General features: G+C 37.7%; 1 protein-coding gene and 2 long non-coding RNA genes across 16 annotated transcripts in view; all 3 read left to right on the forward strand.

The window, feature by feature from the left end:
- The first annotated feature begins 19,486 nt into the window (after window positions 1-19,486).
- Window positions 19,487-46,464, forward strand: LOC128083863 (uncharacterized). The gene is made up of 2 exons (XR_008208233.1): window positions 19,487-19,576; window positions 45,950-46,464. It is a non-coding gene; the product is annotated as an uncharacterized LOC128083863 (long non-coding RNA).
- Window positions 46,465-68,664: 22,200 nt separating this feature from the next.
- On the forward strand, window positions 68,665-223,154 carry EYA4 (EYA transcriptional coactivator and phosphatase 4). 14 transcript variants are annotated; one of them, XM_052681856.1, is made up of 20 exons: window positions 68,666-68,810; window positions 89,962-90,063; window positions 147,369-147,418; window positions 167,264-167,388; window positions 168,505-168,573; window positions 175,022-175,114; window positions 181,669-181,735; window positions 183,652-183,794; window positions 183,938-184,081; window positions 185,027-185,106; window positions 185,434-185,617; window positions 193,822-193,958; window positions 195,016-195,099; window positions 203,534-203,623; window positions 210,285-210,343; window positions 210,449-210,609; window positions 212,649-212,763; window positions 214,572-214,693; window positions 217,182-217,282; window positions 219,070-223,154. In XM_052681856.1, exons 2-20 carry the CDS (start codon window positions 90,031-90,033, stop codon window positions 219,148-219,150), a joined length of 1,938 nt encoding a protein of 645 aa, XP_052537816.1. In that variant the 5' UTR covers window positions 68,666-68,810; window positions 89,962-90,030; the 3' UTR covers window positions 219,151-223,154. The 14 variants fall into 14 exon arrangements, with proteins under 14 accessions (XP_052537895.1, XP_052537816.1, XP_052537840.1 ...); XM_052681880.1 differs by having other exon boundaries at window positions 185,434-185,599; XM_052681848.1 differs by lacking the exon at window positions 217,182-217,282 and adding an exon at window positions 217,322-217,422 and having other exon boundaries at window positions 68,667-68,810.
- Window positions 223,155-286,461: 63,307 nt separating this feature from the next.
- LOC128082075 (uncharacterized) overlaps window positions 286,462-288,358 on the forward strand; it is a 2,086-nt gene continuing 189 nt past the window's right edge. Inside the window, exons 1-3 of the long non-coding RNA XR_008207540.1 lie at window positions 286,462-286,722; window positions 287,196-287,264; window positions 287,426-288,358. The exon at window positions 287,426-288,358 is cut by the window's right edge and continues 189 nt beyond it. This is a non-coding gene — a long non-coding RNA (uncharacterized LOC128082075). The remainder of the gene's footprint in view (window positions 286,723-287,195; window positions 287,265-287,425) is intronic.

Raw genomic sequence — 288,358 nt, forward strand, 5'->3', positions numbered from 1 at the left:
CAGTAGAGTACTATCTTCATTGTGAAAGGACACCCACATAGCCACTGTGAGACAGTACCCAACTAGTTTGGATGACCTGAGACTCATGGGCTGGAGATGACAGTGGGTAGCTTCTCAGGAGCTGCTGTACATGTGCCAGCCCAAGGAAGGGCTGCCTGGGAGGCCCAAGGAGCATCACTGTGAGCAGCCGCATCAAGTCTGGCCTCTCAGATCTGCTGCCATCACAGGGCACCTCGCGTTGCTGTCTGGGGAAGAGCATGAGAGAAACAGCAGATCCAAGTCTCTGTTTCCACTCTCTGGTGTGACTAATGCTGGTTTCCACTTGCAAAATAAACTGGTTCTTTCTTCAAATGAGCCTGTGTTCCCTGCCTGCATATAGAGCAAGTGTGCACACTGGATTAAGAGCTCAGCATGGCTTTTGCAGTGTGGGAGATGCTGCTTTATGCAGGAACCCATGAAATGGCATTCTTTCTTGAAGTGGATTTTGCAGGTCTCTTCTAGCCAAATCAAACATTAATAACATTCAGTCCACATTTCCATATGTAGATGCTTTTATCAAACCACATTCTCTTTCATTGTTATGTTTCAGTGCTGCTTTGGTCTCTCACACATATACATATTGAGCAAAGTAAATAGCAGCTTAGCTTTATGAAATGTTACTTAACATTTATGAGTGTTTTTAAAAGTTTCTGATTTTGTTACTCTTGCCAGTACCAGTAAATGTTTTTGAAGTCCTTCACATGTTCCTTTGTTTATAGTAGAAACACCAGATTTTCTTGAGAAGCACATCTCCCTATTAAAAAGAGAGGCTGAACTTTTATTAAATAAAAGCCTTCAGAAGAGTCAGTTGCTCCATAACAGTTGTGTGCAAGAAAAAAGTTTGTGTCCATTTTCATTAATGACCTCATGAGTTGCGCTAGTTAAAACTGAAAGCAAAGAAATAAGGACTGATGCTTAACTGGCAAGAAGCCAGTACAACAAAATTAATAACATATGTTGAAGAACCCATTTGTAACAATTTTTTCCATTAAAAAAAAAAAAAAAAAAGTGGCAGCTTAAAACCACTGACAGGGCTGTCTTTTCTTTTTCCCTTTCTTTCTCTTCTTCCCTTCCTCCTCCTCCTTCACTATAAGGGACGCTTTGGCTTGTGTCCAACTGTGTGGTACTAAACTTGTCTCAGAATACAGATTAATGCTTTATGCAATTTTAAGTGATCCTCTTGCAGCTGCTGCTCAGGGGAATATTGTAGTGAGCTTGTTTGCTCTGAGGAGTCAGTGGCAAAACCACAGATGCAGCAGCCTCCTCTTGGCAAATAACAGATGTAGCATTTTGCTACATTCAGCTCGTCCTCAGCACTTACCTTACTTCTGAACAATTTGTGAGGCACTGCCCCAACATGCTGCCATCCAAACACAAATTCAGCTGTAAAACACTTGGTGTGTGAGTTTTTGGCTTGACTGTTACTCAGAATCTACTGGCCACGTGCAAATGAACCTTATTTACTGATGCCTGTGGTTTGTGTGGGGAAATGAGGACAAAGGAAACTTGCCTGTCATTGGCCTTTGGGATTTGTCACCTCCATTCAGTTTAATTCCTTCCTCAGTCATTATCTTGGCTTGCTGTTGCTGTTCCTTTTTTTTTTTTTTTTTCCTCTTCTAAAGATTGTACCATATGTCCTTTAAGACAAAGCACTCTCTCTTTCTAAATTCCCGACCAGCTTTTCTCCCCATGTGAAACTCCAGGCACTTGGAGATTTCTTGGCACTGTGCTTCTCATGCTAAAAGAGAAGAAATTAATTAAGAAATTAATTTGGTCATTAGAGCCAATGGAAGAATACCATGTTTACAGAAATTGCTCTTTAGGATAAAGGAAACAACTTGGATTTTCAGAGAGGCTGGTGAGTAAGGATACCCTGGTAGTTTTTAGCTGGGCACAGGGAATGTAGGGCGTGGGGAGAGAGGAAAGGCACTGCCTGGAGGTGTCTGGATTGTGTATATGGAAGTGAATGAGCGAATTTGAGAAGTAGGAAGGGAATGAATGAAGCTGTGGGTGTCCAACAGGTTGCAGGTATTGAAAGACAGTGACGAAGCGAAGGAAGCGAAGAAGCACCGTGCAGCAAGTGGAGACAACAAACAGGCAAAATAAAGAAAAGGAGAGTTAAAATTGACAGATGGTATGAATGCAAAGGAAGCTTTATAGACTTAGTGCTAACATTAAAGTGAGAAAACAAGTTAAATCCTTTGTAATACAATAATAATTCTTTATGTAAGCTCACCAAGTTCAGGAGATTGTACAGGGTGGTACTGTGCTGGATTTGGCACAAAAATCAAAATACAGTTAAATGCAGCTATCATGCGGTGCCCTGACTTGGAAGGAAATTGTAAGGATTGTGGATAGGAAAATCTTCAGTCATCAGTTCATTGTATGACTTCAGTAGAAAAGGAAAACAGGTGGAGCAGAGTGGGGGGAGAAGACTGAGTGTATGAATGAGGAGAGAAATCCAAATTAGTTCCAGTGTTCTGAGACTGTATGAGGTGCTAGCTCCATTTCCTCCACAAAACTGAACACTTTGGGTCTCCTCACAGAAAGTATGCCATTGCTCTGGAGATAGGACAATGCTTGAGAAGCATTTGAGAGACTAAATATGTTTTCTGTGGCAGAAGGAAAAACAAGATAACAGTGTGCAATGTTTTAAAAACTGATGGCTTGATAACAGTGTACAGCATTTTAAAAACTGGTGACTTGAACAGGATTCGTTGACACCTAAAAAAAATTTCTGCTAGAAGGGAAGAAGAATAGCAGATATTTAAAACTGGACTTAGCATGAAAAATAATGGAAACTTAAAAACATTTGGAAGGTGAGAATGCGTCTAGATCACAGCAATGATCACAGCTGTGATCACAGCTAATCACAGCAATGACTAATCCAGTCATGTTGTACTACTTAATGTTTGCACTGCACTCTTGCCAAGGTGCCAGCCAGTTACAGGAAGGATCCTGAGCTGAGCCCTATCTGAGGATAGGGCGTTCTGGCGTTCTTATCTGTGTCTCCTGTAGTCTATACAATCCATTTGAATTGAAGGTTAAGAAGAAAAATATTCAAAAAATGACAATACAGAAAACAAAAACCAACTAACAAAAGTTTGGCATCAGTGGTGGAGGCTGAGTTAGGAATATTATGAGAAGATGATCTTTAGTATTTTAAGTTACTTCTGGGTTTTTAGGTATCATGTATTTTCTAGGTCATGTGATAAAATACCCATAAGAAAAAGGTCAGCTTCTCTTCACTATAACTTTCTATGCATATAGAATGCATTCTATGCATTATAGAAAGTTTAAGCCTCATACTATTATCTTTGAATATCCTTCTTACTGTTATTTCATAGTATTACTACTGAATATTTATTTTTCTGTGTTAATCAAATGTCTGACTTCAGGAGATGAATAACCTGTCTGACTTTTTCAGATGGATAAGTCCATTATTTGGTTCCAGTTTAACCTCCTGAGCATAAAGAAAGCACAGTTTCAAGCAAATCCAATGCTTTATAATTTAAAAAATATCCTTATTTTTCAGCCAAAGCCATTCATTGAAATAAATCCTGATTTGCAAATAAACGCAACTCCCCAAAAGTTTATTTTTCTGACAGTTACTTATATAAATTCTATTTCTAACAGATTTGACTTGGAGTTTTTTAAGATAAGCATGATTGAAATTCTGATCTCATAAAAGTCAATAGCCAAATCCCCACAAACTGGAACACAGTCAAGCATTTTGTGCATCCAATGAATTACACCTGAGAGCTCTGCTCAGTCATTATCTGTTCTCATCTTCTTTAGCTGGTCATAGAAAGTGCAAGTGCTTAACTTCCAGTGTTAAACTAATCCAAAATTAAAAGGGACCCTGCAAAACAGCCTTTTCATTTTCAAAGCAGTTAATTGGATGAAAATGAAACTGAGAACTCTCATTATTCTGCATTTTACTTTGGCAGTTTTTAGCCTTTTTTCTCCTTTACTTGAAAAATATATAATGTTAACTTATATTCACGGATTTGCAAATCTCTCTTTAATATAACCATTTAAAACAGTTTTTCTTAGACTTCTGCACATTACATAAAACTGTTTTTATAACAGTAATTTATTAGGTTAAGCTGAAGAGCTTTTACTACTTTTTATATAAAAAGACTGGCCTGATTTTGGATCTCCTTAATGTGGCCCTTTAGATGTAGTATTTCTGGAGCTTGGTAATGTGCAAAATATGCCAAAGAAGAACCATTACTTTCAGAAAAGGGCACTGTGTTCTCTCAAATATTTTTGCACAGTCCATAGCACGAATAGTAAAAATGCCATGTGATTGTTCATGGAAATAGTCTGAAACCCCAAAAGACACTTTCTGTGTCCTTCTGTTCTGAGACGGATCCATAGGTCACAGTAAAAAGACTGGATCAAATAGGGAAGTGATCTGCTAAGAAAAAAGTCCAAATTATGTCACAATAAAAAGCACAAGATTAAAAAACATAATTAGCTGTTAGAGATCTAGTAGCTGAATAAAAGCCCATGTAAATGTATTTTGCCACCCACCCATAGGAGTCCCCTATGTAATGGGGATTCCTTTCCATTTTACCTGGAGGATCTTCTGTGAGAGATAGCAGTTTGACTCAGATAATTTAGCCTGGGTCTATAATGACTTCATATATTCAGAGTGAGGAGACACTTCTTTAAAACCTTATTTTATTATTACTTATAATTTAAAGAAACCAACATCACAGTGTGAATAAGATTCATTATATCAATCTGTCCAAGACAATAAAAGTTTTACTTTGTGTCTCCAGAATACTGTTCAGCATATAAGATATCATTTCCTTTTTTCATTTCCTTCCTTTCAGGATGAGAGAAGGCTGAGGGAGCTGTCACTCATTCAGTATTGCTGTGATCAAGCCCAGCATGACTATCACAGGAATGACATGTTAACCTGGGGCTGAATGAAAATCCTAATGTGATTAGAACTGACCATGTTCCCTTTAACACTGATGCTGGCATAAGACTTTTGTCCTTCAGGAATTTCTATAATTTCCAGTTTCCAATTTTTTTTTTGTTTGTTTGTTTGTTTCAGTTTTTTTCTGGGGCTGTGCTTTAAAGTTTGATCTTTGAGGTGATATTAGTTATCAGGAAGCACTTAATTCTAATGTTTACTGAGCAGAACTTTACTTTAGTCATCTCTTTGTCTCGGATTCTTTGGAGGCTTGTTTGTCCTGGATATCAAAAAACTTCCTACATCACTTCTTGCAGTGGAAAACTATTGCAGAAATACAACTGTGTATAGAAATGGAAAATGCAAGTGTGTAGCCATATATTCAGCTTTTGATATTGTGTGTTGAATGATTTAATGAGATGCTTGTGGGTTACTTTAACTGGGGGTGAATTCTGGCTTGCACTTCTTTGTGGTCTATATTGTAAATATGGAACCAAGCTCTAGAGAAGTAAGAGTCAGCACTGTAGAGTATGTATGATCTAACATTAGGCTTAAGTCATTTTAACTTTTGCTGAACTCTGCTAACTACCCACTTTAGGGCCAACCTGCTATAAATAATACAACTTGTGAGATGTAAATCAAAGTTGCAAATACTCACTTTAACCATTCAGCCTAACAGGGAATCAACGCTGCATACTATAGCTGAGATGAATATCTAAATTAATTGGAATGTCCCTACAGTTTAGCCTTACAGATCAAGTTGCCTGGCAGCAATAGTAAAGAAAAGTGAAAGATTGAGACAAAATATAAGTATGTTCATGCTTGTTGGCTTCTGAAATTGCTGAAAACATGAAAAGTGATAATGAACTTTATAAGCGCTTCCTGCTGTATTTCACAGTCTATATTTTATTTTATTTTTTTCTGTAGCATGTCTTTTCAGTACCAAACACTTTATTGCCTTCCATTGGTGATTTATTTGTTTTTAATGTGAAATTCAGAACTTGACTAATACACCTCACATTATTTTTTTTTTAAAAAGAGAGATATCCTCTAAAGAAACATAGCCAGAGAACAGTCCTGCTGAGAAGGACATGAGAGTTCTGGTGTAAGAAAAGCTCAACACAAGCCAGCAGTGTGCACCTGCAGCTCACAGTGTCCTGCACTGCATCAAAAGAGGGGTGGCCAGCAGGGTAGGGAGGTGATTGTTCCCCTCTACTCTGCCCACATGAGGCCCCATGTGGAGTACTGTGTCCAAGCCTGGAGCCCCCAGCACAAGAAAGATGTGGAACTGCTGAAGCGGGTTCAGAGGAAGACCTCATTAGATGCTCAGATGGCTGGAGCATTTCTCCTATGAAGGAAGGTTGGGAGGGAGTTGAGCTTATTTAACTTGGAGAAGACTCCAGGGAGACCTCACTGTGGCTTTCCATTACTCAAGGGGAGCTTATAAACAAGAGGGAGACAGACTTTTTACATGGTCTGATAGTGATGGGACAAGGAACAAGGGTTTTAAATTATAAGGGGGGAGATTTAGATTAGATGTCAGAAGGAAATTTTTAACTCAGGATGGCGAGGCACTGGTACAGATTGGTCAGACAAGCTGTGGATATTACATCCATGGAGGCCAGTCTGGATGGGGCCCTGGACCATTCTTATATAACTTCTTAATCTGTAATTTGTAGTGACTAGATTAAGGTGCTTTTATATCTCACTTCTGCTACTGATATAGTTTTTGTAGTTTTTTTTCTGAACATTTTGAAAATAGCCAACATCCTGCTTACATGTGATCATCAGAAGTGGGCAGAGATATCCCAGTAGTGATCTTACTAGTTGTTCATAAACAGTAGTAGTAGAATACTTTTGATTTTATTTTTTTAATTTTTTATTTTTAATAATTACTTTTGCCTGGTAGCCTCCAACATATACGTCCAGTACAGCATTTGCTAGTTCATCCTCTGTGTTGCACTAGGAGCTCTTGTTTGGTGTCTGCCACTAAATCCTTTTCTGTGTTTGTGCCTAAAGATTATCAACCATACATAAAATTAATCTATATTTTCATTCTCAATGAAAGGTCCTTATTAACCATCTGCTGTGGCTTTAGACCAACTTACTAAACAGCCCAGGTTTCCACGTGGTACTCTAATATCTTTATAATGATAATATAATATCATAATAATCAATTGATAATGATTATCAATTTTGGTGCTGTTTGCAATGATTTTGTATCATCTTTTACATTTTTTAGAATAATCAAATCCTGTAGAGCAACAAACCCTTCTGGATTATACTAGAAATGTGTGCATTTAGTAATTATGTCCTATTTATATTTACTTTTTAAAGATACATTGCCTTCTGATGGAATAAGGTACATATGCTATGCTGTTTGGCATAGAAATTGACTAGTAGTCTACCATGTAAAATAATGAGCCAACATAACGCACGATGAAAAGTATAATAGATAAAAAAATAAAGTCCAATTATCTAATAGTGTTGGTGGCAAATTTTTCACCCTGGTGAACTGCTTTGAAAGTAATTATTTCCTATGGCTTTCACTGCATGGCTTTCCATGAGGAAATGACTTGTGTGATTGTAGTTGGGTTTTCCAGGCTTAGCTAGCATCATGGATAAGGGCTCTTAAAAATGTGTGACTACTTGAGAAGCAATTGATTTTACTGGAGTTTGCTAACTGAAGAGACATTATATCAATGAGAGATTGATTTTGGCTTAAGAAATAACTGTTTCACAAGTGCTTGGACTTTAATTATCTTACTTATATGTGATTATTTCTCAGCTAGCTGCTTTTCCTCTTTTTTTGCTTTTGTTCTAAATTAGGATTATCAGACTGTTAAATGAAAGTGAAATCTACATCATATATGACAAATAAGGCTAAAGCTAAACTGAACTGAGCCTATTTATGCAATCTTTCTTACTTGCTGAATCTCATCAACTTCAATATATGGAGAGTACAAGCTCATTACTGGGTGAGATATTAGAGTGCCTCCTGAGTTCAACCCTAAAACGTGAGAGAAGTAGGTTTTACAGTCCCCAGAGTCATTTACCTCATTACACAATTTGTTTTTATCTCTTTGTGCCTGACTTATCAATTTATAAAACAGGAATAATTATCTTACCTTCTCTTATTAATGTTTTGAGCTCTGCCATGGAAAAAAAATGTGCTATAGGAAGCAGAGTTACTGTGCAGACCGTATGCAGCTTCAGTCTTTTCAGAAGATGGGTTTACTATGGGTAATGAATGATACATAGGTGGAGGCTGGGAAAAACCTGAGAGGTGACTCCTTCACTCCTTCTCTATCAGCCCAAGAGATCAAAGTGAGCAACTTCTGGATGTTGCTGTGCATGTATCTCAGCCACGCAGAGGAAAACCAGTCTAGGAGATGGACAGACAAAAAAAAAATAATTAAACCAGAGAAACAGCCATTTATTTTAAAGGGTGATAGGGCTTGGCTTGGCTTTTGTTAAAAAACAAAAAACAAAAAAAACCAACAATCTCTAAGCAATTTCAAATAGCAATTATTATTCACTCTGGGAGAAGGCAGGGGTGGTGTGAAATAGATGAACAGTGCTGAAAGACCTCAGGGTGGAAAACAATAAAGATTGAAATCCTCAACTCTTTCACAAACTGTAACTTTCCAAGTAATTGCTTCATCATAACTATATAAACCAAAACTCCCTCCCTGCTTCCTGCTGTTCCTACAGCCTCCAGGGCTTTGGTGTGCTTCAGGTTTTCTTTCTTTCTTCTTCTCCATTTTTTTTTTTTTTTAAGAAACATATATCATAATGTGTTTTCTTTCTTTTTTAATAAAAATATCAAAGGAATACTTATCAATGACTGAGGAGGGAGAGCTGTGGTGCAATCTATTTTTTAACTGGAACATGTACCATGCTGTGACACACTCATCCAGGAGCAAGAGAAGATTGATGGCTAGACATGTGGAGAGAACTGCCACTGATTGAAATCAGACAACTGCAAGCTGTGAGAGAGATCCAGGGGAAACCATTTAACCACAGTAGTCCAGCCTGAGCGCACTTGGACAGGGTCTTTCCTCTGTCTGAAGTCTGCACTGCAGGACACAAAGAAACAAGGCAGTACAGAGACAAAATGTGAATCTATGACAACTTTGAAGATATATGCATATGTCTCTATCTATCTCACCTCTGTAAATTATTTCCTTCACTAGCAGATAATAGATCAGAAATTTCATTCCTCAAGTACCAGTCATTTTCTTACACCCTTCAGATTCTTTAGCAAAGACCAGAAGAAAGAAAAAAACCCAAACCTTTCAAGTAGGAGAAAAAAAATTGGAACAGTACTATAAACCTGATTTTCAGAAGTGCTGAGCACCTGGAGTGTCAATTACAGTTACTGGGAGCTGGAGCTGCTCACCACCTCTCAAGACATCAGACTTCCTGCAGCACAAAATTACCAAGTATTTCCTCCATTTCATTTTGGAAGCATATCACTTATTTGCAGGGAGACGTGAATAAAGTAGTATGAAAGGGTGGGTTTCCTCACACCCATCACCCAGGCTGCCCAGTCAGCGTTGGTCGTGATTACACAGCCATGCACTTGCACTGAGACATTTTTATTTCATTACGAGTGTCAGTTTACAGCCATTAGCCAAGCAGATTGGCTCGAACCAGAATGCCTCTTTTTTGTGTATGTGCATGTGTCTTATCACCAGATCTCACTTCCATTATTCTTTTTCTTAAAAAAAAAAAAAAAAGAGGGAAAAAAGAAAAAAGAAAAAGACAAGAAAAGAAAGACTTCAAGTGCACTATGTTTTGTGGCTTGTCTCTGTCCTCTAGCCAGAACAGTCTGAAATAGGTTTTATTGGAAATCATTACTTAAATTCCAGCACTGAGGAGAATATTGATCTCTTGTGCATAATGGTTACCAGACTGCAGAAAGTAGCAAAGAGGGCTCCAAGCAGGCCGACATAATGTCAGTGACAATTCATTTTTTTAACCAGCCAGGATACTGGTTTAATATCCTGAAAAAGGCACTTAACGCCAGACCTTTCATAGCATCTGTCAGGCCGGCGGCAGGCCATTCCTCGGGCTGGCAGGCATGGCCAAGGCTTGCTTGGCTGCACGCTGCTGGCGAGGCCTGGCATTCCTGCGGCACCCGTCTGCCCGCACCCTGCACCCCACACGCGCTTACCAGCTGTCCCAGCTTTCCAGGGCGCTTCTAGGTTTTCTAAATATGTGCCACATAAAAATAAAATCGAGGAGTGTGATGCGCTGTGGAGCCCTGTGTGTGCAGCGCATAATTCATTCGCAGTGTCTATGGGCCATTATTCCCACATTCCTCCCGCTGAGCTATCAATTTCATCTCCGGCCAAGCTGGAATCTGAATCTGGGGAGCTCAGCGACACGATGGTGGTGTGGGCACACTATTTGCCTTTTCTTTTTTCCCATTCTTTCTTGACTGTCTTCTTATTTTCCCCGCTCTGTAAGAAAGATTCTGTTTTGTGTTCACAGGCATGAATGGGTTTAAAAAGAGCCCCATCAGTAACTCTATACTCCCCAACTTGGTTGACTCCAGGAGAATGAAAATTTGCAACTGTCTTCTAAATGCTGCACAACATAGAAAAAAAAAAAAAAGAAAAAAAAAGAAACCAAAAACAACGATCTTCCTCTCCTTCTTGAAGTAAAACTGCCAGTTGTTTAAAGCATCTCTCACCCACCAATTTAAAGCATCTCTCACCCACCAATTCTCAAGAGAAAACATGGGAAATCAGTGTTTGGCTAATGAGATTCCTGCTCATCGAATAAAACAGGTGATGACTTCTATAGGTTTTCTTGTGTTTGTCATTTCAGTGAGTAGAGAAAGAAAACTTTCCACAAGTATCAGTGGCATTTAATTAATATAAGCAACTTGGGCACCTGCCCAAACTGCAATAATCAGTGGAAAATGGTTTGTACCATTTAATGCAAGCCAGCATCCTTGTGCTGTGAGAGCACTCAGAACCAGCTATGGAATAAATTTGTCTCAAATATCCTACTTCTTCTTTTCCTTCTGATCCATTTTGCAGCTACCTTGGAAAAAATAAGAAAGGTTAATCCATTGCCATGCAACAACAAAACAGTGGCAAAGGACTTCTTCTGTGAGAGAACCTGTGACAAATAAAAGAGCTTGTAATGTCTAAGGAGAGAGATGGCAAAGCAATGTCATCATCTACATCTGCATCCAGAGCTACTATCTGTTTCTTATATTTAGCAAATCTTTTTTCCATAAAAAAATGTTCTCAGCTAAAATGTTTTTGTACCTTAAAAAAGATAAATCTTGGTAACTTAAAATAAGTTTTAAATGAACAATTATGTTTAACCTGTGGTAGGAAAATCAATAGAAATGGATCTTAACATTCAAAACCCATCTGGACATGATCCTGGGCAACTATCTCTAGGTTGCTCAGCTTGATCAGTCAAGCTGGACCAGATGACCTCCAGAGGTCCCTTTCAACCTCAGCCACTCTGGGACTCTGGGACTGATTCAGATGAAAGAAATGCCACATCTTAAATAATCGATATTAATGAGGTTGCACAGAACTGCACGTGACTAGTACAGAAGCACTAAGAACTCAGTCAAATGGAAATAATTTGAGAATACGAAAAGGTATTCCTAATATTAACTACCTAAAGTTAGTTATTTATCCAGGTCTGGGCTCTTCTATAATCATGATGGTGTGGCCCATAGCTCCTGGGTAGACCAGGCCATGAGGCAAAGCTCTGTCTGAATTCACACTCAGAAGATTTGTCTCGAAGAGAATAACCTCTCCCATTTTAAAAGGATCTCAGGAGAAAACTAAATCCCAAGCAGAACAGACTATCAGAGGGACACAGATACAGGAGATTTAGTCCATTCAATGTCTAGAATGGGGAGTGAAACATCCCCACCTGTAGCATGATGAGAGACAAAGACTAGGCAACTAGTTCAGGATAGAAATTTCCCTTGTAGATAAAGTAGGTAAAGTTAGGTGTGATTAATTTGAGTTCTTATGACTTGCTTAAGAATGTCAATCCTGTAGCAAGTCCAGGGTAGAAATAGAAGTTGGAGTATGTTTTCCAAAGTCCAGGCTGTTAAGATTCTCTGTTATGAATATCAGTGCATTCTTACTTCTCATTTTACAAAGCAGAAATTATGCAATTTAGCTCACTCTTTCCTTGGTGTTCGGCCTTGGATTTTCTTTCTAAAATTGAGACACATATGGAACATGTAAATGACACAATAATCTTGTGAGAATTCATATACAGTTTCTAGGAACAGACATGTTACAGAGTCATTATACTATTAGCATCTATCTGTAGTCCTCTAAAAATCATTACAACTTTTAAAGAATTCTAATTAGGCATGTCTGAAGTGCCAAATCCGGGTGGATTTTCACCCACTTCTAATAATATGGTTGCTCTGAGCCCTCGTTGAAATAGATCATATCTCTGGAATCTAGCTGTAATAGAGATTGGGTTATGACTTATCCCATAACCTCCCAAGATACAGTTAAGTTGTTCTGATCCAGCCTGTTTTAAAGCTCTGTGGGACTTGCAGCTGTGTGCCTGTTAGCATATCCTTCTGTTGCTTTCATTCACTGAAGAAACATCGTTTAAAGCAGAAAGGAGAATGATAAGACAGGAAATTTTTCACTCCTTTTCTTGTATATTTACTGCATCTTTTCATTTATAACTTTCTATTTTCTACTAATACTGTACTCTCCAGCATACAGTCATAGAACAATACTATATCATCAGCACCTGCTTTTCACGTGGTGAGAATACTAAAGGAAAAAAAATTCTAACCATAATTATGAATACCCACATTCATTCTTTTCTTAGCAACAGATTTATAAAGTAATGTAAGCAAAGTGCCATTTTATAAAAAGTCTCCATCATCAGTTTATACAGTCCCTGAATCTACATTACCTTAACAAATCCCTGCTACAATTAAATCCTTCTGATGACAGCTATCTAAAGTAATCTATACATATCCATTTAACATGGCTAGATTGAAGTTTCAAATCAAGCCAGTTTCAAATCAATTCAATGAAACAAGTTCAGTGATTATTTTTAATCACATCTCAGTACTCAATATAAAGAAGAAAAGATGTGGTAGAAATGCATACTATAGTAGCTGCTCTAACTTTAAGCCTTCAAATTTATACCTCTACCTCCGTAGTTTCAAGGTTGGACTGTATGTTTACAGAAGCCCTAAAAGATTTACCAGAAAGAATACAAGGGTCATGTTTCACAGGCAGGTGCTATAAAGACTCATTGCATTGTATAGGTTAATGTGTACCTCCTATGTAATAAAAAGATTTGGACTCTGCTGAGAAAGCAGTAGATAAAAATCCAGGTTACAGTGAAGTCGGTGAGCTCCCTGAGGCTGGGATTTCACGCACTGTGTTCCTGATCCTCCCAGTTCAGTAGATTTCAAACAAAGAGAGTAAGATAGTCTTATAGCTGAATTCATTGCTCCATGTTTATTTAAGCTTGGTCATTATAATTAAAATCACTACTCTTGGGCTTAAAGTTGAATTCTAAATATACTGTTAGTCACAATCTGTGACAGTAAGCTTACTCTCAAACTCTAAAATCTGTAAGTACAAATGAAGTCAATCAAGAATCAATTTGAAAGATTATGATTATTACTGTTAAGGCAAAATAATCTGAAATCGACAAAGATTTTAGCATGCAACCAGGAACACATTTTTATAGAAGTCCTCTAAGATATATAAAATGTGGACTTTTTTCCCAGAAGATCTTTGTCTGATGTGATTCTACAGTTGCCTTGCCACAAGAGGAACTGAAACAACTTTGGTGTCTCAGTTCACCAGGGATTTAAACCTGTTTAAGTGTAGAAGTTGTGACAACAGTGGTTGGAGAGTCTGCAATCACAGAGCTTTTGGGTAGCGTAGGAGCAGACCTGGTGAGGCAAATTTGTTTCGAGTCACGGTGAGTTCTGAGCTCCCTTTTTAGCTCTACTGCTTTTCCACTGAGTCACTTAAAGAATGTCCAGCCCTCCCTGCATACCTCAGTTTCTCTATCCGTTAAAAACAAAAAAGATTACTTTATGAAGCACGATGTCAACTTCAATATGAGAACTGGTCTTTTTATTTTACGATCATATTCATCATACCAAAGAAGTGGAACCACAATTCTTATAGAAGCTACTGGAAATTTCATACACTCCGGTATATCTAGCCAATGGCTTTGCTCGTACAATTACCCATGCAATGGAAGTAATAAAGCTGCTTAGTCCCAAACCCCAACAGATCCCATATGGCAGTACTAGACTACATATGTACAGCATAGGGAAGGAGTAGCTAAATAGAGCTACATCATAAAGCATTTTAAAGGCTTGGACAATATTTGAATGTTGAATGTTTGCTGTACTGTTCATTTTGGCAAACCTAGAACACACATGCAGCTCTCACTTGCTTCTGATGTTATTAAAACTAGGAGGAGAGATGAACAGAGAAGGAGTGCCAAATATGCCATCCTCTGCTACTCTTCTTGTAAGATTCCAAACATCTGGAAGCTTACGAGCAGGAGATGGACTGATTTTTTACATGATGTGATAATGATAGGACAAGGGGGAATGGCTTTAAACTAAAAGAGGGGAGATTTAGGTTATATGTTAGGAATAATTTTTTTTTACTCAGAGTGTGGTGAAGCACAGGAACAGGCTGCCCAGAGAGATGGTGGGTGCCTCATCTCTGGAGGAATTCAAGGTCAGGTTGGATGGGACCCTGGGCAGCCTGGTCTGCTGGGTGGCAGCCCTATCTATGAGGGTGGAAATAGATGATCTTTAAGGGTCACTTCCAACCCATGCCATTCTATGACTCTACAATTCAGTGACGTGATGAAGTATTCTAGACTGGATAGGTTCCAAATAGTTTTGGTCAGGCCATACAACCACAAATATGTGCATGTTTTTTTCTTTAAATTATCCATCAAGTTGATATATAAGCTCACTGGAGGTGAATCTTAAAAATGAAAACTTCACTGATGAAATTGCTTGAGAGAAGGAAAAATTATAAAAAATTATAAGACTGCCTGAAAAGTGGCAAAGGCTGGTTGGCTGTTCATGTGCACCTTTCATGGTGCTTTAATATGTTACTATAAGTGGAGTGTTTTCAAAACAACTGTTTGTGGGTCATGAATAGACTGATCAATCTGAAGACATATGAGTAAAACTCCAAATGAGGTTGGCAGGACAATAGGTGGGATAGGGAAATGGGTATGTTTCAACACTTACAGAAATACTGAACTTCTGGGAGGAAAAAATAAAATCATGGAATTCATACCCATCTGTCTGCTCTTAAAATGCCTTGTAATGCACACAGTTTAACCAGGGATACATACTGAATCATACAATATCTGATTTTGGAAAAATTTAGTTATGATTAAAGGAAATAGCAATGGTAATAGTCATCACAAAATAATCATATAATTATGTCCTTGTTTCTATATTTTGCAAGAGATAAGTGTGGAGCTAACCTTTGGTGCACAGATGCTCTTATTTAGATTTCTGTGGTCAGCAAGGAAAATGGGCTTGCCTTGCTGAGGGAACAGTCTGTTTCACTGAAAAGCTTAAATATATTCCATGCATCCCTCTGCAAGCCAAGACTGGAAATAATTTCAAGGCTACATGGTAAACTGGTATCCATGCTGTAAGCATTATATTAGGGTAAATTGCATGATCTACAGGACCTCACAGTATGTGGGCCACAGTTTTACTTTCAGTTCTGTGACCAAAGGTTTGGTAACTCCAAAAAACACCAGAAATGATAATGATTGGAAAAGGAAAAACAGTTCCATAAGCAAAGGCTATGCAAAGGCCAGCAAATGAGTATTTCCTGAAGACAAGCTTCAAGGAGTGAGAAAAAGATACCTAATAGGCACAAAGAAGCACAGATATGACCTTTTTTTTTTTTTTTTTTCCAACTGAAATTTGTAATGACAATTATGGCTGTAACATAATCACATTCTATTTCTCAAATACTATTAACCATTTCACAGAAAAAGGTCAAATTAGCTTACAAAGTTTGATTTTCAGTGTCTCTAAATATCCAGCTATATTATTGTTTTTTTTTTTTATTACCATGTGACAACCACTTGTTGAACCTGCTTAAATGTTTGCACAAACCTTATGAACAGAGCATCTCAAATTCCCTTTGCTGGATATAGAAGTGACCTAGTAAATTTTAGAGGATCCTTTGGAAAGAATCAGACTGCTGGATTTTGCTAATGAAAAGTGTCAGGATGCAATAACATATTGGATTTGCTGTGATTTAAAATGTTAACTAATTAATTGTGCCAGCATGGCAGGTCAGCATAGGATTTTTGCAACATTTCTAAGTGTTTTGCAAACACTTCATTGGTGTGTTTTTGCAAACATTGCAAACAGTCATTGGTGAAGGTTATATTGATTGTCATTTGCACCTATCCACCTCCTGGATTCCACTTTATACTCCATATCCATTCAGGATCATCAGCTCTCATTGCCATGACAGGAGAGGTGATCTGACAGAAACAGAAGCACAAAAAAAACTTTTTATATTGGAATCGAGTGTACCTTCAGTAAGTTTGCAGGTGACACCAAGCTGAGTGGTACTGTTGACACAATGGAAAGAAGGGATATCATCCAGAGGGACCTAAGACAGGCTTGAATAGTGCACCCACAACAGGTCCAGGTGCAAGATGCTGTGTATCGGTCAGGAAAATCCCAGATATGTATACAGACTGGGAGAACAGCTAACTGACCTACCAATACCTAAAGGGAGCTTATAAAGCAGGAAGGAGACTTTTTGCATCATCTGATAATGATAGGACAAGAAGGAACAGTTTTAAACTAAAAGAGGGACAATTTAGATTAGATGTTGGGAGGAAATTCTTTACTCAGAATGTGGTGAGGCACAGGAAAACACTGCCAAAGAGGCTGTCACTGCCCCTTCCCTGAAGACATTAATGGACAGATTGAATGGGGCTCTGGGCAGCCTGATCCAGTGATCCAGTGAGTGGCAGAGGTTTGAAATTAGATGATCGTAAAGGTCCTTTTCAATCTAAGCCATTCAATGATTTTATATTATTTTGAGACAGATTGTAACTGATAAAAAGTTACTCTTTTGTTTGACTTCTTTCATAGTCCTAGATCCAAACAAATAAAAAAAGAAAACCTATTTCTTATCCAAAGCTGGGGTAGGCTTTTGCATATGTCATAATTGTCAACATAATGAAGTTAAAAGAATGTCACAGAAAGATATATTGTGGATCCACTTACAGCATGCCTTTTTTACATTATACTATGAAGAAAAGTGTACCATGGCCTAATATTAACTTGTAGCATCCAAATGTTGCTTGTATGATAGCACTTGGACTTCATGAAAAAATATATACAGACTGCAGAAGTCAACAACCCCATTATGTTCATTGTGCACCAGCTGTATCACTGAGCTTTGATATTCAAGATAAAGATGAAGCTGCCTTGACAGAAAACATTTAGGTGTTATACGCAGAACAATTATAAATGGCATGCAAAAAATAAGTATAAATATGGAAACTTTTCTGTATAAGAAAACACTAAGTTTATGACTGCACAAATGGAATCACAGCAAAGATTTACAACGCAGTAAATATGGAAAAGAAGTAAACTAGAAACACCTAGATAGCTCTTCTCAAGGTGATGCAGTATAAAAAAAACCCTGTGAAACTCAAATGTAGTAACGAAGAAAAAGACTAGTTCTTCCAGCACCAAAAGAGAGAGTTTTATTATTCTCTTCAGTGGAAGTAGTACTGATGCTCTATTTCCTAGTTTCTCTGAGGGATACCTTGTAAAACACTACTGTGCTTATGGTAAATGAGCACATGGTAAAACAGTCTTTGCCTTCAAAATTTCTTTGCCTGAAAATAATCAAGGTGAAGTAACAAAAAATCACCTACTTTTGGGTCTTTTACTTTACAGCCTTCATTTCCTGGAGAAAATTTATTTTATAAAGATTAGATTTTCCACAACATGACAAATGAAGCATTGACTTAAAACAGTGAAAATAGCATTTTCTCCCCCAAAACTACAACAAAAATATTCTCCTACAAATGTTAAATGAAAATGTGTCATCTTTGAAATGAATATGTGAATGAAACAAAACTTAATCAAAATCTTTTTGAATAGAACAAGAATGAAACAAGCTTCAAAAACATATTACATACTTGTGTGAGAATAATAGAGGTAATTCATAGAATTACATAAAATTTTTACATAGAGTAAGCTCTTTACTCTTTGAGATTCAGGGAATAATTCAGGATTAATCTTCTACCAACTGTTCAAAGGAAATGCTTCCAGTGCCCAGCTTGTGTTACAGTTAGCGCTATAAGATGTATATGTTTTTCTCAGAAGTGTTAACGTTTCACTTCTTGAACATTTTGAGTCATAAATCCAAGGTGGTGCCACCTTAGTAATGGCTAGAGTCTCAGATATGATGGAATTATTTATGAAATGTTCAGGATGATGTAGCCCAAAGCAGCTAGTTACATCACAACATCACAACTTTGCATCAGTTAATGCTCAAGACTTTTGGAGACTAAATTGTTCTATGGCTGAATAAAAAGAAAATCCTGATGATACTCGCAGTATTTCATATAATACTAATTCTAGTTTGGAAGTCAACCTGCCTGGGAACTTTCTATGAAATTAAATTTATTTTTTTATCATGGGTGCAGAACACAGATGCAATAACTAAAAAAAGTAGCCCTGTATGAAATCTCTGCTTTACTTCTCTCTATATTTTTCAAAGTAGATACGTATAGGTTGCTCTGAAAGTAATGCCTCCTATTTGTCTGTATGGAAATTACAACAGATACAGAGAGCACAATAACCTGATTTGATAAAGCAAATGCTCAGCTACAAAACACTATTTTTCAACAGTCACCATTGTTGTAATAGCTATGCATTTTCACCAGTGATGAACGGGAGTCTGTATGTTGCACTCATAACAATCTGCACCAGTGGAGGTGACCCACTATCACCACTACCCAACTGCCTCGCTGTGCTCGCATGTACTTTTTGTTTTCTATAAACATTTGGCAAGCATCAGTAAATGTCAACAGGCACCATTTCTTCTGTATAGAGAAATTCAACAAAACTCCTTTATTTCACACACACTTCCACATCAAATGCCATTTCATCAGAGTGGCCATCTGCTGCCATTTGTTACACAGCTACAAAATGCACAAGAAGCACTGAACTATTACCTATTCCTATAACATGTCCTTCTATATATATGATCTGTATCTACCCCGGTTTCATCTGAGACTGCTAATATCACTTTAGGTTGTTACTGAATGATGGAACCACACCCAGAGCCACAGCCATTATGGCTTGGCAACTGGGTGCGGGGCAGAGCAAGGGCAGGTGGCTCGGATTAAGCAAGAGGTTATTCCATCCCTCGTGACATTATCCAGAAGGCTATAAAGCTGTGGGGAAGAGGGGTAAGTTTGATTGCTGCTCCTTGGTTGGGTGTCAGTGGGAAGGTGTGTTGGTAGTCATCGGTTGGCAAGCACCTGCTGTACTATTGGCAGGGGATTGGTCAGTGCATGGTGAGTAGTTGTGCTGTGGTTGTATTTGTATAATTGTAATTGCATTTTTCTGTTTTCTTTTTCTCTCTTGATAGGTGTTTTCTATCAAATTTCTTGCTTTGTCCTACTTGAGGGAGTGAGTGAATGGCTTATGGTGTTTAACTGCTGGGTTAAACTATAAGAGCTTCCTAAAATGTTGCCTCATAAAGCCTTTCTTACAGTTGAGTCTCTCAAGGAAAGGGTACTGGGCAATTTGATCAACAACACCTTTTTTTATCAGCTTTAGAGGATCATCAGATTTCCAAACTACCAAAAATGTGAGGAGAAGCATCAAGGATTACAGCTTTGAAGCATCCTCCTTTATATCTTCATCCCTTCCATGTACAACATACATTTTCCACCATGTAGGCTCTTAGGAGGGCAACATCGTACAGAGAATGTCCTCCAAAATCTCAGCTGAGTACAGCTAGTGAGTATTCCCTATTCTTACTAGTAAGACATACATAGTGCATAGTAAATATTACTTATTTCCTTGCTTTTCTTTTACATCAGAAGAGTTTAGTTTACCTTGTATATAGTCTTTAAGACAGAAAGCACACATCAGTTTCCATCACAGCCTTTTTTTAAAAAAATATGTATTTTAAAACTGTGTATTGTTTTTAAATCGAATTCTCTGTACTTAAAAGCACCACGCTTGGAAGAGAATTTTTTTTAGGCGTCTGAACTGATGTGCAAGGAAAGAAACAGCTCTGTTTTTCAAATGGGCTCTAAGTTGGAGAAAATTCCATTGCTGGCCTTTGAACACAGCAGTGAAAAATATGAAGTACTCTGTCTTAGCTTAGTCTGCTGAATTTGGGTGTCTTTTTTGCACAATGGTGCAATAGAGAAAATAATAGAATATCTCTGTCTATGAAGACAATTTTTCATCCTATACGTCATCGTAAATTTGGTGCTGCAAGCTAATCTCTTACAATCACGTACAAATAATTTAAAACAATAATTTGAGTTTTTTCATGTGTTTTGGTTCTCCCACTACTACTCCCTCTCTTTTTCTTCACAATAAATAAAGCAGATATGCCAACACTGAGGTTTTCTTGCTGAATGCTTTGTTGAGTTCAGCCCAGGTGTCTGCCTGACAAGGAGCAGAGTGTTTCTTGTACTTTGTTGCCTTTGTGTATTAGGAAAGGATTTGCTTTTGCCATTTTCTAAACTGCATAACAAATCCTTCTAAAATATCACAGCAAATAAAAAAGAAACTTTCCTGTACACACAAGTTCAAAAGCAGGCATAACAAACTACATTAAATGATTATAAAGGTAAGAGCCACTTCATAGAAGAGTTTTATCTGAGATGGTTTCTAAACCAACCAATGCCTACTTGTCACTGGCCGAGTGCACAAACTGCTGCTTGAGAATATTGCTGGCATATGAGAGTGAAAAAGAGAACCACTGTCAAGAATAGTAGAGGAAAAACTGGTGACTATGGAAATCTGCTTAAGATTGATGGGGAAAACTGGCTAGCTTAGATTCATGTAATTAGAGAGAAGGAAAAGAGGAAAGAATGTTTCTGTCCAGATGGAGAAAGAAGGACTGGAAAGCTGATAATAGAGAACAGTATCAATGAGTACTTCATAGCTGAGAGGAGGCCTGTGTACTTATGCTTGGAATAAGGTTTGGCAGGTGGCCTTGGATAAAGCTAGAAGCTTGCAAGCAGAATGCTAAGGGAAGATCTTGGCAATCAATGGTGAGTCTTGGTGTGCCAATGATCTTAACTGGGGAGAGTTAGACAATAAAGAGATGGAGATAGTGACAGAGGAATTCAGCAGCTCTGACAGTGGAAAATGTTATCTGTCTGTTATAAGGAAAAAAAGATGGTCTCAGAGCAGGAACTCAGTGAAATTTTAGGAAGATGGGAAAAATGTGTACTCCAGTTAGTAAAGTCCTCCAGAGTACTTTATGTCTAAACACATACCATCTGATTTTTTTCAGAACCATGGTGTGTTTTGCTTTGAAAAGTGCATGCATAACTAAGTGGCACAAATTAAACGTGAAAACTGAAACTTGTAAAGAAGCGTTTTCCCCTTAACTGAAAGGTTTGAAATAAATAGGGATACAGGGCCTCACCCTCAGCGATGCTGATGTTCCATGACTAACAAAAAGGCATAGCCATAACTGTCCTTTTCAAAAGTATGGTGTCTTCCAGGATTAGATTAGAGTGCCCTTCTGTTGCAAAACAGTGGGGTTTTTTTTTTCGTTTTTTTTTTTTTCTCCTCTAAACTTCAGAACATGACAGGAATTTATTACCTACTGAACTCAGGGATGCCTACTTCAGTCTGTAGGGCAGTATGACCTGAGCTGACATTGTAATGATTAGTGAGGTTCATATTATTAAACTCCTTAAGTGCACAATAAGAATCGACAGGGAGTAAGGAGTGTTAGGACTATGCACATCTGTCTATGTGATCAGAACTACCAATCTACTTTTATGAGATTCTTTTAAATCAAAGAATGATCTTTGTCAGGCCCTGGGGGGCTTTTACCAGCAGTGTGAAGAGTACTTATTAACCATAAAACCACATTTAAACTGATAATATTCAATACTCCTCCAGGGGAATGAAAATCACCATGCTTGCTTGGGAAAAGATAACTCTAATACATGACCAACAGACACACCAGAGACTGTGGCCCTAGACTTTCAAGGCATGAATGCTACTCCTGTTATGCTAGACACTGCATTAGAATAAATTTGAGTCCTGAAGATTCATTTAATCTCTAACATTATGCCCACAGAACTTCACTAGAGGCATAGCTAATCTCAAAGTCACTTCTGTATTTCTGTGCAGACTCCATACAAATAATTACACTTCTAACATGAGCTGGTGACCTTACATCAACTTCCTAGCAAAAAAGGGGAGAAAGTTTGGTTCCCTTGAGCAAGTATCTGTTTTTTGTTTTTTTTTTAATCCTTACTTTCAGAGGTATCAGCAGTGAAACAAAGGACTTAGACATTTTTGGCAGAAGAATTTGGACTTAATTTCATCAGTTTGGGACACCACTTTCTTTCTATGTGATCAGAATATACATTTCTTTTTTTTTAGAAAGGCATGATCCTCCTGAGCAGAGTAGGGTATTGGGGGGAAAATATGGTGGATAAGAAATGTTGCATTTGTAGCAAAATGCAAACATGATTAAAAAAAAGCCGGAAAATAAATAAGGAATAGAGAATCAGAATGGTTTTGGAAATTGTTCCAAATTCATATATTTTTATATTGTGCAGATGTCAGTATGTGTTGACGCTGCCATCAGAATTGGACTCAGCATTTCACAAAATGCCTTGACTGGAAAGGCTGCAAAGATACTTGTGACTCTCTCATTGAACATTCCCCTCCAAGAATGAGATGAACACTCAGGGAGTGGAGAGGCACTGACACAGGCTCCACAAACAGATGCCCCATTCCTGGAGGTATTAGGGCCAGGTAGGATGAGGCCCTGGGCAGCCTGATTTGGTGGGTGGCAGCCCTGCCCACAGCTGGGGTTTGGAACTAGATGATTGTTAAAGTCCCTTCCAACCCTGGGTTTGGTTTAGAGGGAAAGAAAGTAGTGTAAAGTGTTTAAAAAAAAAAAAAAAAAAAAAAAAAGTCATTTCTTGTCCCCACCTCTTACTCTCATGTTCTTGCTCTGTAGGAAGTCTCATTTTAGTCCTACTCAATACAAGTAGTTACTGGAAGGGATAAGAGACTAGATTCCACAAAGAGCATGTGATTTATCTGTATAAATAGGAACTAGAGTGAAGCCTCAGCAACAACCCTTCAGTAATCTGCATGCAAAATGGGATCATGAACTCTGAATCAAAAGCCTCATGATATCATTTTACAGCATCCGGGGAAATTTTGTTGTAGATAGATCTGTATAAAATGATCCCATTTTATTCAAAGCAAGCTTCTCTGGTGGATTGGCAGTGCTATAGTAGATTTCTCTGGGAATTTGAGCAACTCCAACATTTTCAGTTTTGTTTCTTTGCCGAGATCACATGTAGGTGAGCAGGAGAAAATGTGAGCTCCCAGCAGAGGAAGAGCAATGAAATAATAGTGAAATTTCTCCTGTTCTTTATGACTAACACTGGTGAAAAATAAATGCATGGGTGTCTGTCTGTAAGTCCTTATAGATGAGTCAAGAATGTAATCTGTACCACAATAACTAGCAGCTTTTCTTTGGAACCACAATACACATTCCAGTCAGAGTTGGATGTGGTCTATAAAGGTTATACTTTTCATAGTTTATCTGCATAGGTTAAAGGACTATTGAAAATCTCTAGTAGTCTACAGTATATTTCAAAATATTAGAGAAAGTTAACTAGATATATGTGGAAATGTGTGTGCAGTCTGATTACCTCAAAAGCTTTAGTGACTTGCGACTCCAAAAATTCCTATCATAACATCTAAGGTCAGATATTGAAAGGAAGGTGAGGCCTTGATTGCTTTAAAAAAAAAAACCAAAAAAACAAAAAACAAACAACAACAAAAAAAACAGACCTAAGAAGCCTTAAAATATCTCATTTAGTTTTCTTTATGCAACCAGGAGGTACCCAATTCAACCTCTGAAATACTGGCTACATTTATAGCCATTTTCACCATCAGATCTCCAAAATGTGGACAATGCCTGCTTTTGTGTGGTGATGACATACATAAAGCACGCTGGAGGGTTAAGGCACACTTTTTGTTTGCATAATTGCCAAACAAAGCCAATGGCAATGAAGTAGTATGACTTAAGGCTATGAAATACCAACAGGGGAAGAATAAGAACTGGAGCTGCAAATGAAATAATTTGAAAGCAATCATAATAATTAAAAATAGATTGGTGATGAAGATTCCTCAGGGCAGATTGCTGATTGTAAAATAAAATAAATCCCTAGCTGTGAATGGAGTTCAGTTTGACAATGATTGAGGCTGTGTCATTTTCCCTTTATAATCTTAAAGATATTGTTCCTTTCCTGGCTCCATCACAGAAATTACAATCAGGATAAGTATTAACTGGTTCCTTCCTTTATTCGCAAGTTCTGCAATGAATCTAAAGTATGAAAGCAGCATCAATGCTGATTTTTTTAAATGATAATTATCTTTTTTTTGAGTGATGGGCCTGGAAACAAATGTATGAATCAGAATGTAGTGGAAATGCTAACTCATGGCCTGAAACAGTGCTTGAGCACCTGGTGGGAAGGCAGGGACATCCAAGGAGCCAGGACCCACCCCTTCCCAGACCTCATTTAAGGGCTGGCTGTGGAGGTGAGGGCATCTCTTGCTGGAGATTCCCGCATATCTGTGGGTTTAAAAAAGTAAGCATCTCTTTTCTCTCATTTCAGTATCTGTGGCTGCTGCATTTGGGTTAGTTCTCATTTGCTGTAGCTAAAGACTTTGTCACCCTGCTATTATCATCCCATTACAGCATTACAAGGAGACACAACCATTGCTGTATCTTCCTCCACTGATACAGGAAACATGAGAAGCTGCTCGGGTTTTGAGGCTTTGTTTGGAAGAGTTTATGGCAAACCCAAACCCCTCCTTGCATGCAGCTGTTGGCAGAAGATCCACACTGCAGGTGTTGGGCTGAGCTTCACCATGCTGGGGCACCCAGGCAGAAGATGCTGCCACGTGGGTGTGGGTAGCTGTGTGGGACAGCATGGCCCTGGGAATGGCTGAGTAGCACCTTGCACTGTAGAATGCTTAAGCTTTGGAGAGAGAGAGGCATCTGATATCCCCCATCTGCTATGAAATACACCTCAGAAATAATGGAGAAGTTAAAGGCACACATACTGCTGTGTTTTTTTGCATTTCATTTCAAAGCAATGTGATAGAATTCAGCTGAATCCCCATCACCTCTGGATGCTCCTAAAATCCTTTTCACAAACCTGTCTTCTCCCCCCATAGTTACTCCTATCTCTCTTATGTCTTTGTGACATAATAAATCATCTTTCTCAGCTCAGCGCTTTCAGATGGTCAAAAGGCACTTTCTCTGTGAATACCTAGCTTTTGGGTTGAAAAATAATGATTAATAACTTAATTCCTAAAGCACTCCCCCTGCTGATAGACTTAGAACTGTATTTCATATTGAAGTATACAATCAAGTGTAGAAAAAATGTAGAAAGCATCACTGAATAGACTGTGATAATCTGTAGTGGGGTAAAATACAAGAAACAAAAAGAGTGAATTCCAAGAAGAAAGAGCATGGATTATGGTAAAATGTAAACACAGATTAATCGTTTTAAGGAACACGAGAGAGTTCTTTTATCAAATTCTTAATAAGGAGAAAAGGGGACTTTTGACTTTAGTTCAGAGCACCTTCTCTGGTTTAGGTCTGCTGCAGGGCATGCTAGTTGCTGGAAAGTGGCGTTCTCAAGAATACCAGTGCTTGACTGAGGACAATGCATGCAAAAGGCTCAATATGTTTTGGTTGTGCTATCTTAAAGCATATGAATCTCAGAGGAACTCAGAATGTTCTAAGGGCTGAGAACAGTCACAGTTCCTAACCTTCTCTACTCAAATCAAGCTGCTGTTCTTGGGCAGGCTGTGTAAAACAATCCTGTACCATACTAATGGCCAGAAATTGAAGCACGCTCAGATGTTGACAGCTCTGAAAAGCAGGGATGGAAGTAGACAGCATGGGAGAGGTGCAGAAGGGGGCCTTACTGACAATCATGATGAATGCTTGTGGCTTTTCTTTCACACTTACAAGTGTAACAAACACCAGACTAAGCATTCACAGGTAGGAATTTGGGCAGTCTTTATTTAATGTTAAACTCCACGTGTTAAACTATTATGTGGCTTTATTATTACAATGTGTTCCTACCTCTCCCTCTGCTGGCCCCCATGCCCTCAAAGCTTCCAGAGCAGGCAGACATTGAAACCATGGGTGCCCATTTCTACTGAAATCCTTCCCTCAAGTCTTTAGAAACAATCATGTATTTTCGAGGACTGTAAAAGTAGTTTTTGTGCTGCTGAGAAATCTGTCCAACTTCTATTTTCATAGGAAATATTTTTTTCATCATATCCAAAACTCCTTCCTGTTGGTAGCCTTTGCAGAAAAACAGAATAATAATAATTTTCAGGTTTGATATTAGGAAGAATTTTTTTCTAAAAGTGGTCAGGTGCTGGAACAGCCTGCCTGGAGAGGTGTTTGAGTCACTATCCCTGGAGGTGTTTGTTTAGGTGCATTAAGGGACACGGATTAGTGAGGAAATACTGGTGATAGGTGGATGGTTGGACTGGATGATCTTGGAGGTCTTTTCTAATGCTGGTGACTCTATGAAAAGAGTCATGACTGCAACCTAAGCTAAAAAGAAAGTCAGCTTTTCCTGGGCATTACACAGGTAATCTAGCCCACATATAGCTAGCTCTATGCATGAGTGAGCAATCCCACTGACTGCAGTATGTCTACTTACATGTGCAAATCAAGGCGGAATTGTTCTGTACGCAAGGTCTGAGCTTTGCTTCAGTTCTGAAACAGAATAAGATTCACATGGTTGTGATTCACATTGAATTTGAGCTTTGAATTTGAACGTGCCAGCTTGTCATCAGGCTTGCTGGCTTTTCTTTATTTCATTTTTGGCTTTTCCTTTGTCTATGCAAGCTTCTTATATTTCAGACATATATACATTTTGTGAGCTCTGCCTGCTGAGCCAGGATCTTTCATCAAGGAAAGGAAAGCATATTGCTTGGTTCTTAGAGAAAGACGAAAATATTTCTTGCTTTTTGGAATCCGTCCAAACTGTCTGTGACACCTTTAAATACCAAACAAGTAGTGCAATTGGTCATAAATTAAACTGTAAATGGATTTTAAAATACACATAGTCTGATTAGCATATGCTTGAGTATAGCAGTCAATAACATATCCTTATTTGATTCTACAGCTCTGGTCTCTAAGGAACTTGTTCCTCAGTCTTCTGTGTTTTTAAAAGTAATGGATTCATTATGTTTTACAGAGTAATTTACTTTTTAACTGCAATATCCCTCTGAGTTCTATCCTCAAAGCTTCTAGAATCCATGGTTTGGTGCCTTTTAATTTTTGCTCTTGTGTCTTCAGAGACAATAACCCCACTATGACAAAAAAATAAAAAAAAATGAAAAAATCCCCAACCCCAAACAAGTAATAATTTCATGTTTTCTTACAAGAAAACCAGAACAGCTCAGGTATTTTGAGTGGTGAATGAGTAACCAGAAAGTCAATTAGACTTTCCAGTTTTACATTACTTTTATATATTATCATCTACCTATGGGCCAAATGTTTTGCTCCCAACACCCGGTGCAAGTAGATAGAATTTTCTAGCATTGTTCTATAAAATAAATGGGAAGGAATTCTTCAATGTATGTGCTAGCATCAAGGAACAGGATGTTGGAGTTTATCAGTCCAACACCGTGCCACGCTACCATGATTATGTGGTTTGAGAACAAGAGTGGGACCACATCTGGACAGTAGGGATTAGAAGCAAAGAAATGCAGCCAGCTGTGCTTGCTGTGAAGACATGAACAGTAAAGGAAGCTGTATTTCTTCTACTCTCCTCACACGTATGACAGCCTTATGGAACTAAGTTTCAATTAAGGGATGTGAACATAATGTGTGGCCTTGCTATATTCCAGAACTCCTCTCTCTGTTAGGAGAACAGGCCCCAGTTTCCTCCAGGTGGGCCAACCCCTCTATGTAACTCATGCAGCATTATCCCTGGGGACAATTTCAATGAATAAAAGTGATATAATAGGATTCAAAAACACATTATTCTTTTTAAAATCACTAAAACTTGTGTGTGGAAAACTGAAAATTCCATCACAAAGCTGCAAACTATTTATCTGCAGATCTGTTTCTATTAAATCTGTCCATTTCTCACAATTACAGTAGAAATAAAGAAAACGTAATGACTTATTATATTTTAATTTATTTGAAATGTTCGGAACATTTTTCATTAGCATACTATGTGGAGAACTAATTTCTGCCTTAAGATGCACTAGCACACTGATCATGTGGAATCTGAATAGTCAAGAGCAGAACCTAATCTTTGTGTGTAATTATCAAGAAAAATAATACAGTAGATATATATTTAAACAATAGCATTTTGCTAATCTAATAACAACTATGTGAAATGTCATATGTGGTCAGCATACTCAGAAAAGTATATTTATATGCTTAAAGGGTAGAACTAGACAAAGCACTTCATGTAGCACTTTATAGCATACCAATATATCTTATTATACATGTACTAGGGAATCAAAGAGGTCTCTTGTCTTCATGCTATGCTGTCTTTTGATTAAGTACTTCTGTAAAGTGATAGTGATATTAGAACTTATCTTACTATAGTATGTTTTATCTCCTGGCTCTTTATCTCAGCAGTTTCCATATGGCTACTTGATTGTTTTAAAACCTGAGATTACTTCCAAAACTCATGAGCACAAAAGAGTTATTCTTACAAAAAAACTGTTTTTCCAAAGAAAAAAAAAAAAAAGCAACAATGCAAAACAAAACAACAACAAAAAAACAGCAAACCAGAACGAAAAGGAAAAGGTTCCATAAATAGATTTTAACAGTAAATTGGTAGACTTCCATAATGCATATCTGTACTGACTAGGTCTATCTCTGTATACTGGATACTGTAATATACCAGATCTAATTTGACCCCTTCATATTACTTTATCAAAATCAACACAGTAGGATAATTAATAATGGATTTTGGCAAATTATATCAAATAAAGTGCTAGAATAAATCCAGTCTGCAGTTAAATAATTCAAACTCTCTTTACCTATTTTGCCTTAAAAAGTTTTTTTTGCTTACTTTTTCCACTCTCTTCCCTTCCTATGGATTCTCAGAGTGGTTTGGGTTGGAAAGAACCTTAAAGACCATCTAGTTCCAGCTCCCCTGTCATGGGCAGAGTTGCCACCCACTAGTTCAGTTCCATCTTGTCCATTTTTTCTGCCTTTCTTCTGATACTTTTAAGTGCCTTTCCTGCTAAGCAGTCCTAGGAAGAATGACTTTTTTGTCTATATCTGTGTGATAACATACAGATTGTGTAAATGAAAGCAGTAAAATGTAAAGCAGTAATGAAAGCATTAAACGATATTTAAGCTCTGTGCAGACAGAAGTAAGATCAATTATGGCTGAGCTATTTGACCATGTCCAATTTAAAAACAATGTAAACAGGAGCAGAATTTGAACAGCGTCCACAAAACTGCAAACATCTTACAGCTTTTAACCACTGTTGTGCAGCCACCATATTCTCTCTGCACCAACTGCAAAGTCTGCCATTGGTTTCCTTTATTTTGCATTGTGTAACTTCACAGAAACAAGACTTTTATTTTTTTCCCCAACAACAAATACATATGCATTCTTTATTCAAGAGTATACTTATGATGTGTATAGTAACAATTTCCCGTATCAGTTTGTAACAGTACAAATCTTTCTCTGTGTGAAATGCTTGGGAATTTTTAATTCAGATTTGGGGCCTCAGCCACCAGTCAAGCAACTTTCATGTTTACTGGAGCTCCAAATCAACAGATAGAAGTACACATTTGCACATCTGTTTAAATCACCAAAACAATTGTTTTATGTTTTGTTTGTTTTCAAAATAAACCTTGAGATGCTGTTAGGGCTGTGCTTGAATGGTGTCCAAACTCATAAGAGTTAAAAGCATATCTGGTGGTAAAATGAGGAAAGCTTTATAGAAATGAAAAATTGGGACATCAATTTGGTCAGGCTTGCACTTCAGAAAGCTGAAATCTATGACATACAGCCCCGCATATGGGCTTAAATTGTTGCTATCCAGTTACAAAATTCACAGTTTTGGCATCTCTGTCTTACATTGTTCCTTATAAGTTTATAATGTATAGGTTACAGCCTGTCCTGGTGGACTCCGGAAGCCCTCCGCTGTAAGGAGGCCGTTCATCATTGTATCTCTGAGCAGCCTGGGGTCTGTAACTTCAATACTTAGATTTGCCCTTTGAGCAAAACAGAGAGCGTGCTGTTAAGTATTTAGCTGTTATCCAAATGAAACTCATATATTACAGTTTTAAAGTAAAAATAAAACAGAACAACACAGTTTTAATTGCCATTTCTACAATAAAATCGTGGCTTATTTATAAGTTGGGATTTTATTACCTTCTGCAATTTATACCCACTTTATCTGAAAGTTCACGGTGGGCAACAAGTAACTGCTCACAATTTTTTGGGTCATTTTCCCCTGAAAACACAATGACATTTTAAAATATGGAAAAGCAATTTATAACAGAAATGAAAAAAGCTTACATGGAAGATTACATAAAATACATCTGTCTTTTTAAACCACAGAGATATATAAACAATTCATTAAAAACCGAAAAAGCCAAAGGAAAGGACAAAAGATCTTTTAATGTTAAGACATTTTGAACAGATATTTTTCTGCTTTTAAAAAGACAGGATGTTACTTCATTCCTAGGAAGAGACTCTCAAATGAACAGGGGAAAATACCAGAAATTTCAGTGAGCACTGTCCCTTAGAGGCCTTATGTTAAAGCTCAAAAAAATAAAATTAAAAAAAAATAAAAAGAATTGCAAGTGGAGGTGTCATTTTAAATAGAATCCAGGTTCTTATTTCTCCACTGCAAAGTTGTTTTTTTTTAATGTCAAATGAAATTTTAAGATCACCTATGAATTTGCAACTGAACCTTTTACTGCCTAGTCTGATTCCAATCCTTAAAAAATCTGTTTCTGTAATATGGCCAGCAATCTACCTTCTAAAAAGTAGCCAGACATACTGGCAAAAAAATATATGTGGTTAATCAACTCAAACTATGTAGTAGTTTGGGAACAATCAATCAACTTCCAGAGCCTTTACAGTATGAAGTTGCTGTGAGGATATCCATGAACACTAGTAATACATAAGGCTAGTGAGGCTAGCGTACGAAGATGTTTTTGAGATAATCATATCTGTTTTGTTTTATTTATTATTTTCAGGATGCTTCTAGCCAAATATAGGCTTCATTGTTAGACAAAAATAAAGCAAATAAATTCCTGATGATAATAATACCAGTATGGAGGGATAGTAGGTGTCACTTTGTACCAGCTTAAAATAAGGACTGTCAAAAATGGGGTTTGTATTCAAGCAGTGGTAGTACCATGATATTTGTTAATCTACACAAGAGCTTAGGCACTTAAAGAAAGACTCGAGTGAAAGTATAAATCACTATGTGTGCAGTATGGGTACTCTAAGAACTGCCTTGGAGCTAGTCCTGGAGGCATCTTAAAAAGATGGCTATTCACTTGAAAACATTGTTTCTGCATATATTAAAAAAAAAAACAAAAAAAAAAAAAACACAAAACCCACAATCAAACAAACAAACAAAAAAACCTGAGCTGCCCATTTCCATCTTGACATTTAGGCATGCCTGGCATCCTAGAGACCTCCACTCGGCAACTTAAGAGGCCTGTTAAAATAACCTATGTAAAGTCACTCCTAAAGAACAGTGGTAAGAAATAGTCACCCATAAAATGTAGTAAAATTTTTGTAGACTTCTTTGGAATAGCTGTAGGAGAACTACCAACCATTTTCTTGTTACCTTTAAAACATGATTCTGTGGTTTGAGCGTTGACCAAAAATATCACGACCAAGGGTAAATTCCCTGCTTTATCTGGGAGGATTTTAACCCTTATTTCCCACTTTCTAACTTAACTCTTTATCCATCAGGTTGCAGCATTCCACTCCTAGAGAGGTTTATGTGTGACTATTACTCTAAACTCTTCATGAATAAATTAGCAGTGTGAACACAGGCACACATTCCTGCAGCTTCCATGTGGAAACAGAGTCTAATGCACTGCACCTTCTACTGAAAACTGTGGGATTACCTTTAATCTCCTTAATAAATGCTTTCAAAAATTTGTGATTAAAGTGGACCTAGTAACCCTGTCATAAAAAATGGAGCTCCACATTTTTATACTTTAACATAGTCCTCAGTGAAAGGAGAAAGAAAAATGTGATTTTTACAGTTTTGCTGCCCCAGATGAAACTTTCCACTTTTCAAATCTAGAATTCTGGTTGCAGCTATTTGCTCCATCAGAGCTACGTACCTCAGAGATGGTCTTATCTTGCAATGGCTTCATCTAGATATTTTGATACTTTGCTTTGGTTTCCACTGGAAGGAATGGATACTAGATAATGCTCTCCACGCAGAAATGAAGATAGACAAAGTATTTATGTAAATAAATAAATAAAATCTGTAAATATATTGTGCTGTATATAGAGCTTTAGTTTACAAATAGTGCTAGTTAACCTAATTGTTAATAAGATATTTTAAAACAGTTTAGGATTTTTCTGAAGATATTATGATCAAGATGGAAGATTGGGTTAGGTTAAGTATAGTGTATTTTGAAAACACAGTGTTCAGGAAATAGAACCCAATTTTTGTTTTTCATTTACTTTGTTCTGCCATGGCTCCAATGATGTTAGAGATGAATTTGATAAACATAAATACAGCAAGTGGTCTGCCTTATAATGTAGTTAGAAGGCTTTTTCTGCAACTAACTACATACAGTTTGAGAAACTGTTCTTGTTTTTAGTTAGGTAAAGAGAATTTTATGACCTTGAATGTTTTTCTTTTCTCTTAAAAGTTAACAGCAATACTCCTGCATGCAGAACCTTTGTGATTTCAAATCATTAACAGAATCTGTGTCTAGACTAAGCATTTCATTTTAAAGCAAAATATTTATTCAAACAACTTTTCTTCAATTTACATAACAAGGCTTAAATTTTAGGATTTTGTTGCTACAGATGATGATGTCATTGACACCTAAAAAATGGACAGAAAAATACCCTTTTAGAAGTGTCAGTGACATCATAACTAATTCAGGGAGCACACTGCGCCCAGAACTTCTAGGCCCACCAAGGGAAAGAACCAGTGTTAATAGACACTTCTGTAAAACACACTTCTCTCTAAGATAAAAATTACCCAAGACCTTTCTGTTGACTAGAGACTTAAAAAGAGAAGAGGAAAAACTAAAGACGACTTTTCTGTTCACACAGAAGACATCTAAAAGTACGTGTAAAATACACGTTTTGGTATTTTTAAGTGGTTTGCTTCTAACAATAGAACTGCACACTCATCACTGGTCATAGAATTTGTGTGGTTTGGGGTCAGTGTTATGCTAAGGTTCAAAGCATTTGTTCTGGAAGAATGGCAACATCAAAAGGGAACTGGTAGGCTGATGGTGGTGACTTCAGGCTTCTGAAAGTTATATGATCACTTTGGATCTGGTGCTTCTGAAAGTCCCACGAGACATTAAAACATCTGACCCACTAACCAGCTCCTAGTCTTTCCCAGATTCTTCTCAGCAGAGGTACCTTCACAAACCATGATAGAGCCCAGAGAAAAGTAAACTCTTCCCACACAAATCTTTTGCAACTCTCATGGGGCTGTGATTCACCTCTTTGTATACTGACAGGCTGTTTTATGTCTATTATCAGTTTTGTATGGCATTTCCTTGCAGGAGAAAACTCATGGGCTGCTGGTGCACACAACAGTTAGTTGGGGTAGTGTGCCAAGATACAAAACAGTGATAAAGCAAAGCAAAGGTACTGGGTTTTATTACTTATCCATTAATGTTTCAGCAGCTCTCATTTTTCTTACTGTTTTGCTTTTTTACAGTGCTTACTGATTTACAATCTAAATTCCTTATGTATTAAGACTCTGTGTGGATTCAAACATTGTTCATATCCCTTGCAGCTCTCTAGGATAAGGTTGTCTCTTCCCATGTGAGATGCAGTATAATAGTGAAAAAACAATTATTTTCGAAATGCAGCGTACATTTTACAGACAAATATTCCATGCATATGGATACAGATCCAAAAATTTTAGCATGTATTATGTGTAGGTATATCATATATATTATGTTCGTTAATTTATATATATTCTCTGTTCTGTGTGTATGTTCATGCATACATTCACACATCAGCACAGCACACATAGCTGTTGTGCATATAAATTAGCATTTTCATCTTTCAGTTTTAATTCATAGAGCTGTATTCCTATTTGGTATGAGTGACGATCTTTAATAAGGGCCCCAAAGAACTGTTGTAGACTATAGGGCTTGATCTCTCTCCCAGTTGATTGCTAACTCTTCTGCCTCATCTTCTTCTCTTTAAGGCTCCTGGGTGCTCATTGTAATACAATACAACACTGGAAAAATCCTACGGTAGTAGGTAGAAGGTCCAGAAGAAGTAAAGAAAAATAAATTTTGGGTATTTAAAAAAAAAAAGAGATCCAAGATCTTTTCAGCACCTTAATACTACTGTCCTATGTCAACCCTCGAACGTAAGGAACTTGAAATGAGCCAATGTCATCTTGTTTTGCGCAAGACTCATACTTTACTTCACAATAAATTCAGATGAAAAAGTTAGTGATGACAGAAGTAGCAAAACCAACTCATCAACAAAGTCTCTTGCTTGCATTACTCAGGTATGTAGCTGCCATTATGCTAATGCTTTTAAAAAATACATTTTGCATGAATTGAGTCTTTGAAGGTCTCCTAATGGATACCCCAGTGCTTCATAGCGAGTAAATAGTGAGCAGATACAGAGAGGGAGAGGAAAAGTTTGGAGAGGGAGAGGAAAAGCTCTGATGAAACAAGGATGGTGAAGGAATGACAATAACATCAGTTGTGAAAGTACTAGTTATGTTCATGATACAAGGTCTTATCCATCTGCCAATTCATTTAATGGCAGAAAATGGGGGCAGACCCTCTATGTCCAGTTCTCTGGTCTGGATATTTCTGAAACCTTTAAAACCACTTCCGCAATTTCTTACAAACATGGATTACCAAACTGGCAACAAACTATAAAAGTAAATGCGTTTACAATATGCCCTCTAGATAGCTTTACTGCCACGGAAATAGTTTTGCTATGACCATGGGCTGTAGGAGCATAAGTCTGGGGAAACTACACATTTTGTAATGATAAAATCCAATAGGTTTTAGCAGTACATTTTGCTTCTAACCTACAGACATCTCACCTGCAAAGTGTGCTTATTACTTTCCTTCCATGGCTATGGGATCTGCAATTTATAAATGCTGCGGGTGTGAAGGCATTGTGAAGCAGTTTTTTTTTGGTTAGAGAAAGAACACTGTTATTCATGGGTGAAATATTCCATTTATTCTGTGGAAGAGGAGTAATGCAAGTGGGGGTGGAGAGTGTGAAGCTGACGAAAGAAAGACATAAATAGAAGCAGACATCTACTGAGCACCTCAGCTATTCTATTGTGTTACTGCTATAAGTGTTTAAATCTCCCAGTAGTGCCTGGGTACTGGGATTTTTCCTTTAACCATGTAGACTTGCTGTATCTTCTATGACTAAACTATTTTGAAAAATTTACCTAATATTACTTAATTTTTGGGGTGTAACAGCAATGGTACCAACCATACTAAACCAGAGGCTGCTCTTACAAAGAGACCCAAGTTCCACTGATGTGGCTCCATCTCTCTGTCACCTAGAATTTTGCAGTCTATCTCAGAAACAATCATGTTTCAGAGGTGAGACACTGGGATTTCTCATAGTGATAGGCAGGACTTAATCTTAGTTTTAATGCATCATAGCTTCTTCTTTTTTTTTTTTTTTTTAGGCTGTAGAAGAACATTACTGTTACTGTAGAATACTACTATTTACTTTGTCTTCATTCTTGTGGCTGTTTTCCATTAAATAGACTCATTTTGATTTTGAAAGACTGACAGTGATCAAGTTAAATGTAACATTATCTTGTTGCACTTCACACCAGATTTTCGTGATAGTTAAAGACTGATTAAATGATGTATCTAATTAATGATTTTCACATTGAGGTAAGTTGGATGTAACTTATTTATTAAGTAGCATTAATGCCACTGTAATATTTTATAGGTAAAACCACTATGAGCAGATAGCACAGAAGGTAACTTATCTAAGAGCAACTATGAGTTCGTCCTATGTTTTTCTAACAATATCTGCACTATCATCTTTTGCCTTGTTTCCTTCATTACAGATGATGCTTTCTTCCATACATTTTTATATATTCTACAGGCTGTATTATGATTAAGCTGTTAGTGACTTTTATTCACATGGGATTGCATCTCTAGTAAATTTTTATACGAGCAACAGAGAATAGGATGTGTAAATATATTATTATTCTACATCTATGTAGAGGTTGGAGAGGACTTTTGTGGACGTGCCTAAGGCATCAGCACTCAGCTGTTTGGATAGAAGACAAATTTTTGCTGAAATCTTAGTCAGACCAGCAATATAAAAAATATATTACATGTAGCAAATGTTGTAGACTGGGTATCATCAGGAACACTGAAAAGGATTTATTATTTTATTTAAATATACTCAATGTCTCATTTTTTATATTCTTTTCTAATCTGGCTATAGATACGTGTGAGTTTTGATTTTTCAGCTCTAAGTGTGCTGCATTTTAAGTGACTCTGGGGAAAAAACAAATTCTAAGACATTTTTTTCTTTAATGATAAATTCACTAAAGCTATGTGTTAGAACTGCAACTGCTAACAGCAAGTGACAAACACAAAAGGATCACTTGCTTCCATCTCTTCTACAATACTGACAACTGCTGAAGAAATAGTTACACTGCTTTCTTATCAAGAACGATTAATGTAAAAATATTTTATCCATGTGAAACTCTACAGGAAACGTGAGAAACATTTGAATTTACCTAGAACTGAAACTAAACACGGCCTTGAGTTGGCCAGGGCACCAGCATATTTTCTGTTATATCACACAAAATTTTGCAAATTTCAGAGCGCCAACACCCCATTTGCCAGACAAGAATGTGATTAAATACCGAATCAGTGTACCTCCAGTCCAGTTACCAGCACAGCCCACGACAGCATTTTCAAGACACTTAGCATCAGTGAAAGCAAACAGTGATCAATTTGCAAGACTTCAGCAAATAATACACAGTAGTAGTAAAGCTGCAAGCAAATATAACAACGCCAACGATGGTACATCCAACAAAGTTTTTCAATGCACTTCAACGTATATCATAAACTATGAGCTTGAATTAAACACAAGCGGAACAGAATTTTGAACCCGTTTCTTTCAGACACACATTACTTCAGGCATTTGAAGAAAGTGTCGAACAGCTTCCCCACCCACTTTCTCAAAGTGAAGGAGAAATTGCTCTCAAATGTTGGTTATAAACGTGTAATCTGAACTCCAGCCACTCGGCAGGGCCACAGAAGAATTTACGATGTGCTAAATATTTCCTTTGTTCTTCCCAGTGGTAGCCTGCTGTAGCAATTAGAAAGCAACTGGCTACACATGTAAACTGTGGCTGTTTTCTAAAGAATTGCTGATAACTGTTAAAAGCTTTCCTAAGCACGGCTTGGTCTGCTAATGCTGCAATACTTTCTTTTTAAATGTATGTCTGCATTAATTCTCCTTTTCTTATCTTCTAATCACAGCCTTGTCCTCTTGCGCCTTTTTTGTGGGGATAGAAAACAGACACAACTGTATACTATTGCTTAGATATTAGTAACTTTAAAATGCAGCTTCTTGAATCAGTCTCTCTACTGAGCAACGGTGTAGCTTCCATAGGAATGATGTGTTCATCTAAATGATCCCGCGTTTATGTTTCTACACGAAAATAATACAAAATAAAATCCATTATTCCAGCTCTTCCCGCTTTCAACAAAGAATGCAGGGTTCTAAGCCTCTCTCTGCAGTGCTCTGAGCACCCAAGGCATCAGATATAATGGTGATGAATTTGAAGTAAACCCCCTGTGAAGGAAATTACAAAGAAATGCGTTTCAGGAAGACTGAAGGCTTTACAGATAAGAAAGATGGTCTTAAATGTTCCCCCACCAATACCCCTTGCCTTAGCCACAGTGCCAGAGAGGGCAACTAGCAGGGTAAAGTATGCCACGTTGAAGGTGGAGCCCATTAGCAAAAGGAGATATCAGTAAGCAAATGCACTAAGCAGCAAGAACACAGTTCTCATGGGAAGGAAAGTCCAGAGTGCATAATGTGTTAGGTATGCTGCGAGCAGCTTTAGAAATCCTTCTGTAGTCCATTACCTCCAGCGTAGGGCTTTGTGTGGCTGGGAACAAAAGCAGCTCAGCAATCCTCCTGCCTGACCTGCCTCTGCAAAAAGAGTTTGGAAGCAGGGAAGAATCCAGAGGAGAAGCTTTCTCTGCATGCCAGCTCCAGGATCCATGGGAACTGGGCTAGGAATTCCTGCGGAGTCTGAGCCAATACATCCAATGCATCAAGGTCAGCTGCTTGGCACTGAAGTGCTACTGCTTCCCTCATTGTTTGGAGGGTATGTTGTTGGTTCTCTCTGAGGCCTGAGCCTCTGAGGCACTGGGGAACAAGAGTTCCCCAATAAAAAATAACATCCAGTGTGCCCCAGCGTGTAGGCAAAACATTGCCACTGGCAGGAGGTTTTCTTCAAGGTAAACCACTGGATGTTCAAGTTGAAAGAAAGCTTTCAGGCAAAGATTTTGAGGAGGGCACCCTGTCCTCTGCTAGGGCCTGCAATCTGTTGTACTGCCTGGCAAGGTGTGGAGTTAAGCCATTTGTAATCTGAACAAGAAGTAGCCAAGTGAGTTGTACTGTTCAGGGTTTTGGCAATGGGATACAGAGCTTTCTGCTCTGAGCGTGCTGAGTGAGTCCCAGGCCATAGTGATGTTAACAAGTGGAAGTTGTTGCCCTTCATTTTCTTCTAAGTGGTCTCTATGAAATGTGTTTAGTTTGGTGCCTGGGTAATCCTTCCTTTGAAGGATCTGCAGACAAAATGAGGAAGAGGAAGTGTGAACAGACTCTTCTTTCCCTATTTTTGAGCCTCAACAGGCAGACTACGAATACAGCAAATAAGATGGAAAGAAATGGGAACAGGAAATAAATGTCAGTGGGAATTAGCAGTTAGAATCACAAAAACTATAATCAAGACAAAGATCCAACAGCATCTACTTTAATGTACCCAGTGATCATACAATGGCCTGAAAGGCCAGCAGTATCCTGGGCTGAGTGAAAAGAGGGATGGCCAGCAGAGTGAGGGAGATGATTGTCCCCCTCTACTCTGCCCTCACGAGGCATTATATGGAATACTGTATCCAGATCTAGAGCCTCCCCCACAAGAAGGGTGTGGAGAAGTTAGAGCAGATCCAGAGAGCCACAAAAATGTTCCAAGTGCGGGAGTACCTCTCTTATGAAGAAAGGTTGAGGGAGCTGGGTATATTTAGCTTGGAGAAAAGACCTCATTGCAGCTTTTCAATACTTCCAGCAGGCATATAAGCAGGGGGGAGACTGACTTTTTACGTCTGGTAGTGATAAAGGGGAATGGTTTTTAACTATAAGATGGGAGGTTTAGATTTAATGTCAAGGGGAAATTTTTCACTCAGAGGGCTGTGAGGTGCTGGTACAGGCTGCCCAGATAAGCTCTGGATACCCCACCCTTGGAGATGTTCAAAGTCAGGTTGGATAAGGTCCAAGGCAGCCTGTTGAGGCAGTCCTGCTCATGACAGTGTGTTGAACCTAGATGATTTTTAAGGTTTCATGCAATGTAACCTATTCTATGATTCTGTGATTCATATATTACTTTTTTCTTGGATTTCTTGCTTCTTTTTCTTCTTTGTATTGCAGCAGCACTGACATAACCTACATCTTTTTTTCTTGTTTTGACTTACTGAGGGGAAAACTTTCCTGCAGGCTGTATGAGGAAATCATTTGTCTCACAGACTGTAAGTTTCCATTGGACTGTAGTTGTAAATCTAAATACTAAATCAATTAAATTTTAGCATTATATCTTACAGCGTCAGTAGAAATGAAACTGGGTTTGGTACCACAGCCCATTTACAAACAGTTTTTGTAGCAAAGAGCTTCCAGTCCAAACGAATAGACTGTCAAACTACTGGCACAAAGGAAAGCAGAAGCAAAGTGAACAAAGATAACTCACCTAAATTCTAGCAAGAGCTCAGACTATCACGATAACTTCCAAGGATTCACATTTATAACCAAAAGTCTGACTTTGTCTCTAATAGGATCCTATACTTGGGCCTCTTTAGCAGAAGTGCAGTGAGAGGTTTGAAAGGCACTGAGAAAGAAAGAAAATAATAAAATATTATGACTGTTTCATATCATTTGGTACTGGACTGGTAAAAGAGCTGTCTAAGTGTTAGCCTTTACATAAGCACCTTCTCATCCAGGTATTTCAAACAACCACTGTTTAGCAAAGCCTCCCCTTTCTCTGATGATATTGATAACTGTTGTTCTCAGTTTACAGGCTGAAGCACAAAAAATCAAAGGACTTGCTTAGCATTTCCTGACATATCCAAGCTGAGGCAAGATTCCAGCAAAGATGCACAATCCTAACTATTGGACAGGAGACATTTGCCTTGCATTCTGCTGAGCTATTTTGCTATTAGTCAGGGCTAGGGCTATTGCACACAAGACTGATAGTTGCTGTAGGCTCAGAGGAGCAGGAAGAGGGAACAGGCAGAAGAATAAGCTATTGTCTCAGATAAAGACAGAGAGCAGAGAAGTGGCACAGGCAGCACAAGCTAATATGAGGGCGGTGATTTAACAGGTTGTGCAACAAAAGAAAAATCCTCTCTATTAGCATTTTAAGGTAGCTCTGATAAAACACAGCTGTATTGTACATTTTTAAGCTGCTAGTTACTGCGTTTAGAACTTTAGCAAAGAGCATTGCAACAATGAATTCAGTGCTGGTACAGTGCTGTTTAATTTCACCCACTTGTACACCAGCTAGAGTGTCAGTAACTTCTGCCATCAGTCTCTGATTATTTTTATACTTTGTTTGACAGACACTTCTGGAAATGTCTTCTTGTTTTACGTCGTCAGCAGAGCTCCCAGGCTAAGTTCCTTACGTATCTTTAAATGCTGCTAAGCTGATTGGCATTTACTTGTACCCCCATCACTGTAAGAATCATGGGGTCTGACTTGGCATGGAACACTTTTTCCTTTTTTTTTTTTTTCCTTTTTGTTTTTGTTTTGTTTTTGGACAGAACAGCTGCCCTCCGAACTTAAGCCCATCTGGTCCTATTTGAAAAATGGAGGGAGAAAAATCAAAATCAGTTCTCACTAATTAGAGGAAAATTGTACGTAAACAATTGAAAGGTCTTTTCAGACTTACAGTCTGACATTTCCACAAAGAACTTAATTGCTTGCATGGGCCTAAAGGGTTATGTTCTTTTTTAAGTTGCATATGCTCTCTGCCAAATACTAGCTTGAACATGCTGTGAGTGATTTTTGGATCACCAGCAGCTCTTGCTATTTTAGGCTCTGTTACAGCTTGAAGTTGTAATTAATTTTGAGGATCCTGACAATCATAATTATGACAGTCTTGGTTTCTGATAAGGCTCACTTAACTTTTTTATAGGGAAAACTTTGATTTTAGTATTAGAAAAATAATGTCATGCTGCAGATTATCACACTGCAATAAATTCCCAATTTATACAATAAACATCTGCACTACAGGTGGACAGGAAGCACATTTCTTGTCCCATGAAATTTGTGAAGTTTTCATAAATGCAACCACCATGAAATCAAATACTTCAGAGTTCTATTGATAAAAACAGGTAAAGGAAAAGGCAGTCAAAAGCAACTCATGATAGCAGCCTACACTTTGGATGCTTGCAATGCATATGAGAGTCAATTTCTGTTCTTTTTCTCTTTATCTGAAAGTGAATAGCTCCAAAGAATATATCACAACTTTAGAAGACTCTTCTGCTGAAACTGTCGAAGTCTGTGTAATAAATAAATAGTAAGTGGAGTATAATCTTTAGTCTGGATCTTTCTCTGTCCAAGTCAGCGTCAGATTAAGCTACTCTTTGCTATTCTGATTTTTCTATCGTTTTCTCTTCCCACTTCCTGTAGTTTCTCTCTAGTTTTGGTTAAGTAATCAAGTTTTGAACTAGCTGCTATTGCACTGAATATTTTTCTGTGGGATAAAAAAAAAAGATTTCTGAAAATTTTCCCACTTCTTGCCTACAAATTAATAAGTATTGAATCATTCTGTCGTAGCAAACAAAAAAAATGTTGCACACACAACTTTCAGCATAGTTTATCTTCAGCCTTCACATCATTGGTTATTTACAATAGCAACGATGACAGAAGTATTTTCCCTTGGGCATTTAAAAACACTGAACAAAAAGTTCAGTGGAGTAGGAAGCAAAACAAGTATATGGTGGTGAAAAAAAATTGCTGCACCTTTGGATGTACTTCTTATGATCCTATGCACGCACATCATGCTGTGATCACTGTTTTCTGAGATTTATCCTCTCTCTTTAGTACCCTCCCATTAGCAAAAGAAATACAGTTACAGAAAGGAGGATGTCTCTTGTGAAATAATATTGTACATTATTTGTAATACAGTGCTAAAGACAACTTGTGTCTTGCATGTTTTGGCTGATTTAGGATAGAGTATGGTTTCAGTATAGGTAAGAAAGCTGCTGAAGGATTTTCCTAGGGCATGTATTTCTAACTCAAGAAGCAGTTTGGTTAGGTGAGAGAAGACATACAATTCTGTGCTGTCCTGTGGCCTCAGAAAGCATGACATCTGTGTGCACAGACAGCTCTGCTGGCCTGATGTCTAAAAATGAGAGATACGTGTCTTCCCATGTGCTCCAGGGGCATCAAGAAGAAGCCTTTTCTGGGCTTCCTCACCATGGCAGTGGCAATTTTACCTGCAATCATAGCATCCTTTTGCTTTTCTTTGATGAAGAATTACCAAAACTAAACTTAGGATATTAAGTTTACATCACTTTTTGAAATAAATTGAGAGTTCTTTCAGGGAACCTAAGCCCTAAAATCATGCAAGATTGAGGGGATATCTCTGTTTTAATCAATAACATGAGTTTCTAACTCCTCTTTCTTCTCCAAGAACAATCTGGCAGTATAAACTAAGTAGGAATTAAATTCCAGGAAAAAAAAAAAAACGCGTAAAATAACAACTCAAAAACAGAGTGGCACTGAAAAGATTCCTACTTTGTTGTTGTTGTTGTTGTTGTTGTTGTTGTTTTAAATAATGTGTGTTAATTAACAATTTCTAAAGGAATTTTGTAATTTTTGTGGTTTAAATCCATCTTTTTCAGTGACCAGGACTGTTGATCTTGCCTAGATATTTACTAAATCAGGAACAATATTTGTAAACAAATTTGCTTTTTTTTTTTTTTTTTTTGACTTGTTTGTATAAGAACTTGGAACTTATTCCCTCTATCCTGTTAAAAAAACTCAGATTTAAACATTTCCAGCATTCAAATCTAATCAAATCTAACGATGGATGTTACAAATTCACAGCTCCACAGCGCCACTTCAGAGTTACAACCACATCCATAAAGGCAACCTGCACCCTTGAGGACCAAAACCTACCATAGAGATTATCAACCCTCTTCTCAGTTTTTCCTTAATCCTACTTAAGTGTTATATTTTAAATCTTGCAAACAGCAAAAACTCTGCTGCTGAGTATGCCCAGAATCTTATGTACAGCAATTTAGTAATTTACTCATTCCTGAAGCTCAATGGGATTTGCAAATTAGTGGTTGCCTCATTGAATTTTCAAATGAGCTCTGATCTGGTAGCCAATTTTTGAACACCCTTAAATATTCAATTATGGCCACCAATGAGTTTTGTTCTGGTTAAAATATTTATACAGCTTCAATTCTGTCCTTTATCTGTCCATCTCAGATGTCAAGGCTTTTGGCTGTCCTGGAATAGCTAATTCCCTTCAGCTGAAACAACTCTGGTCTTTTATACTAAGCTGTCACTAGCAGTAAGACTGGAATCCAGGCCTTTTTTCCTTATCTCAGGTGACCTGCCATCACCTCAAACTGTACTCATGCTTTCCCTTTCTAAGACTAGTAAATTAAAATGTCAGTTAATTTCTCTCTCATAATAGCCTCTGGTCTGGTTGTTTTAATTTTTTCTTTATAGTGCAAGGAAAGTACTGAACCCAGAATACAGATTGTTCAATTATTGAGTGATTAATGACAGAGAAGGAATGAGATCTGTGATACCCACCAGTTCTAAACTGTACTTATTTAAAGACCTGTTCAGTTATTCCAGTTTTTCTTACCTGCAAATTTTACAGCATGTACTTGGCTAAGGAGCAAGGCAGTAAAGATATATAGAAGTGTTCTGGATCAAGTGCTGGATACTTCACTTATTCTTCTTGACCTCTCACCAGCACTCTGTGTCCACTCAGTTTAGATGTGGTATCTGTGACTCTCACTTCACTTTCTTGTATTTTATTTTCAGCCCAAACCTACATCCCTTAAGAAAATCTAATACATATTTTTAAAACACTGAGAAATTCTTAATGCACTAACTATCATACCTGATCTAGTGGTTGGCAACCCTGCCCACAGGAAGGGGCTTGGAGCTCAGTGATCTTTAAGGTCTCTTCCAACCTAGGCAATCCTATGATTCTATTTTGTTGAGTCTGTAAATTCTGTCATATTTAGTCTCTGAAAGTGACCGTGCAAGGTCTTTGGGGACATCTCACCAGTACAGTGATAGAGGTAAAAAGCTCCTGCCCAAAACCTGGCTCCAAGGATTCATTGGTCCTCCCAACGTATTCCCAAAATCCTGATATCCAGAATCATTCCATCCTCAAGGCTTCCCTCTAGCTGGGCGAGCGTCCCCCCTCTCTGAGCTGGTTGCTGCAGATTCCAGTGGGCACTGAGGCAGGAGGGCTCTGGAGTGAGGTGTGTGGCTGATGAGCACAACTGTGGAAAGAATTACAAGGCCAAAGTTTCTTTTTGGCTTTGGCCTTCAGATACTTGAGCTTAGGCAGAGCACTGCCCATTGTTGCCAAAGACCCCTTTGCAGGCTTAGCCTTTAGAGTATAATTTCCCTCCAGATGTGAATGTATAACAGGCAACTCAGGAGGTAACAGCTTAATTGTTCTTTAGCTAGTAACTCTCCGTCCCGGCCATTAAAACATTTTATGTACTGTTCAGAGTTTGTACATTGTAGCAGCAATTATAGCAAAATAGATAAAATAAAACAGACTGATAAACTGAATTGTTTGTTTTCCCTTAGTTTTCTTTCCAGACCTGCTATAATTGTTTGTAATAACAGAAAGAGTATAAATAATGCTAATGAATAGAGTTGTTGTTAAGTCATGGAGTGGATTCTGCCCATACCTCACTACTGAATTTCTCTGTGACTTGGGGCAGAGCTCACAGTGATCCTGTTTATGTTTTGTAAAGGGAGAAGAATGCTCCATTTTCTATCTATCCTGTGTATGTCTTATCTTCTGAGATGTATTGGAATTTGTTCCAGTGACTGATATCCCTTACATTTGAATGGAAGTGTTTTTTTTTTTTTTTTTGAATAGTTTTGCATTTAATAATTTGTTCTTCCTACTTTTTTTTTTTTTTTTTGTACTAGGTACAAGAACCTTCTAGTACTTCATACCTCTCAAAGTGCCAGGCACTGAATGTTGCCATTATGAAGAAAAAAAAAAAAAAAAAAAAGATTTTTTTTGTGTACTTGAAGCAGTTTCCAACTATTTCAGAAGAGTTGAGTATTGAAGTCCAATTCCCTTGCAGAAAATGTCTTGCCTGAAGTCAAGGACCGCAAAGCAGTTCTACGATTTAAAAAGCAAGCAATCAAGAAGGCCAAAAAGCCACAATTAAATAACTATTCACATGTTGAATTTTATGAACAACAAAAAAAAGGAGTAGAAAAAAGCACCTGTGAAATCAGTAGTGAACTAATGAACTAATGAACTCCATTCTTCTCTTATTCCTAAAAATATGGATGATGTCACCCTAAATAATTAAAATTGGACAAGTACCTTTTAGTATTTGGGAAGAAAATTAAAAGCTTGTTCTTAACATAAAGTGGACACTAGAATATATCCAGTTTGTTCTGTGAAGAGGGATAAATTACATGTTTATTTATAGCTTGTGAACTGGGATTACAAAATGTGGGCTCCCAACACTTGCTATTGGAGTATTGTGCAACACCCATGCATGGAACACGCTGTAGCTATGCAGTCTCAGAATGAGTTTGTAGCTTCTCAAAGAGTCTGTTGAACAGTGAAGAAGGTATCTAAGCAAACCTGAAATAATAGAGCATCTTAAACTTCTCTCGTCTTATGATATATGAAGTTAAATGTCTACTACAGCATTTATTTTATCTGACTATTCAATGAGATTTTTTAACTCTTACTTTTTTCTTTCATCTCCTTTAGTTTTTTGACAATACACACGTTTCTTTTGTTGGGCCATATAAAATATTCTACTTCCACGTGCTTTCTGAATAACTGGTACGTCATGTAGATCATGGCAGAATCTCTCTGGCTCCAAGACCCACGATTCCACTTCTCTTGGCCTGCTTTGTGCTCTCCTTCCTCCTTGCACTTGGGAAATAGGATCAGAGAGAAGATAAAAGGATATACAGTAATAGGTGCATACTGCCTAGGGGAGACCCTATACTTAAGGGGTCTTCATAAAGGCAAAATCTTAAACAAAATCATGACCATCACTACCAAGTGACCTGATGTGAAAAGGAGTCTCTGAATAAGCCCTGAGCAGAGTTTATTTTTTGCATTGACTGATGCTGCTTTTTTTTGAGCTGAGGAAGTGGCAATTTGTGTGGTCTTAGAAACAAAGTCAGAGCATAGCCTGCAAATGGAAAGATGAGGTTTTCCTGGGACAAAAAGTGTGAGCTGTGACTGTGTCTTTGTTGGTACACTGTTTTGATAACCTATGGTGTATCCAATTGAATGACTCATTCAATAGTCTTTACAGTAAGACCCCATCTGTAGCCACATATAATAGTAAGAACTACCAAAACATGTTTAAACATCTACGTAGCAGCAACAAAAGAAGTAATAAAAAACATAGTTACTTAATATCACAGAAAGGACATCATCTTAGAAAAAGAACTTGGACTATGAACTTTAAATGAGCTTATGCTTTTTTCTAACCTGGGAATGAAAAATATATGTATAGTAATGAATGATCTTTGCATTCACCCGTGAAATCTGACACTACCATAGATGTTTTTTTAACTCCTTTAGTCAACTCAGACAATCCTTCTAGAGGGAAAAATGTGAAAGTCATAAAAAAGTGCATACCAGAATATTGCATGTAGGTATTTAGAGCTCAGTGAACTACAAGCTTTCTCACTGGATTCATTTACTCTCCACAGTAACTCCTCCTAAAAGATGGGCCAGTACAATTAAATATTTGGTCAGTATTTTCCAGTAAGACTTTACCACTTTAATAAGCTCCAGGGCACATTTAGCTCATATTCAAATGAAGAGACAACTTTCTATTGACTTTGAAGGAAGATTGATAGAGCCTTTTAACAGCAGTCTGCTGGCCCTATGTGCACTTACATAAATGTACACCTCTTCTAGCATTATTTTTACTTTTCTATAGTATTAAAATGAGGTAAATGTTATTCAATTTAACACCTGATTTCTCAAATCTCAAGTTTCGGTTGCTGTAGAGTGAAATTTCATTTGATAAGTTTCTTCATGGTGAATTTATAGCATTTTAGTTTTTACTGAAATAGTACTGAAAAAATTATAAACTTTATTTCACACTTGATTCCATTTCTTATTTATATTTGATTATACAGATGTTTTGCTATTGAAAAGTCTCAGCACCAGTAAGAACATTAGATTATCTTTTGAGAAATGAAGACTATTCAGCTAGACTGCTGAGCAATTAAATGTTATTTGGAAACATTCAAATGTATTATTTCTTAATAATATCAACATATTTTAAAATCTACTTATATGTAATAATGAATCCAGCTTTATTTCCTTTTAATTTATAAATTGTAGTAAGCGGTACAAGATATGCAGAAAGAGATGATTGTACCTCATACAGTCATTGTGATATTTAGTGCCATTATTTATAATCTGCCACTTATAACAGTCACTTGTTGCCATTAATGGACTTTGTCTATCTAACCAATTTAGTCAATGCTAAAGAAGGTTTATAATTATAAACCAGATCAAACTATTTTCAGCAATATATCAATGCCCAACATGGAGCTGATTATCTCAGTGAAACCTCCTCTAAGAGCATATTAGCAATGAACTATTCAGACAGGCATTAAATGTCCCGTGGAAGGCAGAAAAACTACCCTCTCAGGTCCTACATGCTTCATAGTGGTTTTGCTAATTTCTGACAGGAAAGTTGCCTAATGTACTGAGCTAGGGATCAATAGCTACATCTACACCAGGCAGAGCAGAATACTATTGACCAGTGCCAACCATTGCCAGCAGGCTACTCAGTATGGGTTTGACTTACGGCAGCTCAGGCTGGATGGGAATGTCTTGGGAGAACATCAGTTAGAACACGATGGTATCCCTAGGACAGCTGCTTTCCCAGAAGTTTTATGGAAAAAAAAAAAAAAAAAGAAAAAAAAAAAGTACTTTTTAAAATGATTTAGTTGAACTGAAAAATTCATTAGATGCAGATTAACCAGGGGAAGGTGTATCAGAAGGGTTTTATCCTCTACTGCTAGTAGCACCATCTTCCTCTGCTTCATTATATGCTTCCTATAATGAATGCTATACTGTCTTCCAGTCAGATTTGACTGTTGCAGCTCCTGTTCAACATTATTTTGCTAAACATTTATGCTCCTATTAATGTTGAAGGTTCCTAACAGGTTAAGCTTTTGGTAGTAAAAGAAAAGTGTTCATAACTGATTAAAGTATTTAATTTTTCAGGAACAAAGAAAAGAAAGAACCTACAGATATTTCTTTTAAAATAAGAGATGGGCAAAACTAGTGAGGGGTCCCAGCCAGGTCCTTAATAAAACGAATGATGTCTGTTTTCCCCAGAGAGCTCATGACGCCACTTTGGAGTCTGCAGTCAGCAAGAAGCAGCTCATATTGCACACCGCATGATACTGGAATACGACTAATAAACATCAGGAAGTCCCCAACGGCTGCAAATTTGGCAGCACTGTCCAAATTGGCGTGTCATGTTGTTCATGTACTGTCTGAGCATACTTGGGCCCAGTTTCAAGCTGATAGTAGATCCCTGGGTTCTGACTTATGGCATCTTGCTGTTTAAAAGAACCTGGCTAATGAAATAACTGGTCTCTTGCATGTGAAGCCTGGAGTACACTGAGCTGAGCAACGAGAAAGCGAAACTTCTACAGCACCTTTCTGGCTTAAATAATGCTGTAAACTTTCCTTGCTAACATTCATACGCACATCTATATTAAAAAGCTAAAAAATATATTCAAACCACGTCTGGGAGTTAGTATAAAAGGTTGGTATTGCTATGTCACATTTTTGCTGCTAAGTCACAGCCTTCTTAAAAGGATTTTCTAATGGAAATGTTGGTAGGCCGTTAGCTAAATTATAGCAGAGAATGGTGCTGCTACAGTAAGAATGATTACAAGTCAGTTTAGCAAATTACAAAATACTTGTAAACAGATGAGGCTTTAAGCCTATTCATTAGACTCATTTTCTGACTAGTTAAAACAGACTTCTTATTTCTTGTGCATAAACATCCCCAGGCAGTGAAATCTGTCACGGATAAGGCTGGTGTGACAAAGTTTATTTAGTTCTAGAATACAGTAGTCAGAAAAATGCAAGCAACCACATATGGTGACATAGCTCCCTTAAGTCTGTAAAGTCAGAGGGAAATTTTCTGGTTAAAAATTCTAATATGTTATAATAATGTATGTTATCCTACTAAAAATTAGATATCTGTGGGACCAGTCCAGAACAATGGGGCTGCTAAGAATATAATTACAAAAAAGTGAAACCATTGTCAGAAATAGTCTCCGGCTGGAGGGTTGTATGGTGGGAAAATATTTTAACAGGATTTCTTATTAGTGTCTTTGTTCTCAAGACGTAGCACGGTGGAATATGGTGGAATGCTCAGCATATGCATTTCTCTATTAGATGATAAACAGCTTGTGGCGATCTTATTCTAAAAATATCTTTTAAGGTTTTCACACAGAGAATGGCGACACACTGGAACAGGTTGCCAAAGGAGGTTGTGGATGCCCCATGGAGGGATTGAAGGCCAGGCTGGATGTGGCTCTGGGCAGCCTGGTCTGGTAGTTGGTGACCCTGCCTGTGGCAGGGGGCTGAAACTAGATGACCATCGTGGTCCCTTTCAACCCAGGCCATTCTATGATTCTATGAAGCTTTTTGCTCTATACTGTATTTCACAGAGTAGTACACTGCACACTTGACACACCTATGCTACAGGAGCAACGATGTTTCAGCACTGGATAAGCAGATCTGGAGAAGACAGAGTTTATAATAAGCCAACAAAATGCATGGTAGCTCATGGCACTGAAAGCCAAGCCTACGCTTGCCAACAGTTCACAGCCAAAGGTTCATAGCATGCACACCCTAACAGTTTGTAACTACTCATATGGGAATGTATCTGCAGTAGGACTCTATGAGCAGACAAAATATAGGCAAAACCTGGCAAAAGCAGGAGGTGAAAAAAGTTAGCTGGCATATTTTTATTAGTTCCATTCTTCTGTCACTTGCCCATTGGTTGTACTGTATAAACTCAGTGACATATTCTAGTAACAGGTTTATTTATACAGCATTGTAATTAAACCTAGTTTTATATAGAGCAATAGAGGATTTCTGTGCAACATGACAAGTATATGCTATGATTTAGTAGTTTGGGTGTTAATGAATGCTTACGTATTTGCATATTACAGTACTTTAATGGTCCAAATGAGTAAGAAACCTACAATTTTATAGTCAAAGCATTTTATACTCTTGTATTTTTTCCAGCCCTGTGTTAAATTATTTTTTCTTGAACGTGAATAGCAAACAATTGCCACAGTAGAGACCTTAGGTTAAGCTTTTGCCCACTTCTACTACTTGTTATTCTTAAAAACCCAGTCATCATTGTGGGCTTTTTTAAGAGCACTTCCTTTTCAGGTGAAACAGCTCTTCCTCCTTGCTTTTCATGTTAGCAACACATCACTCAGATAAGATTGTGAAACTTCTCAGTTTAGCATTATACAAACTCTATATGCACACTGCAGTTCTGGACTTCTCTGGGGTTCACAAAATGTATATCAAGCTTTCCATGAGTATAACCTGTAGAACAAGGTCCTACAAAAGCAAACCTAGACTGCAGAAATGATTCATAGAGATGCCTTGCTACAGCTTTAGTCTTAGTTATGTTTGGTTTTCATATCACTATGTATATACAACATGAAAGGACATACAACTATCTGTATTAGCTAAAATGCATCTCTGATCTGCAGTATGCATACAGTGGTGCATCAATGGCTTGGCACTTTTGCAAGTGTAAATTACAATGTCTGGGCCAAGTTGTCATATAGTTTGGTTTTGTGTACTCAGAATTCCTGCTGAATGAAATTCTGATCCAACAGAAGTCAATGGGAACCTTCCCTCTGATTTTTGTAAGGCCCGGATCTTCATATCCTCCTTTCCTAAACATGTACAGTGGTGAGTTTTGCAATTCTTTTTTCAGGTCTATGTTACAGTACTTCCTATTCTCAGACAATTGCCAATAAATAGTTCTGGCTTTTATTTAGTTTAAAAGCATTAAGTATTGAGGAAAAAGAAAATCACTACTTGAGGTATTGTTTTCTTCCATAAAATCAGGTTTCATCAGCTTTAGAGAAACATAAATAAGCATTCCCTGGAATCTACCTAAGATTTCCCTTTTGTGCTGGGCCATCCTATTCTCCATTTGCAAGTACATAATCAAGAAATTGCTAAGCCTGTTTCTAGCATCTGTCTTCATGGTTTCAGTGTTGTTTTCTAAGGTAGAATCTTTCTTCCTTCACAACTCACAGCATTTTCATACTTGCTTGTAAGAAAGAAAGAGCAATCCAACAGTGATGAATCTTCACAACACTGAGAATAGATATTTGAAGTCTATTTTACAGTGATATGATGGGATGACATTGCTCTTAGTATAGATGTAGAATAATAGAATCATAGAATGGCTTAGGTTGGAAGGAACCTAAAAGATTGTCTAGTTCCAGCCCCCTTGCAGTGACAGGTTTGCCACCCACTGGATCAGGCTGCTCGGGAATTCATCAAGCCTGATGCCTGCAGGATGGAACATCCTCTCCTCTGAGCAGCCCGTTCCAATGCATCACCACCATCTTTGTGAAGAATTTCTTCTTAACCTCTAACCTAAACCTCTCCTGTTATAGTTTATAACCATTCCCCTTGTTCTATCACTATCTACCTGTGCAAAAAAGTCAGTCTCCCTCCTGCTTGTAGAATAAGGACAAAATAAAAAGACAAAATAAAAAGTGTCAAGATAGAAATACAAAGAAAACAAAAACCTTTAGTAGTAAATCATCTTTGTTATATTACATAAAAACAAATTCAAAACTTCTGTACAGGCTGAAAAGCATCATGGAACTTCAATATCCATAACCCTGGGAATGATTAATTCACCACATGAAAAATTAGATTAAACCAACTATTATATCTGTTGAATGCTTTCAAGGGTTTTTTTCACATTAAAAAATTATGAGTTGCTTCATTTAAAAGGCTTTAAAAGGATTTTTAATGAGACTGTTTAAGGGAAATTTAATGGTAGAAAGCCAAACTTCAATATGAAAATTTGAAGATGTATCTTTAGCAGTATTTGGAGAAATACATAATGAATTTGATGAATCCCTTACTGGAGCATATGCAATAGGAAGAAGATGGTTGAGTTACATGTATATCAACATTTCTTCCATAATTTGTATTTTTGAATGTCTGTCTGCTTGCCCTAACACACATCCAATATTGTACTTAAAGCTGGAGAAAAGTGTACCTGGACTGGATCTAACAAGAGTAAGATTCAGTTCTCTTGATTTTTCTGAATACTTTTTTAACCTATTGATCAAGGTCATTCCTTTGTTAGGCTGTTAAGAAATAACACTACACCATCAGGAATATTTCTTTGAATGGATTGGCAGTCATTGCAGTGGTGATATAAAGAACCAAAGCTAATCTGCTCATTCACACCTCTTTTCAGACTCACTGGACCAAATGTGTTGGTCTCTTTGAATCTATGTCTAAACTGGAGGAATTAGGGTTGCTTTTGAACTCACTTGTTCAACTTATTTCTGGCTGTACTGAAACCTTAGAGCAGATCAATATCTATGCCTAGGCATGCATAGGTGCCTCAGTTTCTCCTGGAAGAAAACTCTGATTCAAACCTAGTGACTATGTTTCCAGTGACTTATTCCTGCTGCCAGGACAAAAACAGATTAGAATTCTCGATATCCTTGTTATTGCATGAGTAAATTTGCAGTCTACTGAATACTTGGCTACTACACCATCTTGATTCCAGAGGTTTTCAAAATGGACAAGATTTGCTTCTTTAGCCCATTTTTACAACAAAGTATTAAGATTTCTGAGGGCTGTACATTCCCTGCTTGTAGTTTATGTTTTGTCCTACTCATTTCTGATAACAGATCAAAGTAATCTTCAGAGTAGTGGATGCTTAAATTGAGGGTTCTGAGTCTTCTGTATTTGGAATTCATAAGATAGAGACAAAAATGCTTCTCCAGATTTGGGGGACTTCTATTCTCCTTGCAGAAAAAAGAAAAGATGTAGAAAGAAGGAGGATGAAATAAGCGATAAAAATAAGACATGCGTGATATACCCAGCTTTGGAAATGTCCTGGTTTCAACTGAGAAAGTATTAATAGTACACAGATGTTTTGGTTGTTACTGGGTGTAGAGAGTGCAACCAGGGCTGGGTTGGGCTGCTGAGCAAGGAAGAGTCACCACCATGATACCACAGGGCATGGCAGAGCCAGGACAGCTGACCTGAATTAGGCAAGAGGTTATTTCACACCATGGGATGTGATGCAGAAAGCTATAAAGCTGTGGGGAGTTGGCTAGAGGTTGGCTACTGCTTGGGGACTGGCTGAGTAGCAGTTGGTTGTTGGTGAGGCATTGCACTTCTTGTGTGGTGTCAGCTGGTAAGCAGCTGTATTGTGAACAGGTGGTAATTTTTTGTGTGTATGTATGCATATATATTTAGTTAGTATTGTATTTTTGTTTCTATTTTCCTTTTCTGTTCTAGTAAATAGTTTTTATAATGACCCATGAGGTTTTTTTCCTCCAGTTCTCTCCTTCACCCCACTTGGGGAGAAATGAGAGAACATCTGTGTGATGCCGAGATGCCTTCTGAGTTAAACCACAACAGCAAATTTGGACTGGCACAGCTTAGCATTTGAAGGACCAAGTTGTAGATTGTGATGGTCTTCTAAATTTTGTTTTAAATTTAAATGTTTTATGTAAATGAACTAAAAATAGTCTTTCTCAGTGCAGTTAAGATTTCAAGAAATACAATAGTTTGGGTTATAACACTCACTTTTAGTCAGCATCAAAATCAGTTTCACAAAAAAAAACAAAGCAATTTGGTGCTGGCAATGACGAGGATGCAAGAGCAGTGTGACTTGAGACCCCATTTTCAGTAGAAGGAGTTATTTAGACAAGCTTTTTATTGTTGTGGGAGGGTTATTTTGTTGCAGCTCCAGAACCATGAGTTTAAATTATACTGAAGACAGTCTTCCAGTTTCTCAAGGTAAATAGGTACCTGCTCATTTGGACTGAAGAACAACTGAAGTACAACTGTCACTAGCTCCTTAAGTCTCTTGTGTGCTACCGATCACACGAGCTACTTTGACAATTTAAGCTCCATGGGCAAGCTTATGGTGCTTTGAAAAACTAGCAAACAAAACCTAGCTTAAAAATTAACACAGAACAGTCATGTTTTTATTTCCGCTTTCTCCTTCCATCCTCTGCTCTCATTCTTCAATACTTTTATGTTCTTTTCTCCATCCTTCAAACAGTATACAAGATGAATGGAGGCAAGTGCCTGAAGTTTCATGAGGCATCTCCTATGGATGACTTCTAATTTTGAGAGCTGTGCCATTAGTGTCTTCTCTACCTCAAAGGATGTGTGTGAGAAGAATAATGAAGAGGCCTTTTATGATCTGTCACTTGAACTAGGAAAACAAAGAGGCATATAAGTTTGCAAACAGCAGCAAAGTTTTCCTTATTCATCTCCAGTGTAATCATGGGATGATCAAAGAGTCTAACCTTCCTTTATCTAAGAGGGTGATTACTTCAGTTATATGCTTTCAGCAGAAATGGAGATCTGTCACACATAGGAGCTATCTACCTCTTCTAGAAATTAAGCACACTACATGTGGCTCAAGCCATAAAGTGCTGGCTGGTTTATCTGTTCAGATTACTATTTTATTTGATTTTTTTTTTACCCTTGTGACTTATTTAATATATTTATTCTCGATTTGAGAATAAAAAGTCCTACTTATTGTTAGCAAGGGACACAACATATTGCAAAAAATGTTGTCAGACAGGAGCACGTTTTCTTCCAGCTACTGGAATGGATGAGGTATTTCACCTAGAGAAGTACTTCAATTAGCCTCTGTTTGTTTTCCTATACACTTAAATATACAGATCTATGGCAAGGTTTTCCTATCCTCTAGATGAGCAAAGAATGCTGAATATAGCAGTCCACCCTTGATGATATGCATTTTATTCCCCAAATCCAGCCAAGTTTGTAAGTCTTTATTTCTTTCCCAAAGTAGTGTTAACTTGAGTTGTATAAGTTTTTGTGGTAAATATGAAGCTTTAGTAGAGAAAGACAGCACTTGTGTATCATGTTTAGCACCAATTTGTCTTCCTCAACTGGAACATCTCATTTTGCCTGTGGAGACTTAAATGAAACCTCTGCTTTTTCCTTCTTTAAACATCTTTCCCCAAGACTCATGCAATGTGTTACATCATTCTGATGGGAGACAAGAGGATTCTTTTCAGAGCTTGTCAGTGCTGCTCTTTAATTAGTCAGAAAAACTATTGCAGAGTGACAGCAATATTCCCCAAGCCCAGCTACAGCAGCAGGTAAGATGAGACCCAAAGGTAGAAATCAACTTCTGATTTTCAGTATAATATTGCTAGATGCTAATCACCGCAAAACATGGAAACAGTTGTGCTGTTCCTGTAATTTTTTTCTTTCTTTTTAAAAAATTTAAATTAGTCTTCTAATGCTGCAAACTTAGTTTACTCTTACAGTAGTTTTACTGCAACTATAATCACCATACAGAGTGAAACAACCACTGTACCTGAAGATGTTATGAACTTTCATTTATTTTACATATTTATGATTCTCTTCTTCCTTTTTTTTTTTTTTTTTTTTGTTTGTTTCACCTTTTCCGTGTGTTTTCCATATAGATAGCACTGATAATTTGCGAAAGTGCTAGGGCAGATAATTGCTTATGACTCCTGTGGAGCTGGTAGAAGTCTCACTGATAACATTCAACACCTGCTTCTTCTGTAGATAAAATGTATTTACAGTCTTATGACAAGAGGTGCCTGGATGACCAAATCTCTGTACCCTCAAAAGAGTCCACTGAGCTCAGACTTTGTGTGGTTTCTTGAAAAACACAATTCCTGCATTATTTCCACAGGTTTTTGTTTTGTTTTGTAAAATAGTGTTGGAGATATTTGTCTTTTATGATTTATGATTTTATGTTGGTTTGGATGGGTGTACGCTCTGCTGGGTGAAACACTGGCTGGATGGCTAGGCCCAAAAAGTTGTGGTCAATGGAAGTTAATGCAATTGGAGGTTTGTCCCCCATGGCTTTGTACTGGGGCCTCTTCTATTTAACGTCTTTATTAACGATCCTAATGAGGGGATTGAGTGCATCCTCAGTAAGTTTGCAGATGACACCAAGCTGGGAGGGAATCTGTGTGAAAGGAGAAGGGCACTACAGAGGGACCTGGATAGACTGGATCGATGGGCCAAGGTTAATTGTTTGAGTTTCAATAGCGCTAAGTGTCGGGTCCTGCATTTTGGTCACAACCCCAGGCAACCTACAGGCTTGGGGAAAAATGGCTGGAAAACTGCCTGATGGAAAGTTGTACTGATGGACATTTGGCTGAATATGAGCCAGCAGTGTGCCCAGGTGGCCAAGAAGGCCAATGGCATCCTGGCTTGTATCAGGAATGGTGTGGTGAGCAGGACTAGGGAAGTCATCCTGCCCCTGTACTCGGCATTGGTGAGGCCTCACCTTGAGTACTGTGTTCAGTTTTGGGCACATCAGTACAGAAAGGACATTGAAGTGCTGGAGCAGGTCCAAAGAAGGGCAATAAGACTTGTGAAGGGCTTGGAAAATCAGCCCTATGAGGAGAAGCTGAAGGAACTGGGGCTGTTCAGTCTGGGGAAAAGGAGGCTGAGGGGAGACCTTATTGCTCTCTTCCAATATCTGAAAGGTGCTTACAGTGAGAGTGGGGTTGGTCTTTTCTCACTGGTGACAGGTGACAGGATGAGGGGAAATGGCCTTAAGTTACATCAGGGTAAGTTTAGGTTGGATATCAGGAAACACTTCTTTACAGAAAGGGTGGTTAAGCACTGGAATAGGCTCCCCAGGGAGGTGATTGAGTCACCATCCCTGGATGTGTTTAAAAACCATTTGGTTATGATGCTCAAGGACATGATCTAGTGGAGGTTGTTCATTAGGGTAGTATGGTTAGGTTGTGGTTGGACTTGATGATCTTTAATCTGAGCAATGCTATGATTCTATGTAAGAAGTAAACTTTAACTGACTGATGTATGAATAAATGCCAGGGAAATATCAGAAAATTTTTAAGTATTAGCAAAATGCACCTTTACTATTATGACTGTATCAATGGAGTTATTTTATAACATGAATTGAATATTGTAGAATTATAACTATAAAATCTAGATAAAAGCAACAGAAGATGAACTGGCGGTTCTTGAGGCTAAATTAAGCCATGGAGAATGGTGCCTTAATATTAAATAAAATTATATTAAATTGAAATTATTAATAAATTACCTACTAATCTGCCTCGAAAATCTTAATTTAGTTGTAGATATGTATTTTTTTAATTAGAGAATTATAATACGGACAGTAAATATTTCAGACACTTGTGTACAAACTACAGATGTGGTATTTGTCATATAAATATATGTATGGGCTCACTTTAAACAGGGCATGATCACAAGTGGGAAAAATATGGACCAATGTCAACACCTTGTTGTCTCAACATTATAAATGTCACCAAACTCGGCTGTTACAAGAGTGCAATTCATTCTTCCATTGACGTTTCTTAGAGCTGATAATACAGGCTGCAGCTATTGTGGAACCTCAGAATTCAGATCAAGAAATCTTTCCAACTGCAGATCATATTTAAGCTTCTTGAGAGGCCTGCTCTTCCACAATTAAAATCGTTAAGGATTTGCATTGCTGTGCACTTTCCAAAGTTAAAACTAGATACATTATTTTTTTTTTCTTACTCAAACTTCCATTAGAATACTGATGACATTAGGAAAAAAGGAAACCCATCTGCATGCGTTTTGAAAAGTTCTTTTGCAGTTCTTCTGATGAAGCCAGCTTTCTCCAGAGGGAACCAGTGGCACCTGTCTTTTCTTACTGCTACTTTCTTATATGCTATGTCAGTATTTCTTTGCTTTTCCAGATTTCTGTACTTGAGAATAATCCTTGAAACAAACCTTATCACGGACTGAAACCTTTTTAATTTTATGACAATGTTACCTTACCAGTGCCTGGCCCTGCTAGAAATCCTGTTTGTTACTATTCATTTTCAACTGTGATACTGAAGAGGATAGGTTTCTCAATAGTGAGAATAGTAACCACTTTCAGTCTGCTGATCCCTTGGTTTTGTCATTCTTTAAACTCTCTACTACATGCAGACAATCTGGCACAAGAACATTCTTTCTTTGTAACTTGCTGTATGACATCTATGTTATTACCATTCATCTTCAGAAATGAAAGTATGAATGTGGGGAAAATACTTCTGTCACATCACCTGCAAGGTACACAGAACCTGGTAGAGCAAAGAAAGGGCTTCAGCACTGCCCATTTTAGTGGGCAAGTCACCTCTAACTTTAATTAGCCACATATTAATATAAGTAACAAAGCATCTCCTTTTTCTGCTCTATGGTAATATGAAGCCATGACACCCTGTACTTGGGCATCTTAACCATGGTATGTGTTGCCTAAGATACAGAACCATTTCTTTATTAATTCTTTTTTTTTTCCCAGTAAGTAATATAAAACTAGATCCGTAGTATGGTGAGGTTATTATTATTTTTTTTTTTTTGCCAATTTGCAAAATTGAAAACTAAGGAAAATTGTCAAACATTAGAAAATGAAAAATGTTGAACTATTTTTTTTTTTCCGAACACTGAGTAAATTGTCTGTACCTTATGCATTATTCACAAGCTGAGAGCAGTAAAACTGTTATTATGCATTGCACAATTACATAGGTACTGTGCATCTCTAATACCCAATCTGAAGCTCATTTATCAACAACCACCCTTGTATAAACAATCCACGGAGTAACCTGACTTGTTTTCACTTGTTATTGATGATCTTTCAAAACTCAGAAATTGCCTCCTCTTCCATTTCCTACCACTGAATTCTTAGGTAATCACCTCATCAATAGTTCTCAACAAAAATAATTGTTTCCAGAACAAAACTCTCCCCGGATTTTAGGCCACGTAAATTGGTCCCTCTCTGAGCTTCGAAAGTGTGAATAGTAAAAATAATATATATATATAAAAAAAAGTTCAGTATATGGATATGCTTTTATTAAGTCAAAAGTGAAGAAAAGTTTTCCCAGAACAGGATATGGGGCAGGGAAAATGAAACACAGACTGTCACCTTTTAGGATATGGGTTTTTTTTTAAATTTTTTTTATTTTTTATTTCTGACATGAAATTTAACCATCAGTTTCATTTTCACAGCAGTACAAGCCCTTCCAATGCTAATAAGATACATTCACAGCCAATACCAAGTGTAGTCAACTAATACAAAAGGTGAAGGGGAAGACAGTATTACATATTTTTCAACAAAAGGTTATATCATAAGACAAAGAGTAGGAATTGCTTTTTCCCCTCTGGTCCACATCCTGCAGGCCACTTTCCTATTTCCTCCCTTCTTCAATATCATAGCAAGGATGTTCTGAAATCTGTAATAACCACTTGTGAGAGCTGTAATAACCACTTGTGAGTCTCAGAAACAACGTAGGAGCTGTGATGTAACCTATGCCATTTGGTCTTATGAAAATATATATATATATATATTTTTTTTTTTGTAGGAAAAGAAATTCATAATGGGAAATCAATGAGAAGTCATTATTTTCCTTGATTCCCCTCTGGCTATTATGATAACCCATGTTCAGACCTGCTTTGGAGACCATTGTTCAAAATGTCCTCTACCTGTCCTGAAACCGCTGTTGCCCAGCTGTAACCTAATGAATAGATGAAGAAAAAGATGCACATGTACTGTTGTATCAATACTCAATGCTTTCACACACAGGGATATGTCTGACTTGGGTTCTTCTCCACAGAAAGTAGAACTGAGAACAAGTTCAAGCTCTACTTGGGAAAACTGGATGGCTGCTGCTCAGGAGATCTCATAGCCTGTGACTTATGAACAGTGTTCAGTTAGTTGAAACAAGGCCACACAACTTTAAATAGTTTCACACTAGTATCTTCTTACCTTGCTTATAATTCTCAGCTTGTGGTTTGAGAGAGTGCCTCAAGCTATTAGTTGCTTTTTCTACAGTACGTCCAAGTTCCATCATGCATATAGTTCTGTACGTGGTGATAATGACCACTCTGAAGCTTCAGAGATGCATCGAGATATGTTCTGGTTAATGCTAAAGCAAAAGTCCTTCCTTCCTGTGGAAACTTTGACTTCAGTAGGTGAATGTGCTACAGGGAATTGTATCAGTAACTTGTTTACATGGGGCTAACTTGCAAGATTTCTGGGGCAGGGACTGTGTCTGCCTGTGTGTTTGCAGAGTTCAAAAAGACTAAAACATATGCTTCCTAAGTAAACGTTTATCAATAACCGAATGTAAACATGGTAACTACACAACATGTTTATCACTTCACAGCTAGGAAGAAACAAACTTACCTTTTGCTGGGTGCCTTAATATTTCACTGCATAAGGGGTGATTTAATGCTGTTAAATCACTGCTCTCAGGATTAGTTCAGAGACATATAAAACCCACACCTTTACAACTACTGTTTAAATGTCTTTAAGGTAATCTAGACAGCTTATTTATACTTGATATCAACGAGATTCAGGATGAAATCCTCAGGGAAACTAACACCTGAAAAGTTTGACCAGGAACATCCAAACACTAGATAACTTCATAGTAGTTTTTGAAAAAGAATTGTAATGGTCTCTAAGTGCTGTGCGCTGCTTTCTGCCTATTACCATACTTTGAGTGCTGAAAATAAACTAGCAGCTTAAATCAATATTGTATTTTTGGAGCTCTAACGTATAAGTTCAGAAAAGTCTGAAGACTTTGAATAGAACACTTTAATAGTGGAAAGGAACTTGTGCTTTGAAATAAAACAGGTTTTTCTGAAAACACAATTTAACTTTTTTTTTTTTTTTTTTTTTTTTGAATCTCTGCTTTTAATTTTATACTTTTTCTATGTTTCCTTCCTCTATTGCTCACCACCTGCAAATAAATGAGTGAAATTGCCTTCGCTTCATTTAATCTTATACTACTAGGAGAATTGAATTCAATCATGTTTCTGGAAGAAACAAAGTTATTTTTAGTGTAACAGTAATGTATAATGTCATTTTTAGCGTCATTTGGCAATGATGTTTTTACTTCTACATAAGATGTGAAAAAGCTCACGGCCAATTACGCTTTACTGAACGATATGTTATTACATTATAATGCAATACAGCAACAACATGATGTTACAGCGCAGTAAAAAATTCTTGCCATGAATTTGTGTTTGAGTTTATTGCAAAACGAGCTCAATCCTGCTGACAATGAAACCGATGAATGTTTTGCCATTGGTTTCACTGTAAACCCCAGCGTGCTTGATAACTGACTAATAAATACCAGTGCTCATTTTTACAGATAATTTGTAAGTAGTGACTATTCTGAGAGATTCTATCATGTCTTTGGTTTATACTACCTGTATACGTGAGCAAAGCTATTTTCAGATGCTGCAGTGGATGGTGATAATGCTGCAGTGTATGGCTGTAAGCCATAGGAAGGGATAGGCAGGGAGGGAGGGGCAGTGGAGTGGCTCTCTATGTAAGAGAGTGTTGCACTGTTATTGAGCTTGGGGCTGGCAATGATAAGGTTGCGTCTTTATGGGTTAGGATCAGGGGGAGGGCCAACATGATGGACATCCTGGTGGGGGGTCTGTTATACACCCCCTAACCAAGATGAGAAGATGGATGAGGCATTCTGTGTGCAGCTGTCAGAAGCTGAGTGATTGGCAGCCCTTGTTCTCATGGGATATTTCAACTTCCCTGATATATACCGGAAATATAATACAGTACAGAATTAGCAACTAGAAGATTTCTAGAGTGTGTGAAAGACAACTTCCTGATGCACTGTATAAGAGAATCTACCAGGGGAGGTGCTTCACTAGACCTGCTGTAACAAACAGAGTTCTGGTGAGAGATGTGGAGGTCAGTTGTTGTCTTGGACAGAGCAACCATGAAATAGTAGAGTTCTCTATTCTTGCTGAAGTCCGGAAGGCAGGCAGCAAAACTACTGTCTTTAACTTCTGGAGGGTGAACTTTGAACTGTTCTTAGAGGTGCTGGAGCAGGCAGTTCCCCTGTCCCATAAAATGAACCAGCAGGGAAGAATACTAGCTTGGATAAACTTTTTATGAGATTCTAGCTGAAAAAGAGAGTCTACTTTCTGTGGAAGAAGGGACTGGCAACTCAGGGAGAGTACAAAGATGTTGTTAGGATATGTGGGGAGAAAATTAGAGGGGCAAAAGCCATGTTTGAACTCAACCTGGCTACTGTGGTAAAATAGAACAGAAAAATGGACCTGGAAATACTGATTGATGCTCACCTGAATGTGAGCAAGCAGCATGCCCAGGTAGACAATTGTATCCTGGCTTGTACCAGAAGTAATATGGCCAGCTTGAGCAGGGAGGTGATCATCCCCCTTTTCTCAGCTCTGGTGAGGCCATACCTTGAGTACTGTGTTCAGTTTTTGGTCTCTCACTACAAGAAAGACATCGAGGTCTTAGAGTGTGTCCCAAGAGGGACAACAAAGCTGGTGAGGGGTCCTGAGCACAAATCTTATGAGCAGAGGCTGAGGGAACTGGAATTGTTTAGTCTGGAGAAGAGGAAGTTCAGAGAAGACCTTATTGCTCTCTACAAAGATCTGAAAGAAGATTGGCCTTTTCTTCCACATAACTAGTGGTAAGACTAAAGGGAATGTCCTCAAATTGTACCTCGGGAAGTTCAGGATGGGTACTGGGAAAAACGTCTTCTCCAAATGAGTGGTCAGGTGCTGGAATCAGCTGCCCAGGGACGTGGTTGATTCACCATCCCTTAAAGTGTTCAATAAGCATTTAGATGTGCTTTAGTGGGGAAATAGTGATGGTAGGAGAATGGTTGGACTAGATGATCTTGGAATTCTTTTCCAACTCTAATGATTCTGTGATTCTGATTTAAGAAGCTGGATTTCATATCTCACTGATTGATCAGTCCTGAAGGGAAAAGGGGTCTAGGAAGCCTGTTTCCAGAATTTGAGGATGCCTTCAATAGATTTACAGAAATAGAGCAGTGGCCGTATCAAAATTACTCTGTTGTAAATGTATATAAACAAGCAAAAAGAATTCCTAAAAGATGGATGAAAATTCCTACAAGTAAACAGAGAGGAAGGAAACTACATTAAATATGAAAGTGATTAAAAAGCAAATATAAGGGAATTACACTGAGCAGCAGAACTAGTATTTAATGAAGCAGATTTAAATGTTCACATTTTCATAAACATGCAAGGATAGCTCTTTGTTTTATCTGCAACAAAATGAAACAAGGCTTGGCTGCCAGAAGGATCAGGGATGGATTCAGAGCATGCTTATACCTTCTGCGTGCAGACACTCTATAGGGGCCAGGTTCCCTTGGGCTCAGAAGCTCAGCCTCTGCGGCAGCAGCCTGATAGTACAGTCCTGAATGGATTTGAGAGTGACTCTCAGAATGCATCTGTGCTTGGAAATGGTCTGGGAAATAGTTGCCCCTCTTTTCTGAGGCTATCTGCCATGGCATTGTTGCTCTAAGGTGAAAACTCTCATTATAAACTAAATTAAATGGCTTCTCTAGACACAGCACCAGATCCTTGGCTGATCCAACATCCTAAACTGTAAACTGCACCAGAGTGTTTTTTAGGGGAACACTAACTGGTGAGTGCGAAGCAATGCCAAGAACCAAGCTAGCAAAATTGTGTACTAGCTCTGATTAGTGCAGCTGTAGTTTTGGTGTACCACAGGGAAATGGAAGGTGATGAAAAGAGATAGCTCAGCCTCTTTTTTTTTTTTTTTTTTTTTTTTTCTGGGTAAACTGCATACATTTCATCTGTGAAACTTCCATGAAACGTGAAGGAATGGTGTCTTGATGCAGGGAGAGAATGAGACCCTCCCAGAAAGAAAAGAAAGATCCTGGTATAATTGCAGTATGGAAACTGAAATTGTTATGCACACTTTATTCTACGCACACAGCCACATGAAAAATTTCGCACCTATCCAGCTTAATTTCAAGTAAACGTTAAAGACAGAGCATGCAGAAACTTCAGTGGGACCTGTGTCTGTGCACGGGATGCAGAGCAGAGCCCTCTCCTGGTAAGCACTGGAGATAACTGAGGCCACCCCTGGCACTGTGTTTGGCACTATCCACAGCACATATCTATGTGATGAAGTATTGAACGTAGGCACTCAAAATAAAATATTAGAAAAGCTCTGCTATTTGGAGCCATGGAACCTTATGATTGAGGTCAGGTTTGTTTGGATTAAAAAAAAAATACGGAAATCTAAATAACACTTAAACGATGGCGTACTTGAAAACTGAAACCGAAAAATAGGTTATATAACATACTTAAAGGCACAGTTGGCACTTTGGCTGACAATGAGTAGCCAGTTGTAACCTGCTTTTGAACCCACAGCTGAACCCTGGATGTTGAATTACTGAAAAGGGTGGGTCACTTTCTTTATAAACTTGAAATCCGATAACCATGGCAAAATAACCTTTATTCATTCTTTCTTTTTATGATTATAAAGCCATGAAACACCAAATAATAACCTTAAGTATACAGATCAACAAACTTAGTCTAATTAACGCACTTGTGGATCTCATACTTGATCCTGAAAATAAGCAGCCGCATTTCATTCAAAGCCCTGCTTTTGTAAAACAAAATTCAGAACAGGTAGATCAGCAAGATGGGACACATGGTAGGCACTTCAGTAAATCATAGTAATGATCCTCTATCAAAATAGTAACAGTCGCTCAGTTTTCTTAGAATATCTAAGTATAATCCTGTGCTCAAATAATAAAGACAACCAATCAAACAAAATTCCCCTTTTATTACTGAGATGCAAACCAGAAAAGTACACTGGGTTCACTTCAAATTGTTTACAAAGATTCTAAAATGCCTTCTGTTTGCAGTAATATACACAGACATAGTAATCTGGAACCATACTACTTATGACTTATTAGATTTCACCAGGTAAGGACGGTAGGCCCTTTAGAATTTGCATGGAAGACCTCTAAGGGAATTCTAAGATACTATGCAAATGGGTATTTGTGCAACATTCTTCTGCTGACTCAGTACTGAACCAGCACAAAGTATATATGATCACAGTGCTGTCTTTATGTAAGAGGTATAACCAAGGATACCAAACACTTGTGGTCATTAAACCCTATGGCACTTTTTGCAAGTGTAGGAGTGCCTGGCCAAATACCAATCTAGATAATTACATCCTGCCTACTTACATTCTCTACATGTTGCTTTAAATGGATAAGGTATTATTCTTCTATTCTTGTGTAAAAGTGGATCCTACAGCCCTTCCTTGGGCACCGTTAGGACTATTTCTAGCATGACCTTCTCCGTGCAGGGCTCTATATGGTCACACAGTCAGTTATAAGAGCCAGTGGATCACACTAGATTTTGGACTTACAGCCCACTGAGATCACTTCCACTAAGCACTGAAACTTACTTCAGCCCAACAATGCCAACATAACCAAAATCATCATCTAATTACTACCTGGCAGTATTTTACTATAAAATTGTAAAATTAGAGTTCTGTTACGAGTCCTGTGCAGGACTTTCTTCAGTGCACCTGCCAAAGGACCGTTAGTTTTGAGCATGATCCTGCCCCTCTCTCTGAAATCAACAGCAAAACAACAAAGTGGTTCAAAGACAGCAAGGCCAGGCTCCTGCCTGGGAGATGTGCACTAGGTTTGTACCATGGACCAACAGTACCGTTCTCCCATCCCTCCCCAGTCTGAAACCTGTTACACTGAATGAAAATCATACATAATCTTTTTAAGTCAGCTGTCCTTATATTTTAAGAGTGGATGCAACACATGGTTAAAAGTTTGCTTTAAAGTGATATGTCTATTAAAACAAGCCAGGTTACTGGGTGTCTGTTCTCTGGAACTGGAATTTGCTTCATTGAAGTAAGGTGGAAGGAATCCAGACTTCAGAAAACCTTCATGGCCATGTTCAAGAGCCTCATCTCAGGATTGTGCTGCGTACAAAAGTCCTCTTGAAAGGAGCAGGCTGTTAGCACATGCTCCTGCAGAAGGAGTCTATTAGCAAGATGGGTGCTGGCAGGAGCCACAGCCGGTGGCTCTGTCGATTGCAATTACTTTCTGCAAATCTGACTTGCCAGTTGCTCTCTAAGCTTTCAATTTCAAACCTCACTTCATTTTTCTGGCTTGTCCTACACTATGTCAATTTGAAGGTTGGCTTTTGGGGGCTTTTTGAGTTTAAATGTTTTTCTAGCTGTATTTGTGTAGGTCAAAGAGTTTTCCACGTCTGTTCTCTTTCTAAGTGGCGACTCTCCCAAGACAGCAAATACAGGGTTTTTATAGACTTGTTTTCATGAGGATTTAGTCATCTTAAGTCTGAAATTATTTAGTAGAAAGATGGCCCTGCTAGTACAATTCACTGAATGTAAATTATGAAATTCAAAGGCAGACAGCTTCAGTTATGCAGGATGCAAAATTGAGCAAATGGAAGATAGGAAGGAAAGAATCTTCAGGGATCTGTGATTTTTCCCTCTTTTCACGTGATTTACTGACCTCAAAAGCTTGTGACATTCAGCACTTCCAAAGATCAAGACACTTCTCTGAACACAGCTGGTGTTCTCTCCAGCTGTAGGGCCTAACTTTTCACTCTGCTTCTGAATTTTTGACTTAAGCCCTTGGAAGAACTGAATTATGTGACAGACAGAGGGTGATGCAACTGATTGAAGAAGAGCCAGCCTATCTACCCAGTGAAATCCAGAAGAGGTGATACATGGTTAATGGTAAGAGTGTGAAAAGTGACTTGGTAATTAGGGTTCTTCCTCCCCTTACCCACAGGAGGTAGCAAAGAGAGACAAGCACAAAAGCGCTTAGTTTTAGACAGGACTTTCTCTCCATCCTCACTGATGAGCTTGGGAGGAAGGAAACAAATGCAACTGCTAAAAGGGTACAAAATCAGGTCCTCGTCTGTATAGAGCTTGATCGGTCCCATAAACAACTGACCTTCCCCTAAAGTCAGAACTGCTTTACAGTGGGGGTTCATTCTAGAACAAACAAATGGGACCGTATGGGACCTGTAGTGCCCACAAGGGTCAGTGCTGAGGGCTGAACCTTCCCGTGCCTTCCGACCCTTTCCTCCTATGCTCTCACCGCCGCTCCAGCAGCTGCCCATGCACAGTAAAGGTGCAGGTCTGGCCGGGGGCAGCGGGGCGAGCAGAGAGCTGGAGAGGCTGTAGGGCAGTGCTGGGGCAGCGCAGACGTGCAGAGCAGCCCTGGGGCCGCGCTGCCTTCCCACTGCTCGCCCCGCACTTCCCCGCTCCGGGCAGCGACCTTTTCGGGAGGGAGGGGGTTACCTTTCCTTAGCCCCGTTCCTCGCCAGGGAAACTTTCTGTGTGAGAGGCGACTAGTGCGCTCGCTGAAGTGCGAAGGGTGTTTGGCTTCCCCCGTACCAGCCTCCTTCTCCTCCTCCTCCTCCGTCTGCCCCCCCGCCTCGAGTCTCCCCTCCCTGGCTGCTCTGAGTAGCACTTTATTTGTGTGTGGGGAGAAAGGGGGTTTGGGGGGGGGGGGAACTTGTAGAGGGGATGTCCCGATTTTGCCAGAGGAACGGTGCAAAAAGGGAAACTCGGCTCGGAGAAGGGACGAGAATAAATAAATAAGGAGCGGCCATAAAATCAAGGTAGCGGCGTATCCCGGCGGCGAGGTGAGTGTCTCTCTTCCCTCCCGCGCCTCTCGCAGAGGTAGAGGAAAACGGTTCCCCGCCGCCTGTGCGTGTGGCCGTGCGGATGTGTAGGGCTATTTAGCGTTGTTTTCTTGTTAGTCCGATGACAAAAAAATATATTGCTATGAACCAAGCTTGATGGGAAGGACCGGCAGAGCCTTCCGCACGGGGCAGAGTCGAGTGTTCACCACGGCACCACGCGAGTTTAGTTAAAAAAAAAAATCGCTCCCGGGGCTTTTTGCAGAGCTGTGTGCCTCTGCCCAGCTGACAGCCCGTCCCGCTCTGCCCTCGCCCCTCTTCGACCGACTGCTTCGGCCGGGCCAAGATGGGGCCGGGCGCCGGCTGCCCCGCATTGTTCCCGGCGTGCGCCTCCTGCCCGCCCCCGTCGCGGCGGAAAGCGGGGGCGAGGGGGCACCCGGCAGCGCTAGGGAGGGCTGCCGGCCCCGGGGCCGAGGGGCTCTGCCGGGCGGGACGCAGCCCTCGGCAGAACCGTCCGCCGCCGCCGGGAAAGTCGAGTCCCGAGGCGAGCGCAGCCCGGTGGGGCGAGCCGCAGCTCTCCGGCCCGTGGCCCTGGTGTCGGAGGGGAGCCGGGCAGCGGCTGTCTCTTGGTTTCTCTCCTTGCCGTTTCCTCCCCCGAGGGATCCCTCCCTCCCCCATCTCCCAGTTTGTTTTTCTTGCGGCTTCCAGGCAGACAAAACGGAGTTTTCGGGCTCCCCGTCCCCCTGTGTTCTTCGGCCCGGCGCGGGGTTCCGTCACGGGGTTCTGTTAACGGGGCCCCATGTTTTGGTCTGAAAGCAGTTCCACGTGGGGAAAAGTCCGAGTGCGTGCGTGCACTTGATCCGCGCCAAGGTAACAGGATTCTCCGCGCTCAAACCCAGCGGGCTGCGGACCATCAGTTCTCCACCCGGTTGTCACCGCGGGCGGAGGATCCGCGGCGGGGAGCAGCCCGCACTCACCCCGGGTTGTGCCCGTGGCGATTTGCCCCGAAAAGCTAGAAGGTCCCTCGGCAACGCCGCTGCCAATCAGCCTTTGGCATCTAAAGTTTCATCTGCGTTCGCGAAACGGCTGTTGAGAGCCAGGGAGGTGCGCGGCTGCTGCCCTCCCGTTATCCCGGGGCCGGGCTGAGCGCAGCGCCTGGAGGTACGGCGGTGTCAGGGCGGTGTGACATGCCCGGCGGCTGCACCCACACGAGAGGCGCAGTACCGACCCGGGAGCGCCTCGGCTGATCTAAACTGCGGCGTGAAATCGTGCTAGAACAGTAAGGAACCCGGATTTTTGTGCCCTGAGGGTTTGTTTAAGTGTGTGGGACAGCAGAAAGGAATTGCGAAGACCAGAAAGTGCGTCCGGGATAAACTGATCAGCTGTGTAGGGGCGCGTACAAAGTAAGCATCTTCTCTTGTACGTGGTGTAAATATCACGTTGGGTCTGACCTCAGTATTTATTTGTTATTTGAAGAGAGCGCTTTGCGTTAAAGCTGTGGTTATATCATTGTTTTATTTACTTAACGCTCAAAAAGGGTTTGCCTAAAATTGCCTCTGCTTTGACTCTTTTCTGCTGGTGTTTCTCAGAACGCTGCCGAATAAGAAATGTTTGCATACTTCCAAAATGTATCGTACTGTGAATAAGTGGAGACACAGGCTGACATTTCTCTCTCTTCTCCCTTTCTGTTTTGACGTCTGGCATTATTTGGTCTCCATCTGAACCGGATTGCTCTGTTTTCTTTTGAAAATTCTGCTATTTATGTTACAAAATGGTCTTCAGACTAACTTAATAAAACTAAGAGAGGAATGTGTTGACCAACCTTTCATGTGCTCTTGTTCAGGTACTGCATATGCAGTTATAAGTAGTTACATGCATGTGGTCGCGATCCTAAAAAATGTAGTGGAAGGTTACTCCTTTCAGGATTTGTGTGTGTTAATGGCTTTGCAACCCTGTGCAATAGAAATCTATTCTGCCTCATGGATAATGCCAATGCATTAGATGAATTCTAAACAAGGAATTTCATAGGTAAGAAACTGGTGGGTTCGCAGTTAATTGCAGTTCCCAGTTAAAATGTTTCAAAAGGGACAACTAGAAATACGGCTATAGATAGTATCCTGTTGCATATTTTTAGCCTCTGATGCAAGCTTTGAGAGCTACTGTTTAAACTTTGTGACTTTCATATGTTGTGTTCTACTTCTTAGTCCTAGAATCAACCAATGTTAAGCATTGGAATTTGGTATGGGAAAAGTACCTGGCTCTTTGGTGAGCTGCTGTTGGTGCATGATGTTCAGTACAAGTGTTAAAATGCAAGCTGCTTCTTCCTCTATGAAATATGAAGGCTAATTCGGAAAGAAGAAAGAAATTCCTGGAGTTTCCGTCAAACTCTGTGGGATGTAACTATTAACTTTTTATGTGTTATCTTTTTCTTTCTTGAAAGTAAGCGTTTTATGAACTCGAGGTAGAACAGGTCTCCATTTTTACAAGGAGAGTTTATTCAGCATACTTCTATATTGCAGCTGCTGATCATATTTCATAGAGCTGTTAAAGCACTTAAAACCTAAAATTAGGTACTGTCTGGTAGTAAATATTTCAGATCACTCCTTGATGAAATAAATAAAGTGGGCTTTAAAAAAAAAAAAGACATTTTGAAATCTATCATTGAACAAAAGTAATCTGGCTTCACTTTTATATGGAATCATGTAACTATAATCCAAATCACTGCTCTCAACAGTGTGCTTCTTTTTTTTTTTTTTTTTTTTTTTTTTTCCTCATTACTACACTCTTATGGTAAATTTATACCAACTTTATTTGATATCATAGCACGGTACTTTGTTCAAGTGATGTTTATTGCAGAGATGCTTATATTAACAGGTATTGGATTAACTTCAAGCATAGCCGTGCTTCCTGTGAGTATCTGTATGATGCCAGGAACTGAAATGTAAGTTCCAGTGTTTCCTGGTGCGAGTGTTGCTTTCAGTTGCAGAAGCTGTACACTTACTTCTTTCCCCAGATTTGAGATGAATTAATTTACAGATTACTAATTTTTTTTCTCATCTGTTTTGCTCCCCCCCCCCCCCCTTATTAGTAGTTTTTTATTTGTCTTTCAGTTGAATATAGGAATTGATTTACTTATTCACTGCCATTCATTTTTAGTGTTGTCAGGATTGGCAAGAGGGATGCAAGCGGAGAGGCTTCAGGCAAACAAACATCTGTCAGTTTATCACATCTTTTTTATAAAGCTTTATAAGAGTTCAGCACTAAATCAGGTCTGGTAGCTGAAGCTTTGACTGTCTGAAGTATTGCTTTGTATTTGAGAACCCAATGTGAACATTACCATCTAACATACATAGATACACATTATAAATCTCTTTGCCATTTTTCATGACAAAAGCAGTTTTTGTGTTGTGCAAGTGGAAGAAAAGTTTCGATAGTTCTACCTCAGTTATAAGGCTTACAAATACACTTTTAACATGTGACATTAAATTAATATGTGATGTTTTCCATTTTTAGCTTTAAATATTCTGTAAATCTGCATCCAACTTAACCTTTTCTGTCATTGAAAAGCGCTAATTGATCTTGCTGGCCCTGACATAATGGTATAGTTTGATATTTGAAACCTTTCAGCTTTGGCATGGCCCTTTAATCACCCCTGAGATTTCAGGGCATAGTTCTGCTGAAGGCATAAACTGCTCCTCTTTTTAAAAGTAAATAAAAATGGTTATTAAAAATAAATTCTCTTTCTTTTAAAGTCAGTAGATATTTTAACTGTCAAAGCTCCGCACCTTACAATATACATCAAAAGCTTTCCATTTTACTTGTACATATTAAATGATGTTTTAGATGTTACTGTACAGAAATCAGATTTTTTAAAATCAAATAATTTTTTGACTGAGTCCACCTGCATGGACCATTCCGTGTTGCACTGTTACCAAATCCATCGTGAAGTCTGAAGCGCTTAAAGGAACTTGGATGCACTTTGCAGTGCAACAGCTCAGATACAGAGGGTGCTTATCTGTCAAGTCAAGAATAAAATCTATTTGAAAAGGCAATAAAACTTACAGTCGTAGTCCACATTGTAGGCTCAGTACTGCCAGAAAGATTCCTTTTGTGATGCCTGCATTACAGGACCCTGGTGAAAAAATATTTTAAAGCGGTTTCGTCTTGTCTCAGAGCCTGAGAAATGTGGCAGATAGGTGGCCCACCTTTTGTTTTAATGCTGTACAGCAAAATTACTTTGATTGATTGTCCTCTATCAGAATGCATCACTGGGCAGTCTCACTCACAGGGCTGCCTGTATGCTGGGCATCAGATTTTCAAACAAAATGTCAAATGCTAATGACTCTTTGAGGAATACTAGCGTTTAAGCATTTTATTCTCAATTTGTTTAGAATTTCTTCATGATAAGGGAAGATTGTCACGAGAAGTGATTACCGTCAGAACTTTCTGTGACCCATATGTCACTAAGATTATATACACTTTTCTTAAGCTGCTGGGCTCAGATACCAGACACTATGTTTTCAATTCATTACCACGAATTTGAAAAGCTGGATTTTTTGAGGTTTTGTGGACCTAGATTCTTGCAAGTGTCTGTGTCCCTCTCCTAGAGTAAAACAAATCACGGGCGATTTTCCCTTAGCAGCTATCCACAGAAGTACAGGACAATGAGTAACATGTGTAGCATTGTTTAATTGTATGTAATTGAAGTGCTCTGAAGACCAGAGTCAGTCTGGGCTGTGAGTACTGTGTCTCTGCTCTGGGGTTGCCTCCCATTGTGCCTGAACTGTACAGTTTGACTGATCTGGAGCAGCAAACTGCAAAAAGACCTCCTGAGGCAACCTGCAAGACGTTCACTTACAGGAGACTAAGTCTCCTATAGGTGATAAATTTTTACTTATTTAAGTTAATACGTACTAGGTTTTTGGGCAACATTAAAATTTACTACTATTGTGACATAGCCTAATATAAGTTGACATTTTCAGCAGTGTAAAGAATTACTGCTGGTTTTTTTTTTTTTTTTTTTTTTAATCTGATACATATAGCAAGTAAGTATTCTGCTCTTGACACATATAATGAAACCACAAAAACCTTAACACATTAACATACCACAGCGACTCTGATTTAGCCCACAAAAGTAAAAGAAATACAGAGCTGAGTTTGCAACTTTTCAAATAATTCTCCTCTATGACTGTATGTATATAGCTATTGAAATCAATGCTGGTGCATGAGGTAATTGGAAACTTAGCTTGATGTTTTGTGCCAGATCTTTTGCTGTTGCAAATTGGAGTAGGAATGTTGAAATTATTGGAGCGGTCTCACGTTATGCCAGATGAGTATCTAGTCTGCTATTCTTAGAGCAGCCTGTTATTTTTTCAGGTATTGTAGTATCCTTTGTGTGCACGAGATCAAAAGTGTGGAGGGGTAATCCTTCAATACAAAACAGAGCAGGGTTAAATAAAAATGTCAAAATCGTGCATTCATGTTTTCTTCCTTTTTAAGACATTTTCACGCTCCTGTGCTAGAATATATATTTTTATTATAAATTTTTTATAGCATTTTAAAAATGACCTCAATGATAGCTTTTACATTAATTGTATTCCTGAAAGTGATTCTGTTGGAAATGTTGTCAGCCGACTGCATGCTTTCAATTCCTTTTAGGCAACTTTGTTGCTTGTGGAAGTGAACAGCCAGGTTGTGTTTACTCAGGGACATTTCATGAATGCTAAGTCTATTCAACGAGAGGTGTGAAGTCAGTTTAACATATTAAATCCCACCTGGACGGTCCTTTTTTTATTTACTGCAGTATATTCCCAAAGAACTACAGAAAATGAATGTCAACATACTCCCATGTGAGAATGGCTAAATAAGACTTGATATGCTTCAGCCTATGCATACTGACATCACGCTGTATGTGAGGTCTTTCTTCCAAGTCTCCCGAGTGTCCCAGTGCAGACATGGTTTCACAAAAACAGGCATGGCTCAGACAGATTATGCATGTTTCCCCTGCCAAGTTCTAGCAATGCAGCTCAGACACAGCCTAATGTTCCTGTTCTGGTCTTCTTAATGCAGAGAGTTAGGGAGCTGGAAAGTAACAGGGCCGAACAGTACAAAGGTTTTACAAACAGAGTAATGATATTCTGGGAAAGAGTCTCCAAAATAAAATTTTCAGGTTACCCTGAGGCAAGATTTGGAACTGTGGTAGGTTTCCAAATAGGAAAGATCAAAATGCTTTTCCATTGAGCCTCCCATTGTTATGTGCTTTATGTCCTTTTCTCTCTTTCTCTCTTTCTTTCTCTCTTTCTTTCTCTCTTTCTTTCTCTCTTTCTTTCTCTCTCTCTTTCTCTCTCTCTTTCTCTCTTTCTCTCTTTCTCCCTCCTTTCCTCCCTTCCTCCCTTCCTCCCTTCCTTCCCCTAACCTAGTGTGATAGAAGGAGCTGCTGTAACCCTCATGTTAATTTGGTTCAGTTGATTTCCATGCTGTGAAGCAATTTTTGTGTTCAAAGAACCATCTGAAAGCTGATCTCAACATGCAGAAGTTTTGCAATGAGAGGAATAGCATCTTTCAGCTTAACAGCCAACTGTGTATTTCCTAGACATTTCTGGTAGCCATTTAGATATGACTTGAATTGTTTTCCAATTCTCTGATTAAACTATAGCCTATTATCTCCAAGATCTAGCTGAGTAGTCATCAGATTTTTGGCTTAACAGATATGAGACAGAAGTTTAATCCTGTATAGCTGTTAAGAAACTACCCTGCTTCTTTGAGTCTTAGATCTACATTCAGGAAGTCCATGGTTTGAACTGTAGCTCAAGTGATGCTGTCAAATTAGGAATTAGCCTCCAGTAGACAGATTGTTGGGTCTGCAGGAAGAGGAGTATCTTTGCCCTGTTCTCACAGTGTCAGTTCTTTAGGGGTCTTGGTGGGGACAAGAAACAACTGACTGGTTCATGCTCCGTGCCTGAATTTTATTTGTCTCTCCGTTTTCTATGGCAGAACATGAAAGAGTGTGGAGTTGTCATTTCTCACTTGGTGGCAATGCTTCTTAAGCAGTCCTTACCTCTCCTCTGCTGGCCACTTGTTTGAGCTGGATCTGCTCTTCGCTGTGGTTCACAAACAGCTGTGCTGGCATGATGCAAAGGTCGGAATGAGTGGCAGCAGCCGTGCTGCTGAAACTGGCACTGGTGCTGCAGAAATACTTGTGGAACCACAGCCTTGGTTACCTAATCTGCCACCTCTATTAACTGAAGTGCAGGGTCAAATCTGTGGAATAGGTGGAATTTTTTTGAATGAAAACTTCACCTACAGAAATGATCTCTTAATACTTAAAAGTTGTTGTGAGTGTGTTTTTTAACTAAAGCTAAAGTTGTTACAAATAATTTGCAGATATACAAGCGATGAGGAAAGTTATGGTACCTTTGGAGAGGACAGCTGTGATGTTCTCAGAGGAAGGCTGGAGATTGGATGTGAAAACAAAGTTCATAAACTTTCCAGATCTGGACACCACTGTCAAAAAGCTGTGCTCGTGAGGAAGAGACAGAGTATAACTACACTAGCAGGAGAATGTCATCTCCATAGTCTACAGCGCTCATGACTGGCTGCATTCTTTTATTGCTATTCCTGTGGAAAGATGTTGGATAATTTCTGAAAAGTAATCATTTAGTGATCACTTAGCTGTTGCTCTAGACAAGTGCTAATTTATGGCAATGATTTTTTGTTAGTCTCCACTGTCACAAAGTATTAACTTACATGCTCTCACATTCCAAATGCCTTTTGTATGTTACTCACATATAACGCAGAAACGTGCATGGTGTACCACATCATGGACTTATGAAAACTTGATCATGCCAAAATACCAATATTATTTTTGATGTGAGTACAAGTTTGATTTCTAGAGGTAACACTAGTGATGCAACAATACAGTTCTGTGAGATTCTGGACTTGACATGGCTTTTTGCTTAATAACCTGAAGGATACAAAACTGACTTGACATAAATGAAATGGCTTTAACAGCAAATTAAATCATAGATTCAAAAATACTTACTTGCTAATGAATATTTAAAGAGTGCAGTATTACTCAGAGTCTTCCAGGGGTTAGTCATCAAATCAAAACTACTTACTGTTTTAGCAGTGATATAAAGACCAGTGAGATCTACGAGGAGTAGACTGCTACTTTTATTGCATCGTTTGCTGACCTAGGTAAAGAGAGAACTTCTTAAAAACGTTGTCACTAGACTGTAATAGCTGCAGTATTGTTACTACAAAGGCTGGGGAAAAAGTAAGCAACAAAGAGAACAGATTGTTGATATACAGTCATCTGGCTCCTTCGGTAAACTGAGAACAAGTAGACAGTTTGTGCTTCAGTACAAGCCAGTGGTCTATTTAAAAAAACAGCCACGGCCTCAACAGATGATCAGGTTAGTGACCTAGACAAAAAAGGAATAGCAATTGTTTAAACAAAGGACTACACAGAGTAAGAGGAATGGTGTCACCTGCATAGATAGTAGGAATGCAGGTACTGCTGGAGAGATGCATACTCTTCTGACTTTAGAAAGGGAGCTAGAATGGCTGAGGAAGTTCCAGACCTAACACCGCAGGAGTAATTAAACTATTGAAAAGTGTGTCTTCTAGAGAATGACCATGGTTTGATCACAGCTAATAAATATCCAAGTAGGGAAAAGGCAAAGAAACCATTGCAAAGTGGTTGGTATGATTAAAATATGAGAATACCTATTTATCACAATTACATTGTTTTGTATATCTAGTGCAGGTTCTCAGCGAAAGAAAATTCCCTGTGGGATATCGAGCTGTTCAAATTACTCGATGACACTTATATTCCATATGAGGGCTGGTGATAGCCCTTAAATCAAAGTGAGAGTGAATAGTTCTTAGAAGAGTCGGTAGCATCAAAAACATAGACTACATAGCTTTAATATTGGTCTTAGCATTTTCTTTATGTGGTACAAGCGGAGTATAAGAGTTTATTTTTCCTTCATTCATCTGAATGCTTCACTTTAACTTGATGGGATTAGGGTTGCTGTTGAGTTTGGATGAGCAATAATTATCCTCACCTGGGGCAGAAAACCACCTGAGATACGTTTGGGAGTAGTCAGGTGGATGGGCAAGATGCTCACTCCTTTCTTCAGCCAGGTGTTTTGGGGAAGCTTAGCTATTGTTCAGTCTTCAATAACTAGCATCATGTACTTATTGAAGCATGTAACTGCTTCATATGGAATTGGAGCCACTTCAAAAACAAGGTGAATGTAAAGATAGTTGTAGTATGCTGTCACAGCTTTCATTTTCACATGTAATGGGATTCAGTGGGCTGTATGGGAACTACTGAGTCACGGCCTGAATCTCTGACTGATCACCTGAGGCGAGCCATGAGTCAGCCAGAGGAGCACAGGTGAAGGCAATTCACCTGTGCTGCTGGAAGGGGTGGAGCCTGGCTGCACCCCTCCTAGATCTATTAAAGAGCTGGCTACCAGTGGGGAAGGATCTCATCTGGAAATCCTTCCTTCTGGTGTTTTGTGGGTGAGCCCAGCATAAGGGTAAGCCTTCCATTTATTCTCTTTTGTTATCATAGTCTATTTTGCCTAACTCTCTTGTTTATTTGTGATTGTAACATCTTAATATCCATTGATTATACAGTGGGTAAATTTTGGAGGATGTACTTCTATTTAGGTTGTCCCAAATTCTGAAATGATAAATTTGTTTTCTGTTTTAGAAATAGTTTTGTTACCTTGTGCTGTTCTTGTGTTGTAAAGAGATTTTTTAATGTCTGAGGTAAATTTAGGGAGAGGAAATCCTTCACAACTAGTATTTTCAAGTTAATTGTGTCTCTTTAAATGTTCTGAGGGGTCAGACATAGCTTTTTCTTCTTTCTGTTTTCAGTGGCTTGTTTATAAAGAAATAAAATGTTTTATTTGGTTTGTTTTCAGCAACTTTATTAAAAAATAAGAGGCAAAATGTCTCAGAAATTAACCAAAATATGTCTTATGTTAAAAGGTAGAATTCTTCCCTTAAAAAATTCCTGGCTATTCAAAATGCTGAAATGGAAATTTCAGTGATAAGGAAAAAAATACAACTTTTTTGTTATATTTTTAAGAGTGACTTTTTTTCCCCTCCCCCCCTCCCCCAGGATTGTTTTTCTTTTTGGTTTAGTTAGTGTGGATTTGATTACTGATAAGTTAGAAAACACTACATGCAACTTTTTTGCAAATCCATTTGTTTACAAACTGAATCCAAAACCAGTCTTCACATTTGTTTTATTTATTTCTGGCTGGAGTAGCCTGTGATTGATTAATCTGGAATTACTCAAAAGAGGTCTGGGTAGCTGTGTGCTTTATCTAACTGTGAGTGAAGAGGTTTTTCTCAGCTGGGAAGCACCCAAGCATCAGGGGGTTCATCGCTCTGTTTTCTATCTTGCTAATTTCATAGTATACTGTGCAGTGTTAGGATAAGAGATGAATGGCTGAATTTATAATTCTGCACTCTGAAATTTTGAACACTAGCCCTTGATACTTGTTTCACAGGTGTGGAATGGGAGTGGAAGGGCAAAGGAGTTATTCTAAGCCATATTTGGATACCTGCAAAATTGGTGAATCACAGAATAATAGAATTGTTTGGATTGGATGGGACCTTTAAGATCATCTAGTTCCACTCCCTCTGCTATGGGCAGGGGCACCTTGCTCTAGACAGGTTGTTCAAAGTCCTGTCCAGCCTGGCCTTGAATGCTTCCAGGGAATAGGCATCCACAGTCTTGCTGGTGAACCTGTTCCAGTGTCTCACCACCCTTGCAGTAAAAAATTTCTTCCTAATACCTAGTCTAAATCTACCCTCTTTCAGTTTAAAACCATTTCCCCTTGTCCTGTCATTGCACGCCCTTATAAAAACTCCCTTCCCAACTTTCCTTTAGGCCCTCTTCAGGTAATGGAAGGCTGCTATAAGGTCCACCTAGAACCTTCTCTTCTCCAAGCTGAAGAGCCTCAACTCTTTTAGCCTCTCCTTGTAGCCCGTGGCCCTTCTCTGGACCTGCTCCAAGGTTGTTCTCCTTGTGTTGGGGGCTCCAGAACTGGGTACAGTACTCTAGGTTGGTTCTCATAGGGGCAGAATCACCTCCCTCAACCTGCTGGTCATGGTTCTCTTGATGCAGTCTAAGATATGGTTGGCCTTTTGGGCTTCAAGTACACATTGCTGAGTCATGTTGAATCTTTTGTCAGTTGACACCCCCAAATCCTTCTCCTCAGAGCTGCTCTCAAGCTGTTCTCCATCCAACCTGTATTTGAGCTTGGGATTATCTTGACCTGGATGCAGGACCTTGCATTGGCCTTGTTGAACTTCATGAGGTTGGCATGGGCCTACCTCTAAAACCTGTCCAGATCACTCTGGATAGCATCCCTTCTCTCTAGCCTATCAACTACACTGCTCAGCTTGGTGTTGTCTGTGAACTTGCTGAGGGTGCACTATGTCCCACTGTCCATGTTGCCTACGAAGATGTTAAATAATACTGGTCCCAGCACCAATCCCTGAGGAATGCCACTTATGACTGTTCTCCTCTTGGACACTGAGCTGTTGACTGCAATTCTCTGATCTTTGCAAGAGAATGAAATACTGCACTAAAGTATTGTTTTATCAGAAGTAAATGAGACCTAGTGCTCACAGTTCTTTACCATTTGCCAGGAAGTCTTTTTTTTTTTTTTTTTTTCTTTTTTCTGCTTGTTTGTTGAATGATAATGATGGGACAGAGGACCAATCTATCATCACAGACCTGTGCAGTGTCTTACCTATTTACTAGTTTAACTGATGGAGAGACTTCTTTATCTGTATTGCTATGTTTTCAACTTGAGGCCTGATTTTAACTGTTTGAAATGGTTTTGTGGAGCTGTGATTTGCTTGCTAGTTAGAAATATCAGAGTAGGGAAATCAGCTTAATTTTTCTTGAATAAAATGTCCACAATAACAGCGCAAGCAATGCTATTCTTCAGGAAACTCAGTCTGAGGAAGCAAACAGCACTGAATGGACATTGTGAACTGAATACAAGTGTTCACCAAAAACTATGCAGAATTCACAGGACTGTGTGTAATAAACACATGCTGACTGGCATGAAAAGCGATCATTTGACTCAAATTTTGAGAGGTTTTCAGTGTATACAGCTTGATGGCATGAATCATGTCTGTTTCAATTACTGCATTTGATATCTGGCATGAATCCATATGCTCAGAAAGTGAGATGGAAATAGCATATTATGTTCCAGTTAGAGCTGTGTAATTTTTAAAGAGAGGAAGGAGGTAAACAGAAAATAATTGAGGATAGAGTCATAAACACCTAATTGGTGTCAAAGCATCCTAACCAGCTCTTAACATTTGTGAAAACTCAGTGTGGATAATAATTTTGCATCAAGATGTGAAAACGTCTGAGTTTTGTTACCAGGACAAAACACCTTTTATTTTACTGGGTTCCTGGATTTCCTGTGAACCTAAGCCTTGGGGATATCGGCCTCTTCATTTATGAAACCAAGGATTTTATTTTTACTTCTTAGCTTTGTTTTCATGCTAATAATATCTGACATTGAACCCTAAAAATTATCCACTCTGGATGTAGCGTTAACATTAGAATACATATAGTACGCCAAATTTGGATATGTGCATGGTCTTCTGCATATGCATGCCAGGGATCGCGGAAGAATGAGGGCAGTGAGCAGGTCCTGAGCTGTTCCTGCTTGGCTCTCTCCATCTAGCTGATTTGTTGGCATCCCTGCATTTGAGTCTGAGGTGAGTTCTCCTTATCACAGGGAAAGTGGTCAGGCTCATTGTGTCTCCTGCCGTGTAGAGCCCTCCCAAGTCCCCTCTGTGCAGCCCTACCCCGAGCCAAATGATGTTGTGTGAATTGCTGTGTGAATTCCTGGAGTAATTTTGATAACTAAAAATGAAGAATAATGACACATCTTCCCCATATAAACAATCCACCTGCAAAAACAAATTGCTGCAGGCCAGAAGCCCAGACAAATATCTTTGCCTTCACCAAGGGCCATTGGCCATACCCAAAGCTAAAATAAGCTGTGGCTTGGGTATGGTATGCAGAGCTATCAAGCCTCTGTGGGCGAGGGCCTCTGTGAGAGGGGAAGGAGCTCAGGGCACTGGAGATCACTCGTAGATGGAGATGTATGACTTGAGCATGCTATAGGAGGTTGTGGAAAATTCTGAAACTTTTCCAAGGGTAAAATACTCATCCTCAGCAAAGAAAAATATGTCTGAAATCACTTATCTTATGCTATTGAGATGAAAGCCTTAGGGAAAAATAGTGTTAGAAGAAGAGGTGTAGAAAGTTGGAGTTTTCTTATATCTCTTAATTACCCAAATTGTGAGGAAAGGCTTGTATCTGTGACACTATGCAAGCTTTCCAGGAGGCTCATTTCACCCACCTCAGTTTCAGGATGTGGAGACCACTTACCTCAGCTAACCCTAGATAAGCTTGCAAGATCTTCAGGCTGCTTCTATCTCCTGCAGGTACCCCTTTGATCAAAAGGAAAGCAGGAAGTAAAATATGAGAGCTAAAATGTATATGTGTATGTATATAAGTGTGTGTTGTGTATGTATGTATGTGTGTATATATATATATATATATATATATACACACACACATACACTCTGAATACTCTATATATTTCTATTCACCTACTCAGGAAAGCAGTAGATGTCTAGATCCTACTGCCAGAATTGCTTTGCTTACCTTTTCAGTTGCTTATTACAATTATATTTAAAATCTGTTAGTCATTTGCTCTCCCTTGAAGTTAGATATAAATGATAATTTTACTTCTTTTTTTTTCCATTGAAGGGTAGTTTTAATTAGGGTTGACGTTCCTTTCAAGATGATACAGCATTTGCATAAGAGAAAAAACAGGAGCCTAAAAAAACTTATAAAACAAACCCACAGTCAACCATGGGAAATATATCAACTAAAATCTTTTCAGAAATTATGTTAAGAGATAAAATTTCATTTTCTCTTACAACATAAGAAAGATGATATTTTTTTCTACTGAAACAAGAACAGACAATGTGTCTAGAAAGTCTAAATGTTATAACTTCATTTATTTTAAATTAGAATGTTTTTTCTTATTTGCTCGTTTGCTTGCAACAAGTTTTGAAGAAAGCTAACTTATAAAGCACATCATTATTATTTCATTGTTATTGCTATTTTGCAGCATGGGTCTTTCCTCTTTTCCAAAATGTGATACTAATAGAGGCTGAGAAAGCAGTATGTTTTTACTGTACAAAATGTTTTTTGACTATAGCTTTATGCTAATTCAAAACCTGATTACATTATTAATTTCCTTTCTTTTTAGCCTATTTGGGTTCTATTTTATCTTTTTCATAGCAGACTACAGGTGATATGCATGCAGACAGCTAGGAGTAAGAATACTTTCTATGTAAGAATTGCTTGAGTGTTAGGCAGTGCTTGTTATTGTTCGTACTCTCTTTCCTTTCCCTTGCAATAAATAAACTTATTCGTGGGAATAAACAAGTGTGAAGTTATCTAATTTAGATCACAGTACACATGTACTACTACAATCTCTTGCACTAATTTTGGAGGGATTCATTTCTTTGTTGACTTCCGTGTGTAACCTTTTGTAGTGCCTTATATTTAGAAATGTACCTCTTCAGGTGCTCTGTAGGAAAGACATGGAGCCCAGAGTATTGCCAATGCTGGAGGAGCTCAACCCTGTGAGGCTGTGTTTGTTTACTCAAGCGGTGACACCTTACTGTGCATGTACTGCATGTCTTCAGTTCTGGTAATAAGCACTGAGTACTTTGGCTATCACAAATTTATGAAGTTGAGAATGAGGAAACGAGAAAATATTCTGTCTGTGACCACTTGTCAGTTAACATTTTGTGCTCTTCATCAGTGTGTGGCTGTCACAGAAATGGTTCTTCCTTGTGGCTATGAGGTAATTATGTTAACTACAGTGGTGTCCTTTCTGCTAATCATCTATTATTGACACAGTTTATAATGTAAGAATAATCTAGTAAACTTGACTAGGATAGTGCATGTCCTATATTATACAACCAGAACATCTCTGTGATACAATCAGAATAGAAGGTGTTCTGCAGTTGAAGAAAAATGAAAATAATCTGTCTATATTCCCAATGTGGAATTATTATTTGAAAAAATATTGTTGTGGTAGAAACTAAGGACCCTTTTCTTTGCTTATTTCATCTAGCAAGAGCAATTTCAAGTGAGGCAAAAACTTCTCTAGGTTTGTGGATTAAGGTGAGAGGGAAGAAACATTCTGATGGTGAAGCTCCTTTTCTAGACAAAGGACTCTTGTTGGACAGCCAATTCTCCTTTTGGCTGAGTGGAGGATCCAAAGTAAGCTCAGAGATGCTCTTGGGAAATGCCATGTCATTTAAGGATGGATCATAATAATAATAATTAATTTTTATAATAATTAATTTTTATAATAATTAATTATTAATTATATTAATTATTATAATTATAATAAATAATTATAATAATAAAAATTATTATTATTATTATTATTGCTCCCAAGATTTGCATGCTGTTTTGAGCTTGGGAAAGTTGCAAAACTTGTTTTTTTTCCACATCTCGTATGAAATGAAATTGCCTCAGTCAATTGCTTATTTGTTATAATTTCATTTTCTTGTTGAATAAAAGCATGAAGAAATCCTTGCTAGGGAAGAGATTGTGTACTTGCTGTCTTGCGTTTTCAGTTATTTATAAATCTGTATGCAGGAGATCCTTGAGGAGTTCTTGATTTTATTTTTTTTATTTTTAACTTGTGGGTGTATCTCTGGGAAGAAACACATGTTTCTCCTCATGATCGAGTCCTGGAAGTTGCAGTTTAAATTTGATGAAGTGTTTTATTCCCCCAGATAAAAATAAATAAATAAAAAATTATATTTAAATGCATTTGTTGATGAGGAAAGTCAGGAATCCCCCTAATTAAGACATTTCTTAGAAAGGTAAAATTTTTATCTGAGAGCATAAAACACTTCATCAGTTTTAAAGCCACATCTGCAAGGACTGGATCAAGAGCAGAAACAGACATTTTTCTTCATTCTGGCTTGTCTGTGAATTTAAGACTTTTAACAAAAGTTTTAAAAATAGTTAAAAACAGTTAGAAACACTTGCAGTATAAAAGGGATAAGAGTGCCCTCCCTTCCTCTGTTTTTAATCTGGTTCTCTTGATGGGATAAACTACAAGGTCAGATTGGTAACTGGATTATTGCCTCATAAAACAGCACGAGGTTACTATTATCCTTTAATTTTATATCTTTATTAGAGAGCAATGTTGGTCCTATTTAAATCACTGACTTCTCTAATGGTTTTTCTCCTCTTTTACAAATTTATTAAACTAAACCCTAAAGGATTTGGTCTAAGTGCAATTGGGATAACTGCCATTATAAAAATCATTGTGTTAGAAGTTGGTTATAATCAGCAGCTTTAGCTGGGCTCAAAATTTAGTAGGATTTAGCTGTTGATATCCTGGTCCATTAGGTAGGATGCTGATAAAACCATACATCCAAATTTTACTTAAAAAGAAATATCTTAATTTCCAGCAGTACAGTATTTAAATTTTGAGGCAGTGTGAAAATGAACAACAGAGCCCTAAAATCTATTATAATGTTAATGCTTGTGAAAAGTTATATTTAGTACATAGCATTTAGTGCATAGTATATTTATGCAAAAAAAAAAAAGATTAAAATAAGCTTGTCTTGCAATTCAGTCAAGTTGTTTTAAAAATTCTTCAAGGTCCATCTTTTATGAAGACAACTAATACAAGTGACATATTTAATGTTGTATTTCACAGGATACATCCATGTGAATACTGGGGCACAGTGTATGCATCATGAGTGAGACATAGGTGATTCTTAATAGGAGAACTCCTGTTGGACCTAAATGATTAGGATTCATCTAAACAGTTGGTGATAATCCTGATGTTTTAAAGAAAAAGGTGACGTTGATTTCAGTGTACTTTGGTTAGTACAGAAAGACATCAGTGTTCTGTTTGTTGTAATATGGTTCTGTAGTTGACTTTCATAGAGAAGGTGAGATACTTATCACTTTCTGTGACCAACAGTCAGATTTGGAGCATTTACAGCTTGAATGTGAGCCAAGTATTGACTACAGTCTGTAGACTGTAAATGCTGATTTTGTTCTGAATGTTTTATTTTTATGTTGAGTGCTTCACCATTTTTTCTTAGGCAATCTTACTAATGCACACATTTCAAACTCCTAATTAAATTAAAACAGATTTTATGTTTAAGTTCTATGTCAAATATTTCAGGATCACTTGTGAAAATTCACCTTTGTGTTTGGAATTGCCTTTTTCGGCAGGGGCAGATGAGTAATGGCCTGCTGCAGGAAATCCCATGTAGAACTGCTTTTTTTCAAAATATCCATTGTTCTCAGTAGCCTCCTGTCTTAAATTTGCCTATATTGAGTGTTTTAAAGAAAGCTTTTAATTCCACTTTTGTCTCATCTAGACAAAGATCACAAAAATTTTTTACACATGCATGGCTGTTGGCTCTGTGTTGATCAGAAACTATGGAAGATGGTTGCTGTTGTGCTGAAGGTATCCTGGGCAAAGACATCCATGTCTTGAATGCCTTTGAAATTGAGAGGAGATTTCCTCCACCTTGAAAGACAAAATTTTTACAGCTTTCTCTTAAGGTTGAACATGTACCACAGGATTGCTTACAGTTGTTCTTTTCCTTATGCAAGTAAACAGCAAAATTAATTAAATGCCAGTTAAGCTCTTTCTGAAACTTTGAGGGAAAGAAAAGAAGAAAGTCCAATCCAGCAGCAGGAAACAAGGGGAGACTGGAAAAAAAAAGTAAGGCAAGAGGAGTTGTTCCTAGGTGAATACAGGGAGGTGTATGGGGATAAGAGTCTGGTCTGCAGCTCCAATTCATGCAAACAGCTATAAACAGCTCAGATAAGTAATAATTGCATTTATCCAGGTTGAAGACAGTGTAAGGTTCAAGTGCCTAGTGGTCAAAATTTTAAACCAAAATGATTCCATAATGTTTATGTTTATAGGGAATACTCCTAGGTAATAGTATTTTGGGGTACCTTGCTGATAAGCAAATCCAAGTAATGCTTGATTGTTTGGACTACTTAATTTATGCATTTGCATACAATAATATATTTTGCTCTCTTTTGAATGTCGTAGGCTTGATTTATAATTTTATAATTACTGATGTATACAATATCTGTGCCACTTGCTTTATTTTAAATCGTGCAAATTACTTGTTATTCTAAAGTGGATTTTTTTTTTTCTGAGAATGGAGACTGAAATATATTTATGTGACTTTGACTTCTTTAAAACCTACCTGAACGTATCCTATGTATTAGAGCATAGGAAGATAAAGGGGCCCAAGAGATTAGGTTGTCATTCAAGAACCTTTTCTTCTGAGCTCAAGATCAATACATTCCTAACAGCAACAAATTAGGCAAAGGTGACAGACGGCCTGCACAGATGAGAAAGGAGCTCATGGAAAAACTTATATGGAAGAAGAAAGTTTATGGAAAGTGAAATAGGGGTCTAGCCAATTGAGAGGAACATAGGAACATTGTCAGGGCATGCAGGGATCCAGGGATGCAACAAGGAAGGCTAAGGCCCATGTAGAATTTAATCTGGTAAAGAAAGTCAAGAACAACAATAAAGACTTCTTTAAGTGTGTCAGTAGCAAAAGAAACACTAGGGAAAATGTCGACCTGGTGCTGAATAAGGTGGGAGCCCTGGTAGTGGCAAACAGACACTGAGAAAGCAAAGTTACTGAAAGCCTTCTTTGCTTCAATCTTTACAACTAAGAATGCCCCTCAGAAATCTCAAAACCTGGAGTGAAGAGAGTTGGTCTGGGGAAGGGAAGATTTCCTTTTGGTCAAGGAGGATCTGGTCAGAAATCATCCAGGCAAACCTGATGCACTCAGATCCATGGGCCTTGATGGGATGCAGCCACGAGTTCTGAGGAAGCTGGCAGAAATGATTGCCAAGCCATTCTCTATCATTTATGAAAGGTCATGGAGAACAGGAGAGATGCCTGAATACTGGAGGAAAGCCAATGACACTCCAGTTTTCAAAAAAAGAGCAAGAAGGAGAGTCCTGGCAACTACAGGACAGTCAGCCTCACCTTCACCCTGGGAAGGCGATGGAACAGCTTATTCTGGATGCTATCTCCAGGCAAGAAGCAAAGGAGGTTACTGAGAGCAGCCAGCATGGATGCACCAAAGGAAAAGTCATGCTTGACCAACCTGGTAGCCTTGTATGATGTCATGACTGGCTGGGTAGAGGAGGATAGAGCAGTGGATGTTGTGTGCCTTGAATTCAGCAAGGTTTTTGACGCTGTCTCCCATAGCATGCTTGTAGGTAAGATTAGAAAGTGTGGGATAGACAAGCAAACATGAGATTGATTGAGAATGGGCTGACTGACAGAGCTAAGAAGATTGTGTTAAGTGGTGCAGAGCCTAGTGAGAGGCCTGTATGTAACTTCTGATGTTCCCTGGGGATTGGCACTGGGTCTAGTCTTGTTCAACATCTTCATAAGTGACCTGGATGAAGGGATATAATGCAGTCTCAGCATATTTGCTGATGATACAAAACTGGAGCTGTGGCTGACACACTAGGAGGCTGTGCTGCCATTCAGTAACACTAGAATGGGCTGCAGAGTTGGGCGGAAAGGAACCTGATGAGGTTCAACAAGGGCATGTGCAAAGTCTTTCAACTGGGGTGGAAAGACTGCATTCATCAGTACAGGTTGAAGCTGAACAGCTGGAAAAGAGCTCTGTGAAGAAGGACCTGAGCATCCTGGTGGATAGCAGTTTGACCGCAAGTCAGCAGTGCATCCTTGTTGCCAAGACGTCCAATAGTATTCTGGGGCACATTAAAAACAGTGTGGCCTGGGAGGTCAAGGGAGGTGATCCTCTGCCTCTATTCTGCCCCAATGAGGCCACATCTGGAGTACTGTGTCCAGTTCTGGGTTCCCCAGTTCGAGAAAGTCAGGGAACCACTGGAGAGAGTCCAGTGGAGGGCGCCAAATATGATTAGAATTCTCTGGATGATCTCTCTTATGAAGAAAGTGTGAGAGACTTGGGACTGTTTAGACTCGAGAAGACTGAGGGAGGATCTTATCAATGCTTCAAAAAGGCGGGAGTCAAGTGGATGGGGCCAGGGTCTTTTCAGTGGTGGCCAGTGGCGGATGGGGCAATGGGCACAGACTGGAACATAGGAAGTTCCACACAAACATGAGGAAAAGCTTCTTTCCTGTGAGGGTGACAAAATATTGAAACGGGCTGACCTGTCCAGGAGGCTGTGGAGTCTCCTCTGGAGATATTCAAAACACACCTGAATGTCTACCTGTGTGAGCTACTGTGGGGAATCTGCTTTAGGATGGGGTTGGATTTGATGATCTCCTGAGGTCTCTTCTAACACGTACAATTCTGTGTTTTTGTGTCTTTATAGTTAAGGTTACTGTAATCATTATTGCACAGAACTCTCAGTTTTCATAATTAATATTTCAATATTTGATAACAATGATTTACTGTTTGAGAGAAGACATAGACATCGTGGATAATTAGGATATCTATCATTTAGCACATTGCAGGGAGTTGCTTGTTGTAAGCCACTTAGTGTATTTTATTTAATCCTAAAGGAATTTAATGGACCTGTGAATAGGGACTTCATGCTGATAATTGTGTAATAACCTTTTTCTTCCAGACACTTAAAGACTAAGAAATAGTCATTAAAGGTGTATTAATCAGTTTTGCTCTGTGTTCCATAATTGTCTGCCTAATATGTCTTCCCAAGGGTTATCTTCATCTTTTTTTTTTGGCCTACTTAAACAGCTGGCAGTATTAAACAGCTTTGTTATTGGTTTGTTTTTATAGCTGTTTTTTCTTGACGGAGTGGAAAAATTATTACTTACGCATTGTTTCTGTTTTAGATAGCTTTCCAAAAGAGTACTGGAGGTGTTGAAATTGATATATAAATTAGACTTCAAGGAAGTCATTGGGAACTTTGATGCAGATTTTAGTGGTATCATAGTCTCAATTGTTTATTTGTTTATTGCAGATTTATTTAGAAGCGAGGGCTACAGACTAATATGTTAACATTTTATCTCCTTTTTAATTTAGATCACTGAGCTATAAATTGAACGGAAGATAATTTCTGCTTGTAGTGAAAAGGAAAGGTGAACAACCTCCATGGAAGACTCTCAGGATCTAAGTGAACAGTCAGTAAGTATAAAAGCTGCTAAAGTTAATGGAAAACAAACAAACTCTGTTCAAAGTGTGTACGAAAGTTTTACTTCAGATTGGAAAATTACAGTGAGATCTAGGAAAAACTTCTAAGCCTCTATATTCAAACTTTTTTTGAGCTCATACATGAAATATGTGGTTTTAATCTTATTTTTTACCACTGAAAGATAAAAGAACATAGTAATATAGAATTTTGAAGAACTAGACTTTCTGAAGAGGTGATGGATATAATTGAAGTACACTTGAAGAATAAAACGTTAGTCTTGCACAGTGATATTTTTTAAACAGCTGTATCACAATATATATAACCACTGTAGCCTGCTAGTTTTGTTAAAGCAATTGTTATCAGAAACATGAACAAGAACTGTCAGGTGATATGCTGTTACAGATGATATACCCAACTCTCTCGTGTTTCAAGAGGATTGTCAGTATTGACAGTATCTCCCTGTCCTGGGTCAGAGGGAGGTATCCTTTGATGAAATAGCTGGTAAATATATGGATAGACGTTTCTTCTATTTCTTTTCTAATTTTTCCTCTCTTTTAAGGATGTGGTTTCCAGACTTCCTTAGCCACCAGGCTGCAGTTCTGAGGAGGCAGTGTGTTCTGATTGAATTTAAACTTGGCTAGGTCATCCCAAATACTGGCTTTGTTTTTAACATCTTAATTTCTAGTAGCCACAATGCTGGCAGATTTGTGAACGCCATGTTCCCCACAAGTCTCAGTTTGGGCTCAGTATACTAAAGTTCAATAAAGGGATTTCATATTTCTGTTTTTACATACTGAAATAGGTTATCCATGTAATAAACTAGTTTTAATATCTTTTTATAGCAGAGACTTTTATATGTAACAGAAGTGCAAGGAACTGAGAAGAGCACGTGTGTTTTTAAGATGTTAGTAATTTTCTTTAATAAGGAGTACTTTGCTCCTGACTGGATAGCTCCTATCTGAGACTTTATCTTGGACTGGACTTTTATTGCAGATTTTAAATGGGACAGAACTGGAAAGTCTTAACAGTGTCTCAAGTCACTGTGGTGGCACTACTCAGGACAGCTGCATGTATTTATGTATTTAAACAGTTCCCAACCAAAACTTTAGGGCATGTAAAAGCTACAGGGCTTCATAATTTAATAAAGTTTTATAAAGGTCATAAAAGATTAAGCAGAAGTTCTCTCATGGTCTGCAAAACAATTACTCTCGGCAATATACATAGTAGAGTTATTAATAGCAAGTAGATGAGCCAGTTTAGCTTAGTGCAAAAATGTGCTTTCATCGTAGTTGAAATGTTTTTGCATCAGTGGATGTCTGATAAATGCATATTTTAATATCCATTTTATTATCTTATCTGATCTCTAGTTTTCCATAGTTACTATATAGCTTTAAACTAATGTGAGAACAGTTCTGCAGATTAAAAATGGAGGTGATGTATACTCCATGTTGCATTATAGATATAAGAGTACTGTTGGTGTCACAGAAAGTCCTCATTCAGGGCAGTAGATTATTCTTTTCCATCTTTGCTGAAGAGCAGCAGAACTTCAGAACAATAGGTGGGAGGAGTCCCCCTTCATCACCTTTTTCCTGCTCGGTGTGCAACCATACTGAGGCCTACCCCAGATGTTGCTATCTTGAGAAAAGCAGTTGCCATGTGAAGCCTGTCTGCATAGAGCAGATACTGAGCCCCACTTGATAGGTCTCTTTGCTGTAATATTAGAGTAGAACTCTTCTTACCGCCAAATTTTGAAAAATAAAATATTGTTCCTGGCTTAGTTCTCTTAAAAACCACAGGCAAGGACTTGAGCTGGAGATCCCAGGTAGAAGGAGATGTTCTCTGTCTGAGTCTTTATTAGGTTAATCTCCAGGAAGATATCAGATGTATATCTTACACCCTTTCATCTTGTATTAACCTGGTGTTTTGTAGTGCTTGGTATGTTTTGTATTGGTTAGATCTAGGCAGTTCTTGGTCATCGTGAATTATTTCTGGTTCTTGATGTGTTCAGGGCACATAGGTATTTAATTTCGGCTTCAGAATTTCTTTCTGGGAGCTGAGTACATAAGATTTAGATCATGGAAATTGTAGGCGCCTAAGAATCCAGCCCCTGCTGCAAGCACATTAGATTGTGTGAATAAGCATGAATGCAAGACCTGTGTTCAAACTTGTGCTGGCATCTTGCCCTGAATATTCTAGTCTGTGGTTACTTGAAAGACTGCCTGTCTCTGCAACTGAGATAGTTTAGAAGGTGCTTGCTGTTGGATAATGTTTGATGGACAGGCAAGTTTTCTGAATAGAGAGATTCCTTTGTTGAATTAATTTCCCTCAGCAGTCTGTTAAGAGCTTTTCGTCACTGAGAAAGGAGTGCAGATGTGTTTACTTGGAATAGCTAAATAATAATGTAAATGTTCAAGTTCTAATTTAAAGAAAAGAAATTATGCTAATTTGTGCAAGTAGATGGTTCCTCGAAAGTATGATATGCTGTAATGCACCTTTTATTCTTATAGTCCTTTCCATAATTCTGAGATTGCTGTTGTTGTTTGCTCTGTCTTCCATTCCTTTACAATAAACAAATACAAAACAATTTTTTTTACAGTTCCTATACTAAAACTGTATCAGTGAAACTCATGACTGTAGTTAGGAGCAACTCCACAGCATCTTTGTTAGCATATGGGAAACAAATTCCTCGACTTTTGTCTCGGGGTAGAAATGGCATGACCACATACTGCTTCTTTCAGCAGTCTAAGTGCACCCCTCTAAGCCTCGACTGGAGTTGCATCTGATGGAAATGAGCAGCTGCTGTGTTTTCTGAGCCACATGCTTGATTAGATGTAATGTATACATAGTTTATTTTGTTATATCACTAATTTATTTATTTTTCCCTATTTTTATTTGTAGGAAACTTCCTTCCCCTGCTGCGTTTCTTTCTTTATGCACTGACTGATAGAAGTCAGCCTCCTTCAATGTGTAGGGCTTCACTTGTGATGAATTCCTTGTGCTTGCTTTCCTTTGCCTCCCAGTCTCATGTAGCAGAGGGAGTGAATCTGGTCTTAGAATGAATATTATTCAGTGATAAAAACAGAGTCAGGACTAGAGCAGAGTAGGGATTATTGTACTTCATTTTTCTTGTCTTTACTCACAGCCTCATAGACCAATAGCCATATTTTGAGCACCAGGAACTTGGTGCATACCACAACCTCACATTGAAGAGGGGGGTGATCCATCAGGCGCAGGTCAGTTCTAGCTGGGCTCCTGCAACCAACCAACAGAGAATGAGCTGGGGTGGGGCTCATCCTTCATTGGTGCTGCACCTTTGAAGATATCTTAACATAAGTTGCTCACAATTCTCTTTTTATTTCCAAATTCAGATGCACAACATGATTGTACAACCGTGCATAGGAGGGAAATGTGCAGTTGATTGATAGAAAGGTTCAGTTTATGAGTATTTTGAACGATAATGAAGAAAATAGTAAGACTTATTTTCCAGTTTGAAGAAAATAATCATTTTTATTATGACGCAATGTTAGTCATCAGGATGCAACTTAGCAAATAAAAGAATACTTAAAGCTACATAAATTGGTTTTATGGAGACAGAAGTGTCTATGGAAAGTATTTTAGTAACTGTAATTACTATAGATTTTATATGCAACATATTAAAAACACAGAAGATATAATGAAGCATATCAGATTTTACGTTGTCTTCCAAATTAATATACTGAGTTTTACTAAATGCTAACTAGAGGTGCATTTAAAAACTCTTCTGTTTAGTTTCGAAATAGAAGAGGAGGAAATGTACAGATCTTATTTACCAGGACCCAGGAAAGAAAAAGGTTTTTAAGTAGAGAGATGATTGATAAAATAGTAAATAAAGTTTAGCACTTAAATAATCCCTTGTTGTGTCTTGGTGTAGCAAACAAGATTTTGGAACTACAGAAGTTTTAAGCTATTTATTTTATTTTTCTTATAGTCATTATTAGCTGTTCAGTCTGTATTAGCAGAAGAAAAATAATTTGGCTGCTAACTGGCTAGTTTAGGGTTTCAAAGGGCCTTATTAGAAACTGATGTAATTTAATCCCCTGGTCCTTTTATATAACAGCGTGCATATTTATATTACTTCATTTTAACCTAGAATTAAACAATAGATTGCAGTTGTGTAGGACAGGACACTAGTAGATGTGAAGCTAAAACTCAATGAATTTTTTTCTCCTTTCTCATGAAATTTGGGTGATCATCAGTACTGTGCACTGGGTAAGTTATTTGGTTTTCATCAGATTATAAAGACCATCATAGCTGTCACTTTTATATGCAGCTGGAACCTTTTCAGACAGTGAGTGTCAATTCTGTGGTTTTTTTTTTTTTTTTTTTTAGTTGTTTGCCTTAATTTCTGAAGGCGTCAGATGCAATCCCCTTGCAGATCAGTTTTCAGGTGTAGTTGGTTCTTTGTTGCTGAATCCCCACAGCCACAGCTTTCAGCTGTTGCAGTTCACTGGAGTGGGCACCCTTCTTTTGCAATGAAGGTTGGAGCCCTGGGCTTTAGCTGAAGCTAAATTTAGTGATATGAAAGATATTGTAAACTTTTCTGCATTCTTTTAAGTGTCAGGCATGTTTTATGAGGCAGCTCTGTATTACCTCAGAGCATGCTTTATGTCTTACCTATAATATCAATGTTTGTAGGACTTGGTATATTACAAGTAATTCATCTTATCAAATTACATAATTGTAGAAATATTGGTTGAAAGGAACCTCTGGAAATTGTCTCGTCTAGCTTCCAATAACAAATTGCTGAAAATATTTCATTGTATTTCAATCTAGCCATGAACTGTACTAAATATCAGTCTGTGAGTGCCTTTTGATGAAAGTGGATTTAGCAAGCAAAAATAATTGCCTTAAGTGATTATTTCAATTTCAATTGAAAACAATCATTGTCAAAAAATGCTGTAACTAGAAGTCAGCTAAAGCAAGTCAAAATGACTTTCCAAGCTACGTGTAGCAGAAATGCTAAGTCATGGTCTGAACCAATGGTTGAGCACCTGGTGGGAAGGCAGGGCCAACCTGGGGGAGCTCAGGTGTATGCAGTGCACCTGAGTGACCAGAAGGGGTGGAGCTGGTGTCCACCCTATCCCAGACCTCATTTAAGGGTTGGCAGTGGATGAGAGGGCATCTCTTGCTGGAGATTCCTGCATACCTGTGGCCTTCAAAGGTAAGCAGCTCTTTTCCTTAATATCTGCATCGGTTGCATTTGGTATGTTCTCATTTGTTGTAGCCAAAGACTTCGCCATTCCACTGTTATTGCTGTACTTTCCATAGCATATACAGTATGTTTTGAAACGTTTTTGAGTTGGTTAGATATTTTGTCCCCTTTCCAGCAATATGAAAGCTAGAACGGAGAGATGTCTTGCCAAAATTATCACCCATTTTGCATTAAGAAAATTAATGTTATAGTGTAATAGCAAGATTTCTTAACTGTTTTGTAAGAGGAGAGTATAGAAAATTGAGGGAGCCAAATCTTTCATATTCCAACACATTTGGTGTAAGAACACTACTGTATTCTCTGCTGTCAGGCCTTTACATACGGCATAATGATCTCTGTGATACTCAAATACTGGGTTGTTTTTTTTTTTTTTTTTTTTGTTGGTTTTTAAAATTCAATTATTTTACCTTCCACTGTTTCAGCATGCTGTGATTTCAATACCACGATCTACCAGTGATAAACTCTGAAGGTATATCTTCCCCCCAAAATTTGAGATTGTGTATTTATTTTATTTTTCCTGTTTACTGTTTGCAGAGAAATCAAACAAAGATCATTTTGACACTTAAAATAAAAAGTACTGAACTTGATTTTTTTTTTTTTTTAAGGATAGTCTCCTACTAGTGAATATATTTTAAAATGAATGATGAAAACTGTGGTCTACTACCCAGAACCATAATGTAGTTAGAACAAGCAACGCACAATGCTAATTCTTCTTGTTTCCCATTTCTTCTACTTAAGTTTTGCTAAAAGACCTTTTAGGTAGAAAGAAGGAGGAAGTTTTTCACACAGAGTGTGGTGACACAATGGAACAGGTTGCCCAAGGAGGTTATGGATGCCCCATCCCTGGAGGCATTCAAGGTCAGGCTGGATGTGGCTCTGGGCAGCCTGGTCTGCTGGTTGGCAACCCTACACATAGCAGGGAGTTGAAACTAGATGATCATTGTGGTCCTTTTCAACCCAGGCCGTTCTATGATTCTATGAATAAACTGAGCTGACTCATGTTCCGTATGAGTTTCACGTAACTAGAGAAATACAGTTTGACATCAAAGACACAGATGTTCACCACTGGCACACATAATTCAGAAAAATGTAAGTTTTTATTGAAAATATTATTTGAAGGCACTTTTTTTTTTTAAAGCTAAATAGCCAATGTCTTAAAAAAAATATCCGAGGTATGCAATCAAATGACATTTGTTTCTTGTAACCTTGCAAGATGGGATGAGAAGTAGGACTGACAGAGAAACAGAAGTGTTCATGTCATTGAAACTGTCATGGCTCCTCTAGTTCAGTTCTCTATCTGTCTTCTGGAAGATATTACTATGTCAGTATCAGAGGTGTTAATGGAGAGGCTGTTTTTAATAACAAGGGGAAGGAATAAAATATATTCTGTTATCACATACCATCCTTTGAATGCTGACAGAGACACATAGTTGCTATATATTTTGCTATGGCTCATATTCGTAGCTCTGGTGAGGCCCTAGGTTGGAATTTTAGGGGTGAAACTACTTGAGAAAATGGCTACTTCTGTCAGCTACACCAACTTTTCTCAAGGTGGATACACCCAGAACTCTAGGGTGCCTAGAGTATTGAATTTTGTATTAATGCTGATATCAGAACTCTTCTCATGTAAGGACAACAGAGACAACTTCTACAATATCATAATAGATTATACCACTAGAAAAAAACTAGTACTGAACTTCCTTTCAGAGCCTGAAAAGTGGGTGAAATCTGACTTTCTTTAGTGCTTCAGCAAGAGCTCTCTCACTCTGGAATATGTTTGTACATATGCATGTGTATGTAGGATTTGGAACCACTCCATATTTATATATCAGCTACTACCAATTCATGTAAATGTGCTTCCCCTTAACTCATCTGCATCTGAAAGACACATCTCCAGCTTTGCAGCTAGATATTGGATGTAAGAGATTATACTTGTTCAAATATTTAAAATGCCAAATTTACAAACACTGCACTTTCAATTGATTTGAATATTGTATTTTAATGTCAGAATTAGTCATGAAACTTCCAGCAATGTCCACACCAGTCCTATACGGTATCTCAAATGAAAAATATAATTTCCTTAGTGCAGGGCTTGTGCACTGATTTTTGACACTGTCCATGTAATTGTAACCATGTTTAGAAACACTATTTACTTAAATAAAAACAGGTCAGTGTTTTGTTTCTCCACAGAAATTGACTATATGACAGTGAATTGGCCTCTTAGTTTTTGTGTGGCATTTATTTCGTGAGGCTTAAATCCTACTGAATTTCATGTCTGTTAAAGGACTCTGCCTACATTTCTGCACAGATAGAATGGATTACCCTGAACGTGCATTTTAGTCTTTTTTGTTGGGGAAAAAAAAAAAGCAGCAGGGCACTGAAGAATGTATGGGACTTTAAGGATATGGTTAAACTCATAGAAATGGATGAGATTTCTCATGTGCTTTAAGAGAGGCATGTGCTTAAGTACATTCTGGGAAAAAGTTGAAAATATAGTATAAAATCAAAGGAGTAATTTCAGAAATATTTTATTAGCAAATACTTTTGAATTTTTTTTTTTTTTGTGGCTATGGCTAATATTTATTCAGCATCATATAGCAATTGTGGTTTCCTTCTTCTTTTTGTAGAAAGTTTTCTTTATGTTCAACCTCAGCATCTGAGTGGTTGACTTGCAAGTCAACTCTTATTAAAAATAGAAGCATGACAAGGAGGAATGTGAACTTTTTAAATAATGAAACTTCACCAGATGAAGAATCTGATTTTATAAATGTGTTATAAAATATGAGCACATCCAATTAATCACAGACAGTCTTGTCCTCTTGCTATTTCTCCAGCAAGTTAAAGGAGAAGTTAAGAGTTGAGATGTTATGGTTACAGTGAATGAAAGTAAATTTGCCAAGTTGAGTCTTAGTCTTAGCTTAAGCTCAGGCTCCCGCCATTACCACATTCACATTGCCAATTTATGCTAATTAATCTTAAGTGATATATTTGGGTACTTCTTTCCTGTGCATCTCTGTACAGTTGTAGTGGTCCTTGTGTGTTAGTGCTTTGAAGGACATTATACTCTTCAGTCTGCTATCTAATACTTTGAGTCATTGGTTGATCATCTCTAAACTCTTCAATTTTTTCTCGTAAGTACTAGAGTTCAATGGCATTTACTCGTGACTGTAAAAAAAATACAGACTGAAAATGAGATTTACCTGAAGAGTTGACATTGGCCAAAATGTTCCAGGCTGAAATAATACCTAATATTAATTTCAGTAAGGTAGAATTAATTACTGAAAAAGTCTCCTATGTAATTTAAATTGTACTTCAGAATATGTCTATGATAGCAAATATAAAAGAGTAATTGGACACTTTTGCTGCTTTTCTGATGCTGTCTGACATCAACTGTAGAATTCTGTGGAAAGTCATGGTGCTGAGGTATGTGAGTTAAGACTGTGAGTAATTGTCTACCAAGATATTCTGAGAAATGTAATCAGATCTGAAAAGCATCTTACTTGTCTGCAGATGATAGGTTTGGAAGGCCTATAGACCTGCTTTATTTTTTTTTTTTCTCAGTACTTGTGGATGGGTGAAAGAAGACTTGGAATTAATTTTTCTCTAACATTTTCACTGTCTTACACATTTTCTAGCCAAGAAGCTGCAGTTAAACTGTTGATATTTCTTTATCTACAAAAGTTGAATGACTTAAGCCCGATAGAAATAATGGTTTTAGTCATGGAGCTGTAAAATTTAATAGCTATAGAAAGCCTATCAGTAAGATGTTAGTTAGATCTCCTGAGCTAAAGCTTACATGAGCACTTAAAGTCAGGAGAAAGAGAGGCATGTTTAGTTTGTGCTAATTGCTACTTACATCTTCTGTGGTACATGAGAAATTGCATACTTTGTTGTTAATGTGCTGAAATACATAATGATAAAAAGCAGACTGTGATCATTAGAGAACATAAAATTATTATTTCCTTTATGGATGAAGGAGTTTCTAATTTTTAAGAACTTACTGCGCATCAGAAAGCCTTCATAAAATTTTATATCTGAAGGTAGCTCCACTTTCAATGGCTTTTGCAATATGGCTATGTTAGTGATGTGGGTATCAACTGACAGTGGACCTGCAGACCATACTGGAAAACTTACTCCATTTACCTGTAACAGTTTGGAGTTAACTAATAATATAGCACTGCCCTCAGCAGAATTAAGTTCTTTGCTGTCTGGATTTATCTAACATGCATAAAAAAGAAAGAATGCCAGCTAGGTGTAAAAGGGCTGGAACAGGGCTCTTCTAAAATCAGCATTTACAAAAAAGCCACCTGGCATGTCTTAAGAGCCAGAGCTGACCTACTAGTTGTCTTCCTCCAGTTTCCAGCAGTCTCAGGGGATCCTTCAGGCATGAATATGGGATGCAATATCTGACTGGGGACAATGCACTATTCTGAAACCTCCGAAATTTTCAGTTAAGTGTTTTGCACTTGTTGCTAGCATTGTTTCAGAGAAAGTTAGGAGAAAATATTGACCTTCACAATCCAGTTCAATCAAGAGTATGTTCTTAAAATCATTATCCATAATGAGTACACCATAAAATTCAGAAAAAGGTGAGGGGGGGGGGGGGGGGGGAGGGAGGGAGAAGGAACTGCACAGCTGATGAACCCCATTGGAAACTTCTCCTTTATGATTGTATGGAAATAGCAATTTCAATTTCATGAGTATTAAACTTAATTGTCTTTAGCAGTAGTGTTCTTCCCATTGACTTTTTTTTTTTTATTTATTTTCCAGTTAGGCCATTCCCTGGGGAGTGAGAGGAAGAAAAGATAGTAATGTTTATTTGTCTCTGTGGGTAGTATTTAAGGCCACTGTTCAAATGAAGAGGCTCAGTTTGTGAGTTTTGGCTGTGCATGGATTTGGCCTTCCTCTCCATGTCTATGCAGTGCTTATTGTCTTGTACCTTGGCTTAGAAAGCCTTAGCTGGACATGTTACTGCTTAAGCACTGCAATTTTAAAATTCTTTCTAGGGATGGCTGTACTGTAACTTTGAGCTAAAATGAAAAACCTCAACAAGGTTCTTTATTTTACTGAAATAGTACAACAGCTTTGAATCAGTGGTTTTTTTTTTTTTTTTTTTTTTTAATCTTCTTTGTAAGCAAGGCTGTGGTTGCGAGGGTACACATTAATTCCCCTGAAGAGGAAGATTTGAGTATATAGACCAGAAATAATGTTCAAATGACACTATGATTGGTGGTTCTATGTGCCAATTTGTGGAGTTTTTTGTTCACATTATGTGAAGTATGGAAAGTGTATCTGCCCTTACTTTTGTGTTATAAACATACTATATACTGTTCTGTTAAGATGTAATTTTATTTCTTCATGAATTAAATTCAGGTATAGACCATGGCTGAATTACATCGTTGCATGTTATTTTTACCTGTAGTACTCATACTATCTATAATAGTTAGCTCAATTCTTCTAAAAAACTTGCATTTTCATTAAGAAACTTTTCAGTGGAAAGTATAAATAGGATGGTGTAGATTGCAGATGATTTTCTTACTAAATTGTAGTGTTGGAAGTGAATAAAAGACAGAAAAGCACATTAATGGGGGGAAAATATGTAACCAAATCTGGAAACGACAACTCTGAGGGTGCTCTGATGAAGTATACAGAGCAATGTAGAAATGTGAAATGCAGTGTTGACAGCCTGTTGTGGTGAATACCACAGACAAAAATTCAGACTCGGCTCTTTTGCTGTTGCATTTGCTAAGTAAACATTTATTTTTCGTATTTTGTACTCTTTAGCATTGCTGTTATAGCAAAACATCAAAGTGCTGTGACTGATCACATCTTGAAAACTGGACATTGACTAAAGGAGGCTAATGTAAAGTTCTTAGAGAAGCAGAGTGATGTTATTGTGGAATAGAAGGGCAGTGGTTTACCTACCAGGAATGTAAGAGTGTGGAGTAACTTTTCCCTGGTTGACAGCAAGCCCTAAGCACTGCCGTATGCTAACTTCCAAGTATTGGGAGTCACAATTTAGAGCTTGGCTACAGTGAGCTTGCCCTTTGCCATATTTCTGATGTTCTGAGCTACCCAGCTCTGTTCTCAATATTAATCCATCCTTTACTACTCTTTGCTGGCAAAAAACAAACAGTGGAAATAGTTCCTGCTGTTCTACTGCTGCTTTCTGGCAGCCTTTGTCCTTCTTTTTCAATGCAAGTGTGAATTATTTTGCATAGGATCCTTTTCTGTCTAAAAGCCATCCCCCAACCTGTGGAAAAATAATCAGTGCTATGCATTCCTTTAAAGATCTATTTTCTTGCCTATTTCACTTTTGTGCTGATGCAAGTACACAGCATGGTTTCTCTATTTATAGAGAAAACATAAACAAAAAACTGTCTCTCAGACAATCAGATCATTATAAAAATCTAGAAGCTGATTAGGGGCACAGACATGCTAGATTGTGCAGCAAATATCTCCAGCTGCTTTATTTATAGTGTTGATCTATCCTTCCTTGTAATTTTTAAGAATGTTTCTTTCAGGAGACTGTAAGTAGTTTCTCTTGAAATTTAGTTTTGGAAAATTTACATTTAGCAGATGCCACAGATTTGTGTGTAAATCTGTCTGCAAGAGTAAGGTTTTCCTGATGGTGATGAAGCTCTGTGCAGGAATTTTTTTTTTGTTATGACTGCTTATCATGAGGCTTATGCACTTGGCTGCATAAAGAGGTTACTGTTTCATAAAGACCAAATCTTCTGTCTCTTTTTTCTTTTTTTTAACCACTTATTGGTATTCCATAAACTCAGTGCAGGTAGGAAAAAGGACTAAGCCATCTTGTCTGTAAATGTCACCCAGTAAGTTCACATGTGTGACTTTTCTACTTTCCTGAAATAAAATGTCTCCTTTTAAATTAACATAACACAATGACTCAATTACCTAAGGTTAAACTCAGCTATGTTTGTGAGGTTGATGTCCATAAGCTCCACTGGAACTTGGCTTCATTCCCAGGACTTCCCATTTGACATCATGTAGTACACACTGTGAGGTTATAATGCACTGTAAGTTGTAAACTTAATGATGTCAGATTAAAGTGAGTAAATGGAGAAAAGATTCATCTTAGACATAAAAAGAAACTGTAGCTACCTTCTAAATGGAAAGATAATGACAGAATAAATCATTCTTTCATTTCTGGAGCTGACAAGATTATTCTATATTAATAAAAAGGGAACACTAAAGGTATAAAGTACAATAGAAGTATTGCACAGTGTGTAATATTTTGCAGTGAAAAGATATGTATTTAGGTTGATGTTGTGCAGGTTTTCAACCACCCATCATCTTTCTTAATCTTGTACTTTCATAATTGCCTGATCACAGCTGTTATGCATTATTTTAGTGACAGCATGTACTGGAACACAAGAGATACTGCTGTATTATTCTGCCTATTACTCACACAAGGGTCCTGAAGAAGACGTGCCTTTTCAGTGCAGAGAAATGTAAATTGCCGTGGTACATTGGCACTATGGCATATATTCTAGCCAACAGTTTTTTCTATTTCTATCTCCTTGAGGAGAGTACAATACAATCACATAAGTGGAAGAAAAAATTAATTGCTTTAACAAAGCATTTAGGCTAGTGGCAATGTAGTGTTTAAATGGTATTTAGTTTTGTTGTAGACTTCTTTCATTCATGTTTTGGTTTAAATATATTTAAGTAAACCTTTTGGGAGATGACAGATTTTTTTTTTTTTTTTTCCAGAATCTTGCTTTTGATGAATAGCAGTCTAAGGTTCATTAGTAGTCTTATTGTACGCCTACACATCCTGGATCCTGTCTCCAGTCAGTACATTTTGAAAAACATCCAACATCTGTGCCACTATGAAGAGATTTATAGTATAATTCCAGTAGATCACGACATCCATTTTCTGCCCTAGTAAAGAATCAAGTCATTGAATTTTGACAGCATTTAGATGCTCTAAAAACTAAGATTTTCTCTGAATGTACACTCCTCTCTTTTTATAATTATTCAGTAGATTACTCATTTTCACATATTCTATGTCCAAAACAAATGTTTTTAGTAAGCAGAAAATGTGTATTATGTGGGAAGTCTAACTCTGTTATTATGTCAGCAGAGATCGTCTACTTGTGACCACAGTGACTGTTATGCATAGAATTGACTGTATCTTATGAAAAATTTTACCATGCCTAGCAGGGCATAGTACATCTTAAATCATTAAAATTAAAAAAAAATTAAAAAAATAAATAAAAAAAAAAAATTGCTATTTCTTATGTATTCAATTTGAAACTGTTGTGTGGTTTTAGAATAAAATATATATATAATATATAAAATATACCATGAGTTTCTGTTGCCAGTTACAGTGCGCCTTTATTTGTATGACACTAGACTCTTGAATAGTTGTAGTTATCTTAGAACAATATTATTATATATACTGAATAGCAGACTAAGTGCCTAAGACCAACTCTTTTTGCCTTAAGTTACTGCTTCCCAGGGAATTTAGTAATTTGTAAACTCTCCTTAAAAAAAAGAAATCATATATTAACTTTAGAACCTCCACAGTTTTACAGTGGATCCTGCCCTTTCTTGGAGTGGCCTGCTCTGTTTACAAGTAATGTTTTTTTTTTTGTTTTTTTTTTTTACTTGTATGCTGGGAAGAGCTGGTTTGACCATTGAAAACTTGCCCAGATCACGTGAGGAAAAAGCATCTTCGAACTTGCTACTAGTGTAAATATCTTAATATATCAGATTTCAACAGAAATGATTTTAAGGCTCTTTTTAAAGGAATTGCTTCAAACTCATTTATAGAAAAAAAACCCACTATTTAAATGTATTTATATTTTAAATATTAATTTTTGGTAAGCTGAACATCTGCTGATTCAGTAGAAAATTCAATGAATAAAAAAAAAATAGTAGTCAAAGAAAAAAATACGTGGTAATACAAACAAGTTTTACATATTCTAAACTGTATCATGCAGTGGGATTAATTGATGGGTGCACTTTGTGTTCTGGTGTTTTGTAGCTCATACTGGAAACGTCTGTCATTTGAACAAAATTGGGCTAAGAACAGTTGGCCAGTTTTTGATCTTCATTTTGATTGTAGTGATGTGTGCATGTGCCCAGCACATATCTATGTATTCCAGGCATACTGACTTTGAAGAGAAATTGCTGGAATTAGTTAAAAAGAGTTGTGGATGAAAATGGAAATCCCACCCAGCTTATTCTGTCAAGTATTTGTAACTAATATAGCAATGAGAGATACTGCTTTTGAAGACTAGAGGAAGAGAACAACCCATGATTCAGCATATGATAAATACATTAGTTGGTATGGTAATCTGGAGCCCTCTGCTACTTCTGTCCTACTTCTTTGTCACGTAGCTGCCTCTTGATAGGGAACCTCTGTCACTTCCTGAGATGCATCTGCTACTGTGATTGCACATCCATGCCATATACACTTCTCAATTACACAAAGTTGGGTTGACCAGCACGTTCTTATTTTAAGAATATCTTGTATTTCAAGACAACTCTTCAAGACTGAGTGAGCTGTGGTTTAATAAATGCAAACAGAAAACAGCATCTCGTTAGCTTAACTATGTTGACTTTCAGGTCTGTCTAACAAGTGCATTTACTAACTCTGTAATTGAAAATTAATATCTCCGTATTTTATCCAATTAGCTGATTTAAGAATATAGTGTTGAGGGAGATTCTGATCTGTTATATCCAAAATTTAGTGTATGTACTTACTAGTACTGCAACATCAAGAATAACTGCCGAAGAACTAAGCTGTGGCTTTGTATTTTGTATTTGTATATTAAAAACTATGGTTTCTTTGCACTTAAGGAGATTCCAAATCTAGTCTTTAAGTCTTTGATCCAAGTTCTTATGTTCAGCAGGATATTTTTAAACTCTGTGGTTCCAACGTAATGGTCTGGATGGTTTTGCTATAATACGCTTTCATTCAGCTTAATATTATTTTTAAGTGATAGAAAATCAGCATGAACTAGATGAAAAAAAAGTAACCTTTTTTAGGAAAATAGTTATTTGAAACTAAATAAGTGGTCTGGTATTTCCATACATATGCATAATTACCATTCTTAGACTTGGTTTTCTCCACTGCAAACCGCAGGGTTTTCCTGATGGTTGCTAATCACATGCAGAAATGACAGCTTGTCAAAACTGCATTTTTTTTCAGACCTTGCCAGTGGCTCTTAATATGTCTGGCCCACATGTGCCCTCAGTTAGCTTCCTGCTTTGCTAAAAGCAGCAGCTGAGTAATCTTACTTGCTGGTGGCCACTTTTTTTTTTTTTTTTTTTTTTTTTCATCTAAGGATTTCTCATACAGAGAGTTGCATTGAATGGAAGCAAAAACACAGATAGAAAGTTTTTGCTCTGCAGTGCTGCTAGTGAAAGAAAAGTAAGGATATTTTTTGAAGTTTCCTTTTCTGTGAGATTTACACGTACAGAGCTTCTTCTTTCCTTGCTCTCTGTTTTTTTTCAACCGGCTAGGCATGTGTTGGTAGCTTCAAACCACTGTAAAAAGCAACTCTTTGGCCACCAGCAATTTATCCCCATTATATCAATATGCACAAAGCTACCAATTTACTGCAAAATAAAATAATGCAAAGGAAAAAAAAAAAAGTACAGCATTTTTTTTCAGTGAGCCTTACGAGATACTTAATGGGTCTTGGGATATATGGGTCTTTGTTTGATCATGTTTATCTTTAAGCAGTGCATCCATCATCATATTTTAAAAATACAAAAGCACATAAATGAAAGCTTATGTTATGGAGCTAAATTCTCAGTTACTCATGCACTTCGTGTCTGTTATACCCATTTCCTATGGTACCATGGATCTGATTCAGAAAAGTACATAAGCATGTGCTTAATTAACTGCTTTCCTGAATAGGTATGCTTTTCTGAATTGAGGCCCATAAGAGTAACTGGCATGTGGGCTGTAATGTCCCACTTGGGACATTCTGGAGGTGGATATTAGAAGACAAACTATTTTTTTCTGCCGTTTCTGCTTTCTGGAAGTCTTCTGCTCGAGGTGATTTTAGTTTTTGATAAGGTGTATTTACCTGTAAGCTGAATCAGGCTTTATATTTATGATATTCATAAATTAAATACCTTTGTTTTGAAGTAATGCAAGTTGTAATTGGTAGAAAGCATATCTGCATTTGATATTACAAAGCTAGATGTCATTGTAACTGTTAAAGAATTAAAGACAGCCTTCTCAGTCTGGAAATTACTCTTTGGTCTTGATATTTAGTGAGGTTTCGTTTTTATTTTTACAACAAAATTAATTTAGTTGTTTCTAAGACCATGTGATCAACTGCCTGAAATGTGTCCTTTGGCAAAGACCCAGATTCCTGCTTTTTTTTTTTTTTTGGAAGTGTAACAGCTGCAGTAAATTTGATTTCACCCTTGATAATTTCTATAATGTATAGTAATAATGTATTACTGATTTAGTGTTGTTGCCTTTCTACTAAGGTTAAAAAAAAAGTCACAAATCACAACTTCACAAATTTTATTCTATTTGCCAGACATAAATAGTTGTATATGCATAAAATTCTAATGCCTTCCAATGTTTGTTTGATGTATAGTTTTGGAAGGTTATTCAAATAACAAACTCTGTAATTTGCATGGTATTTATCACTTATGAGGATTCTGGTAGGTTTTGTTGTTTCCTTTGTGATATCTCTTGAGAATTTAATAGAAAATGTGCACAGGAATTAAGAAACTGTCATTACATTTATGAAGCATAGAATATCCTTTATACTTGGCAGTGTAATCAAATCTTACAAAACACACATATCAAAAGGGATATTTGGATGAGTTATCTTTTACATTAAAGTCATTAAGCTTCAGTTAAAGTCCTATAACTACTTTAAAAAAGAAAATACTCTGTGGTCTTTTGTGGTACTTAAAACAAAACAAAAAAAATCCTTGCAAAAGATATTTTCTTAGGAGAGAAAATTAGTCTAGGAGCAGAAGAGAAGTTTAAAAGGAGAGTGACCAAAAAACTAACTCTTGATTGAATGTTACCACCTCTGTGCTCAGTATCATTAAAGAACATTTTTTGGCAGGTAAAATGGATTATATGATGGAGAATATTTTCCCTCCTCTTAGTCAGCAGCTATTAATATATGGATTTGGATACTACATTTAAAAGCTTGTTCAAAGGTTGACATAATCACTGATCCGCTTGCCTTGCCTTTACCCAAAGAACCACTGTGCTGTCTGCTCACCGACACATTCTCTGAATGTTTATATTTATCTGCTGTGGATTGCCACCATTTCTTAGGTTATTTGCCTGGTACCAAACGGCATTGGATTCCTACCTTTTCACAACATTATTATCTATGAAGGTGATTATGAAACACCATGATTGAACCGAATCAGGAATGATAATGATTTCCTGTTGGGTAGAAATTTATAACAGGATTAGGAAGTCTGCTGCTACTAATTCACCCATTTTTACTTCCCTCTTCTGCAAGTAAGAAAATAAGGCAAAAGGCCTTGTTCTGAAACAAAACTTTAAAGGTGTCTTTCCTCAGCTGCCCATTCAACCCTGACAGTTCTGTGAAACCAGAACTAACTTTCCTTTGCTTCATTAGCTGCAAAGGAAGATCCTTCTTTTCTTCGTTGTTCAGAGCACATTTTAAATAATTCAATAAGCATGAGTGATTAAGACATTAAGAATTAAAGTAGCTTTAGAATTAGACAGTGGTAATGGAGAAGAATTGTCTAAGTTTTCCTCTCAGTTTAAAAAAAAAAAAAAGGGAAAAAACTTTATCATTTACTTCCTATAAAAATGACTTTTTTTTTTTTTTTTTTTCTCCAAAGAATCTGACTGGAAAGTACATTTTTTTAGGAAAAAAAAAAACTTCCCAAAGTAACACAAAACTTTTCAAATAAAATTTTTCGTATGTTCTATAAGTTCACCTTCAGATAATATGTATTTTTATAAATGCATTTTCTTTTATGTATCATGGATTTTAATAAGAGACTTTGAAACAAATATTCATCTTTATCTTTGAAGTCTTTGGATTATCATTGTTCATAATTAAGGAAGCCTTTAGATCTTTTGTGCAACTTTGCTAAATAATTAAAAGCCTGCTGATGAAAATGTGTTTTTATTGTTCAATAGATGGAAGAAGAAAGGTTATTTTAAGCGAAAATATTTACACCCATATGGTTGTGTTATTGTTTTAATTATATCCAATGAGTTCTGAGCTATGTTCTGCCTGTAAGTTAAAAACAAAGAAACAAAAAAACCTAGTAGATATCTAGGAACTTCTTTGCCTGCTGATAAATTGCATTAAATTGTATTGGTACAAATCTATGAGAATATGATTTCACTTATTTGATTTGTTGATAAACTTCAAAGTCATTCAAAGCTAGATCACTAGGTAGTCTGTTTTGTGTGGGGTTTCCATAACTGTATACAGTTTGGAACACAGTTTCAGGAGACCAGTTATAGCTAATTATAATGGGAGACTTGAACTAGATGATCTTTGAGGTCCCTTCCAACTCAAGGCATTCTGTGATTCTCAAGCTCCAACCACCCTGCAGTAGGCAGGACCACCAAATAAATAGACAAAGGTTTGAGAGCACAGTGCAAAATTACAGATGCAAATGCTTTTTGTTCTTCTCCTTCCACCTCTGTCCTTTCTAGTTCATGAGTGGAAAACCATACTATATCTTTGGGTGGATCAGTGTTGGCTGATGGCACTGGTGAGCATTGCTTGCATGCCCCAGTGTGGACAAGGGCAGGGAACGAGTAATGAACAAAGGTATTCTGATAAAGTAATGGGAAGTAGCAAGCATCAGTCAATGCTGAAGACTTCTGATTGGTCCAAGGAACCACTCAGGCGTGGTATTTCAGGAATAGCATTTAACCACTTACATGTGGCATCTCTTTTTTTTTTCTTTATTTCTGTCACTAACACAAATTGTTTTCTATGCAGGAGAGAGAGCTATAATTGTAGGGTTACTGCGGACTCTCTAGTTCTTGTGTCTTTGTGTGTATTCTATGTATTGTCAGCTGTAGTGGTTTCTTTGTAGACATGAGGGTTTTCCATCAGAAAAATACAAGTATGGATAGAATCAAGAGTGAAGTAGGTATGTATGGGGAAAAAGTAAATTCAGCCTGTGTCAACTTTAGAGCATAATTTCTGATACACGATTACATCAATGATGTGCATCTATTTTGATCTAGAATAATATTAGTATTGACTAACTTAGTAATTGTGGCTTACTTTAGATATTAAGAGGAAGTTTTTCACACAGAGGGTGGTGATGCACTGGAACAGGTTGCCAAAGGAGGTTGTGGATGCCCCATCCCTGGAGGCATTCAAGGCCAGACTGGATGTGGCTCTGGGCAGCCTGGTCTGGTGGTTGCAGACCCTGTCTGCAGCAGAGGGGGTTGAAACTAGATGATCATTGAGGTCCTTTTCAACCCAGGCCATTTTATAACACTAGAGATGGTAGGCAAAAAACAGCACTGCTAAAAGCAGATTCAAATAAATAGGATTAATGCATTTTCCCCTATCTGTAGGACAGTTAAATTCCATTCCACATATTCCATTGTGTTTAAGATAGCTTCACAAGTTTATGATTTATAAAATCCCATGATAGTGCCTTGGTGTGTCTTCTCAGCTTAGTGTAGAGCTTGGTGTTAAGAAACCATCTGACTATATGTGCACTGCTATTTTTTCCCTGCTATACCTGAGCTAAGCCAATTCTGTAGTTTCCAGGGTTCATACGAACTTTGTGAGAAGTTCTCTGAGAAGGCAAAGAAAGAACTGCAGAGTAAATTATGTTGAAAGCAATAACAAGTTATAGCAATTCACTTATCTGTACATTTTATATTTTCCTATCATCTTTATTGTCAATCACTCCATAGTGTATTTTCTATGTTTGGTGTTGAGCAACAATATCATTTTTATTTTATTTTTATCCTTTTTTCTCCCTCTTGAAATTATATTTTGTAGGGAAACGTTTTCTTATGAAAGAACTGGGCATGCCTGCAACCATGCCATAGTACAAAGTGGGAGTACACAAATGGTGTTATTGCTAGGTAATAGGCTGGAAGCATGATGCTGAGCCCTGCATGTTAACTGAAAAGCATCAGCTTTAACCACCAGTCAGAAAGTGAGGGGAAACCCCAGCAAGTAATGTTATGTTCTTTCTTGTAAAATTACTTATAAAGTCATCAATAAAATACTGAAACCAGAACAGTTAAGACGTTCTCTACTCAACACTGCAAATTTTTAAGAGGAATACATCTGTAGAGTTCCAGAAAATAAAGTAATACCTGAGCTTTTGTCAATAATTGTAGGTAGTTTTTCAGCAGAGAAATACCAAAAGATGATTGCTTATAAATATCATAGCTATTCTGAGGATAGATTTTAATTGGAGAGGTGTGTTTTCTGGAATTTTTCCTAACAGCAGTAAGGTAACATGTTAGTTTTCAGGCTGCTATTTGAGGCCTGTTGTTTTATTGGAAATCACAACTCAAGTTAGAAAAGCAATGAAAGAACATAGCTTCTACAGGATATTCAGACTTTGAATTACAGCATGCCATCATGCGTTTTACCCAAATAGCCCACATCTCTTTTTAAAGGATATAAAATAGTTTGCTCTCTGACTGTAAATCTTCAGATAATCCGCGCAGATGTGGAAGCAGAGCAAAGCAGCTATTAAAAAAGGTCTTTTTGTTGCTCCCTTCCCACCTTCTCTCCGCTCTGGTGGAAAGAAGGGGTCAGATGTTTGGAAGGAAATTCAGTTTCTTCCTGTGTATAATCAGCACTGATAATTTTATGATTCCATAGCTTATATGCAAGGAAATAGAGTACTTTCCTTATAGTGTACGTGGCCCATATCTAAATGATAGTTGTGAACTCACTGCAGAATATGAACTGCTAAAGGACTTAAATAATACAAATTAAGCCGTTGCTTCAGAATAATAAAAATATCATTTTAGGTAGAGAAGTTGTTACAACTTACACTGGAATTTTAGAACTGATAAAAATGGACAGGGTTTTTTGTATTTCACATTTCAAATATGGGGCTTTTTTTGTTTGTTTTTGTTGGGAGACTGTTGATGTTTACATATACTAGTCTCACTCGATACCTTTCGTATTTTTTCATATTGTCCTCAGCCCTAAGTTTCTGAGAGTAAACTTTACTATAACCTTACATATAGACCTAAAGCACTTGGTGGGTGATGAAGGAGGTAAATGTCTGTACGTGTGTCTGTCTTTGGTTTAGTTTTTTTTTGCATTCCCCTGAGATGTGGGAATTGAACATTCTCTGTTAAATTTCTTGCTGTATGTCAGGCAGACTGAGGACTTACATATGGATATATCTGTTGCAGGCTATCCTTTTACTGTGAGCAGAACTCGCTTCCAGTCATAAAACAAAGAAGTATTGCTAACTGGCTTGGTGGCTCCTAGTTGAGAATCCAAGACAAAGAAAGAGAGCCGGCTCACTGATCTAGCTGATAAACATCAGATTAACAACCAAGCCTGTTTCATATGTTCAGCATTTCTCATCGGGCAGAACATTACAAACTTCTTTGGTAGTACCTTCTTAAAATTCCATGTAGAATATCTGTAGCCCAGGAAGTGAATTAGGGTTTAAGCTTAAGTTTAAGGTCCCTTCCAACTCGGGATATTCTGTGATTCTACAATCTGTACAGAACTTTTCCATGCTGAAGGGGAATTTGCATCTTTGTGAGCAATATTTGGTGTGAACAGAATAGAGATTTTTGCTATGTATTCTTCCTTCAACTTGATGTATTCAGATGTTGTTTGTTATCATGAATTTCAACATATGTTGTGTTTTTTGTTACATTTAAACTGTGTTTAGTGAAAGCAGTAATATGTTGCAGTTTGGAGGTGGACAAATGTAGCTGCATAAAAATAACATAATTAGCCTACAAATGCACACATTGACATGGTGTACCTTTACAATTCAGCTAAATACTTTTTTTCATTTTCCTTACGCTGACTTTTTAAAAAAATTTGGTGTGGTTTTGTAGAACACAACCTGTCATTAAGATATAGTGTACTGGAGAAATACTAGAGAAAATGCTTTATCATTGTTTTGAGCCTTTGTGTCAAAGTACTTCATATCACTACTTGGCTTCCTCTCTGCTCTTTGTTTTGTTTGATCTCTGTCTTAAGAAACACCCAAATTACGTCACTCTTTCTGGCCTTGTTTGAACAGTACTCATGCTCGTTCACTTAAGGTTGATAATCCACTGTCTACTTAATTTCTCACTTTCATTCTTAGAAGCTTTTGCTGGTAATCCAGTTTTTGTTTTGTTTATTTGTGGTGGATTTTTTGTAGTTAACAAGCAAGAGAAAAATTGTATAGCATTATGGAAAGGGGAAGAGGAAATACAGTACAGTCAGAATAATCTTCTCCTGACACTAGGGACATTTTTTCTTTTCATCTGTCACTGGTTCTTTTAAATCTTTAGACACTGACTTTGGAAATCCAAAGGAATTTTCTGTAAACCTATGTGAAATATTTTTTTTTTTGTGGCTATCTCAGCTGCATTGTGATACTGAGCAGCTTCTTAAAATACTGATGTGTAGAGGAATCACAAGTACAGCATTTAGTGATCTTTTTAACCAAACCTGAAGCTGACCTCATCCTTTCTCCTGCCATGTGCCTATGCATAACAGGTACCTGTCTCACCTTATATTTTAGTCTGTGTGCCTTGCTTGTGAAAAAATGGTAGAAATCAGTTAAGAAATACAGTTTCTCAAGTTAGGACTAAACCCTTGTAAATCTGTGTCATCATCAGTGACTTTTAAAAGATGGCACAAGTGGTGACATATGGGAACCAATTTATCATTTAATTAAATTATGCTGTAATGAAATCTGCCTTAATGAGATTAATTTTAATTATTAATCAGGAGCTGACATAGGCACAAGGTACCATAAATAATAAATGGAAGCTGTGTCTGCTCCCTTTCTGAGAAAGGACCTACTTTAAAGTAGCAGTGCTTTTCATGAAGCTGTGGTAGTTAGAGGCTTTTTTTCTTTCTTTCCTTTTCTTTTTTTAACACTACCACAATTGCTATTGTGTGGTGATGAGTTTGGTGTCTGTTTCAAACTCAGAATACTTATACTTGGAGTAACTGTTGATATTTTAATATTTAATTAATTAATTACATAACCAGTCATTTTCATTATTCCAGAAGTTAGCTTTTCTTTGCATGCATGATAATAGTAGAGTTAATTTTTAATGTAAATTTTAGAGATAAGTACTGTAGGTTTTAATTTAAGACAGTGCCTGATATGTGCAACTCTTCTGCTCATCTATAGTATCACATCAATGTTTTTATGCATGCATGTGTTCACACAGGATCTTCCTCGTTCTGCTGCAATGTCCATTTTCTGCATTAGTGTTTGTATTATCAGTGCTTTTTATAAGGGCTTCTGTGTCTTGGCCATAATATACATTTATCTGGGAAGTATGGCTGGTGCAGGAGAAATGACCCTTTTGACCACCAGCCACAAATACTGTGAGCCTTTTCATGATCATCTTACACATGGACTGAATCCTTCTGCCTTTATCTCCATCAGGCAAGGAGAATACCTCTGTGCTCTCTCTTGCCAAATGCAAAGTAGCTTCACAAGGCTGAGGCTGATTACTCATTACTCATGGAGTGATTATTTCTTTGGCCTCCTGGGCCATGCATTCTACTTGCCAGCTGTATTTGTTTTGCAGGAGCAGTCATTTGTTTTAGTTCCAGCATTCCATGAATATTTTCTTTCCCTTCATTGCTGAAAAATCATTTTAGTTTGGAAAGAACAAGATGAAAATTAGAACAAGAGCTGTAGATGCTGAAAAGTATTGGAAACAAACTTCCACATACAGAAGCTTTTCAAAAAGTGTGATTTTTGTAGGCTACCATTAGGCTGCTCACCTGACTGCACAGCCCACGCTTGGCTTCATCAGGTGTGAGAACTTTCTATAAGTTGAAGGAATCCATTCTTCTGCAGCCATTATGGGTTGGATTCAAGGTTCTTTTCAGAAGAACATCTCTTTCCAGCTTGGTCTAGATGTTATGGTGTAGCAGCATAATAGCAATTAGGTGCTGAAGGGAAACCACTGGGAGAAATAAAAGGTATGAAAAACCAAAAGACTTTCAAAGTAAGATTTTATCTCAGGTGAAATTGATAGGAATTTGCCATCTGTTTTGACAGTGCCCAAATTTAAGCTCTGCTGTGTCAAATTTGGGTCTCTCATCAAGAATGCTGTGGTTCTGTCAGCCATCATAGTCTTCAGTGGTGTACAGCACCTCTCTTACAAGCACTTCACAGTTTTATTGATAGTGCTGACTGGAGGTGCTATAGAATTCATATGTCACTTTTCTGTAAGGTTTTCTTCCAGCAAACCTGCACAGGTAAATGCTAACTGTAGGTTTCCTAGAAAGTAAAAAGATTTTTTTTATTCAAGATCTCCATGCTTCTAGTTATTTTATAGGAAGCGATTCTGTTTCTTCTTCTCTCCTAAGCACATATAAACATACAGTTACAGTATATGGACCTTATAATGGTATACTGCTTGTAACAAACTGTTGAAACAGTAGAGAGATCTAGAAATCATAGATTAAAATGACTTACTATTGTTTTAAAACAGTTGAAAATTACTTGTAAAGGGAATTGTATGTGCCTCATAACTATTCCTAGGTATATTCCTAGATTCTTAGTGCTTGTTACTGTTTGTGTAATACAGTGGTGCCTGGATTGTTTGTTCTGTGGACCCTGTGGTACAGGATAACAGCATGTTATGGATGTTACAGATAATATGAATCACTGTTTTTTTTTGTTGTTGTTGTTTTGTTTTTGGTAAAAGTTCAATTACAGGAAGAAACATATTTGGCTTACTTTAAAAGTGAAATACAAAGATGATGAAGAAAAATCACCAAAGCTTAAAGCATACCAGATTCTTTACTTATTTATTTCCTGCATTTTTACTAAATCAGAAGATTGAAATTTGTTGTATCATGATTTTACCAGTTTCTCAGTGTATACAGTATATAATATTTATTTTGGTATATACGATTCAAAATGAACTAATGATCGAATAAAGCTCTTACCCTACCAATTCCCCTTTTATGCAATATTAAGCAATGTAGTAAAAAAATTTAATACTTGTTTTAGAATTATCTGAGGAGATAGAGACGTGTCTCATTACCCTCTTCATGAATTTCCAAAAGTCAGGAGCATTCTTCTAAGGGCATTCAAGAGGTTTATGAGAAGAGAGCTCATTAGAATTGGAAACAAGGAATGAAAGAGTCAAAAAGGAATTGAACAGCATCATGGGGGGAGGGGAGGTGGAAGCTACATTTTAAAAAAAACAAACCTTAAATTTAAAGTTTAGAGATTTGACTATTAGCTGGCAAATTTTCTTGGTTAGCATTCATTGATTAGTTCATAGAATTATAGAATGGCCTGGGTTGAAAAGGACCATAAAGGACCATGCCACAAGCAGGGTCGCCAACCACTAGACCAGGCTGCCCAGAGTCACAAAAGAGTTCAACAACTCAGCTGGAGAATTACCCCAAGAGAGTACTTGGGGTAAGTATCACTGTGTTACTTCCTTATTATTCCTCTCTGATTACTTTTAGTATTTGCTAAAAGTGGAATATTGATCTCGCTGCACTTTTGGTTATCAAGCATCGATCTCGTATGTTCTTAAAGACTTGCAAATGGCCCAGCACCATTTGTTGCAGTAATTCATAATTAACATTAATACCAGAACAGAAGATATTGGTGCTTTCCTTTTTGCCTTTCACAGAAATGAATATCCTAATATGTGTACAAGCTTGGAAGCTTTCTGTTGCCTGCGATTTGGTTAGAAAATGAAGACTTCTTTTGACAGTAGAAAAAATTAGATTTGATCATGTCTGGGGAGATCCTTGAGTATAGTGCCATACTGTGATCTCCCAAGCACATCACAGAATATGCTAGCAAAGCATGTCCTGCTTACTTATTTACATTTCTTCCCTGCTACTAAGCAATGAAATTCACCTTAGTGGTTTCCAGTCCTTCTGTAACTGAGTCCCCCTGATAAGTTTCACAGGATCTGGCTCCATGCTCTACCTTCACTCCAGCATCTCCCCTCAGCTTTGCTTCTGACTTCGGCTATATCAAGGTAACCCCTGTTGACCTGATTAGCCTGACTGGAGTGGACAGATTTTATCCAACGTCACTTGTGTCCCTGCTTCAATTCTGGGGATGTTGTGTGACCTATGCTTCTAGGACAGAGAGTATTCATTTGGGATCTGCATGTACCTCCAAACAGAATGCCTCATGCCTTACCACTTAGGTACATGGCAGTAACTTCCATGGTGCTGGCCAGTCTGCCAAATTATCACTGTGTTCTATTAAAATGCTGGACAATCTGTGCAGAGCAAAATGTTCCTCTACTAGCAGCTGGATTTATTGACCTGTGTTAGGCGGGTTCATACATACTGCATCTGTGCATTGCAGTCAAACTCAAAGTTGGTGGTGTTCATCAGGAGCTGAACCCCCTCAGTGAAAATGCACTGATGCATAGAAGAGTCTTCCAAGTAACTGCTATGGGCTTTGGAATGAGCTGAGTATTATAACACAGGCTGGAAATACTAAAAAAGAGACACTATTTCACACATACACACACAGATGTGTTCAAAGGATTCATTATTCAATAGCCTATGTAGAATATTTTGTTCAACAGCTGCAAGTAAAAATATTACTACCCGGTCAGAAAAGAGAAAACGTGCTTCTGGCATGGGGCTGTGGCAGATGTTAGTAAATCTGTTTTTGAGGGGGTGTGTGTATTTGCTGTTGTCTGCTGATCCAACTCATTTTTAGCTTTGAATGAGAGTTTTTGCAAGGTTTCACTGATCTTTGAATTTATTTTACAGCTTTTCATGATCAGTCCAGCTTCTCCTAGATGCTTTCAGCAGATGACAGATTGAAGGGTAATACTGGCTAGTCCTTATATGCTTAACACGCCACCTCGTTCCTTCAGCAGATGCATATTGAGATCTGGACAAATGTTTAATGTCATTGCTTAGTTGCAAAAGTAAGCCATGTCCAGTTAGACATGATCTACTTATGAGAGCACAGCTTTCTAGAACATTCTGAATAGGACAGCCATAATACTATGCAGATCACTAATAGCATTGGCTCAAAGTCGAAACAACACCCAGGCCATTAACTTAGCCTGTCCTTAACTGCTTTAAAATGTCTGTATGTATGTATGTGCATCTGGACTTGCCTCTTTGTGTTGTTTTCAGTGCTCCAAAGTCCTAGTTGTTTCCTACTGAGTTTAAAATGTCCCATTCGAAACCATGTTTTCATTAAGCTTATCACTCGTGCATACTGATCTGTTTTTGATCTGATTGGGTCTGTGTCTGTCCTATAATTGGTTTATCCACATTTCCTTATGTATAAATGGATAAGGAGATCTAAGACAAGATAACTAACTTGCCAAGAAATTGGAATTTGTAAGTTCAGCCAATCTAGATTTCCACTCACTTTCTGATGTGAATGTAAATTGGTTTTGGTCATTTAATTTACATACCAAAGAGCCAGAAGAGGTATAAGTTACTATAGGAGCGGGTAACTAATTTATTAATGTATGCTCCTTTTAGTTTTATTTCTTGTTTAACTTCTCTCCTGACCATTCAGTTTATCAGCAACACCATTACAAGGTAAAATTTTTTCCATAATTCACATTCAACAATAATGCATATGATGATGTAATTTAAAAGCTGCGAATGAATGTGGATACAAATTTCCCTGATTACAATTCTAAATTCACTCACTTCAGTCATAGGACCTACCAAATCCAAAAATCAAACTAAAAGAGAAATTTGTCCTTGACTATTCAGGGAATGCTGATTTTGGTCTATGAAATCTGTGGTAGATCTACTCTTGATGATGGTAATGAAACATCAGGCCTGCAGAATAACAGTCTTGCTCTTGTTCAAGATTTCTTAGAATTAATTCAAGTCTTTCTTCTTCTTAGAGTTGCCTGGTTAAGTCTAAGTGATTTTATTCACTAGTTATAATGCTGATTCAAACCAGACATCAAATATAAAGTATTTATCTTGGTTTTTATTTGTGTTTGAAAATGTTTTCTTTAGAAACCCTCATTGTTACTGACAGTATAATCATTACGTGTGTACTTGTCTTGAATGACTTCTGAGAAACAAGGATTTCAAGAAATAAGTGACATTTCAAGTTGTTCTGGGGCAAAGGCAGCTCCCGAATCTCAGCTACATTTTTTAAAAAGAAATATTTCTTATTCATTCTTTTGTAGAAATTTAAATTTGAACTCATTATTTGGATCACTTCACAGTAAGACTCCAAATCAAAATTCCACCCAAATGCAGAAAAACAGCGTTGAATTTGTCACTGAAATAAAACTACTTTAAGTAGTTTGAAAGCATAAGAAAAAATACTTCAATGCAAGTCTTTATTTTTATTATACAAGAGAATTATGAATCACAATTACAAAGTGAACAAGACAAGTAATCACAATGGGACAGATTTTCAGTACTGGCTTGGCATGTTAAGGTGTGGAAAGGTATACAGAAGGAATTGACATGTAACAAATGGAACTAAATGCTGGTCTCTGACAAAATGAGTTTTAATTGAGAATTAAGTTTCTTCCTACTTGGACACCTTTGATTCTACTTGTATATGAAAAAAAAAAAATTCAAGAATTCTCATCACTGGTAGAACCCTGCTTTTCTTACTTTGTTATTTACGGTTCTGAGAAGTGAAAATGTACCATTTTTTCATTACTTAATTGAATTTTTATAATTCTAACATAAAAAAACTTTATTTCTCTTTATGAGAAAACTGAAATAGGACCTAGGAAAACTCATTTCTTTGCAAACAAATTCAAAATATTCAAGAGGAAAAAAAACTATTTTCTCCATTGTATATTGTAAAACAATGGCTTATAGGGTATGTTATCGTTCTATAGTTCAGCTTTTTCATCTTGAGTTATACTTGAAAGCTTTTCTTTCTATTTATCTGAGACTTAAATATAACTTCTCATTTATACATTCAATAATGACTAAATTGTTGCACTCACCTACTACACTAAATAACACTATTTAAAGCAATCCTATTCACTCAGTTAGGGGAATGACTATTTACATGGATTTATAATGATAGGATAATGGGAATTATTTTACACTAAGATGGGAGATTTAGGTTAGATATTAGGAGGAAGTTTTTCACTCAGAGGGTATTAATGCACTGGAACCTCAGAGAGGTTGTGGATGCCCCATCCCTGGAGGCATTCAAGGCCAGGCTGGATGTGGCTCAAGGCAGTTGAAACTGCATGATCTTTGAGGTCCTTTTCAACCCAGGCCATTCTGTGATGATTCTATGATGATTCTGTGGTTTGTTGTCAATATAGAATGACAAAATAATTGGTATCATTTTAAAAATATTTAAACTCTGTAAGTTTTGAAAGAATCCAAATAATTAGTAAAAAAATATATCACTTAAGATATTCCTCTGTAAGTTTTCCATATGATGAACAAAATCAGTTTGAGGTATTTCAGTACATTTAGCAGTTTATGTTAGTCTTTAAAGGAAGTGGCCTGTCAGTAGCTAGACAATCTTGCAGAAAGCCATATTAATCACATCTTTGGACAGTGTGCATGAGTGATGTTAGGCCTCCTTTCTTCTTCAGAGGAATTTTCAGTATTGCTCTGGTGCACTTTCAGACCAATTCCTTAAAGGTGGAGCTGAAATGAATCATGAGGCACCTCATGGATCAGCTCTTCATAACTTGGAAATTTCCAATGTAATTTCCATGTAAATCTTCAACATCCAGGAAAATCTGTCCTGCAATCTTTATCAGTGCTGGTAAGTTGATGAGGTACATGATAAAGATTCAGAAAAACAAGGCATTCAGTTTGTTTTGTGCAGTTGACAGCTACATACTCTTGTCACACAATGTCAGATGAAAGGCATAGTTAACATTTTTCAAATCCTAAGGTTTAAATGTTCATTTACATGTTCTTTGAAACAGACCATCATCTCTTGCTTATAAATGATTTTCTGCACTTTGTTGAGATAACAGCTTTTAGAAGCTTCTTATGGTGCTGGAATTCCTTTATGATTTTCTTATTTTATTCTTAAATTCGATGCATCTTCAGATTCTAATTATATTCTTTTAACAGTAAGCAACTCTGAAACAACATTTCCCTCTGAGCTTGCAAAACTTAACCTGGTAATCTGTGGTCATAACTCCATTTTTATCTATATGGTAGATCTTATTGTAGAAACCAGAAGTTTAGATTTTGTTTAACTAAAAATGTGTCAACTTCAAGGCTCCAGGGTAGGGCTGCTTAAATCTTTGATTAGTCTACAGATCTGTTCATCTGTTTAGGTACAATAAAAGGAGAGTTCACTGCACTGCTTCAAGCATCAAAATTTACATGGATTTTTAAGGAACCATAACCAGGTTCATGCCACCTAACTCCCTGTTGAGGCACCCAAGCTAGAAGTCAGCTGGTGAAGAAATCTGGCCTCTGTAGAAACAAACTGGGATTTGGTTGCCAATTTTCCCTGTGGAAGAGTATTTGTGCTGAGTGACTTCCTGAAATGGACTGTTTGTTTCTGTGAAAAAGTAAGAGAGGAGTCAAGTTGTGTTGTAGTTCCCTAAAATGGAACTTCACACAAAATCTATATTAAGATTATCCTGTGCCCAGTGTTGAGACTCTGTCAGTCTTCTGGTGCTGCCTCTCAGAGGGAGGGAAATCTTCCCTGTGTATTCAATTCTGTTTGTTCAACCTGCTGTGTGTTTGGAAGAATTGAAGAAATTAGATATGGGAAATAGAAATTAATAAAGACATTTAGAAACCCAACCCTTCTTTATGGACTGAGGAAAATTGAGTTGACAGATGAGTCCAAAAATGCCTATGCAGTAATGAGTAGGAAAGAGACTGTAAGTCAAGTGCTACAATTTAGGGAGTACTGAGAGAAACTGAAATGTATTTCAAACTAATAAAATGAATATTTTTCTAGCAGCACATAATAAATATTTGGAATTCACTGCCACTAGAGAGAACAGAGGCTAAAGCATGCATTTTGTATGACTCAGATTATTACAAAAAAAAAAAAAAAAAAGACCATCCACAACGTTTAGATATTTGTTCTTTGGCTAGATAAAGATGTATATTTCACACAGAAAAAAATCTACAGAGGTGAGACTGAACTCCTTGTACTGGCAGGTTATTCCATAACTTCAATGAACAATGGAGAGTACTCCTGTATTTATGTTTATAAGAATCAGTAATGCCCACTTCCAGAAATACGTCATTGTATACTGTATAACCCAAAGATCTCATTTAGTAATCTAATTCATAACAGAGTCTGAAGGCAGAGATAACATGGTTGATATCTTCCAAACTGAGCTACCAGTCAGTTCTGGAGTGCAGCACTCACTGGGAAAAATGATTCCCTCTTCTGCTGCCAATTTGTCTTTGCACTGCTCTCAAGAAGATAATGTGAGAAGGGCATTACTTTTAACTCCTTTTCTTTCTATCCCACCCTTCTGAGTAGGCATTCATTTAATTTTTTTTTTTTTTTTTTTTTTTTTAACTACATGCTTGAAGCTTTCTTTTATTCCTCAGTGCTTTTAATGTCATGCTTGGATGCTCACAGCATGGACAGAAAGCAAAACTACTGTTATGTCTAGTAACAGGGTACTATCTGATTGCTCTCTGTCTCTTTTGGACCAAATTGGAAAACTCTGCACACATGACTTTGGCAGCCAATCATGTCATGCACTCTGAGTACGTGACAGAAGTTTTCTTGTAGTCTAGTATGAGTGTTTTACTTTTGTTTGCTGTTTTACTAACCTAGTTACTAGCCTGCATATTTCCCCTCTCTGCTGTACAGCACAAAATATTTCAAAGATTTCTTAGTATTTTAATATTAGTCCCTTGAATTTTAGCTAAAATTGATATTCAAAGTGGATTCATTTTGACTGAATGTATGTATGAGTTGTTTCAAACCTGTACATCAATATTTTTGTGCACTATTATATATTTTAATAATATCTCAAGGTATTTGTAGCTCTCTAGAAATATAGGTACTGAGTAAACCTCATTTCTAATTGCATTACAATATGACATTTTTCATTTTTAGAACAGTGAAGGATTACAACTATAGAAAACAGAATAGACCTGAAATATCATGCAGAAATGAAACAGCCATGTTCCAGTGCAAGTTGAGCAGTAATTTATATACATGCCCAATTGTACAGTGGATAATCTTATTAAAGCTAACAAAATAATTAACATGTGAAGAAGTTTAAGCATGTACATGGGCCTTTTTACAGTTTTTTGTCTCGCTGGCATAGAAATCCACAGTGTAGAAGAAATACTTTGCTTAAATACGGGCTTCAAAACACTTTATTGCGTTCTAAAAATGGCCAAACTAAGCTGTGTCTGTCTGAGAGAGATGAAAAGGCTTTATCTGTACTTTGCCAATGACCAGAATCACTACGCCACCTTCAAAGCTAAGATGAATTGCTTTGGCATACTGCAAGGAAATACCATTATTTTTGCCTGTATTCCATTAAGGCTTAGTGCTTGGTTTCCAGTTTGGACAGAAGTTTTGTTCACCTGCACAGGTAACTAGGATTGCCTCAAATTCTTTCATTTTATGTGTATTTCATTTCTCTGCAGAAGAATCAGTCAAACTTTTTCATTTTATTCTCAATTTTGTCAATGTATTATTTGATTACTGGAAATAATTAAAAGCCCTGCTGGAGAAGCAGTGTGCTAAGTTCCTTGTTTAGTCAGCAATATACGTTATTAAAGGTGTGTTTTGGGGAAGTAGTAAGTTGATACCTTCAAATCAAAACAGTATAAAATTAAAGTTATTGCTGTTTCTTACTTTTTTGTTAACCACTTTTAAGCACTTTATAACTAATATCTCTCAATGGTGACAGAAAGATGATTTCACCTAAAGCTTCTGAGTTGAAATGCTATGAATTGTGATATTTTATTCTTCACTTACGTACACAAATCCAAGTAGTGTGCAGAAGCAACTTACTGCATTTCTGTACTCAAGAAAAGGAGGTTGTGATTTTAAACCAAGTAATTCTTCCTAATACTTGTGCTGATGCTGAAAAATTGGTTATGATGATGGAGGATGTATGCTCTCCAGCACTAGTCGCTTGTAAGTTGATCCACCTTTGAAGTTGCAGTAAAACCTCTGAAACACTATATTTCTGAGTAGAGTGGTGTTGAAATCTGTATCCTGGTCCAAATTTTGCTCTGACAACAGTGAAATATCATTAACTGTAGTGGAATTGCAGGTCTGATGTGAAGAAAACTGGATTTGGTGACTTAAAACTTTATATGTAAAAATAACTGATGAAATAATATAAAGACAGGCCAAGTTTTGGTAGAATATCATGAATAGTTTTAGATTTACACTGCAGTAGCGTGTTGTTGTAGGTGGATGTAAACAGAACTGTGTTTTTAATTTTTAATCTGTATGTTTGAAAAATATTACAGGATTCTTGCTTATGAAGCAGTAAAGAATTTTAAGCCATTCTGTAAAGTTAACAATTTTGTCATTTAGCTGGTGAATGGTTTAACACAAGAATCTTTGATAAAGCTGTCTGTGGAATCCAAAAGACTCTTGGTTATTGTAGTGCATCCCACGCCAAACTGATGAGCTCTTCTAGAGAACAAAATATGCCCCTACATCTTTTCTGAGTGGCAGAGGACTTTCTTAGATTTGAGTACAATAGCTTATAGCAAAGGGTGTATTTAAAAAAATTACAAAGAGGGAAGTCTGTTTTGGTTAAGCAGTAGGCTGTCACTGAAGGAAAAAGGAATAAAAGCGTGTAGAGTAGCACAGCAGAAAAAGGGGCAAGCTGCTGAAAGCTGGATAATTTGGGAATATAGAGATGTCACTTCCTCCCTTTGCCAGGCTGTGAAATTCTTTGAAATTCCCACTGGTAAAGCTGCCAACACAAACAAAGGAAAAAAATGGAAACTTCCATGCAACTTCTCCTTTGATGCAAAGAGCAACATAGACATCCAGAGGAACGAATTTATCAGCACCATAGTTGATACAAACCTTTTGGAGGCATTATGGGAAAAGCACAAAGGTCTCACCTAAAAAGAGAAAGCGTGTAACACATTAATTTATTATGTTAAAATATTGTTAGAGCTGTGTTTCTAAAGAATGCTTTTAGCAGAAATTGCACGCTTAAAATGTGGAATGTTATCCTGTCCATAATGAACGTGCAGTTAGCATGGCTCAATTGTATTTTCAGAGTACAGGTTCTTTAACACATTGGTGACTCAAGCATAAATGTAACTGTAGAGAGGAAGATATAAAATCTTTGTATCAAAATTAGTAATCATTAACTTTGCTTTTACCCAAACTTTTAAGGGACATTTGTGTGAGAGTATCTCCAAAAGGCCAGGTTAAATGACCCAGCTAGGCTCAGTGTCTGTCAAAAATGTCTGTAACTATAATATCTTATAAAATTCATGCAGTTTTACTACATTAAGACATAAAGTTTTACTTAAGGCTCCTTTTCAAAGCTGTCACACAATTAAATTGTGTGAATTGGAATAGAATTGGTGATTCTATGATTCTGGTGATTCCATGATTCTGTGATTCTAAAATCATTTCTATCTAATGTAGCTGTCTTCTCCAAACATATGAAAGACAAACTTCATTTGGTCCTGAATGTACCTTTTCTTTAGTTTTGTTTAGTGGAATTAGTGCACAAGCTTTTTTTTTTTTTTTTTTTTCTTTTTTTTTTTTTCTGTTGTAATTCCTTATTTGTACTAGTTCATTTTTAATGCACATATAAATTTATCAAGTGGCAATGAAAGTTTATTTGAAAAAAAGACAACTGAATTTTGTGCCACAGCCCCATATGAATTTTAATAATGGGGATGACCTCAGCTAAAGCGCTGATTTTTCCTAATCTACTAACGTAATAGCTGAAAGTGATTGCTTGCTATTCCAGGGTGTGTCAGCCATTCCTTAATCGCTGTGTCTCCCACGTCAGAAGCAAAACACCATCTTTTCTCTCATGAAAAAAGCACTTCCCCTACTACGTTAGGCCTTGCTCCAGGCACAAATAAACAGCAGGAGTCCTAGCTCTTTGCCCAGAAAGGTCAGGCTCTTTTGCTGCTGCTCCTCCTTTTGCCTGCCCCAGCACGAGAGCACTGCCTCTAAATGGTTTCTATATAGCAGCTTAGGAATCTCTGCTGTAGTTCTCAAGTTTGACTTTGCTCTAGTTTTCTGGTGGTGGGGAAGCCTATGACAATAATGGAGGTGCCAGTCAGCTTTCAAACCAGTAAGTTAAAGGATACAGCCCATGCTTTATTTAAAAAAATATACCTCACTACCTCATTTCTGAACATGTGTGATGATATAGTGCATGTTTCTGCATACGCAAAGGGGGAGAGAGAGAAGAGACTTGGTCGTCTCGCAGAAACAGGACAAAAGCTGGAGAAAAGTGCTTGGTACGAGAAATGCAAGCTGCCTGAGAAAATGAAAGAGAGAAATGGATAAGGTTTTGTTTGCTCAAACTGGATATTACCTAGACTGAAGCCTTACAAACAGTTGTAAAATGCTAACACACTTTATAAGTGTTTCTGTACCCATAAGGATGAAAATGATAGGAAGTGTCGTCTGCTGTTTGGAAGCTCAAGTCAAAAGTACTCAACATTTCAGCTTCTCACTTCCTTCCTTGCTTTCAAGATCTGCTTCAAAAATCTAGCTTCCCAGCTTTCATGTAACTGTAGTTCTATCCTGCGCTTATTTATTTTATGACCAAATAAACAGTTTATTTAAATGTTGAAGATTATTCAACAGCTGATTTTGTAGACCCATAAGGAGAAAATAGATTTTAAAATTTTAATGTTGTGGTTCTATTTGTACCCATCATTGAGCACTGATCCTGGCTGGAGATCTAGAAAACATGGTCAAAAAAGCATTGTTTGAAATTATTTTTACCTCTAATGCCTCACATAAGGTGTTATGTGACAGCTTTGCTTTAGAAAGTATATCAAAACTCTTATCACATATTTTGTCCCTTGAATTCGATGTACATTTCGATATATTCAGGATTTTACTTCTTTTGTTTTAGATTAAAGTATCATATTCTTTTAAAATATCCACTGGGAATGAAACGTAAGTGCATTTTGGAGAAAATTTCATTGAACCTAATGGAAGAAACTGGGATGAAAATGCTGAAGCAAAAAATACTGTTTCCAGTTTTGACAATTTTCCTATGTCGATGGTATTAATGTTTAAGATTTAATACCAAAGATTTAATTTTTCAAGACAAAGGCAAGGTGAATGCTTGCATTTTACTGAGTTACATGCAGAAACAAACTGGAAAATATAATTGTGGAAAAAATATCAGGCAAATTAAGGCCTCTATTTTTTTTTTTTAAAGTGTGATTTAAAATGTTTGCAGTTTGTTTACAATACAGAATTCATACATTAATATTTTTTTTTCCATTACTGCTGCTTGAAAATCTGAGGTATTGAAATATCTTTATTCGCTCTGAGTTCAGCAGTTTAGATGGCTTCCAGTTGTTTTCCAATTATTTATTTATTTATTAATTTCACCAGAGTAGCTATGTTTTGGTAACAGTGTTAACCACAAAGAAATCACGCAACATGACATCCAGCTGGAATCTGCCCTTTTGTTGTCTTTCTTCTCTGTACCTGAGAAACTACGTTCTGCCAGAATGAGGGGAACAAAAAGAGGGAAGATGGTTGGGATGAAAACTGAACTTTTCTCCGTGCACTTCAAGATTGTAAGTGCCCAGACAGAACATAACAGAGTTTCAGTTTTGAGCAGAGTCTAATGAATGCAATGTCACCTATTGAGAGAATTAGTTGAATAATGATGTTTTGATTTATCTCCCTTTCTTTTACAAACAAGCCCTCAAATGTGTAGGAGATGACTGTGAAGTGTAATTCATAGAACAGTTTCTTTACCCTAATGAGTTATGGGGTTTTGTGGAATTTCCTCAGGTACATCCTGGAGAAAATAAAAAAACAAATAGAAAAATATGAGATGATGAAGAGTTCTGATAGGAGTTTATAAATTTAAATTTAATTTAAATTTCTTGAACATGCGCAGCAGTTCTGATCTGAGAATTTATTTTTTCTAACAGTTTGTAGCTTAAAAGAGGAGCTAACAAAGGAGCTAAAAGCAGTTGAGCTAGTTTTTTGACACAATTGGGCTGGGCTGGGCTGAGCTGAGGCACCATTACAGCAGCCTGGTGAAAGGTTCATACCTTTAGGGCCTGTCATGACCTGTGAGACCCAGTCCCACAGCCGGGGAAATGTGAAGAGGCCCTGAGGTGGGGAGAAGTCACTGCCTTGCACAATTCTAGGGATCAAAGCTCCTTCGAACCCTCTTCAAATGCAAGATTGCAATCCAATAAAATATTTATTTGGCATTGAATTTGATCTCTAACTAGGAAACTGACCGATCCAAATCTTATGTGCAACTCTTTTTCAAGAAGTACCCTCTCCTTCTTGTACTTATTTGTCATTAGTCGTATCTGTGTATTACTTGTAAACCACATGATTCAAAATGTGAAATGGTTGTGATTGTTCTGGGAATGCATTAGACGGGCTTGTTCTACTGCAACAAAACATGCTGCTGCTGTTTTTTCATCTAATCTGTCTTGAAGTACTTCACATACTGTTTGATGAAATCCAAATGGTTAAAAAAAGCAAAGCAACTACAAAACTGTGTTCAAGGGAAGGTTATGTGCCCATTGATAACTAAATAAGAGATTACTACTTTCATAAATAAAACATTTTCCTTTTCTCCAGTTTCTTCACCTGGAAGAAAAGGAGAAAAAGTAGAGAAAATGCTCTTACCTCACCTGCCATATTTACTATGTGCAAAGCTAAGGAAGTAACAGCAACTGTAACCTTTGTTGTCCTGAACAGTTTGTGACATTAATTAAAAGGTAAAGTAGTACTTGTGAGCTTTTCTTTTGTGCTGGTATTCTGCCTATTGCAAACACTGAACAGCACTGTATAAAGTAAACTGCAGAATAAGAAAAATCATTCCAAAGAGAATTCCAAATTATATCTGAAACAGTGTTCGTTACCTTGACCCTAAGCCAAATGCTTTCATTTGCAGAACTAGTTCAGAAATTTCAAATATTTCACATTTCACACTTTCATATTTTCTCAAATGAATACAATTTTTATTCACTAATATCTGCTATATTCTTGCTTGCTTTTCAGTTGTATGTATGTCTTTAGAGCAGTGATATACTGCTCTAAAGGAAGCAGGAAGGACACAAAGAAACTTCCCATTTCATTGTCGGTAGAAAGCAGCTCTGTTTTGCTGATTTCAATTTGCAGATTGATCAATTCTTTAGTTGTTTCCTTGTCTGTCTGAGAAAGAAGTTCTTCTATAGATGTAATTATATTATCTGACCATTATTTGACAGTATGATGGTCATTTTTTTGGTCCTTGCAGTCTGTAAGCAGACTAGTGTTGATCTTTGACAGCAGTTGGAGAAGATCATGAGGATGAAAGTGAGACAGTGAGGAGACAATGGCTTTGAAGGCTCCCATGTACAGAGCTGTCCGAAGAGGTAAGGGCATGCCCCTGAACTGCCTGGGGGAGCCCAAAGCAAGGCCACTCTTCCTCTGCCTGATGCCTGGTAGAAAAAAAGAAACAAATTGTGTTCCTCATCTACTCCTGAGACAGCTCTCTGCACTTCATAGAGCAGCGCCCAGGATTTTCATCAGTAGGGGTCCTTGTTTGTATCTGTTGTTAGAGTTAGGGGAGTATGGTTAAGTTTCAGTTGGGCTTGATCTTTAAGGTCTTTTCCAACCTTAGCAATTCTATGATTCTATGATTTTGGTTTTTCCTTGGCAGCCTTTTCCATGCTAGATTTTCCCTTTGTTTCCCTTCTTTGATGGTGAAATAAGCTCACCATCTAGCATTAGCAAACTTTCACGTCTGATGTATTAGTTGTTTCATCAATTAAAAATGAGGTTATGCCCAATGCTAATGTCAAAAACAACATCTGAAAGCTGATTATGCCCTCCGCAGTACTTTATATATGCTCCAGTAGGTTTTCATTGTCAGAGAGGTGAGCCTTTATTTTGCCACATAATGCAGTGAAATGAGGATTATTTGGACTTTTAGTGCATGAGATAATAGCAGCTGACAGGCACCTGTTTAAGGGCGTACATTGTATTTCTAAGCACAAGTATTTTAGAGAAGATAAGCAAAATTTCCAAGTAAAAGCTTTTGCACTTAAGTTTCCTAAATAGGCTTAGGTTCAAAAAAAGGCACTGGAGAATCTGAATGGAAGTGGCCCTTACAGTCCATGCAGTTGATTCTAATAATAAAGCGTGGGACCTGTCAAATGATGGCACAAATATCCTAATCTGAACTGACGTGGCTTTCTAGCCCAGTTCATCAATCATGTTTTATTAGCTTTAACAGAGCCAAGCTATCTGTCATTTGGATGTTGTAGTGGTGACAAAAACTGGTGCCGAAAATGTGCTGCAGGTGTAACTTTCACTCAAAGAGAATTTCTGAGCAGCAATCAGGTCCAGTTTGCATGGGGAGAGAGTGCCATCTTCAGTTTCACATCTCCATGTGAAGCACAGCTGAATTTAACAAGTGTTGCCCAATGTCTAACAAGTGAAGAAAAAAACATCGGTAGAAATTTGGAAATGGTTCTCAATTCTTATTTTTATTGACATTGGATTGATGACGGAAAATGATAAACACTGTGCTCTTGTTCCCATTTTAAGATATAGTTTATTTAGATACAGCTGTTGTGATGAGCAATTTCTAGTGCAATAAATGCGAGGTTGAGCTTTGCCTTTTTGGTTTAAAGCATTGTATGAAGAGATAACAGTTACCAGCTGGATCGCTGAACACTACTAGCCAGTAGCATTTTGTGTGCACAAAACTGAGAGCCAGCAGTCTGTACTTTTGTAAGAGCAATCAATTCCCTGTATTCTTTTGGCATAGAATTGACTTGGTGTTTGCACTGGGGTCCTGGCACTTGACCCTTGTTTTCTTTGGCTCTGTGTCATTTTGCAGCAGAGCTCGAGGACACTCCTCATCTCTTGTTTCCAGCGTGTTAACATATTCAAATAAATATTATCTGGAACAGGCATAAGCATTATCCTTTGAGGGAGTATTTGTAAAATTTTCAAGTCCAGATCAAACAATGGCATCCATCTTCCTTCCTCCTGAATTTTTTTTTTATTTGCAAGATGAATGTTTCTGGCAAAATTCTTTCTTTGATCTTTAGAAAGACTTTATTTTGTGTGTATTCACAGACAAGGCTAACACCCATAAATATCTGTGTTACTTGCAGAATGTATGCCCAGGTAGGGTATTTTAACACTTAATAGGACCTGGTACAATAAGGAGCAGATGTGTCACAGCAACAGCAGGCAAGCAGGGACGGGAAGGTGGTTTCATTAAAAGAGCCTTGGGATAAATGCAGCACATTAGATACCCACTGAAAGACAGGAGCTGTTGATGGGGTGACCTCTGAATGCAAGTCATCTTACTATAAACAGAAGGGTGTGGAAAGCCATTGGACAGAGCCAAGCGTGTTTACTATCCAGATCTCCTCTTAGTTAACTTAAGTAACCTGACTGCGCTAGGCTCAGTCTGACAGTTCAGGGAAGAACAAAGTGTCTTCAGTATTTCCAGTTTAAAAAGTTGTAGCCTGCTGATGGATAAAGCGTAGAAAAAATGTCTGGATACCTCAGATGCTGAGCAGTGGAAGTTAATTAGTGCCAAACATCACAGACGGTCTTTTTTTCTTTTGTCCTGGAAGGTTACTTCACACATTTGGGGAACTCGACTCTATTCTTCAGAGATAAATGAGGTAAGGTTACGATGGATTTCAGTTTGTGATACTGATGCAGTGGTCACTTAGTGATGTGATGGGAAATGCAAGTGGGTGTAAGTTGTGTGGTCAGACTGTATTCTGAAAAGCAGATTTTGTTTTCATTCCTGTAGCAGCAGTTTCAAACTTGTTTTGGGAACATCATAAGTGTTAATTTATTTGCTCTGGAGAACAGAAGTTTAGGCTGGGCATTTGTCTGAATCCCTCAAGTACTTTGTTCTTTTGGGAGCAGCTTGTTACTAGCGTGGGAGTTGACCTGTTAAGTGCTGTAAGAAAGAAAAGGCGTTATTCTGTAGTGTGCTGTGAGTGTTGCATTTTGTCAAATCTTTAAGCAGTTTATTGGTTGTGCTATTTGATTACACTATTTTAAGGGACACTTAAAGGCTGGTATGTTGAGACAGGTGTCTAGGTATAAGCGGAGTTGAAATTTAATTATCCTTAAACTACAAAAACTGTAGGGGGAAATAAAATGGTTTAATTTTCTATTCCATTTGAGTCAATTAAATCAGTTTCTAAATTGCTGAGACACTTGTTTGGAACCAATAATGCTGTAGTGTAGTTACACAAAAGCATCCTTCCTGCTTCTCAAAGCTGGCTGTACAAAGCTTTCCCATATTGTTATATGTCATGCATGTGACTTCGTATTTGAGTCTTACTGCACTGTGAATGTTTCAAACTTTTAATGGGTTTTGTAATTACATACTCATTTTCCTAGAAAATAAACTCTGATTAAAAACTTCCTTGCCCAGGGAGTGTTGGAGCACGCATTGCTGTTGCGTTCACATACTTTCCTCTGCTGCTGTGCTGCTGCCCAGCTGCGCTGGGGGCTGTGACATGAGCTGGCACCTCCTGCCTGGCTGCCTGGGCCCGTTCCATTTGGGGAGACCTGGAAGGGGCTGCACTCAGTGGCACTTCATGGTGCTGGGAGAGCCAGCAGCACACTGGAGAGCAAAGAAAGGGCAGTCCAGCCTGGTCCGTCTGTAAAAACAAAGCAGAAAACCAAACCAAACAAACGAAAAAAAAAACAAACCAAAAAACATTACTGCTATAGGGAGCTGTAATGTTTAGGGGACATGTTCTGAAGAAAGGTATGATAAATTATTACAGCCAATAAGTTCTTCGGTTTTGTTTCTGGGGTCTGGAGAGCAGCGAGCAGCAGTATCCAATTACGTGTTTCTTTTCTTGGACTGCTCACTGTTTTCTGAAATGAGCTCCAGCTAAGCAGCTTTTAACTGTCTCACCACCTTTCTTGCCTTTTTTATTTCTTCATCTTCTAAGGGAAAGGTAAATCCTAAAGTAGTTACACAAAGTGAGTAACACCTTAAGTTCCTGAATTAAAAACACATTTCACACCTATGCATGTTTTTCCAAAACAGTTTTGGATTTATTGAACTGCTTAGTGTAACTTGTTCAATGCCAGAGTGAATCAAGTGGCATCAATCTGGTACGAATGCGTGATAATCTCAAGAAAAAGAGCTCATATTTGACTTTGGGGAAATAGCTGTGTTTTTGTATGTTCCTGCAAGCCTTCATACATCTGAGTCTGCATACAGGGAAGCTCATTTGTCTGCTGCAGAAACTAGAAGTCCAGGTTAATTTGCAGATTTAAACAGATGAGGATTTAATAAAATATCTGAGTATACTGTAAAGTAGAGGAAACACATGAAAAACACAACGCATACTGTCTGTCTCTGATTTGCATTATTGCCTGGCATTATAATCTTCATTTTCTGCCACTTCTATTGCAAGTAGCTATACTAAAATTTTATTAAAGTTGCAAATACATGGAGAGAATGTAAAAAACAACAACAACACTTAGTTTTAATTTTTGAATTTTATAATTTTTTTGGTAAATGTTAAAGGTATTCAAAATTTAACATATCATTTCCATGTTTTTAAGTTAAAGAGAGCATGGCTATATTACACTCATGTATAAAAGGTATGTAAACTGTTGTAAATATAATGTTCTACTTAATTGTTACTTCTTCTTGTATTTTAATTTATGAGCTGTATTTTCAATTACACTTAACATTGCAAAAATCCAAAAATACACATTTCCAAAAATGCACATTGTCTTAGTCTAACAGGAAATATACCATATTTCAATATTTAATTTAATGCAATATTTAATAATTGCCCTGACTTAATGCACAGTTTAACAATATTCAATTGCATGTAAATATCTGAAGAAAACGTGAAGACTTTTAAAAAGCATTTTTTAAAATAAATTCCATTTTATCTCCAAAAAAGGTTCAATTGAAATATGTATTGAATAACCTGAGTTGATGGCAAACATTGTGTTGGCTTTTTTTTTTTTTTTTTTTTTTTTTTTTTTTTGCATTGGATTGAGTAGCAGGCAGTATTTTAGAATATCCGAATTTGCATTTTATTTTAGCTAGAGTTACTGAATATTTGTTTGCTAAATATGAAACAAATGTTTACTGGGTGTTTTCGTAATTAATCTGTAATTGTTCTTCAGAACTAATTTCAAGAATATTTAAAAGTCATTAACAGAACTTTACAATTGTACACCTTTACAATTATATAACTCTGGTTGATCATATGGCATAACTGAAAATGAAAAGATTGGTAGGGAAAAGAATTTGAAGCATTTGCACATGAACAGGGATTCTGTGTGCATTATATACAGTTATTTACACACGTGCACAACTCTTGTATGCTTGCACGTTCTTTCTACCAGGGTTTACTTTCTGGACAGAAGGAATTATCTCACAGTTAGATTTTTGGGGCACTTGAAGTATTTGTGCTGCTGGTCCAGGTGAGCTCTGCATTCAATTAGAGCCAGAACTGAGCTCCAAGCATAGGCACTCCTCTGAGTGCTCAGAATGTTCGCTCCACTGGAGCACAGTTTAAGTTGATTGATACTCGGATTTTAAAGCAAATAAGGACTAATTTTTGCCTGTGGCAAAAGATCTTTGAAGTTTCATGCCTGCGTTGAGGCCGGATTAGCGGAGCGGCAGGACTGTGACTGGGACTGTGACCCTGTTGTGCTTGGCAGGTTGTGATGAATGGGGGAATCTTTCTTAACCTTGTGGCCAAAACATTCCAGTACTGCAGGTTGGGAGGCAGAAGAGAACGGAGGGGGGGCCAAAAGATGCAGAAGGCTTGGCACGTTTGGGCAGGAGACAAAGGACACTTGCTCGATTGTTTGAAAGAGGGGCCAATGTGCATACTCTTTCCATCGAATATGCCTGGAAAGGCTGTGGGAGAGAGTGTGGCAGATGACCCGCAATATACTTTCTGACAGTTGACCTTGCTGTATGAAATTAATCCTTCACTATTAAGCTGTCTCCTGCTTTTGCTTTGAATGCTTTCAGAGTTTAGGGAATCTCGCTTGTTCCATTCTGCTAAACAAAAGAGCTTTTTAGTTGCGATGTGTATATAGCTATCCAAAATAAATTGGAGGATCACCTTATTTCAAGTAACTGCCTGTTGGTCAAAGGATTTACTGGAGGACTGCAAATATAAATAAAGTGGTATGAATTAAAAAAAATATTAAAAGAAAATAATTAATTGCTTCTGGAAAGTTGGTTTTACTATTTTGCTCGTAGAACATTCTGAAAAGTAAAATATGCATGTTAGAATAGGAGTCTTAATGAAAAATCTAAAATGTTTTGGGTATAGTTTTCTATAGTAGTATAAATCAGCTAAACTTTCAAACTTGAAAAAAGAGGTGAAAGTGACTTATATATGAGCTGAAATGTGATCTATCAAGGCATCTTGTGGTTCTTTTTGTGGCATTTTAATAGCTATATTATCTCTGGTGTTGTTCCCATTGACTAATAATGAAAAATATACTATTAGATATTAGCTTAAGATTTATTTATAATTCTTATACTGGAAACAGTACTACTCTGGTCATTGTTAAGAACTATAGCATAAAACAAAAGGAAAAAAGAGTAGTTAGTATTTTTAATGTGCTTTCTATTTGTGGCTGTTATTATTTCTAGTATACAACCAAATGTTGCGTTCCTTTATGTAGATAAAATTAATCATCTTTCTATGATTATTTTCCCTGTCTACCATTTTATCACTGCGATAATTATAGGCTTTTTAATGAGCATTGTGTTGCAAGTGTACCTGGAGTTTACCTGTTCATTAATTAATGTCATATATGTATATGTTTGCATGTGTACAGTCTCACTAGCTTATATTTTGTTTCTGTGCTACTTACTAACTTACAGTTACTAGTTGTACAGTGTGTATTTTCCTGTATACTTACTGAAAGTTATTTTATCTGTAGTTTGCCTCATGTGAACTGTTATTCTTTTTTTCTCCATGCTTGTTTCTCAGCAGCACTTTCTTCGCTTTTATTAAAGTGTTCTAGAGGCACTGGAAACTAAACTAGCCAGAAGCTAACTACATTTTGTTGCATGCCAATACACATTCACATGAATGTCTTCATATCATGTCTACTTGTTTGTGAGATTTTATACTGCAATGCTGCATGTCCCTTTATCTTTCTTCTAACAAATTATTTAGCTACGAGTAACCCAATATGTGGGCCATAAAGAACTTTAATCTTATTTTGATCATCAAGTAGTTTGAGCTGGAGAGAATTTTTTTGCATCCATATTCTAATGGAAGTAGGTTGCCAGGCTTTTTGGTTATCTAATGTAGTTTATTAATGTTAGAACAGCTGCTAGAAATTATTGCTACAATCTTCAGTGAAGTAACACTAGTAATGAGAGAGAACTAAAATGTATGGTACTGAAGGATGGTTATTTACTGTACAGAAGACTTAGTAATTTTCAAAGTGGAAAGTAATGCCTAAACATTTATTACCTTCATTCTGTACTTCCACTTTTTTTCAGTTTTGAACCTACAATTTTTTTGTGATTTTAAATGTTGTCATTTATATGTCTTTTAAGTATGTCTTTTTAATTGGAATAACTTCAGTATATTGTTCAAAAAATACTGTGATTGTACAATTAGCAGATGACTTAATCTTGGACTAGTTTCATAGAATAAATTATCTATTTATATTATAATTAATAGATACTACCAGTTGAAAAGCCAGATAATTATTGCTGTACATCTTTAGTCTACCACCAGGACAAAGATTGCCATGGGATATCAGGGCAGTTTTTTGGCTTTTAAATTTTATTTTAATACTGTTTTATCTTGATCTCCATCTAATTCCCATCTTCCAGAATGCCTACAGGACTCTGCCAGCTGATAATGGGTAGGCAGATGCTGAACTAAGATTGTGTTCATGTTACCTGCTCACATTACCATGATTGTCCTTCCTCCAACCTGTCTACTTGCTCCATCCACCTGTTGCTGTTTGGCATTAATTGAGCACCCCCTCCTTAATCCCCCCCTCAGCCTACAAAGGAGTATTCACATGCTTACCTTCTTTATTCTGAAATGTGAGCCTAACCACCATGTTCCGATTTAGACTGCTGGTTAAATCTTTGTAGCTTTACCTCAAGCTTGATGACTCATTAGCTCAGGGAATTCCTTTTGCTACTAGAAGTTAATGTGACACAGCCTCAGTTAGCATCACTGTTAGCCTCACTGCTGTTGAAATGAGAGAAACTACTGCAAGCTCCTATGAATCTAGGCAGGGCTGGATCGTTTCCTGCAGAAGGCATAGTTAGTCAATGCCTTTTGCATTTCCATATCTTAGTACGTGTATATAAATGAAATTTTTTCTGCTATTCTGGTTGTGAAGGAAAGCAGTTACTTAAATGTCCTGCTTTCTAAAAGAATTAGCAATATTCAGAATTTTAGCAATTTTCCTTTTTTTTCTGTGAAACGTGTTGTAATTCAACTGAAGCTGGAGAAGCCGGGAGTCTGGCCTCCTATTTCTTGATTGTTTTACAGCTGGTGATTCTGTGGATGGATCATACCCGAGCCTGAGTGGGAATCAAGGAATGACCTCTATGAAACTGAGAAACTTGATTGTTACTTAAGATTGTAACCAAAGCATATTTCTGGGAGCCAATTACCTTTAACCTTAGTACATAACAGTAAGTATTTTAAAAATACAGAAGACAAACGAAAGAGCAGAGGGTTAGAAGAACTTCTCTACTAAGAGAAGGTTATTTTACATATGTGTTTTATCATCTGTGAAATTTGATGGCTGTGATCATGTTTATTGCACTTATGAAAAGCACTTGGATATTGGTGTCCTCCTAGGTAAAAGCCAAAATAGTGAAGAATAGAAAGGAGGAGGCAATGAACAAGGCCATTTGTTTAAATTTTTTCTAAATGAGATATGGAAAAGCTGTGGCAAGTGTTCTTTAAGAGAGGTTATTTTCTGGAGAGGAAAAAAACTTGGGAGAAGTCAGCGTGTAAACTCTTGACTGGCCTGAGTGATTGCTAGATCCCAGTGAAGCATCAGCATCCTCAGAAAGTGAAGCTGCTGTGGTAGAGAAACTTTTTTTGTGGTAGAGAAATCAGCATTAGCATTGTATGGTGTACTGTTGCTGGTACAAGATGATTTCCATATGAAAACAGTATATTTCATTATGCTTTATGGCACAGTACGATATACCTCTAACAAAATAGCTTGAAGTATTTGCATGATGTATTTGCAGCATGGCCAAGTTAACACAGCCATAGGAACGTTAACTTTTGAACTTCCTTTCATTGCTTTAAATTTCAGCTTCAAAGTTTACTTTTTTTTTCCTCTTTGCATTTGTTGGCCCTGGTTAGTTTAGAAAAGCAGGAGGAATGAAAATAACTTTGGATTTTCTGAGGGGGTGCTGAATTTTATGCATATAACAGGAGATGACTTGTTATTCCTTTGAATATTAAATGATAACTCCAAAGCATTTTTGATACACCAATTTTGCTTATGACATGTCTGTGGCACTGGGAAATCAGATTAAACCTAGACAGCATTGCATACTGTGTCTCTTTTCCTGTATCTCACTGTGGTGTTTTTTTTTCTGCTGAAAGAGATCAATGATAACTGGAAATGCTGAAATTTTAGACACTTAAAACTAATTCAAAATGATAACAAGTCTGGAGGAGATCATAGGATCATAAATGGAGTAAAAACAGGAAGCATTTTTCAGTATCTTCTAGCTAATTTCTAGTTTGTGGATACTGGGGAAGCATCAAATATGCATTTGCAGATTCACCTGCACTGATATATTCTGCTGCTTTGGCAAGAAAACAAAAGGCCATAGACTTATCTTCATGTGTTGTTTTGTTTTGTTTTTTTCCATTATCATTTAAAACAAACCAAAAACAATGAGAAAGAAGGAGAGGGAGTGAGAAAAGGAGAAAAAGGGGGAGATGGGTGTCTTCCAGTGTTTGTGCTTAAGTATTATTTTCTCCTGCATCAGACTCGGACAATAAGTGAGCTGCTCCCCTTTCCAGGCTGGTGGAGCTTCCTTGCCTGTGCAACTGCTGATTGGGGTTTCCTCATTTTCCTTCTTTCTTTCTGGGAAAGGAGCCAGTCTGATAGCCCATCCTCCCAGCAGGGCAGGGGAAAGTGTCTGTGAGCTCTGAGCTATTAGGTAACTGATGCTGAAACAAAAAGTGTGATTGTGGTATGGCATTTGCCCTGCCCGCCCCAACTGTTAAGGGAAGGCATATTTCCTTCTTTCATCTAATGCAAACAAACAAAAAGGAAAAAAAAAAGTGATTTTTTTTTTTTTCCCCTGGAGTGCATATGCATTTCAGAACGTAGAAGATTGTATTTTACAGGGTCCAATGACTTAAATTATGACTTGACCATCAGACCCTTTGATATTTTTGAAAGTGCTCTTGTGCCAAAGGCAATTTAAAATGTGTTTTAAAAATGTTTTCAGGTATTAAAAAAAAAAAAAAAAAAAAAAAAAAAAAAAAAAAAAAAAAACTTGAAAGAAACTTAGAACTCTGAACTAAGTGAACCCATTAATCAGGTTGCAAAAACAAACATGTAGGAAATCCTTCCACGAGTAAGAATGTGCCAGGGAAGGAAATTTTTGACCCCAAAGATAGCCTATGAATGCGAAAATTGAGATTGCCTCAGATTTTATCAGTTTATGCCATGAATACATCTTAATGCAACCTCTTTCTGTAAAACTTTGCAAATACAAAAGCAGTTTTATATTAGGTAAATCCTTCTGATTTAATTAATACAAAGGCTTATGTCAGCCCTAAGACTGTGTGTTGTTTGTCAAAGAAACAATCATTATGGTCATGAGTAATATAAATAAGTTACTTGCCTGGATTTATTAAACCCTTTGTTACTTCACTTCCTACATACGGTACACACCAGCAAAAGACACCAGTGTGTCAATACTTATCATCCTGACCTGATGCAATGAAATCTATGGGAAATATAGCACTTTGCATCCTCTTGGCCTGTCTGTAGGCTTGTTTCTGTCGAAGTTTCATCCACACTATTGTCTACAGGTGTCTATACAGCAGATCTGAAATATTGTGGCAGCAATAGTGTCATCTCAAATAGTGGAAGCATTTAACAGATTAATATATGTTTTGCTAACCATAGTTTCTTCTTCAAATGAGTAGTCAATGACTGGTTCAGTGAAGCTGAGGCTCTGAAGTGTGAAAATACAGCAGGAGCCACTTCTTTTCAATATTGTAGTCCGTGCAGCAGGTAGAAAAGGATTTCACAAAAAACTTGTGAGTCAAACAAGATAGGTGGGGACAGTGCATACTGCTTGACAGTACTGTTCAACATTTTCTCTACTGCATGTTCAAAAAGAGCAGGAATTAAAACATCAGGATTTTCTGTCCATTCTCCAGAGATCTTATCTGAATTTGATCACTCTTTTTGGAGGAGTGGAGGAAGATTGCAGAGGTACATGTAGAATAAACTGTGTACATAAAACATGATATTTAATCTCTTATGTAGTCTACATAATGCAAATGTCTCGCTAATCATTTAGATCCTCTAGAGATTTCAGTGGAGACTAGCAACTATTACTCATAAATCATCTGTATTTGATGTGGAAGACTGCACTAGGTCAGGTGAAATCTGTTTCTTCCTGTTAGATGTAAAGAAAGCTTGAGATGACTAGCCTAGATGTAGTTATCCAAACTGCAGGTAAATTATGTCAGATATATCCTCTGTGGAATTTTCCTTGTGGCTTGAATGTTCACTAGCTGGTTACCAGTGCAACGCTCTGAGGAGAGAGGAATACAGGAGGGTAACTGTCATACATTTCGTCATTAATGCATCAATCTTTGGAAAGGAATATGTATGGAAAATAGAAGGAAGCAATAATGCTACAGAAATGGTTTCCCATGTTCCCATTCCTGCCTTGCCCTGCTGCTCAGTGTCATACATGAATACTCCCACACAGTACCTAGTGTGCTCTTATTTCTTCCTTGCCTTAAGGCAGGGAAAGATATCTGTTGTCTTTAAATAAGAAATCTCATTTCATATATTACATAAAGTACAAAGAGCAACTTCAGTAGTCTCCTTCCATACTTATATCCTCTGAATGATTTCTATTTTACTGTCATTTTTCATAAACAGGCAAACAAAGTTCATCATGTTGCAAACTGGATGTATTTGAAATACAATTGATTTTAGTTGTCAGCATAATAATTTCATTACTAAGAAAATGGAGGAGTTTACTGAATAGTTAAAATCCTATAATAGTTAATTCATTCTAGTGAATTTAATTTATTTTTGAATTTAAATTGATGCTTATAAAAAAGTTTGAGATTAGAACTGTTACATTTTTAGATCTATTGAGACACAATAAATCTGCTTCACAATGTGATACCAAGTAAAATGTAACTATGTACAGATCTGCACTGTGAAAAGTTGTAAGAAAAGTCTATTTTCTATTGCTTGAAGTTCTGTCACTCAACACTAGCATCAGTGTTTCTGTTTTTAGCTAAGTCAGAAACAAAGATAAAACCTGAGAGTAAGTAACTAAAGTACTGCATTTATTTACATTTTCATATAACTTGCTTATATATATTTGGATAATAAAATTTTGTTGTTATTAGGCTTAGGTAACTGAAATCCTTATGAGACCTGTGGAAGTGAAACAGAACAGAGATTTACTGTGAAGAAATTAGTTGAGAATTTGGGACTATTTAGAATTTTTCTCAGATCTTTCTCTGGGGGACTTTAGCATTTATTTTTTTTCTTTGCAGAATCTTCACTGAGATTTACTTCACATATGTACACAGCCTTTGTATTATTTAATTTAGCCACCATAAAGTGCTTAATTCTCAATAACATTTGTAGATTTTATTAAAATGAATTTGAAAACATACATAATGCCTAGAGTTTGTTACTAAATCTTAGTATGTATATTTGTGCCATCCTTTGTCCTATTTATGCAGTTCAAGAGATTAATTTTTCTGTAGTTGTAGTAGTAATGAAGGGTGTAGTGTCATGGTAGTAAGAAAAATCCTTAATGTACTAGACCATATATGGACAGTCTCCGTACTAAGGTTTTTGTCATCAAGATGGTTGTAATGGTATATGTAAAGATTGTTGAAGTCAGCATCTAAAAAATATCTGAACTGTGAGCTACTGTTCTTTACAGTCATATAGATATCCTGAGTTAAATACTCTTTTATTTCCATCAAAATATTCCCCCACATTGTCCATCCTCCCCTGCTCTCCACAGACTTGTACCTCTCCCTGGCTTGTGAGCTTTCACATGGGGATAACCTACTGTAGGGAAGCATCCTGACAGTACACCAAGTGCACTTGGTTTGTCCATTCTCCAGGCTAGATGTGGCATGTAGACATGCTTTGAGATGTCTTTGTGTCTGCAAAGATTACTTTTCCCCCTTCACTCTTGCCTTCTGGATGTTACATCTTCAGTGGCTCCTGCATGCAGAGCTACTTCATTCTGACCCAAAACACTGCAGGCACTATTCACTACATGCTCACCAATTTGGGAGGACAGGGTGATCATGGCCATATTTGATGCAGTAGGTGAGGGAGCTCAGCAGATTCAGTGGCAGAATAATTTACTTCTGATATTGCAAGATTTTTTTCAACTGCGCTCACTGTAAATGCTAGAAAGAATTTCTCACCTGTGTTGCATTATGAGTTTAATGCTATGAGTGTGTGCATGTGAGATCACCTCACAGAGATGGACCAGTTTGTGTTTTAACATCTAGTGTAATAAGGACCAATAAAATCATGTTAAAAGGATGTTAATGTTGCAAAGGAAAACATCAGAAGTGAGGAAATACCAGGACTAATATGGTCTGTGGAAATCCAGTCTCTTATCCATTACGGTGCAGCTCTTATTACATGACATACATGACTTTCCAGTTTCCTCAGAGTGTGTAATTAGATTTTTCTTATGTTTCCTCAGTCTGTTTTTGTTGAATGTGAAACATCTAAACTCCACAGTGAATATAAAATCATTCTTTGTCATACAGATATTGCATAGATATACTAGATTTCCTAGGTCTTCGATGTTTAATAAATGCATCTCTTTTTCATGCTGCCCTCACAGCATGAAGTGTAAGACACTTAAAACGGTGTTTGTGTTTTAAATTTGAAAAATGAAGACAGAGATTAAGGCAGAAATTGTATAAAATGTTGACTAATATCTTCTTCAATATGAGAAAATCAGATCTTAATTTTTCTGCATAAACATAACATTTGTGCACCATTTTGTAAGTTCAAAGTACAATTCCCCAGCTTGGATCATTAAGTAGATCTGCAGAGCAGATGGCATGCCAGAAACAGCCTGTTATTCTGTGCAGACTGGTCACTAATAAAGCCTTTACTAGTGACTTTCATAAATTTGTGATGAATGCTCGAGCTTGTCATTCTGATTTTTACTCCCAGATCTTAGACAAGAGGAGAGCAAACTGTGCTGCCCTGTCCCATCCATGCAAGCTCCAGTACTCATCCAGTACCTGTAAAACCCCTACGCTAGCTTCTGCTCTCCTCTGATTTTACTCACTGGAGATCCCCCTCTTTTTTTGCTCCGTTTTCTGTCTCTCCTCCCTGTTTGGATTTTTCCTTTATTCTTTATCCTATTTGAGGTCACAGGATGTTTATTCTATTCTATGATGTTGCTTGGTTATTGCCATAAGAAGACATTGGACTCACCACTTAAAGAAGGACAGGCACTTTCCTGATGCCACAGGTGCTTACAGAAATCAGGAGAAGTGATTTTTAATTCTTACTTGGCTTCTCTGTCTTTGTCATGGAAAGGTATTCAGTGTGGTTTTGATCTTCAGAAATTCAGAAGCTGGAATACAACAGGGCTTCAGTAAGGGTGTGAAAACATGGCTTTTAGAAGCATATGAAGCTAAACAGATTTGGACACCATTTCACAGAGATGATGACTGCTGGGCATCACTACACCTTATATTTGTGCACTTTCACTTTTGGGGTTCAGCTGCTAAAGCCTCTGAGCAGCATAGTTATGTGACTTAAAATACGAACAAAACATCTTGTTTTCTTTAAAAAATTGGATTTAAGATGAAATATTTCAAACATTTTGAAGTAGGCAACTAGGGTAGGAGATTTCAACACCTTTTGGTAAAATTCAAAAACAGCTGAAATTGATACTTCACCACCATAGTGAATAGTTCTCAACATGCATATAACTGAAATGGTAAGAAAACCTGTATAAACAGAGAAAAGAAAAAAAAAGAAAAAAGGAAAACTGAGTAGGATTAAAGAAAAAAGTTCTTACATTTAACACATGAGAATGTAAATAAATGTGGTGTTAGTGAAGGTTAATTATTTTGAAAACAGTCACCAAAGCAGATTAAGAGGGAAAATAGTGCAGCTGAAGACAAAGATAATGATATTTAGCCTTTGATCATAAGTTTTCACTGTGATTTTCTGTTCACCTTCAAGGGTGGCATAATTTTATGAATAACAAAATGTGTTTTGCTACTTGAATAGCCCTAAAGAGAAGTTGGGTGTTCAGTCCACCCAGCCACTTGAAAGAAAATCACGTGCCTGTTCCTCCTTAAGGAAATAACATTTTTATTTATTAAATCTTTTCTCTGAAAGAGGGATCCTTAATGAAGTCTGCATTCAGTCTCAAAGGAAAAGACACGTATATAGGCATACTTATACTGCACACTTCCTCAGAAAATGATCACAAACTGCATCATCTGTACACCAAGTTGAAAACCTGAGATATTCTTATTTTATTAAGTGCTTTGTTTTCATTGCAGCATTATTTAATATGAAGTAGTTGTATTTTTTTTTCCCTGGAGTTTGTTTCACCTCGCAGGAGGTGAGTCTTTTTGATACAGCTGACCCATTGCTTTTCTGTTACTCACTTTTAAGATATAAGAATTTCTTTATTTTTAATTTTCTTGTTTTCATCACGCAAGTAGGCCATAATCTTTCTCAATTACTTTATTTAACATTGATCAAAACAAGATGCAGTACTAGTGCTACCAGGGGTAGGACAAGTCATCTGTGAGTCTGTCCTATGAAAAGTTTAATTGTCAGTGATTTATCAGCAAGGAGATAGCACAAGTATCTTGAAAGTAAGTATATGTTAACGAGACAAGGGAAAAGCTTTATTGTGTTTCCTATTGCGTATGTTAATTAGAGCATTTATATATTAATTTTATATGCAAAATTGAAAGATTGCTTTTCTAGCCAAGTCCCTCTGTAACTTCCTGTTGATACAATCTGATTTTGCAAGTATACAGGTGCCTCTCAAAGAAGGGCTGCTTCCATTTCAATTTCTTTGAATGATTTTGATTTTAGGTTTTGAACAATTGCTTGTAATTTTGACGGTCAGTATGTTAATTCTGATGGATATTATTCTTATTGGCACCTCAACACAAATTTGAGGCATTTATTTGGTTGTCAGTCCTGGGTTTATATCTCAGGTTTTATTCTATATTTCAAATCTAATGTTACTATAATAATAATGCAGTGAACAGAAAACTGTAGCATTGATGTTAGTGTCTGACTGTTCATGAAGGCTTACGTGGGCTTTCATTGTCCCTCATGGTGAGCCTCTGCACCAACATGCATCCATGATAAACTGCAATTGCAGAGTCCATAGAGTAGCATGTTATGAACTGTGAAGAAAAAATCCAGCAGGCTCAAAACTAGTGGTGATGAAAGTGACAGCTGGAAAGGGTGGAGAAAGTTTTGTAGCAAAATTCAAGCAAACAAAATATTTAGAAGATCCTTTGCATTTTCTTCTTTGTCATTGTTTTGGATGACAACTACTATGGTAATAAAGACAGTTTCAAATTCTTTTTATGTGGAAAATTTCATTATTGCTACTGAAAATTGATTTCTGTGAATGATCAAACTTGCAGCTATATTATTTGCTCAATATCTAGAACTCAAATGAAGAAAAAAAATGACCATCTGTAAAACCATGAATTAAAGTTCTTTAATTGTTTTTGTTTGTTTGTTTGTTTTTTAATGGCATTCAGTATTTAGAGAAAACACTTGTCACTAGGCTAATACTTTTAATACTTTTTCTGTCTGAGTTGATGACTATTTTGCCAGTGGCTTCAATACAAGCAACTCATAGTGATAACTTTTTTTTTTTTTTTTTTTTTAAATGCTTTTAAAGTAGCAGGAAGTTATAGGATGCCTTTTTGATGCAAATTAATCTCAAAAACTGTCAGTGAGCATGTGCTGGTTGTAATGGAAATATTCTTTGCATTGTGTCAGTAGTATGAAAATAGTTTGAATGATTATGAATATTTCTAGGTGGCTTTAAAATGTAATTTTGAAACCTCCCACACAGCTCTGGATTCTACATTAGCACACAAGTGAGCAAAATATTTGTTTCTCTGCTGAAAGTACAAAAAATTTAGATTACCAGAAGGCACAGTAAAATTTTTGCAGGAAATCCCAAAGATCCCAAAGAGATAGCTAGATTGCCAGAGAGCAGTTTTCTATTTTTATTGGAAAGTGTATTTTTTTCACCCTTAAATGGCCAATGGCAATGTATTGCAAAATTAGTATGGAAGTCAAACTGCTATTAATTATATATTATATTAATTACAGTAATAAGTTTTTATAATAATAAGTATAATTATATTAATCAAGCTATCTATACTATATTAATTATATACTGCAAAATTATGTACAAATGCTGTATGTGATATTCATTGATGCATTACAAAAATACATCAGTTGCTCCAAAAGTAATATTTCCTATTTATTTCCATGGAAACTACAACATGAACAAAGAGCACAATAACACTATTTTATAGAGCAAATTCTTAGCTACAGAACACTGTACTTCAACGCAGTCACCACCATTAGCTCTGCATTTCTGCCAGCAATGAACAAGAGCCTACATGCTGTGCTTGTAAAAATATGCATCAGACAAGATGCCCCACCGCCACCAATGCTGAATCACACCACCTACCACTTCACTGTGCTGACACCCACTGTTTGGTCTCTACAAACGTTCAGTAAGTGTAGATGAACATCCATGGGTGCCATTTTTCCATATGGAGGATTTCGATGACAAGGCTTTTCTTGCTGTGCACTTCCATGTCAGACACTGTTTTGTCAGATGTCTCTCTGCTGCCATCTGTCACACGGCAACAAAACGTAACGGAATATTGATGGAAAGCTTCAGCCTCTGCAGTCATACTAGCAACATTTGTTTCTAACATCTTAGGCTGGCATCATAAAAGAGTTGGCATTACTTTTGGAGCAGCCCTCGTACTTTTAACAACCAGCAGATTCAAAAAATGAAAATTAATGTATGAGTTATTTAGCTAGCACTGCACTTTGCCCCAGAATCTGGTGTTTATTATTGTGAGATTGAGCAGGAAACAGAAGCTGTATCAATTGGGGAAACATTTCTTTACTCTGCTGAGAACAGTATGGCTTTCTGGTTTCCAAGTGGGGAACCTGGTTCTTTGGTTTCTTTGTTCCCAGTTGGGCTACTCCCAAGCTATTTTAGCTGAACATTTTACATACTAATGGAACCTAGGGAAGTGCAGTTGGCAGCTGTTCATGGGATAATAATGAAACACACTGTTTAGTACAGCATACTGCTGCTGTAAAAAGCGGGAAGTATTTTATAGAGATCACGGTGAGCAGAGCTGCATCCACTTTAAGCAATGTAAGTGTCTGAATAGTGAGTAAGGAAGTTCTGTTTCAAGTGAGAGTAACTATGAAAATCCTTTGCTTTTGCAGGTAAAGAAAACGTGTACAGAATCAGATGTGTCAGAGCCTCCAAACGCCAGGTACAGTAACAAAAGGCAAATACCGACTACCTGCAGCATAGTGATGTGATGTGATAACGAGCTGAAATGCAGACAGAAAGCACTCAGTGAGAAGGACCTGCTTTGAAAAGGAAAATTGACTAGGTTAATTTTAACTGCTATTCAGTCTGGAAGGTTTTCATCCCTCAGTTAGAGATATGGGCTAGCATCATGGTTTACTGATTTAGATGGTGCCGTAATGCTGAATTAACATGCTCAATTTTAGTGAAAATCCTATGGAATACCATAGGGAAATCTATTTAATCAAATTTCACTTTTTTTCTTTTATCCCTTTCCTTGGGAAAACTTGAGTATTGACTTTTAAGTGTTTATTTTTTTGTGTGTGTAGACAGTTCTGATTTTATTTGGAAAAAATTTACTTTTGTTGAATCTTTTTTCACTTCTGAAAAACATGCCATTGGGTTTGTAAGTAGGGAAGAGACCATTCCCTACTTTAAAAAAAATTCTTTAAAAAAAAAACTTACCAAACACTGTTTTTGCTATATTCATGTACATGGAGAAAAGGGAAGACATTTGAATTCTGTATTTTGCATGTGTGAATATGTTTATGCATGTTTCTTAGCAGGTGAAATACTAATTGTTTTAGATGGGCATCTTCCTGTTGATTAGTAAACTGTAGAGCCACAGTGGATGATTTTTTTCAAACTTAGTGGTTTTCTGTGTTTTTTGTCTGTCTTCATTTTGCTTCTATTTCAAAGAACTTTTGAATTTTCACAAAAATTTAAAGGCTTTAATTTAAAGAGATAACCATAAAAGAACATTGAAGTCACACAATTGTGATTAAAACTTAGAAAAGCTAAGTAATTTGAGATTTGCCCTCAGATCCCGTCCTTTGCCATATCTTCATGTCCTCTTGGAGCTGGGGCCACCTGGGATAATGAAGGCAATCTATCTGTGGCTTGAGCTCTGTGGCTCACCATGAGAATCTTTTTCTGCCCTTTGTGAACACATTCTTGACTTTCATTTAGTTTGCTAAGAGCTGAAAGTATGTAACTGAATACAAAATTCAATGTCTAAACACATTTTCAAGGGAAGTCAGTAGCAGTTTTGCTTTGGGATTCAGTGGAGGCATATTTTATACTTTGTTTCTCATTTAATAATTTCTAAGTGAGAAATTTATCTGCTGTCCTACTGCTTTGGTTTAAATTTTATTATAAAAGTTGAGGTCTTTCTTCTTTCATAGAATCATTCTTTCATAGAATAATCATGGAGGTTGGAGAAGACCACTAAGATCATCTAATCCAACCATCAGCCCACCACCATCATGTCCACTAACCATTTCCCTCAGCGCCCCATCTGCATGTTTCTTAAAGGGTAGAGGTACTTTGATGGCACAGAGAATCTCCACTTGTGCACATGTGTAATTTCAAGTGTGTTGCTTGTCCAAAGCAGACTGTTATAACTCAGGTGTTTAAAAATTACAAAGTAGTCCATGGCTGTTGTTTCATCTGACCATGATATTGCAACACACCTGAGGACATAAGATATGATCTACTGTCATTATCTCTGCACAGTAAGAAATTTCTTATGAACTGTAATTAAATTATTTATACGAGGTATGAGGAACAAAAACCTTTTGTCTCCCAGGTACAAGAGGGGAACCCAAATTACAAATAGTCAATACTGAGGAGAAATCTGGTGGAGTTTTTTCTTTTTTTTCATTGAGGAAAAAAAAGCTTTTCATTTGAAGTTCCACAAACTCAGTTTCTGGATACAGCAGATAAAGTTGAAATTAATGTTCCTGCCCTATATATTTGTGGAATGCTGTATGTACAGCCTGCAACAGGCTATTTCTGTCCCATCTTTATCCAAAATGCAACCTGGGTCTTGCAGGGAATCTCTGCCAGCCTCTGGCAGCAGCAGCACTAGGAGTACCACACAGCACATGACACTTGAAAGCCTGGAGCAAGGTAATTCTTCTCTAAACAAGTCTTAAGTGAAAACATTGCACATAAAATGAAACATCAGCATAAAAATGAATGGTGGAGACACAGCCTTACAGAATAGCTCCTGGCTCAGGACCTAAGGCCAATATCATTCATTTATTTAGCTAGCTTTATAGTGTGTTGGTTTTGGATTTGAAACTATTACAATAAATGCAGATGGAAAGTGTTTTTACAGTAGGGAAGTAATTAAATTGGGTGTGGGAACTTTGTCAGGAGAATTCTTGGAGTGACATGTGTGTATCAGCAGATTCTTTGTCTTGCTTGGCCTCAATTCATCTTTTAGAAAGAAACATTCAAACTGCAGATGTGACTAGTAATTTTTTTTTTTTTCTGAAGGGAATTTATTAACCTATGCAACATATCAAAAAATGCTTTCCAGAAGTATCCACTTAGATGCACAGTAACCATCAACTGTCACCAGCAGTTATTTATACAATATGGTTGTTATCTCAACAGGTAAACTGCTTACACACACAGGGAACTGTGGTTAAGAATTGAGTCTTGTTGGGTTGGCAAGTTGTAGTTGCAAACAAAAACATACATGGATCTCTGTCACAAATTGCAACTCGTAAATGACATAGTCTTACAAATTCTGTTAAAGACTCCTGGGAGTTGTTTTGCAAAACCCCTATGAGCTGGTTGTGAAAACTTACTTTTATCTCAGATTGTTTAGATATTAAACGTATTATGATGCCAGTGTGACTGTTACAGTATTATGGCATTCTTTCCACATAATTTTGAAATAAAAGTCAAATCCATCCTGCACTTCTGGATAACTGGCCAAGCGTGCAAAATGTCTATAGTCTTCTGGAGCCAGAAAATTTGCAATGAATGAGACTTGCCTACTCTCATACTACAGATCTGATGAGACAAAAGTAGTGTGCATGGGTGACAACTCTATCATTCTGCTCATGTGTGAAACGCACTACCAAGATTAGGAAGAACATTCCTTGTGTTTGGAGCCTATAAACATATACTGCTATTAATTTTCTTATGTAGTGGGTATGCTTTAAAATGGGACTGATCCCAAGTATGCCGAACAGCTCATACATTTAACTTGGCATATTTGTATATTGTATTTGTAAATTGTATAAGAATCACTGAAATCCAGTGCAATGCATTAAATTTAACTTGTTTACAGTTATTATAGTTCCATTTTTTGCGCACATAATCAGAGAAGCACATTTAATTCTAATAATGGAGATTTTTGTCTATGCTTACAGCCTCATACCCCAGGACGCTGCTGTGGAAATGAGTTAAACACTAGAATAGATGTGATTCGAAATCTGATAAATCTGATTTATACTGGTTCCCAGCCTCCAGTTCACAGTCAGCTACAGTATGTTGGTTTTGGCTGCATTATCTAGGATGTCATCTTTCTTGTGACAACAGATTGCTTGATGAACAGGTCATTGCTACCAAAGTAATAGACCACAGTCTTCCTTTTCACGATGTCTGTCAGAGATCACCTGTCACCAGGCTACTGTAAGACCAAATTGGCATCACAAATCAAGATCTGGCAAATACATAGATTACTGAGTTATAAAATGAATTAGGGAGAGGGGAGGAAATCCCTGCAAAGGGAAAGTTTAGCAGTCGTCTTCTGCTTCTTGATAATGTTAATGTATTAGCAAGTAAATAGATGGTATTGAATAACAGCGACGTCTACAACAGTCTTCATATTGCATTCATAAGACAAAAGTTTGGTTCTGCTGTGTCTTGGTGTGAATGGGTGTGAATACAATGCTTATGATACTTGCTGTACAAGAGCCATGCTACGACTGGGTGCATTACCCAAATGGGTTTCTATGGGTATCACAAAATTTAACAAAAGTGAGAAGGAAAACAGTGTGTATCTACAGACAGTGCATAATCTAGACAACTAGATTAACAAAATTGTTTAACTCAACAATTTAGGCTTTCTAAAACACACTTGAATTTTCACTTATACTAATTTGCCCAATAGGACCTTCATAGCCTTAGTTCAAGATTGATGGCTGTTTAATTCAGGCAGGTATTGACATCAATAGCCAGCCAGCAGTTATCCATATTTACCAGATCTAATATTGTAAATCCGCAATTCAAATCTAAGAGAAACAACTTATCTGACAGGTTTAATGATGAAGCTGTCGTGCTTCTCCCAGGATTGTTTGAACATGCTCAGCCCTTTGCATATGAGTTTGTAGGAGAGTGATACAGGCAGTACTTTCCCATTCATGTGCCGTTCATCAGATGAAAAACAAATGTTTGTTATTAAATGGTGAAGAGAAGCTTTGCAATTGAGCTGCTAAGCAAGAAATGCCAGCAATAGCTATGGAAATTGTCATTCACGTTTCAGTAGTTGCAGCAGAAAAAAATAAATTGGTTGTGCAGTAAAAATGGGCAAGCTCAGTCTCCCAAGTTTTCAGATGGGTTGTTTAGCCAAATGCACTCCCTCATTTTATTCTCACTCATGTCTTAAAAGTCTTCATTTGAAGGTACAGATTTGTTATTTATGAGCCACATTCCCATAAACTTATTTATACTAGAGAGAGGATAATGCTACGAGGAAAGGCTGAGAGAGCTAGGGCTGTTCAGCCTGGAGAAGAGAAGGCTCTGGAGAGACTTGAGAGTGGCCTTTCAGTATCTAACGGGGGCTGTAAGAAAGAAGGGGGTGGGCTATAAGAAGGAAGGATCTGTTGTGATAGAACAAGAGAGAATAGTTTCAAACTAAAGGAGGAGAAATTTAGACTAGACACAAGATGGTTTTTATAAGGATGGTGAGACACTGCAACGGTTTGCCCAGAGAGGTTCTGGAAGCCGTGTCCCAGGAGACATTCAAGATCAGGCTTGACGGGGCTCTGAGCAACATGATGGAGCTGTAGGTGTCCCTGTTCATTGCAGAGGAGTTGGACTAGATGGCCTTTAAGGATCTCTTCCAACTCAAACGATTCTATGATTTAAACAGTCATGTTTCAGAGCCAGGAGTTGCACAGTGCTCCTGTACGTCACGATGAATAGTCTGTAGATAATGGTGATGTGAGATTCATTTTGAGGAAATGAGATATTGAGATGACTGTTTAATTTAGACTCCTAAGGTGACATTCATCTCATGGTGAATTAAGGTAGATGCTTTTGAAATACTATTTATCTGACCTTTTTCTTTTGATTGGCAGTGTATTCTTTTTCTGAGTATCCATGCTGACTCCACCAGCAATTACATGCTGTACTGCTGATTTACTGATTTAGCTCAAGAAGACCAGCTAGGAACATCAGATAAGCAAAGATGATAGCAAAGATGATGAGTGCATTTATTTTGATTTTTCAGATTCTGCTTTTCTTTTTTTTTTTTTTTCTTTCTTTTCTTTCTGTGGAGCTATTCAGTTCCAGAAAGGAATACATACAAAAAAATATTATAATTCAGGCAGAAAAAAAAGTGCTTTTTGACAAGCTGCTAGAATTTTGTGGGTTTGGGGCAAATTATAAAGATGAACAGATACTGTAATGCAAATATTCTATGGAAAGACAGAACAAAGTTGAAATTGAAAGACTGCCATAAGTAATGTTAGGAATTGGAAAAAGAAATTCAGTCAACAGGAGGGACAGCAGATGAATTGCATTCATGAGAGGGAATCCAGTATAGTTACAAACATCTTACCTAAGAGAAATGTTTGGCAGGATGAAGCCCAGACTTCTCAGTTAAGACAGTGTTTGGCAAAAACTGTTTCACAATTTTCTAGTTTTAAAATAACTGCCCCGTGTAATAAGATTTCTCACAAAGTCTGTATTCTGGAACACATAGGCTTAGCTTGCAGTTGAAATAATGTCTTACACAGATCTGTTACTTATTAAATGTTTGGTGCATGTGTTTAGTCTGTGTGCCACTTCAGCAGTTTGAGTCAATCAAAGTAATACAGTTATCGAGATGACTGTGCAGATATATGTAATTGAATGACAAACAACATCCCTGACAATCACACAACAGATGCAACTAGAAGTATCTTGTCCTGCGTGTGCTGTATTTTCAGGAGCGTAGTTTCAGGCAGCACAAGACTTTCCTATTTTTGGAGCAGTCTCTGTGGTGTCTCTCTGCCTGCCATACCCTGATCTTCTTATGCATTAGCTTTAGAAATTTGGTCTTCTGATTACTCAGAGGCTATTGAAGCTGGTCACTGTCTGCCCATTGGTTTTTGTTGGCTCTGGATCAAGCCCCCAAAGAGTTCTAAAAATATATATGATATGTTTACAGAAATTGCAATAATCTATTTAGAGTGCAAACACATGGTAACTGATGACATCACAGAGAAGTATTGGAATGGTTTATATTAACAGATCCCTGTGGCTCTAACAATAAAATTAATGTATTTTTTTATATATTTTTTGAGTCTGTTACAAATTCCTGTTTATTTTTTTTCTCTTAAAATCAGGCATAACATATTTTCTATTATACTACAAATAATGTTCTCTCTGTGATGCCAAGCCAGGTCACGGCAGTGTTAACACAAATCAATTGTTGCTCAGATTTTGAAATAAGTGAAAGCAAGAAGAGAAAAATATGTTTTGAACATTTATTGGAATCTTACTTAAAAAAAAACAAAAACAAAAACAAATAACAGGATGAGATTTTAACAGAGGCATCAGTAGAACCAAATTGGAGATTTTTATGTTTGTCTCAAGACTTTTTGTGAAATATCACATGCTACAAAGGTAAGAGTTTACTAATACAGATTAGTATACTAGAATGGAAGAATCAATCATAATAGGTTTGAGCTTTTATTAAAAATTAAAAAAAAAAAAAACACAAATGTGGAAATAAGATAAAGAATTCTAAGAAATAGCCATGTTATTTTAACAAGTCTAAGTTTATTGATTGGTATGTAGGACCTTGTCTTATTGAGAAGATGGGGTAGAAAACACAAAATGCTGAAGGTACTAATTTAAATTAGAAGTGTTTCTTCTATTTACTGTTCCCTTAGAAAGGTGCTGTCTTTCCTGCTCTCTAGGGTGTATTTTGTAAATTGGAAAAATCCTATTGAATACTGGCTTGAATCACCTATATTTGAATTGTTTAATAACTGCTTTCTTTTTTCCGCTTGTTTTTACTAAGCAAATACACAAATATGTGCATTAAAAGTAGTTTTGTGGATAATTTTGACGAGGACTAGAAACACCCCATGTAATTGTATAATTAATATTTCTGACATAATTTCAACTCCAAAGCACCTTGTGATTTCTGAGTCTGCTCAAAAGTACAAGTTATTTAGATAGCTCCAGTTGTGAAACCCCGTCACACATGCTGTCATATTGGTAGGTGCTTTCTGCCATCCCGCACAGTGGGACAGTGAGGTCCTTTCAACATAAATGCATATAGGTGCACTTTCTGGGGGCTGGGAAAGGCTTGCTGAAATGAAGATCTGAAGCTGTGTCAATGACTTTGTATTAATGACAATTAAATACCAAGAAAACCCCCAACAACTGAACACAAAAAGGGGATGAGTGAAGAACTGAAAACAGTGCAACAAAAATTTCGAAATTTTTATATGTTTCCTACTTATAAAAATTTTGAAATTTTTGTTGCATTATTTTCAATGTAAGAAACACACTAAAAATAACTTTCTCATAATGATAACTCTCAAGTAAGAATGGCAACATTTATAAACAAAAAGGTATAAGGGCAATTTAACATAAATTTTATGAGCAGAGCATTGAAATACTCACTAAAACATCTTAGTCATCCCTGCAGAATGTGTTAGCAACACAGGTACACCAGTGTGAGGTGCAGTTCTCTTACTGCTATCTCATGTCCATTTTATATGCAGGTGCTGTTTCACAACATAATTTAGGAAACCACAGCAGCTATTTACAACCTTCTGTAGATGGAGCTGCAGGTGCTTGAAGGAGTAGGACCAATAGTGATGTTGGTGGTGTGGCATACACCTGGTAGTTTGTTAGTTATCTGTTTTGACCTGATTGGATACCAGTGCAGATGGTGAGCTAGCATACTCCCTAGCTGCAAACAACACAACTCACTTCATGATGTGAATGGTGATGGCCCAAAGTACAACCTGAGCTGTAACCAGCTGCAAAGACTGGTAGCATTTAAGCTTGCTTTTATGTCTGTACTTTGTGTTGCATTGTAGCTCAGACAGTATGCACTAGCTTGCTGACAGGCTTTTGTGGATTGCCAGCCACAGTCTGACCAGTAGTTGCTGGCAGGCTGAAATTAATTTCTGTGCAAAGCAAGTCTGTTGTTGCTCTGTAGAGTGTGGTGCTTTGCACCCAGAGGTGACTTTGTGTGAGCAGCCTTTAAATGATGAGCATTTAATACCAAAGCAAGCATTTGTTATTCTTCCCTTTCCCTCTCTGTTGTCCTCCTGCCTCTATCTATTATGAGCAGTTTTTACTGAATTTGTTGATCTGCTAAGTCATGATACTTTTCCTACACAGTCTGCTTGAATTACAGAGAGTTGAAAAGAAGTGCATGCATTTCTGAGCTAAATAATGTATTAATCACAGCTAAATACTTTTCAGCCTAAAGCATGTCTTTGGATAGGGGAAATGCTTCACACTATTTTCAATGAAAAATAGGATAGATTACACCTTCAAGGGATTTTACTTAAGTCAGTAGTTTCACAGAACTCAATTGTAAAATGGAACTGATCTTTGAGTTGCAAAATTACAACATTATTTCTTCAAGTGCAGCACGTAATCACTATGAGAACGAGCTTCCTTCCTTCCATCCCTCCCTCTTTCCCTTTTTCCCTCCCTCCATCCCTTGTCTATTTTTTGCTCTTTCATATCATATTACAGCAATACACAGGAGAACTAATTCAGGCATTGTTCCACCTTCTTTGACCTCTTTTACTATCAGTGAGCCTGAATCATAAAAGTATTCAGTTCAACCTGCTTTACACTTCAAATCCAGTTGAAGAGATTCATACAGAAATGTAGGTATTAAAAAGTTGGCCAGCTAGATACAAATTCATACTCAGAGATTGGTACATGTTGCTATGTAAACAAATCACTTTTTCTCAATTGTTTTTAAGTGTAATTTTTTGGCTTAATATTTCACAACCTCTTCAGACACATTTTAAATACCATCAGTCACCTTGTGTATTCTGTAAGTACTTAACTAACTCTATGCAGTTAGCATGCTGTGCTAGCATTTAATGTACCCAAATCACCTCTCTGCCATCCTACTGATCTTAGTCAGTCCTTAGAAAGAAATGGTAGGGCACCGGCAGAATGAACAAAAGAAAATCTATATAAAAAGTCCACATGGAAATGTGTGAGTTTGCTTTTTGTTTTCTAGCATCTGCATGTTGCACAAATGGCTCATACATGTGTTCAATTTTATTTTATTTTTTCTTTTACTATTTCAGGCTTGGTCTTGTCTATTTATTGTAAGATAACTGAAGTACAGGACTTAGGCTATCTTTGCGCACAGTTTAAGCTGACCACCATTCATCACTGTCCCCCTTTGGGAACAGAAGTCAGAGCATCGGGATGACAAGGAGGGAAGAGTCTCCTCTATAAGCAGCATCTGGCTCTTTGGCAGATTTGTCAAGCACTTCTGCTAATGGGTTGGATTTGCCCAGGGGTCTTTTATGTGGTTACACTGCAGATGGTCTGTCCGTTCTGTCTTCCCCTGTTGAATGCTTTTATTTAAACACACACACACACACACACACATAAAAACCACCTTACATCTGATTCTTAGAATTTACACGCTCCATTGAAACTGATAAGGTTCTTTATGAGTCTCAAATGGTGCCTGTGTATGCTCCTTTCTGTTAGAAATCTCAAAGCTTTCCATATATCCAAATGTGTGTCTTGACTTTTGTTGGCAATTCTGGACTTAGTTCTCCAGTTTGACTGCCAAGTGATATAATTTACTGTGATCTGAGTCTGTATTTTTGTCAGATTTCTATGGGAATTGCTTTAGGTCATTTTTAGAGCAGAGGTAACTTTGCCTCCCCTTGAAGCATGAAATATACTTGTCTTTCACTAGCCTTCCACTTTTGAAAAAAAAAACAAAAAAACAACTAAGTTCAAATCTGGAATTGGTTATATGTGAAAATGAATATGATGGCCTCAATCTAATTCACAGGGGATTCTTCTCTGCCATTTAAGAGAGGCCCACGACTGCAGCAGCAAGTCTGTAGGAAGGTATGTTCCTACATGTTGGCAGTTCTATAGAAAAAAGCATACACACTCTCCAGGTAAATGAAGTAATTCAGTGGATTGACTTTTTAGCAGAATTGTTTTTTGTGTGGCTCCAGCACAGAAGATGGCAGAAAGAGAAAGCATCTTCTTTCCTAAATTTCATGTTAGTTATATTTCAATTTACAGCAGAATCTCTGGTCCCTGAATGTTTATGGTTTTTAGAGTTTTGGTTGTTGTTTTTTTTTTTTTTTTTTTTTTTTTTTTGCTTTGCAGTGTAGAAGTAATTGGCAGGTGGCTGGCCATGAGATGACTTTTCATTCCCATGTTATTTCAGGCTTTTATCTTATTTTCCTTCCAATTATATATGTTAAATTAAGCAGGGCTCTATGCTCAAGTAATGCAGTGCTTTTGACAACTGTCTCAAAATAGTTGTAGGGATGCATACTCATCTCCATTAGGGTTTCATTATACCACTACATTTCAGAACAGTAACATTTCAAAATTTACGAAAAGCAGAAGCATTGGATTATGAACAGCAATTGTGTTAATATTAACATCTTCTGCTTGCATGCTCTATAACATTAATCAGGCTCGCGACCACTGGACAATCTATGCTATGTGTGATAATGTTAGAGTCTTAGTTCCAGGAAGTCTGCAGAGTAGATGCACATGAGCTTAAAAAACAACACTATGATAAAGTTTGTTACATCCTACCTCTTTTTTCTTTCAGGACTTTGACAGAAGTGTGTAGATGCTAATTTTTAAAGGTAGAATTTGTATGTCACAAGTCCTGCTGATGTCAAGCTATTTTTTGTTTAGCAAACAGAGGTATAAAGGAGGGGCAAATCTTTTACTTTTTTTCTTCAGACATGTGGGTTTTTGGTTCTGCAAGGTGTGTGTGGGGAGGGAAAGGAGAATATGGAGTGTCTGGAGCCACTGCTTTGTCCTTGCCCGTGTCCCATGCTTGCATGGACCGGCGGGTATCCCCCACTACAGCTTGCTTATCAGTGTCCAGTCTGAGCTGAGCTGAGGGTTCCCATTTCATAGCTGTACCTGCCTCTTCTTACCCTTCTCTCCAAGGGATAATATGGGAGGAATTCTGCCCTAGAATCCCCAATTAAACACATTTATTGATTCTCAGAATAATCTCCTATTTCACCCCAAATTAAAAACTGCATGCTCTCTAGGACTCAAGTTCTAAGGTGACTTACAACAGTGAAGTGAAATTAATCAAACAGTGAAGTGAAATTAAATGCAATCATTAAATATTATTTGTAAAGATCAGCCAGCATGAGTGCATTTATCAGGACATCATCTTCTGGACAAAATGAAAAGGATTGTGTGCAATGCATCCAATGTACCTTGCAATCTGGAACAGTTATGCATATCTACACTTTATTACTTAATCACAATAATTAAACAGTGAGACAGATAAAACATCAGGCCATGAGAAAGTTGCATTTATTTATTTTATATTCTAAACCTGTTGTTGTGATCGCAATTAGAGAAGAGAAAAAATTGTTTTTGATACAAAACGTTTTGGAGCCAAACATACTGTGCTTCACTTGAGGTAAACTACAGAAATTTCACAGTGGGAGCCAAGATTTAGATCAGTTTTAATTTTTGAAGGGACATCTTAGAAGTCAGATGTGTTAGTATTTCTAATATTCAGAAGGTTTGCATTGAAATGTAAAGTTTGAATTGAACATTTTGACAATGTTTTTGACACCTCTTAGTCAACGATTATCCTTTCTGGAGATGGATGGAGATCTTCCAGGCTCTCTATACTGGTGGCTAAAGAAATTACATTGAAATTAGGTATGATCACTCCAGTACTGCACACCTGAAAGCATTTCTTTCCCTTGGGCATACCCTGACAAAGAACTAAGTGTTTCAATCACTAGTTTGAAGCATAACAGATATTTCAACAGGGAGTCAGAAACACAACCCACCCTCTGCTCTTTTGTTATGAAAATGTGAGTTAATGTTTATATCATGCTGTTCAGGCTTCACTGAAGCCAATTGCAAAATTTGCAGCAATTTCAACAGGACCAGCCTCTCATGTCTAATTTCCCAGTTTTAGATTAATTTAAGTATTTTTGTACGTGAGTAAATCTGGCATTATTTTTGTGTTGCAATTAATGTTTTAGATACAGACCAAGCACTAATATCTGGACCCAGGCAGTCCTCTCACTGTTTCAGTTAAAGCCATACTGTCACTCAGTGAGGGATGTTTTCCCAGAGATGCTTAGAAATCGTGTGCAGCAAGCTTTGTGACTTTGAAGGCTGTTTCTTTTAAAGGACAGACTGGCAACTGGCTAGTAGCTGGCAGATCTGATTGTCAGTTATATACATTCACATTCCTCTGTAAATAAAGAAATAGTCTTTGTTGCTGAAATTATACTTAGAAATACTGAAGACTCAGTGAGATCCTTCCATCATCAGTGTTGTTGCTTGTTCCTCAGGATCCAGTCACTGGCTGGATGGAGATGTAGGAAAGGCCAAAGTCACCCCAACCAGTTGTGCTACCGAAGTTGTGATGAGGGAAGCGTGGCCGCAGTCTTGCTGGTTATCTGTTAGCCATCTCCTCAGAAGTGTTTGTTATTTGTTTATGGCACAGATCATCATGTTGTTAGAACCTAAGGTTTCATAAGCACTGATCACATCTGGAAGCGATCAGAAGTGGGAAAGGGAGCTGCTGGGTGAACTACTCTTTGAAAAAGTGGCCCTGTGATCCAAAGACCGGTATATAGATCTTAAGTATCTGTAAGCTGGTAGTCTGTATTTCATGTAAGCTGGATACTTGACAGCTCCCTATGGAACTGCAGTGTCATTATCGCTTTTGATTTATTTAAATATTCACATAACAACTTCAAAATCTACTTTTGTCACCTTTTTTTAAGCAGTAGGTTAAACATGAGTTTAACCTCCTGCATACCTTTTTGTATTTTCTGTTCACATTGAGACTAGAATTGCATAACCCAGCATGTGGGCTGTATGGCCAAGCCAGTGGCAGGATGTTAAACATGTCCTGCATGAGCCGGGGCTGTGGCATAGGAACATTGGTAAAATGAAATTGTTAAAGTTGTGTAAGGTGTAGGCTTGGTATATGCCAGCTGGTCAAGACTGGCCAGGCTGTTTGGAGATCAAGAAAGTGTGGCTCCCTGCCCTTCTCAAAGCTTTTCCACTTCATGTGCTTAAGCTGGAGAACAGCCTCTGGTCCACACTGCCTATTAATTGGCATATTTTCTGCCTGTCACCTAGAGTGTTTTTTTTCCAACTAGTTGCCTTTTTCTATGAGAAAACAGGAAATCTTTGTTCAGATGCCACGTTGCTTCTTGCCAGATACATTCTGCAGTGCCTGAAATATAGACCCCGAACTAAAAATGCATGATACCAAACCTGTGGCAGTTGCGTTCATATAGTCCAGAAAAGAAATCTTGAAAGCTGGGATCCAGCTGGACAGAAAGTTATCGCTCTTTGTACCTTTTTTTTTCTTTTTTTTTTTTTTCCATGGGCATTCATTTATTGCATCAGAAAATAAAACTTTCCTATATGAAACTGTCATCTGCCTTCATCAAATCAAACCAATCCCTGCCTCTGCAGGCTGGTGGGGTAGAATGGAGTGAGACGACACAGAGAAAAGGTTTTTTGTTATCTGCCAAAACAGTGACAGTCTGCCTGTTTGTGTTAGTGTGAACTTGTGTTTTCTAAATGAAGAAAATTCTGGCATTTATTCTGAAGTAAGTAAATTAGTGAATTTTTTTTGCTGCCAAAGTTCACTTGATTTTTATTTGAGTATTTTGGCATTGGACAAATGGACAGCATGCTCGGAGGAAGAATTTCCTAGAAATTATTCTGTGATATATTCACAAATGTGGAAATCAAAATTAATTTAAAATTTTTTTGTTCATTGCATCACAGAAACGACACTGATCTTCAGCAAAAGTCAGAAGGGAGTGAGAAAATACTTTGATGTGGATTTGTGGCCAACTTAATTGCACCAGAATAGAAAGTTTTGTATGGTTTGCTGGAAACCATTAAAAGACATCTCTGTTGATCAGGCACCAGGGAGACTATGCTGTTTCTGACTCTCAAGCAATTAATAGTTTTCAGTAATTATGCAGAACAAAAATCTGAGTCTTTTAAATTTATTAGTATGCTTAGGCACCACCAGAGAAATCCTAGTGTTTTCAATTTCAGTTTATTGCTCAGACAGAAGAAGAAAATGACAGTTTTTCTTTTCCTCCAAAAGTGAACTTGAATTTGGAAGCAGTAGTTGTTCATAGGGTTTTGCTTTATTTTCTCACTAGACCCATTCAGAACATACCTGTATGTCCTTTTTATAGAACAGTATCTGCATATTACTATAGCAAAAGCCATATTTTAGACTAACAAAAGCTATGACCTTTGGCATTAGAAATGAAGACAAAAAATACCTGACACCTGGCCGTCAGGAAGCACAGAGTCCCAAGGGGCTGAGAGCCAAAAAAATGGAGGGCGAGAGCAGAAATGTAACTGGGGAATTGGGCAGGGGGAGCTGGGGAAGATGTGGCAGTGCTGCTCAAAGAAACATTCTTTTTCTCTTGCTGTAAATGATGTCCTGCGACACACTACAATACTTGCCTTTGTCACTGAACCTGTTTGCTTCCAGTCTGAGTCCTCTGCACCAAGTACAGCCTGAGTACTGACACTGGCTGCCTGGCAGACATCTCCTGTAAAGTAATACTGTCTGCATAAGGCTTTTTTTCTCCTTGAATTAGAGCTTAAATAGCCAGGAGAAAGACAATAGGCCTAAAAGAAAACTGAGATACAATCACAGCTAGTGCCACTTTATTCCCCAAAGGATCACTGCAGCAGTCCCATGCCCTGCAAGATAAGCAATATTGTTGGGATCTGAAAAGCTGTAATACAAAATTCTGCAATTCTGATATTTTTTTCAAATTATAGTCTACTTGTATAACAAGGATCGTCTTCACAGTGCTGTTACTGCAATGCCTAAGTAGTTTCCTTGAGAGCTTGAACTCATGCACTGGGAAGCTATATGATGATATTCAAGTTTGTAACGAATCATGCATATTTATAAGAACATAGTGCAGTCCTTACTTTGCAGTTAAACTTCTATGAAGCTGAGGCCATGGCATTTTTATTATTAATTAATGACGTGCTATTTATTAATATGTAGAAATGCTAACGTTGTTCTCCATTTCATTTACGTTACCTTCCTGTACTACCCTTTGTCTGACATTGGTTAAAGATTGACAGAGGAGAAGTATTTTTTGGAATATCAATGTGGTGTTAGTTCTACTTCTTCCTCTTACTTTTTTAAAATGGAAATTGATACCCTAATTGCCAAACAAATGCAAATAGTTGCAAAAAGTTTAGCATTTGCTTTCTCAACTGTTAAAATAGAAGAGACAAAATAAAAGTCCAAGGAACATTTGCTAGTTATATCAGCATACCGTGACAGCTTTTACTGCTTCTCAGCACTATATCAGATCATTTTATAGGTTAAGAAACAAGGCCTCGAGAAGGGTGGAAAGGAACTCTTTCTAGTGTCTGGCAGTGTTATTTGTTTTTCACAGAACTTGTATGCTTTTGTGAGACTGCCTAGAATAGTAGAAGATGTGATATTTTGGCCATCTCTTGAGCTGGAGAAGGTACAAAGCAGGCATTGATGAATCTGTGAAGACAAGAGAGGCAGTTGTCTCAATGGAGCAAGTTTATCTCATCAGTTTCACTGCTTCTTCCTTTTGAATTTGCTGAATGTTCATTCAGGGTGTAATGCACTTTATTTCCACTTCTAAATATATATTCTTCTATAGATCTCTGATAAACTGTTTCATACTTTCAAAGCTGTTAGTAGAAAACACTTTGAAATATAGAACAAAAATAAATTATGTAGCAAGTATTTTACACTTTAAAATGGCATCTCTTTAAAGAAGGAAGTTCTCTAGCTGTGATCTACTTGTAGAATTCATCAATAAAATATTGAGTTTTGAGTTGTAAAAGGAGTCGGAAAAAAAACAAAAACAAAAAACAAACAAAAAAACCCCACCAGAACCCTAGAAACAAGGCTTGAACTTGTCATAAAAATACATAGAAACTATTCAGAAATATAGTTAAACTGGGCAAGCATAATTAGCCATGGGAAAACTACCTATGCTAGGTTAGCTTATGATATTTGGCTGTACCATTCAGTGGTTTAGGATCTACTGCAGATTTTGTTCAGCTGCCATTGTAGGGACAGATGGGAAAATTTATTTGGAAACAAAATGTGCTCTAACCTAGAGGCTAGGATTCATGTACAACCATCTTAATGCAAACCCACTTCCACTGTTTGGGTATGTCCATGTTCAGGCTGGAGTTGAAATGTGTTGAGATCCGGAAGGCTGTTCTGTGCAAATGGGATGTTTTAGTGACTTTTCCAGTAAGCCTCAGAAACGATCCACTAAGCTTGTGCAAATACCAGTTTTCAAAGACTTAAAGCATAGCCAAAGCAGAGTAAAAGACAAATTCATCTTGCCAGATTTCAGTTTTTTGCTCAGAAGCTTGCTGTCATATTAGCAGCATTCCAACAATCAGGAATTTAAAATATGTAGCAAAGCAATGCATTTCCTTCCAAAACTTATCTTTCTATACAATTTAACATTTTACTTAATTTCTTGGAGATGTAGTCTTAGACAAAGATTGGGTAGCCAAAACTCAAGCTTTAGTTAAATGCCTAGCAGAGAAAAGGGGGGAAAAAAAGAAAAAAAAAAAGCTTTACAATGTATTTTTTAAAGCAGACTTAACAGTAGACTTTACTTTGCCTAAATTTAAACACACTGTCCCTCCTAGAAAATAAGTCTTTAATAAATAAATGCATACATTTAGAAGTATTAATTGGTCCTTCTGAGATCACCCTTTTTAACTTTTACTGCAAGAAAACATACTGAACCCAAACCTGCTTCTCATTAAGTCAGTGAAAGCAGCACTCTGATAAACATTTAGTTCGACAAAATGAATTCAAGATGTTGGAATTATTTCATCCATTTTATTAAACATTTTTCCTGAATCCTTTATTCACTGAAGCTGTAAGATTTGAGTAGGTCTGTTACATCTTTCTGAGAAATTTTTAGGCTGAAGGTAAACTAAACGCATCCAGAAAGGTGATTTGAATGACATCTGTTACACAGAAGGGAACATGTACTTGAATAAATATATCACATAGGAATATGTTGAAGTAATCCCTTTACTTGTTCACACAAGCTAGAGCACCCAGGATAAGCATAAATGTATACAGGTGGTTTTGTGAAGCTTTTCATCATTTTGGATATCCTTTTCTTAGACTTTCTTAACTGTGAGATGTCTTTTACTCATCCAGGGAAAATTTTTATGTGTAAATTTGCTACTTTAAAAATAGCATTAATAATGAGCTTGCCATTCATATGCCTTTTTCTAGATGCTGAATGAAGAGAACAAGTATAAGATAGTATAAGACTTTTCTGCTCAAAAGATTTCATATTGGTGTGGAACAAAAACTATTCCTCTTACGTAATCAGTTTATGTTCTTGGCAAGCAAATGAAAATCAGTGGACTTGCTTTTCTGATTATATCTGATTTGAGTGTGAAGTGTGCTTAAATGGATAGCCCTTACATACAGTAGCTGGATAAATGAATGATTTTGCTTATGAAATATAGCTGAATCATTTATGTCTGTGACCATGATAAATTGCTGTCTAGAAAGAAATCATTGTAGTTTTCATGCTAAACAAGAAAATAAGCAAATGTGAACATCTCTGGGCTGATCATATTGGAAGAAGAAACCATGACACTTTTAACTGTTAGTGAACACGTGGGTAGTAGTAAACACTAGATGCAGTGAACACACATTGTTTATGTTGTGTAGCATTCTCCCACTCCCTTAAATGCGTAGAAGGAAACTCATAAGACTTTTTTTAACATTTAGCTGTTATCCTTGTGCAGAAACTGACAAACAGAAACTGACGGAGTAGTAAACCACTTGAGTCCATTTTATTTAATCTAACACTGATCACATTTCCAGTAGAAAATAACTATAATGTGCTGCTGACAGATGTGTGGAAATGTATGTACAATTAGATGATGAAATTTAGGTCAAGGCAGTTCAAATCTCAGTGCATACCTTTGCGTTTATGTGAATACTGCAATAAAATTCTTACCTGCTGATGCACAACCTGCAGTATCAACTTACCCTGTCTCATCTAGTCTACTATTGGGAAAACTGCCTTGCCATTGGCACATTGGTGAATCTCAGGCTGGATTCAAGCATTTATTGAAGTAAATGAAATTCTTTGCATGGGCTTCATGTGGCTTTGGATAAGGCCTTGGTGTGTTTTCCCGGTTGAAATGTAGTATTTCCTAAACTGGAAGATTTTCAAGACATGAAAGCTTTAAATCTGTGCCTTGGGGTAAATGAATGTAATGAGAGAGAATCCAGGAGATCAACTGGATTGGGAGCATAAAATGGGAGACATTTCATTCTGGATTTTTTTTCTTTTTCTTATTTTGGAGAAACCAAAATCAGATTCAAACAGCATACCCATATTAGATGGAAAGATAATATGGTTTGGGTTTTTTTCTGCTCCAGAGGAGAGTGTGAGGAGCATGGAAGACAGTTTAAAAGTGAAACTTGTAATAATGCAAGTGTCTTGCCTTAACACTTGCCACTGCATTTTCTGGACAGAATATGAAGATACAAGAGTTGTTAAACTTACTGAACTGTCCCAACTGTCCCTCTCTTATTAGCCATCTCAATCTTTTACAATGCAAGTGGGCTTTTACAACTTTGTAAGATAATCTTTCTGTTGGCCTTTATAGTATAACATGTGGTAAATGGTTCTCCTATTGCAGATGGGCTGGAAACTTTGCTTATACATAGAAAAAAGGTTTCTTTGGGGAATAAAAATCTGCGTAATTAATTTATAATTGAAGCAAGGAAAAGACAAGCACGCACTGCAAATTAGATTTCTATTACCAGTCTAACAAGAACCACTCCTTTTCTGCTTTGTCTATGAAAGGCAGATCTGTTGTCACTGAATGAAAGCCATCCACAGTCTCTCAGTATAATTGAAATGCTGAAGTCCATTGTGGTCTATTCCTGCAAAAATGCTTTTTTAAAAAATTTTGCAAGATTCCTGGAAATTACTCAGAAGAAAAAAGATCAAGTAAACTAATTAGAATATATGCTTTTTTCATTGTGAAAAGTCTTTCAGATTTATGTAAAAGCTCTGTTCATTTATCTGTATGTTCCTTTGCTGGATTTAGTATGAATTCAGTGACTATAGATGGTTGGAATACAGATAATGGGAGGCAGAAGTCCTGCTTCTGATTTGCTCTGCAGTGACTGAAATTACACTTAATTTATCTGTTTTCTTCTAAGAAATGCATACATACATACAGCTGTCTACCCATCAATCCATCCATTCACATCCATATATACAAGCGTATATGTATAGATATATTTGTATGTATGTGTGTGTGTGTATACATGCACTGCGGCATGCATGTCTTTCAGAAGCAATTTGAACAGTTTGGGAACTAGTGACATTTACTTCATAATACCTGGAAGAAAAGTAGAAAATGCTGGGGTTGTTGCTGTTCATGACAAATTATTGGCTATTTCCTTAGATTTAGTTAAAAGACAGTACCACAAAACCACAAAATATTTATATACTATCACTTCGTTTAACAGGTCTATGGAAATGCAAGATCTAGCAAGTCCTCATAATCTTGTTGGAAGCAGTGATGCACCGGGTAGTTCTAAACTGGATAAACCTAATCTCAGTAGTACATCAGTTACAACAAATGGAACAGGAGGTAAGTGTAAGACATTTGCAGTACGTAGCAATTTTTGGCTAGTTCTTAACTTCATGCATAAAAACTCAGAAAGAAATAGAAAATACTGGTGTACCTCTACTAATCCCAGCAACACTTTTCCAATTTGCACTAATTGAAGGAAGAGGTAGAACTGCACAAAAGTGAAAGTAAGAAAGCTTTGAAATGGTTTAACAAATTCATAAAGGCTTTGTTATGCCTGTTGGTAACTTGGAATGAATTGCTTTTTCAGCTTCTTACTTCATGGCTGAATTATAATTTACAGTTATACCCCAAACTACATCCATGTAGATTTATTGAAAAGTTCTGGCAAAAGAAGTACATCAAAATTGTCATTGCTGCTGGCTTAGATAATTTTCTTAAATGATGAACATGCTAATTTCATTTATTGGCAGGCAGTGAAAGTTTGTCAAGAAGGAATGTTTAGGTTTAACTCTAAATTTACTGGCTATTATCACTGTATCTATTACTAAATGAACAGTGCTACCATGCAGCTACAACACAGATGTCCAGATGTTTTCAGATAGTAGGTTCTGCCATAGCTGAGATGCAAAAATGAGGGGGTGTCACATTCTGAGATGGAGTCATGGCCTTATTATTGTCTGTGAGAGTGTCACCATGCATATGTTTCAAGCTGTAGTTTCAGTCCTCTTTCTTGGAAGTTAGATGTTGGCACCCCAAAAAAAACTTTGTAGTTAGTTCTTTCTGGCCACGATGCAAAGCATTTAATTCACTTGCTTAAAAAGGAAAAAATTGTGAATGTCATTAAAAAGTGCATGTGCATGTGAGGGGAATAGAACCCTACAGAAAAGGACTGAACCATTACTGTTCTACCTATTTATATTTTTAAGAAAATCATAATTCCAGTATAAAGAGAAGGGAAAGCTTCAAGCATACCACTAAAGAACACTAATATCTATGTGCCCCTATATATTATACTTGCATAAATAAACTGGTTAAAGCAATGCTCAGGAAAACAACGCAGTGCAGTTAAGAGACTTGGCTCAAAGTATAACAACACTTACTAGCATTGAAGAATATTCATGTACACTGAACAGACATTCAGACAATGAACCATTATACCATTCCTGTCCTCAGGAGACAACATGACTGTTTTAAATACTGCAGACTGGTTGCTGAGTTGCAGTACTCCCTCCTCTGCAACAAGTATGAGAGACCCTGGTACAGTGCATGTGTATGGTGATGTGTCTCTGTGGCTGCTGTGTAACATCTCTTGGTTTGCTCTGGTTTTTTTTTTTTGTTGTTTTGTGGTTTGAACATTTCCATCCTTTTTTTGTTCTCCACCCCATTTTTTCCACCCCTTCTCAAAGGTCTTTCCCACAGCCAAAAAAAACAGAAGGAAGTTGCAATATGTACTGATCTTGCCGTACTTTGAAAGACAATAGAAAAACAAGGAGAATTTTAGCTAACTTAAAATTAGCTTAACTGCGTATGTGCTCTGAGAGCCTGGAAGAGCACCATGCTGCTGAACATGCTGAATATTGCTAGCATTCAGCACTTCTGTAATTCTAGCAGATTTTGCACAGAATGCTCATCTGTTTTTCTCTGATTTTTAGGTACAACATTACATGACTACCTGAGCTCAAATTACTATAAATTGCTATTACATCTACTACTACCACTACTACTTTCACTTTTAATTAATGCTTATGCAACTTTCCTCTTCACAAATATTGGTCCAGATTTTCCAAGGTGCTGTTTTCATTTGTGAGTTTCCTCTCCTGTGTATTATTGAGTTACAATGACTATTAATAATTATATATGTGGCATTGTTGCAGTGCATATGAGATTAACCACTGTGTAAATGACCCTCCACAAGCCTTTACACAAGTGTTTAAGCTGTGCAGACTCAGATTACATTTAGGAATATCTCAAAAATATCCTTTTTAAAACAAAAATAAAATTAGGATTAATTTACCATTTCCAAGACAGATTTTATAAAAAATAAACTGCAGCCTTCCAGTACTTATAGGGGGCTTATAAACAGGAGGGGGCTGATATTGATAGGACACAGTCTGATAGTGACAGGTCAAAGTGAAATGATTTTAAACCAAAACGGGTGAGATTTGCTTTAGATGTTAGGAGGAAATTCTTCACTCAGAGGGTGGTGAGGCAGTGGCACAGGCTGCTCAGAGAAGCTGTGGTTGCCCCATCCCTGGAGAGGCCAGGTTGGATGGGACCCTGGGCAGCCTGAGCTGGTAGGTGGGAGCCCTGCCCATGGCAAGGGGGTGCAGCTGGATGGGCTTTGAGGTCCCTTTCAACCCAACCATTCTGTGATTCTAGGATAGCTACAGGCCTATCAGTCTCACCTCGGTGCCCAGGAAGGTTATGGAACAAATAATCTCGAGAACCATCATGGACAAATTAAAGGTCAACCAGGGGATCAGGCCCAGTCAGCATGGGTTTACGAATGGTTACAAATGGTAGATCCTGTCTGACAAACCTGATTTCATTCTATGACAAGGTGACCCGCTTAGTGGATGAGGGTCAGGCTGCTGATGTGGTCTACCTGGACTTCAGTAAGGCCTTTGATACTGTCTCCCATAACATTCTCATGGAGAAGCTGGCTGCCCGTGGTCTGAATGGGTGTACGCTCCACTGGGTGAAGCACTGGCTGAATGGCTGGGCCCAAAGAGTCGTGGTCAATGGAGTTGGATCTAGTTGGCAATCGCTCACAAGCGGACTCCCCCAAGGCTCAGTACTGGGGCCGCTTCTGTTTAACATCTTCATTGATGATCCTGATGAGGGGATTGAGTGCACCCTCAGTAAGTTTGCAGATGACACCAAGCTGGGAGGGAATGTTGATCTGTGTGAAAGGAGAAGGGCACTACAGAGGGACCTGGACAGACTGGATTGATGGGCCAAGGTTAACGGCATGAGTTTCAATAGCACCAAGTGTCGGGTCCTGCATTTTGGTTACTACAACCCCAGGCAACCTACAGGCTTGGGGAGGAATGGCTGGAAAGCTGCCTGATGGAAAGGGACCTTGGTGTACTGGTGGACAATTGGCTGAATATGAGCCAGCAGTGTGCCCAGGTGGCCAAGAAAGCTAATGGCATCCTGGCTTGTATCAGGAATGGTGTGGTGAGCAGGACTAGGGAAGACATCCTGCCCCTGTACTCAGCATTGGTGAGGCCTCACCTTGAGTACTGTGTTCAGTTTTGGGCACATCAGTACAGAAAGGACATTGAGGTACTGGAGCAGGTCCAGAGAAGGGCAACAAGGCTGGTGAAGGGCGTGGAAAATCAGCCCTATGAGGAGAGGCTGAGGGAGCTGGGGCTGTTTGGTCTGGGGAAGAGGCGGCTAAGGGGAGACCTTATTACTGTCTTCCAGTACCTGAAAGGTGCTTACAGTGAGAGCGGGGTTGGTCTGTTCTCATTGGTGACAGGTGACAGGATGAGGGGAAATGGCCTCAAATTGTGCAAGGTAAGTTTAGGTTGGACGTTAGTAAACACTTCTTTACAGAAAGGGTGGTTGAACATTGGAATAGGCTCCCCAGGGTGGTGGTTGAGTCACTGTCCCTGGATGTGTTTAAGAGCCATTTGGATGTGGTGCTCGGAGATATGATTTAGCGATGGTTTGTAGAGGGTACTATGGTTAGACTGCGGTTGGACTTGATGATCCTTGAGGTCCCTTCCAACCTGAGTAATTCTATGATTCTATGATTTTATGATTTCATGTAAATGCTTGGTTGAGTTTCAAGAATTTAAGTTTAAATAAATCTAATTTAGTCTGTCACCTCAGTTAAATGTTTAACATGTTCAGATAAATAATTTAACTACTAATTACTAATAGTGAGCAAATATATTATGGAAGCCCGTGTGTTACTGTGGACACATCACCTTTTGCACAAAATGAAAGCTGATTTTCCAAATAGCATGTTTAGGTCTATGTTTCTAGTTGAATATGTCACAGTGAGACCAACCTGTGTTGTGTCTGTACTTTCTACTGTATCTATCTTTAAGGAATATTATGTGCTTTTGCTGCATAGAGTTGTTTATGTACTGAGATATGTGTGCTACAGGGTTTCTTTGGCCGCTGCTGCTTGGCTTCCTCCATCTGCTTGCCATCTCCATCTTTCATCTCAGGCATTCTGCCTAACCTGGTCTATGTCTCCTGCCCTCCCAACCTAGTACAGTGCAGCTATAAGTTGAGCTCAGCTTGTCAGGCAGCTGCCAGCCACCTCAGGTGATGTACTACATTCAGCTGCTGTCTTCTGTGAAACTTTCATAGCTTGTTGGCTTCCTAAAAACAGAAGAAAAAAAAGTATTCAGAAGAAAATGAGCTTTCAGTCATGCTTGTTTGAACTAATATCTCTCATTGCCTCCTACCTATTACATATGTTTACCCGCATTTGGGCATAGCAGAAGCGTCTTGTAGCATCTCCTACCTCTAAAATCTCAGTGTTTATTTTCAGAGAGGTTATTTAGGAGAACAGGTTGGAAGAGTAAGAGTCATGTTGGCCTATTGTTTCATCAGGTAAAGAACTTGTATTGTAGAAACTGTTGCCTGTTGGGGGTTGTATTCTGAATTAGTCTTGGCGTAATTAAGTTTGATAGCAATTCCTGGAGGTCAGCTGGGCCAACACAGCCTCTTTGAGCTCTTGTCTTTGGCATGATTACTCTCATGATGAAGAATTTTCCTCACGTCTAACTGGATTTTTCCCTTGTGTCTGTTGCTTCCTATCCATTCACACAGAGCACCTTTGAGAAGAGTACAGCTTTGTTCTTCATCTCCTCTCTATCTTTCTGTTACATAGCTGATGGCAGAAATTGGTTTTCCTCTCAGCTGTACTTGAGATTGTACAACTCCAGTTTCTTCTGTATGCCCTTGTACACTATCTGCCTGTTGCATTGCCCCGACCACCAGGGTAACCCTTCTCTGTTACCATCTGCAGTCTTTGCTGTCAGCAACAATCAAGTGGGCTTCCAGATTGAGATTGCTTTTCATTATATTTTAATTTTTCAGAACTTAATAAACTTAATCCACATTTATACAACAGCATATTGCATTTATTCTCATTGAACTATTGATTCATAATGATGGCTCAAACTCTTGATCTTTGCACTATCTCTAGAGAGACTGCCTTCGTAGTATTACCATGCTTTAGCTCACATGTCAGGAAATCTGTGCTGTGTTTTGACTTGTTGTCAGCTTATGTTTTGATTTCAGCTTTAAATATTACTGGCTGTTTAATCTGATGTTAAAATTCCTTTTTTTAGTTATCACAGTGCTTTTTTGCCCCTCTTGTTTTAATGATATGCAACCTTTTTAAAAAAAAAGGTAATGCTTCAAACGTCTAGCTACACTGTGGAAAGATCTTTATGATCCTTAAGTTGATAAAATCTGACTGTAGAACTGTTTAAAATCAAACACAAAAATACTTTCAACAAGTATTTTTCAGCAAAGAACAGTGCCAATACAGTGTTTTTCCTCAAGTTAATTACGTGAAAGGGTTTGCTTTAGGTCATTTTTTGCTTGACTGGGAGACAAAAGGATGGTGAATGTTTGTGCTTATGGAAGTGCACTGCAATTGGCATTAAACAGAAATATACTTACCCCTCAAGTAAACATTTCAATTAGATACTGAAGCTTTGGTTAAAGAGAAAGGTTAGGCACAAAGTGAGGTGTCCTTCTGGATGCAATACTGAGCATAAGCTTATAGCTTAGTATGGACAATACTGAAATGTTTTATTGAATAGAAAGGATTAAGGGTACTAAGAAGTAGGATTTTCTTTTCGTATGAGTAAATGTCCACACTCTGCAGAAAAAAAGATGCATGCAATTTATAAAGTAAAATATGACCAAAGGTCTTCAAGGGGGAAGATAAGATGCTTTCTAATATAGAATGCAGACGTCTGCATACAGTAATATACAAATACTGAAGAGATATGTTATTTGTTGGAAATGACCTTTAAATTTTCTTCTGCTATATATTTTATTGATTTCCTGAAGCACCTCTTTCTCACTTAAATAGAGAAATGGGAACAGTAGATTACACTGACAAAGGACTTTGTTCATTTGGTAATTCTTGTCACTTTTTTGTTATAAATCAGAAAATAAAGGACTGCATAATGACAAAGACTGCACGGCAACTTGAAAAAATATGGCTAAATTTTTTCCTGATGATTTCATGCCAAATTAATTTACTGCTGTTGCCAGCAGAGAGAATAGACTGGGTGTGTCACTTTTATTAAAGAGAAGAAAAGATGGAAAGAAGTCTATATTTAAAAGACAGACACCTTTCAAGGTTGTTTTTTTTAAAAAATCTTTTCAGTGAAAAGAAATACACAACTACAGCATAACTGTAACTTGTGTAAGGGGCTGCTTGGTTTAATTAACATTAGTACACTGGCAATATTGCAAGGCTCCCTCCATATCACAGAGATAAGCACATCTCAGTTTTTCAAATCTTCCATGCTCGACCTAAACAGACATCCCTTTGAATTCAGAACAGGTCACTTGTGCAATTGTAATATCTGCAGCATCCCATATGACCTAATGGAATAAGACCTGTTAAGCAATTGTCTGGGACTGAGGTATGTCAGCAGAGACGCTCCACTCAGGGCTCACCTATTCTGGGAACCCAGTGTCTGTATTTTCAGCTATGAAATCCCTGAGCTCTTTACTGTGATCACACAGAGAGAAATAGCAGTGTGGTTCTGCAGGTACTACTCTGGCCACTATTCTCATGAGAAAACCACATCCTTTGTTTAGCTCAAACACTGTCCTCAACATATTTTAAGAGGGATAATGAATCTTGAGGACAGCTAAGGCTGTATTTGGCCTCTGAAAATACCTCTGTTTCTCGACTGAACATGCGTAACTGACCTTCACAAGGCAATGGTGGTAACTTGTTCAGGTTTGCCAATGTCAGAGTTTTTCTAGGTTTGCCAGTTGAATATCTGTTAGAAGCTGAATTGACACTGAGATGCATTCAGTTATGGCTTGGATGGTAGGGGTACATGATGATATGTAAGAAATCTTTTGAGTTCATTGTGGTTCCAAATATTTGGTAACCTCTGAATTAGAAGCTGATTTCTCAGGTTTGTTGTTTGTGCTCTACTTTTTTGTTGTTGGTCTTGTGTTTATTTATTTACTTATTTATTTTAAACTTCACCCTTCTATTATGGAAAATGGCTTGCTGTTGACCGAGCTGCAAAAAAGGGGAAGGGCAAAGGCAGAACGCTAACAAATAATATACTTCCATATGAGCATGAAAATATATTAAATTATTGTTTCACTCATCAGGCAAAACTATTTTTGTGCTACATGCTTTGACAGCTAATTTTTCTCTCCTTTCTGATACCCTTAGGGAATTGTTGGAATCAATTAGATTTAGGCTAAAATCTCCCCAGAAGATAGTTCAGTTACTAAAACCAATGCATAGCCAAATGCATAGATGAAAAGCTCTATGGATGCATGGCCGTTCCTAATGGAATGATGGTAGAGTGCCTCAATGCTGTGGTAGTGCAAAGGTTGAAGCTGTTTCATCGCATGCTTAGTATATCTGGACTACCACTAGTGAGACTGGCATGAGGACTCTAGTAAAATCTAAAAGTAAAATCTCATGTCTACTTATTCTTCTATGTAGTGTCTCTTCTTGCAGTCAAAACAGAGCCCATGAACAGCAATGAAACAACAACAACAACTGGAGATGGATCGCTTGACACTTTTACTGGGTCAGGTAAAGCCATAATAAGATCACATATTGCTAGATACACATTAATATAGCATTTAATAACCTTCGCTAATGAGCATTGCACTGCATGGAAGTGATCTTTTAGAAGCCACAATGTAGTAACATTTTAATACCAAATAATAATTGTAACTTTTTTTCATTTCTATTAAAAAATGCACTTTTCATGAGCTACAATCATAAAAAAGTTTTAATGATGACTAAGACCATTCCTGTATGTTGAAATATTATAATAATAATGTTATTATTGTGCTGTAGCTTTTTCTCAGTGCTGGTCTTATATGATTTAGGAAGAAAAAATGGATTGTATTTCTAAAGGCTGTATTAATTTGTAGAATTTAGAATATTAAGGGTCGTATTTCAGTGCTGATCTTCTTATTTGTATGAACAGTGTGTTATTTTAAATACGATTGCCATAAGCTACTTTGTCTCCATGTAAATATTTTAGTTTAAATAATTGTAAATTTAATCTGCTTCTTTAAAAAATGAAACAAACAACAACTTGTAAGTAGATTCCTATAAATTACTAAAAGATGACAAAAAATTAAAGAAAATCTGCCCTCTAAGAGGCTGAATCCTTCTAATAAGAGAGAAGGGAAAATTAATTTCATATCTGAAAATATCAACTCAGTAGCAGCCTGAGTGAAATTTTACTGAAGCCAAGAATTGCCATGCTGTGGGTTTTGGTAGACATAGGTAGTCACAACCCATTTAAAATATTCTGGAAATTACAATGTTTCTGCGTAATCAAAATGTTTTAAAAGCAGAGAAACTGAGTGTATGATTCCAAAATTGCTTTTAGGCATCAGTAAATCCAGACATACTCTGAAGTTCATTATTCAGGAAAGTGTTGAAATTTAAGTGTGTGAAGTAAAGGTCCATTGTGAAATGTAAAGCAAGCGTATACTTCTTCTGATTAGTAGGAATGAAAACATTATTCTCATTATGAAAGGAACACCATCAACCTAAAATCTAATAAATTATGTAAAAAAAAAAAAAACAAAAACTTTTTGCTAAAAATCAGCTGCTTATTTTCCTTTTTTTTTTTTTCCCTTTTTTTTTTCTTTTTCTCCCTTCTCCCTTCTCCCTTCTCCCCCTTCCCATGGCTATTGTTACTCTGCCCTAAAATATTATAAATTATGTTATAAGTGCAGGTCATAAAATGTCTGTCTATATACCAGTTTGGCATTGTTATTGAAATTTTATCAGCTTGTGCCATGTATTTAAGACACCTGAGCTGGATCCCATGTGTAAAAACATGGCTAAGGCAACATTTTCAGAAAGGAGGTGCCAAAATTGCAGTCCCGTGTTCATGCTTAGTTACCTAAACAACAGTTTGATTTCACAGGATGCCATTCACTCTTAGCTTCCACTGACTGCACAAGAGATCTCTACACTTTAAAGATTTGGAAAAGGCGCCACCAAAAATGAAAGAATTTGAGCTTTACAGTCTTTTTTGTCCATTAGCTGCCTACATATTCAAATGAAAAATGACCCCAATTCTCATTGTAGACCACAAACTCAAGTATTAAATGAGTATGATGACTCACGGTGGGAAATCAGTAGTCTGCCTGTCAGAGTGATTAGCAGTCTGCATCATTATATGTGAGGCAGAACTGCTTTCTTAACCTGTTGAGCCTTTCACAAAGTGTAAATCCATTACTTGTCTTTTATTATTACTTGCAATTTGGAAAATTTTCAGTTTTGTGGCAGAAATTGTAAAAAACAATATAAACTCACACAAAGTATTCCTCTGACTTTTTAATCTAAGTGATGATTTGGTATGTTTAATGTGTTGCCAAAACCAACAAACACTAACTAATAGAAAGATGACAAATTTTTAGACAAATCAGCTGCAACTGAAAACAATGCTTAGCAAAGCCCAGCAATTAATATTGTGTTTTACTAAAAATCACTCACAGCTTTGTGTTACTTTGTGTTACCATGACAAAGTGTAATGCTAGTACTTTCCTGCAGCTTTCAAACATGTAGCCTGGACGTATAGGTCACTAGGAGGGATAGCACCTATACTCTGTCCTGTACAAACAGGTCAGAAGAACTAAAGCAACCTTTGTGAAGTAGAGAAGGACTTAGAAACATCATTAAATATTTTATGAAATAAAATCACATAGTGATGAGGCTCATTTAAAAGTGCCATGTGGAATTTCTCTCCATCATATTCTCCCCATGAAAAGTGATTCCCATGCTCCAAGGGCAGTAAAAACCTGTGATGTGTTCTAGGGCTGAGCGTAAGGCTGAACAAGCTCTTTATGTGTACAGTAGCCAGCTCTGTTCCTAATGACCAGCTTTAACATAGAAAGTGATGACAGACTGCATGAGTCACACTATAGCAGAGACAGATTAGGCCTTGCAGGTAACTGCGATGCACCCTGATTTTTGACAGAAGAGCACTGCAGCTTTTTAAAACTACTGTCTAACACTTAGGTTTGTTCCATCCTTGGCATCCTGCAATCAGAGATGCCTTCAAGAAAGCCTGTGGTTTTATGATAAATCTGCAAATTTATGCTGAATGTGCCAGCCTCAAGTCACATTTTAAAAAACAAAAACCGAATATACTAAAGAAGAAACTTCACGTATCTAGTATTAAGTTGAAAAATAAAACATGGAATTTAGAATGAGAGTGCCACAGAGAGTTGCCACAGTGTCCATGCCCTGGCTGCCATGTGGCTGTCCACGATCAGGGCTTTGGTCTCATCCTTCTGCAGAGTGACACCCTTGGAAAAAGATGTGCATTTTAGCTCAGGGTGACAAGGTAGTCATACTGTATACCCTCTTCCTCCATCTTTTCCCTCAAAGACTGGCAGTTGGTAATTATTATCAGCACACTCAATTCGAATCTTTGCAATCCTGTAACAGGCTCTTGTAGGGCTGGATACTTACAGGGTGTGGAGAATTGCAGAACAGTCTTAAATGAGCAATTTTATGCTCCAAGAATTTGCTACAGCTGCTGTATTGCGAATGCATGCATTTTTGTATTTAAATTGCTTAGGATACTGGAATAATTTGGGAACTGTTTATAATTTTAATGGAGTGGAGAGAAACATCTGAAGTTCTTGTTGTCTTTGTTACTTAAAATTTATTACATGCAAAAAGGATATTAAAAAAAAATTCTAAAGGCTATAAAGGCAAGGTTAGGAAACGCTGTCACTACATACCTTTGTCTGGTCCCCTTTTGTGCAGAAATTGAAATTTGCTGTTTAAATGCAATCCTTTTAACCTAATTCTTCACACAGAATTTTCCAGATGATTAATGGAAAAATACAAAATTTTAGTCTGTGATGATTTGATGAACCCAGCACATGCTATCAGCATGATTTCTGGTTATTTCAGCTCTCTACTGCTATCTTTGCCAGTTGAGCTAACAGGGTAAATAGTGAGCTGGCTGTCACCTTCTTTTCTCTTCTGTGGATCAACATTTGTTAGGTTGGGGATGTATCCCCGGTGATGTATCAAGCCTCAGCTCTCGCAGACTTTATTGCTGGGAGTGTTCCTTAGAGGGCATAGTTACATCTGCTTTTCTTCTTATCTCTCTCATTTCCTCTTTCTATTCTGTCACATTCATATCTACTGCAACTTTTGCCTCTCAATTTCAGCCAACCCAGGCCAGCAGTCTCTTTTCCTAGCCAGCACCTTCATTCCTCAACCTGTTTCCTACCCCATCCTCAAACTTTGAGCCCAGGGGACTCTTATGCATCTGTTCTCAGGCCTTACTGCCTTTTCTGAAACTCCACCTTCCACGTTTTCCTCCCTGTGGGATTGAGGCTGGAGATGCTGGGACTCTGCGTGGTACAGATCAGCCAGAACTTCCACCTCTGGAGAAAGCGGGTCCGTTGAATGGAGAATTTACCTGCCAAGTTCTGAATTGTGATTCTCCAGGGCATGTGCAAAATATGACTATTGTTTTTCAGAAGTGTGCAGCTTGATAGCTTTTAATTTGAGAAATCAAGGGTATTACACCTGCCCAGAAGAGCAGGTAAAGTTAAATAATGAAATCTCAGAAATACTTGAGTTTTTCAGGGAAGAGACAGTTTTGATTTTCTCATAAATAACACAGTATAATGGTGACTAGCCCATTCTTATAAGTGGCTACAGAAAGCTATGCTTAGAAAGTTATTAAGAAGTTATAAAGTATGTAACATCCTGCCTCTACCACTTCCCCTACTGCTAATCCTCCCTTCCAAAGAGAAGTAGGGTTAGGAGAATAATTCTGAAAACAGAGACAACTGTTGAATTCTGATAAACCTCGGAATTACCAATCTGAGCTGGGATTTACGGTATAATTCACTTGTGATACATAGTCATAATATTCTCGTATGCCAGCTTTTGTACCCTGTGTTTCTCAAATATCCCACATCCTAAAATGCAGTGCAAAAACTGATGTAAAAGACTGCCAGAGAAAGAGTGAAAAAGCTATTTAATTGGAATGGCACACAATTTGTTTTTTATTTTCTTATATATATATATACAGAAAGAATTTAAAAAACAGGAAGGACAGTTTTTTGCAGAAAAACATTAGTTTCTGATAACTCAAGTGATCTAAATAAACTATCTTTTGTTTTCTTTCCTTCCTCCCTTCCTTCCTTTCTCCCTTCCTTTCTCCCTTCCTTCCTTCCTTCCTTCCTTCCTTCCTTCCTTCCTTCCTTCCTTCCTGCCTGCCTGCCTGCCTCCCTCCCTCCCTCCCTCCCTGCCTCCCTCCTTCTCTCCTTCCCCCCCTCTTTTACTCTCTTTCTCTCTTTTTTGGTAATTTATGCCTACTGTAGTAGAATGGTAAATGTGCTTTAACCAAATTGATTAATCAAGTGATGTGTCATTCAGCAAACAATAGACAAAAAGTGGAGCAGTATGGTCAAAAAGGATCCGATAAGCTGGTAATGGATCATGAAAATTCCTTGCCCTGGGAATCACCAAGGTCATTCTGTTAGCTATTGTTTGTCTTCAGAAAGGTCACAGTGATAGAACAGGCTAAGACTAATTACTCTTCAGGAGTTAAATAAATAACAACATCCTTTAGGGTTTTACGAGCTATTTCTGTTTTTATATACAGCTATACATTCATCTAACTCTGAGGATATCTTTATGCACACTTAGAAAATAAGCTTAAACCATTGGAAGGCATTCTCAGAGAAGAACATCCAATAATATAATATTAAATTCAGCAGATTTCCCTTGCAGATTATCCCTTAATATCTTTTCAATCAGCAACTCTTTTAGGAGATCTGGTAGCATGTGTTCAAAAAATTATCCATTTCCTCATTTTCAAGCCATTCTCAACTGCACATTTAAAAAAGAAGCTAATGTGTTTGTTGTTGTTTTTCCTACTGTATTTTCCTTTTAAAATCCTACATGTTCTAAATGTGTTTAAAGTAGCCTCAGAAATATGAAGTTCTGCATATGTTCAAAGGAATAGATCTCAAAGATGTTAATTACACCTGGACGTAGACATATATCATGTTTCATAAAATAGTTAGGAACCTAAACCTATTTGTCACTTATATATTTCTGAAAGTTCATTGCTACTACCATTATGAACAACTCAGGAAGAGGGTACACTTTGAAGTACAACTATGATTGATTAGACTAAAGAAATTCCAGTGCTTCGTTGTGTACTACTTTAATCTTTTGAAAAGTGAATGAGCAGCAGATGGCCTAATAAAGACACTCTGTATGTTTGCCCAGTATGGATTTGCTCTGAAGGGATTGGTTCAACCCTTTAGAGTACATATATTTGGAATACATCTGTCTTAGTCAAGACAGATGGCTAAAGGAAAGAGAAACTTCCAAACACTTGGAATTAATCCAGTGTGAGCACTGCTTTTGAATGAAATTTTAATGGGATATGACTGTTGTTCTGTTAGTTTTCTTGGAAGAATGCAGCTGTTCGTGGTGTAGACATATATAATTTTGATGGCTACTGAACATAACTTTTTATGCTTACTTTTGAAATACAGCTATTTTTGGTAGTGTCTGTGTTCTAATCAGCCTGTTGATAAGGAGAAGTATTCATTTCCTAGTGATCAGTTGGATATCTCTCATCATGTAAGCTAACTGAAACACCTATATGGAACACTATTAATACTATCCAGTATTAAAATTAAACTTGTTAATATGAGACTTTAAAAGTATAGGCATGTTCTTTCAATCCCATGCAATGTGATATGTTAAATCACTAGATTCCTTTTAACTACTAATTTTAATACAACATGCAAATTTGAAAAATCTATTGTGTGTGGATCACGGATCGTGTGTGAATTATATGCCTGTGCAATAAATTCAGAAACAAGCCTGTTAAGCTTAAAATGTTCACAACAACTAAAGAGTTCAGTAAAGAATGAATGGTCTGGAAATTTGCCAAACGTTTTGGTATGTGTATGAAGATACTACGGTTGTGGTGACGTATATGTCATGTAAAAGCTGTCCATTTCAATTAGATTTTCTGCTAACGTGACTGCAGTAGTATTTAGACTGGCTATATTCTTCTCATACCGTTTTTAACTGTTGTACTCTTGTTTTCTGTTTTGCAGTAATAACAAGTAGTGGCTATAGCCCAAGATCAGCGCACCAGTACTCTCCGCAGATATATCCTTCCAAGTTAGTGTCTGTACCTACTGTAATCCTGTATAGCGAACTGACCCTGGTTATAGGCAGTTCTGTGGTTTTCTGCGAACATATATTGATCAGCAGAAGAAAGGGAGAGAAAGGAAAATACTTAAACCTCCATAATGAATCCATTACAATTCTATGTCCATTTTTTTTTTTTGTCTCTCATGGATGCGGAGTAACATCTACTTTGTGCAATACTGTATTGCTGCACAAGAAATATCTTTTGAGTTTCTACACACAGTGGAAGGAAAAAAAAAATAGATTGACGTTCTCACACATCAGCATTTTAATAGTGCTGGCATTACATACAGACATATTTTGAGGAAGAGAGTTTATATTTAGAAATCACAATTGCATGTGCAACATGCATACTTAACGGTAAACATGTCATAGACTGTTCCAGTACTAGCATTGCCAAATAGTTCCAAACATTCCAGAATTATAAACCACCCTTTCCTCCTCCAATATTGTAAGATTTAAAATATCAAACAAAGTAAATTAAATTGGATTAGATTCAATCTCTCTCTCTCTCTCTCTCTCTCTCTCTCTCTCTCTCTCAAAAAAAAAAAAAGTGTTTGTTTATTTATGTATTTATTCAGAAGCCAGCAGGGTTATTAGGAATAGGAAGTTTCTTCCTTTTTTTAACTTTATGGAAAACACTGAAGATTTTTTTATGAAACTACTGTAATGGGCAGCCTATTGACTTGTTTGACATGTGATGTTGTGCACAAGTATCCTTGATTTCAGTATACCATATATTTTTTTCAGTGCTTTTGATACTCTACCTATGTGACTTTGAAATTTGATACTGAGAAAGCATTAAAACTACACCTGATTAGGCTTTTTAAAATTTCTTCACCAAATTTGCATTCGTATCACGTTAGCCAGTATTTATTGATTGAGAAAGTAGGCGTCTAAACTAAAAACATTCTTCCTTATTCCACTTAAAACACATTTTAGCAAACTATATTTCATACATTTGGCCAAATACATTACAATGTTTAATAGAATTTTTAATTTACTGTAATAATTTATTGGCATCTAAATTAATGAGTAATTCTTTTCTGATAGCAACTGCTGCCAAATGTACTGAACTAATTAGAAAAAAAAAGAAAAAAAAATTAGAATCTGAAATTTAGTCATGGCTTTTAATAGCCAGATTTCAGTAAGTGTAATTCTGCAGAGTATGTTTATTCAGCTCTTGGTCCATAAAATCTTATTTGACTTACAAAACAATCCAAGACAAATGTTTCTCTGTATGTTTTTGCAACTCTGGAGGGCAAAAATTTAAAACTTGATTTTATTCAATTTCCCTATAAAACCCCAGTATTTATAAATTAAAGACCATTTTTATTTCCATTCTATTTCCCAAACATTAAAACCCCTTCTGGTTAACAAAGTGTTGCTGTTAATATTTTTCATGCTTCTCTCTATGCTTCTCCCACTGAAGCCAGAGGCTAGATATCTGATGAAGCAGAACCATTTATAGAGGGCATAAGGTAGTAACTTCAGTGTTCTCCTCTGTATTTCATTTATTCTTCCAGTCCAAGTTTCCCTGCACTGGATAAATAAGCTTGAGGATTTTTCTGATTTAAGTGTACTGTTCCTATCTCAAAGGGGTTAAATCCACATAAAACTGTTACAGCAGTGGCACAGCTCATCTACAGATGGACACAGAATATTAAGAATTAAATTGTGGTGATGGGACAGCACAGAATTTTCACAGTGCCTTGGGGAATGTGAGATGGAGTTTTTTAGCTTATTTCAGTGGGAGATAGAATAACTCCCATAAGAAGAGGAGTTGGCAGAATAATGAACTGCTTTTGGATACCTTTTTCTTTATTGCTTGAATTAACCTACAAAGTATTTGTTGCCACAGTAATGCTATTTTTCCTGATATTTAGGCCCTATCCACACATTCTTTCTACACCAGCAGCTCAAACAATGTCTGCCTATGCCGGACAAACCCAGTATTCAGGAATGCAGCAACCAGCAGTCTATACAGCCTACTCACAGACAGGACAGCCATACAGCCTACCTACTTACGGTATTTGACCTCTTATTACTTTGTCTTATGTAGATGTAAGATAAATGCTGATGTGAACATTTTTGCTATTTTTTTTTATTTTTATTTTCCCCACTGTGAGAAAGTATTTTAAAGAATCAGTTGAAAATTAATTTCTTATACAGATTTGGGTGTAATGTTGCCAGGCATCAAGACGGAAAGTGGGCTCTCGCAGACACAGTCACCACTGCAGAGTGGGTGCCTCAGTTACAGTCCAGGGTTTTCCACCCCACAGCCAGGCCAAACACCATATTCTTATCAGATGCCAGGTGAGTAGCCCTTGCTGTTATGTGTCATCTCTCCTTGCTGCTCTTTGTGGCCCCTGTTTCCTCATTACAGTTTCAGTTCATGTTTCAGAGCTCTAGCAAATGTGGTTGTCATTGGCAGCTACTTTTATCGCTAAAATATAGCTACTTTTTTAAAATTAGTTTTTCCAACACATATGTGTTTCCAACACATATATGTTCATTTTTTATCATCTGCGGATCTAGGTCTGGTCATGCAATGCAGTCCCCATCTACACTTTCACTTTTCTATGGAGCAGGACTGGAAGCATTTGTTGTATTTATTGGGGAACACATGTCACTTCCCTTTGTTTACATGTTTTGAGTACGACATCTTCTGATGCTTTTCCCTTTAAAAAAAATAATTTATTACAATTTCTCTGTAATTCATACTTAGTATTTCATTTATTATGCAATTGTGATTTATTTCTTTTTGCTCAATGATACTTTTTTATCTTTTAATGCAATATTAAATCTTATAAACTTTGTATTAATCATCTGAAGTTGAAAACATGGACAAGCCTCATAACAGATTGATTAAAATACATAGATCATTTAAATATTCTTAAAAAATAGATTTTTGCTTCATAAGGGAACACTGAAATGTTAGGACTTAGGCAATTAAGTAAAAAGAGAATAGCAATATTTGAACAAAAGTGAGACACTGTAATAAATTGAAAAATGATTTTGTGGTCACTGCAACAACTTATTGCCAATAACTTTCTTCTATTGTGGGAAAAAAGAAGGTATGCTTATATGCATGGAAGCAGCACTTCATCTATGCTCATTAGATGTTTTCTTGTTTAAATAGAAAACTAAAAATTGTTTGCTCCTCCAATTCATTAATGTCTTAACATGAAATCCTGTATTTAGAATTATATTTTTATTCAGAAACATGTTCTTGCAATGAATCATATTTTTTAATTTTAGGTTCTAGTTTTACACCATCATCCACTATTTATGCAAACAATTCTGTTTCAAATTCCACGAACTTCAGTAGTTCACAACAGGTACGAATATCAACACTTGTTTGTGCATTAAAAAAATATTTATGTAAATCCAGTGATGGAATGTTATTTCAATTTAGACTTGTTATGCTGAATTGGACTTGCTGTAGTTAAGTACTGTTTTCTGTGGAAAGCATTGAAAATCCTTGCATCTTTTGGCACCTAAATACTTTATCAATCTCCCTTTAATTGTTTAGTAAATTTTCTCAAGTTAAAAAATCTAGACTAAAAGCTATCAGCTCTTTGCATAAATCACATCACTGCATGCAGAAATATTTAATGAAAACATTACTTCTTCATTTACATAGTTAACTGTTTTTGCTGTTTTAGGATTATCCATCATACACAGCTTTTGGCCAAAACCAGTATGCACAGTATTACTCAGCATCAACATATGGTGCATATATGACCTCAAACAACACGGCCGATGGCACTTCATCATCATCATCAACCTACCAGTTACAGGAATCTCTCCCTGGCCTGACTAGTCAACCAGGTACAGATCTGCATTCAGGTGAAAACAATTTTTACATTTTTTCCCTGTAGTTGTATGAAGCCAAGATCTGTATTTTTGCCTTGATTTTATACTGTTTTAAACTCAAGGACAAAAAAAGCCCTTTTTGTATGCTTATTCAAGAGACCTGTGTAATTTGTTTGTTAGCTAAAACTCCTTGCAGTTTGAGGTTGTTTTCTTTGAAGGAGTAGGTTGAAAAAAGCAATGCAATGGTCTTGTAGTAGTAAATTTTTAACCAAAAATTCAGTCAGTTCTACTGTTACTGACAGTGGGACACTCCACTGTCCACCTCCATATTCAGAAGTGTTACTGTAAATTATTTAAACAAGATGTTATTTGTCATTTAATTATGCTCCAATCATTATATCAAGCCATAGTTGCTAATACACAAACTTAGGTTAGTAAGAATAGGGCAATCAGTTAATAGCATATTGCTTTACCAAATAAATAAATAAAAAATGGAGTAATTGAAGCTACAAAGAGAAAGCTCCAAGGAGAAATGAGGAGGCTAATTTTGCCTGCCCAACTCTGCCCCCTCGTGCATATGCATTACAACACAGTTATATAGTTGTGTTCTTAGGGCATCACTGCTGGATATCTTCATTTTTTCTCCTTATAACTTAGTTCGCAGTCCTCTGCCTGCTCCATTCTCCATTCCTGTCAAGCAAATGCAGATGTTAACAAGGAATATTTTTTTGCATGCTAGACTTGGGAATTTCTAAGTTCCCAAAACTCTCACCTATTTATTTTCTCACTACAGTAAATAAATTTACGTTTTTGAAATAATGCATAGTACAATATAGACACATGAAAATCTCTTAGGTGAGACACATGAAAATGGCTTAGGTGTGTGATACCCTTCATTTGTGAAAAGAATTTGCTTTTCATGCTCAATTTCGTGTATAACTTACATTATTCCAGGAATTTCTTAAAGATCTAGCCCAGTTCTATGATATATTCATGTCATAAATAGCTCACTAAGGCTGGTTATGGCATATATAAGAGAGATCATTGCCAGCTACCTTGCATAACACTGTTGGAGCAATCTGGTGGGGACACTGCCTTCACATGTACAATGTGGTAAAATGTCCGTCTTACCCACTGGCTGTGATCATTTATCAATAGAGTAACGAACTGGATTTTGAACTAGGGTCTGAAAAGGGAAAGTATGCTTTGATCATAAAATCAATAAATTGTGTAATTATTCCTAATTCTCATCATAACAACTGAAAAATCTAACTGAAAAGTTAGACAATAAAGCTGTTGTGTTATAATAACAAATTTGTACAAAGAAGGAAGTACTGTGTAGAAGAGTATAGACAAGGCTTCATACTTCATATAATCTGCTTAAATTCACTAAAATCTTTGGCAAGTTTAATGGCATGAGTTGATTTATTTTTTTCTTCCAGCTGTTTTCCTCTGCTAACTTTAATTTAAAAATGGTGTCTATCTATGCATGCACATGTATCTTGGTGGCATGACATGCTATGGGTATGGAGAGATCATAGAATCATAGAACAGTTTGTTTTGGTAAGGACCTTAAAACCGTCTAGTTCTAACCTTCCTGCCATGGGCACCTCCCAGTAAATAAGATCATACAAAGACCTATCCAGCGTGGCCTTAAACACTTCCAGGAATGAAGCAACAAATTCTCTGGCTAATGCACATGCCATTGTTTTTTGGTGAAAATGCAAATTGTCTCAGAGTGGAATTTTAGGAAGAGAATCTAACAGATATCTTAAGTGAAATTCCAACAGTTGCAAAACACTCACGATAGAGCCAACTCATAATCTACATTTAAAAGTATATTCATATCTGATCTTTATTTCAGTCTTATTCTTCTATATTTTTATTTGAGAAAATCAGACAGAATTTTCCCTCTCCCTTCTTTGTCTCTCCCTTCCATTTTCTTAGAAATTCTGTGTTAATGTATTATGTGTTACAGACTCCCTTGGTATCAAATAGCACTGAAAAAAGAAAGGAATCTTACATAGCTTAAGTAGGTTCAAAAATATTGAAGGCTGCACATCTATGAAACAATAAATACTTTTCTTATTTGTGGACTGTTTAATCCACAAACCATTTTTCCTGTTAAGTAGGTTGTGCATCTGAATTTACAAACCTGCCCACTCATTCCTTATTTCTGTCAAGTGTTGAACTGGTCATGAGACCCTTTGCTGAGAGTGCAACACCCACTTTGAGAATACATGGCATGCCTATGCCCTTGTGTGTCACTGTAAAAATAAATTTACATCAGTGGGATGCACTGACTTGAATCAGAGATTCAGTACACACCATGTTTACTTGCTGTCTAGCACTTGCACTGCTCAATCCTAAGAGTTACTTCATGTAAAACATAAGATTAAACAGTTAGCCACTTCACCCTTCTACTATCTTTGCTTGCTGTTAATTCACATTAACCTCTAATACTCTCCACATATTACAAGGATTTCTTGTAATAACAAAGCTCCATCAGATCAAGATTTCTTTATTTGTTGACCAAGAAAATGAGATGAAAATTGATACTCTCTGCATTACATTCTCTGCTACTCGTAAGAAGTGGCAACGCATTATGTTTCTGGGCTTTGCCTCTATTAAAAAAGAGGATTCTTGGCAAATGTTTGGCTTGTTTGAGGTGCTTGTGGACTTATGATGAGAATTAGGAATATTTACACAATTTATTGATTTTATGATCAAAGCACACTCACTAGGCTTCTGGGATACAGAGAGAGCGACACAAATGAAAGTCTCACTGACAAGAAGTGTCAGTGCTCCCTGTCCCAGTGACTGTAACATTTTCGCCTGGAGGAGGATGCAAACGCACACAAGCCAGTTGTAGTAGCTTTCCATTCCCATTACACATGTCATAGAACATGTTGTCATAGAACACTTGTTTTGAGCTATGCCCACACCTCTTTTCTCTTGCTTAAGTGGCACAGCTGTGTTTTAACAAGAAGGAGGGAATGCTTGTTCCAACTACAGGTGGGAAAAAATGGTCTGGATAGGAAGGACCACCACCGTTTGTAACCGTGGTGTTGTAACTCCCTAACATTTAATTAGAGCTGCTAGAAGGCATGTAAGTCCTCTTGCTGAACCTGAACCAGGATATGAGTATGTGCATGAACATCTGTGATGAAGTGGTCATTCTATGTTCCAGTTTTGACATTTTCCTCTTGTTTTATGAAATCTCAGATGCTGCTCCTACTTCCAGTGAGAGAAAGTTAAGGAGTGGATTTATTAGGCATGTGCTGAATATTGGAAAAGCTAAAAAATTTCAAACATGGCAATAAAATTTCTGTCTAATACGAGCTGCAGTAGGAGCTCTTTATGAAGGGAAGGTTTTCAGTGCTCTTTGGTACTAGAATTTCTCACATTTTTTACATGGCTGAATTTTGAGTAAGTTTTTCTTCTATCAGCATTGACCTGATTTCTAAAGTAAACTGAGAACAAAAAAAAAGCAGTTGCTCCTTTAGTCTGCTGTTGGTAAAAAGCAAATCAAGCAATTAAGCTTACAGTTGTTCAGAAAAACATGCACTAGACTTCTGCATTCTAAAATAGATGCATACCTTGCATTCAAGTAAGAGACAGCTGCTCATTCTGATTTAGAGATTAGTTAATGAAATAAAGTTGGCTCTAAATATCTAGAACTTAGAAGGTACAGTGATTAGTTACAGTACTGATTAATGGATAATTATGCAATCACAATGAGTATGCACCCAAGCAGAAGCCTGGGGCAACAGGTAATGGCTAATGTTAAATGAAACTTGAAGTTATTTATTTCAGTGGTTAGATTATTTCAGAGAAAATTTAGAACAGAGTCTTTTTATATTTTATTTTTGGTAGATTAAACATGGTCATTGAGAACAGATGTTCTAGTACATTACTGTGGATTATTTTAGAAATGAATCTTTGTTGTAAAATGTTGAAATTTTCTAATCTGAAAAAGTTGTGATAAGAATATTAACATATATGTTCAATTATATAGTTTTTGTCTTTTCATAGCTGGAATTTGCTTTGGGATTTTTTTTTTTTTTCACTCTGTTAGGGAATCTGAGAAATTATATTATTGTACATACATCTTGCATACTCAGAACTTCTTTTGAAGAATAGGCTTTTGATGCTTAAGTAATGTGATTCTGAAACATCGTTTTTCTACATTTTTACATTTAGGAAATTAAATTCTGCTGTTCTATTTATGGGGAAAGAACTAAAGTAATGTGACCTTATTGATCTCTCCAGTGCCTGCAGTGTCCTTACTGACATCAACACCATGCTGGGAATAGAAATGATTAGTCAACAAGAACTCTTGCTCTCAGTTGTAAAGGGACAAAATAAAAACACCAACAGAACATTTTTCAATAGACACTATTATTGCTGCTTAATTTCTCTAACTTTTTTTCCCTGATAAGAATTTCAGCTGAAAGAGAAAATTCTACAGAACATATACAATGCTTTTTCCAAATCAGGACAGATGTATCTTGAAGATTGTATCTGGAATAAATTCTCAAACTACTTTTCTGAAGATCTCTTCTTAGCTGTTGCCTAAAAGTTTGGCTGTATTCTGTACAAGCAGAGACACAGATTGATATTGCAACACTGAAGTCATCATGATATAGTTTGAGAACAGAATAGTACTATCTACTTCCACGTGATAGCAGAATAACTTGAGTACTTTTCCAGGAAGGGAGAGAGAAAAAGATTTGATTTCCTCCTGTTTCATGAAGAATCCACTGTCTTCCACTTGGGTGTGCAGGGATTAGTATTCTGAGTCATGAAAGCAAATTTGTCTTTATACTTTATATATATCAGTCATTCATTTAAATGGAAAATGTGCCTTGGAAAGAGCAATGGATTTCAGATATATTCTTCTAGGTATGAGGACTAATCCAAAAGAAATCTCTTCTATTTTATTATGTTGGCCCACAAATTAGGGGATGTTGGTGGTATGACAGTAGAGATTGAATCTTCTCACCAATATTCATTTACATTTTGCTGCAATGTGACCAATGGTAGCAGAGGGGCAGCATGACAGAATGACATCCAACATGGAAGTGCATATGATGCAAAAGTGTACAATTGAATTCCTCAAAAAATGTAATCAATCCACATTCATTGATGACTGCTGAACATTTATGGATACTAAAGAGTGGATGTGAGCACAGTGAGGTAGCAGGTGGTATGTTTCAGCCATGGCAAGAGTGACATGAAAGATAAGCCATTTTCTGGACCGCCAGATGTGACACCATGAAATTAATAGCATCTTGACCAGCTCATCTGTGCACATCAGTGGATTATGACCAGAGAACTGTGTACAGAGCTGAATATCAGCTTGAATGTATTTGAAACAATGGTGGCAGAATTGAAACATTGCTAATTTTGCACCGTGTGGGATCCAGGAATGCTCACACAGGAACAGAAAAAACACTATATGCAAGTTTATCAGGACCTATTTAACCAGTACAGTGCTGAAGGTGACAGTTTCCTGATCACATCATTACCAGTGACAACTCTGGGTGTCACCACTATGAGCCAGAGTCTGAACAGCAGTCCATGGAGTAGAGAGTGATACATGAATTTAAGACACAGCCCTCAGTGGGTAGTGATGTGCACTGTCTTTTGGGTTGAGAAAGGGATGACCAGTCTGGATTTTTTGTAATTTATACAAATGATTAACTTCGATTGCTACATTTGGATGAAGGGCCTGGAGCATCTCCCTTATGAGGAAAGGCTGAGTAACCTGGATCTGTTCAGCCTGGAAAAAAAGAAGTCTGATGGGGGATTTGATTAAAGTTCGTAAATAACTATGGGAAGGTGGGAGACAAATGAATGAGGCCAGACACTTCTCAGTGGTGTTTAGTGATAGGACAAGGAACAATGGCCTAAAATTAGAACATAGGAAGTTCTATATAGACATGTGGAGGAACTTCTTTATGATAAGGGTGACAGAGCACTGGAACAGGTTGCCCAGAGAGGTTGTTGAGGCCCTTCTTTAGAGATATTCTAGATCTACCTGGACACCAACCTGTGCAACCTATTGCAGGGAGTCAGCTTTATGTGGGGAGTTGGTCTCAATGATCTCTTGATCCATTCCAACCTCTGCAGTACTGTGATTCTGTGACACTGACTAAGCTGAAGGATCGATCTCCCAGAGTCAAGCCAGAGAAGAAAACAACTTTTCTCTTGCAACACAATAATGCCAGGCCTCAAGCCAGTTTGAAGACAATGGAGTACGTTGCCAATCTTGGCTGGGCTGTCCTACCACACCCACCACATAGTCAGGATTTGGTGCCTGATTTCCACCTGTTTGGGCCAATGAAAGATGGATTTCATGGGCTACATTTTCCTGACAACATTGTATAGCATCTTTGAAACAGAAGGTCACCTTCACTGGTGGAGGTTTTTATGAGTGCAGCGTGCAAACTCTTATTCAACACTGGAGAAAGTTCAAAGCTAATGGTGGTGACTATGCTGAAAAACAGTTTTTTGTAACTGACAATTTGTTCCATCAAATATTGTTATTGTGCTCTTCATAGCTGTTGTTTTTCCATGAAAATAAGTAGGAGGCATTACTTTTGGAGCAACCTGTGTATATATCATAACCTTGGGCTTGGGAACTAATTTTCTTCTTGTTCTCCACGGTCCTTCAATCTTGAATTCCTTTCTCATAAGAGCTAGAGTTCTTGCTCAGGAATGTGACATTATGGTCTTAAATCTTACTCTTCCAAGAAATACAAGAGTACTTTATTCTAATCAAGATATATAAGTATATCTTCCTAGTATATTTGTTTTAATAATCTTCTATGTAGTTCACTGTGAGGTATAAATAAATGATGGAAGAGGTGAAGAATTTAACTATTGAATTATATTGCACACAGATTCTCAGTTGAGATTGCAGTCTTTTTTTCTTCTTACATCCTTCTAGACTACACTTGTTTTCTTCTTTGTTCGGGAGGGAAAATAAAGTGAATGACTCTGAAGACTGTAGAAACATTTAATCATTTAAGTTGGAAGGGACTTCTGCATACCTTTTGGTTGAGCCAACTTAGATCACACTGCTCGGGACTGTGTCCAGTTGAGTATCTCTGAGGATGGAGAACACATAAGCTCTGTGGGTCTGTCCCTGGGTCTGACCACTCTCTATGAGAATAACTTTTTCTTGTACCTAAGAGGAATATTGGCTAATATTTCTATATTTTCTATAATTTCTATATTTTCCTTCTTGTCCTTTCTCTATAGAGCTCTCTGAAAAGTCCCTCTGCCTTTCCTCCTGTGTGCTCCAGTTCTTCAGCTGTCTTGGTGGCCCTCACCTGGGCTAACTACAGTTTGTTAATCTCTCTGTTATACTTGGGATCCTAAAACTTGTCATTTTTCTAGACATGGTTTTGCATATTCTTAATGGAGCAGAAAAATCACTCTTCTTGATCAACTGGCCACTTCCTCTGTTGCCTGGTGGACCTTGGTGATTTTAATAACGTTTTTTACTAAAAATGTGTACTGTTCAGATCTGATGTCTGACAGATGATTCTTGGGAAATTTATTTTGCAGAGAAGTGAATATCAGACAGTATCTGATAATTACAGAAGGATGATCATACCACAGCAAATATGACTTTATACTTTTTCTGATAGTAACTGGAATATTGCATTTAATAGTGTGACTTTTCTCTGCCAATTTATGTGCAGTGGCAAAGTAGGAAAAAAAAAGTCTACTAAATAGAAGGTGACATGGGAGGAGGAGATAAAACAGTCCTAATAACCTGGTAGGTGGATGAGTACCAGAGGGTGTTCTGGTAAAAGCAACACAGGACTTGGAAATAACTCCAGCTGAACTCTGAACATGGGAAATGAACTACTTTAATTAAAAGTGAATTTATGTTTTGGTAACTCTTTAGTATGATTTCTGAAATACATCTTCCTTGGATCTGTGAATATTTTGCATGTGCTTATGCGTATTTATGTATATGTCTGCACATACCTGCAACATCTCTGCTAACGTTTATAATATTTCCTTTGCAATGTCAAAAGTGTTCACTGCATCTGTAGATTCCTTTTACATGGGAAAAATTGCACATCACTCATTTCATGCAACCAATTTAGGTGCATCCTTAAACTGAGTTTGCATACAGATGTGTCTAGCTTTGGAAAAACAGAGTTTATTATTGAAAAATCTAGCACTAATTTTGCCACGAATGGTTGACTTTACAGGGGAGTTTGACACAGTGCAGAGCCCCTCCACGCCAATCAAAGATCTTGATGAGAGAACATGTAGGAGTTCTGGGTCAAAGTCTCGGGGTAGAGGGCGGAAGAATAATCCATCACCCCCTCCGGACAGTGACTTGGAGGTATGCCTGTAGTAATTGATGAATGGTAATGTGGAGGTTTCTTCTGATGAAAAGTAAATTCTGAAAAGTACAGCTGTGGAAATAGCTTAAGGCATTTTAGAAAACATCATGCACTCCATGTCAGTAACTGAATATAACAGCCATTAGTGGCTGCTTTAACATACACATGCAATGAGACATTACTGTTGTCTATGACAAAGCTAGAAAAGTAAATGTGATTCAGCTTTTCACATTTTAGCTCTAAGATTGTGGATCTTTCAGTTTTTTGTGCAATAGAAACACAGAACTGTGTATGCAAAAAGCTGTTTCTTTTAGTTTTTTGTTTGTTTGCTTGTTTGTTTTTAAATAGGAGATATCAAATATGTTGCTCAGTGTTACTATGTTTATTTAAGAATACAGTACAAATATACAGGATCATCTGGCCATAGCATTTCAATACTTATCCACAGGTCTCTAAGCTGTAGCAAATGTCAGTGGATTTCAGTGAGGCAGCTGACACCAGTGAAGTTATGGTATACTTAAGTATGTGCAATTTTGATGCATCAGTGAAGAAATGCATCTGCCTAATACATGGGGTGATGATGTAAAACACAGGTGACCTCTTAGCAATGGGTAATTATAGTATTATTGCTCTTGCATTAGCAGCATGCAGCCTTAATGTGACATTGGGGAAGGAATCTTGGTGCCCATGTGTGAAGCACTGGCATCAGAGAAAAGTGCTGCCCACCTGCGTGCTGTGCTTCCTGCCACTCACAGCAGGTAGCCCTGGGCAGCCCTGCTGCTGTGTCTTCACAGAACACCCTTGGCACAGCAGAAGACTGACCTTTGCTAGAAGTTTGCTGAGCACACTGCTGCTGCTGTTTGAGCAGCTTAAGCTTTACAGTCCTTCTGCCTTCTTACCAATAGATGCACATATCCTGTTCTTGCCAGTTTTCAGAGGAAACCTGTTTAGTTAAGGTACAATTAAAGTAAGATGACTTTTAGCTGCCCTGGGTGGGAGGTTAGGGGCATTTTGATGTTACTTATTTACTAATATTGTCTCTACTTCTGTTTTCAGCGTGTATTTGTATGGGATTTGGATGAAACAATCATAGTTTTTCATTCGCTGCTTACAGGATCCTATGCACAAAAGTATGGCAAGGTATGTGATCCATGAATTATTTACTGATTCACTGTAACAAGATGTCTAGGCTGTACACATACATGATTTACACATACATGGTTTAAAAATAGCTTGAGTGAAGGGAGAGGAAAAGCATACAGTGAACCCCATTTTCAGAAGGTTGGTGTGAAAAAGTTAAGGGAAGAAATGAGACACAGAATGTAAGCATAGTATATAAAACTAGGCTGAAGCAGATGTTACAAATGAGGGAAGAGTTTATAGAGGAACAAGGATGAGGTTACTGAAGCACATAGGAAGAGATGTTCCACAGACATAATATATTCAATGGGCAACTGAAAACAACTGTCAGTATTTGGATATGTAGAGGAAGAAGTAAGAAATGGGAGCAGTGGGTGAATATACAGCAAAACTGATAAATTAGAAAGAGTAAGACAGCTTAAATGCCAGCTGTAGGTGTTATTCTTTGGTGCTCCAGCTTTTTGCATCTTCAGGCCCATGGCTGGCTGTAAGATGAGTAATGCTAGGGAGTGAATCCCTCTCCCAGTTAGTTGTATTCATCCTCTCTTCTGCAAGGTGATCCAAAAGGCACTCAGGTCACAGAGCAGCAAGCAGAAAAGCAGCAGGAAGAGTGAGGGAGAAGAAGGAGGCAGAGAGAGGCTGGCTGCCACAGCCTGCTGGAGCAGATTTACCCTGCTGAGAGAGCAGTGAGCCCCGCTGGCTGCAGGAGGGGTGTGGGGGGAAAACCAGCATGCAGTCGTGGGCTTCCCAGAGAGGCAGAATTAAATTAGAACATTAGGGCAAATGTATGCTAGGGAGGAAAATAGACTGGGATACCAAAAGTTTTCTAGATTCTGTGCCATTCAAATGTAATTAATATAAAGGTATTTCTTAAGGACATATTTATGTCCATGCTATGCCAGAAGTGCTTGTTTAAAGAGCCAAAACGATCTGCTTGACAGAATTCTGTGAGAGAGAGTATATTAGAGAAACACTTTCCACATCCAACCTCCTCAGCCAACTGGCTAGAAATTTCCAAAGCCAGAACCTGTATATTATAATCACTGATGGGCTGTGTTTCATGACAGGTCCTCCATGTTTCAAGACAGCTGTTTGTGGTTATTAAAAAAAAAAAAAAAAAAAAAAAAGCTTAAGGGGAAGCTCACAGGCCTGGGCAAAAATCTGATTTTCTGAAATCCTAAGATAAGAGTATTTATTCATGTCTTGTGCAGAATATTCCTGCTTGTATTGCAGCTTCGTGCTGCCAAATCAGTGTGCATTTCAGTACACTGTCAAAAACTTCTGCTGTTTTTCAAACACTGTAACAACTGTAACTTTTTCAGTACCATTTCTAATTTTTTACTAGTAAATCAAGAGAGAAACCTAGCTGAACGGGAACATTTGTATCACTTGTGAGTGCAGCTGATAGACTGCCTCAGCACTTGCAGCAATGATGTCATTTCTTTCATCCCCTCCTCATGTGAATGTGCCCATAGGACGTTTCTGTCTTGTAACGCCTCACATGCTATGTAAGCAAAGCCTGATTAAACTAGTACATAGTTTTAAGAATAAGAGTAGATCTTTTATTTTTAATTCACAGGCACTTACAGGTAACTTTGTAAACTGTTTTAGAGGTAGCTACAGAAGTGTAATTCCTCTTGGTTTCTCACTTTGCTATGAGTGTATTTGGGAATATCCCAGTATCACTGTTTTTTAAGAACTCCTCTGTTACAAGAGGAAATAGTTTCAAACTTAATGAGAATAGATTTAGGTGGGATGTAAGGTAGAAGTATTTTGCAGTGAGGGTGGTGAGGCACTGAGCAGGTTGCCTAGAGGGGTGGTGGATGCCCCATCTTTGGAGACATTCAAGGCAGGCTGAAGGGGGTTCTGAGCAACCTGATTTAGCTATGCATATCCCTGTTCATTGCAGGAGAGTTGGACTAGATGAGCTTTCAATGTCCCTTCCAACTCTAAGGATTCTATGATTCTATAATTCTATAATTGACACTCCATAAATAGTCCTTAGAAACAGTAATGGCATATTAACTGCCAGTAGTATTGACAGCAAATAAAATTGGCTTGTATAACCCATGAAAAACTCAAGGGCAAGTTAAATTAATGTAGTTTTACTGCTGAAACCAGCATTAGTAAAGAACTGTCACAAATAACCATGTACTGATAAGCAACATCCATACAAGCTGGGAAATGTACTCATTTCCAAAGACTGTAAAAGAAAAATAGCAGACTTTATGTTTGCTTTTTTTCCCCTACAGTAACTACCTTCAACATATTTATAAAGAGCTTATTAGGAAAATACGTTGCAATATGTATGTTGCTGACTGCAACAATAGATGAGGGCAGTAAGAAAGGGAATACAGAGAGAGCTTACCCTGAGTAGGCGTTAGCTTTCACATGTCACAGCAGTGTTGCCTAAAGCTGAGATGTGTCTGAGCCTAAGTGCCTATGAGTTAGTTGCGGGAGACGGGAAAGACAGCACAGCTAGACCTCAGTCAGCTCCTGGTGCATGACCCTGGCAGATACGACCCTTATCTTTTCTGTGTGTGAGGTTCATCCATAAACAAGGTCTTAGTCCACACTGATGTCTGGAGTGTTATGAGAATGAGATTGCTATGAAGATAAATTGTCCGTGAATTATGAGGTTCTCAGTGGAAGTCTTGTGATCACATTGGTCTTTCAGTAAGTGCTGGAGGAGCAGTTATTCCTACAGGGTACCATAAAATGCTGATTATTTGTTCTCTGTTTTATTTAATAATAATAAAAAAAGGTATAATGTCATACAGGTACACAGCTGTGCATATGTATTTTTTTTTATTTGTATTTTGTGTAACTTGATCAATTTACTCCCAAATGAGAAACAACAAAAACAAACAAACAAACAAACAAAAATAACACTGATTTTCACCTTTCTCTGTATTTAAAAATTCAAAATGAGATTAGTTAGTCTTTAATGGAAACATTGCTTTAAAGGGAAGGTATCTGTTTATACCAAGTATGCTCACTTTTACTTTCAGACATTGAAATGCTGTATTTAGAACCATTGCAAATACATAGACAGGCAAAGATATTTGCCTTCAGTTCTCTATCATCTATTTCTTGACATGTAAGCTTTCATTCTCATTTTTCAGTAGCTGTTTACCTTTACAGTGAGTGGGCAAAACAAAAATATTAAAAAATGAGTATTTTAGTCTCCGCTCCATGCATTTCTGTCTGTGCACGGAGTGCAATATGTGGTGAGGGCTGTCATGCTGTTATAGCCAGAGGGAGAGACCAGGAAGCTGCTGTCTTTTACCTATGCACCAATAGAGTATAACGTTGAACTCCACTGAAGGGGGATAGATTTGGCCAGAGGCTGTTCTATGTATCACTTTAAAATATTAAGATATAAAACCTATTCAGAGAACAATTCTCTGGCTGTTTTCTCTCTCTGGAGTCCCACTTGACTTTTGGTTAGTTTATCAGACTAGGTCCTAGGTAATGCAAGAAGAGAATACTTGCATACTATACCTCTGTTAGTTTTCAACTTTGCTACTTTCCAGTGGTAAAAAGTAGCTCTCAGTGTTCATCTCATTTGCTCATCTGCTTTGTACTTTTTAAAACTGGTACATTTCTATTTTTAATTACTTACTGCAGTAGTAAATCATGAACATTGGCATTTGAGCTGTTATATGTGTGGCTGATGATGGTTTTCGCAGCTGAGCACCAGTTGGCAGATACACTCTTCTACAATGCTGAACTCTTAAGCAAGGATTTGTTGATGTGACAGGACATGTGTTAGATGTCGTCATCTATTAAAGTTTATGAGGTACATTCTTATTCCCTGTGAACAGCGTGTATTCTTTGTTCTATTATATTCCAGTTAGTCTTGCTGACTTACGGCTGATTAAGCAGGAGTTTTTCTTCCTTGGAGCATGTATATTTCATTCATTTCCTCCAGGTCAAACCAGAGGTCAAGGATGCCCAGATAAATGCCATGACTTAAAGTGTAACTGGTTTAAAAAATGTGAAAGATGACCATTGCCCTTGAGAGGGTGAGAATATGACCACCAAGTGCAAATATCACAACAAAACCACATTTGCTGATCGCATTGTGACATTTTGATAGAATTGCTAATGAAATGAAGTTGCCAGGGAGGCCACATTAACCTTGTAGACTTCTCTGGAATGAGCTAAGAGGTTTTTTATTGCTCATTCTCTGCTTGTCCAGGCATTAAACAGAAGAAGGTTGTCACCATTAGTACACATTATGACACACTCAAGTACACTCATAAACATGCTTTCGTCTCTCTATATTAATCATGTATCTCTCATGACTTCCAGTTGTGCTCTCCATTCACTCCCTCATTGTCTGAGACCTCTGAGTCCATTTTCCTACTGCCTTCTGGAGAGCACGGAACAGAAACTCCTTGTGGAGTACGTGAGTCTTCCTTCATCAGCGACCAGATATGATTATTAAGAGATGTATTCTCTTCCTCTGTTGCCACCTACATGAAACTCCCCTGGGGATGAGCATCCCCTATAGGACTTTGAGACCTGAACTTAAATGTGAGATTATTATGTAATGTTAAGGAAGAGTCTTTTAGCTAAAAATATCAGAATTTAACTTAAGCATTTCCACTTTTTCCAGAGGTCGCTTCTGTTGTCTGTTCAGGACAGCCATCCATTGAAAATCTATTCTTGTAATATTATTCACATGTTTTGCTTGTTTGCTTGCTTGCTTATTTTTAAGGCTTCTTGCGTACAAATTCATGCTAAAATGAATCTACCTGACTATTTACCAATTTCTTATTCAAGGATTTGTGTAAAAGTTTAGTGTTTTTGCATTTTTTTCAACAGAAATAAAATTATTCTGAACATTTTGTGCTAAAAGCAGACCTTCCAACATAATATTAAACAGTTTTCTTCTACTAATGGCCACTGAGCATTTGGGTCTTTATTCAAGCTACTTTTCTCTTGAACAAAACACATAAATATTGGGTCTCCCAGGATATTTTTACCTACTCTCCCAAAAGACATTCCGGTGGATGGACCTGTCTAGTAGAGAAGTCCACAGATAGTCTGGCTCCAGTTTAGAGCCTTCATACTAACATAACTGAAGTAATTTGCATTTTGGTAGACAGAGGTTCTGTAACTGGTCATTTCCTTTGCATGCTAGTGATATCTGACTGAAATCATGCCTCTGACAGCCAAAAAATTGTGTTTCTTTATTCTCTAAATTATCTGGGGAAAACTTCCAGGCTTTATTATTATTATTATTATTATTGTTATTGTTATTTCCGCTTTTGTGTATGCTTTGTGCAGAAGCAACATTTTGGCAAAAGTTCAGTCTGCCTTTTATTCAGTTTCTCAATTTGTTGTGCTCAAATCTCTATCGGCTGCACATTTCTCTCTTTCTTTTCAACTCTTATTTCTTCGTGCTACTTTGAGTTGAAAGACAGTAAAATAAAGATTGAGATGTTCTTCAAAAATCACAAGATCCTGACAAATTTGCTTCTTCTATTTTTTACATTTGAAGGGGTGGACTTACATGGCAAGAGATAGAAATTGGTGTATAATTCTTGTTAAATGGTTGCAGTGAATGTTTGGGCAAATTTATCAATTGAGACTTCAATTCCAATTACTCTTCTCAGCAGTTGTTGCTGGGAGATCCCAGACTGATCTCATGCTACGCTGTAATGGAATCTCTTTGCTTTATTTTATTTTACATACAGTACCTAGCAATATCCTCCACATGCTTTTTTCAAAACAGAAATGTAGGAAATCTCATTTTAACAGTAATAAAGTTAGGCATAGTTGGTTACAAAAATGCTACTAATAAGAAAATCATGAATGCTATGTTACATTTATGTCTCAACTATACTGGGCAAGGCAGGAAATTGTGATACATATTTGGTAGTTTCTATAAAAATAAATTGGATTATAATGGAATATGTTATAGCATATTTCCGCATTTCAGTCCACTTCTACCCAGGAAGGGGAAAAAAGAGAGCTGAGAATCAAAAGTCTAAGATTCCAGTCTTGGAAGAACTCCAGTGAATACCTTAACTCACATAAATAATAATGAATTACCACCTGTGCATAAAGTTATGCACATGCCTTACTGTTCATAGGATTGAGGTTAAAAAACATTGCAAAACTTCTTTATTATATTGTATTTAAGGACAAGAACATAATTTTCTGTGCAGAGAAAAAAATGTAAGAGAAAAGAGAGAGAAACATATGTTTATATGTGATGACATTTTGATAAAAGCATTATGACTTGATGAGGAATCTCATGAGTCCAGACTATTTTTGTGATTTGTGTTCTAAGTATCTTACATGAGTTTTTGCAAATCTGTTAATGTGCATACTTTAATCATCCCATTGGATAACTGACCTTTACGTTTGCTGCTGCCCTCACCCACATGGCTTTCAAATCTGTGGAATATGACTGCAGTAGACATAGGGGATTAAGTTATGTTACTAGACACTGCATTTAGTTTTACTTCTGAAAGGTAGTCTAGACCAGTTCAAAGGTCAGCAAAGAAATATTTCCTTTCACTGCCTGAGAATTAGATCTAACTTTGGATCATTACAATTTCTTACACACTATTCTCCTCTTTAAGTCTGACTTTTTCATGAGCAAGGGTCAAAATATGTCTATGTTTCAGATTTTGCCATTAGTTTTTATGTGCTTCAGGGCAGAAGCCATCTTTTATTCTGTCTTGGAGTAATGGGCATCTGATCCTGATTGGGAAGACTTTGATCCTAATACTTAGAAATGATCATTTGAAATTTTGAGTATTGGGATTTTATTGTTTTTGTCAGATAAGAACATATGGGTAAAATTTTAAACCTGTGAACTCAAAGCATGTAACAAAATATTTCTAAAAACTCACTACTGGCAATCAATTTAAGGTATGAAATTTAGGTTTTGTTTCTTAATGAAATGAGAAATCATATTCACTTTAGAAAACCATTGTTGTATCTTAAGCATACAAAAGTTATCTGAACCTGAAAAGTGCAAGAGTTAATTAAAGCAGTGGAATAACTAATTACCAGCTGTCAGCAAGTCATCAAAAACTATACTGCATGTGTTCTTATCCTTAAGCGTAAGACAGTGTAACTTGCATTACCCTCTTTCCTAGCTAGCCAAGCAAAGTCAAATTAATTACCTTACGTTTGCTGCATGCTGAAGGCTCCCAGAGAAACCGCTATTTCAGACCAGGAAAATGGTGGTATTTTGCTAATATTGTGTGATTTGATACTGTGAAAACTGACCTACAACCAGATAAAAATATTTTGAATGACTCCCATCTGGGGGTAGGAATCCTGTATCTCATAACAAATGAAGGGATGATCTGTAACAGTCAAATTTGCATATGCTTTCCCTCCACTTTGGACCACCTAAGGAATTGTGCCATAGATTGTAGATGCGCTGAAGAACATGTAGAAGAACACTTGCAGGCACTTTGCAGAATACCTGCAATAAAATCATAATGGAGATCAAGGAAATTCATCAGTACCTGCACAGAAGAAGAGTAAATATTGAGAATGGAAAGGTTTGTGGATGAATACTGGAGCAGCAGCAAGTATGGGAAAGAACTGATACATATAGGCATAAGGATAGGTAAAGCAGTGATGATCTATGTAAAGTGAAATTTAGTTTGGAAAAATGAGCGAGGGTTCAGATGCAGACTGCCTTCTATATTTTTCTGGAGTAAAAATACCAGAAATTGAAAAGACCTTGTAAATCATTATTTCCTATTGAAGTGTAAGGATAATCACTTACAAAAAAATAATTTGGTAGAGATTGCTACCTTTCCTAGCCCAGTTTAACATTGATGAGGACTCCTAGGTATCCAAAAATTGGAAGACAAACGAAACAATCAGAGGAATTGTGCAGTGGGCCAGGTAGCACATGGAGTAATTCGTTCTAGCCTCTGCTCTTGATAGTGTGTGGGCTCAAAAAAGTTAGTTATTGCTCCCTGGCTGTTTTGTTTTTTTTTCTTCCTACAAATTGACAGTCAAGATAATTGCATATTTTTATAAAAGATTCAGGGATGAAAAATGTAGTATGTTCTTATTATAATAAATATTATTCTCCTTACAGATGTAATTTGTGAGACATATCTTCCCTGTTTACAGCCTTATTTTTTCAGCTTTCCATTAGGCTACCAAATTTTCCCCTTTGACATAGTTTAGCCAGTTTACAAATGCCTTGACATTCTAGGAAGTTGTTGTTTCAACATGCCTAGCTCTCCAAATATTCTCACACACATTCAGCAAATTCTTCCTATAGTGTTATATTAAAATAGCTTAATGCTGAAATAATTTTAGAGAAAGAAAATTGTTGCAGTGTAAATTTTTCAAAATAGTTTGTATACAACAAATTTTGAAGTAACTGTGATATAACTTAAGGTATGTAAATAGCTAATCTGACTTTCTGTTTTTTAAGGATCCACCAATGGCGGTGACCCTTGGACTGCGAATGGAAGAAATGATTTTTAATCTTGCTGATACACATTTATTTTTTAATGATTTAGAGGTAAGAATCAAGGGAACATAAACACTGTTACACCTGGGGTGTCAACACAGTGGTTTTACTGTGCATTAATGCTTATTATGTGTGGTGCTATATGCTGTTCCAGAGAACGTCATATGCTAATCACGGAGAGATGTCTGTGAAGTCCTGTGGCAACAGAGTCCTTCCATGAAATTGAGTGAAAGGGGTGATTTGGAAGCTACGCCTTCCTTTCTAGGATAGATCTTTGTCTTAAGGCAGTATTTTCAGTGCCCATGGATTTGGTGTTGTCTGCTATGATTTCCAGGAGAGGGATGTATGTGTCTCCCATTCTTTCTCTTGAAATTCTCTGTATTTGCTTTGAGTTGGTGGCATCATCTCAACCAAGCGACTTCATTCTTCTCTTTATGTTCGCAAGTAGCTGTTTGACTGCATGTCTGACTTTCTTACTCAAAGTAAGAATATCCTTCATTTACTTCAAAGTCTGCAGAATTAGAGAGGTGTGACTATGGTGGATTTATTCATCAGTGTTGTCTCTAATGCCACACAAACTGAGAACACAGTCTCAGTTTTCTTCTGATCATCAGTTCCAAAGTCTTGCTGTTATAATAGAGGAGCATATGGTAGGCCATCTTCTTCTCTTCTCTGTTCCCCAAAGAATACTGTGAATTTCAAGTCAAATATTATAGACAGGAATGGCTCATTCTGAAAAATGCTGAAGTGGTTTATGAAATCTATATCCGTCTCAGTTTCCATATCAACTAACAGAGACACTTTTCTGAACTCTGTTAAAAAGTTCCTTCATTTATTTATTTTTAAGTTTAAAAGACTGAAACTGTTCAGCAAATCAATCCAAATCAGCAAACCAAAACGTAAGGGTTGAAGAGAACACAGGGTTATATCAGCTTTCTGAGTCCAAAGACTGAAATCACCATATATACATATATTTTCATTACACTTTTAGTTACTTTCCCAGTGATTTCATTTATATTCCTATATTCCTTTCAGAGACTGGAAGACTTTCAGTAAGCCATGCTTAATAACATAAGTATTAGTTTGGGTTCTTCACTGACTATCCCATGCACTTGATTGACACTTGCCACCAAGTTTCTGGAAGCCTCACATATGTATGAGTGTGGTCAATTCAGACATAGCTTCTGCATATCAAATCCTCTTAACTATCAAATGTTGTAAAAAAGCTTGTGGCTTTTTTTTTTTTTTTAAATCTTTTTCTTATTTCTTTTCCTTCCAGATAAAAGGGGAAAATCTAGAAAGAAGTTTCCATCCAAAATTTTTGATCTGACAGGCTTTCAAATTTTCAGAGTGTAGTGTGTCACATCCTGACAATGTGAAGCCTCCTGGTTGCCTATCATTTCTTCCTGAGGTAACCAGGCAACCACACGTTTTGTCACAAGATACCCGGGGTGTGCCATTTGGCATCTGCTCAGAAAAGGGGGGGACCTTCAGCTGGGGAGTGACCACTGTGGATCACTTGCCTGTTGGAAGCATGCAGATGGACCGCCAAAGGGGCAACTGCCTGGGGTGCAGACCCATTGACAGTGCTTCACAGTCATTTCATTTCTGCCCAGGAGTCCGTATCTGCTAACGTGGAATGTGACAGTCTTACAGCTGTGGTTTTTTGTTGTTGTTGTTGTTTTTTTTAATTTATTTTGTGGAACAGATGGCAGGTGAAAAACAACTTTTAAATTGAACCGCAGGCATTTCAGACCTTCCTCTGATCTATATCAGTTGTTGTTTTGCTCAGAGTGGATCTCAGAGTTTCCTCCATGGTCAGATATTTTGCCACTGATGACAACAGGAAGACTTTGAGATCTAGTGTAAAATGCCAGAGAAAGGTCTCTGGTGAGTGATCACAAAAAATGAGGATAATTGAGATTTCTCCATTCACTGAAGTCTTTGTTTCTTAGTGTGTACTTCCTTTATTCTTTTTTCAGCTGCAGGAGTAGCAAAAGCAAAGTGTACCAGGATGAGGTTCTTTGTCCTGCCTTGCAGATCTCATTTATTCTCAACAATTTTCAAGTCAAGAAACAGATCTACTTCACCTTATACCTGTGCCGTACTTATTCTTTCCAGCAGCAGACATATAAGAAAGTAAAACCCTGGATATTCCTTCACCAGTTGGTGTTTTATTGCAGTCTAAGTGAGTCATCACTTGACAATGCAAGTGCATTCGGTGAACGTTCTCTTTCTGGTGCCCTGTACCGAGGTTGGATTCCAAATCAATTTTTCAAAGCATTGCTTAAATTTCTTTTTAGCAGACCTTTACCCCTGTACATTCAGATTTCATGTGGCACCCAATGAACTTTAAGCCGTTCAGTAGCATGTGCCCAGATTTCTTCAAACTTGTGCTGAGTTCATGGATTAGATCAGCAAAAAGGAGCTTCCACCTCTTTATATACTTGTCTCGCTTGTAGCCATTGAAGCTTCATTCTGTTCTCTACTTATTTTCTTTGTAGTTCTCAGGTTCTGCTGCCACAGGTGACTTGCAAATCTTGATCACCACATTGTGTATATTCTTCATAGGATGGTCTTAATATCCTGTGCAAAAAGTCTTACTCCAGTTCCTTTCAGAGCTTGAACAGTATCCAAAGAGTATTCAATGTAAGATATATCAAAGAATACTAATTGCAGACTCTTTTTAAGAATTTTTTAGAATTTTTAGATTGTATTAAAACAAATTTTCATAAGCAATTAATTCTTCTTGAGCCCAGAATTCAGCTTTGTTTCAAAAACCAACTCTATTATAAGATTACCAAAACTCCAAGATTACCAAAACTCCAAGAACTTTTTGTTCTGATATGAACCATGTGCACAGATTTTCTTTAGCAAATAAGATAGGAAAATAACTTTGTACTTGCAAGCATGGTATCATGTACCAATGTACACAGAGATATCCTTTAATATATAGATGAACAGATCTGTCTATTCAAATATGTTTACAGAACACATGGCCTTTTCTGAACACTAAATATTGCAGAGTATCTGCAAGATGACTGAGTGATGAATTCTGAGCATTCCCCAGTTCTGTCTTTCTCCCTCCGTCCCTCTTTCTGTCTTCCTCCCTCTGTCCTCCCCTAGGTAATGGGAGGTTGGTGCTGATCTGCTTATGGTCATGGCTACCAAGGCATAAAACCTTTAGTTCTTACTGGGGGAAGTGAGATAGGCCATTTATTCAGTAGACAGATTACTTACCCTTTTTCTATCTCCCTTTTCTAGTGCCGAGCCATCAGGTCTCACACCTTCTTTCTTACATCCTCATCCCACCATAAACCACATGTCACTGGACGTGATAACTGTAATGTACTAATGAAGACAGATTCCTTTAGCATTGACGGCAGTCATTTCTTTGAATGGTCTTAGCTCTCCTTTTTTCCCTTTCTTTCTTGGTTACTAGCACTGCATACCAAGCTCTAGTAATAACAACCAAGTTATTGAAAGTTATCACATACAAAAATAAAGTTTTCCTTCCTCTATGCAAATGTGTCTCATTACAATGACTGCTGATGCAGAAATTCCAATCTGTTGAGACATTCCCTGCTGACCCAGTAACCCATGTCCTAATCAGCCAAGCTGTAGTTTTATTTCAGGCTAGGCTGTACTCCAGATATTTCATTCTCAGTGTATAAATTTTACTTAGCTTGAGAAATATCACTTGGGAGGGCAGTTGGTATTTTGCCATGAAAATAGGAGTCTCGTGCTTTAGAAAGTTCATGTGCCTAAACAACGTTTAGATCTGGGACTAAGCTCAGTAACAGTATCCAGTCTAAAACATTCAGTTCTCAAGCAGGTAAGGAATAAATGGTAGTTTCTGTCTTTATCTCAGTATTAGTTTTATGACAACTTTCAGAAATGTTGGTAGAACGTACTATGCTCACACAAAAAACATTTTCTTCACTTCTCAACCATGAGTCTTCAAGCTCTATAATCCCCTTCCACTGTCTAGAATAATGAAGGAAAAATATATTTATTTCAAATAAACTGAATTACATTTCTATTTGTATGGTAATCCTACCATATTTTAAATAGGATTTTGTGAGCTGCATTCAGATATAATTTAAATTGGTATTGCTTCAAGCAAAAGCCTGTTATATCTAGATTCCTTTCCTATACAATTAGTATTAGGAAATAAATCTTTCTTAGCTTTGACCTTGCACTGACAGAAAGCCACTGTGGGTTGAGTATAGAAAATACTGTAGATGCTGCAAAAACCATTTTACCTTAACATTTAAATTGACAGGGAGCCTTTCCTTCCTCCCTGCAACTGTTTGGTCTATTTTACAAGCAATTGAGATCTAGTATTGAACCACCAGTTTTCTGAATCACTTGGGAAGACTATAAAACTGTCTCCTATTTGCTTGCCTATTTTTGTGTTTTCTTTTTCACACTGGAGAAGGGAATTTGCAAAATGTAAACATATTACTTGAAGTAAATAAGAAGACAAAATAAAACGATGCAAAGAGTGAGGGGCACATAAGTTTGCTGTTAGTCAGGAAGCAAGTATTGCCAGACTGCTGAGGACATGAGCAATAGATCTGAGAGGAGAAGAGGAAAAGGAAGAAGGGGGAAGCTGAGGAATGCTGTTAAATTCAGTCCTTTTATGTGATTGGAAACTTAGTGACCTTACTGCAGGAACAAGAGGCAAGCAACCAGATAACTGCATGTTCTCCTATTCTTCTGTTGCTGGAGTCAATAATCTAATTGTGAGATAAAAAATACCAGCAAACTGCTGAGCCTTTGCCACCCACTCATATTAAACTTAATAATTAAATTGTCTGCGGAACAGTTATCTGCAATTTTCAAGGCTGGAACAATATAGCTGAATGACTGAACAAAACCCAAACAGCTCAGACAGCCCTTGTTATCCATGAAGACGCCTGTGTGCCCTCCAATTAATCAGTACATGTGCAAATCCACAGGACTGATTTTCAAACTTTTCTAATTATCTTATGCTTTGACCAGTTCCAGTGAAAGGTGGTTAGGAAGCCAGATACTGCTCAGATATTGCAAAATATTAAGATATTTTTTTTCCCAGTGGGACTTTTTGTCTGATTTTTGAACTCCTTTCCTACACTGAATGGAATCCAGTTGCATTTTTTCTTGAGTGTAAATAATAAATAGGGATAAAGAAACAAATTTTTTATTTCAACTGCCACTTCTCATTTTCTTTCTCTTTTCATCTGCTATTTACATCCAAAAGCACCTTCTTTAAAATATTCTACAGCTTAAGATAATCTCTGCAAACAGAGCCAACAAATTTTATTTCTCCAGTGGGGAGAAGAATGATTCATCCGTTTATCTTCCCTGAATGCAGGTCTTTCATGCTTGTCTTGATGGACTAAGTCAGATGAGCAGACTTTGACCACTCATTCTTTTGGTCTTGACACTAACATGATTGCTGGTTTCTATGTGCTTATTTTATATACTAATTGATATTTTGAAAAAATAACTTCACATGGATAAAATTCTACTGAAGTTTTCATTGAGTGCAAAGCAAACAAAACCTTGGACAGAAATGGTAATTTGCCAAAATCATGCTCCCTGAGTAAATTCTAGGAACTCATCGTACACACAATTGGAAATCACCTCTCTGCTCAGAGTTATCCTTCATCTGGTAGCTTAGCACTAATACTCAAATGAGATTTGAAAATCAGGATTATGTACTGCTTTTTACTGGAGGTTTGAATTAAGGTTGCATGTTGGCAATATTATTTGAAGTGGATAAATCTGATGGCTCTACTCAAAGCATAAAACTGCACTTTGAAAGTTCAGCCATATTTTGTCTTAGTGGTGAGACTAAATTATCTGTAAACCTTAACTGGGGAGTCATTTTTAAATACATTCCTGAACTTTTTCATGAATAAAATTAGGATCATGCGAGAGTAGCTATTTAAAGTATTTTAAAAAAAAATGTCTTATACAGAGAAAATTCTGTGGGCACTGAATTTCTGGTGTGTCTTTTGGGAAAGGTTATTAATTACAGCAACTTCAGAAAATGTTAAGACTCATTGCATAATTACTTATTTATTTATTTGAGCTTCCCCTACATTTACCTGTTTTTCTCTGTAACTGTTGCGCAGAAGAGGTACCGAATTATAAAAACAGACTGAAAGGGAGTTCAGATTTACAGGTACCTTGGTTTCCTGGAGTTATTTGCATCTCTCCAAAACCAGGAAATAGCGCATTTCTCCAGGTCTGCTTTGATTATCTTTGATTTCTTAGCCAAAGACATTCAGATAAATCGAGACAGGAATATGATAAGCATTCAAATTCCTGAAGACTTGCTCGACATTTCTAGTTTTTAGGGAACAGGGAAATATAGTTTCAGTGATTTTGGAATATCGATATGCTAGAGAGATGGAGACTTATAATTGCTCTTTTTTTTTCCAATTAAAATAATTGTTATTGGAAGAAAAAAATTACAAGGCACTTTTTTAAATACCTATTTTAACTGATTGGTTCAATGTAGTTGAAATTTGTGGGTTTTTTTTTTTTTTTTTTTTTAAGAAACTGATGATGGTATGAAGCTGTAAGTGTACATATGCTGCCATCTTCTGGTAGAGTTAGTGGCCTGCAACAATCATTTCTTCAACATCTGTACTGAGCATATATATGGTGAGCATAGGCTTCTTTAAAATAATTTATCTTTTGATGTTTTTTTCAACAGGAATGTGATCAAGTTCACATAGATGATGTTTCTTCTGATGATAATGGACAAGACCTAAGGTAAGATAGAGCATTTGCTTCAATTTTTCTCTACAAAGATTAAATAAATTGAGCATTTACAGGAATACATTGTATTTATTTTTGCTGTATTTTGGGTGTTTGCAGTACCTACAGTTTTGCAACTGATGGCTTCCATGCAGCTGCAAGTAGTGCAAACCTTTGTCTGCCAACAGGTGTAAGAGGAGGGGTTGACTGGATGAGGAAGCTGGCTTTCCGTTACAGAAGAGTAAAAGAGTTGTATAATACTTACAAGAACAACATAGGAGGTGAGTTTAATTGTGAAAAACGATTTAGAATGCTGATAAGGTTCATCTATGTGGCAGTAAACTCCTGCCAAGTCGAAGTGCCTTTCAAACCACAGACTGAAATGAAAGTAATCTGACTGGACCTTGGGCAATTAAAAGCTCCTGACTGTAAGGACAGATCCAGTGTTATGCCACTGTGCAGGAGAACCAGAGCCAGGGAAGCAGGGCAGGCTTTTGTTTAACTTGTAGAGAGCCCACTTGTCTCATTCAAGTCCAGCACAATTACACCTACCTCCTCTTGACTTACTGATTGATTAAGATGCTTATTTTACTTCAAATAAGCTGTTATTCTAGAAAAGAGGAAATTTTAAAATTTCCACAGCACAGAGTAGCTCTGGGTGGCACTCTTTTCCATTCTACATTTTCAAGATCTGTTTGGCAACAACACACTGCTTAATTCTTTGCACTACACCTGCTATTCTTTTTTCACTAGGGGAAGCAGGAAACATCTAGCACTGCCATATGACTAGCTCTTTTTGTTATCTTTGTTGCTTACACAGCTAATTGTGTTAGCAAGAAATCCCAGCCTCACCTGGGACAAAAGCTTTCCTGTTCCTGCTTTCATTCACGGACTCTCTCATGTCAGTGGCAGCAGGCTTTTAGGAGATCATAACAGCAGAACTCCAAGAATCTGTTTTGGAGAGTCCTGTGTAACTTGTAGAGGTAGGTAACCCTATTCTGAGGAATCTCCCAAGAAAAGACTGTGAGGTCAGGAAATACTTCCAAAATCTTCAAACATTTCTAAAGCCACAATTGAGAAGGAGAGAAGGCAAACCCAACCAGGACAGAGTCCCAGTGAACAATTTCCCATTCTAGAGCATGGACTCTTTCAATTCAGATAAAATTAATTTTAGAGGAATTTTCAATTTACCTTTAGTAAAAGACCACATCAGTGGTCTTTTAGCATTTCTTCCAGTCTCTCACAAATAATTAACAGTACTACTAGCATGGACTGTGGATTAGTCACTAGGTTAATCACTTCCTAAATGAGCATATCTGGCATATTTTTTTTTAATTGTTAGTATTTTAGAGTCTTTATGTGCCACAAGATCAAGCCAGAGGAGCAAAGGATATTAGTAGATGACTGGCTTTCAACTGTTCTGCCTTGCCCTTTGTTGGTATCATGAAAGGTGTTCTTACATATTAAGAATACTTGAAACATTATTATCCAAAGGTTTACAGGGTTTTCTTATAAAATATTTTTTTCATATAAATCTCTTTCAGAGTAGCTGGTAGAATGCAACAGGAGGCTAGGTCAAACTAAATATTTTGGGCTGTTCTGTTTCAGATTTTTGAAGACAGTCATCACCATTTCTGAAAGAGGTATATTAATGTCACCAAGCCTGCTTCTACTACCATATCCAAATTTAAAATTGCTTGGTTTTAAAAAAGTCAGGTTTCAATACTCATGAAGTTGGGTGGGTTTTTTTGAAATCTGACCATTCATACTTTAAAGATTCTTAAGTGTTTGAAAGGACTGTGTGAGGTATAAGGTCAGAAGATGCACAACCGTTTCAGAGCTGCAAAAGCTGCAAATGAAACTACTGACTAAATGGAACTGCTAACTACAAAAGGACATGAAGAGCAAGCCATCAGCAAACAAATGTCATATTTCCATATGCAAAACCTGAGGTGTACCTATATACAGAGTGACAAGCAAGGCAGTTACAAAGATATGCAAATACCGTAAAGACAAGTTTGTAATAAAGTAATTATTTTCTCAGTGTGTCTGCCTATGATCCCCATGGCTGGGTCTCCTTGTCACTGCCTCTATAATCAGTGTAAGATGTACGTAAGAACTTTGTTTGAAAAAATAGGTAGTTTTGAGAGACACGCTTGGAAACAAAGTCAAGTGTGTGAATATAAATTTGGGAGAGAAAAAAAAAAAGACGTTTTTCAAGTTCTGATGAAATTTAAAATTGAAACAGTAACTGAAAATCTGTACATTCCAGTTAACACAGAATTTAATTATATTTCCTTTCTTGCTTTTTTCATAAAAGGACTCCTAGGTCCTGCAAAAAGAGATGCATGGTTGCAATTAAGAGCAGAGATTGAAGCTCTGACAGACTCCTGGCTAACAAATGCACTTAAATCCTTATCAATTATCAGCACAAGGTATGTATTGAGTCTTTTTTTTTTTTTTTTAATAAAAGGAAGTTTTCATTATGGATATTTAGGGCTATTTTGTGGCATTTCAAGTTAAAGTATACTAGTACTTTAAAAGAACAGTACAGGTGTAATACAACTTTTGAATAGGAAATAGGAAAAAAATTCCGTAGAAAATTATTTCATTTTCTGCCATTTCCACGCTGAGTAGTAGGAAAGGTCTTTTAGAATGTAATGTATGGTCCTGTGAACATTGAAAGTGTATTTTGTAATTGTGAGCCAGGCTTTAAGCTATTTATCCTGTGGGCAGCATGTTAGAACTCCAAGTCTGCCTATTCTGGACTTCAGTGTTTGTGCCTATTCACAGTGGTACCTAAGTACTCTATAAATCCCTGAAGAGAAAATCATGTTTATTCTGTCCTCCAAACAGATCAGTATGATTAAACATATATCTAAGTTTTCAGAAGGATGAATATCTGTGTTTGATACTATGACTCAGATAAAAGCCTGGGATCCCAGTCATGAGACATAACTGTTCATGTGAAATAATGGAGCTGTGAAAACTGCTGCTGCTTAGTAATCTATTTAATATGTATTTTATTGGAAATCCTCAAAACATGTCCTTAAACTACAAGGAAGCCATCTTGCCTTCTAAACATATCTGTGGGTAAAAAAAACTGTTGAACAAGAAAGAACAAACTTGGAAAGATGTGAAAAATAATTTTAAAAGTAGTTACTTTTGCAATATGCCTCTCAATTAGTTATTGTTTAAATTTTTTCACAGTGTCATAAGTCATGAGAAAAAAAAAAACTAAAAAAAACTGTGTTAGTCATTGTGTTTAGCTCTGCATTTCTTTCCAAATTGTTAGTCTTCAAAAAGACATTGTATAATGTCGATCAGTTGGGCATTGCAGGATGAATGTGATAAACTGTTGTCACTGGCTCAGGACTGTTAAATAACAGTCATTTATCTTGTCATCAAATAACTGTACAGCTGTAAATTTTTAGAAGATATGCCCGTGAGGCAGCTAAACTTCACTTACATGTTAATGACAAGAAACTGAGATACATTAAGACAGAAATAATAGCCTGCAGTCTGCCTTGGGGCTCACAGAAGGACTGAAAATCACAACTAGTTGCTCTCAGTTCCATGACCAAACACATGTTCCAGCCTGTCAGTGCCTGAAATGTCCTGGCTTTCAGTTTTCTGTTGTGTAACAGCTAAGCTCAGCTTCTCCATTCAAGCTTTCAACCTTTCCATTCAACGCTATCTATTAATGTGATTATGATTGTCTCTTCCTCGTCTCAAAAAAAAAAAAAAAAAAAAAAAAAAAAAAAATTGAAGAAAAAAATTACTCTGGAAACATGAAGAAAGTGATGTCAGTGTGCAGAAATGTATATTGGCCACTTATTTCCCCTCAAGACAGGAGTAACAAATGATATTTTTGCTTTCTCCCAACAATTTAATTTGGCTGGTAGCTACTGCCAAGTAATCCCGAGCAGGAAAATGATGCTTTGAAGGCACTGGGATGTCTGTCTTCAGAGGTAGTGATCTTATATGTATGTTTCAGTGGACTCATCTTCAAGGACTTGGTTTTCATAAATCAGCCTGGAACACTTCCTATAAATCATGCCTATATACGTTTTAAAGGATTTTGCCAAAAAGTTTACGTACATTTTTCTGGAAGTGATGGTGCTGAGTCGCTCTGCTGTGTGAGTGAAAGTGAATGTTGAGAAACCTTGAATATGCTCTCCACAGCTGGTTCACCTCATCAGCATTTGGGTAAATGTTTTAAACCATGTTTCTCTCATTTTAGGAGTAACTGTGTAAATGTGTTGGTAACAACAACCCAGCTTATCCCAGCACTTGCAAAAGTCTTGCTATACAGTTTAGGAGGAGCTTTTCCCATTGAAAATATTTACAGTGCAACTAAAATAGGTAAGAAAATTATTCCTTCATTCATTCTAACTACTCTGCATTATTAATAATTGCTTGCCTGTAATGGGTGGATTCAAAACCATGTTCCTAACACGTTTTTAGTTAAAAATCAGACGTTGCACATGTTCAGTTGTATATGTAAATAATAGTATTCCTAATTTAGCTTCTTTTCATATATGTCTAATATGATAAAGATTCCAGTACTGATTAAAAGCCTCAGAAACTCCTACTTAAAATACAGAGAACATAAAATGTGCAGAGAATAATGAAGAAAAGTGTTTCATTAATTCTAATCCAAATAGAAATTTTGTTAAAATAATCTCTGTTCTGATCTTCAGCTCTATGTAAGGTACACCACAGCTTCCGAAGCTTTTTTGGAATCACAGCATATTACTGAGCATAATGATGACTGGTACTCACAGAAACTGTGCTGATGGATGCCACAAGGGCACTTCCCTATTCTGCTGCTAACTGGGTACTTTGAAGGGGCTTATGTATAGTTTGGAGAGTCATATATTTTTGGAATCACATCCAAATGTAATATAAGAAAAGTTACCAGCCCTGTGAGATCATGGAATCATAGAATCATAGAATGGCCTGGGTTGAAAAAGATCACAATGATCATTGAGTTTCAACCCCCTTGCTGTGGGCAGGGTCACCAACCTCCAGACCAAGCTGCCCAGAGCCACATCCAGCCTGGCCTTGAATGCCTCCAGGGATGGGGCATCCACAGCCTCCTTGGCAGCCTGTTCCAGTGCGTCACCGCCCTCTGTGTGAAAAACTTCCTCCTAATACCTAACCTAAATCTCCTGTCTTATTTTAAACCATTCCCCCTTGTCCTATCGCTGTCCACCCTCATAAGTATTCGTCCCTCCTCCTTCAAATATTGGCAGGAAATTGGACATATGACACAGTCTACTACTAGCAATAATTTTGGCAGATTTCATGATTTGACATTTAGTAATTTAAGAATGTTGACTACAATATCTTGAATAACAAGGACAGTGCCACTTTATTAAAAAAACACTACATTTCCTAACTGTTTTTTGCAAGTGAAAAAAAAGTGAGAAAGTGACAAAATTTATATTATAACAATGTTAGGAAAATTTATTATCTCGGTTATCTTTAATTAGCTATAGCTCATCCCTTGAGACAGAAATGCCTAAAATCCTTTGAAAAATTCAGGGAACAATGTATCCCAAATACAGTAAGCTTTGGAGAAGTTTCTGGAATTACTGTCATCTGTCATACAGCCTGTATGTTGGCTTCAGTTAATGAGATTACACTCAGAACAAAGAAAATCATGCTGACAGCACCTAAGGGGTTGAGGAGTGAAGCTGCATCTCTAGAGGCTCTGTGGAAGGAGTCCTACACCATGATTTCCTTGTAGGAACAGTGGCTGCTGTCTCATCCCTTTGGGAACACAGCAAACTCTCTTTGGTACAGCACCTACTTTTCGTTTCAGTGACCTCTGCTTTCTGTTGGACACAGGACTAAAATTGTAGCTGTTGCTTGCACACACTGAAATCAGATCCTGATTGGACAATTAATACACAGAATGCTTTTCATAATTGCAAGCCTTTTTGTATTGGACCATCTGAAGAAAAGCAAGAGAAGAGCACTAAGAATCAGAGATACAGAAATCAGGAGCTTAAGAGAGGAGACTGAAAATCCTGGGGGGGAGGGGAGGAGGGGAGACGTCAGGTAAAAAGTTATTACAAAAAGAAAATAATCTTTTTCTACATTAATGGGAGGTATGACAATAAATTGTGGTTAAATTGCAATGGAGCATGCATAGGTTGCATATCAGAGAGATGCTTCCTAAGGGAAAAATTAATTAAATATGGAGATGCCTGTGGAAACAGTGAAATCATTTTATCTGGACAGTTCATGGATCAATAACGCAAGCATTTGCTGCTAAATTGAAGCTGTAGTACAGTGGGAAGATGGGTAGGTGACTTTGCTTGGCTCTTTTAAATCCTGTTTGTTGTTATTGGCTTAGCCTGCTTGTTTCCACATTCCTCCAGAAGAGCCAAATACTTTGTGGAAGTTCTCCCAGGAACCTGTTGTCTAGTTTTATTTTTGGTATCCATTGTTTTCCAAACACATTTTCCATTGCTACATGGCTTAATTCGCAGATATACTAGCCCTGAAATTGCTGCAGTCCTTGAAAAATTATTACTACAGGAATAGGGAAACATTTAATTTCAATTTTCCTTTCACTAACCTATTTGTTTTTGCAGCGCTGCTAATTCCTTTATTTTAGCGGCTTTCCTGTGACTGTTAAGAAAGGGATTTAATTTGACCCAAATCAGCTTAGTGTCACTAACAGTGTTAATTGTTTCTGAGCAGTTTTAGCTCTAAATCTCAAGGCTGGGAACTATAAAAAATAAGTAGTAGTAGCGATGTCTTAGCTCTGCAGTAAACCTTTGTAGAGCATCATGGTAACTTGCTTGATAGCTTGAACAAGTAGTGCATTGTTTTTCAGGCAAAGAGAGCTGTTTTGAGCGTATAGTGTCCAGATTTGGCACTAACATAACTTATGTTGTGATTGGAGATGGCCGAGATGAGGAGCATGCAGCTAATCAGGTAACTTCACTCTGAACTTTTATCTCATTTATCTTCCAGGAAAAGAAAGTTGCTTTGAACGAATAATGCAAAGGTTTGGCAGAAAAGTAGTATATGTTGTAATTGGGGATGGTGTAGAAGAAGAACAGGCAGCAAAAAAGGTAACCTGTCTCCTGAAATGTTGGTGTGATACATAGCTACTAATGCAAGCCTTTCTGTTTGCATTTCTGTCAGTTTTGTACAATGGCAGAATGACAAATCATTTCAGTCTACAGACACAAGGCCATAAGAGCATGATGACGTCAGCACTTAAAATAAAATGAACCATTTGGATTCTAGCATTTGCTTTATTTCAGTTTGGAAAGGAAAAAAAAAAAAAAGCAAAATCATTTAAAAATTGACCAAAAAAAAAACCCAAAAAAACATCGGGGCAAAAATGTCTGACTAAAATCAAACAAATTACAGATATATCATGGGTTTGACATGAAGGTTGAGTGGTCATTCTCCTTAAACGGTGAAACCAGGTAGGTTTGAAAAGAGGTGTTATGGAGAATGTGAAAAACCATTAAAAGGATTGTGCAGATTTTTTACTTAAATAAAGACAGATCTGTAGTTGGTTGAGCACACAGGATGAACATGCAGTTTTGATTCAGGAAATAAGCATCTGCAAGCAAAAAAAGAAAACAACATAAAGACTGCGCACTAAATCATTTTCTAAAAAAAAAGTTGTTTATTTAGAAGTATTGTTTCCTCATCTGATGAATTCAAATCTAAACTTCACCTGATAAATTTTCTATGTTCAGAAGGAGATCAAATTAGTAGAAATTTGAACCATGCTTCACAGTATAGACCCTCAAATATGCAGAAACAGATTTATTTATTTTTTGCCTCTGCACACCTGCATAAATTATAAAAATGTATTTGTGCTAGAAGTAATGAAATTAATTGTCCTCAAAGTATTAAGTTTGTAGAGTGTAGGAGGAATGGAAACATAATGAAAATAACTGAAATGCTTATTCCAAATGGTTCCTTGATATAGGTACTGGTGATGGGTCTTTCATAGATTGTGCTAAACAATGGTGGCTGGATTGTGTACTTTCCAGTTTGGCATGCTTTTTTTCTAAATATTGGCTACACTGCATGAATAGATAACAGAATTCAGAGAAATGGTTGAATAGAGCATATTACAAATAGATCTGAACAGAACATGAAAGTATGACTTCAATTCTACTCCGATCAATTGCTGAAGGAGAAAAGTGCATTTACCTGCAACTCTCAGAGACGCTGATGCTTTCTGCAACACATTATCTTCTTTTAAGTACAGAAATGTGTTATTTTCTCCTCAAAAGATATTTATTTTTCTTTTCCTCCCAGAAGGACAAAACTGTAATGCAACAATGTTTCAAAGTGTGTGTGAAGCCACATTTTATGAAAGTCTTATAACTTTTCAAATGAGCTTTCAGTCTCTTGCAAAGTATAACAAGTGGAACAGAAGCAGATTTCCTGTTAATGCTCCTTTGTATGGGTTTCCATAATAACAAGAAAGCAAATAGCCCTCACTAAATAATGGGCTCTTTATAAAGACACTATTAAGAAAGACTGCCTAATTTTTTTTACCTTCAGGTGAACTGTTGAGCTCAGATCTATTTTGGCCTGATTTTTGTCAGTACCTTACTAGCAAAAATCATTCCAGAAACACAGTGGTGTAAACTCCATGGTGGTAACCTGACTAGTCTCATGTATCAGATACCGCCCTCTGTCATAGCATTCATTATTCCTGACCTTTTTCCCCCCTCTGACAAACACAGCACAACATGCCTTTCTGGAGGATATCCAGTCATTCGGACCTCTTGGCTCTCCATCAAGCACTGGAACTAGAGTATTTGTAACTGTGTTCTAAAGTTGGCGATCCTTTTTTATATATATATATTTCAAGTACACTGAATTTTTATGTGTGATTCAATGCCTCTGGCTTTACACATATGAATTGTCTTAAGAAGGGAAGAAATATTTGGAATTAAAAATTCCAAATTGAAGAATTCAGATTGCTGAATGGAGTTAAAACATTAGCGCTACATAAGGAAGCTCTATGGTCTTATATATGCAACGTTTTTAAATGGATTAAAACTGTGGAGGTTGCTGGTACACACCGAATGAGCCCTGACAGGAGTGAACAAAGGACTCGAACTGGCAAAGCACCAACATGCGTTTTCCAACCGACAAGGTGTTGTTCAACAACATTCCTCAAAATGGGATATATTCTCAGCACTGAGGTTTGAACCAGACTTTAGCCTACCTAACCCAGAAAATCTGAATTGGAATGCACTCAGACTGTATAATGACAATCCTGTCTAGACCTGTAATTTGTGTAAATTATTGATGAAAATAACTTACTGTGACTTTATTAGCAGCTGATTTTGGAAGTGGATGCAATTTTTCTTTCTTTTTGGGGGTCGGGGAGGGAGAGGGTTATATAATATTGTCTCTTTTATAAGTTTGGCAAACAGAATGTGCATAATGATGTGTTGTGCCTTAAGGAGAAGACTGTGTTTGTGTGTTATAATGTAACTTTGGTTAAAAACTATGTAGATAAACAAACAAAAAAAAAGCCTTTGTGATAATTTTTGACATGACCAAATTTGAAATTCAGAGAAATCAAAGAGAGTGACTGCACCAAAGCATTTAAGTTTTTGTTGCAGTAAGAAAAAAGAATAATAAAGGAAAGTTTGTGTTTTTATTTGGATTCTCAATAATTCCACTGACTGAGGAAAGTTGAGAGTATGTTGGGAGATTGATAGTGGGGACCGCTACCATGAAAGCTAAAAAAGAAGAGTTTAACACCTTCAACATCATTTCTTGATTCTCTGATGAGATAACTAGGAGCCATTTTCGTGAATTACTTAGTCCACTGAAAGCCATGCAATGAGTGTATTTGCTGTATTTGAAGGAACAAACTCGCAGCCAACTGATGAAGTATCTGGAGTGCACTAATGGCATTACTGGAAGGTGAAAATATTAAATTAAGCACAGATGGAGGATAAAACACAGGTTCTTTAGAAAGAAAAGAATTCTAAAGAATGTCTTACTGGTCAAATGCACAAATTATGCTATATTCAGCATATTTAGGCAGCTGGAATTGCTGGCAAGATGGCATTGGCCCACTCAGGAGTACAGTCCATTTTGGTCAATATTTTGGCATATTTTAGTAGCTTTTCCATTTAGTTCCACATACAGATGTCTTCTGTTTTGGGTCAACATGTCTTTCTTCACCTAATTTTGATTACGAAAGATTAATATACAGGAGCAACCCTTAAGGGTCTTTGCATTCAGATATTTCAACAGCATGCCAGGCATCTGAAGAGAAGATAAGGAGGAGATTTTGATGAAGAAATACTGAGAAATATGTTAACTTTAGTCATATGTATTAATAATTTTGGTCCACATGGTGATAATTACCTTGCAAGTACTGAACAAGCTGTCTTTCAGCTCTGGAAAATGAGCAAGGTCTGTTTTCAACAGAAGAGCCCCAGCACTCCACATGAACACTCTACAGCAACTGCAGTGGTTCATCTTTCATTGCAGAAGATGGAAACTGCTTTTTTGATTTTTATTACTCTATGTGGAGATGCCTGAGGTTGCCTGTGCTCTGACTCTGTGAAGAAGTGTGAACAAGAGATGTTAAATGTAAACTCCAATGATGCTTACAAAAGTACAGCTATCAGCACTGAGCTGAATTTCTTCCATCCCTGTTTTGAAGCCAGTGTATGCCTAGTTACCAGGTAGTAAGCAGATTTCATCTTTGTTGATGTATTACATGAAAGTTATTTGGTAGGTAAAGCTTGGAGCTACTAAAAAATCAAGACAAAACTTTTTTGTAACTTCATGAAAATGGAATTTGTTTGCTGCTTTGGAATTGGATATACAAGTCATCATAAAAGAAAAATAATTTTTTGTTATCATTGGAAAGTGTGAAGCCATGAGAATAACCACACATGAAATCACTATACACCAGTTACGTGGGTGATAGATATGTGTATTCAACAAATAAAAATGATACATACCTTATTTATATTTACAGAACTTGCCTAGTCACATTTGCTTAGAAGTACATTTTCATAAGACCTGTGGTGCCAGTTTTTCATAGTCTTCAAGTGGGAAAAAAATGTTTCTACTGGAACAGGAAAAAAGGTTGAACAAAGCCCTTCTCAAGTTCCAGCACCATAACATTGCATGAGAATGTCAGTATAAAAGTTTTTATTAAAAAAAAAAAAAAAATTGGTATGATGAAATAGCTTTTTTCAATTCTTTTTTTTCTTTCTTTCTCTCTCGTTTTTTTTTTTTTTTTTTTAACAAGTGATAGCATTATCTAAATGCATGAAGCTATTTTATTTCTCTTTTTTTCTTTAGTTTTTCAGTGTTCTTTACCAAATCAGATGTTAGAACAAACAATAGCCCAGCAACAACCATCAGTTCTTAAAAAAGTTTGCAGGGGAGTTGTTCTTACCTCTCTGGCAAAACTGACTCAATTACTATACTGGACATTCAGAGAGGAGGTGAAGGCAAAATGAGGGAAGTTTTGCAGAACACAGTAAAGTTCTGATTTTAACTTGAATTCTGTGTCCCTAGTCAGTGAAAGTTAATTATAAAAATAATCCACAAAAAATGCACCAGAAAAAAAAAACAAAAAACAAAAAAAACAACAAAAAAAACCCACAAAGATTTATCTCAAAAAACTTTCACAATCCTAAAACTCTAAAGTAAAATTGCAGAGCACAAATACTGTCTTGATAAGCAAAAGAAATTGTTATATATCCTTGAACAGGATTGTGTTGCGCATGCCTGTTTCGTAGAAACAAAGGACATGGATGAATTTTCCTGCATGAACAACAGAGAGGAGAAAATGACCAAGGCAGAGATGTAGTCAAGACAGACTGTTCCAGATGGGATTAAGCTGACGGCTGGTCATTTTGACATTGAGTGCATTTTAATTCAACAACGTATTAATCAGAAACTGCCTTCCCTTCAGCCTCACCTGAATAATCAAGATTGAGCACAGTTCATGTTTGCAAGTATTCTGTGCAAATGACGTGTAGAATACAACGCATTTTGCTGATACTCTAAGCGTTTTCAGTCAGTTCAGAACTTGAAAGTTCATTAGGCATTTGAATACTCAGCTTGCAGAATACAAACATAGTGTGATTGCAGTCACAAATTAGTAACTTAAATAGATATAACTCCATGCAGTTCAGCCTATCAGTGAAAAAGGAAGCAAAAGCTAAAAATGATAATTGTTTTTTAGATGCCTATGGAGATAGCACACAAAGGCATAGGTGGCAGCTAGCTCCCAATTAATGATTTCATTAAAAGCCAGCGTGAGCAGAAGTGTTTGCATCCACAGTAGATGCAGAGTATGTTCCAGTGTAAGCACTGACAAGAGAGATGAAGCCAAATCAAAATCCTGTATACAGGCACACTTCATCTCAGAGCAGATGAAATCCTGCAGCCAACTGAACTGCAGAGTTTGTGGTGAATGTGGACTTGGCCCACAATAGGAAACCTGAATTTTAGCTGTGAGTTTGTGTCCAGATCCGGGATTTTGGTTCAAAAGTCATCTCTACTTTACAGGAGTGATACCAAGCATGTGCTTGAAATGAATATGGTATTTAGTATCTTTGAAGAGGAGCTGAAGTGACATGAGCCAAATCCCAGCAATAGCAGCATTTTTGAGATAAAATTGAAGCCAAGGTTGTCTGTTCTGTATTAGCAGATTATAGTTTATTGGGGCCTACATAATTTAAGAAAATGTAAATTAAAATTAAAAGCTTGTAAAATTATGTACATCTTTACTATTTCTCAATAAATACACTTGGAAATGTCATTTTCTGCACTATAACATTTTGTAAGATGTTTGGTTTGTGGTTGAAACCCTCAGTAAAGAATATCTCTTATGGGAACTGAGCATGACCTTGGATTCCTCTTAAGTATATCTGTGCTGTCCCAGTGATCCACATCAAGCAACTCTGTGCCCTTGCAGTATGGTAGTAACTAGCTCATCTCTGCTGTTTACAAGGTGCAGCCCTGCAGGAAACCTCCCTTGTCCTGCACTCAGGATTCCTTACAATGGACGTCTTGCTCCCGATTGCAGTTGGAGAGAAAACTTTTTTGTTACAATGGCCTGGGGACACTGTTGATCTAGACATATAATGCATGAATTTAAGTTCTCTTACAATTCACTAACTAATGTTATGCTAATATTTTTCTTATTCTCCAAAACAGAAAAGTTGTTCAGGAGACAGACTGGAGTGCTCTAGTGAAGCTGAGCCTTGAGAAAATCTGCACGCTGTCTTTGGGAGTGGTACTTCATGTTGGGGGCAGTTCTTGTTTTGAAAGTAGCAGTCCCTTTGCTGTCTGCTTTTAAAAAAAAATCATTTCAAAAGGCAGGGCTACAAGCTGATCAAGCACACATGATGTGCCATTACAGTCTTGGAAACAACACTGCAAGTGGCAGAGCCTTGGGCCTTGGTACCCCAGCACTTCAACCAAAAAAAGCAGATTTTTTTTTATTTTATTTTATTTTATTTTTTTTTGGTTGAGAATAAAAAAAGCACAAGAAAATTTCACATTTATTTATTTGTGTTGGACAAGTGAAAAAAAAAACCACCACAAAAACATTTGTCACACAAAATACCATTTCTCAGCCTTGGCAGATGAACTAGTCCTCAAATATCTATCTGAATGTTGATTGTTAGAAATTCAAATATGCTCGCCAATAAAGATGAAGCATGAGAGCACAGGAAAACGAAGGATGTAGATTTAAACAAACCAGATCATATCAAGAAATCAGGTTGAGAACAGATTACTAGACTTGATTAATTAATTAGACTTGATTTTTCTGCTATGTTCTTAGTTGCTAGGAAAATGAAGAGCAGCAGAAAAGCAGCAAATGGAAAGTGATTCGTGTTTCCTGGGCTACTATATCATCTTCTGTGCTCTTCTCCAGGAAGCACATACTTTTTCAACTAATAAATAAATAAATAAACTGGGAAAAAAAAAAAGAAAAAAACAAAAACAAAAACACAGCCCTACCAACAAGAACTGTTTGGAAAATATTAGAAATTTGTGACTCAGTGAAACCAAATTATGTGTACACATATGTGCCAATGAATGAAACATCTATAGTCCTGTTTAGAGAAAAAGTAAATCAGGAGCCCACCGTATCAGCCAGAAAAAAAGTCTGAGCCATTGTAGGAATCTGTTGAGTATGGCTTCTATCTGGGATATCAATTCTCTGATGCCTTTCCATCTAGTATGTTTTCATCTTGTTTGGGGTAGGATCTTCCTGCCTTCCAGTCTTCTGATTCATACTGGCTTGGTCCCAGTGCTGAACACAAACGTTTCTGAAAAAAAAAAAGAAAAAAAAAAAAAAAAAAAAAGAGGGTGAAAGGTGAAAGATAAGAAGGGAAAGAAGAACTGGAACAAAAAACCCAGCACTAAACCCACTATGCCCACTGTGAATGGAAATAGAAAATGCCCTGGACAGCATTTAGAAATTGAGAAGCTGCAGTGAGCTGACTGGTTGCCTCACAGTAGCCCTGCAGCCCCTGCCAGTGCCTAGGCACCGAAAACAGTGGGGCAGGGCAGATATCTCAAAAACATGGTGCAACCTCAGTCTCTGGCGGCAATAGAGAGAGATCCCATCCACCTGGTAACTGAGCTGCTTGCTTTCAGAAGAAAGCAAAAAGAAGAGAGGGCACTGCAATTCACAAGCATACAATGTCTCTTGCACATGGGCATTTAAGTATATTAATTCTCCAGAAATAGTTAGCTGTTGTGATGAAACCTTAGTAACAATTCAGGTGCAATTGATTAATTCCCCTGCTATTACAACACACTAATAGTTTTCACACTAAAATAAATGGTTTTCATTTATGTATGCACATTAATTTTCTCGTGGAATAAATAAGTCATCTGGTAGGAAGAGGAAGTATTGAAACAGAGACTGAAATTGATATCTTCTAAGTGAATTTTCTAGCATCAAATGTATATTCTCTTTCACTCCTGCAGCTTGCTGTCCTGTTGATTACAGATGCATTCATATTATCCTGTAAAACTTGCTTCCTCATAAAAGCTGTTGCGTCTGGTGGCAGACTTGCTCTTGACCTTGTGTGGCTGTGTCTCCATGAGGATCTGTGTGGGTTGTAGATTCATAATCCTGGAGGTCCCTTCCAACCCAGGCCATTCTGTGACTCTGTGATCCCTTCCCTACTTTGCGTAGGGAAGGTTTTGATCAGGACTGGGTGTGCTGATCCAGCTGCAGGCTTAGTCCCTCCACACATGACATAGCAACAATGAAATGCCTTTTCCTCTTCTTACTACACAGCTTAGCAGACTTAGCTAAACCATGTGTATACCAGCGGTACCTCATCCCATCCCCATTATTCATGAGCCCTGTTCTGGGAAGGCAAGATACTCACAGGCTGCCCCTGCTACCATACCATACGACAGTATGTCTATGAGCAAGATCCTACATCTCCATGCTGGAGCAGTTTGATATGTGACTGTCCCACCAGACACCCCTTGCTGTTTAGTCTTTTCCAAGTAGATTGGCAGCAGGTACAACAGCCACATGTTTTTTGAGATTTCCGCATCTCCCCAGCGTGTCCGCTGAACAGCCTATTATGCTATCTTCACAGGAGTGCATCAGCTTCAAATGCATCTTTCTCATACGTAAATCTTTTAGTGTGCTTTGGTTTTATGGCACAAGCTATGACTGGAGCATGGCATACACTTCTTCAGCCTATGCAAAGGAGTATTTACCAGAAGCCCTTTATGACAATCTGTGCTTTGCAGTCACTCATGCTTAAAGCAAAACATATTTTTTTATTTCTTTTTTTAAGTGGTGGGGGGAGGGAAGGTTGAAAAAGTGGGAAAAGAATGAAGCCAAGTGCAGAGGGAGGCTGCTCAGCTCAAACAGCTTATGCATGCTGATTTATGAAATGCAATCTTGTTCTCAGCAGTCACCGCAAGCCACTGACACATGGCAGCTGAGGGAGGTAAAGTAATTAGCAAGGTCTGTCTTCTCCTATTACTCACTGGGAGCTGAAATCACGAGCCCTCAACAGTCTTGATGAGCAATAAGTTCATGCTCAACATTCATCTGGCTGGTGGGCAACGCAGAGCCAGTGTAACTACCTGGCCCCTGAGGCTGGTTGACAGTGGGGGCAGACAACCTTACTCAGATCCTTCCTTGAGATGGGAACCTACCCTGCACACTCAGTCCTTCAACTTGCCTGCCATAGCCTCACTTGCTTCCACCCTCGTGGCAATGACCACATAAGCATCTGAGCACCTGAGGAGTAAGGAGTGCAATTCCCATTTGCTCTACTGAGCTGTTTTTACATCCTCCTTAAACATAGTTGGTTCTAGTGGTGCTCTAGCAGGGAGAACTGATATATGGGGGGTGGGTAGGAGAGGGGGAGAAGGGAAGAAAATAACAATTTAAGTCCTTAAGAAGTCAAGAACTTCTCAGCCCAAGGGGTAGCCCTAAAAAAACAAGCAGTTGCTAGTGTTTTAATTTTTTCACTTTGCCTAAATGCTCAGAGTTTTCTTCTCTGGTCAAACAGCAGTACCCTAAAAGTAGTGTATTTGTAATGGAAAGGCTGCCTCGACCTTTAGTCTAACAACCGAAAAACACTACCGTAAATGAAACAACAGATCAGTGTTCTGACAGTAATGAGGCACTTGCTTAGACATTTACCTGTCCTTTTTCAAGGCAACAATTTTATGATTGAAAAGTTTTATTTTTAAACTTCATGTCCGGGAAGAAATAAAATCCTGGCCACATCACCTTGTTTAGCAGATGTAATACTGTGCATAATTAATGCATTAATTTTCATTCTTAATAACTGGCAAACGCAGCTTATTTGGATTTCCTCCTGAAAGCTGAATTTATTAGCTACAAAACAGAAAGCCTGTGCCAACTCTTTCAAGGAGATTATATCTTGTATTTCCCTCACTTTCTATTTTCCACCAGTGTCACCTGGGTGGCTCTTACCCTGTCTGCAGAAAACTTTGGGGCACATGGCAGTTTTCTCCTGTCCCTTTTACGCTTCCGTATGTTTTCACAATAAAGATTTCTTTCCTTTACCTCTGTGTAAAACATGGAAAGGCTGTCACTTGTTTGCTGAAAATGTCTTTAAATTCATCAGCTCTCCTAGACCTAATAAAGTGACATGTTTACAGTGTTAAAGGAAATCAGGTGTTTTAATGTTATATGAAAAAAACAACCATATTTATGTAGTGTTATAGTAATACCGGTTGCCTGGTGTTTCTCAGTCTATTCATCACACAGCAATCTCCCCACGAGATGCTATGGAGTCTGCATGCTGGAATGCTGTGCAATAATAAACTTGAATTCACCATAAATAACTACAGCAGTGGGATGTGTGTAAGGAAACAGACATCCTCCAGGCACGTGGCAGCATGGAGCTCAGGAAACCTTGGGATCCTTCTTTTGAAGGGCAGAAGATTGTCCTATCCTACACAGGAACCTCCTGTTTTATAATGCTTTTTTTCCTGACACAGCAGTATCTCAACAGAGGCGGGATGACACAGATTAATTCTGCATGCAGTTTTCAAATCTACTGTGATGAAGTCCTCTGTGAGCCATTTCTCCCATAAGAAAAAATTCAAAACAAGCCTCCAATTCAATGCCCTGAAGCAGGGTCTAAGGTAGGATTCACTTGGTATCAGCCTGGAAAAGTGAGGCTGGAGTGTGTGTGTGCATGTGTCCATGTGTGCACAGAAGCATCCACAGCACACGCAGAGGGCAGAGGGCAGAGGGCATGCACCTAGATGGGTTTTGCAGTCACCTAACCTAGCCTCTAAATTTAGTCATTAGATTCACAACCCCAGGTGAAAAGTCAGGGGGATTCAGTCATTTCCATTATACTGTATAAAAAGCTTTTGCAAGCCACGCCTGAGAACAGTGGAAACCACACGGGAAGTAGTTCTGTGCAGTTCACTGCAGGTTTGGACACTGACTTCTCTAGAGTTTGTGTCTAAATACTCTGGGTGGTGGTGCACATCCCAGGCTATCATTTACACGTGGTTTTCCAAGCCAGCTCCTACCTCAGTGCAGCTGGGCTGAACATCCTTCAATCTGAATGTGGCTGAGCAAGAGAAATATTTCATTTACCTCCTACATGTTACTTGTTCCCTCACCACTACCCGTCTCTCATACCATATTCACAGAGGACTGCACAGATGTGTTAATGGCATGGGCCTTCTCCTGGGTCCCAGCATAATTCAAAACATCCTGAGGAAAAGAGCAGTCAGAGTAGGAAGGTAGAATCTCAATGATTGTTATTTAATTACCAGAAGTTTTCTTTTCTTTCCCTTTCCATTAAAACCCTTAAATGGAAATCTTCCAATCTCCCAAAAAGTTGAATTCTTTCATGGGATTCATACCCTGAAAGATGTGGTGCTGAGCAAGCCCAGGGAAAGGGCTTTTCAGGACAGCTACAGCTTTTTGTTTCCCTGCTCAGTGGAAAGGTGCTGTTACTTTGCTCTAACACAAAGGTAGCTAAGGTAATAAGTGATTTACGAGGGCACAGCATGGCAGGAGTCACACATCCTGGACCACCCGTATTTGCTGCTAAACCAAATGCCTGTTCTTTGCTGTTCAAGTCTCCACGGGGCTTCTTATATCCTCATTGAACTTTTCTATCCTGCTCCATGTAAAAACGAAGTAGGTCTATAATGTGCAGTTTGTAAGAAGAGTCACTGAAGAGGATATTCGTGATTTTCCATCCAGAAATACATCTACTTTCACAGGTGGTTGTAGAAAATGCAGCTTAATTGGCAGCCAACTCTTGTCCATCCTCCTGCTGGGTAGCTTTGTACTCCATGGTTTTACGTTAGAGCAGAAAACATCTGAAGAACATGTAGTTCCTTACTTCCTTCCACTAGGCTGTCTTTGCAGAAGGTTAATATCAACTTTCCTTATAACACCAATGGTAATCTGCAGCTTAGCAAGTTTTTTTTGCACCTGTAGATGCAAACATTCAAGTATGCAAACCTACAGACACTTGACACTCAAACTGACAGCCAAGATTAATAAAGAAAGCTCATCTCCGCAGTGAAGACTGCAATAAGGATCTCTGCAGTGACAAAAAAGCAGTGATTTCATACAGTAACACCACAGAATAAAACATCTGGCTATAGAAAGCAGTCTTTGAATGCTGTGACAACAGATCTTTTAAATGCTTTTCAGTGGATGATGTGTGTAAAGAATTGGATAATGTTTCACACGTTTCTGAACTAAAAGATGGTGAACCTCTTTCTCTGGTAACCACTGATTTCAATAGGGAAATGTATTACATGAAAAAAATTGTCACGATAAATCATTCCATAATACTCCTGTCCTTATAACTGGAAGACATTTTTGTGTTTAAATTTTCTTTCTTGACTCTCACAATAGTAAATTGATGATGGGTTTCCATGACGCTTTTATGTGAGGACACAACACTTTCAGAACTTTTATAATTGTGGATTTCAGGATAGAAATCTGGGGGATAGGATCTGTGGCTGATCATACACCTCTGCCTTCACAGCAGATCACTGCTATGTTAGTGTCTAGTTTGGAAAAGTCACGTTTTGTCATGTATTTTTTTGCTACTTTAGGACAATAAGGCAAAGAAAAAGAAGACTGCCTTGTTTTCTGCAGATATGAGCGGGTAGCTGGAGAACCATAAGCAGCCCCAAGCTTGTAGCTGTGGGAATGTCCACCGTAAGCTGTGCTCCATCTCGAAAAGTTTTCTTCCAGTATTTCAGTGGCTACTGGTTTAAGAGAGAAGGCTGTCAAACTGTATAACTACCTGCACTTGTGGGATTGATGATATTTTTGCCATCTAAAAATCCAGTCTTTTCTGAAGCCAGTCATACACTTTCCTTCAAAACTTCACTTGGCAGTCAAATTTACAGGTCAGCTATAACTGAAAATGTGTCTCTTTCTATTATGAATTTATTATCTCAGTTTTATTTGCTATTGCTTGTACAATATAATAGGCATACAAGAAATGTGGAATACAGGGAAAATGGAATAATATTCTTTTCAACTTCTGTCAAGTGGGCATGGCGTGTAAGAAAAAGTTATTAGTATTTGATAATACCACTGCATTTTTTTCTGGTATCTTCTTCCTACTTGCACTTTTCAAGAGGTTAATTACTCTTTATACTCTGTAGTGCCCAGCTTTACATTCAGCAAAGATGTCAAGGATAGCTGAAACCATGTTTAGACAGATCTCTTTTTCATTATTTGCTGATGGAGCATCTTTGTTCTTATATACTTTTAATTTATTTCATTTCCAGTCTCTGACATATCCTCTAGTTTATTTTTTACATTTTTGCAAAAAATTATCTTCTTTCTACTTCATTTTATTTAAGCACTTGGGCTATTTCATGTACATTCTTCTCCTTTTACAAACAATTATAATAATTCATTTTTGTTCATGTTTGTGCTAGGTGCTTTCTGTCAATAGAGAACACTGGATCGAAAGATTTAGAAATTCAGCTGCACAACTCTGGCTCTTACAGTCTATTTTTGAGGAATGTCTAGGGAATAAACTTTTTGCAATGTTTGAGCAAGTTTGGAGGTTAAGGAAGTAAAAATACATTGTGACACAGAGTTATCCCACCTTGGGATGAGTTGAATCCCTAGAAGGTGGCAATAATGTCATGGAGATTTTTTGAAGAGAAGATTATTCTTCATGGCCCATTTACTCAGGTGTAGTGAGGGTCTGAGAGATTTACTCAAGAAAAATTTCTGGAATTGTTATCTCTGAAGCTGATGATCATCCAATAAACTGAGATCACACGTGTAACATTACAGAAGTGTCAGTTCCATAGCATACTATCTGTAGTTTAGTTTTTTCAGAGTTGTGTAAGCAATCTTGTGATTTGTTTCAGAGATGAGAGGATACATGTGCACTGTAACATTTGGCCTTGGCTGGAAGATGATGGCTTTGGTGATGGTACACAATCCAAGAAGTACATTTGTTGTTACAGTATGCCTCTTGGCCAGGCAACACTTCTGAAAGCCAAATTTATGTCTCAGACAAAAAGCATAATTTATCAGCAAAATGGACCAGACTTATTGTTGCCTATAGAAGTAAAAGAAAGAGTCTTCAGAGATGACAGGATTGTTTTCCAAAGAGTTTGCTCTGCAGTGTGGGGCTTTTCCAGTTCTCAATGTGTTAGAACAAACAGAGATAAATGAGTAGATTGGGATCTCTGTAACTTTATCACTCCATGCTTAACAAGACAACAGCTTGGCCATAGAGACATTCCCAAGAGACATTCCATAAGACCTCTGGAGCCATGACTAGATTTTCAAAGAAGCCAGGAAAAAATACAGCATTTTCATTGAGTGAATTTCCTTTTTACTGAGATCATAGCATATTGAGAGAGGTTAATTTGGATATCTGCAAAATGTTCCTGGCCTCTCCCTCACTTAAAAAAGAAACAGCATTCCCATACTCTTCTTTGTAGAGAGGCTTAACAGAAAAACAAGTTGCCAGAAATCTTTAGCAGGAGAAGGCCCTGTCTACTTTTGTATGTCTGTTCAGGCAGCACAAGTGTTTTCTATTGGCTCATTCTAGGAGAAACAAGTGGAACAGAGTTGGTGGGCCAATCTCTTATGTATCTGATACCCTTAAATTCCTTGGACCTCAGCCATTTAAATAGTACGCTTAGTCATAGCATTATTCACAATAGTTTTTGGTTTCCAAAAGAGTCTGCCAGTGCTATTACATCTTTCAACATACTTCAGCTCAATTGATGGAGAGCATCTGTTGCCCTGAGATGTGAGGCTTGATATATTCATTTTTTTCCCCAAAAAATGGGATACTACAGAATGCCTCTCCTCCAAAGAGTGGAGACTAGCTATAGTCTAACCATGTTCTTTGTTCTAACTTCTTGAAGTCTTTCCTTGTACACAGTATCTTGGTGCGAAGTGATGTGGGCTGCAGTGTTGCAGTAGCAAATCTACTTTAATCTGGGAACTAACTGAAACTTGCAGGCAATAGTAGAAATATTATTGTTCTGAAACAAAATAATTTTTTGTTCTTAGCGCCTAACAAACTTTTCAGCAATTCTCAGTTGGATTTTGTAAAACACTTCACATTTCATTTCCACCTCCAAGACAAAAATAAATAAGTAAAAAGTTACCATAAATGTCTGGAAATGGTGACTAATGTACTCTTCACTTTCTGGGAGGACTAGTACAGTCTCAGATAGAAACATATTAGTAATGTTGGTCAGAAAATGCCAATACTCTTTTTCAAAGGTGATTTGAACTACTATGGAAATGTCCTGAAAAGTCTGAGAAGGGAAAAGGGACTGAAAAGAAAGATAAATCCAGAGATAAATTCTCTGCTGTTGGAAGAAATTTTCAGGTAGAAAGCAAGCCACTTATTAAAATATTTCATTTGTTAAACAAAGAAACAAAACCCCCAACATTTTAGGTTAAGACTGTTTTTTATTTCTAGTTCTTTTACTAAAAACTGAGACACTGCCCAAAGTGGCCTTCAGACTTGGAGGAGTGACAAGGCTGAAGCAAGTGACTGCATGATGAAAGTGTGCAAGAACAAGACAAAGCTTCCTCCATCTTCTCTTCCTCCTCATTCTCCACTGCTTCCTGGGCTGAGGATTCTCCTGCTGCCATCCCGGTAGTCCACAGGGCTTTTGAGTTGCAAGGAAAGAGACGTGATGTAAGAGCAACTCAGAGATGTGAGAAGCTGAGAAAGAAGGGGGTGTAAAGCATGGCTCCTTCTCAGTGCCAGATTGGGCCAAGCGCACAAAAAGCTCTGTAGGTGAAACTGGGCTGGGAGAAGCACAATACTGAGCTGGGTTGGAGCCAGGGCTATTATTTCTCCTGCCAGCCTCTGAAAGCAGAGACAAACAGGTGTCACATTGTTGTGGTTTAACTTGGCAGGCTGCTCAGCATCACCCAGATGCTCACTGACTCTCCCCACATGTGAAGGGAAAAATTTCCTTACTGAAGGGTTGTTAGTCACTGGAATAGGCTCCCCAGGGAGGTGGTTGAGTCACAATCCCTGGATGTGTTTAAAAATCGCTTGGATGTGGTGCTCAGGGACATGACTTAGAGGAGGGTTGTTAGTTAGGGTAGTATGGTTAGGTTGTGGTTGGATTCGATGATCTTTAAGGTCTTTTCCAACCTGAGCAGTTCTATGATTCTAAGGGGGAGAAAACAAGGAAAGTGAAAGTGTGAGAAATCATGGGTTGAGAAAAAGACAGGTTACCAGGTAAAGCAAAGCTGCACATGCAAGCAAAACACAAGAAGGAATTAATTCACTGCTTCCCATCAGCAGACTAATGTTCAGCCATATCCAGGAAAGCAGTTTCTTGGGAAGACAAATATCACCATTCTTTCTGAACATCCCTCCTCCCTCCTTCTTTAACCTAGCTTTTATTGCTAAGCATGATGTCATATGAGAAAATCCTTTCATTGGGTTGGGGTCAGATATCCTGGCTTTTATCTCCTCCCAACTTCTTTTGCAGTCCCACCTCTTTCCTGGCATGGCAGCACAAGCAGAAGAGATGTCCTTGGCTCTGTGTAAGCACCTCTCTGCAACAACTAAGCCATTGGTGTGCTAGCACCACTATTTTAATAAAGAATTCATAACACAGCATCATGCAAGTTTCTACAAAGAAAATTAACTCTATTCCAGCCAAAGCCATGACAGAGATGAACATTTATTGGATTGTTCTTGTCCTGAGTGTTGAAACACATGAATACTTACAGTACGCTCTGTCCAGATTTCCCCTTTTCTCATACAGGCAGATCTCAGGAGGTAGTGCTGCAATTGCTGAAACTGTGATTCTAAACACCTGAACTCCAGAAATGTTTGGATGGAAATTCACATCTTAAACTTATATCTGGTTGTGGGCACTATTCACAAGCTGTTGAATTTTGTCTGCCCAAGCAGTATTGCTCGTGGTCTGACTATACTTTGAATCCAGCAGTTGTCGATATATCGGGAGACCGGTGTCACATATGCAGACCTCAGGACTGATTTCAGCACGGGTTTGGATGTGTGCAGGTTCTGATCCAGGTGTCTGGTGAGTGTAAGAAGCCAGGAGCTGAGGATTCCTGTGATGAGTGCATTTCATGGCAGAAAAAGTTGGGGGGAAAAAAAAACAAAGCAACAACTTGTGGCTGTAGCTTTTGTAGCCACTGAGGAGTTTGCTCTGGCTGTTGGCCTCAGAGTGTGGGACCCCACCACCTCCTGAATTCTGACCACACACTTGGACGACTTCCCTGATGGAGGATGGCATTTAAAGGAGACAATAGCATCATTTTCTCCTCCATAGCTACCCTAATATGTGCTGGAAACCAGCAGAAATTCATGCACCTTTCCGTTTAGCTGCAAAGGTTACCACTCTCAAGCAGCAAACGACAGCTTGTAAATATTCCCACTTTTCGAGAAGCAGATAAGAAAGTCTGCGCGCTCCCATGCGCTCAGCGCTGCGCCGTGCAGCCCGGTGCCGGCCCTCAGGCCAGTAATTCCCAGCCGCAGCAGCAGGGGTCAGCCCGCTCTAAAGCTCCACCTGAGACCGAATTCTCTGCGCAGTCACAGCAACACCTCTCCTTTCCTCTCTCCCTTCCGACTGCCCTCGATAAACGTGAGCTGCAAATAAGGTTGTGTTTAGACAGGAAAGTGGTGGGAATTTTCTCTGAGTAAAGACAGGAGGATCTCTCCCGGTGGAAAGGCTTTCGAGCGGTTTACAGTATTTGCCTGTAATTGTACACATTCTGTGAACAAATCACATCCACTCATTTGTTATCCACGCTAAACAAGGCAGTAGGTCTGGTACACAGGTGTGTCACTCACCCTGCTGCAGACTGGAGACATCCGCAGTGGAATGTAATTTTTTCCACCCAGAGATTAGTTATGTTAATGCAATGTCAGGGGTGACCAGTTTGGGGAGATGGGGAAAAAAAGCTGAGATGGGAGAAAAAATAAAGTGAACTAAATGTTCACAGAAACTTGGAATAAAATTACCCAGAACAGGTGCTTGCTTTCTCCTATGACATGTACACAAAGAGTGATGGATTTTGGTTTTCAATAATAATTCTTATTTAAAATTTAAGAATTTCTCTAGAGTCTGATAGTTTCATCAAAAAGACATAGAATTAAATGGGAGCTTTCTGTGGGCTTTGGATCATGGCAAATATATGAGTTGGACTTATAATAGGAGTTGTAATGAGGAATAGATCACTTGAGGCTAGAATACCTAGGAATTAACCTGATAAAAGCAGATTATCTGTCTACAACATGTACCTATGAATGTTTTATATGTTAAATACAGGGTATTTGAGATTCCCTCAGATTCCCTCAGGAGCAGAGATGCATGGTTAGGGGAAGATAAAGGCTACACATACAAAGATGTATGCACATGTATTTTGCGTGCCACTTTTCTACAACTGTGCATTTCACCTTGTACAGAAGCAATGCAGTAGGATTGATGTGGCTTGGCCAAATGTCTGAACTCTAGAGCCAAATCATATCTGACAAAAATTAACCCATTCCTTCCTGACCTTCCACTATGCTATAACAAGATGCCTTTACCTCTTCACACAATAGCTAGGAAGTGTGATCCTCAGTTCCCAATGTGCATTGACACATGAGTTTTCCCATTCTCACTGCCTTAACACATATTTGCTTCAGAAGGCTCTGGAGTCTCAGTTCATGTCTTTCCAGCACGTGTACAGATAATGTGGCCTGAAAGTTTCAATGTATACCTAAGATTACATCATGCTGGTACTTACTCCCTGGCTTGTCTGAAATTTTTTCATCATCTTGGCCAAGAGCTTCCATTTTCTTTGGCCCCTAGAAACGTCAGGCAACCCCTGCACAATTTATTGCAGTTTATAGTTTCTACACATAGATGTCATTTCCAAAATATTCATTAAAAGAATTAGTCATTTACAATAAATGTTACATTTTACAAGAAACTGCAGTGATTATTTATTAAACATCTGGATTTTTTCATCATCACTTCATAATGGGGATGAGTCTGAACTGGAACACCTGATCTGACTTTTCTTCTGACTCTTGGAGAATTTCAGATCCAAATTCTTGAGGGCTGTGACTGTCTTCATTTTGAAGACTGTCTTCTACAGCACTAAGCATATTGTTGGCACTTAACAAATAAACAATAGTAATCCAAATTTGGACCAAAGAGTAACTGTTGGGGTGTATCTGTACTTTATTTTTAAAAAGCATACATCTGCATTTCCCACACTGCATCAAATGCAATTCCTTCTTTCTCCTGTAACCATGAGAAATTGAAATCAGAATGTAGAACCTCCAGCCCAACGCTCGTAGGGCAGCGAGGAAAAAATGTCATCCTACATGGTAGCTCTGGTCACAAAACAGAACTGTTAATTAGTGTGACAGAGAGGCTTTTACACAAGAGCTGTAAGGGCAACAACAACTCAAACCATGGCAGCATCTGCCACAAGGCCCACATAGACTGTTGTGCACCTACGGTGGAGAATTGAGCTGCACATCATTGCTGCTTTACATGGACAGTGGACCTGGTGTTTAGGCCACTGCTTGGAAGTGCTCAGATTAGTAAACTAAAAAAAAAACAAACAATGGAATGACTAAGGAGCATCTCACATTGTCCTCTCTCAGGAAAGAAAATGGCTATCGTTAACAGTAACAGGCCCAAATGCAGCAGTGCAGTAGCACTGATTGTAATCTGTGCTGCTTTGGTCCGAAAGCTATAGTATATTTTACTTAGCATGTGTTTTTGGATATTTGTGCTTCACAGTGGAAATGAAGAAATGGTGAAAACTTCTGGCAGTTTGCAGAGAACAGAAGGAGAGAACATAGATGGAAAAGCACTCCAGCAGAGGTGGAGTAATGGCAACTGATATGCAAGGGAAAGTCATAGGAAACAATGCAATCTAACTTGTTCCAGCTGCCTGAGCAATCACAGGGACAGTGCCAGATGTAATATAGCTCTGGTTAGCATGAGCTGAAATGTGGGATAGCCTCCAAAAACAAGGAAGGGGAGAAGAGAAGAAGCAGCTTGTTTGTGAACAAAAGACTAAACTATTTGGTTGCTAAAATACATGCAAAGAAGGTATCCCCTCCCTTTGTCCCATGTGGGAATCACAACTAAACTGGGGAAAAAGCAAAAGAAAAAAAGAAATGGATTGTGGTTGTGCTGCATTCTTACAATAAACAACAGAGGCTATGCTGAATTGTGGGGAGATCTTGGGGAGTGTTATTTTGGTTGTGCAGCAATTCAGTCCAACATTTTAACAAACTACTGCTGCTCTGCATTTTTTAAGTGTGAATCAACAGGGGCAAGTCACAACAGAACAGCAACACCAAGAGCCCCTCGGTTAAGTGTAGGGTGTGCTGATGGTCCATTCCTCCAGTAGTTACACTGTGGGATGGAGGGCCTAAGTTTCCTTGTGACTAGTTTCCTAAGGTACAAACAGCCAAGGACTACAGTAGCTCTGAGACCAGCCTATGTGGCAAAAAAAAGAGAGCAAGTAAGCTTATTCTGCTGATATTCTGAGCTCTTCCATCTACATTCTGTCTTTGGTAACTCTATGATATATTCAGTCATTTCCACGACTGTTGAGTTTACCATTCCTCCCAGGCCATTTAGACGATGAAGGAAACCCAGAAGGATAACACAGACTAGATTGCTTTGGCCATCCCATTGCTTGCCTCCAACTGATCCCCATTCCATAAAAGTGGGGCTGAGCATGAAGTGGTCGGGAAAGGTGATAGGGCTTTTCCAAGGTTGCTTTGCAAAAGAGCCCTCCAATACAGAAAGATCATTCTGCCTTGGATTCTAGAGCACTTTAAAAAATACCTTCAAGTTGTCTTCCATTTTTAACTTGCTTGTGCCGTCCCCATGAGGGGAGGATCCAGCTGTTCAATTTGCTTGAAGAAAAATGCACTTTGAAGGAAAGGATGATGTGCTGGCTCCACAAAATTTTAAAATGACTTGACAATGACTAATTGTTAGTCATTACTAAAGTGAAAAAAGTAGCAGGAGATGGGAAGAATTACTATTCCCATTTTACAGAAATAATTGAAGATGTGGAGAAAATTCAGAGTCTGGGATTTTTGTCCAGTTCTGTTCTCCCTCTGCCACAGAAGTCACAGCTCTGAGGAGGGCAGAAGGCAGTGCATGAATGTGGCCAAGGCACTTGTCACAGTTCTCAGTTAGGAAAATAAGGCAGGACTGGCTCAGTCAGTCTTTGCAAGAGAGTGGGGAAAAAAAAAACAACCAAAACTGAAAATCTTGAATCTAATAAAGGAATGGGCTTCACCAGCAAAATCCATTCACAGTTTCTGAGCACTGATGTAGTTGTCTGTACTGCACATATTATCAATTGTCATATCATTAACATTTATAGATGTTGCTTCATAATGTAGATAGGACTGCTTCTTCCCCCACAACTGCAGTCTATTTGAGGGATAAAAGCTGCTGCTTTCTTACAATCAAAATTCCATCCGTCTTTTAAGTATCAGATTCGCATTGAGCTCCTGTCACAGAAACACTTTACATTTATCACCTGGCATGTGCCACCTTTGTGCCCTTTTTCCCAGGGTCACCACTTTTGTGGAAATATTAATAAATGACAAATTGCATTTGTGTAATCTTGTGAAATGTTTTGACTACTAAAGTTGTTTCATAGCAGTTCATTAAAGGACACATAAAGTATTTAAGTTTACATTTTATAAAAAGATCAGGAATGCTGTGGCTGATAGCTTTTTTTCTATTGAGCATCTGTTTCCTATTTTTTTAACGGTTTACAGCAGTGGTTGGCCGGTTCCATACTAATAGTTGATCTTAACTGGATCAAAACATTGTAATTTCTTAACAAAGGTTAGAGAGTGTCCTTCTAACACAGCTTCCTATGAATGCAACCAGCAATGTCTGTGCATCAACATCTGGTTTCAAAATATTAAAAATGATAAACACTTCCAGATACAATCCATCTGGCCTCCCAAAATTCTACATCTGCATAATTTTACTTTCCTTTTAAAAACCAAACACAGGCTTAGTTTTGGCTCCGCTAAGTTACTGAAGAATCCTCCTCCCTCCAAGTGTGGGGCAAAGCCCATGGTCAAATTGTGTTGGAAGTGGCCATCTGTATCTGACCAAATGTTGTGTCTAATGTTGGCTTTATTAGGAACTGATAAGCAGAAATTCTTTGCTCGGTTTTAGCATATGGTATTTGATTGAATCAGGAGGGAGGCAGCAATGAAGAAATTATGGTGCACTGAAGGAGCAGTGGAGTTTGTCGAGCTGGCTGCTAGTGGTGTTTTAGAAGCTGTTTGCTTGCCACCCACCTGCACCATGTCAATTCACTCAAAGACAGCACCAGGTCTGCAGGATTCTGGCCCAAAGCAGATGCAATTACTGTGAGTGATTCACTGCTTTGCTCCAATGTCTCAGGCTTTCTTGAGACACACATCTCTTGGCTGTAACACCCTGCAGACAAGTCTGCAACACTGCAAGGGTCAGTGCTCTGGAAGGGGACCACCCCTCTCCCTTTTGGCTAGAGATATTTCCTGTGGGATGCTGCTGCTGCTGTGACTAAACAACACCGGACCACTTCCTCTGGCCTCTTTCCCCTTCCTTTTCTTTTTCCAAGCCAATCTGAGGAGCTCTGTACTGTGGAGTCCCTGACTACTTCACCCAGATGGAAAGATGATTTGTATCTCATATGCATGAAGCAATCATGAAACATTCTTACTGTGTACAGAGAATGAAATGTCCTGATTTCATCAGCTTTTAATTGATATTGCTACTTAGCATTCAACATTATGAATACACAGGAATAGTGACAATAATAATAACTTATAAAGGAATCAATAATAATTCAGGGATGTTAATGGAGGTGTGGGAGTTCAGTTGATGTCAGAAGTTTACCTTACTGATTCTACATCTAGTAGTGGTCTAATGTGCCACAGAAGAGTATCTCCTCTAAGCTTTTTAAAAACTGAAAAGATTCCAGTAAGCTCTGAAGACAGGACGTTGAACAGGCCTTTCAACCCCAGCTGGAGTATTCCAATATAAAGCTGAAGAGGTAATCAAGATGGGAATTAATGCTTCTTTCATTCTTCCAAGATTTTACTAGCTCCAATGAGAGCTTATTTTTGTTAAAAGCAGGAACAGATGGTATCTTTCAGACCCAGAGAAGCCCCGAGTATCAATACTTCATGCAGATCTTGGTTCAGAGATGCCTGGTACCTCATGATCTGCTGTCAAAATACTCCAAAAATTAACCAAAAATATACCAATGGCTGCATTCAGAATGGAAGAATTGATAATGGTAGCAATAAATTTTTTAATCACATGGGTAATAAAAAGAATTACAGATATTCATTTCATCATCCAGTCAGCACAGACAGTCTAAACTTAATTCTGTAGTGCTCATTAATTGCATGTATTTCTAAATTCATCTTTAGACCAACTTCCCTGCTTAGTCCAGCAACACCAAACACCATCTGAATACCATACATGATCTCTCACAGCTGATGTGGCTGTTACAAATGTAGTAATGTATGTGGTGATGGTGACGTGCCAGGTGCTGAGGAAGGAATTCACAGTCAGACTTTATAGTAACCTGAGAAAAGATCTGATTATATATGCTGGCATTGTTACCACTTAAATATGGCTGATCTGTCAGCATATGCCAAGTGCATCAGCCAGAAGGTGCCCTTATAGGTTTGGGAATGACAAATCAATGCCCAAAAAACACAGCAAGCATAAAATAATATTCCGTTCACCCTCAGCAGCCACTAGAAAGCCAGGGCAGTGAGGGAAACTCTTGCCTTTCTTGTCTGAGATGTGAGGCAGTTTCTTTTACACTATTCATGACGAAAACTTTCTTCTTTTCCTTCCTATTCCTTCCATATTTTGAGTGAAATCTGAGTAAATCTTACTTCCATTCTGAGAGATTGCATAGTTTAGTCTTGATGATGATTCTTTTATTTCCAATTTAGGAATACGAAATAGAGTTTTTTTCAGAAAAACACAACAGTTATCTTGCACTTCTTAATAACCTTGAATGGGCAAAGTTACACAAGACAACCAGCTAAGTGGTATTCCTTTCCCAAACAGATTTTACTTTGACCAGTTAATGACCATATAATTTGATAATTTAATAACTGTGTATCATTCTCAGAGTGCAAGATAACATCATCATATGCATCAATCATGTTTTACACAATTAACATATTTTAAATTCTAGGCTTCTAAGTCTTTCTGAACACCTCTTTCTTCCTTCTTTCCTCTTTATCTCTACTTTCATCTTCACTAGCTTCCTTCATCTTTTCTGTCTTCAAAAAGAACATTTTCCCCCATTAAAACCCAAAATTTTACTGTGGTAAGTGCAAATGGCTAGACAAAGATGATTGTGACCCTTTTTTCCCTTTTTTTTCAATCCTTATTCTTCCAACTGAAAAAAAAGTTCTGGAATGTGATCTGTTTTAAATTTTCTGTAAAGAAAATCAGAACCAAATTATGTTCTCTGTTCTCTTAGGAGAAGGGAGTAGATATTCAGTATCCAAGTATCTTAAGTTGCTGTGCTGACTCTGAAAACCTGCTATCCTGCGCCATTCCAGCTGCTTGGAAGTGCATAGTGTGCATTAATTTTCTCTGGAGCAATTGGGCACTCATAATAATGTAAGGAGAATTTCAAAATGCTCGTGGGCACAAGGAGTTAGCATTGGAGTATGGTGGCTGCTGTCAGACCTGTCAGGGAAGGGGTACTAAGAGTCCCTAAAAAGCAGATATCACAGGCTGAAGCTGGGGATAAGGCTGTAGGGTAAGTTAGGGTGCAAGATTCAGAAGTAACCAGAATGTTAAGGAAGTATTTTGTCACTGGCGTAAAGGTGAGGGGCCTATACTCTCAGCCAGAGAGCAAAGCCTTCACCCTGAGAAATAACACTGCAGCAGTGAATCAATTCTTGGTATTACTTTGAGTTGCTGGAAAGATTAAGAGAAGGCATTTTAAAATAGATTCTGTTTTAAAGTACAGTTGTTTGTTATTTTTAACTTTTTTTAAAAGGAAAAAAAAAAAATTCAATAGTGTAGTCTTACCCCTAAATCTGTATTATAAGCAGGTCATTCAAAAAATAATGCCTATTTCTCTCCCAGGAAACTACAATAGATGATACAAAGAGTGCAATAGCACAATTTGATAGAGCAAATTTGCAGCTACAAAACTCTATTTTTCATCATAGACATCACTATTAGCTATGCATTCTGAAAGGCAATGAACAGAAGCCTGCATGCTGCTCTTGTAAAAACCTGCATGAGCAGACATGACCCGTTGTTGCTGTCGCCACTGCAGAAGCACACCACCCATACATAGCCTTGCTGTGCTCACACTGTTTGGTCTCCATAAACATTCATTAAGCATGCTTTTTTTTTTCCACATGGACATGTCAGACACCATTCTGTCAGACTGCCCCTCTGCTGCTATCTGTAGCACTGCAACAACATGTAATGGAATATTGTTGGGAAGGTTCAGCATCTACCACTACACCACCACCATCTGCTTCTGATATCATGGGCCAAGATGATAAAATAGGAAGCATTACTTTCAGAGCAGCCCTTATAGATATGATAAATATTAATATTTTAATTATTAACAATTATTAATATTTAATCCTTAAATATTTAGCACGATTTCAACTAAACATGATTGAACTCCATACAAGCACATGCACTGCATTGAGATAGAATTAGTATTGCTAATAGAGCTGTAGACTTACTGTGAATTAGTTTGCCTATGTAGAGGTTCAGATAAAACTGAATTCATTGTTTGTCTAGTTTTATGGTGATTACTTTTTCTGATGAATAAATTTGTAAACAAGTCTGACAGTCATTCACTGAATGAAGACAGTGAAATTTTTGTGTGCAAAAAGAAGTGCTTTTATTCTGTAAAAATGCATGCTATCAACACAACTCAAATACTTAAGAGAAACTCTATATGTGATATAAATAATTGCAAAATTCAATGTAGCAAGCAAACTAAGAAAATAAAATAGCCTCAGCAAATAATTTGGTTTTTTGTTTTTTTGTTTTTTTTTTTTTGACATAGTTCACAGAGGAAAATAAACAAAACAGTTGATATGCTGTTACTTGTTCTGTAGCTCTAAACAGGTTTTTTTCTTTATAAATAGAAATAATTGAGTCAGATCTGATTTTGTTTCTGTAAATAGCATGATTTCCAAAGTAAAGAAGCAAATCTATTATGCTTGAGAACTTCTGTGAGAACTTACATATTAGCTGACCTCCCATTTACAAGAAAGGGAGCAAGGAGGACCCAGAGAACTATAGGCCAGTGAGTCTCAACTCTGTGCCTGGGAAGATTATGGAACAGATCCTCCTGGGTGACATGCTTGGTCACATGAGGAATGAGTGTGTGATCCGAGACAGCCAGCATGGCTTCACCAGGGGAAGGCCATGCTTGACCAATCTGGTGGCCTTCTATGATGGAGTGACAGCATTGGTGGACAAAGGGAAGGCAACCAATGTCATTTACCTGGACTTGAGCAAGGCCTTTGACATGATCCCCCACCACATCCTTATCTCCAGCTTGGAGGGATGTGGATTTGATGGATGGATCAATCAATGGATAAGAAATTGGTTGAAAGGCTGCAGACAAGAGGGTGGTGTCTACGTGGAGGCCGGTAATGAGAAGTGTCCCCCAGGGGTCTGTCTTTGGATTAGTGCTCTTTAACATCTTTATCAATGACATCGACGATGGAATTGAGTGCACCCTCAGCAAGTTTGCTGACGACACCAAGCTGAGTGAGGTTGACACGGTGGAAGGAAGGGATGCCATTCAGAAGGATCTCAACAGACTTGAAAGGTGGGCCCAGGTGAACCTGATGAGGTTCAATATGGCAAAGTGCAAAGTTTTGCACTTGGGCCAGAGGAATCCCAGGTATCCAACAAACTGGAAGGAGTGGTCCTTGAGAGCAGCCCTGAAGAGAAGGACCTGGGGGTCCTCATGGATGAAAACTTAGCATCTTAGCTCTTGTAGCTTAGAAAGCAAATGGTATCCTGGACTCCATCAGAAGAGGGGTGGCCAGCAGGGACAGGGAGGAGAGGGTCCATAGGAGAGCCCCAAAGATGATCAGGGGACTGGAACACTTCCCCTATGAAGACAGGCTGAGGGAGCTGGGCTTGTTCAGCCTGGAGAAAAGAAGGCTGCAGGGTGACCTCACTGCAGCCTTTCAGTACCTAAAGGGAGCCTAAAGGAGGGCAGTCATCTCTTTGAAAGGGTAGATAACAGCAGGACAAGGGGAAATGGTTTTAAGTTGAGGGAGGGAAGATTTAGTTGGATGTCAGGGGAAAATTCTTTACTATGAGAGTGGTGAGGTGCTGGAACAGGCTGTTCAGAGAGGTTGTGGATGCCCCATCCCTGGAGGTGTTAAAGGCCAGATTGAATGGGGCCCTGGGCAGCCTGGTCTAGTATTAAATGGGGAGGCTGGTGGCCCTGCATGTGGCAGGGGGGTTGGAGATTCATGATTCTTGAGGTCTCTTCCAACCTGGACCATTCTGTGATTCTGTGATTCTGTGACCTGTAGATAACAGTAGCATTAACTTTTCCTATCTGATAACATTGTTTTAGCATGAACTTCTTATTACTTTGGAAGGTTTCTTGGTCAGATTTCAAGATCCTGGAAGAGTGATGAACTAAAACTTTTCCAGTAAGTCTATCCAAAAATATAGGCAAGCCTGAGAAGGTTATGCGTCCTTCAAATTCATCTGCTCAAGTGTCTCGGTTACCACAAATCAAATTTAAATTGTGCAGAAGCATTTAAAAAATAAATAAGTTGCTTCTCTAGCTGTAATTTCCACAGTCTTCTTTCACTCATAATTTATTCAGTAACTTAAGTTTGAGAGGCAGAATAACAATAATATATATCAGAAAAAAATAATTCCGAACTATAACTCTCAGAGGAAGAGTCTACATATGCAAATATACAATCCAGTTGCTGGGAGATCTCATGGATGCTCACAGGTATGAACACTCAAACCAATATTAAGGTCTAAATGTCTTAGTCATTTGTTGATGCACTTAATAATGTTGTTTTAATTCCCATTTAGTAACAGATTTCTGTCCATTCCATTTATATGACATGTTCCGCAAATTGTACAAATTCAGCCTTGTAATAGAGGTATGTATTTCCTCCTCTGGGTGCATATGTAATCTCTTAGGGATCATTTACACTTTAAAATTTGTTTGGCACAAATGCAGGTAGGAAACTAAACACAGTAACTATTTCTGTTTGATTCCACATGTAGATATTAATATTGAACTGCAAAATTGTCCACTCATGGGATTATCCAGGAATGTTGATCCTAAACTGCTGCTCCAGAAAAGCTCTTTAGGCATAATACCAGATATTGGAAAGTCCTTCTGATCTATATTCAAGTCATATGAACCAGAAGAGGTGTCGAGACCGTCAGAAGAAATTGTGATGACCACAGTGGCTAGACTGGCAGAAAATCACTTAACATGGATGTCCAAATCCCAGTCAAGCCCTGGTGCAGTAATTCTTAGGGGTTTTCAGTCATCTTTGCAGATTTACTGCAGCAAACCTGTGTCAGTGATGAAATCAGAACTATGATTCCCTGAAAAACAGCTGTGCTTTTACTTACTCATTTCTTATTTCTTCTAAAGGCAGGCAACAAGACAAAATGCTTGTACCTTTAAAAAAACAAACAACAACAACAACAAAAAAAAAACCAAAACAAAAAAAACTATATTGACCACAACATTAAAGTGATCAAAACTGTAGTTTATAATCTCACACTTAGATGCAATTGCTTAGAGAGGTGAGGAATGAACTCTTTCACAATGCTCAGCCAGGGCTAGTTGAACATCAGCTAGTCCAGAGGAAGGGCTTCTTCCTTCACCCAATACACCGAGTTCTGGCCTTGTCCTGAAATGGATATGAAAAGGATAATTGAAATTTTATATTGAATCTCAGGTACACAAATGAAGTCCCCTGAGCCAAACATAATAATGATCCTTAACCTGGCCTTAACCAATGTGAAAATGTTCCTTTCCTACATTGAATCCAGAGGGCAGTGTGTTGCATGAGATGTTTTTACACTCGGCCATTCAAAGGTGCTATCCAGTGAGAAGCCCCATGGAGCTGCAGGACTGTGACAGTTATGGAGGAACAAGCATCATACAGAATGTGTTACAAGACCATAAAGTTACTACTAGCAGTTAAGGCTTTACAGCTTATTGCTGATCACCCTTCTGCACATTTCAGACAGGAGGAGTAATAGAAACATTTGTATATTAGCTTTCTTGAAGACAAAAAACTCTTTGTAATAATATAAAATCTGGAAACAAGCTGGCTAGTGAAGTTTTAAAATACTGGCCGCAAATCAAACACAAGAAAGGTATTGGTGAAGGCCATGTCACACACAAAGAAGTACACAGTGATATTCAGTTTTGGAACCTTCTTTAGACTGTTGAAACAAATCAAACTTAATTTAGTCAAAATATCTTCACAACTAGACAGAGTTTGGCTTTGTTTTTGCTTTCTTAAATGTAAACAGAGGACAAAAATATCCAAATGAAGCTCTTCTTGTTTTCTTTTTTTTTTTTGTATGGAACACTACATTTTCTTGAGGCATGCTCCAACGACGTCACTCAGTTGCACTCTTTACAAGTAATATCACCTCTTAAAAATGAAAAAGAAGATCCAGTAATATCATTATGGTCACTCTTGTTTGAGATGCTGTTTGTCCCTACAAAGAACAGAGCTATAGAGCTGTAAAACTAAGAGTAGAACAATAAATTGACCTTAATCTGTTAAGACTGATTTATCATTGCCTTAACTTCTGCGGAGCACATGCACACACCAGCTTTTTTTTTCTAACTGAGTTCTTGTCTAGGCTGAAATTGTGGCACATTTTTAAATCTCAATGAGATGACTTTAAGATTATAACATAGGTAAATATGTGACTTGAAATGTCATCTTTACTCTCCATTAAGTAAGAGTTAAACAGAAAGTTTGAATGGAAAGTTTAATAACAAAAGACATTTATGATGTTTACTTTAATTTTCTGGACCATTAAGTCTAAATGACATGAGTTATTGGATGCTATATCTGGCCAAAAAATCTTTTTGACCAGTCTACGTTTTACTACATGCTAAGCTGCCAGCATCCCTATTGGAAAAAAAAAAAAAAAAGAAAGAAAAAAATCTGTGGACAAATCCCGGTTTTCTCAGTGAAGTCTGGATTCAGAACAGCCATTCATGCCAGAAAGTACCTTTTGAAGTTTACATTAACATGGATATTTATTTATTTTCCCTCTGTAACAATGACAGTGGTTGAGATAAACTGTTTAATTCTAAATAGAAAACACATCTGCTGTTTCTGCATTGTTTGTGGTTGCTGGAGGGGTGACAATTTAAACCAAGTAGCACACATGACATTTTAAGTGAGATGTTGTATGAGGACTTGCAGCTGCTGTACTTTGCTATTTTCCCCTTCCTGAAGGTTCTGCTCCACTGAAAGGCCTGTAAGTCTTCCCATCTCCAGAACGTCTTTGAAAGGGAAAGTTCATAAATATACATACACACATGCATACATATACACATGCATACATATGTTTATACATGTGACATTTTTTGTGCACTTGTTCTCATTTCTTTTGAGCTGAAAGGTATTTCCTACACAGGGATTTCCATGGCCAGTCCTTCTTGAGACTTTGCTGATGACTACGGAATGAGCAGTGTGCCTGGATGCCTGGATGCAAGTATCTTGGAGCTCCTGCAGTAACCCACAGTTGAGCTCTGACCTGCTTATGTTGGACTTTATGGCCCACTTGGGGTGTCTGAAACAGCCTGGGTCTGCAGATCATTTGGTGCTGGGGAGCTGTGAGGCCAGCCCTGAGCTGGCCTTGCTCCAGCCAGCAACATCCCCGTTATCTCAAGGCTGCCAGACAGTGTTAAACAAACAGAAAGTACTGTGGGCTCGGGCTGAGCAAGGTAGCAGGAGGTTGGAAACACTGGCCCTGCTCCAGCAGTGGGAGATGGAAAGCAAAGGCAAGTGTCTCGCTCTGCCCCTGGAGACTGCAGCACTGTCCATCCTCTGCCCTGCATATGTGCTGGTTGAGGAGCAGAATTCATTCCTGCCCAGTGGACTCAGGATCATAAGCTCTATTTGCAAATGAATGGAGTACTGCAGTGCTGAGATCTCTGCTAGGGATAGCAGTATTTTTGTTTTTTTGGTCCATCAGTTCTTTGAATCTCCTGTGTCTACAGGGCTTTAAGGTATATAAACCATCGTTTTTATCAGTGCAGTAGTGCAATCCACTAACCGTAAAAAACAGCATGAGCTGATATCTGACTCTGACTGTATTATGGATGAGGAGACTAAAAAGTTCCCAAGAAGTGCTAAAAGCTCCTGACCTGTCATCTCAGCCACAGCTAGTGACCATGAGCTCCCGGTGTGCAGCCCCACAGCGTTTCTAATGATGTTTTTCTTTTCAGTTCAAAGCAAGGTGCCAATATTTTACTTTGTTCTTGCTTGCTAGAGAAGAGGGTTCTTATTTTGCTTCTTGAAAAAATCCCTAAAATTCTTCCTTGGATCTGAAAGGAAAGTGATGACACTTATTTGCTGTGGTGGAACTGCAATTCCTTCTCTCCATCATCCCAGGAAATTGAGGGCTTCTCCTTGGAGCTTATGAGATGACCTGAGGAGAGCAAATTATTTCCACTGGAAAGGACCAGATTATAACCAACTGCGAACATTAAAAAATTCCCAAGGGGGAGCCTCAGTATTGATCTTGAGGTCATCTTCGCCCACAACTCTCTTTGCATCACACAAAGTGAGCTTTGTCCTGCACTAGTAGTGTGCCCAGCACAGTGTTCAGAAACCTAGCACAAGCAACATCCAGCCAAGTGCAAGCATAATACAAATATGCTGTCTCTTCCTCTGGCTACAGTGGTGAGAAATTGTTTGTGTTTTAAGGGGGAGGCCAGGGAAACTGATTTCCAGGTTGGACCTGGTTACAGCTGTGCAGCCACAGAGCAGAGCCTGCTTTTAGGCCAGGCCCACGTGAATGCTCAGCCTCAAGTGCCAGGGAGACGCAGGCTGACGGGGCCTTTGCGGGGTCATGGTGTGTTTGGGTTGATTGTAAGGCCAGCCCCCAGGCAGCAGCCGCCGCTGAGAGAGGAACCACAGTTTTCTGTTAGTTGAAGGAATCACTGAGCCAAAGAAACCACATAACAGCTATTCAGCAGATGAACTCAAATAATGCCACGGTACTTGGGTGGCCATATTTATACTGGGCTAGCCAGGAATGTCAGGATTTCATCTTTCGCAAAAGAAAAATGTACTTCTGGCACAAGCTATCAGACGCAAATGATCCATATTGTTAGGAGGGCCTCAGTCTTTGTACTGATGTGTATTTCCCTGCTCCATAGGTTTGAAGGACAAGATATTGCATCCTGTACAGCCATCATCCTCCACAGATCTGTGGCTGCTTTCCTCTAAATAAGCAAAGGCAAACATGCAATGGCAGAGAGATACATATGAGCTCATGCAATCTGTCACAGCACAGCATTTTCCAAGCACAGGCTTTTTATCCTTGGATCTGTCCCATCTCTGTCTGCACAGCCATATTTCAAGGATTTGTCACAGGTCAAATCTGTCAGCAGTAATGTGGAAGAAGCATAGAAAAAGAGCAATGTGCATTATCTCCTCTCTTCCTCTGCAATCTTCCTGTGCTCCTGACTAATGGACAAACTCCTGTGCTGAGGTTGATCAGCCTAATTCCCACCACAAATGATCAAATAGAGAGCTACTGTGAGCTTCAACGGACTTTATCCACTGGAAGCAGGCAAAGGGAAGATGATGAGTCATGGCACAGCACCACAGTTCCCTGAAATCTTCAGCCCAATCTCTAGGTCTGTAGGCCTCGTAGTGGATGAATCTTTTTGTGCCTGGAGTTCCCCTGAAAACTATTTTCCAACTCAGAAATGTTGTCTGGGAAAAATGCATAAGTATGAGGGAATTTTTGTTCTTGAGGATCCTAGGCTTCTAGCAAGCCAATGGAAGCATATCTGTGTTCCATCATACCTAATTGCTTTACATGCTACAGCCTGGGGCCTCAGTGGCCGATCAGCTGCACCAGTCCTAAGCGTGACTCCAGCAGCTTATGGCAGTATCATTTGATGGTACTCAAGTTATACATATCGTGTACCTTTAAGCTGAAAATCCAGTATACTTTGAAAGGACAAGATTTAATGCATATATGCAATGTGTGTGTGGATCAGACTTCTTCTGGGATAGTCAGATTCTTCTGCACATGGCTTTTCAGCAGGAAATCCCATGTAAGAATATAGGAACTGTTATTATGGTTGAAATGGACAAGTAAAGATACTTCAGTAAATTTAAAGATAAGTATCATTAGACTTTCACAAACAAATGTAGATGAGAAAATTCTTGTGGATCTTGTAGTCTCAGCGTCTTATCCAGTTGGACTGAACAGGTTTTCCAGAGCTAGTCCATTTATCTGTGCACTACACTACAATGTGCATACACTAACACTATGGGGAAAAAAATAGCCAAGGAAGATTTGTAAAAGAATATGCATATATGTATAAGATAAAAAAATGTATAAAATAAAAAACGTATAAAACTCTGCCTTACAGGAAAGACAAACTAAAAAATCTAGAGTAATATTAGAGTACCAAAAGCAAATCCAAGTTGTGATTAATCCATGTAGCAGTCTTTGTAAGAGAAGTTCTATTATTGGGTAATATCAGCTTCAAAAAATGATACTGATGTCCCCTTTGGCCCTTCAGGAGCATTATCCAAATCTGAAGAAATCTCTCAATGCAGGGTTTTCAAAAGTATTAAAAGACTTGGTAGTATCTTTTCCTATGTATGATCAACAAACCACTAAAAACATCTGGTGCTAACACAAACATATTTTTAAAACTGGATGCCTGACACACAGAAACATCTCTCTTCAGGAAAGGCAGTGGGCCAGGTGTCTAAGATTTAGGATGTGCCAAAGTGCTTGGAGCAGAACTGGAAGCAAGACCAGTGAAACATTCAATCTGTGTGCAGTACTTCTGTGTCTCTTTTACAGGTTTTCCGCTCTTGCTTTTTTTTTTTTTTTTTTTTTTTTTTTTTGGCAAATTCAGTGCAGAAGAGAGGCTTGCATGATTTTGAATATCTTCCTCTAAAGAAGGAACAGTATCGTGAATAGAGCTCTAAAGCTTATTGAAAGATTTTTACCAAGACAATTTTTTCTATTAGGATGTGCCATAATATAAACAGGAAGTATAGTACAAAAATACTATAAGAAAATATATACATATGTATCTGAATCCCTTAAAGAGAAACTGATCCCAGCCCTATACACACTAGCAAGAAGATTTCCAGGGAAATCTAGATCCCACCTGTATCATGAGGGATCAGTTCTGAAATACAGTAGCTAATTCATTAATTACGTAGAAATGAGAAATGACTAATGAAAATTAAGAATTATATCCTACTTGGTGTAATGATTACAGGTCTTTATTCCTGCAGTAGGGCACAGGGAAGGAAGACGAACTGATTTCAATCCAAGCATGTAACTAATAGCTGGTGTAGGTGAGCTCAACAGTAAAAGTGACAGATCAGCCCCCAGCTGATAATTAGCAACTAAGCTTGTAACCTGTGTTACTTGCCCTTCAGAGGGGACTTCTTCCTAAGCTCAATTGGAACACTACATTCAAAGAACTGATGGGAAGATGATATAAATAGTACAACAGCAAACCACACGCATCAGGAAGTCCCTTAAAAATCAATCCCCAAGAGCACTCAATGACTGTAAATGCTACCCAGACCTGCAGGCCTGTTCACCTGCACAATTCAAGTTGCTTTAAGCAGAGCTGTACCAGTAGTAATGCATGTGGTATGCAAAGCTGGAAAACCTTGAAACGTTTGAACTGCTATTAAATTTCTGGTAATATTTAGATTAAAACTCCTTTGAGGTATGGGCAATCTCCTGCTGTATTTACACAATGCCTAGAAAAACTTGGGAGAGAGTGAAGACTGGGCTATGACAACTTCTCTAGGTCTATTTCAGTGAGAATTTCTATTTCTGTTGCTCCTCCATCTAACGAGGGTGACTCAGACTATGCTGAAAAAAGCCTACAAACTAAACTGGTTATCCATGGTGCTTTTCCATATATAGGTAAGATACAGATATGGCCTGAGTTTTAGAACCTCCTCTGAGTAAAAAGAGACTGTAGACACTGTATAACGCCAGGATTAACCACAGGATTTGCCCCCGAATGTTACTTTTCTGTTCCCAGGGCCCTGCAAATTTGGAGCTAAGTCAGAAATAATTGTTGTCTCTTTGTATGGGAACCATAGTACTGGTTAGGGCAAACTTTGGGCATCCTTTATGCCTCTGCTCTGATCTAAGCAGATTTCATGCTGGACTGTGGCCCATGTCTTAGGTAGCCTGTACAGGATCCATAAAAGTCCATCATACTTGCCTCCTCTGTTCGGTACCATAAAAGGGGGTCACTGTTCTATATTACAGAGAGTGGGTGAAATCCAGCTTCACAGAGTTCTCCATGCCTACTGTTTACATCTAAAGAAGGGGTTTCTAAAAGGATGCAGAAAACATTTCCAGCCTCAAATAAATGGAAGCTCTGGGAATGCAACAGAGCAGGCAGTGCTCATTAGTCTTCGGCCCTTCAGCTCAATAGAGTGGTCTCCAAGAATTTCCCCAAGCCTTGGCCAGTAAATCCAGGTGCTTGTAACTTCTTCTCACTCCAGCAACTCCTCCTTTAGTGTCTCTTTTTCTGTGCCAGCAGTGTGGAAATGCACTCTTCATAGTGATATCACAATTGTTGAAGAGGCAAAAATCTCTTCTCTCAAGGCAATGTAACATCTGAGTGATACTGTGTGAAGGGGATGACTGTCATTCAAGAAGTTTGTGAGCATCAGGTTCTCTAAAGCCCCTCAGTTTTGTCTTTGCCTGCCTCCATCTAATTTGGATTGCATGTTTTGGCCTTGGCCTCTGGAATGTCTGGGTAAGTTACTAAAGTGGGATTCATGGATGTTTCCAGTGTCTTTACATCAGATTATCACCAACCCTGTCACTTTGTTCCTTATTTTGAATTTTTATATAGTGAATTACTTTATTTAGACTGTAGAGCCAGTGTAACTCAAAAGGTGTATGCAGTTGTTTGGATGTTAATTACACAGACGTGTATACAATTGATTATGCTTCCAGATCCTGATGATTTAACAGAATACAAGACTCCAGATGTGGAGTTAGCTACTTATCTTTTCTGAATGAACTGATGTCATGGCAATAATATGAAAATTCCTTTCCACCAAGGAATTTTTTGCTATAGAAAACACTAATTTTATTCTACAATATAAACCTAAAGTCAATGGAATACATTTGCTCCTGTATGGATGCAGCTGCCAGAAATAATGACTGAAGGTCCAGGAGATTTTAAAATTCTAACAGAACATGCCCAGGAAATACCAATCAATTCATGTAGTGACTGATCATCTTCATCCTTTAAAATACACACTAACAGCTGTGCATTGTCTCTTCTTCCAGAAATAAGTCCAGATCCCTTTTGACCTGGTGTTACACTATTCATTTCCATTGTAGACTTTGGCAGTTTGTTCCATACTTTTAATTATACCCTTTGAGCAATGAAAGTCATCCTGAATAGTTTACAGCCTGTGCCTCATCTTTAATCTCTATCCTCTTTCTTTAGAATTAGCAACAAGTCACACAATTTTTTTATTTGAAACAACTCACTCCTTTTCTAGTACAGATATTTTACCATGATTCCTGCAAATTCTTATCCTCTTCAGATGCAGTAGGACATAATTCTCCATTGATTCAAACCCAATACAGTCATTCGCTCCATGTCTCTGATTTTTAAGGCTTGAAGAAGCAATTGCAGAGTCTAGTCGGACTTCCTGTAAAATAAAAGTGATAAAATATAATCTCTAGCTACTGCATTGTAGAGACTTAATACACTGCACTGCCTAGAATGCTTGTTCTTCTGTCTCTACTCGAAGTTAATATGGAATGCATTACTTGCATTCCTTAGTTTTATATTCCCTATACATGCTTGCAAATGACTCCACAAGGCATTAGGTAGTGAAGAATCAGACTTGGACAAATGGATGCCATTTTTCTTGATGTGTTTTTGCATATCTCTATGTATAAATATTTAATTACTTATTATTTCAAGCTTCAGTAGTGTTTTATCACAATCTGTATGTACTTTCTGGAATAGAAAATGAAATAACTACATGATAAATATGAGGGTAACTCTAAAATTAATGCCTTGTTTTTTATTATTGATCCATCACATTAGAGTTAATATTGGTGAGATGGCAATAGAGGCTGAACTTTCCCATCAATATTTTGTTCAATTTTGTTGCTGTGTAACAGATGGCAGAGGGACATCTGACAAAATGGCATCTGACATAGAATTGTGTATGAGGCAAAGGTGAGGAATTGAGTTCCTCCATGCACAAAAAATGGCACCCACTGACATTCATTGACACTTGCTGAACATTGAGGGGGACCGAATAGTGGACGTGAGCACAGTGACGAAGTTGGTGGTGCATTTCAGCAGCAGCAACAGTGACATCAAAAACAAGCCACATTCCAGACAACCATGCACAGCTGTCACACCATAAAATGAAGAGTGTCTCAATTAGCTCATCTGCATGAATCTGCTAAAGGTGGTGGCTGTCCTGGAAAATAGTTTTTTGTAGCTGAGGGTTTGCTCTATCAAATAGTGTTGCTGTGCCCTTTGTATCTGTTATAGTTTCCATGGAAGTACATAGGAACAATTATTTTTAAAGCAACCCGTGTTTTATTATCATACTGTTGATGGAGTTTGGATGGGATCGTGCTAAACTTTTTTTTTTTTTTCTTCTTTAAAAGAAAATAAAAGGCTTTCAGTTGAAGATTACTTTTCTGATTCTTTGGTTAAACAAATTGCTATTAAAAGATGAAAATATTCACCTTTAGAAGTCAGAAAACATATGAAAGAAGCATATGCTGGGGGGAAAAAGAAGAAAGAAGGTTCCGGGAAGAGTGTAATGTCTCTAGTCTGAAACCTTGCACTGTGAACAGTATTGACACTGGTTGCAGCTTCAGATTCTTGGGCTGAATTTACAGACTTCATGAGAAATTTCAGAATGGCATTTTTGAAATGCTACTTTAGTGTGAGATACCTTTTCTAAAAACAGAGACAATTTATATTGAAGATAGAATTAAAATAGAAGAATGGTTACTTCCCTGTCTTGTATTTAGATTTCTGTTCTCAAGTATCCTGTTTGAGTGACAGGAACAAACCAGAGGAAAACACTCAAAAGTAGATTCTAATAGAACTTGGCATTTTTGCAACATTTACTGCTGAATAAGAACATAAAATACTCTTCATCTTCCTCTATCTCTCACTCTCAGGTTCTGTGTTCCACTTCGGCCTAAGAAATAAATGCTTGGTTATCTGTTGAAGTTTAGGGATTATTTTAAGAACTGCTTCCATTTTAAATCATTTTCAGCATTTCAGAAGTAGTTGTCCCAAACAGCTAGAACTTTGGAGATTATATCCAGCACAATTTGGCAAACAGAATCACAGAAAGAAAACCTGCCTAAATCTGTAAAAGAAGTAAATACACCATTCCCACTGAGAGACCCACAGGGCTTAACTGGGCATGATCAAGTGGGCATATTGCACAATCTATTTTCTGTATCTTGAAGACATATTTGTCCTAATTTATTTAGAAACTTGGAGTGAGCATTTTGGTATAAAAATCCTTACAACTCTCTCCAAATCCTGAGAAATCGGATGCAGGAGTGGCTTAGTCATGCAGTATTAGAACATTTTCTTCCCCAGAGGAAGCATCAAACACAACATAAGCCCATAAAATGATTATGTAGAATGACCATTTGTGATCCTATTATCTTTCTTCTTTTCTGGTATTGATATGAACTGGTCACAAAAGCTTATCATGTGATTTAAAGAGAAATGTAAAGAATTGTACAGTATTAAATGATTATAGACTGACTCTTGCCCTCTATCCTACTTGTTGTAGACTCTGTTATGCAACTGAGTGTAGTGACATAAATAGGATATAGGCCCTCTTTATCTTTTTGGAAGAAGTTATAGCATATTCAAAAGATTTTTGGTATGTGTGTTACTTTATCTTCATTATAAAAACAACTCGGATATGGGCTCCAGGGGAAATTTATAGTCTCTTCATGACACAATTAAATTACAAATGTCTCATTAGAGACTGCCAGTTTACCTCAGATAATGACTCTAAAGCATTCATCTTAAAGCTCATTTCCAGACTGTTTTTTCTTTTGAACTTGTACTTGTGCATTGCACTTTTATGAATATGTTTTTAAGGGGCACTGTCCTTCAGGGCACACCATAAATACTAGCGTGCTTGGAGTAAAAGTTGTTAAAAGTTCAGAGAACAGAATAGGGAGAGAGGCTGCTGAAGGGAAAGATAAAACCAAACAAGACAGCTAAGGCTCACTTATGAATACGTTCATCAAACACAGGAAAGAAGTTTTAACTATACAGATTCTTTATCCACTGCAAGCTGCAATTGTAACAAAATCTCTGATGATGATGGAAGTACAGCAGAATAATGTATTTACTGTGATTCACTATGATTTCAAAATAAGTCTGATACCAGCTATTTCTGATGCTGATCAAATTTTACCAAGTAGTCTCTTTGGTGAACATCTTATAATTTGGCTCTTTGCCTTTGGCACATCTAACACACTTGACTATTGAAGCAATAAATACCAGTGAATTGGAAATTAACTCTTTTTCACCAACTCTGACATTATGTGTTGAGTTTAAACATCTAACTGGATAGACTTAGACTGCTTATTGGCCTTTTATTTTATTTCTCACAAAATACCATAAAGGTGTTAGGAACAGGTTGCACAGAGAAGTTATGGATGCTCCATCACTAGTAGTACTCAAAGTCAGGTTATATGGGAGTTTGGACAACCTGGTCTAGTGAAAGATGTCACTGTCCATGAAAGTGGTTTGCACTAGATAATTTTTGAAGGTCACTTCCATCTCCAACCATTCTATGTTATTTTGTCTTTCATGAATTCCAGGAAATGGGTAATTCAGATTAATGAATCAATTTCATGGAAATTTAAGAAAGAATTTACAATCCTCTTCATACAAAACATTATTTTTACAAAAAAGTATATCTTCTTCGTAAAGAGTGACCTACTGTTCAATGTTATGAAAAAGCAACTGAATTCTAGACTCTCTTTAATGACTGCAGTGGTGAGGGAAGTCATTGGCCATCTTGAGCTGCTTTCCCTTCATACGCCTATCAGAAGGGAACACAACATATCATTTGTGTAGAAAGGAAGAAAGTGGTTTTAACTTTGTTGGTTCATCTGGCAAGTGGAAGAGATTATATTACATCTAAAACTTCTGCTTCCTTCTTCCTTACATCAAAAGCCTGAGCCTAATAACAGTAAACCAATTCTGCAAACACAGACCTAAAAATGTTCTTCTCTCTGTTAACTTCCAGAGAGGAAAGAAAACAGTGAACAACGTTATAAAACTGTCTTCTCCCTCAGTCTTCTGAACAAGTTCTCTCTGTTTTTGTAATGGTCTCATGAGGTAAAAACAAAAGTGTTTGTTTCCCCTCTTGCTTCTGATTATCTCTTAAGCTGGATCATACCATGCACACTTCTCCCTTTGGAAGGATTAGTTGTGTCAAAATCTATGTCATGATGAATTTCCTTTAACAATAATAAATGAATGTGAGAAACAATTTGTGTTAAAATCTTCCAGGTCACATATAGCCACTAAGGTTATAAAGTCTCAATTTTGTTTTAAATTTTCCCTGAGTTCATATGCTATTCAGAATAAATAGGCAGGAAATTTTAGTAAAATTTGCTGTGTCCAGGATTAACTGCAAAAAGAACAGATACTGAATTTGCAATATTTTTTGACCACTGCTTTTCATCCATTCCTTTCCATTTCCAGCAACAGTAAACGCAACAGGACACTGAAATTCAGTGTGCACAGAGAGAATATCAGCATTACTTAAACTTATCCACAATGCATAGATATGAATAAAGGAATTCAGAATACTGATAGGCATCAGAATGGGAAAAAGGCTCATGAATAGTTAATATGCAGTATTCTACTATAAGGCAATATCCAGTAACTGTTCATTTGTGGTGCATTTGAGATCACCTGGCTATGGGAAATAAACTGAAACATCCAAGCCTTACAAATCCCAAGAGTGAGCAGACTGAAATGAATTGAAATTAATTGAAATAAAATATACATTCCAGTTCCAGAGCTTTCTGTAAGTCTGACTCACGAGTGCTGGAAGTCAACAATACTGTTACCATCTCTTAAAACAAAACAAAACAAAACAAAAAGCTTCTTCTCCCCTCCCCTGCATTTGATAGTTCCCCAGATAGTTGCATGCGTATTATCAGACTGTGGCCAGTAGTGATAAGTATGATATAGCAGTAGGTTTTATTACAGAAGTTGGGAATGTTTAAAAATAGTAAGAAAGCCAAAAAGGCATTTAAAATATCCCAAAGGCAAGCTAAGAGAAATGGTCCTTTGGTTGTTTCAGAGGAGTCACTCCAAAAATCTCTGTATCTAACAGCTTAGGCATGTAAAATCAGACTGGACTTTCAGAGGTACAAAGCAACATGACCTGAAAACTCTGATTAGAAGCCCAACCCTGATGGAAGCAGAGCTTTGGTTTTTCAGCTCCAGATTTCTTTGCAAGTCCAATCTCGAAATCTCATGGAAATGTTTTCCTCATTTGTTTCATTAAAAAAAAACAAAACTGTGTTTCTTGGAAGTCTGGCAAGTATCATGCTGTAAAAGCAGATAGCCAACATGCCTTGCAGTTCATGCAGTTCAGGTCTTTCACTGTTAAGTAAACCTGGCTGAGGTGAGATTTACCTGTACTACTTGCTGCAGTCTTATTACCTGAATATCATCTTTAAGAATTCACATACGTACAAAAAAAATTGTCATTTATGTAGGGGAAAGATTTATATGGCTATAAGTGAAACCATTCTTCTGGAATGAATATGATTCTAAAGTTTAGAAATCCTCAAGCTATTCTCTAAACAAAGATGTGGGAAACTATTACTGTTTATATTAAATATTCCCACGTGGATCTTTTGGTCCTTGAGGAATATGAATGGCAATCTCTTGTAAAATCCCTACTGGAGCTGTCAGCACTTTTTATATGAGGTATCACAGATACAGAGAGGAGTGCAGCATGTATGTGGGTGGGACATACCTATTTCTTTAGGAACTGCTCACTGTTCTGGTGGCAGATAGGTTTTCTGACACTTCCCAGATATCAGAGCAAAGTTAGTAAAGGGAGCAGGATTAGTCACAAGGGAGGAAGTGATACACTCTTCTTTACTGCTAGCTTTATGAAACTCTTCCTCAGAACTATTCTGATTTAAAGAGGAGGAATTTGACACTAGAAGAATGGTCCGGTGCTACAGAGTCAGTCCCCATTCCCCCAGATCCACATCAGGTTCCACCTTGAGCCTTTCCATTATTACATGTTACCTTCATGGACACTTGATCTATCTTCTGCATTGAAGCCTAAATTAATTCCTGGACTGTTCATGCTTAGTTCTTCCTGGGCCAATATTCCATTTGTTTAAATGTATCTTCCTGGTGTTTCTTCAATTCTTTTTCCTTAGTGTACTGGTTGAAAGTATCTGTGCCCTCTGTCAGAATTTGTCGCACTGCCAAACAATGCCAAGTTCTTTTGGTTTCTTGTAAGACAGGAGCTCCAGTGAGCCCTTTGGTGGGCTTGTTCACTGGGATTTTAATTACTCCATGAGCTCTTCCTTGCTCCTATTGCCCTTGTATGAGTTTGATCACACATGATCAAAAAGAGATGGATTCGAAATATACCACAGAATTACCTGCCAGTACATTGGAGAAGTCCAGTCCCTACCAGAAACACTTCACCAATAAATAGCAAGCTTGTGTTCTCATGGTCAAGACCTCTTTACAATTTCCACAGTATTTTTTGTCTGCTTCTATTACTTCCAGATGATGAGATCTGACTTTATCGCTTACAACACTTATACAATTAAGTGAGAGGTGAATCAGGGCCAGGTCGTTTGCCAAAAAACAACTGAAACCCAAACACTTCACGTCACTGTTTATTTTCACACTCTTCTTGAAGAAATCTCTAGGTCAGCTACACCAAATTTTGACTTCAGCATGCCATGGATAAGGCTCTTGCTCAAGCTACCTTGTTTATACCTTTCTGAATGATTTCTCCCAAGAGTATTTGGAGTGCAAACCAAAATCAAGAATAGAAAGTCCTCTGTTTTTTCTGTATTTGCAGAAATAAAGCAGCAACTATACAACACATATCTGGTCAGTATAAATGAGGCATTAATTTTATGTTATATCTGAAAAAAAAAATATTATTTAACATAGCTACAGTGAAAATGTTTCTCTCTTGAGATCAACAGCAAACTTCCTGCCGAATTTAATGAGCTATGATTTCTCCTACAGAGAAGATACTAAGATACTTCTTTATATCAGTTGTATGCTGGAGTAACTGCTGAAATTGTTAGAATTCCCTTGGCATTGAAGCAGTGAAATCAGAAAAACAAACAAACAAACAAATAAATAAGAAAACAGAAAGTGATTATAATTTTTATTGGAACAAATAAATTACAGTTGAGAGGTAACTGCTTTGGTAAGCATCAATTAACTGAGATGTTCAAGGCTGGTTTGTTAGACAGTTGCAAGCTTCTATAAAACCCAAATATAAATGCATATCATTAGTTCATACCATTTTATAAAACTGGAATCTTGCATAGACGAAACAGCAAAGTTGCAAAGGCTTACTTCACTGCTAAATGAATTTCTCTTTTAAAACTACAAAATGTTTTTTTTAGAACAAGAGCCAAATTCTGCCCCTTGATATACGCATGCAAATTCCATTAAAGTAGCTGGAACTGTGCATTCATACTTGTGGGAATGATTTGGCTGCTTAAGTGCAGTTCTGGGAGTGTTGACTGCTACGGTTCCTAAAGAATTTTCCAGTGAAAATGATTTTTTCTTTTTTTCTTTTCTTTTCTTTCTTTTTCTTTTCTTTCTTTTTTTTTTTCTTTGTCAAAACACTGTTGATTTGTCAGAAGTAAATATTTCTGCACACACATATTCAGTGTGTTTGGCAATTATTAATTATAAATTTCTGTCAAAGAAAAAGAGAAAGCAAATGTCCAAAGTATAGCCAACAAATGCTTACAAGCTAGCCAAACTGAGAGCTAGCATTCATATTCCTGTTTCTCCAGAACTACTCCTTTCTCTCCTAATACACAATAAATCCCTTGAACAGGATGATTCATCATCAGCGTCCCTCACTGGAACTATTTATTGCAGTTCTATAAATTCTATATTACTTGTGCAAAAAGGCTGCCTAATCATCATTCCCAATCTAGTAGCTTCATGTTCCCATCAGGAAAAGAACTTGAACCTCTACTCCCTTCCAGGGGGACTGTCCTCTTAATAGACACTGTAGTTTCTGAATGAATAGAGCACTGGCTCAAACAACACTTGCTGCAAAAGGATTATGTCTTACAGTACTGGGAAAATTTTTTACTGGTCAGAAATGGTCATGAGACAGAACATTTGTTTTCCTGTAAATTCTACCTACCTCTCTGAAAGTACTTGAGCTCTGATTTGACTTTGAAGATCCATATTTTTGACTATATCAATAACTTTTGATAGATTTATTTCCCACTTGCAGTATGTCAGAAATGAAACTAATATTTAATTAAGCCCTCATTTTTCAGGATACTTGGGAATGCAAAGAGACAATCTTCTTACATATGCACATGCAAGACCAACACTCCCAGAGAAACCATACCCCTGATGCAGTGTTTGCCAAAGCAGTTGATAACAAGCAGAGGGATGAGGAGGAAAGAGGGGAATTAAATGTTAATAGTAAATATTATGGATGTCTTATCTGGCTGGCTTCTGGAATATAGCATGATAGAGTAAAGCACAACTTGTCAGAAGTGTGATCATGAGGTTGAGATATAAGTCCATCCTCATTTCATGGAGAAAAGCTAACATAGTGCTGACATGTCAGTCTCACTTCACCCTTTCTGTGAGACTTTGCTGTTGTGCTAGCTCCTTTCCTCCTTTCCTCCTTTCCTTCCTTCCTTCCTTCCTTCCTTCCTTCCTTCCTTCCTTCCTTCCTTCCTTCCTTCCTTCCTTCCTTCCTTCCTTCCTTCCTTCCTTCCTTCCTTCCTTCCTTCCTTCCTTCCTTCCTTCCTTCCTTCCTTCCTTCCTTCCTTCCTTCCTTCCTTCCTTCCTTCCTTCCTTCCTTCCTTCCTTCCTTCCTCCCTCCCTCCCTCCCTCCCTCCCTCCCTCCCTCCCTCCCTCCCTCTGTATTTCTTTCCTTATTATTTCTTTCCAGTTTCAACAGTTTCACTTCTACCAAAAGACTAGAGCCTGTATGAAAATACTTTCCGTTCAGCTGGGCTTCTTCCTATCTTATCAAATTATATTAGTTTACACTCCATTTATACCACATATAGCCTTAGAAACTCTCTTAGCTTTTAACCTGCCATGTAGATTAGACCTCATTACATTTCATACTGTGTTCAGCATGATCATGTTATTTAATGTTAAAGATTTTGAAGCAACATAATCAGCACTGATACAGAATGAAAGCAGAGGAATCATATGGTTGCTTGTGGCTTCATTTGCTAGAAATTCCTGTCAGTTCAGCCTGCTCCACATTGCTGCATGTGCTCTGTCTGGATAAAGCTAACTGTCTGTTTCTGAATTTAAGTGAACACCTCCACGCTCATAGATCAAACATGGGTACCTGATAATCCATGAAATTTGTTCATATATGTACAGACATATATGCACATTTAAATACATAATTTCATATTTTATAATCTTGAATAAGCACAGGAATAAAGTTCCTCTACATTTTTCTGGCACTTCTCATAAATCTGTAGAAAAACGTTTTTTGGAAAGAAATAAGTGAAATAAAATTGGAGAATACACTCTTCTGCTTCAGTGCTTGCACTATGATGACAGCTACAGACAACTGTTTCTGAGACTGACATTTTTTAGTTTGAGTGGAATAAACAAGGAAAAGTGCCATTAATCCAGTTTCATTGATAAGAAACAAAAATACCAAATGACTTGTTCTCAGTTTTCCAAGAGATCACCGTTCCAATTGCAGTGAACACTTTTGCTACCAATCCAGTCTTTTGAAATCTACAGTCCCAACAGCATTTCTAGTCCTTTGTCACAGACAGAAAATCCTGAGAAAGAGTGAAAACATTACACTTCCAAGTCAAACCTCTGGAAAACTTGAATTCAACTTCTGTGCTCCCTCTGCTGCTGTGGGCAGCTCCTGCCTATGCTGTGCACGTCAGCAATGGACTGTAGCCTCTCAATTAAATGACTTGTCTTTAAGGCAAACGCAGAACTGTTGTCAGATCCTCATATCCTCAAGGGACATGTGCTGTATAAGACCAAGAGCTGAATTGAAGGCCAAGTTGAATTCAAGTGTAACGTTTGTTTCCCCATTTCTCCTCTGTGTGCTCAGCTAATCATCCATAAGTCTTTGTCAGAGCATGATGAGGCCTCCCTACAGTAGAGAACTGATCAACAGTCCTTCAATGTATTTCTTCCCTTACTTTTTCTCTTAAAATGATTCTTTCTGTTTCAAATGATTAGGAAGCATAATGACATCATATCATTTTCCTCTTGGAAGCACCTTGGGTTGACTATTTTTTGTGGGGGATAAAAATAAGGATGAAAGAGGAACAGAAGAAGGATCAGCTCTCCACAGATGCTTGGTGTAATCTCCTCTGACAAACTGCCCCTCTCAGCCTACCCCTCCACACCAATCACATCCCCTGTGCCAGGGAAGAACTGCGAACCAGGCAGGATGAGGCCCTCCCCTGCCTGAGCCCCAATAGCCAGTCAGAGGGCTTCCCCGTGTCACATCCGCTGTAAACTCCGCCATGCTTTTCCTGTGTCTGCACAAAATCTCAGCTCATTAGGGAGACACGAGATAGCAGAAGGCCCGATACGGCTTGCTGTGGATCTCCTGAGCCTGCGAGATCCTACTTCCCCTACCACGCACGCATGGGACCCTTCACTTTAACTCAGTCGTGTCTTTTGTCTGAAGGGGAGAGACTATTTATGAGGAGTCATACAAAATAAACATGAAGAGTTCACCATAAAATATGACAACCACTTTAAATAATGTTGACTTAATTAAACTTTAAACTTTATTTATATATTTTATGGCTGTAGTGTGAGCTCTTCTCGGATGTTTACTTCAGTGAAAAATCCATCATGTGAGGGCCTTGAAAGGAATTAATCCCCTTACCCCTGGCACAGAACTCAGCTCCAACAATTCAGATCTAAATATTTAGTGATGGATGATACATGTTTATAGAACAGAGGGCAGCATGACATTTAAATGGGATCCGGGGTTGCTATAGTGAGCGTACGTTGTTGAAAAGAAACGGGAAGCTGAAGCCATGCCAATTATCGGAAGCTGATAAGTCAGCCCCTTTTTGCCTGATTTTTTCCCTTCCATCTATCCCTTCTGGGTTTTCAAAGGCTTCTTCACAGAGGGTTTTAGCAATTTTCAGAAGGAAAAGTTCTGCTGACTCTTGTACATTTGGTAGTGCATCCCATGGTTAAACTAATAGCCTCGTTGGGTGTCAGCCAAAGGTTACAGGCCTCTCAAAATATTCTTGGAAAAAAAAAAAGAGTTTATCACTGAACTGAAGTTTCTCATTAGTAACCCTCTGTTGTCTAATCTGTGAAATTACATGATTAACTCTTTTGCAGAGACAGTTTCAGCCAGAGTTTGCAATCCCACAGGAAGTTATTAAAAGTATCACCAAGATAATTTCCCTGCTTTGTACTTGGCCCTCAGGGTAAAGGAAATACATCATTAGATGAGTACTTTATAATAAAGCTATAGATCACTAACAATTATTAAATGGCTGTCAAGAATGATTATTATTTTAAAAGTTGAGGACTGTGTAATTTGAAAAACAAACAAAAAACCTTGAAAGAAATTACTTCCTTTGTTTTTGTATAGAAATTAGAAACATGCCTTCTCCCACATTCTCTTTGAAGTGATTGGAATATAATCTTCCTCTGTACACAGCCATCTTACCTTCAACATGTCTTTTTGCATCCTTAAAAATACTCTTAAGGAAAGCATCAGCTCACTACTGAGAGGAAATTCCTCAGGGAACCAGAAGATAGCAGGACTTTACTGCACATGTTGAGATGTGCATGAGCCATGAACTCCTGATGCTTCAAGTTACTGAAGCAGAGGTGGTGGTCCTTGGATTCTGGTGAAAGTTGAACTCAGAGATGTCTTGGACACAGAACACTTTCCAGTCATGTGTTTTAGCTGAGGTCACTTGCAGATGTTTTCCGTGATTTGTTATGCTTGCTTCTGACTTAATTATGAGTTCCTCCCAGATCAATGGGTGTTTTGGTTTGCATGTTTTGGGAGGAGGGGTGACAGTTAGGATCTGTCTTATCCTCCCCAGCTAGTTACCAAGATGGTTTTCTTTTTTTTCTTTTTCTTTTTCTTTTTGTTGTTGTTGTTGTTTGTCTGTTTGTTTTTTCTGAATTGTTAGTGGGAAAGTGGTGAGAAGGAGATGCCAGTTATGCCTCCACAGTCATCCAGGCTCTGTGTGTGATCCTGTGACACAGTTGTTGTCCTGCAGGGATGGTGGTGGGACATCCAGCTGGATCACTTTGTTAGAGGTTTGAAAGATGAGAAGCATGTGGAATCATGAACCAAGAAGTTCTGGTACTCAGATTACATTGAGCCAAACAATTCTGCACGACAGACATCAGCTTTATAGCCAGAAGAAAACAGATGGAATTCAAAATATAGTAAATCTGTTCCTCTGAGTAACTATAAAATGAAGACTGGTACCATACACCTGCAAGAAAAAAGTATTCATATTTCTGTGAGAAGTCAGCTCTTTCATCCAAGTTGATTTTAGGAATTAACCACTCATCCCCACAGCTCAGCACTTGCAGTTTCATCTCATTATGGTGCCTCAGGATGACTAATGCATGCATAGAGTATCACCTAGGAGAGCTGAAATCTAGTCTCAGCTGCATAAATGTTCTATCAGGTCAAGTGATTTGATCTTTCTAGGCCACATTATTTCTTTCTCTAATAACGTCTTCCTGACCTTACATAAGCCATGATCTCCTAGTAGAGAAGTCAGTAAACTGTATAAACACCATATACAACTATACATTTTCAATATAAACATTGTTCCTGAAGAATTTAGAATTTAGAATGATCCTGTTCCTCACAACATTTCATATCACTCTCATTGGTTAAAACTGGTAACATTTTAAGTGTTTAGAATAAAATTGACTCATATCTGCCCATTCTAATTTTTAAAAAGCGAACTGAGAATGTCCTGGATTAATCCTTAATCCTTTCACTGCTTAACCTAAGATCTACACGTCCAGAACTTTTCATGAAGTTTAAATAGGGGAGGAAACTTTGTCTAAATTGGTGTATTCTTTTAGTTCTAGTTTCTAAAAATAAAATGACTGGAAGCCATCTGTGCAAGACAGAGTAACTCAGGCGCTGTAACCTTACACGATCTGCAAATGACAGAGAATTAATTTTTGTGGCACTTTGTAATAAAGAAAAGAAAGAGAACATTTTCTCTGCTGTTCATTTACTAATTGAAAAAGAGTTGACTTTATTCTTCCTGCAGAAATACTTCATACACAAAAAAAAAATCTGGAATATATTCAAAGCTGTTCTGTCTAAATAAATGCAACCTAAATCTTTTGAAGTTTCTTTATTACAAGAGTGAGGTCTGAATTTCAACAGGGTCAGAAAACCCTTGAAGATCAGGAAAGAAGAGTACTGCAGGATTTGCAAAAGGTAGCTCAGAGAAACACACCCATTCCAAATAGCAAGTTTTAGGTCTTTGCAGGTATCCATGTTTCCATGGAAAAACTTACAGGAGTTTGCAAACTGTAAAACACTGAAAATACTGAAATACATGCTGCATGCATATCTTCAGCATAGAAAAGCATTACTAAAAAACCTAGGAATGTAAATTCAAAATCTTTCAGCTGTGGCTCTGTCTTTAAACTGGGATTTCATAGCATAGGTCTCCGAAATTGTACAAGATAACCAAATGTGCACTTCAGAGTGAAGAAAAACTACCAACACAATTCCTTTTCGAGGGATGTATGCAGCATGAAATTTTCTTCCTGCATTTTTTCATTCTCAGGAGTTGTACTCTCACTGAGTCTCACTGAAGTTGTGAAATAATGGTGAAACATTAATTCATATAATTAGAGAGATCTGCAACTTTATGTACGTGAGAGAATCAATGTAATTAGAGACTAGGAAGACATTGGTCTTGCAGATAAATGTTTCCATCAACACACACAGCAAGTAATACCACATTTTGCCATTAATTTCTACTGCACAGGTGATACTTCCAAGATATATATATGAACGTACCTTTGTTTTTACTGTAGCTTACACCTTTAGATGTCTGGGAATAGCTGTTGCTTTGTTTTCATCTCAAAACCAGTTTGCTGCAACTGACAATTGTGCTTCTTACTGCACTAGTGATTCATTTACCTTCTTTCTCTACTGATCTCCCTTATTTCTGTCATGTAAGAGAAAGGTCACACAGGTAGAAAACATAGCTCCAGCATCTGATCAAAGTTGTATTTTACATTACAACATTACTTTTACAGGAGAAATCTTATGTAACTCTCTTTTCATTAAAATAAATATGGCCCCGTTATGTTTAAATTACTTTTACTGGTCCTCGTTCTATCTACTTTGAGAGATTGGCCCTGGTTGTTTGTGTCCAAAATGCAATTGAGTCATCAGTCAGTGAAAGATCATGATTTGTATGTATTTGTGGCGTTTGCAAACCATGATAATAACTCCATATTGCCTCTTCTGGGAAGAAGAAAGAAAGCCCTCCTGGAGATGGATGTTTCCATCTCCAGGAAACAACATCTCCCTTCCCTGCCACTAAGTGGCTGTTTTGCATCAATGGAGGCAGTAGGAATACAGCAGATCACAACACAGGGAGAACCTCTCATCTGCTCATCACTCTGCTTCAGGTAAAGGCCAAAATGCAATCACACCGAAGGTTCATTCTCTTAAGTGTTAACAACCTTGATCCCGCAGAGGTAGGAGTAGAGGGCCTTTCACATTTGACAGCAGGAGCTCTGCAACTTCTAATGCCAATATCTGAGTGAGACATTGGAGATGAAGAGTAGTAGAAGAAGAAAATTAAATGAAATAATAGCTAGAACAGATGTGCAAAAGACCCTTCACTGAGTGTTTTACACTTTTTTGGCTTTACAGGTTAAGCAATTTTTAAAGTGAAAGTATTAGTTTGCTTCTGCATTTCATTGACAAATCAGAAAACAGCCTCATGCAAAGCATTAATGTTGCTTGCATTCATATTTGCAATTATTCTTACACTTCAAATGTAGGAAAAATCCATTATTCATATTACTCTGTTTTAGTTGGTAAAGAACCAGACTCACAGATGATTAGTGATAGTTGATGAAATGAACTTTTGTTAAAGTTCAGGGGTCTTGTGTTATATAAAATTGAATTTCTAAATCAGTGCCTTTGATGTCTTCCCAGTAAAAATATTGCACTCACAATTAAGTACTTGGGACAAAATTCTGGGAGAAGGGGAATAGAGAAAGGGGAGGGGAGATGTGGTTTAAAGGCAATCCCCAGTAGGACAACTTTAAAATATGACTATGATTTCTCAATAGCTGCTACTGACTTTCCGGTTTACATGAATTTGCCAAATGTATTTTCTTTCCAGTCAGATCATACTTGTCTTGCCCACACAGGCATTCTTACTGACTACTCCTGAGAATAAAGCAAACCAAATTTTGCTTACTCTTTCTGTTTCACTAACTCCCTGAGGACCAGTTCTAAATAAACTAGGCTCCTATGCTGCTGTATCAGTTAACAAACTGTGATGCCATACTAATGTTCATGTTATCTAAACTTTTTCAAGGAAAATACTTGCTTTATTTTCCTTGGTTCTCTCAGAATGAAAAAAAAAAAAAAAAAGAAAAGAAGAAATGTTTACCTGCCTCTAGAGTGGAAGCTCATCTGTTCACAGGCCAGGCTAATCTATGCGCTTTGATTAGCTCAGCTATAAAAGGTGTGCCAGTCCCTACCAACACTACACTGACGGTACCAGTCCTGTCTGGTTGAGAATTGCTGCAGGAATCATTAATATTTCTGAAGAATGGTTTGAAAGGTGGGGGAGAAATACATTTGTTGCCAGGGGTGGCTATTAGATGAACTGATGCTGTTTCTGAAGTTGCTGTTGTTACCATGATTTTGTTCGGAGTTTAATATATTTTTATGCTTTCTTTTCCTTTTGTTTAATCTTTGGCCAAATATTTAATTTGCATTTAAAAAAACCAACAGAGGTCTATCTGAAGGCTAAATTTTTGCAGTGACAGCTGCAAGGTTACCATCAATTAAGGTAATGTTACAGACTCATGGCCTATAAAAGAGTTATCATTCTGTGCTTGTTCCCCAGTCAGTATATGTAACTGTATGTATACCTGTACTGTCAAAGCTCTTTTCCTACCACTGTGTGAGATATTTTGCACTTAGTGCTAGTTTCAGATATTTTGGGCTAGACTGTTGAATCTATTTTGGGTAAAGACAGAATTTCTAAGGACATGATGCATAGCCTTCATCTCAAATTGAACTAGCAGTAAGCATGATGGATGAGTTACAGTGGATGTCTGCAGAGAGCTGTGAGTTCAGGAGGGATCTGGGCTGAGATTCCTGGCATGTAGGTGCTGTTTCTACTGCTTCTGGCAGCTTCCCCGGGGAGGTGGTTGAGTGGCTTCCCACACTGATGTAAATCTTACTTTGCATGGAGTTTGGACTATCTCACTATATGATTCTAAGTAGTGACATGAACCACTAACTTTCAGGGCAGATTTTAAGTGATGTTAAGACATATCATTATTTATTTTTTTTTCCCCCCCAGTGTTTTCAGCCCCTGATGATTCTTCAAGAAAAACTGTTTCATTCTCTTTCCTACCACTTGGTTGTTTCCCATGGGATTTAAAAACTCTAACAGAAACTTTTCCTTCTTAGATTGATATAACGCTTTACTGGTTAAGGCATTCATTTATACTCAATGATATTCATCACTGTCTGCAATTAGATCATACCAAGTTCTCTGACATTGACTTGAACATGTTGCTTTGCCCTTTTCTCTGTTGGCTAACCAGAAGGAAGATGAGTGCGCATCTGGAAGAAGGCATCTTTTCCTTGGGTGGCAGAAAGTTTTTCCCTGGCATCATGTGAACAGCCACATGGACATTCTCAAAACTTACAGAAGTTGTCCTTTGAAAGAAATCAGTTCAGCCTCCAATCTTTTGCTTGGAGAGCTCAAGGCAAAACACTTTTCAGTCTACAAGCAGAGAGCTTGACCTACTCGTCTTAGCCAGTCTGAGTAAACAGATCAGCTCATCAGAGAGGTGATGCAGGTTTCAGAAGCAAAAGGGGCACCCTCTGCACATGTGGAACAGATACTGCCTTCCTGCCCTATTCTCCTCTGAGCTTGCGACAAACCCTTTGGGATGCTTCCTGTCAGGTCAAAGCATGGTAAGAGGGGAGAAAAAAGGAATTGCTGCTCTGTATCTATGCATCAGTAGGCACCAAATGACTAATGGCAGAGCAGGGAGTAACCTCAGGGTACGTGGCTTTCAGCATATTGAAAGGGAAATGGTCACAGAAGATGGAAGAGGGGGAGTACCTGCTGCCAAATGACTGTGATTACAGTGGTGGCAAACATCCAGGGAAACAGAGCCTCAGTTCTGTTTTATCAGGATCCTTTGTAAATTGCTATTAAGAAGTATTTTTCAACAATCTCATTTTTATTAGCCGTTTGTGCCCATTATAGTTTTCTAGTTGCTAGTTTGTTATGGCTGTAACATAAATAAAGTTCTAAAAATGTCTCATTTGAGAAATTGCAGAGCTGGGCATGCCATTTAGACACAGATAAAAGCAGATGTAAAGGGCTTTCTTTGTAATGGGCCTATTTTATATTTAATACAACTGTCATATAAACCTACACTAGCATTTAAAATGCAGTTTCTAGGCCATAAAACAAACACCATTTCTAATATTGCTGTTGGCTTTCACCTATGGGACATGGTTCATTAAAAACTCTCAAAGGTATTTATGTGGGACTGCCATATGATTTACAATCTAAGAGCCACCCCAGGCAACAAATGTGTTTCTCCCCCACCTTCTGAACAGTTTTTCAGAAATATTAATGATTCCTGCAGCATTTCTCAGCCAGACAGGACTGGTACCATCAATGGTGTAGTGCTGGTGAGGACTGGCACACCTTTTATAGCATTGCTCCTTCCTCCTTTAGGAACATTACACCTGAGAATCACTTTTGCATTTGGTTTTCTTCACGGAAGATTGTAAGACAAGTGTTACTGCAAAAAGAAATGTAGTTCTTGCGGGTCTCTGTGGGAAGTCTGCCTGTGCTGGGCTTACGAATTGGCTTGTTTCCTTGTCTGAATTGGGCTGAATCACCTGCTGGAGATGCCCACTTCTCTCCATTGGCTGTAGAAATAGGCATCTATATGAGGGGGTGACAATAAGGTGGAAACATCTGAAAGCAATTTCTGCATTACTGAGGCAGTGCAAAGATGTAAGACAGTTCAGGGACACTGCCTCTGACTTGGCACTCAGTTACATCCCAGGCTGAGATACACTTTTCCTACTACACCTGTTGTTCAGGAACCTTTGGGCTTCTTTCCTAAAACAGTGAGGATGCTCAGATCCTCACATACCCCAGTATCCTTCTCAGTCAGACTTGCAGTCAGAGCTTGCAGTTCCTTTCTGAATTTCTGCTATTAATAGCATCTTCTAAAGCCTAGAGGAAGAAGTCTGAGGAAGGGGAGAAGCAAACAGCACTCTGCAGAGTGTCTGGATCAGTCTCCCCAGGACTACGCTGTGATGCTCATCCCTGCATGTCAGCAGTTAGGCACCTACACCAAGACACTCCCAGAAGCTGCCATGCCTGTAGGAAAGAACAGCCTGTCTGCTTGCTGGGCCTAAGGGCAGCACTGCTGTTACTAGAGGTGAAACCTCTTCTAAAAATTCATGGGATCTCTGGCTCCGGCTCCTCATAGCTTTGTCAGACTTTAACTGGGTGTACTGTTATTTTCCAAGCTTCAAACTAATTATTATTTGTTTAACAGAAGAAAATACTTCAGCCATTTCTGAACCAGACTTTGTGGGGGAAATATATTGTTTCACTAATTTGTTTTTGTTTTTTTTTTTTTTAATGTTTTTCAGCTGATCAAGTGTCTACTATTTTCTGTTTTGATTCAAATCTAATCAAATGTATTGTTTTGAAAAATCAGACTATGTGATAAACTAAGGCATTGAATTTAGTTACATATTTTAAAATTAAACTTTAATTTTTAGCTAAATTTTTTCTAAGAAACCTATTATCACTAGGTATTTTCAACATCTTCACAACTAGGCTCTAGTATGACATCTGCCCTAACTTTGATGTCTGAGACTTTGAGGAGATACCCACAGATTTACCTACAGTTTACAGTTGGATTGAGCGATTCTAGTTAAAGGAACTGTCGTGTGACAAGAAGAAAAACAGAATGGAAAAAAATAGGACTCAAACATTTCACATTGTGTTATGAAGATGAGTGATGACTGGGAACTCCCAGTTTTCAACTCCTGGCCTTAATCTCCATTAGGTCCTATCATGAAAGAGGAATGTGGCAAAAAGAAATCAGTATTTTTGGAATAATAATCAATCAACACAAAAACATCTCAGCCAATTTGCAAAGGAATCATTAGTGGAAATACATCCTTACCTTTCCTTAACAGTATTCAGTTTATTCAGGTTTGGATATAAATTGTTAAAAATCACTTAACACTTTACAGCAGCCCACGTATTAGGATGCAAGATGTTCACAGCTTCTTTAAATGTAAATGGTAAACTTAAATGGCCAGAATCACTCTGAATCACTCTCAGGAGATATGTTTCTCCCCTGGCTGCAGAAGGGGATCCATGCTGACCAGCCTTACCAAGCACCTCTCTGAAGTGGGTGGGATGAGTCCAGATGGAGGGGCCAATCTCCAGGATTTTCAAACACAGTGCAGCTGTGTTAGGGGGAAAAGCCTGGGCAATGTTGCCCTCAAGGCTACTGAGCATAAAGGGAAGGTTTTCCAGCCATGGTCTCTGTGCTGCCATTTAACCGTCTGTCTTGGAAAGGATCTTCCAGTTCCATTTCTTTACATGTGGCATTTATATTCCAGAATTTCCTGAAAGCCTCTGTTCTGTTGCACCAGGAATTGAACAGAGTTGTGAATTATTTTCCATCGCAGATACATTCATATAGTTCTGAAGCTCTACTTAGATAAGTATCTTCATCATAAATGTCTCAAGTTCTACTATTTCATGCACTAATGTAGACTCAAGAAAGTTAACTGTCAGTATCTTTCCAAAATCAGACTACCCTTAGGGACTGCAAATGCCCGGAAGAGAAACATGTGCCAAAGTCTAGGTGTATCCTGAAGTCACACTGAATTTAATGCACTATTAAGAACCTTGTACAAGAGGTCTAATACAGAGCTGCCTGGCAACCAGGAGAAATCACGTGGAGGACAGAGAGCGATAATGACTTCCTTATGATCCATCCCCAGACAGAGTGGAGCTCTGGCACAGGAGAGAGTCTGGCCAATAGCGTGTAAATAAATAACAAGCAAAGCATATCAAAGCAAAGGCTGAGCTGAATGAAGTGTTTCACAAAGCATGGCTGTAGTTTTACACTGTCTCAAGGCTACGAAAGGCAAGCCATCATACTTTGATTCACGTTCTCAAAATATTTCTAAGTGCCATAAATGATGATTTTTTATTTATTTTTAAATGAAAGCTCCTATCCTGGAGCTGCCTTTTGAAGATAAATAGAGCCAACAAAGATAATGCTTTTCAACAAAAACATTTGTAAGTGATCCTTGCTACATGAATAAATGTAGTTTGAGATAGAGGTATAACTCATTTTACCTTGGCAGAATCTTTAAATTCATTAGTAAACTTCAGAAGAGCCTACATCTTGGATTTTTCTAAAATCTGCAAGGAAGACCATTTTTTATCTAAAGCAATCAGAAAAACAATTGCCAGGAGGATTAAATTAACATTTATAAATGAGGCTGTTTTAAAGCAATTACAAATCAAAGCTGGCATTTGTTCTATGGATTACGTGAATTGCATGCTGTATTAAGAAGTTACATTCCCAGGATACTGGAGGTAGGCTATTTAACTTTCATGGGCCAGCAATGGACAAACCAGGTTCAGAAAACTGCTGTAATCTGATAAAAGATGGCTGGGGAAAGATGATAGACCTCAGCTGGCAAATGCCTACTACCCCAAGAGGAGTATATGTGAGAACCTAAGAAGTTTGGGTGGAATGTTCCTCTAGATCAGAATAAAAAATGAGTTTAAATATGTGCTACTTTAGTAAAAGTTACTGAGAGAAATTAATGTTGTTTAATTCTCAGAGGGTATCTGATGCTCCACTGTGCATATGAATATTTCTAATATCCTATGGAAACAAACAAACAAACAAACAACAAGAAAAAACAGGATTGATTGCGTCTGGCTGGGAGCTTGCAAGAACAGTATGTTTCAAGCCTCTATCAGTACTTAAGATATGAGTGGTGAGTACTGAAACCTATGTGAGTCAAATGACTGAAACTGAGGAGGGGAACATCCCATCAGAGAGGTGTCTGCTCAGAGCATTGCCAATCAGTCTGGTGGGGAAGATGGCTTCAAGATCCACAGATCACGATGCCCAAAAGAGACTTCTCTTTTCAGTCTTCTCAGTCATATGGGGAAATCATAGAATCACTCTGGAAGGAAGGAACCTCAGGAGGTTTCTGGTTCCACCCTGATGCTCAGAGATGGCTCAGCTGTGACACAAACTGGAATGATCAGGTCTGCTCAGAACACAAAAAATACTATCTCCTAGAAAACGGAAGTGCAAATCTCTCTCATCAAGTAAGACTGTGGATGATTAGCTGGTGGTTTAGATGGTTTTGCTGTGTGGATTGTAGCTTTTTTTGGTTTGCTTTGGTTTGTTGTTTTTTTTTTTCTTCTTTTTTGAGGAAGGCTAACAGTAACTAAGAAGAAAACTAAAAAGACTCTCCTCTGTGAGCTGAGGAGTGAGAATAACAAAAAAGCTGGGATGGGAGAGGATAACAGCTTACCAGAAGTAATGAGAATAATCAAACACTAATCTGACTTGTCCATACAGATGGATATCCAACATAATGGAGCAATGAAATAGCACATCCCTCTGAGGGGAGCTCCTGAGCAGCAAAGCATAATTCTTGGCTGAGAGTTAAATCACAGTATGCCTCTTCGCTGTGAAGTTACTGCAGTGCCAAAAATACACACACAGACACATATGCACATTGACATCAGAAGAAAAGCTGTGTTGGCATTTATAAGATTGTAAGGTCAAAGTTAATTTTGTCAGATTTCCTAATTGTTTTCAAACGGTGTCTTTTGTTTAAGCTGATTTAAAAGTAAGCTCTGACTTACTGTGATTTGGTTTTAAATATCTTTTGGTAACAGTCATTCTGAATTATAAATAGCTTCATCCTTCTTCCTTCTTATCAAACTTTGACGCATGCAAGATAATAAGAGGGATTTTAGAAATATTGATGCAAACCAGCCATCCCTGAATCATGTTGAGTCAATAGTCCCTAAGAGTTAATGTCCAGATCACAGAGGGAGTATGCAGTAAGGGGCTGGGGAAGGGAGAGGGATTTCTATGGCTTTTGAGCCAGAACTGATTCATTATTCACTCCATTTAAAATTGTCAAAGGCAATTTTTGTAAGCATGCATCCATTTCCCTTCTGTTTAGAGAGGTATATGGCAGTATGATTACAAGTGAGCATGCTTAAAAGAAGATAGTCACGTTTTAGTGCATACTGTAAGTGGATTGCTGTCATCACTAAATCTAAACGAGGGGGACTAGGGGGAAAATGAGATGTCATACTAGAATTTGTCCACACTTGTGCTCCTGTGGATATTTCTGTGCATTGCTTTGCTCCTTGAGATAATACTGTTTTCATTCTCTAAATAAAGATTTGTCAAGTTTGCTTTTCTGGAAGAAATGGTCCAAGGATTGAATGAAAGCCTCCGTGTTCGCTGCTGTCCCTGCCTTCAGAAATACTAGACCATATCAACAGGAAAGGGGCAGCACAAGAGGCAGTAGCATTCCAAAAGCCAACTTGAATTTTGTCATTGTGTTTTCTCTAAATAGCCAACAAATTTGTGACCAAATTTTGTACATGTGAGCATGATTGCTGACTTCACTACGAAGGCTTCCAAGGGTAAAAGTAGATCCAGTATTTTAAACATTGGAAGGGCTGAATTCTGTGCAAAATGATTGAGTTTTTGCACCCCTCTGTGTGTTTTAACATCATGTTCCACCATTTTATTGGCATATAAAGCCTTTGAGTACCAATGGAGCTAAGATACAGCAAGTTGGTTCATTTCTATTAATAAAAAAAGAAGTCATGTATCTGCAAAAATGTGATATGCATGTCATGTGAAATAATTCTTCCATTCTACTTGGAACTAATGCAACCTCAGCCACAGTACTATATCCAGTTCTGATTGTCACAGTTCAGGCTGGCTACAGTGAAGTGAAGAGTCCAAAGGTGAGCAAGTAGAATAATGAGAAGTCTAAAAAATATCACTTTGGATGTAGAAGATACAGAGATGTGAGTAAATTGCTTTGTCTAATCTACAGAAGATAGAGGGAGAACTGACAATAGGATGCAAGTATGCAGTGGGATATCACAAAGAAGAAGGGAATAATCTCCATATGCACGCGACAAAAAGAAATGAGCTTTACTTCCAAAATGAGAGATTGATATCCCTTAGTATTTGAAAAAGTTGCTAGTTTTAGGAATAGGAGAGCAATCAGCTTATTTGCCTGTGGAAGGGGGATGAAGCTGGAGGGATGTCCTTTCTCTGAAGGCCTTAGATAGACATTTGCAGCTGTAAATCCTATGTACTGGCAAGGGGGCCATTGTAGAATACCTCATGAGGTCTTCTCCAGCTCTATCTTCTGTTAATATAATCAACAAAATTTAAAGCTGTGTTCCAAGGGCAGGAGTCTTATTACTGTGGGTAGAAAAAAGGCAGAAAGGACAAAATCAGGTTTTTCTTAGACCTCAAATGGAGCTTACAAAATGACAATAATGTTCTCTTTTGATTAGTAAAAAATGAAGAAATGACTTTTAATGAATATGTACAAAACTGTACTACGACGCTTTTGTGGATGGATTTCCTCCCTGTTCCTTGTGTCCCCATATAATTTTCTTTTATTTATTTTTTTTAAATTTTATCAGGAGATGAAAAAATGGAAAAGGTATGACAAAGATTAAATTAAAGCAGCTTTTTACTTTAAACTGTTGCTGCCATAATAATTTTAAAACCATCATTAGTAACAGTGACATATATAATAAAGAAATATTTGTTCTTTACCATTTCCACTATTTGAGTAGCAGACCTAAGACACAGCAGTACCCACTTTCGTACTATATGAACTTGACAGGGATAAAATGTTGCATATTCTGATGAAGTTATTTCCTAATGTTAATGGAAATAGGATGCAATTTTCTTCAGTTAATCTACTTACACTGCCAAGGCTGATAGGAGATAGTTTTGATGGAATTCTGAGACTGAGTGTACAAATACAGAAATGAAAATGTAATTTTCCATAGTTATCAAACAAAACAGGAGTAGAATATTGCTTAGAGAGGGATAATGCTGCAAAAAAAACTAATGAGAGAAATTAACGCAAAAGGCTATAAAGAAATGGAGCTGTCTTGCTCCTTAAAAAAAAAAGAAAAAAAGAAAAAAAGAAAAAAAGAGTTCAGCATGGATCCATATGGTGTGAGATTTCTCTTCTGTGACATTTTTATTAAGGTTATGTATATGACCGTTCATCTTCATTCTGCTGGTGCTAATTGCTGTCTATTGGACCCTTTGCTACTGTGTACAGAGAACACATGCTTCCCCTCGACACTGCCATCGCTGCGGGTGCACTGGATTGTTCTGCTGTCCTCAGATAGGAACCTGCTGCTGCTGCCTGACCACAACAGCTGGGAATATTCTGCTTTTAAAAGCTTATCTTGTTGATACTTGAGTTGAGCTATTACACAGTGGAACAAGCAAACAGAATGAATGGACCCTCTGCGGGCAACTTATGGTAACAAAAAAAGCTTCCATGTGCTTTTGAATGTGTCTCTTGTCTTGGAATTGACAGTGATGTTTAGCATAGATGTTTCCTGTGAAGAAAGCATGATGGTATAGAGCCAGGAACAGGCTAAAAAGAAACATGTACAGAAGATGTGTTCAGCACTTAAACTTCTTTCCAACTCCAAGCAACATTTAGAGCCCAATTTTGCGAAGGTCTGCTCATGCAAACAGCCTCTCTCAAAGGCAAGTGGCTTTTTTTTCTAGAGTGGCTACTGTGATTTAGAGTTAACTTCGCACACATAATGAGAATGCAAAGTGGGTCTCCAAGATGTTCTGTGGAGCTTTTAAGAAATCAGCATGAGAATACAGTTACGTTTATCTATCAGCACTTGGGTTGTGAACACATATATAATGCATGTACACACAGATCAGAGCACAGAAGCAGCATTCTCATGTTATGAGTGGACCACCCAGAGAAATACAGAAATCTATTAATTTAGCTTATCACTTAATCTCCAATTTAGCAAAACATTTAATAGTGTCGTGAATTTTTCTATCATGAAGGAAGTGTTACAGTCATCTAATCTCACTTCCCATATTGCTAAGTCTAGAATTTTACCAAGCAAATCTGACTTACACATCCACGCATTTTATGGAACATCTGGGGAAGTAATTCCTATTGTAAAAGTAAATAGCAACAGAAAGAATAATTATCAGACTTAGGTTCATGCAATTATTGTATCTTAAGCAGTTACCTTCTTAACACAGTGCCTTTTGTGAATGGTCCTGTGCTTAGCCATGCCCCACACTACACACCACTCTCACTGCAGACTCCACATGACCTCTAGGCAGGAAAATCTCTCTTCTGAAGCCTTAATGGAAGTGTTGTCTGAGCAAGCACAGACCCTGAGTGACACGTGCATCATTCTGTGCATGGACGAACATCTGAAAAGTTGGCTCAGACCACACTGGGCAATCTGTGAGAGTTGAACTTGACACCTAACAGCCAGACTCGCTTGTAATTTTGGTCTCACAGTGGTGGTGATTCCTGCTATACGACCACAGTTTTAACCCATTAGCCTTACTTAAGCGGCCAGTTCTCATTGGCACAGGAGACACTTGGACTTGTATTTCCTTTCCCTGCATTCTTGCTGGTGCCTTTGCCTTAAGGAAAATAAAAGTCCTGCCTTGTGCCACTTCATCATTTGTGCTTATGCAACTGTTTGCAGGGTTGTTAAGTGGAGGAGGATTAAAACTAACTCCACCTGTTTCTCTATTCCATTAAAAACATTTCCTATTCTATTAAAAATAATTACTATTTTTCCAAATATATCAATGCTCCTTCTTGGAAGCTGTAGATACATTTGAAAAAGAATGATAAGTTGGAGTCAGTATGATAAATTTTCCTGTTTTCTACTTTAATTACTATTAAAAAAAACCTGAAGAATTGATTCTGAAAATAATCATTTTTAACGATTTTTTTAATGACTAAATAGTGCCAGGATATTTTAACTCCCCAGCACTATTTAATGACTTTATAATTATTATATTTAGTTCACATTTGGAATCAAAGTTTGCTTTCAAAGAAAGGGCTGAGAACAAAGGATCTGGAAAACATATCATCCTAGTTATCCTCTAATTTCTTTTCCTAGCAAAAACAATTACTTTAATTAGTTAAAAAAATAAGTTGTTTTGTCTTCTGAAAACAACCCATTCTCATGATTTTTATTTATTGATTGATTTTGCCTGGAGCTCATTAAAGCAAGTAGCACCTCAGTAGGCCAGCCAGCAGTAACAAATGCATTACATATATTTGTGCACGTGCATATATGTTTAGGCTGGAGATAGCTTAGCAAATTATGCCACAGAGGAGCTCTCACTGTTCAGTGAGAGAACTCCATGGAAGACCTTGGGTTACTAATAAATCCTGAAATATTTAACAAAGCAAATAAGTAAATAAGTAAACAAAAATAACATAATATCCATGTATCCATTGCAACTAGGATATAAACCTGTCTCTGGTCAAAAGGCTTCTGTTTTCTGAGATGTGCTGTAGAATCCTGGACAAATTTTGTGTAACGCTTCTCATTTTGGGGCTATGATGCTACCTGGATAGGTCTAGATGAACTACTTTATAATTTCATTTTGCCACAACCAGTTGTTTTGCGTGCTGCTTAATTTTGAGTTCATCCCAGAATTAGTTGTGTTTTATATATCCAGGGAAAGAGCTCATTTTTTTATTTTACTGGACAAAATGAAATTATGACTTTTTTTTTGTGCATACAAATACATCTAAAAATTAACCCCAAACAATATTTTGTTGTTCTTTCCTTCATCTTTTCCTTTACTATGTCTTTTTATTATCGAATACTTCTTGCCCCACAAGCTTCTGACCTGGTAAGTCAAATTCTTATGGCTCTTTGTTCCCATGTACAAGAAAATAAAGACGCTGTCCTTACATGAAGGAAGGGAGGACCAGACAACACATTTGGATAAATGCCTTGTCAGCTTCCAAACATCTTGTTAAGTTCTGTTAATGTCTCTCTGCCATGCATGAGGCTTGCATCAAGTGCCTTTTTCAACAGCATCATTGTAGACAACCATTTATCAGGTGTATATTGTATGGCAGCACAGTGTTTGGAAATTCCTTTTGCCATATGTTATTCATGATCCTTGCTCGCAGCCTTCATTTGTCAGGGGATTTAGATCTCAGCTGTGTTTAGTTTTTGGGGCTTGAGAACAAGTTGACCCACAGGCAGACACCTAATGATATAATTTGTTCAGTGCAAAAGGTTTGACTGCCCTCTATCAACCCCTGTGCAGACAACTCCTTTGAATACAGTAATGGATGACAATATCAAAAGCATAAATCTCGGCAAACTTCAAGGTTTCCTGGAAAACGTGACTCTTAAACTTTAGGCACATAGACATTTGGCACAATGTCAGAAACTTTCTGGACTATTCATTTATCCAACTCCGGCCAAAAATAACCAAAGACTCTATGTGTCTGTTGATTTGTTTTGAAATCCATTCAAAACGGCAAAGAAGTTAAAAAGTAAGAGACGGCAACTGAGAAACAAGACTTCTGAAGTATGAAAGATCCTTTTCTGTATCTTACAACATATGGTGCTAACAAGCCAGGTCACGTCCCTCGTACAAAATGCTTTCTGTGAACCCAGTGTGGTTAAATTAGCAAGTAGAAATCGCATAGTTCAGGTTCCTTATGGTTTTAGAAAGTAGTAAACAGAGGCCTAGCTGAAGGAGCTGCGTTGGGAGAGAACATGCTGACAACTGTGGGCTCACCTCTAGGGTCAAGGCGACTCAGCCAGCATAATTGTCTCCTCCTTAAAGCCTGTCAGCTTCAAGAATCCCCATTTCCCCTTTTTAAGCTCTGACCCATTCTTAACTTTATGCATCTCGTGTGACACCCCCTAAGTTTTTAATGTTCATCTTCCATGGATGCTCCTTCTGCTTTCCCCTACACTTCCTCTTCTAATAAGAGGAGGAGAAGAATCCCATCCTCTTACTCTTCAGAAGACTGCTCAGCTTTCCTCTGTCTGTTCCTTTGCTATACAGATTGCTCACCCTTCATTCCATGCATAGAGGGTGGTCAGCAAACACTGCAATGCTGTACTTTGTCCTCTCATTTTCTTGTTCAGACCTTCTGTTGCCCTGCCTGCACAGACTTGTAGCACCAATGAATATCCCCGGCCCCCTCTACAGCTGTGTCCTTGATAGCACAAGTCAGCAGTGCTGTCATTCTGTCATTGTTTCATTGAACACCAAGCTTCCCACCACTATCGTGTTTTATTTAAAATTATGAGGAAATGGGAGGCTTGCTTTTCTTCTTTTCTTTCTTTGTTGTTGTTGTTAAGCAGTCATTTTGGGCAACTTAGTGGCAGCACGGACACTAGGGGTCTTTTTAACAGCCTGAGTTTTTCTTCTCTAAGTTCTTCTTCACTTCCTTTTATGCCACAATGCTTACACACCTTAGCAGGAATGAAAAATTAACTTTTTTTGTCACAGTTTCATTCTGCTCCTCTTGTTGAATAAGTGAAGGAGTAAGTAGTATTTTGCAACTACAAAAGCCTTTTTTATATTTAACTGCACAAAAAAAAAAAAAAAAAAAAAAAAAAAAAAAAAAAAAAAAGCTCTTATTTCAGAATGGAGCCCTTGGATGCACAACACAGTCCATGTATCCATATAATAACACTACAAATTCCAAAACACAGTGCATAGACAGTATGTGAAGAATTTGTGGCAAACTATCTGGAAAACAAAATGACATCATCTGAGTTCCAGCAGCTTCTGCAGATGCAGATCTGAAGATGCAAAAAATTCTCTGAAAGCAAGATGCCTATGGAGAAAGGAGGAAAGACTATGCTCTACTCTTGAGCAGAAATTTCTCTGTAGACTGTAAATATTGGAGTTTAATTTTAAGGTACTTCACTTACTCCTTAAGGGAAAACACATTTTTCAGTGTGACTGCTCTATATGCATGAAACAGAGGCAGAGAAGGAAGGCCAGCTGGCCATAAAGAAGTAAAGACGGGAGCTGAACAGATTACAAGGAGATATGGAATGAAGAGGGAACGCAAGCAGCAGGTTTTAACTTTCAGAAGACAGAGCAATAGCTCCCCATCTGTACTTAGCTTGAAGACCGCTGTTTCTCAGAAATGTGTCTTCAGCACTGATATATAGAAGAGATTCTGTGTTCTAGGTCCTATCTGTTTACTCCAGTTATAAGTGCTCTTTTTCCAACAGTGCAATGAAAAAATGCTGTTTAATTCTCCGAACAAAAGGTGCCTATTTATTTTTACACAAAAAACAGAGTATTTCAATAAACATGAGATGGCAATAAGCATGCAAGAAACACTATGTTACTCTTACTTTTCCATACCAGGTGCTTACTGAATCTTCTACAGCTGTGCAAACAAACAAAGTTGGGCTTGCCTATGCATGTGATACCTTCGAAAAAGGAATGGTCTGGGGCATTAGTTCTAGAAGAAGAAACATCTCATTGCTAACCAAGAACATCCTTATTGCTGTGTGGTCCTCTAAGGCAATTCACTTAACAAAGCCCCAGATTTTGAGATGGCAAGATAATGTGAGGATAAATCAGTTGTCAGATGCTATCAACGTGTAAGTTCTTTATTAACAGTAAGCATCATTGCTGCATTTTTATATTTGGGAATGGGAGAAGTAAAGCTACAGAATTTAGTGCAACTGAAACTTCACAACGTGTGTAGTTTGGATCTGCCCAGGAACTAAGCTATCCCAATCTTCTTCCATGAATTATTTGGCAGGCTTTCTCCCTCTTCCCCACAAAACTGTCAATTTTCAGTAATAAATCTCAGTTCTGAATCCTCTGTTCTAATTCTGCATCCAGGCATGACATAAATCATTTTATTACCTCCAGTGGACGTGTGCTGATTTCTGCCTGTTCAGCATCCCATCTCTGAGTATTTCCTGATATGTGCTGTTCATTTTGGTTTGAGTAGACCTCAATCCTCTATTAATTAAACAGAGTGATCATCTGTAGAAGGCATGATATGATTCCCTTATTACAAAGGAAACTCCTTTTCCTTTCAGATTCCTGGTAGAGTTTGGCAAGACTGCCTTTCTCTTTTTCTCATCTCATCTTGAAAACCCCTCCAAGCTATTGTCAGTCATGTCATGTGTTACGGGGAAATCTTTGCCAAAAAAAAAAGTTGATTTTGTGGTAGTTGGTTTTACATGAAACAATTCTCCCTCAGCTAATCAATGTAAGGGCAAAAATGAGGTATGATGAGGGAATCAGTTGGAGAGCAGTATTCTTCTGAGGAGTCTCCACTTTCTTCCAGAGAAAAGGGAAAAACTCACTGGGAAAAAGAAGCTGTTGTTGTAAATGCAAGTGATAAAGCTTTGAAGTGAATTGAGATGATGGCTGAAAAGCTCTAAAAGTATCTGGTTTCCAAAAGTTATTAGATCATATTCATTCAGAATTTAATACACTGAAAACTGGTAGAGTGATGGCAGGAGGCAGAAGGGATTGTAAGGATTGTGTCTTTTGCTATTCATAGGAGAGGTCAGGACAGTTCTGTCAGTGTTTTCTTGGGGGAGGGGGCGCGGTGAGGAAGAGGGGGAACTACCCCTGCCTTCAAAGGGAAATAACATAATTTGACACATGTGAATAATAAGTCCAAAGACAAAGGAATGCCTTTCTGGAATAATCTTTGGGGACCCCCAAAGTGAGGGGAGTGTGCATAGTGGAAGCAGGGATTCTGAGAAGGATGACAAGGCGTGGGCCTATTCAACATTTATGCTCTTGACTTAGTCTTGCTAATAGGACTGAACTGGCCTAATAGGCCTAAAATCCCTGGGGTTATGGTGTGTTTGCAATTCTAAACAAATATTTCCTCAGTCTTGTCAAGTTCATTAACTCTTTATGAATGCATCCTCACACATTGTACAAGCTAAATCATCAGGAGCTGCCAGCAGAATATTGATAAAATATATATTTCTGTACACCAAGAAAGTGTTAACGTTTCATTTCATCTTTCTTCTAGTTAACAGATTTGGCATCTTCAGGGCAGGGTCTATAAATTGGCACATCAGCATTGCGATTAACAGATCAGAGTCAAGGACTTCTTCTCAATAAAGTAGATTTTTGACTTTCACCTCTGTGTGTGGCTATCATTTTTACCTACTATAGGAACAGCACAGGAAATCCAATCCATTTTTCATTTATTCTTGAATGAGCCAATGTTACTTTATCTAGAAATTACATGCCATGACAAACAAAAATACAATAAATATGTCATTATAAAGCAATCTATAGAAAACTACGTAAAATATTTTGAAAGAGCCAGAATCATTCAATTGTAACACGTATACATTAAAAGAGAATGCCTAGGAACAGATTTTTACAGCGGAGTCAATTAAAAAATTCTTCAAAGGAAAGATTTGGTAAATGGTGTCCTACCTTAAAGAACTTAATCTGGTAAGAAAGTGAGCGTTGGGAAGTCTTGTTTCAGCTGACAGGCGTGAAAGGAAGTCAGCCCTTCAATCAGTGAGAAGATTCTGTAATAGAAGAGTATTAAGAGTACTTATTTTCCTATGTATGTATCTTCATATGAATTCAATTGGATGTTAATTGTATGTGCTGTGAAAGAATGATTGTATTATGCATTTGGGACATACCTAGTGACCACTAGCACCTTTTGCTTATACAAGAAACCTTAACTTTTCTCAGCTTTTCTTCTAATTCAGGCAAAACCAAACAATTCTGCCCTTTCCATGGGAAGGAACATAGTGAGGTAAACCCCAGGGCAGTGATGTACGGTAGTTTACAGCCAGTGTTACTACAGCAATGAACTACGAGCAACTTATGTTCTGTGTCCTTCCAAGGACAATTTGCAGTGGATTCTGTGGGGCTGATTGATGTTATCTCTGTATCTTTTTTGACACAGAGAGCTGAGCTAGATATTTTTTTTTAATTCCTCTTCTTATTTCAGTTGGCTAATTCTTTTGGAAACTGCATGGATTGAACATTCATTTACTAGAGAAGATGGGGTTTTTTTCTTACTGTCTGTGAGGTCAAACAAGAAATAGGATATGCGCACAAATAAATACACATTTACACATGCTTTCAGTGATGGCTGTATTCATTCTAGGAAATTCAGATGGGTTCCCTCATGAAGAAGACTGAGCAGTATGTAAAATAAATGATTATGTTAGGCTATTTATTTAGCCTCCCATTAAATCTTTCACAGGTATTATGTGATCAGAAAACCACTGAAAGATTCCTACAGCGTTTGTAGCTTCTCAGAAAACCCACGAGAGAAGATCTGTAAGGAAATGGCAAGAGTGTGTGGTTGACAAGACAAATGGCCACAATTTTGAAATGGACCTCAGGGAGAGGACATAAAGGCAGCACAAAAGTAATCATAACCATATCCATTTAATGTCTTGAGCGCTGCAGATTTTTTCCTCATGGCCTTCCATGAGCTCCCATGCTGTTGCATGCTCACAATAATCCCACAGAAAGGGCAGTCACTGAGGCGCTGTGAGCATGGAGGGCTCTGCCTCCTCCAGCCAGGCTGAAGGGAAGGGAGTGGGGAAGGATCATGTGCTGATACAGGGGAAGCAAAGAAAAACAGAGGGAAAGAGATGTGAAACCTGATCCATCTAATAACATCAAGACTGATAGTGATTTTCCACTCTATCTAGCAGGTCAGATGATCTTATAATGCAGTGTTAGAGAGAAAGATGGAAATATTTTCATTTTCTCCCAGAGTCAATATTTCCCTAGTTGAAAATTAATCACTGGAAAAGAAGTTTAAGGGGAGTCTGTCAAGGTTTATTTAGGCTTCAAAATAACTTTTTAAAACACTGGCTTTTGTTGTTGTTGCAGGTTTAGAGGTCAGAGTTTCCCTCCACAGCATTCTTCTCTTGACAAATGATCTTTGCAGCAAGTAGACAGGTATTTTTTTTATTTTAAAGTGACTTCCTGTGTGTCTTGCCATAAGCAAAATGTTGATATGGTGGAAGAGGTAGAGCACCCATAGCCAGTTCTGTTTATGTCTCACCAATGAAACAAGAAAGCTTTCATTTTTTCTGATGATTTTTTTTTTTCCTTAAAAGATCACTGCAGTGAATCTTCATCTAGCAACCTTCCACTTAGTTGAGAAGTGACTAGTTGAATTAAAATAATGCCTTCTGAAGTTATTTACTCCTGGAACCCTACAGCAGACTACTTGACTTATTGGCAGCTTGCTGTCATCCATGGATGTAAAAGATATAGAAATTTGCCAACCAGATATAAATTGCAAACTAAGCCTGAAAGAATATCTGAAGAAACGATGAGAAGAAATTTTTCATCTCTGAAATATTTTTAATCAATATTTTTACAGGACTCTTTGTCTGTTTCAGACAGAAATAAGAAATAGATAAACCAACAAGTCTACCCAATCAGCAGTATCTAACTTGGGTTGCAATTCCATTATACAGCTACTTTTGGAAGAAGCCTGAATCTAAGTACCTGAAAGAAGCATGAAATAGCAGTTTTTCCTCCATCACTTCATTCTCAAAACTGAATCAGATTATGATTCCACCCACAATAAAAGAAACTGGGGGAAAAAAAAAAAAAAAAAGGAAAAAAAAAAAAGAAAAAAAAAGAAGGAAGGGAAGAAAAAAGGGGAATGGGGAGAAGAGAACAAAAAAAACAAAACACCCAAACCAATTCACTAGGGGGAGGAAAAACTGTCTGTCCCTCCAAGTGGCTTAACAAGAATGGAAGGCAGAGACTTTACTGAGGGTCTGTGATTACAAAATGTTATTTCTTCTTATCATACATCAGAACACATCTGTAGAAATTTTCTGGCTGAGATGCCAGAGATGTTTTGGTTCCTTTTATCATCATGCATTGATTATTTCTTGTTTGTTCAAGGCTTGTTTATGGTTTTACATTTTGTTTCTTCAGTGACTACTTTATATATTCACTGGTAGGTACTTAGTTACTTAGCAGAACATTAAAAGTGTCTAGCCATTGTATTCAAAGGAAGCTTTGAGAGTTAT

This window comes from Tympanuchus pallidicinctus, unplaced genomic scaffold, assembly GCF_026119805.1.
Source record: "Tympanuchus pallidicinctus isolate F22 unplaced genomic scaffold, pur_lepc_1.0 scaffold1, whole genome shotgun sequence".
Lineage (NCBI taxonomy): Eukaryota > Metazoa > Chordata > Aves > Galliformes > Phasianidae > Tympanuchus > Tympanuchus pallidicinctus.

Excerpts from the sequence above, each read along its gene's own strand:
- EYA4 (XM_052681856.1), top strand. The coding sequence starts at position 90,031 with ATGGAAGACTCTCAGGATCTAAGTGAACAGTCA. Across the intron at positions 193,959-195,015 it reads CTCCGGACAGTGACTTGGAG|CGTGTATTTGTATGGGATTT; the intron begins GTATGCCTGTAG and ends TTCTGTTTTCAG. Across the intron at positions 195,100-203,533 it reads ATGCACAAAAGTATGGCAAG|GATCCACCAATGGCGGTGAC; the intron begins GTATGTGATCCA and ends CTGTTTTTTAAG.